Consider the following 288,358-nt stretch of genomic DNA (forward strand, 5'->3'; position numbering starts at 1 on the left):
ACGATCATTTGAACAGATTCATAGCGGGGGCAACCGTCAGCAACTGGACGGAACCCACGTGGTGTTATATGTTCCAGATGACGTTGGTTGGAGCAGCCAGAGCGTGGTTCGACCGTCTACCGGTCCACCACATCTACGATTGGGCAGACTTCCAACAGAAGTTCAGCCAACACTTCAGTCAACAAAGAAAGTACACTGAAGAGCAATGGACAATCCTCAACTGCATCCGAGAGGAAGATGAGTCTTTACTAGACTTCATCACGCGTTTCAATTCAAAGAAGCTAAGTCTGGGCAGTATTAGTGAAGATCTTGTTCGCGCTGCTTTCATCCGGGGCGCGAAAGACCAAGAGCTCATCCGCACCTTAACGGGTAAAGATGGCATGCCATCCACATGGGATGCCATCATGACAGCAGCTAAACGCTCGCGGAAACGGAAAAGCAACTGGGTAGAGATCTTCCCCAAAGCACAAACCTCTACACCCAGAAAACAAGAGAAAATAAAGTCCTTACCGCCCGACAAAACAAAAAGAGGAAGCTAGGTATTTGGCAGTCAAGGGTAAACTTCGACACCTCATCCGGCTCGCACCCTCGGTTAGGCGGAAAGGACAACAGGCAGTCGTCGAACCAGAACCCCCGGTGGACGCTGCTCACCAAAAGCGTCACCGAGATTTTCGACACCGAGAGGCTCCCATGGCCAAAGGCTCCAATAATCCGAGAGCGTCACAACGCTGATCAGAGCAAATTCTGTGACTTCCACAGGACAAAAGGCCACAACACCGACGAATGCATAGACTTGAAAGACATCATCGAGACATTCGTCAGAGATGGAGAACTCGCACACCTCGTGGCGTAAAGGATGCTGAGCAGGCCAACGTGTGTATAACCCCAGTTGGGAAAAACACGAAACTACAGCTACAATGTTGGTGACTACATACTGCGTAAACAACGAGATTACGAACCAAGCGCATATCGGCTCGATGGCACTCCCATCCAAACAACATGGAAGAGAGCTCAATTACACAGCGCAAATAGATCAATTCCAAACTTGTAAAAGAAAAGGCCCAGAGTCACTTCTAATGGAAATGATTCTCCTTATCACATTGACGCTGATAATCTTACATTTATACTTATGAACTTTCCACACTGATATGCCGGTCTTCACCGCATACATAAGTGGGGAAGTAAGTCGTTGCGTGTGGAAGGCTGCAAAACCCGCATAAACACAAAAATGGCCAACCTTCACGCAGGTCAGTTATAGGTAAAGTTGGGTCATCCCACTAAATGAAAGTGCCGGTCCTACCCGCACAAATCATGATAGAGGAAACCGGACTAACCTATTGACAACCGCGCGTCGAACGGTTAATTTATTCAAAACACTGATATGCCGGTCTACACCGCATAAATAAGTGTGAAGAAGTCGTTGCGTGTGAAAGGCGGCAAAACCCGCATAAACACAAAAAACGGCAAACCTTCACGCAGGTCAGTCATAGGTGAAGTTCGGTCATCCCACTAAATGAAAGTGCCGGTCCTACCCGCACAATCATCATAGAGAAAACTGAACGTTAACCTATTGACAACCGCGCGTCGAACGGTTAACTTACCCAAAACACTGATATGCCGGTATTCACCGCATAAATAAGTGTGAAAAGAAGTCGTTGCGTGTGGAATGCGGCAAAACCCGCATAAACACAAAAAACGGCAAGAATTTCTAAAGAAAAGATGAGGAAAACCTTCACGCAGGTCAGTCATAGGTAAAGTTTGGTCATCTTACTAAATGCAAGTGACGGTCTTACCCGCACAATCATGATAGAGGAAACTGAACATTAACCTATTGACAACCGCGCGTCGAAAGGTTAACTTATTCAGAACACTTAGAAAATCTCTTAAGGAAAAAATGAGGAAAACCTCCACGCAGGTCAGATATAGGTAAAGTTTAGCCATCCTACTAAGTGAAAGTGACGGTCTTACCCGCACAATCACGAAAGAGGAAGCAAAACTTTAACCTATTATCTGCCACGTTGAAAGGTTAACTTATCCAAAGTACTTAAGAAATTGCTAAGTTAAACTAAAGTATGCACAAGCGAATCATATATTGTTTATGCGGCAAAACAAGTGCCAAATTAAACTATAATATGCATGAGCAAGTCGTATAACGTTTATAAAGCAAGAGTGACGGTCCTACCCGCACAAAAGATTTATATTCCATAAAAATTCAACTGTTACAAGAATGGCCGGGTATCTACCCGCCTACAAGAATATAAATCTATACAAAGACGTAAATCTATCCTAACAGTGGGAAAGGATTTAAAAGATCAAGCTTCAGGGCCACTCCCTCCAAACCCACTTGTACCCGCACCATCAGTTGGCTGTGGCGGTTCAAGGAAGGTCTTGAGAATGGTTAGCCCATCATCAGCAGCAGCAACTTCGTTCACCTTCTCCACCACCGGGTGCGGGAAGGCGGCATACTGGTTCACTGCTTGGTCATATACAGCTTCAGTATCCACATCATATAAAGGGAAGTTGGAAGGCGGGATGCCCTTCTCAACGAACCCTAGTCCAAGCAGGAAGCCAGCCTTTTCCCCATCCTCATGAGAAGCGTTGAGGGCTGCGCTCATGGCATCGTCATATGATGTGTCCGTGAAGACCCGATGCACAACCTACAAAACAAAAATACAGGTATCAAAACCTTTTCTAAGTACAAAGAAAAGCGTAAAGATATTATGAAGCTATGCGTACCTGCGACAACGCTTCTCGTAGAAGCCATTCCTTGGTAACCAGAGCCTCCTCGAGGGCAGCTTGAGCTTCATTACGGGCGCGTTCGGCTTCGTTCTTTGTAAGGTTGGCAAGCAACACATCTTTGGCTGCAGCCTCTTCGACGCCCTTTAGCTTACGCTTAGTGTGGTCAAGCACCCCCCTCTGGTCCAAGATCTCTTGGAGCTTCTTGGCATCTTCCATGGCCAAGGCATCAGGAGCCTGCTGGAGCCTCTCTAATTTGGCTTTGAGCTCGTCATTCTCAGTGCGTAGAGGCTCAGCAACAGCTTCAGACTTGGTGGCCCTCTCAGTTGCGTTCCGTGCAGTTTCCTTAGCCAACCGAAGCTGTTCATTAACAGCTTGGGTAGCCTTGGAACGGGCCTCGAAACGGGCCTGAACTTCAACCTCGAGGGCCTTGAAGGCCTTATCCTTCTCCGCAGCAACAGCGGAGAGTCTCCTGTTCTCCTCCCGGATAGCCCGCGCCTGAGCTACTTCTTGGATACGAACCGCCTTTAACTTGTCGTTTTCACGACAAAGCAGCTCGACGTGCGGCTACATCCGGGCAAGGAGAATTCGAAGCTAGTTTGTCAGCCTACCCTCTTGGTAGCTCGACATAGCTTCTCCCAGTGCACCACTGGGGGCGGCGTGGCGCGCCCACTCGACGCAATCCACAGCCGTCCGAAGGGTGGTTCCCCGGCGGATGTTCCACCGCGGAACAAACACCTCATTCGAATCCGACACTGCAAAAACAAAAAGCAGTTAGGAAAAGATGATAAAAAACAAAAATATATATAAAAAGGCCAAAATAACCCTACGCACCTGTAGGGTCGACAGTAGGCCGGTAGCCGCCAAACCCATCACCCGAACCTAACGGATATCCATCCAAGAGGTCAGGCAGATGGGAAGGAGGCAGAGATTGGCTTGAAGCCCCGAACATACCTGCTGAACCGGCCGGGGACGAGGTAGTCGCCGGCGCCGGAGGCACGGTCGAAGCCGCTGCGGTAGAGACCATCGGAGGTGAACTCACTGGAGGTGAACTCACAACCGTGGCCGCCGCTGCGGAAGAACCCGCAGAAAATATCACCGCCGGCTCAGTGAAGGATTCCGTGAATATGGCACTGACAGCCGGCGGAGATGACGTTACAGTTGGAACAGTTGCCTCAACAGGATGAGCAACTGAACCAATACTGCAAACAGGCGCAGCCGCCTGGGTCGTCGCCTCGGGTAGGTTGACCAAACCTACCGTCATGGGTCCAGAGGTGCTCCTCCCCGCTCCACCCTGGAATGCAGTTGCATCCACGCCTGCATGAAAACATATTTAAATATAATGGCGGAAAGATATGAAGTTAAGGTTAAAGTTTACACTTACGAGTTCTCTTCAGCTTGAAGGTTCTGAGAGGCGGGGACGAACCCGATGGAGCCGGCCTCTTCAAGCCGCTCACCGTCGTCATCCTAGGCGGCCCGGAGGTGACAGCCGTCGCAACCTTCGGAACAGTGGTCTCATCACCACCAGGGTTCCCCGCCACCTCTTCACTCTCGGTCTCTGACTCTGACCGATTCCCCTGATCGGCAGTAGAGGCAACCTTCGCCTTACTCTTCCCGCCAGCAGCCTTCTTCTTCCGCGTGAAGAAAGGACCATCTGCTGATTCCTCATCAGAAGATGACAAAATTAGAGGAATTCCAGCAGAGGTTTGAGCATTGCCAGGGCGAGAGTTAAATAACTCCTTACCTGGCCGCGTGGCGCTCAGAATCGGGTGGCCCGACGGGTAGACCTCCACAAACCGATCCGCCGTTTGCTCCAAGATGGGCAACTCGTTCTCATCAAGAGCACGGGTACCCATACAAGCGGGACCACCAGCCTCCCGCGGATGCAGGAGCGATTGTAGGTCGTTTCCCTCTGAAAACAAAAGAAACAGTTAGAAGAAAACTTTAAATCAGCAAAGAAGATGAAGCATACCGTAAGGGATAGAGTTCAAACCGTATTCAAGGACAATGGGAACCTGTGGCGCCTCCGCCCCAGCATCTTTCCACACCCGGCTCATCCCGAGCATCACCATCCCGGACTCCGCAAAGGGGTAAACCGGAGACTGGACCCGGGAAATCTTGGAGAACCATTCCGCCTCCTCATAGTTGAAGGCGTGAAGGTTCGGGAGAGCTCTCCCGTTCTTGAACGTCATCGCTATGGGGACGACGCGAGCGGAGATATAGAAGAACTCCCGCTTCCAAGACCGAAGACTGCGCTCGGTAGCGCATCTCTTCAAACCCTTGATCCGAGTGACCAAGGTATACCACCCCTGGATGCACCTCCAGGAATAGAAGGTCATCAGGCGGTCGACATGGGGCTCCACGCCCAGAATGAGGCACACCCATTCAAAATGGCGAATATTGGCGATTGCCAATGGGTGTACCTCCGTCAGATGTACACCGTGTCTCTCCAAAACACGGTACACAAACTTCGTCAATGGGAACCTGAGATTCCCATAAACGAAGAATGCGGCATACACCCCTATCTTGCCCTTGGGGGCATCGTACACCGTCTGATGAGGCTTAGGAAACTCAGTCTCGAAAGGCTCGAGCATGAAAATCTGAAATATAGTTGATTAGTTTATTGTCAATATATCAGCGGGAAATATTATATAAAAAATATTATTTATGTTTAATATACTGACATAATAAATACATCCGGATGACCGGAAATGATTAGGAACCTTCAACGTGATTAACGTATGGATTGTTATATTAAAAAAGGTTATTATTAATTGTTTAAAAATTTTTTAAGGCCAGTATATAATAAAAACTAGAAGGGGACCTCATAACAAGCAAGAACCGCATCAAGTACAAACATAACCATAAAAAATAAAGAAAAACACATTACGAAGGAAAATTAACGAAATTTGAATTTGCACAATTTCTCCTAATCTAGCAACGATCTTTTGACCATATTCTTCACCCATAAGAATGAAATAATCTTATCTCGTTTATCATACTGGCCACCAAAAAAGCTTTATCGTTGAAAATCTTATCATTCCTCGCCTTCCAAATTATCCAACATGTAATCAACGAAACCATTGGAATTGCTTAACGTTCTTCATTGTCTTGCTTACGTAAACTTGGACGGTCAAGAATTTCCCGAACCAAGTCAAGACTAAACTGTCTTGGAATCTTTACCCAATCATGTATAATAGACTAAATTACCTTGGCATCCGGGCATTTCACCATTAATGCGAAGATGATTCTGGATGTAATTCACAAAATCTATAGCTTATATCACCGACTTCGATACCCTTATATGATAACGCCAATTTTGTGTCAGTTCTATCCAAAAGTAATCTCCAAACTAAGCAATTGACTTTAATAGGAAATCATTTTATCCAATGAGGAAATTCCACAAATTGCTGGTCAAAATTATCCAACTCCCAACGAAGTGTTCTAACTTGAAATGGAGATCGAACCATCAGGCGCGATACATGTCCAAATGTTTGGTGTACCATCGAATCAAATGGAAGCTATCAAATTTTCATAACTTTGTAACTCTTTTTTCTTCTGGGCCGACCGTGGATTCCTCAACCATCTCCAACTCCATCCACATTCGTCATTTTCCAAACAGTAAGAGTACCCTCACCTCAATCTTACTTTCCAAATAAACTAAAGAGGGGAATTTATGTTGGTAATCACATGCCCACTTATCGATTCATAACAAAGTTTTGTCCTCCAAACCAACTTGTACTTATAGCCTATGCGCCAAAGTTTCCGTGACATTAAAATCTAACTTACCAATTTGTTTCCACGTCCAGACAATAGACCACCAACAAAGTGCATACCCATCATAATTTTAATTAAACCACCATTTTGCGAGTAGAGCTATGCTAGTAGCCCTTAAACCTCTAACTCCTACGACCTACCCCCTCCCACCGCCAGCGTTATTTGTTAACACAATCTTTTGCCACGCAACCCAACTTATCATTTTTTTTCATACCTGCCCCCAAAGAAATCTTATTCTTTTAACCTCAACCTCCTTTAACACGTTGTTTGGTGCTTTGAACAATGAAAAATAATACGTCCCTAAACTCCCCAATACCGAATTTATTAGTGTAAGTCGACCTCCAAGTGATAACGCCTTAGCTTCCATTTAGACAACTTCGTATCGCATTTGTCCAAAATCAGTTTCCAATTTGCACTTAACACATATTCACGCCAACCGGTAAGCCCAAAATGCATAAAACGTGGCTTAGCTGATTTACAATTCAACATCATTGACATCTCCTTAACTGTATTGAAATCCACCATAAACCCATACAAAATACATTTCTTCAAATTTATTTTTAAACCGGATTTAAAGGGTCAAGTTATTCTATAAAGGGGGACAAAATAAGAAAGATGAGAAGGATTTGTAGCCACATAAAAAAAACCCCTCAAAAAAATATAAATAAATAAATAAAACTATAACTCAAAATTTAATAAAAAAATCTAAAAAACAAAAACACAAAAATGTTTCCACCGTCTTTCTCGTTCTTGAAAAAAAGATCATTGTTGAGTGAAAGCATCATTGTGTCTTTTTGTTTATAAATATGTTCTGTGTTTATTTTCGTCATTGATTGTGTCTTTTTTTCTTTACATTGTGTTATATCTACCTATTCTAATAAAGTAAAATAAATGTGGACACTTGTCATGTTTTGGTTAATTCTCATAATTTTTTCCTCCAAAACTAATATACCATAATATATGCAATAAATCAATAATTATTCACCTTCTTTTTACACTATATTTATATAATATCTATATATTTTTATAAATATAATTATTAACATATTGTTTTACTATATACTTGGTGAATTCCAAAAATCAACAACAAATCATGTTTTTCAAATGAAAATTGTTTCGGGTTTTTTTGTGGAACTTAAATTTGATTTTACGGGTCAAAAGTTGGTAAATAGATTGTTTGGTACAAGTTAATTACATTTTGGTCAAAATTTGTTAGGGTCAAAAATGAAAATTTTGAGTATTTTTAAAAGTTTAAGAATGTAAAATATATTTATCATCAAATTTGTTATGGGTTCAAAGTGTTGACTTTAAAATGTCAAAAGTATGAAACTTAAAATTTTAAACATGATTCAGGTTTTAAATTTATTTTTAAGGGTATTTTTTGAAATAATCAAAAGGTTCAGGATTTGACAAACTGACTATTTTCCCCTCAACTATAAAAATTTAAGAAAACATTGCGAACACTTTAGACATGCCACCCATATGCCTATCAATGCTTAATTTTTATCAAATTTGAAATATTTATGTCAACAATAATTTTTCTTTCAATGGTGATCAGAACATCGTATGGGAAGCATGACATGCTAAACTATGCTCATATGAAACGAAATATTCACAAAATTTAATGGGTTAATATGTTGTTTTTTATGTTGTCATTATGACAAAGTCGAGAAGCCCTCTGTAACTTATCAAAATATTTTTCATGGTGTAGCTCAGAAAAACATAGTTCTTGAAAAACATCCATTGTTACAATTTAATGTTCTACTTTCCTTTGATGGGTGGTAAATTGATAAATATATCAATAAAGGTAACACTCCTTTTGTATTTAGGCTGAATGGTTAGAACTACTATTGTATGAGAAGTGTAATTTTCGAAATTAGTTAATAACCAAAATTGTTTCATACATATATGACATCGAGAATGAATTTTTCAATAGAAAGAAGTATTCTCGGGTATGTTTTTGCATGGGCATTTTTTATTAAGTTCATTAAAAAAAATCATTTTGTGATATAAATAAAATCAATTTATGTACACATTGTATAGATACAAGCATAGATGTAATACATTTTTTTTTCATATACGCTATGTAATTATTTATTTTACTTATTATTTTATAATTTGAATTATCCCGCATGTGACACGGGTTCTAAAACTAGTTACTCAATATTGTATTATATTTTGTTCGGCATTGTGTTATATTTTGCAATTTATTGTGTCTTTTTTTAGTTATAATCGTGTCTTTTGTTCATTTTCGTCGTTGTGTCTTTGATTTCGGTATTGTGTCTTTTCGTCAGTTTTTTTAATGGGAATGATGGGGGAAACATTTTAACGTTTTAAATTTTTTCGTTTTTTTATTTATATTTTAAGTTATGATTTATTATTATTATTGAATTTATTTTGAAGGAGTTTTTGTGTTGTCACAAATCTTTCTCACACTTCTTATTTTTGTCTCACTTTATATTATAACATTACCTAGATTTAAAATACTTTCATATATTTTTCAGAGACATATAATAGCAAAAATAAAAACTAGTGCATATTATATTATATTATATTAACGATTTTGTCTACAATAAAATTAATACAAAAGTATAACATAGGCAAAAATAAATTTTAGAAACCTACGTACAATAAAAATAAGACCCAAAGAAATATGCTTCCCTAAAAAGAAGCACTTTAATACTATATATTTTGGTATATCGTAAAATAAAAGATTGTATATATCCTAGCGCATGTCGAAAAAACGGTCGAACTGGATTATATAATTAAAGCACACTCGCATAAAGCCATAACGACAACGTCAGCATTAGGGTAATGATGAGCATGACATGGGATGATAAACGTAGGGGTGTCAGCGTGATGATAAAACTTTTCAAAGCCTAAATTACATTTTCAAATTAGATTTCTTTTTTAAGTTTTCTAAAATACATATTTTTCGGATAGAAAATAGCGAATCTCAATATTGATTTTTCCTCTTTTTTAGAATGCGAAAACTAAACGAAGTTAAACTTAATAATCGGACACTTCCTATATAAGTAGGCACTAGATTCACCTATACTTTTTATACCTATCACAAATAGTAAAAAGAAAATAAAACATATGAATCCAAATACAATCGTTTAATATGAAATCATAACATCTAAATCAAAATCATAGCTTCACTGTCCGTTTGTTCTTAATGAATTGGCACAAAATTATAGAAGAAAAGGCCAAAATTCTTGGGGATAAAACAGACCCCAGTCCAGATCTAATCACTCCTAAAAACAGACCACCACACACCCATCCACCCCCTTTAATTAATCATTTTCTTGCTGATCTTATTTTCTTCTTTATTTACATATAATAATAATAATCTGCAGTACGTTAGCTGTGTTCTCTCGTATCATATGCCATTTGCCCTTTTCCCCATACCCCACCTCCCCTGTTTTTCTTCCTTCTTTTGGCAATCAATATATTTTTTTATATTTATTAACTTCACATTCGCACAGTTTGGTTGTGTTTCTTGCTTCATTTCATCAAGATCTTTGAAACGGGATCTGGGTTTGATAAAATACCTTGCTTTGCATCTGGGTTTCCAATCTTTTTGGCTAAAACTCACAAAACCTGAAGATCCAGCCAAAACCCTAACTGGGTTAACATTCTTGATTCATAAAGATCGGATCTTTTTCACAAAATCTGGTTATTCATGGTTAAGTCTATGATGGGTAACAATAGTTTTCTTTTCCCAATGCTTGGATTTGCTTCTATTTTGGTATTTCTTTACCTGTCTTTTGGGGATTTTTTGGGTGTAAATTACAAAAATGACCCCAAGATGAGTTTTGTGGAGAGGAATGGGACTAATTTTGTTGTGGATGGGAAGCTGTTTTATGTCAATGGGTGGAATTCATATTGGTTTATGGACCATGCTGTTGTTGATTATAGCAGGCCAAGGATCAGGGAAATGCTTCAAGCTGGAGCTAAAATGGGTCTGACTGTGTGTAGAACTTGGGCTTTTAATGATGGTGAGTATAATGCACTTCAGATTGCCCCTGGACAGTTTGATGAGAGAGTCTTCAAGGTAAATTTTTATTTATTTATTTGTTTGTTTGTTTATTATTATTATTATTATTATTATTATTATTTTATTTTTATTTTTTGCTTATATTAACGTTATTGGTAAAATTGTTGAGCTAATTTTGATGGGATTTGATTATTATTTTTTAATTCTTGTTGTTGGTGAAGTTTAGTTTTCAGTCTAATTCTTGATGCAATATGATTATAAAGATAGTAGTTGACTAGTTGTTAGTATGTAGTGATGTAGACAATCTGTCTATAATTTCTCTTTGATACAATTTAATTACAAAATTTGACATTTTTAATGCAATTTGATTATGAAATTAAGGAGTTGTTGATTGGATAAAATGTTTGCAGGCATTAGATTATGTGATTGCAGAAGCAAGACAAGTAGGAATTCGGCTTTTGTTTAGTTTGGTTAATAACCTCCAAGCGTACGGTGGCAAAACTCAGTATGTGAAATGGGCATGGGATGAAGGTGTCGGTTTGAGTGCCTCGAATGACTCATTCTTCTTTGATCCATCAATTCGCCTTTATTTTAAAAATTATGTCAAGGTACTTTTCCCCTAATCGGGCGCTCATTATTATCATTAATATTATTATTGTTATTTATTATTATTATTATTTTTACATTTTAATAATTTGGTTTTAATTTGCTTGCTGCAGACAATCTTAACAAGGAAAAACACTATCACTGGAGTCGAGTACCGTGATGATCCCACCATTTTTGGGTGGGAGTTAATCAACGAGCCTCGATGCATTACCGATGCATCCGGTGATACCCTACAAGTAATTCATAAACTTCTATTACTTATGAGTTTTCTGTTTTTCCAGTAATTAAAATTTGCAGACTTGTAATTGCAGGACTGGATAGAAGAAATGTCATCATTTGTAAAGTCAATTGATAGGAAACACATGTTAACCATTGGTCTTGAAGGGTTTTATGGTCCTAATAGTCCTAAGAAAGATACAGTCAACCCAGAATTTTGGGCTGCTGATCTTGGATCTGATTTTATACGTAACTCTGCACCCGCAACGGTTGACTTTGCATCTGTTCATATTTATCCTGACCATTGGTAAGCTCTACCTAGTATTTCATGGATCAATTTCATATATACTAAAAATATCATATATACCCAAATTTAATGAATTTTTACTTAATGACCATTCTACCCTTTTCCGTATTTGTTTAAACCCTATTTTTATTTGGATTTTGAATGACATCAATGATACTCAAGCAAACTGAGCCGTCATCCTTCTCCTTTGTTCTCCCAACGGCATATAATCGAACACTCAAATTTGTATGTTCAAATCAAATAATTGAACTCGAATTATGTATTTGTTCTTCTATATGTATCATGATGTATGCATGCTATAAGTGAAAGCAAGATACTTAAATATAATATTTGAATTAAATTAATTTTTGGTGAGTAAAAACAAATCAAGTTAATATAGGTAAAGAAAAGTTAAGCTAAAAAGGACAAATAAAAATAATTGAATTTAAAGTTGGGATGTATGAAATTTTAAAGTTTTAGAAAATATGGGTAAAATGGTCATTTAATAAATTTTTTAATGAATTGGGTGTGTTTGATATTACAACTACTTTGTAAGAGCATATATGATATTTTTAGTTTTGCATGATATTTTCCTATAACATTATCAAAATCTGTGATATTTTGATTTTTATAGGTTTAAAAGGAAGAGTCTTGAAGGAAAACTAATGTTTGTGGCGAAATGGATGCGTTCCCATATAGATGATGGTGATCAAGTGTTGAAGAAACCAGTGATGTTTACAGAATTTGGTTTATCAGATCTAAACAAAGGTTTTGAACCTCAACAACGGGACCGATTCTACAAGACGGTTTTTGATGTCATCTATGAATCTGCAAAGAAAAAGGGGGCGGGTGGAGGCTCATTTGCATGGCAGTTCTTTGTGGAGGGAATGGAAGAATATAACGATGATTTTGGGATAGTGCCGTGGAAGAGAGCTTCGACTTACGAGATTATAACCCAACATACGTGCAGGTTAGCTAGAGCTCATGGGGCGATTGCGTCGCAAAGGGACAACTTGAAGCATCTTTGTAATCAACGATGAAAAAAGATTGATAGTTATGGTTTTTATTTAAATAATTCATTTTGTTATATGGGGGCTTTGTGGTTTTGGTTGATTGTAGGGATGATGATATTGGTTGGTTTTATGTAAGCCATGTTTTCCCTTAATTATATATATAATATATGATATATATGTACACGTAAAGATGTTATGTAGCCATGCCATACCATTCATTCTTTATATTTATGGTTGCATATGTTTTGATTATTTCTTTGTGAACAATCAGCTAGTGTCGTAGATATATCTTCAATAGACGGTAGTCAGAAAAAGACTCATCGACCTACCACAGGGCATCAAACGACGACCCCAACTGCCATCATTGCGTGTTATACACAATCCCCAACAGATAGTTTTGGCTTTCACTACTGCATTTACATAAACTGTCGATACTTATTATCACATGTGTTATCTTCTCTGACCAGGCTAGCAGTCCTATTTTGTGCATGCCCATGTTCTAGTCGGGTATTGTTTCAACAAGTAGCGCCATTCGTGGGGCTATCATGTACCCATGCACAATGGCGGATTCAAGGTATTTCATCAACGTGGGCGCACTAAAATGGGTTATTTTTCATCATAGCGTGTTATACAGAGTCTCGAGTTCATTGCCCTTCCTGGGCAACATAAATTTGTTTTTTACCATAATATAATGCACCCGTGTCCTTGTGATCTTGTGAATGGTATAAAACTTTAGATATATCCAAAAAAGAAAAGCATAAGACCAATTTAAGAATAACAAGTGTGTATATTAATCCTAATCGTTAAATTTATTGTCAGGGTAAACTATTATTTAGCGAGTCATTCCTCGTATCTACGTTATCCTTAGGTCACCGAACATGTTTTAAATTATTTTATTATTAATGCACGCTCTTTACATGTGACGAAACATTATCATAATTATACATTAATATTTGTCTTAACGATAATCATGTCATAATCAGATGGCCGGGCATCCTATTTCTATCCTATCAAAATCATAATAATGTGATAGTTACAACCCTATTGATCATGTCATGATCACAATCATGTCATATTCATTACCATGTTATAATCTTAATGAGCTCAACCCCCCCTAAAACCCACCCCACATATTCATCACATTACCCTACTTAAGAAATTAACAAGCAAGTTTGTTAGCTAGTCAAAATCGTCTACAAGCGAACTCTTAACGATGGACACATTTTGGCATGCATTCGGTTCTCGTAAATGGTGAACTTAACTTAGTGGAGGTGCGAAGCTAGATAGAAGCCACCGGGATCAAGTAACCCCATAATTTTATTTTTTTTATATGTAATATGGGCTACCAAAATACAATTGGCCCCATTATATGGGTTAACTACATGGTGTTAGCTAGCCTTCCATTAATCAATATGTGTCCATTAATACCTAAAACCTCAATTAGGTTCAGCCTGTATTTCCATTTCTAAGTTTCTAACCTAACATGGTTCTAAATGTTATGTTTTATATTTGGGTTAGTTTCAACTGTGTATCTTATACATTCTTACCATTAGAATAATTAAAATAAAAAGGAACACATTTATTCAGAGTAACACATTTTTAACTTGTTGTCAAACCTAGAAAGAAATTCAGATTTCTTACACCATAATTCACTAAAGATTATCAAGAACCCTACCAAAGTGAAAGAAATTAAGATTACTTACCATGATTTATTCTTTCTGCATGCGCTAATCCCACACCTCTTTCAAATGACCGGTTGAACACTTATAACAACCGTTAAATATATAGGGCCGACCTCACCTACCAACAGACGGCCGTTTCCAACAAGGGTCAGACAATGGGTTGATATCAGCTTTCTTAAAATTATAGTGGTTGCTTACTGGTGTTTTTAATTAATTTTTATATGTAGTAGAAATTTGTCTGGCCTGCTTACACCACCTCCTTTCGATTGATTTATACCCTAATATCATTTCCCTTAGTCACCAAGGGAAAACACGAGGATTTGTTTCAAATCACCAATGGGATTGAAGGGAAACCAGAAACACAAGATATTGAGTACAAATCTCTTTGATCCATGATATCCACTAACCGGAACGATAACTAAATCCAAAATTTAACGGACTGGTCCGTGACAATGTCACCCATTGCTTAACAATCAACTAAAACTCTGATCAGTTGGTATTTTCTGAAAATATGCAAACTTGAAGAATCTCGTGTTTATAGTTTTACCCTCTCTCTCATTTTACTTTGAAGCAAGTCTCGATGTTTCCTTCAAGAAATGTATGAAACTTCCAAGTTGCTTATGCGAATGTGAAGACCTTTTGTTATAAAATTAACATGTTTGTATCAACATAAGTGCTGACAAATAGTTATCGAAATCAACCATGCCGGATTTTAATAATCAAGTGGCTGTTCAAACGTCCTTGGACGACTGTTTGATCATAGGCCTTACGCCATAGCTGATTAGCTGTTAAAACGACCAAACGCCTGTTTCAATCTACATTCAAATGATTGTTTGAATGTGATTTAAGGCTAGGGTAACGTAGATTAGATTTGTTGGTGTGGGATGGTAGCCACTTTTATAGTAATCAAACTTCACATTGTACCACCGGACGAAAGGTTTGTAAGGTAAATCATTAGTCATTACTCATTACCCATACGGGATGCCGTTTAGCCTCTTAATTAGTTAGTGTAATATTACCACTTCAAATCACATATGACGTTATTATATTGCCACTTCAAATCTCTAATATCCGTGGTGGATGGGTGGGTGGGTTGGACATTTACCCGCCCCTATAACGTCCTTATAATGCGGATGGTCTTACTTGAAATGTTTTAGGTTATGCCATCCGTGGAGCCGTGTGATAACAATAGCTCTGACACCTGAGCCATGAACATAAGTACTGCCATCTTAACCAATCGGGAGTTGCCTCATACAACCGGTGGCATTAATGTTGGTGGAGACACCCGTACTTATAGCACCACCGACACATGAACCAATATATGTTCTTGGTGGAGACTCTCCCGTCATTAAATCACCGACACTAACAAATAAATATATATAATTCTTGATTACAGCACCGACCGACACTAGCTTGAACAAATATAATATTCTGGATCCTTTGTTGTATCATCTTGTGACCAACAACGTCAAATTACTAGAGGTAAACTTTAAATACATGTTAAATATCATCATCGAATATCCAAATGAATATACCACACATATATATGGGATGGTTCGAGAGTTACGAGTAAATTACTACCAACCAACCGATTTTCTTTTTCTATTTTTTTTCATTTCTTTTAAGGCAATTACAGAATTTGTCTTTTACGCGGGCACTACTTCCAATTTACATCCTTGATGGTTAAAAACACACAATATATCCTTTACGTTTTCTTTTTTATTTTGGGAAAATTGGATTTTAATAATTCAAACTATCAACTATTGACCAATAATAATCCCAACTAATAATCTAACCAGTGACAATCCCAACTTTCAGTTTTGTTACCGTTAGCAATCCTAGTTTAACAAATCATTAACTCCGTTAGTTATATTCTTTAAGTTATTATGAAATTACCCAAATACCCTCGGTTAACAAAGTAAAAAAATACAAAACAATTTAGTTGAGACCCACATAAAATATTTAAATAATTAATAAGATTACATGTAAATTATTAATATAATTAATAAGATTACATATATTTTATTTATAAAAATAGTCCCTGTGTCCTATCATCGTCTCCCTTAACAGGACACCACCAAAGAATATATCGATACTCAGCCAAGCCCTAAAACCTGACTCAGTTTCATGTTTAAAATTCGTTCTTCATCGTTGTAGTTTGTAAATAAAAACATAGGGCTTCTAATCGGAAAGAAGAGGCGATTCGATTGATATAATAGTTACCATGAATAGTGCCCACTTTGATACAGGCGAAGCGTCGCCGGAAAGCTTGCGGCGGCGGCGGACTCGGATGACATAAGTGGCCGATTTTGAGAGGGCAAAGGTGACGATTTGAATTCCAATCAGAAAGCCTGACAGGTCGTAACCGCGTCATTTAGAACGCAAGATTCTGCGTTTATTACTTCGAGTAAACATGACAGGTTTTCGTGATGATTTGCGGTCGATTGCATGGTCGCCGGAAAACTAAGATGGCCGGAAATTTGGTACCAGAAAAACGTGATGTGCAGGGGAGAGGGTGGTTCGACCACCGTCATTTAATATAAATTATATAAATATAAACAAAAGTATATTAAATATAATTGATTTAATAAAATTATATATTTCAATGCCACATCACACGTCATATTATCAAAAAATCCAAATCATGGCCACCTAATCGTCACATCATACGACACATCATCAAAAGTTAATGGAGTTAACTATTTGTTAAAGTAGGATTGTTATGGGTAACAAAACTAAAAGTTGAGATTGTCACTAGTTATTTTGTTAGTTGAGATTATTATTGACCAATAGCCGATAGTTTGAATTATTAAAATCCAATTTTCCTTTATCTTGTTTCAATTTCCATCCTTTACCACCAACTTTGTTAGTATTCTAGGTTAATACATGAAATATTGAGCGTATTGCAATCTTTTATCCATTCCTTAAAATTTTGTAAAGAAAGAAAAATAGAAAAGTAGAACAAATAACATGTCTTTTAAGTTTCTTTCAATTTCATGTGTAGAAGGATTCTTCGGGAAACCCTTACGCTATGTTCCCGAGATTAATAAAATAAAGAAAAGAAGAGAGTAAATTAAGGAGAGAAAGAAGAAAAATATATCATTTAACTTCGTATTCCAGAGTTGACAAAAAAAAAAAAGAAAAGAAATTAAAGAATTCTAAAGGAAATTAGTAGTGATTTTACAATCTGTCCATTCAAAACCGTTCATTTTAGAAGGAAAATTAGGAGGGAAATTAAAAGTTTTCCTTTCCATTTCTTTCCATTAAAAAAACGCAGGAACAAAACTGCTTGCACTCCTAAACTTAAGTCCCGTTAAAATAACGTAGCAGGAAAGGGAAAATTTATTAGGTAGAATATCCGCAAATGTGTGCACAGTTGCTATCTACAGAAAGTTTCAAAATGCGAGGCGGTCTGCTTAGCATAAACAGAAAAGTAAACACACTATCAGCAACAAAACCAGAATGAACTGTCTGTTCGGTCACACATCTGCAATTCACTTAATCACTAGTGGAATGTGTATATTAACATGAAATTTGTCTCAAATACAAAAAAAATAGGGAATATTATCTGCATTGCTACTCTTTACACCTGTTTGTGATCTCGACCTGCATGCAATGTTACAAAGATAATTAGCGGGCATATCATCATCATCACTGTCAAATGTAATAAACAAAGTCGTGTTTTCTCCATCTGTTGGCTCGTACAGGAGCATTTTTGGTGTGGGCCAAAATGGGTCGGTTTTGATTGAAATGTGAACACATTTTGTTTAGATAACCAATGCATTATATATGATCAGAGAAACTCTATTGTTTCAAATAAAACTCTCTTGTGTATTAAAACGATACATGTGTACTTTGGCCTTTATCTCACTTATCAATTTGACCCGTTTGACACCCAATTTAGCCCGCCTGACTGGTTTTAAAATAATTCAGTATTACACACTACCTGGGAGATTTATGTATGTCTTCATGATGGAGAGTCAGAATCGGAATGATGCAGCTCTGAGCTCAGCATGTGGTGAAGTAGCATATCAACCCTCTGACTGCGCGTCTTTGTTCTGACATGTCACAAAATTTATCACAAGATGTAAGCAAATGAGCAATTCAAATGATCATGTAGTTACTTTGTGATACTTACCCCATGTTACGGCGTCCCCTTGCTCCAATTTTCTGGAAATTCATGCACAAAGGAAACATTAAATACGCATTAAATGATGCTCAAATGATAAATCGGATGGCTTTATACTAGCTGCTCGGTGATTTGAAAATCTCAAATTATCATCGCTTCTTAGCAATTAACATGTTTGTGGTCATCTTTACTGAATATGAAATATCATCATCTCAATACCACAATTATGTTCAGAGCCACAATTATGTTCAGAGCCACAATTATGCACATATTACATAGTGTCAATGAAAATGGCGAAACTGAAGAAGAAAAATATGGTTTATTTCTCCCTCCTCACTCTTTCTTTGATTTTACCTATTTTGTTAAATAAAAGTATAACAGTGTACTCATGTGCATCACGGCCGTCTCCGAGGATTTGAATACCTCGGCCGAGTCAAAATAAAAAGGCCCGTAGCCTTAACGAGTAAAGAAATATATAAGCTAATTTTTTTAAACAAGGCTTAATGTTATAACAATAAACATTGAAAAATATATTATTAAAAAAAATACAGTAATAACTAATGATTAACCAATTATTTGTGAAACTCTCATAACATTGGAAAAAAAAATAGCTTGGTCCTTGGTGGCAACCGTGGAGGAGCCTGGTGGTTAACAACGAACCAACAGTGGTGGTCGGCTAGGTTGGTCGTTGTTCAGCATTCATAAAGGAAGGAACTGAAGAGAAATTTCGATCGACCGCCTTTTCTTTTATTTTGCATCGAACTATTATTTAATTTTTGTAGTTTTTTTGTTTTAGTTTGGGCCCAATAATTTAAACTTGATTAAATGGACTACGGATAAAAAAGAATTTTGGGCCCAATAATTATATGATGGTAAAGAGCAATTCATATTATCTAAGTTTTATATTTTTAAATGTATATATAAAAAATATAGATACAAAAAGTTTTGGCCCCTAAAAATTGCGTGCCCCGGCCGACGGTCGGACCGGCGCCACCCTCCAGCCGGCCATGATGTGCATTTAGCTTATTTGCACATGTAGACAAAATGTATAAATATATTATTTTTCAAAAACAAATCTAGACATGTTGAAACCACATGAATTCTAATCAATTTATGTAATAGATTGTACAGAGATTAAGGCGATTCTTGTAGTTCTCAACATATTATTGATTGTGACATAAGCATCTCTCTCTATGTACAGCGCGCGTGCGTATATAGACACATAAAACAAAACAATTCTTCAATCATGTGCAAATTCAATGATCGTTTAGACCATGAGCTATAATAACAGAGGAGCTATTAACTTATTATTGTTTAGAAACCATCTAAGGTCAACACAGGATTTGATTGAAGTTTACTAACCTTCCCTTCTTCTTCTTCCTCAGGAGATTCAAGTTCTAACTCAGCAAAGAATGCCTCCAATACAAATGCCACAATCTGCACAAAACATTTTAATTACAATTTCATGTAAAAACAAACAAATTCAAGTTAACTCAGTTTTTGCATGTGCTATGTATTTGACAGTTAAATTGAATCAGGGGACTCACCAAGTTGAGGAGGAACAAAACTGTTATTAGATAGAAGCTGACAAAGTAGGCATAAGTCCAAGAAGTTCCTGTCAATACCACATAATCCTGAAACAGTCCACTAAAACTAAGTGTGATCTTAACTAAATTATTTATCGTTTCTTTAGAACTGATGATACCTGCATCCAGACTTGCCAGTTTCCCATCACAAGCAAATTGAAGAGTGTCACCATACCATTGGGGAAGTCATTAAAATTAAATAACAAGTAACTGTTTAATATTGAGTCAAGGGAAATTCAGTGAAAAACTCAACAGCAAGCAAATATATCATATTCGCTTGATGTGGTTAGTGAACAACTGAACAATGTAAATTGTAGGATACTCGCTATCAGCAAGATCTGTAGTTGGTAAATTTGGATTCCCAGCATTCACTATCCCACCAAAGATCTACCACGCAAAAGGATCATGATTAAGATACATGTAAGTGTAATATATGATATATAAAACCAAACATATAGAAGAACCAAAAGTACCTGTATACCCAATGTACAGTAAACGCACATGATACAAAAGACAGTACCCAAGTATGGCATCAAACTTGGTATCAGTGTCAAAAATGTTGCAATAAAGGCCCGATACCTTTTAACATGCATCAACAGCCTGATCAATCTTAACATTCTTGCAATAAGAAGATAACGAATCCTGGCAACATGATTCTCCATCAGTACCAGAACCTTATCACCATGTTTTAGATAAAATGAAAATCATTACATCCTTACCACTCCCCATTTGAAATAAATGTTAGCCCTGTCGGAGATACAAATGTTGCTGTTTCTCCTATAACTGACAACATCCAATAATAGTAACAAAATGTAAGTAACCGCCCATTTAACAAAGTATTTGTTGATTAAAAGAGGAATAATCACTTATGTTGCTATAGGAAATGTGAAATTTACCTATGACCCATGTGACGATAAAATCAAACTGGTTTTGGCTATCTTTCCATTAGTTTTCAAATCCATATGTATAAACTTTCAAAGCCATTTCGAGAACATAGATCCACCCTGCATGCAAAGAAGTTTTCAAATTGCTATTATATGAACAAGTATATTACCTCAATGCTAAAAAAATGAACATTTTTGGAGATAAATGTTCCTTACCGAAGATAAACTCTACCTTCTGCCAGAATTTCTGACCAGAGTTGTTTTGTATATCAAGCTGTCAAAGAAAGAGATCAAATCAGTAAAAAAAATTTTTAGTAATAGAATAATATTGTCATGTTGGCAAACAGCCAAACACTAGTATTGTTAACTAACTATGGTAGACTTAACATTGAAGACACATTTTCAAAAGTATATGTTTCTTAATGATCTATGTCATACCGTTGTTTCAGTAATAACTGCAGCTAGATTCAAGAGGAGAACAAAAGCAACTACATATCCAAACGTTGCGCTTTTTACAAAGTTTTTCAGTGCTTCAGATACTGAAGAATTGTAAAAGACAAACTTTTTTAGCCAAGGTTCCTGCAAAATGAAGGCACATGTGAGATATTTTGCCTTCTTTTGTTTGAAAATCTCGTAATTACTAACTTACAGTATCCTCCTTTTGAAATTTTAAGGCAATTGCATTGCAAAGATCATTAAATTCTGCTGCATTAATCTACATGTAAAAGATCAGAATAGACTAAGATAGTAGTTAAAAAAATGAAACAAAATACATGTTTTGCAAGCCCTAGCAACTCTAATGTGCATCCAACAAGCAATTGACCAAATGATACCTTAAAATCTCCACTATCATCCAGTGCACTAAATATCAACTCAAAATCTTCTTTTGATATTTTTGGTAGTGACCTGAATAGAAGGTGATTATTAGTACCCATAACAGGGACCATAAAAGAAAAGTGGCACGACTCAAAAAAGAGATTGCATCAGGAATATAAATATGATATTCCTGAAGATATTAGAAAGGTGATGTATTGAACTTGCAAGATCACAATTCACAAGTCATATTCAAGAAACTGCCAATCTATAAAGAGATTGCAAACAACATTTCTACACCTACAGTTAAATAAAGCCACACAGAAATAGCTAATTCTATAGGAATGCTAAAAGATCAGTCAATTCATATAATTTCAACAAGTGAATTACCTGTAGCTATTAAGTTCTTCAAACAACTCAATACACTGCTCTTTATCTAGACAGTTAGCACCCTGTTGATTTTTAAAGAAATTCCATAAATAAGGGTAAAATTCAGTTTGGAGAGGATTTGACAACATTAATGACTCATACTCACAGGTTTAAGAATGAGTTTGAAGGCTCTCCCCAATATTCTCGTCCTCATTTCGTCCTTTGAACAAACTTGTTTAACAAGCTGCAGTTAAGAGGGCATGCAAGATTGTAACGTAAACATAGAACTTAGGGTATGTGTGTCAGCGTGTGTCTTTGCCTTAATAAATAGATTGAATTTCAAACTACAAGTTAGAGAGATATAAAGGGTTCAAGCAGGGTGTACCTCAGCTTTGAAGCTATCATATACGACAGCAAGAACCAGGTTTGTGACAAAGTAAACACCCAGAAGCACATATAGGACGAAGAAAAGGGAAGACCATCTTGATGATCTAGAAACAACAAAAAAACACATTACTAAAATACCATAAACACAATGAGTTAAACCACAGAGGTTTTGTCTATTACTTGTGCACATAAAACAGTTACAATTTTGATAAAGTTGTGAGATGTAATTTATAATAAGTAACTCACTTGTAGGCAGGAATCCAAACGTCTGGATTGTTGGACGTGGTAAATAAAACAAACATTTGATACAATGTAGCAGGGTAAGAAAAAAAGAGTGTAGTTCCCTGTTGGGTATCTTCAAATATGACATAGGCTAACCAACTAGAGAAAAGTAGAAACAGAAGCCACAAAGCCTACATAGCAATTCAACTAAATGTCAGCATCTCAAATTCTCAATGGAAATAAAGAAGTGGAACTCTAAGTGTAATATAATATTCACATACCAACACATTGAGATATGTGCCAACCATTCCACCCAATACAACAAGGCTGTCTCGTAAGTCCCTAAGTCGAGTACAAAATAAAAAGTTACATTTATTAATTAACTGCATCTATCATTCTAGTCAATGATTTAAATTAGTATTGTATCATACCTGATATTCAAGATGAAGAAAACTACCCTGATATAAGGTGCAATCCTCAGTGGAAGAGAATAGATGGCAACGGGAGAGAGATAGAGAATATCTACTACTAAATCAGCAACAAGAATTAATAGTGATATGACCTGAATATATATGTAACACAAGACATCAACGTTAGTTTGATATAAAACAGACTAAGAATTACAAATTTTTGACAGTAACATCTTTTTTTGTTATTATTTATGTCATGTCTTAAATGGAAAACTCACTGACCGACTATTCTACACATGTGAATGTAATATATTCATATGTGTGTGTTTACGCGCGTTTGTTAACAAAGATTGATCCAAAAAGGAATGCATTTGGCAATCGTGTACCTTTAGCTTATTAACGTTGTTTTTCCAATAGAGAGATCCCCCTTCATACAAAATAGGAAATAAAGTATGCACCACAAGAATGATGAGGGTTACACCCTGCATAAGAAAGTAGTTTCATAATCAGAATATTCAAGTATGTTATTCATGAAATTCCCCAGCACTTTCCACTAGAAATAGTTGGTACGTTTAATTTGTGTGTTTCTTGGATATGTATCAAATCATAAATAAACAATACCACACGCGCTAGGAAGTAGTAGTGTCATACAGACATAGACACACACATAAAAATACATATATAAAATATGTATATATAGAGGGCCAGAGGATCAAATACAAAGTCATTTTTTCCTAAAGAACTAAGAAGCAATCTGGATCACTGATCAAATCAACTCAATGATTAAGATTTATGCAATGATAATATCATGACCTACGCTTTTTACAAAAAAAATGACTTTGTACTGAAACCACCTCAATAAAGATATCCCTTTCCATAGGTCATGACTCATGAATGAAATGCAAAAAAATAAATAAATACATGTTTAACTGTTCTGATCAACAATGCAAAGCATTGCAATATAGACTCAATTAAGTATACATAATTTACATCAACAAAAAGGGTCATGAAATAAATGATAAACATGTAAAGAATACAAAGGAAGCAAACCTCAAAAGCAAGAGATTCTGCATTAGTCAAGTATGGAAGCTCCCCAAGATAATAGTAGTCCCTGTTACTGCAAGAAACCTCAGAAACACTGGTACACCATAATGGTCTCTGTAGCAGAATTTGAAGTAATTATAAATAATCATGATAGAAGAAATGACAACAGAACTTAAAAGATAAAGACAAATAAAACAGCATTTTAAAAGCAGCCAGCAAGCTTGTGGCACTGACCTCAAAAAAATTCAAAGCTATCAGCGCAAAAATATTAAGGGTCCATATTATGTCAAAGCGAATGAATGCAAAGTAGAACTTTGCAGCTGTTTCAATGTTTGGTGACTCAAGGATTTCCTCTGGGAGACCAACTCCATCTTCAGCCTGCATATAGGAAACTGTATTTATTAGCTGACAAATTTTAGATTTCATCAACATGTGGCAAGTTCTAGTAAAATGATGCCTCTTCATGTTTGTATATATTTGGGCACGAATGTCACTTCTTTCAAATAAGATTAACCAATATGTTACTATGCACACGAGTATGCTAACTTAATTTTTAATAAAGATGCGACTAAATTGAATACAAAATCGGTCATCAAGCCAAAGAAGAAAAAACCTAATAACAATATATATACACACACACACACATATATATATACATATATATATATACACACACACACATATATATATATATGTCATACGAAAAAGTCATACTCATCAACATATGAGCACAAGTATGTCAACTGAAAATTATTTTTCCTGTTATCGTGCCAAATCCATTGAATAGCAGGAGAATAAAAGCATAACTACTAAATACAAGACACGATATCAACCACTACAATGTCAATGGAATAAAAAAGTTGCAAATCAGCAAAATCTGGCATCAATCCATATCAATAAATAGCATAGTCATCTAGTGGACATATTAATCTAAATAATCCCTCCCGAACCGAAAATAATAGCATTCTTTTGACCAATGAAGGAGAGAATGAAACTTCTCAATATATAAGATCACAGAACATATAGTCAAGCACCTGATAGATAAATTGATATGGAGTCATACACAATTCACAATTCCATCTCTATTTCATATAAAACACTTCAAATAACAGTGATCTCCATAAATTCAACTCAATTAAGTGCAATAATAACATATAAATTCTCCTAGCAATAATAATAATAATAATAATCCATACCCCTAACCTATGTGATTTAAAAAACAGAATTGGTAAATAAACAATAACTACCGGAATGAAAGTAACTTACGAGATCAACGAGAGCTGCGGCCTTCTGATAGGGCGATCCGTAAGCGATGGCATCGGACCTCCGACTGAAAGGTTTGCGGCCGCCTCTACTGGTTTCTCCTCCGAGCAACGGCGAAAGCACAGAATTAGCCATCACCTGATCTGTTCTTGTACCTTCTGGCATACCGTGAGGATGACTATGATCATTTTTATCAGTGTATGTGGAGAGAGAGAGAGAGAGAGAACGTGACCGTGACAGGTATTATGACTTAGTTGGATACCAAATATTCAACATTATTAAAAATAATTATTAACTTTGTCTTTTTTGTTACTATTTTTGGATATATTTTATTATTTTGTATATTTTTTTAACTAAAGAAAGTAAAGTGGGAATATTTTACGGTTTTTGTTTGAAATTATTGAATATTGAATATTATTTTGTATTCAACAATCTAATGAAGATATCAAAGCCTATTTACTGTGTCCATTTCCATTTTAATGGGGTGTTAAAATAGTTTTAAGTATAAAATAGAAGGTAAAGAGTTTAATCCTTTTAGTGTGCATCATTTAATAATTAAAAAAAAATCGAAGCTTATTGTGATGATTTGTAGTTGAGTATAATTACTTGAGTAATCAAGAAAATTGGATAAGACTTTCAAAATAGAGATGTATTAAATGCCACTCCACGTATGAGATTGTACATGATTGACATATCTAATGTTCATCACATATATATTGCTTCTTCCACAGGCTTTGGGCAATCAATGTCTCATTATTTAATACTCCGTAAGATTTTTGACAACTTCTAGCAAAATAAACATCAAAATCCTTATTATAAAGATATATTTAAGATTTGTAATTGTTGAAACTAGGGGTGAGCAACTTAGCCGCCATAACCGTTAAACCGAACCATAACCAGCATAGCCGAACCGATTTTAACCAATAACCGACATAACCGGTGGGTTGGTTTATCGAATTTTTAAAGACCGCCAAATACGGGTCGGTTTTGTTTAAAGATAATTCTAAAGCCGTTATAACCGAACTGATCCATTTATTTAACCAACAATATGTTTAATATGTTTGGGATTAACTTCCACCAAACATGTTATTGGATTATATCATTTTGATGTTTTGGTTCAACGAACGTTTGTTATTAAATTAAGTTGAATTTCATTGTTGGATTATATGATGTCATTCTTTTTTGAATATTTGGTATTTATATTATTGAATTATATACCTTGTTAGATTATGCCATGTCGTTTATTTGTAATAATTGGTACCAAACTTTTAAGCTCAGTTACATTGTTTTGGTTACGGTTAACCCATAACCGACTCACTATAACCTACAAAACCGATTAATCAAAACCGCCATAACGGGTCGGTTATGGTTATCCATTAACCGACATATCGGTTATGGTTATGTGTTTGACTCAAAACCCCTCCAAACCGACCCATGCACACTCCTAGTTGAAACCATTACCTAAACTAGAGATTATCGGATTAGGGGACAGAACGTACTATATTTGGTATCTGGGGTCCATTTTTTATGGAATGCTATGCAGCATCATACATCACCATGAAGTGCTCAACTGCACAATCTTTCTCGTCCACATTGGGAACTTATTCATAAATCTTTGTGGTTTGTTGAGACACTATCATAAGTTTTCATATTCAGGAATTGAATTGCAACAATAAAGGTTAGTTAACATAGAGAATTTAGAATCCCAATATGAAACAAATGTAAATCATCGTGTGGTTTTATTGTTATGTTAAATGTATAATTGATGCACTAATGTTAAAAACGAGCAAAACATCTATAAGTAATTGATAAAAAAGATGTATTTATAACCTTTAAACAATGCTACATTAGAGTAATAGTTAAAAGTTAATTATAAATGTCATGTCATCACTAAATCTTATTTGGCACTAATCAGGGTTAGCATGTTCACTAGTAGTAGTAACTTCCTCGCATTATGAAGTTAATAGCTTAAAGTTGTTCTTCATAACATTAACCAATTTTATGCACCATGATATCTATTGGTAGGGGCTAGGGAGATTGGTATGTACGCTACCTTACCTGTATCCCTATGGGAAGAAAGATTACTCGCAGTAAGACCCTCAACTCCAAAAAAAAAATTTAACTCGTACATCATATAAATCAGATAACATAAAAAGGTGGCTAACAGCCTCAAAACAAGAACCATACAAAAGTGATAAAATTGATAATAGTAAACTACAATTAGCTTAAGGTGTTGACAAAACTATAATAGCAAAGGCGGTGAGCAAACTATAGTAGCAAGAGATAAAAGAGCATATAAACGAGAAAAAGTATCACCAACGTCTAACCCCCTCGAAAGTACCTATGCCTTCCTTACTAGTCGACAAGCCAAACAACGCTAAGTCTGAACTAGAGCTAAAACAAGCAAAAGTATAAGAAAAACTATGGGCCCATCACAAAATCAAGACTTTTGTAATAAATCTATCGTAAGAACTTCCCATTCATAGGAACTTCACTTATTTAATAATGCGTATAGTTTGTAACATCATTTGCAACACCAGTTTGTAGGAAAATATTCAGAACCAATATGCACTAGTCATAAGTAAGGTGGTTCAATTTTGACACAAATAATGCGAGAATTGTGCAACCCAATTTAAACTATTTTTTTTATCATAAAACAAATTAAAAAATATAATCATTAAATAAAAGTTAAAAATACATTTTCATACCTTATAATCTTCTATTCTTTCTTCCTTATAAAAAGTAACATACACTTACGTAGCTCAAGCACTGGGGGTTGGTGACCCATTGTCAGACCCAAAATCTCCTGAAGCATCAATTGCTGAGAGGTCGCTCCCTGAGTCTAAATATTTTTTACATAAATCAAAATAGTTATAATGAGTTTTTGTGTGTGTAAAACTTTGCATGCATATACATAATTTTAAACGCATTTACATAACCAAAATGTATATTAATAGTAATATTATAATTTTACACAATTATGTTCCAAATTGGTTACTGTAGTTTTCAATCTTCACCTTGTAGGTAAAATATATGTCTTTATCAAAAGGGTTGTAACCCATATTACATATTCCAAAGGTGTTACATAAGGTGAAGTCCCTATCAAGTAGGTAGAGGTTGAAGTTCATTGATAAAGCCGTGTAATTATAGGAGCAGACTCCTAATCTGAGTCGAAGTATTTGAATCTATGTAACTTTTTAATGGTGTTTGAAGTAATTAATAGAAGTAGAATATGCCGTTTTAAAAAAAGTCAAACTAACACGCTTAAAAAGTCTATATATATTTACGACGAAACATAGTAGAAATTAATCTTTTAGATTATTTTCATAATATGTCAACTAAAAAGAAAAGAAATGTGGATCAATTCGTTTCAACTTTTTTATAAAATGCAAGTCAATGGATGTCGGCAGTCGGCACGAGCGTGGCTAAACTTAAAATGATTTGAATGTCGGCCACCTTGATTGAGGTGGAGTGGGCCCCTCATGCATGTGGAAGCCCATTACTTGTTGCAGTCAATGAATGAGACCAAATACATGAAACAAAATTAATGCAGTCATGGGAAAAAAGAAAACGGTCCTACAACCAGACCCAGCTAAATTTAGACACACTAGGACCTTTCAAATCGTTCGTCGATTGAATTTGTTCGACGCTTGTTTAGAAATTGCTCGGAAAATATATGCTCACTCGTTTTGTGCATGATTGTAAACGAGCCACTGTACTCAGTTCGGTTTGTAAACAAGCCAAGCAACGAGCAAAGGTCTGTTCGGTTCGGTTCAGCTAGAATATTTTTAATTTATTTTATATATAATTATATATGAACAAATATATAAATATATAGACAACACATGTAAATATAAGCATACAATTTTTTTAAGCCCTTTTAAATTTTTCCTATTCCGTCAATTTTATAGTTCCATCTGTTCGATTCAAGTTTCATGAAAATAGTAGTTTTTAGACAAACATGTAATAAGTTGTAACTTTTCATGAAAATGAAGTTTGAAGTGAGATATAATGAACATTTAAACAACCAGAACCGCCTTACGGATAACCCTCGTATCAGTTACCTATAGAAAAATCGTATTACAGTAGTCAGCCTTCGTACCAGTTACTAGTATAAGAGCCGTTGACACATGAAACCCCTTCCTTGTCACACTCCGGTCATAGTCACAATTTAAGATGCCCAGCATGCGTCCCAAACCATCAAAAAGTTCTCCTAAAAAACAAGAGACGAGAGCTGACCTTGGTCTTCCTTTAATGTTAGATCAAAATGATGTCCCAATAATAAAAAAGGTTCAAGTCTTATATTACCACTTGGTTTTACCCATATATTTTAAGAATCACAAATGTACGGCCAGATGGTAACTGCGGTTTTCAGGTCAACGTTGTGGGTTTAGGCATGAATAAATACAAACGGGGAGAGGTTAAGAAAGCATGCTAAATGAGATGGACAAAAACAAAGGTTGCTCGCAGTCAAGGTTGAATACAGAGTTGCTTATATATTTAGATAAGGTTCCTGACTGTTTAGACTAGTTTGATACGGTTCAACCGACACCCATGAATTGTGGGTTTTCATTAACCGCCCATATACTCGTGGTTGCTCAAAATATCCATTTACCAAACCCGATTATATATCCAACATATTTTCATTCCTGTTTATCTATTTTAAATATGTATGTGCACACATATGTATCATATTTATGTAAGTAATATATATAGTGTTTATTTTAAGTATATATACCATATTTAATTACCATGTTGTGTATATATATGCACCTGATAGATATCCAATGGGGTTTGGTTTGGGTATTCCCAATATAAACTCAATGCTCAACGAATAGTTTCCTGAGAAACACCGAGCGAGTTCTGGACCGGGTACGAGACAAGCTTTTATAATCAAGTATGGGGTTGAGATTACTTAAACCTGTTACAAGTGGGGATGGCAAAATAATCCAAGCCTGAGGGGTATACAAGAAATCCAAAGCATCCGGGATGCATATACCCAAAGTCCGACGGGTATTTGGCTGGGTATGAGATTAGTTTTGAAAAGTTTTCGCAAGTACAGGCCGAGTATGGGATTTAGTGATACCCAACCCGATTACCTGAAAACACATACCTGTTTACCCAAATAAACTTGAAAATTTTTAATTTATTTTCCTTAACCTTTGTCTAATGACACTTCATTTTTGTAGGTTCATTTACGAAAAAAAAAATATTTTGTTTTAAGATATGTGCTTAAAAAATATTATTTAATTTTATATGCTATCAAGTTTATACATAAAGTTATATAAAAATTAAAGTAATATTATTTATTTATGATAACATTCATATGTACGTAATGCGTTATATTTTAATTTGTAATAGTTCATATATAAACTTAAATATATAGGATAAGTATAATGATAAAAAATATACTTGAAAATCCAAAAGAGACTTTTTTTTAACAAACGGGTATACCCGATATCTAACGGGTAACTACTCGACACACACCGACGTGTAATGGGCCAGGTATGAGATTGATTTTTACAACCGGATATGGGTATGGGATTAGCAATACCCAGCACGTTAACATCCTTAGTTACAAGCCCAACAACAGCTATTTTGCCACTTTAACATCAGTATCAGACAGACAGTACGTAATCTAACTTGAATTGATTTCTACATACTTAATCCTTTATACAAGGTCCAGTAGCCACCCTAAATACTAATTTGGGCCTAAAGCCTATTATATGCTTGTCCAGTCCAGTGCGACTCTGTGTTTTGTAGTGACATTGATTCTAGCATGATTGTAGAGCGCTGCCAAGTTGGTTGTAGTTAGGCCTGTACACAAATAGAATGTTCGGTGAACTGTTTGTGAGTCGTTAGGCAGGAAGTTCGTTTATGTTTGTTTATTTAATAAACGAACGAACATGAACAAATGTTCCATTCGCTCATTTATGTTTGTTTATGTATTAACAGAAATAATTAGATATTATCTGGATGAGTAATCTACTTAAATGTTTTATATTTATTAATTTGTGTTCATTTAATAGTTTTCATTATTTTCGTTTATATTTGTTCAGCTATGTCCGTTTAGCATTTAAATAAATGAACACAAATTTTAATTTTTTAAATAACCGAACATGAACATAAATATTTGTTCGATTAAGTGTCCGTGCTCGTTTAAAGTTAGATGAATGAACACGAACATGCCCTTGTTCGTGTTCGTTCGATTAATTTACAGTCTTTCATTATTCGTATTGATGAATACATCGGTCTCAATCTCCAGGCTATGCCAATTTTATTTTTGTTCGTGAACTGTTTGTGAACACGTTCATTTCCTTAATGAACGGACACGAACATAAAATCTCATTCGATAAGTGTTCGTGAACCATTTGTAAACACGTTATTTTGTGTTTTGAAACACACAAAAATTCGTAAGTTCTTAAAAATAAAAACCAAATCCCCTTTGGAAAAACAATAGAGATACAAACAGAGAGTCTTTCTTGTCTTGTAAATCACTCAGATGTCGTTAAGCAGTTTCAAGGAGATTCTGAAGCCCTGTTCTCAGCGATCACGATCACAATCACAACCTTCGACTTCATACTACTCCTCAAAAGCTACTTCAGTAACTGTAAACCCTAGAAAGCCTCCGAAATCTTCGCTGTCTCAGCAACTGTTACGCCTGGAAGATGTTGATGATTACAATTCCTTGCTTCCTTCAAAGCAAATTATCAGCCAACGGAACCATCAGTCAGATGCTACCGTTGAAGGAGAGTTTGATGATGATGTTCAATTTAAAGAAGAAGAAGAAGAAGATGCCGGACGTAGGCTCGAGGCTTTTGATCCAACCGGACCTTATGAACCAATGCTGCTTTCCACTTCCCCTCCAGTGCAGGTCAATTATCAAACACCCTTAATTGTTATATTGGATTGATACCTATTATTATTTATTTGTGAAACCGAATATTTGAAGAATCAGATTATTCTGCCCCTCAATAATTGCTTTTGATCATCACTTCTTTAAAACTGCTTATTATTATTGTCTGTCACTTTAAGCTCACTTTGTATGCATATCCATTATCCAATCACTCTTTTATTCTTCTCTATGCAATTTCTTCAACGCTATTTGCATCATTTGGTGGATGATTATATTTTTTACCACTATGTCTTTTTATATTATATTAGTTCCAAATGGCCCTTAAGCTTTACCTTATTTCTAGCAAGTGATTTCCATTTTTGAATTTTAAACAATTGCGGTAATTCTTTCTCAAACTTAATCTTCAGAGGAAATCTAATCTGCTACTTCATTTGGCCTTAACTTTCCATTCCATCTTGATATTTCTCCAATCAGATGTCATTTAATATGATTTCTCATCTTGCAGGTAGCCGCATCCATAAATTGCAGGCTGTTAGAACATCAAAGAGAAGGAGTGAAGTTTCTGTACAGTTTGTACAAGAAAAACTGTGGGGGCATTCTTGGAGATGACATGTCAGTGCTTCTTTATTTACCTAAATTTTTCATTAATCTTCCATGCTCTTTTTAAAATGCCTTCCCTTGAAACTACACATGTGTCTTTTATCAATATAATTATTTTCAACTTGCATCACCAATCAAGTGATCAAACGAACATGCCTGATTAATACATTTTTTTAAACGAAGGTGTAAATATGATTTTTCTTTGATCAGGGGATTAGGGAAAACTATTCAAGCAATTGCATTTCTTTCTGCTGTTTATGAAAAAGATGGAGACATGAAAAGTCCTCCAAACGGGAGAGAAGAAAACAAAGGCCCCGTGCTAATAATATGCCCGTCCTCTGTAATACAAAACTGGGAGTCTGAGTTCTCTAAATGGTCAACATTCAACGTTGCTATTTACCATGGTACGAACCGCGACACAATTGTTGACAAAATTGAATCTCATGGAATTGAAATAGTTATAACCAGTTTTGACACATATAGAGTTAATGAAAAGAATCTGTCGCAAATGATTAATTGGGAGATTGTGATCGTTGACGAGGCTCACCGTTTAAAAAATGATAAATCAAAACTTTATGAAGCTTGCTTAGGCATCAAAACTCGAAAACGGTATGGTCTAACCGGAACCATAATGCAAAACAAAATTATGGAATTATTCAACTTGTTTGACTGGGTTTTACCTGGAGGGTTAGGTAGCCGTGAACATTTTAGAGATTATTACGAAGAGACGTTAAAACACGGGCAGAGATCGAGTGCACCCGAAAGATATGTTGAGATTGCTCAAAAGAGGAAGCAGCAGTTGGTGTCGGTTTTGCATAAGTATTTGTTAAGGAGAACGAAAGAGGAGACAATTGGGCATCTTATGATGGGTAAGGAAGACAATGTTGTGTTTTGTGCAATGAGTGAGGTACAAAAGAGGGTTTATAGGCGGATGCTAGAAATACCAGACATTCAATGTCTTATTAATAAGGATGTTCCGTGTAGTTGTGGAAGTCCTTTAAAGCAAGTGGAATGTTGTAAAAGAACAGTTCCAAATGGTGTTATTTGGCCTTATCTTCATAAAGATAATCCAGATGGTTGTGATTCTTGTCCCTTTTGTCTTGTTCTTCCTTGCCTCACAAAGCTCCAGCAGGTTTCTTTCTTATTTATACTTAATTTTATTAAGGATTAGCTTCATATATACCCTTACAAACTTGAAAATTTTCATATATACCCAACCAAAACTAAAAATATCAGATATGCCCAATTTTAATGAGTTCATACTTAGTGATCATTCTACCCCCTTTTTTGTATTTGTTTGAAGTTTAAACCCTATTTTTTTGTTGGATTTTGATCAATGTTGACGATAAGCAAGCAAACCAAACAATCGAGTCTGTATGTGTGAATCAGATAATTAAACTATCAGATAATCGAAAAGGTATAATCGCATGATAAAAAAAATTTTAAGTTAAAAATGTTTAAAAAAACCCAAATCAAAATGGGTAGACAACAAAATTTGAAGTTAAAGATGGGTATATAATATTTGAAAGTTTTTGAAAAATAAGGGTAAGATGATCATTTATTAAATTGTTTTTATTGAATTGGGTATATTTGATATATGATATGTTTAGTTTTGCGTGGGTAGGTATGGTATTTTCCAAGTTTGTAGGGGCATTATGAAATTGCTCCTATTATTAATTTAAGCATATATTTACACACGCGTTGCTTCTAATTGTTGAAATATTTTGTTAGATAAGCAATCATTTGGAGTTGATAAAACCAAATTCAAAAGACGAGGCAGATAAACAGAAGAAAGACATGGCTTTTGCATCACAAGTGTTTGGTAGTGATATTGATGTGGTGGGAGGGTATGCACAGAGCGAGAGCTTTATGGGTCTGAGTGATGTTGAGCATTGTGGGAAGATGAAAGCTTTGGAAAAGCTGATGTCATCTTGGATTTTACATGGCGACAAGATTCTTCTCTTTAGTTACTCTGTAAGGTAATTTTTGTAAGGGGATAGAGAAGGGCACAATGGGTAAATATCGTATGTACCCATTTTCAAATTTATGACATTTATAGCATAACCTTTCAAACTTGCATTAAGATATGACAGTTTTGAGTGTAAGGAGAAAGAGAAGGGCATAATGGTCAAATTATTAATTGTATTTAATAAAATTGGCAAATATGACTTTAGTAATTGAATTTTTATATATGATATCAATTATTTTATTAGGTAAATATGATAGTTTGCAAAATTCCAAGTGTATATATGAAATCTCCCCGAGATAAAATGATTATGATCTGAAGTTTTAAATGAAGCATTACAGGTCATGTGACTTTGAAAGCATTTGACATTGTTGTAGGATGCTGGATATACTGGAGAAGTTTTTAATACGAAAAGGATACAGTTTTTCAAGACTTGACGGATCTACACCAACTGCCATGCGTCAATCTCTTGTTGACGACTTCAATTCAAGCCCAAGCAAACAGGTTAACGAAAAATACGAGTACCAAAAACTACTTTATTACAAAAGGCAATTAAATTCAACTAAAAAAGGAGGTTTTTTGTACATTAAAATACACTTTGGCATCTATAGCAACAAATGGAGATCCAACAATATATGTGGTCTGATTGTAGGTTTTCCTTATATCGACGCGTGCTGGGGGGCTGGGACTGAATCTTGTGAGCGCCAATCGTGTAGTAATATTTGACCCAAATTGGAATCCGGCTCATGATTTGCAAGCACAGGACAGGTCATTTCGATTTGGACAAAAGCGACATGTTGTGGTTTTCCGGCTCTTAGCAGCTGGTTCTCTTGAAGAACTTGTTTACACTCGCCAGGTTTACAAACAACAGCTCTCAAATATTGCTGTTTCTGGAAAACTCGAAAAACGTTATTTTGAAGGTGTCCAGGTATATCACCAAAATTCAATTATTATGTATGATATTAGGAAACTTCTATATTAACACTGTTTATCCAGGATTGCAAGGAGTTCCAAGGGGAGCTTTTTGGGATCAGCAACTTGTTTCGTGATCTGTCTGATAAGCTTTTCACCAGTGAGATCATTCAGTCACATGACAAGCAAGGAACAACGCATGATGAACATGAGAATGAGAATGAGCAAGAAGGTGAAAAACACATTTTGTCTGATTTTGGGATGTGTTTTCTACCGCCACAAGCAAGGGACAACAGCGAGCTTTTTAATAATAAAAGAATTGCCCCGGTCAGCAAAGAGTTGGGTGAGATTTTTTTTTGCTTTTACAAAATTCACCAATCGTTCTACTTGGCACATAGTTCAATATATTTTCATTCTTAGAATACATTTATAAGGGCAAAATACAAGAATCTATCCACCACATCACTTCTATCAACAAAGGCTAAATGGGCTGGGTGGCCCTGAATTTAATCACGACTCTTTGTTTCCAAAACTTTATATATCTTTGTTATAAACTTATAAAATGCAGTATGGAATATGTTCACGCAAATTATGTACAGCATTGTATGCATTAATAGAAACTTTGGATGCCAATGATTTATTCACTATTTCTCATATTGGGTTATACGTGAACTTTTAAGCATAAGAACTCATACCCAATAATCTATAAAATGAACTATACATATACTGCTATTTATATGGTTTTTTTTTTTTTTTTTTTTTTGTGAGGAAGACAATCTCAAAAGGGTCAATGTATTTGTATTTGATCAAATACTTATTAGTTTGTACAAATATTCCCTTTCTTGGTCCCGGCTTCAAAATGTTGCAAGAACACCCTAATGATTAGATATAATCTTACTTTTCTGTTATAATTTTCAGGTATTGTTTATGCTCACCGTAACGAAGATATAATAAGCCACAAACGTGGGTGTGGCGTTGACATGATGCAAGAGGTACCAACGCAAACACATTTTTATTTGTCCAGACACATGGCAAAGAAGAAATATGGTGAGAAGGCAAACGCTTCTTTGAGGAGAGCACATAAAATAAAGCAGTTCAGGCGCCTTGCCACTTTTATGGGCATGCAAGTTGTTGAGTTTAGTAAGTGGTTTTTATCTGCAAGTTTGGTTGAGAGAGAACAAGCATTGAGAAAGTACAAAAGGCGAAGGGACCGGACATAAGTATATGACATCATGGTTAACGGTCTTGTTGATTTGCTGTTATAATAGAAAGTACCTTTGGTCTAGTTTTACCTTTATTTTTTTGTAGGTTTGTAGGTTTATTGAGTTAGGCTGTGAACCTTAGCATATTCAGGTAAATGCTAGGTCTGTTGCACAGGCGTCGGCTCATTTAATTATATCGGCACTAATGTATGACCTTGTTCTATATGAGGGGCGGGGTAGCCCGGGTTACCCCTCAGTGTAAAATTATAGTTTTTTCCTCCGTTTTAAGTATAGGATACCCCTGAGCAAATAATAGGTTACCCCTAAAAAACCTTGACGTTAAAAGAGAAAAGAAAATGTTTAAATATTTTCTGGCCAAAAAGCGGCGGTCCGGCGGACTGTGTAAATAAGAAATTGAAGAAGACAATTTTCAGTGGACTTGTTAGTTTTTCAAGGTACTTAAAAGGTTTAGTTTAGAAAATAAAGTTGGGTCTACCCACCACCTCCCTGTAAAAGGAAAACCTGACTTTATTTTATATGAATCTAGCAGTCCACTTTGCACAAACCAAAAGTCCTTTTACAATCCTTTTCTAAAAGAATATCTCATATAATAGTAACCAAGTTTTAAAAGTATTCTAATTAGGTTACTTATGCAATTTTTCTCCAAATCGGGTCACTAAATCTTCAAATTTAGTCTCATCGATTTTTTTATGCGTCAAGAAAGAAATGGAAGAAAAGATGTGGGGGTCGAAATTTGCAATATGTCTTTAAATTTAAAAAACGTTAATTATATTAAAATTTAAAAATAAAAAATAAAATCCACATCACCACTCGGCGTCAACATAAAAAAAAGATAAAAAGATTTCCTATGTGAAACCAAAAAGAAAATGGCTAAAAAAATGTGTTAAAACCTTTAATTTAATAAAATATGAAAGTTGAGTGACTTAATTGGAATATTTTTAAGACAGAATTACAAATTTTGTCCTTTAAAAAAAGCCAAAAACCGGTTCGTGTCCTTTTCTAAGTTTCCTTGCAGGCGGTGTACTTTAAACTTTTTTTTCTACACGTTATGTCCTTTACGCTAACTGGGTTAGAAAAACTCAGTTAAATGCCCTCACGTGAGGCGCATGTGAGGGCATTTTTGTCTTTTCACCTGTACCTGCAGCTCCTTCTTCTTCATTTTGCAGATCTTAAGCTTCTGTTTCACCTGTACCATATCCATCTTTTCACCTGTACCATACTAAACCCACCACTAAACCTTATCATATCCATCTTCTTCATCAATCAATAGCAATCGTCAGTCGGAAAGCTTAATAACTGAAATCAACTCTCCGGCTATCGATTAACCGACTGTTTTCTCACTCAAATCTTCCACACCGTATCTTATCATGTCACCCGCACTGGAAGATTCATCATTGTCCACGCAGCCTTCATATTTCCAAAACCCTAACCCTAGCCTCCACACTGATTCAGGCATTTCAATACTTTTGACTTTGATTCCTCAAAGGCCGCCGCTCGTCCGTCGAGGAAGAAGCCTGTGAAGGTGAAGAAACATGCAGTGAGTTCAAAGCATGTTAATGGTACAGGTAAAACTATTGATTTCGTGTTTAATTTGGGTAATGGTGATTCGGTGTGCAATCCGAGTTTAGGGCAAAATGTAAATGGTGAGAAACAGAGTGTTGGTGAGTCTTTGGATCCTAATATGTTGCAGTTTACCATAGGATCTAGTGATTATGTTAAATCGGCTAAGAAGATGTTAAATCACCTGTACCATATGAAACCTGTTGTTTTTGAGTGAAACCCTAGATACAGAAACAGAAGCTTAAGATCTGCAAAATGAAGAAGAAGAAGGAGTTGCAGGTACAGGTGAAAAGACAAAAATGCCCTCACATGCGCCTCACGTGAGGGCATTTAACTGAGTTTTTCTAACCCAGTTAGCGTAAATGACATAACGTGTAGAAAAAAAAAAGTTTAAAGTACACCGTCTGCAAGGAAACTTAGAAAAGGACACGAACCGGTTTTTGGCTTTTTTTAAAGGACAAAATTTGTAATTCTGTCTATTTTTAATGTTGAGTGACCTAATTGAAACACTTTTGAAACTTGGTTATTATTATATGAAATTATCCCTTCTAAGGGAATAAAACAAGCATTAAATGATTTTGGACAAAACGGGTTTGATTTGATGATGGATTATGTTTTTCTAAATTGTAGCTTGTCTCATAGATTTATGTAATCGAACGAGTGATGATTATATGAACAATGCTCTAGTTTGTGTTGTTAATACAGTAACATTTGATTAAGCAATAAATGTAGGTGTAATAGCCCGACTTTAAGCTTTAAAAATTCGAAGAGGAAATATGAACAATGCCCTAGTTTGTACTGTCGAAGTAGTAACATTTGATAAAGTAATAGATGTCGATATAATGGCTTGACATCAAGCAATCCGAATAGGAAAAAACTATTAGATATCTTTTTAACTTTATTTGTTATCGTGTTTTTTTTTTTCATTTGCATTGTTTGAACTTTAAATGTACAATAAAAGGCTTTTTAGGCTACCTCTGAATATTTCTTCTAGATCCGTCACTGTGAAAATACCTATACTATGTTCATGTTTCATTCACGTTACTAATGCATGAATATTACGTTGTGTATGATACCACTCGAGACAGGATTGTACTAGGTTTTTATAATAGCAATTAGCAAGTGATTCCTTTTCATCAAATTAAATTTGAATGTGGACTTTGTCTTGCTAGTTTGGGGACATGCATTTACAACAACACATGGTGTAGCTACTTTGTTAGGTATTTGTATTAGGTATGATTACTTGCTTGACATAATTACATAAATTTATTGATGATCAATAAAAACTATTATTATTATTATTATTATTATTATTATAATTATTATAATTGTAAATTAATTTCAAAATAGGTTGAAAAAAAAAGTTTTCCAAAATAACACTAAACTAAACTACATTTTGATACAAAATTAACCCTAATTCATAATAAAAATATTTTATTATAGTATATCTATTAAAAGCATGGTTTTGAAAACCATGCAAACTATTTACATATACAACCCCACAAGTTTCAATTAGTTACACACCTGAAACTATTTTCATCATAACAGTTTTGGTCGAGTATGCACTACACGCCTCCTAACTCGAATCAATGTTGATTCTTATTCTTATTTGGTCTGTAAATAAATCCCAATTACCTAACATAGCCTGTTAACATGAAGATCACCAACATACAGTTCAATTTTAACAATTTGAGATTTATGCTAGTCAGACCAAGACAAACCATGTATACTAAATCAACTTATTTTTCACTTTAAAGCATGTAACTATATATATATGTATCTTAGGCATCTTGCTTCTGTATCATTCAAAAGATTTTGATAAAATTTGAAAAAACTAATTTAAAATTGATGATATTTTTAACCTGTCTATAAACCACACCATCAACCGACTGGTTTGACCAACCCACCCAACTAGGTTGGTTTGCCTTGTCAAAAACAACAGTTAACCATTGACCTATAACTTTTTTTAAAGCTGAATAAACTAGACCACAAACACTCTAGTATAGAGATATTCGAGAGGGTTCTAAGAGAAATTACAAATTTTGTCCTTTGAATATTCAAAATTATGAAATGAGTCATTTTTGAAAATGAGTCTCACTATATGTCCTTTAAATTGATTTTTGCCTTGCTTTTGGACCTTTATGCTAGCGGACGTTAAGTTTAAGTTTTTTCAGTTAAGTTGTGCACATGAGGGTATTTTAATAATTTTACTCTTAAATGGCTATATGTGTTTAATATAGTTAAAGATTATAATTTAGTTAAATTTTACAAGGACTAAATAATTACATAGAATATTACATGGGTTCAGAGCAAGCTTGGGATTGAGTATGAAAACACCTTATTGGCTTATTGGTTTTTTCAAAAAGCCCATAAATTAAAAGGTGTTTAACCATTACAAAATTTTTTTTTTATTTTAGCTTTGGAAAATGTTAAAAAACAATTTTCTAAAAACTCATAATCCTGGCTTTTCAAAATAATTTTTTGAAAAAGCCAATAAACTATTTTCAAACTCAATCCCAAACATGCCCTAAATACATAAAATTATACAATGACTAAATTATAATATTCTCTTTATTTATACCAAAACCTACCACCATTAGGGGTGTGTAGCTCACGGTTCCAACCCGTGAAACCCGTGTACCCGTATAATGGAACCGTTATTTGAAACCATGTACGGGTCCGGTTCTGAAATTCAGCTTGAAACGGGTAACGGGTCGGTTTCGGGTTGTACCCGGTGGACCAAGTCGGAACCGTGAAATCCGTCTCCGGCTTCTCTATGCTTTTCTCAAACACATGTTTTTCAAAAATTTAAACATGCATTGGTGAGACATATGCATCTTTTTATATATTATGGTTCTTATAAATCGCTAATATTTTATATTTTCATTGTTCAAACTTCATTTCTTTATTGTTTATAGTTTTTATCTTTCTTTAATTTCAATTTACTGGTTAAAATACTTTTATCATCTGCTCCATGAAAGTTCCTCTTTGTTTACTGGTTAAGTTAGTCTATCTGTATCTAGAAACCCTAAAAGTATAGCGGAAGAATACAGCTAAACGGCTAAGCGACGGCGGATGTGGTCTAACCCGTGAAAACCGCCAACCCGTCCCGTAGAACCCGTTTCAAAACCTGGACCGACCCATTTGTAGATGGTCCGGTTCCGGGTTTCAAAATTCCGTGTAAACGGTTCTGGTTCCGGTTCGGGTTCCATGTAAACGGTCCGGGTCGTACCCATTAGAGGTGCACAAATCGGTTTTTTTGAAAAAACCGGTTCGGTTATTAACCGGACCGGTTTTTTTTATCCAGAAAAAAACCGGTTCGGTTAATAACCGGACCGGTTATTAACCGGTTTTTATTGCTGAAAACTCAAACCGGCCAAACCGGTTTGGACCGGTTTAAAAACCGGTTAGAACCGGTTATTAAACCGGTTTTTTATAACCGGTTTTTAATAACCGGTCTAACCGGTTAACCGGTTTTTTTTTTTTTTTTTTTTTTTTTTTTTTTTTTTTTTTTTTTTTTTAGGGTTTAGGGTTTAGGGTTTCGTTGTTAGCATTCTTTGCTTGGAAGATTAAAAACACATAACTTTCATTTATAGCTTTTACATTAAAAATACAAACATTAAATCGTTATCGCATATTCGTAACTCAAAAATACAAACATTAAAGAATGCTTAGACACAATTACATTAACAAGTTGATGTTTGTTACTCATTTTCTTCGCTACCCGATCCCGAGCTATTCCTTAGGTAATCGTCGTACGCGGCTTCTTCATCGGTCATTGGTTGAATGTGTCCTTGATTGACCTCGTCTTCATACAAGGCCGCCTCATAGTCCATTTCCCCCTCGAGTGAGCGTTGATGTTGTGCCCTGTCTAAAGAGTCCAAGTAATCCTTGTAGCAAATCGACATCTCTACAGCTGCTGGAGTGAGTCGAGTCCTCCTAATCGATATAACCCTGCCAGAAACAGAAAAAGCAGACTCCGAAGCTACCGTGGAAGCTTGGACCGTTAGTAAATCTTTGGCCATGGCGGCGAGGATCGGAAACTCATCCTCCTTACCTCTCCACCAAGCCAGCAAATCAAGACTTCTAAATTCATCCGGAGTCATGTGTTTCACAAAGTTGGTACCACCATACCTTCCAAGTTCACTGCTTGGGGTGTTTACCCTTTGACGTTTACCGGCGTCTTCCCAAATCATGTAGTACATCCCCATTTCAAGGTCGGTTTGGGATTGGGATTGGGCAACAGCTCTTAACGAGTCATGAATTTGGGAAGACGACCCGTGTTTTGTAAGGTAAACATCATACATGTTTGCCAATGTGGTGTTGAAATCATTCTTTAAAGTTTGGCTATAATAGGGGTTTTGATCGTCGTTTAACCCTAGCTCATCACAAATTTTTTCTATTAAAGCTTCAACACCACCAACATTGATGCAAGGGTTTAACGCAGCCGCACAGGTCAAAACAGCGGGTAGTTGTTGAAAATATTTTATAAATTTTTCTTTCATTTTTGCACCCATATCAAAATAAGGTGCACCCCTACAATGAATTTCAGTCAACTTTGTGCACATGACAGCAATTTTTGGTAAAGCAATGGGGCTTGTTGGATAGTAAACCCCGGATAAACTAGTTGTGCAAGATTTAAAAATTTGAAGAACCTCCGTAACGATCTCAATCAATAACCAGTTTCTAGGATCGTACGGTGCACATTTACCCCTACTTGACATTATTTGATGAAACGCAACTAGTGATTCTTTTTGTTGGATGGCTTTCTCAAACATATCACAAGTCGAGTTCCATCTTGTTGGACAATCCCAATTGGGCCCCAACCATTGACAATTAGCTTCATCACAAAATTTTTTGTATCTTGAAAATGTTTTATTGTTGCTAAAAACATCTCGTAACATTCTTTTAAAATTGTTTCTTTGCGTTTCGATCACGTTTAACCCATCTTGCACGGCCAAGTTGATAATATGTGCAATGCATCGGCTATGAAAAAACGCTCCATCACAAATAGGTTTATACTTTAATTTTAAATGGCCAACCGCGGCCGTATTGTTGGACGCGTTATCAAACGATATTGAAAAGATTTTATCTTCAATCTTGTATTGTCGAATGACTTTATCCAAGAGTTTAAAAATATTTCTACCCGTGTGCGGGTAATCAAACAATTGAAACGCAACGGTTCGTTTCATCATTTGCCACGACCGGGGGTCAACCCAATGAGCCGTCACACAAATGTATGAGTCGGGCGAACCATTAGGTACCGACCACACATCCGTTGTTAAGTTCACACCAGTTTGTAAGTTTGAAAAGTATGAAATTAGTTCGGATTTAGCGTTTTTCCATGCTTTAAGCATATCTCTTCTAAGGGTCGAACGACTTACGTGTTGGTAGCGTGGTTGAACATACTTTTGCATCATCTCCGTGAATTGAGGGTTGTCGAAGTGGTTGAAAGGAAGTGATTGTTGAATCACAAAGTTGCCAAACTGTTGACGTACCGCTTCAAGGTCGTACGTAAACACCGTTCCTTGATTCGTCATCTCCGGCTGCGAACTACTTCCGGATTCGTCCTTCAAGACCTTGCAAGAGGGCCTTTCTACATGAGCTCTTAAACTGGAGTTTGCTTCTTTGTTATAAAACTTCAAACAATGTTTGCATCTAGCTTTTTGGGTTCCGTTAGACATTTCGCATAGGTCGAAATGTTGCCAAATATCTTGGTTTCGTTTCGTGGGGATGACCCGAACGACGGTTTCTCCCGTGTTCGAGGCACCCATGTTGACCGATGAAGCAGCACTTTGGGAGGCCATGATAATCGACTACGAATTAAGAGTGGTATACTCGAGTATGAAATAAACGACTACGAAAGAAGAGCGTTTGGAGTTATAATCGCGTATGAAATAAACGTTTAGAGCTTTTGGAGTTGTATAATCAAGTGTGATCTAACCAATACCCAACCTAAACTATATATAGATGTTTGTGGGGGTAAAAAAACCAAAAAAACGGCTAAAAAAACGGGCAAAAAAAAAAAAAACGGCTATAAAGCCGTTTGGTAACGTTCGAAAACCGGTTTAACCGGTTAACCGGTTATTAAAAAACCGGTTAACCGGTTTTTTTATAACGGCTATAAACCGGTTATTTTAAAAACCGGTTAACCGGTTTTTTAATAACCGGTTATTAAAAAAAACCGGTTTTTTTTATAACCGGTTATAAAACCGGTTTTGGCTCCAAAAAGTATAACCGATACGTAAACCGGTTACGTAAACCGGTCAAACCGGTTTTTAAAAAAACCGGTTTTTAAAAAACCGGTTTTCCGGTTAACCGCCCAAACCGGTTCCGTAACCGGTTTTTTTGAACACCTCTAGTACCCATTGCACACCCCTAACCACCACCACTTTTTTATGATCTTTGAACCCAAACTAGAAGGCGAAGCCGACCTATTATTCTACCCTATTCATAATTATCCACTAAAAAGAGAATATAACTCCTCAAATCCTCATCTTAACCTTCGCAAATCCAGTTTTGGAACCAAATCTAAGAGTTTTTTCATCACTAAGAGCATGTGAATGTGTGTTTGAAACAGTGGGTGTGAATGATTTTGCGTAATTTGGTAAAGGTTGAAATTGGTAAATCCGTGGTGATGGTGTTGGATTTTGGTACAAATAAAAATAATATTATATTCGTGTATTTACATAAATAATCCCTAGAAAATTGCTAAGTTATAATCTTTAAGTGCATTTACACATATAACCCTTCAAAAGTAAAATTACTATTAAAATCCTAACGTCCGTTAGTATAAAAGGCCAAAAATCCATTTAAATGATATATAATGAAATTCAATTTAGAAAAAGGACCTATTTCATAACTTTAAATATTTCAAGGAACAAAATTTGTAATTTTCTCATAGGCACAAAGTTAGATAGATCCCTGTTGGAACTTGGCACCTTAGCAGGAATAACAGAGAAATGACAATGCATGCAGCAGCTACTTCCTCTACACCAAAATGCCTAAACCCTCACCCCTCAAAAACCCACTAATCAGACTCCTTTCCATCACAATCCTCTGCTCACTTTCCTACTTTCTTGGTTCATACAAATCCACCATCACCACATTCAACACCCACCCACCACTAAACCCCATCATCAATTTCACAACTTTAACCCACCACTAATACCCAAAACCCACTTTAAAATGTTCCAATTTTGCCCTCAAAGTTTCACCCATTATTGCCCCTGTCAAGACCCACTTAAAGAAAGACTCTTTAGTGTCAAAAAATTGTATCACCAAGAACGCCACTGCCCCACCGGAGCCGGCGAGATTCTCCGGTGTCTGGTGGCGGTGCCGGCGGGGTACAAGAAGCCGTTCCGGTGGCCGGAGAGTAGGTCGGAAGCTTGGTTTAGTAATGTGCCGTTTAAGACGTTGACAGAGTTAAAGAAAAAGCAAAACTGGGTCAAATTGGTCGGAGATCGGTTGGTCTTTCCCGGCGGTGGGACTAGTTTCCAGAAAGGGGTTAAGGGTTATGTTGAGTTGTTGAAGAAGGTGGTGCCTTTAGAATCTGGGGTCATTAGGACAGTTCTTGATATTGGGTGTGGGGTAAGTAACCTTTGATTCTTGAAAGTAGCCTATTTTTATTTTTACCAACAACTAACCTATTCAAATCAAAAATACCAAAAAATTGGCCATTTTCTAAACCGTCGGATCTAACATGTTGTTACCGACATCCGACAAATCTATTTGACACCCATCCATTTTTTAATCAACCACATCTAGACACGTGACGGTTGGCCATAAATCTATTCCGCTGGGCTTCATATCTATTCTGTCGAGCTTCATATCTATTCTCTCGGGCTTCATATCTATTCCGTCGGGATGACGGAATAATATTACATATGAAAATGAAGCCCGACGGAATAGATACGGATGCCCGACTTAATAGATATGAACCCCGGCATAATAGATATGAAGCCCGACGGAATAGATACATGTCTAGAATCTAGATGTGGTTGGTTAAAAAATGGAAGGGTGTCAAATAGATTTGTCGGATGTCAGTTCTAATATGTTGGTTCCGACAGTTTGGAAAGCGGCCATTTTGGGTATTTTTGGTTTGAGTGGGTTAGTCAAGGAATGTTGTTGGTAAAAAGGGTCATTTTGGTCATTATCCCTTTATTAATTGGTTAATAACTATTAATAACTAGTAATTCGACTGCTGAAAAATGCAACTAGTATTGTTACCCGCGCTTCGCGGCGCGTGCTAAAGTGAACTACTACATTAGAATGCAAACTAGCAACAAGCTGCGCTGCTAGCAAAACTAAGTTGCTTAAAACAAATTGGCCCGGTTTGACCTAAACACTTTAACCAATAGTATTACTTTTTAAATAATTAGTGAGTTTAATATTATTACTAAATTTAGTTTTTTTTATAATTTAATTTAGAAGGTTGTACATAAGAAGGCAATATTGTTAAGGATACCTTTATAAACTGTTTTCTATTATTCTAAGTTTTTAGTTTTAATCCACTAGTCTAGGGCTCTTTTATAAACCGTTTCGAGCCGGCTCAACTCGTTTATCTTTACGAGTTGAATTGTTAAGCTCACATCAACCCGTTTATTTTAAAAAATATGTATTCTTTACACGTATAAACAAAAATAGTATTTTTAGCATACATAACATAGAATTTATAACGTACATATATTAAAATTTGTATTTCTGCTTCAACTTAAAGTCTTAAATGAGCCTGTGTACCTTGGCTCAGACTCAGCTCGTTTACAAACTAGCCTTCGAGCAAGCCGTGAGATTTCTGAACAACCCTGTTTGGATTAACATATTCATAACTGATAACTCATAAGTAAATGCGTCGAAATTATCATATGTCCATTAATATTATTGTCTAAACGTGTTTGTTAACATTATGGTTTAAAGTTTAAACTTTAAACAATGGTAGGTTGCAAGCTTTGGAGATTCTTTGTTGGATTACAACATCATAACAATGTCTATAGCTCCAAGAGATGCACATGAAGCTCAAGTGCAATTTGCCCTAGAAAGAGGTCTTCCTGCCATGCTTGGTGTTCTTAGCACCTATAGACTACCCTACCCGTCTAGGTCATTCGACATGGCTCATTGCTCACGTTGCCTTGTACCGTGGACCGAATACGGTATACATTAAATTAACCAATATCTTAGAAAAAATTATCTTTTTTTTCATACTTTATCTTCTAGAGTATGCATGTTATATAAACTAAGGTGATAAAATAATTTGTTGGGTAACAGGTCAAACAGGTTCTGGTCAAAACGGGCATTGTCAAACAAGTTGTGTCGAGTTGACCCGAGAGGCTTTTGTTCCAAAGTAATTACCTTTTGTTTTCACTTTTATCTTCTAGTGTATGCATGCTATATAAACTAAGGTAGTAATATGATCAGTTGGGTTACTTGGGTAATGGGTCAAACGGGTTCTGGTCAAAAAGGCTAGTTTTGGTACAGGTCAAAGAAGTCTTGTTGAGTTGACCCGACAGTTTTTCTTCTATAAGTAATGACATTTTTTTTTCATTTTTATCTTCTACAGTATGCATGCTATATAAACTAAGGTGGCAAAATGATCAGTCGGGTAAATGGGTCAAATGGGTTCAGCTTAAAACGCGTAGCTTTGGTACGGGTCAAACAAATTGTGTTGAGTTGACCCGAAAGGTTTTTCTTTCAAAAGTAGTGAGATTCTGTGTGCTAGATGGGTTTATAGCTAATGGAAATTCTTGATTTTGTGGGGTCAGGTGGGCTGTATCTAATAGAAATCGACCGTATATTGCGTCCTGGTGGTTATTGGTTGTTGGCGGGCCCACCTATTAACTAGAGAGCCAAATACTCAGCCCTGGATGGAACCACCAAGGATCCTAAAAAAGAGCTGGCCCGTTGAGGATCTCGCTAAACGGTTATGTTGGAGAAAACTTAAAGGACAAGGCCCGATTGCAGTGTGGCAGAAACCTATCAACCATATCGAATGCAAGAAAAAACATTCAAAATTTCCCAAATTTTGTGACAAAAATGATTACCAAGATGATGGCTGGTACAAAAAAATGGATGCATGCATAACTCCTTTAGTTCAAGTAGAACACATGCAAGATGTTTCAGGGGGTGTTCTTGAAAAGTGGCCCAAAAGGTTGAATAATATTCCACCTAGAATCGGGTCAACTCCGGGTTTAACAAGTCAAGATTTTGTTGATGATAATCTGATGTGGCAAAAGAGAGTTGCTACGTACGCGAACATGTTAAAATCTTTATCTAGTGGTGGGTATAGAAATGTTATGGGTATGAATGCAGGGTTAGGTGGATTTGCAGCTTCGCTTTCAAAGTATCTGGTTTGGGTCATGAATGTTGTTCCTCATGATGCAAATTATAAAGCACTTGGTGTTATCTATGAGCGCGGTTTGATTGGAACTTACATGAACTGGTTCGTTTTCTTTTTTTTTTCAATTTTTTTTTATTTCTATGGCGTGGTTGACTTTTGGTGTTTGTTGACTCTGTATTGTTGGTTACAGGTGTGAACCATTTTCGACATATCCTAGATCATATGACTTGATACACGCGGACAATGTGTTGAGTTTGTACATGAACAAGTAAGCCATTTCGTTATCTGTTTTAAATTAAGTCAACTAAAGCTCGAGCTCGGTTCAGGCTCAACTTGTTTATTATTTACTAACTAATTTATATAAATTTATAGTCATATTATATATATAACATGATATTATTCAGTTATTTTATTTATACACTTATATGATATGATACTTATTACTAAAATATATGTTAAATAACTTTTTTATTATTAATAGGTCCGTCTAGCTAGGCTCGCAAGCCGTCTCGAGCTCGGGCTTGCTTTTAAACAAGATTGTTTTTAGGCTCAAGCTCGTTTAAGCTTGGCTCTATTCCAGCTATAAACGAGCTGATCTTGAGTAGCTCGCTAGAGGCTTGGCTTGGTAAGGGGTACTCACGTTTTCAGAAGAAGCATACAAAGGTAAAAATAGCTTTTAAAATTAAGATCATTCTAAAAGAAATTTTGTAGACAAGCGTTTTTGGGTCAACCAATCTGACCCGTTTACTCAACTTACCCAAACTGCCGGTTTTGCCCCGTATAATTTAGATGTTTAGTTCGTGCTATGGTAAAATAATATGGATGAGACATAAACCCCACAACTAATTCAGGTCATTTGTTTTGTGTTGATAACAGGTGTGACATTGTTGACATATTCATTGAGATGTACAGGATTATTCGGCCTATAAGGGGACGATAATAATAGCAGATCATGAAGACATTATTGTAAAGATAAAAAGCCATACGGATCAAATGAGGTGGCAAACTCGATTATTAGACACCGAAGCGGGCCCCTCTGGCTTGCGAAAGCTGCTTTTTCTTGACATCTGAAGATAAGTATTTAGCAGCATATTATGTAACCTCACATATGCATGGAGAAGTAGCTTGTGAATTGTAGAGGTGGGAATTTTACCTTATTTATTTTAGCGGGTTGATATGGGTTGTGTTATATTTGTAATGTGCTACGTTTGTGTCTATAACGTGTCAACTGAGCAAGATAAAATAACGTAATGACATTACTTTTTTCTTAAAAAAGTTATAGTTAAACAGAACAAGTCTATGATTATAATGTTTTAGTTTATGCGTAATTATGTACGAAAATTGAGCAAATTTGAATGATGACTTAGTCTTGCTAGTTTGGGATATGAATTCACAACGTATGGGTACTTATTTTGTTAGGTTGTATTGGGGTTTTCTTCACACACCGCCTTTTTTGGGAAACACCACCCAATAACGAGGCATATAGTGCTATCCGTCTCGTATGTGGAGGTGTTTTCTCAAAAGGCATTTTTTTGTCTTTTTTTTAAATTTTATTTTGTTTGTTTTTTATATATTATGAATTAGTTTTATAAAAAACACTTTCGTTTTTGTTTTCGTTTTCAATAATCGGCTATACATTTTTTTATCAACAATCGGCCCGATTTCAAATTCTAACGAAACAATATGAATAAAACGATAGTTATATATGTATACACAATCATTACAAATTTCAATGAGTTCGTATAAATATTAATAAAATGTAAAAATCTATCTAAAGAGCAACCCCACTAGCGCCTTCATCGTCGTCAAGTCTGCGCCAGACGCTCGATCTATCACCACCGTCTGACGCCCGTCCCGTCGTGCTCGCCACGCTGTCAGGTGGCCTCCCGCTCAATCATCCAATCCATATGACGCAGGAATTGTAGCCTCCCTTTAAACTCTGTAATCGGGAGTCAGTGGTCGCATCCAAAAGCACAACGCGATATGTACGCGGAACGTGCTACGGTTCCAGCGGATGATATCAACACAATAATTTAACGTTAATAATTAGAATAAACAAACAAATTTAAACGATAATAAAACGTACCTTATCTGCCTGGTGTGGATGCTCGGCGTCCTCCGCATCCACCATGTCCTGGATCTGCACCTCCGGTGCCCCAATGGCAGATGGTCGACAGGTGAGATCGGGGCGTAAGCGCGAGCCCCCTGAGCTGACCGTAAGGTTGTTCTGGCTGTAACCGATACCATGGTTGACCCTTGTACGCATTTTATGTGCTGCTTCCCTCCACACATGAAGGGTGACTATCATATACAAAATACTCCTAACAAACAACATGGTTAACATATTTTATTTAAAAATTAGCTGACGACTGTTAAATTAAATAAAAATACGGCGATACATGGTTCAAATTTGGTAAGGGCGACTGCTCGTTATGATCTATAAACCCAGACTCATTCAAATTAGGAATATTTGACCCCGGAAATAAAGAGTACCACCACGACATAAGTTGCCTTTTACGGTGAAAGTGGTACGTGAAAATGAGGGTTTTTTTTCCCATCAAGGTGTGTGTAAAGTAAGTCTGTTTGTCGAAATTATATGAGAGGGGGGGGGGGGGAGGGAGCCTCCCGGCTCAATAATTCAACTTCGCTCAATACGCCACAGGTAGCCGTATATGTGGCGTATAGGGTACGAGTGACAACTGATTTGATATTTGTAGGTTGTCGTGTACCCTATCCGCCACGGATAGGTCTATACGTGACCCTATATGTGGCCCTTAGGGGCAACGACAACCTATGGGAATCAATTCAGGTGTCAACTCGTACCTTATACGCCACGGATAGCTCAGGCCCCTTAATGCGCGGCGTATTGAGTGGTGCATGCTAATTTTCTCCCGATGTCCCTAGCAAGACCCCAAAACGACTCTAAAACGAAAATAAATAACGAGGATGAAACTTGATACTATCCATTTATATCATTTCATAAACTTGAGACAGGTTATATTTGCAAACTATAAAGCCAATCAAGTCTGTCCCTTAACTCAGAGAATTGTATAAGCTTTACTCATAGCGAATTATTGAGTCTAGTTGGTATTAAGGATCACTTTCATACATACACAGTAAACACACCAACGTTTCCAAGGTTTCAGAGTACAATTAATGTTTTCTCCTTATTATGAATCTCGGGAATCGTTGATTACCATGTAAATCCCAAACCAAATCAACAGAGAGAACCATACAAGTTGTGAGGACTAGATACAGAAAGACTGGGAAAGAGTTCACTTTTTCAAATACAATAAACTAAAGGCTGGTAATTACCTCTAGATCAGCCCACTCAGCAACTATCAACAGTTCCTAGATATCATAATCATACATTTGAACATCAAACAAGTAGTTTTCAGCCGATCTTAGTAGACCCAAATGAGATTGATTATGAAGAACACATTGAAATTCTTTGCTTTGTGAGCAACTGCTTTAGCTGTCTTATCAAGTGAGGGTTTGCGCACATGTAGTCTTGAAATGATTTCCTTAAGTTTCCCAATATCTTCAAACGTTCCTCGTCGTTATCGTTGTTAAGCAAATCCGTGAAAAGCTTTTTCCAAAGATCCACTTTTTGGTATCTGTAAAACATGAACCCGAGTTGGTGAAATTTGAGGCGGTTAGTAACCAACATTTAAAATGTAATGTATGTCATAATTACCGTTTGAAAGGCAATTTGGGTTGATACAAATAGCCATCAGGAGATGGCTTCTTGTCAATCTCCATATAAGTATTATGAAGCATCAAATGAACAATAACACATAGCCCATAATTATCAACCTAACAAAAAGTCAACTCAAATTAGTCATCATGTAAGTCAAACTTAGACAATGTGGTGAAACATTGAACAACATGCCTGGTATGTCCATGGCTTATTCTCTTGCATTTGTACACAACGAAAACCAGACGTTCGACAATCTCCATTAAACTTTACATTGTTGGGAAATAGTTGCATGTCTATTCCTCTACCCCAATCAACAAGACAAAGTCCCTGCCAAATGTAACTGTCAAAACAGCTGTCCAACTAACCTCATCAAATTCATCTTAAGTTCTTAACCCACCTACTTACCTGTTCGTGCCAAGGACCACTACGGGTATCAAATCCATCTTCACTCAGATCACCCCTGCAAAAGTAACAGACTTTAAGCAAAAAAAAAATGATGAAATATGGTGGGTAGTGTAACTATTGTAGAGGTTGATTTACCTAGCATAACGCATCAAGAGATTATCAGGCTTAAAATCACCATGAATAATGCCATTACCATGTAAAGTTTCAAGCATTGAAAGCATCTCAATTGTGTAATGTACACACAAAACTTCATCCATTGACACACCAGTACACACGTTGGTGTTTATGGCATCCTAGATTACATGTGCAAATGTTAAGGAAATAAAGAGAGAAATGACCATGAGCATAATTCTTAAACTCACCAATAGTGTTCCATGTGCCAAAAAATCAGAAACAAGAATGCTGTGGTCTGAATAAAGGTGCAATTTATGAGCATATCCAAAGCATATTCTCTGAAGAGAAACAGTTAGCAAACTATAAATAAGGTCACAATTTCAAATTTCAACCCATTTACAAATGAACAAATTGATTTGGGCATGTCAAACAGGTAAAACAAAATTAGCTTACAGGGAAACGGGCCAAATGGGTAGCTTATTTTAGGGCAATTTCATACATACCCCAAAATACTTGCAATGATCCTATTTATCCAATAAATAAATAACTAATATGCACGTAAGGTTTCATATTTTCCCATTTCAGTAAAACGGGTATATTTGTTATAATCATATTTTTGTTGGGTAAATATGTGCTATTCAAGTTTTAAGGTGTATATCTGAAATTGTGGGTCTATTCCTAAGTCATTTTATAAGAAAGATAAAATCAGGTCTTTTAATATAGTATAGCTTGTGACAAAATAACTATTTATACAAAATTTTGAAGAAAAAAAGGTTTTGACCAGTACCTACAAGTTACCTGTTATGGCCCTTTACGCAATTTGTCATCTTAATACTAAAAAATACTTTGGCAAGAAAAGTGCTTACTTCATTTTCTTGTATTCTGTTATCAAGTTGGCGATACATGTAGAACTCCCACGGGAATGGAGGCTTTTGTATCTGCCAGAGTCTTAAATGTTAGAAATCATAAATTCGGGTTATGGAAAGATAAAAAATATTAAATCATGCATTAATCACCTTCAAAGCGACAACATCATCTGCATTACTGTTGACACACGCCTTGTATACTTGTGCAAATCCACCCTTACCAGCACAACCCTTGATCTGATACTTTTCTCCACCTGTCATATTTTGTATCAGAAACATCTCATAACAACAAGATGTTTGTGAAAGTAGCATTACCTATCTCAATAATCTTATTCCTAACTGACTTGTTCAAAGATGATAATGCTACCTCTTCAAGACTCACCTGAAGAGGTAGGTCCCAGCAGAGCCCAGTTGGACCCGCAAGACTCACCTTAAACAGGGACGTCTGCGCAGAAACCAACTGGATCCGCAGGACCAGCCATGCTCAGAGACGTGACGTCCTTACGCGCAGTACGCAAGCTGGTCCCGCAGGAAATGCCTCCCAATGGTGAAGGACTCCGCCTGTCCCCGCAGCCTCGGATACAAGCCATTAGGGAAGGCCACCCGCGCAGCAAGGCTACACTTACAAGGCACTTAGCTCTCATTCAGTGTCACCTGAAGGAATGAGCGAAGCCGGGAACAATCCCGCACAAGGGCGGGAGGGGGAATACTCCCGCCCAAATAAGCCAGTCCGTACGATACGGGAAGATCTTCTGTACTGTACCTGACGAGGTATGGGAAAAAGATCTGACTAAAGATACGACAGCTTATGGACAACAGTATGGCGAGCAGCATGCTCCTACACTGTATGTCACTATTAGCCGCTGCCTACTCACCAACTCTTGTCATACCACGTGCGTAGCCGGCAGTTGGTGGAAAAGGAATAGTATACAGCAGGCCTGGTCGCTATCAGCCGCTACCTACCCACCAACTACCAGCAGGGCACGTGCGTAGGCTACTGTTGGTGGAACAGGAACACTGTTGCAGCCGGCCATACCTCCTTGGAAACCTACCTTCGGCTATAAATACCACAAATGGTATGACCATCTCATGATCATCATATCTTATCTTATATTATCATATTATACCTGATATCTGCTCTAGCAATCTCTTAATATACATTTATATTTAAAGAGCAATCTAGTCTGATTCTCACGCCGGAGGGTGGTCACAAGGAGGAACCCCCCCCCCCCCCTTCTCAGTGACAAGCTCACGGTGTCTGTTTTGCAGGTTATCAGAAGAACCATCTTCCAAGGGTCTAACCCCTCGTGGGAAACATCTATCTAACCCCCAGGTTACTAGTAATCTGTCCGGGGTCCGGTTAGTGTTTCTTCATTGGCGCCATCCGTGCATAAAGCTAGAACTACATTTTTCTCCAGTTTTTTCAAACTTCTACAAAGATGGTTAGAGAAATTCCGGTAACCACAACCCCAGCTACTGGGGGGAATACCGGTAACACAGTTTTTACAAACACTACCCCGGTTACCCAAGCCGGGGCAAGTGAAGTAAATTTTACGAACACTACCCCAGTTACTCATGCTGGGGCAAGTGCAGTAAATGATCGCCTACTGGGATCCACTGATACCCAGGTTGAGAAACGAAGACTCCCCCGCCAAACTCTCGATGAAGTTAAGGCATGGGCGGAGGCACGACAAAAGGAATTCCAGGCTGAGTTGGACGAACGCTTGCGTTCCGTACAACAGGCCGACGAATTCGAATACTGGGAGGATGACTCGGAGAAATCCGACTCCGACGCGAACCCTCGCCATAGGGCAAAAGGGAAGCGTAAGGAAATGGAATCCCAACCGAAAAGGCATTTTGGACAAGCCTTCAAACCAAAAAGCACAGGTGGAAGTCCACGAGACTTCTCCAAAACGTTCAGACCAAACGTTGCAAATGCGGGAACGTCCAAATTTGCAAGGGACATTGCAGAAGCAATCGCCCCTAAGAGTGCCAAACAAATGCCTAACATAGGCACATATGACGGTATATCTGATCCAGACGATCATTTGAATAGGTTCATAGCGGGGGCAACCGTCAGCAATTGGACGGAACCCACGTGGTGTTACATATTCCAAATGACGCTTGTTGGGGCTGCTAGAGCTTGGTTTGATCGTCTACCGGTCAACCACATCTACGACTGGGCAGACTTCCAGCAGAAGTTTAGCCAACACTTCAGCCAGCAACGGAAGTATACCGAGGAGCGATGGACAATCCTCAAATGCATACGAGAAGAAGATGAATCTCTGCCAAACTTCATCACTCGATTCAACTCAAAGAAGCTAAGTTTGGGCAATATCAGCGAAGATCTTGTTCGCGCTGCCTTCATCCAGGGCGCGCATGACCCAGAGCTCATCCGCACCCTAACGGGTAAAGATGGCATGCCATCCACATGGGATGCCATCATGACAGCAGCAAAACGCTATGCGGAAACGGAGAAGCAACTGGGTAGAGATCTCCCACAGAGCACAAACCTCTACACTCAGAAGACGAGAGAAGACAACGTCCTCACCGCCCGACTAAATAAAAAGTGGAAGCTAGGCATTTGGCAGTCAAGGGTAAACTTTGACACCTCATCCGGCTTGCAACATCGATTGGGCGGAAGGGATAATGTACAGCCGCACCGGAACTCCAGATGGACGCCGCTCACCAAAAGCGTCACTGAGATATTCGCCACTGAAGAGCTCCCGTGGCCAAAGCCCCCAATAATCCGACATCGTCACGATGCTGATCGGAGCAAATACTGTGACTTTCACAAGACAAAAGGCCACAACACTGAAGAATGCATAGACGTAAAAGACATGGTCGAAGCATTTGTCAGAGATGGGACGCTCGCGCACCTCGTGGCGCAATAAAGGCTGAGCAGGCGGGTGCGTGTAGAACCCCAGCTGGGGAAAACACGAATAAAAATTCCAGCTTCAATATCGAGACTACATGCTGCGTAAAGAACGAGATCCCGAACCAGGTGCGTATCGGCTCGATGGCACTCCCATCCCAACAACATAGAAGGGAGCTCATTTACACAGTTTGCATGTAAATCAATTCCAATTTGTAAAGAAAAGGCCAAGAGCCACTTCTAATGGAAATGATTCTCTTTAGAACATCGAAGCTGATGATTTTACATTTATACTTTTCTGAACACTAATATGCTGGCTTTCACTGCATAATTACGTGAAGAATCGTGGCATGGGGAAGACGGCAAAAGACCGCATAAACCCAAAAAGGACAAAACCTTCACGCAGGTCAGTTGAAGGGGAAAAGTTCAGCACCCAAAAATGAAAGTGCCGGTCTATCCGCACGAATCATAATGAGGAAATTGAACAATAACCTATCAACAACCGCGCGTCGAACGGTTAAACTATGCAACACTGGTGACGGCATTCACATTACGTGAAGTCGTTGCGTGGGAAGGCGGTCCTACCCGCACAAACCCAATAACGTGACAAACCTTCACGCAGGTCAGTTGAAGGGGAAGAGTTCAATTATCCCATTAAATGAAAGTGCCGGTCTATCCGCATGAATCATGAAAGGAAACTGAACACTAACCTATTGACAACCGCGCGTCGAACGGTTCAAAACAAAATTCTTAAAAGGATGAGGAAAACCTACACGTAAGTCAGATATGGGTAAAGTTTTGCCATCCTACTAAGTGCAAGTGACGGTTCTACCCGCACAATCACGAAAGAGGAAGCAAAACTTCACACCTATTATCAACCACGTTCAAAGGTTAACTTATCCTCAAAGGATGAGGAAAACCTACACGCAGGTCAGATATGGGTAAAGTTTTGCCATCCTACTAAGTGCAAGTGACGGTTCTACCCGCACAATCACGAAAGAGGAAGCAAAACTTCACACCTTTTATCAACCACGTTCAAAGGTTTACTTATCCTAAAAGGATGAGGAAAACCTACACGCAGGTCAGATATGGGTAAAGTTTTGCCATCCTACTAAGTGCAAGTGACGGTTCAACCCGCACAATCACGAAAGAGGAAGCAAAACTTCACACCTATTATCAACCACGTTCAAAGGTTAACTTATCCTCAAAAGATGAGGAAAACCTACACGCAGGTCAGATGAAGGTTAAAGTTTAGCCATCCTACTAAGTGCAAGTGACGGTTCTACCCGCACAATCACGAAAGAGGAAGCAAAACTTTAACCCATTATCAACCACGTTCAACAGGTTAACTTATTCTAAACACTTGGAAAATTGCTAATTTAAACTAAGTATGCAAGTCATAAGTTTATAAAGCATGAAACCCAAAGAAGGAAATAACAATCTTATACGCAAAAAGATTTATATTTCACAAACGAATTATTACAAGAATGGCCGGGTAACTACCCGCCTACAAAACAAAAGCTAGTCTATCCTAGCAGCGGGAAGGGATCTTCAGAATCAAGCTTCAGGACCACTTCCACTTGGACCCGCCCCATCAGTAGAGCGTGGCGGTTCAAGGAAAGCCTTGAGGATAGCAAGTCCATCATCAGCAGCAGCGACTTCCTTCACCTTCTCCACCACCGGATGCGGGAAGGCGGCATATTGGTTCACCGCTTGGTCATATGCAGCTTTGGTGTCCACATCGAACAAAGGGAAGTTGGAAGGCGGGACGCCTTTCTCAACGAACCCTAGACCAAGCAGGAAGCCGGCCCTTTCCCCATCCTCATGAGAAGCGTTGAGGGCTGCGCTCATGGCATCATCGTAAGTAGTCTCTGAGAAGACCCGATGCACAACCTACAAAGAAAATACAAGTGTCAAAACACCTTTTCTATGTACAAAGGAAAGCGTGAAGACGTAAAGCTAAACATACCTGAGTCAACGCTTCTCGAAGAAGCCATTCCTTGGCAACCAGAGCTTCTTGGAGGGCGGCTTGAGCTTGGGTGCGGGCGCGTTCGGCTTCGCTTTTGTTAAGGTTGGCAAGTAGCACTTCCTTTGCAGCAGCCTCTTCAACGCCCTTAAGCTTCCGCTCGGTGTGGTCAAGCACGCCCCTCTGGTCCAGGATCTCTTGGAGCTTCTTGGCATCTTCCATCGCCAAGGCATCATGAGCACGTTGGAGAGCCTCTAATTTGGCCTTGAGCTCCTCGTTCTCCACGCGTAAAGGCTCAGCAACGGCTTCAGCCTTGGTGGCCCTCTCGGTTGCGTTCCTCGCAGTCTCCTTAACCAGCCGAAGCTGTTCGTTAACAGCTTGGGCAGCCTTGGAGCGGGCCTCGAGTCGCGCTTGAACTTCAACCTCGAGGGCCTTGAAGGCCTTTTCCTTCTCCGCAGCAGCTGCAGCCAACTGTTGGTTCTCCTCCCGAAGAGCCCGCGCTTGAGATACTTCCTTGGCGCGAGCTGCTTTTAACTTGTCGTTTTCACGACAAAGCAGCTCGACGCGCGGCTGCATCCGGGCCTAGAGAACCCGAAGCTCATTGGTTAGCCTACCCTCCTGGTAGCTAGCCATGGCTTCCCCCAACGCACCATGGGGAGCAGCGTGGCGAGCCCATTCCACGCACTCCACAGGGGTACGAAGGGTTGTTCCTCGGCGTATGTTCCATCGCGGAACATACACTTCATTGGAATCCGACACTGCAAAAAACAAAAAAGCAGTTAGGAAAAAGATGATAAAAAATAAAAGTGAAAAAGGGCCAAAGGAACCCTACGCACCTGTAGGGTCTATAACAGGCCGATAGCCGCCGAACCCATCACCTGAACCCAAAGGAAACCCATCCAAAAGGTCAGGCAGATGGGAAGGTGGCAAAGATTGGCGAGTACTCCCATGCGTACCTGATGGGCCGGCCGTCGGTGCCAATGGCGGGGGCATGGTGGCAGCCGCCGCAGTCGCTGCCGCAGAATCTGCAGCAATCGTAACCGCCGGCTCGGTGAAAGATGCTGTAAAAATCGCACTTACCACCGGCGGTGACGTCATCCCGGCTGGAACAGTCGGCTCAAGGGAGTGAGCAACTGATCCAGCGGAAGCAGGCGCAGGCGCCTGGGTCGTCGCCTCAGGTAGGCTGACCGAGCCTACCGTCATCGGCGGAGGGGTACTCCTCTGCGCTCCACCTTGGAATGCGTCAACATCCACGCCTGCACAAGAAGATAAGTGTTTTAATAAATTTATAAAGTGAAATCTACAAAAATAAGGATGTTTGTACTTACGGGTTTTCTTGAGCCTGAACGTACGGACGGGCGGGGACGAGCCCGATGGAGCCGGTCTCTTGATGCCGGTCACCGTCGTCGTCGTTGGTTCTCCGGAGGTAACAGTCGTAGCCTCCGGAGCAGTGGTCTTCTCACCACCGGGGTTCCCCGCCACCTCTTCACTATCTGACTCGGTGTCAGATAGAAGCACCGGATCAGCTGTGGAGGCCACCTTCTCCTTCCCTTTCCCGCCGGCAGCCTTCTTCTTCCGCACCAGCGGAGGACCATCTGCGGATTCCTCAGAAGAAGACAGGATGTCAGGAATTCCAGCAGCGGGTACAGCATTGAGGGGTTGAGGATAGAGTATCGCCTTACCTGGCCGCCGTTGGCTCAGGATCTCGTGGCCCAGCGGATAGAACTCCACAAACCGATCCGCCGTTTGTTCCAGAATGGGCAACTCGTTCTCGTCTAGAGCACGAGTACCCACCCGCACGGGACCGTCAGCTTCCCGCGGGTACAGGAGCGACTCCAAATCGTTCCCCTCTGAAAGAAAAGAAACAGTTAGAAGACAAACTCATATCAGCAAGAAAGACAAGACATACCATAAGGAATAGAGTTCAAACCGTATTCGAGAAGGATGGGAAACCGAGACGCCTCCTTCCATACCCGGCTCATCCCCAGCATCACCATCCCGGACTCCGCAAACCGGTAAACCGGAGATTGGACCCGGGATATCTTCGCGAACCATTCCGCCTCCTGGTAGTTGGAAGCGTGAAGGCTCGGAAGCGCTTGCCCCTTCTTAAACTTCATGGCAATGGGGATGGCGCGGGCAGAAATGTAGAAGAACTCCCGCTTCCACGATCGGAGACTGCGCTCGGTCACGCAAATCTTCAAACCCTTAATACGGGTTGTCAGGGTGTACCACCCCTGGATGCACCTCCAAGTATAGAAGGTCATCAGGCGGTCCACATAGGGCTCAATACCCAGAATCCGGCACACCCACTCGAAGTGCCGGATCTTGGCAATCGCCATCGGATGCACCTCGGTCAAGTGCACACCGTGCCTCTCCAAGACACGGTACACAAACTTTGTCAATGGGAACCTAAGGTTCCCATAAACAAAGAATGCAGCATATACCCCGATCTTGCCGCTGGGGGCATCGTACACAGTCTGGTGGGGTTCAGGAAACTCAGGCTCAAGAGACTCAAGCATGAATTTCCTGACGACGTACTGGTACTGATCGACAGGTAGAGCACACTGGCACTCGCCAGCAGTACTCCTATCGTCGGCTACAGCTTCAGCATCATGGGAAGACATATTGCAGAGGAAGAAGAAACGATTTCGGAGGAATGCTCAACTGAATAAGGGAGTATTCACCAGAAATCGCTTTAGAGATGAAGAGAAGAAGTAAAGGTGTGAATTACAAAGGACCCTCTTCCCCTTTATATAGTGATCGCAATTAATGCGGTGAATTTAATGCGAAGGAGAGAGAAATTGACGGTGCAATGAAACCGTGACATGTGGCACCGGGCAAGCTGGCAACAGCTGTTGACAGGACGAGTGCCATTAATTTCGCGGCCACGCGCCCGAAAAATCGCGCCCACGCGCCGTAAAAAGCGTCTGGAATGACCATATAATGTCACGTCACCATAACTTCCTGCACGTCCTGACACAGTCAGAAGAAACCGTCGCACGACGTTTCAGAGGTTTGGACTGTTCCTATCTTTCCACCAACCTTTCGAATTTCAAAATTCAAAATTTAAAAATATTAAAAAATAAGCGGGAAAATACCCCTTACCTTGGCAAACAAGTAACCGTAAGACGGATGCGGGTACAGTGTAAAGGCAAAACCCTTCACATACCTAGCACCCGCAGGGAATTGAAGCCAAATATTCCTCGGCAACCAAGTAACTATAAGACGGGTGCGGGTACAGTGTAAAGGCAAAACCCTTCACATACCTAGCACCCGCAGGGAATTGACTCCAGGAATACCTTGGAAGTAAAGTAACCGTAAGACGAGCGCTGGTACAGTGTTAAGGCAAAACCCTTCACATACCTAGCGCTCCGTTGGGAATTGAAACCAAGAAGGATCTTCTGGGCAATGCTTGCGGAAACGGAAATAACATCCCCGCATAGCGGGAACGTCAAGAACTACGTTGTTTGAAGCTCCACGATGGAATTGGTGGTTTTAACATAATTGATCACTATGTTCAAAACTACCAAAACCTCATGGAGAGTCCACACAAGTGGGACTCAACGCTCCTGACTTGCGAGGAGTTTACAGACCTACCCGCATCATACCCAAAGACCAAGCAGGAAACTCAGGAATTTCTGCAAGTGACAAGGACTTCCGCGGGAAGAATCCCCATGGAAAACCTTCAAAAACCCTTTTCAAAACCCTTTGCTTAAGTCCAAAAGTTCACCTCACTTTATTAAACACGCATGAGAAGAACATTGGACTGGGGGGACTTGAAGAGGTAGGTCCTAGCAGAGCCCAGTTGGACCCGCAAGACTCACCTTAAACAGGGACGTCTGCGCAGAAACCAACTGGATCCGCAGGACCAGCCATGCTCAGAGACGTGACGTCCTTACGCGCAGTACGCAAGCTGGTCCTGCAGGAAATGCCTCCCAATGGTGAAGGACTCCGCCTGTCCCCGCAGCCTCGGATACAAGCCATTAGGGAAGGCCACCCGCGCAGCAAGGCTACACGCACAAGGCACTTAGCTCTCATTCAGTGTCACCTGAAGGAATGAGCGAAGCCGGGAACAATCCCGCACAAGGGCGGGAGGGGGAATACTCCCGCCCAAATAAGCCAGTCCGTACGATACGGGAAGATCTTCTGTACTGTACCTGACGAGGTATGGGAAAAAGATCTGACTAAAGATACGACAGCTTATGGACAACAGTATGGCGAGCAGCATGCTCCTACACTGTATGTCACTATTAGCCGCTGCCTACTCACCAACTCTTGTCATACCACGTGCGTAGCCGGCAGTTGGTGGAAAAGGAATAGTATACAGCAGGCCTGGTCGCTATCAGCCGCTACCTACCCACCAACTACCAGCAGGGCACGTGCGTAGGCTACTGTTGGTGGAACAGGAACACTGTTGCAGCCGGCCATACCTCCTTGGAAACCTACCTTCGGCTATAAATACCACAAATGGTATGACCATCTCATGATCATCATATCTTATCTTATATTATCATATTATACCTGATATCTGCTCTAGCAATCTCTTAATATACATTTATATTTAAAGAGCAATCTAGTCTGATTCTCACGCCGGAGGGTGGTCGCAAGGAGGAACCCCCCCCCCCCTTCTCAGTGACAAGCTCACGGTGTCTGTTTTGCAGGTTATCAGAAGAACCATCTTCCAAGGGTCTAACCCCTCGTGGGAAACATCTATCTAACCCCCAGGTTACTAGTAATCTGTCCGGGGTCCGATTAGTGTTTCTTCACATGGTATTCCTGAACATAATAATGTTAAAAATATGACATTAAAATAACAACAACAACAACAATAATAATAATAATAATAAAGCATGTGCTTATAACATCAGAGAAAGAAGGTTTTACTTTGTATTTTGACATTTGAGCATTCATCTTGTGCAATAGACTTTTTATAATAGAGGGTGACCATGGATTCACATTTGCATTCTCTCCGTCCATCTAGAAAAATAAACTGTATACATCAGTAACAGTCTCGTCGGATCTAGCAATATTACTGTCTTTAAAGCTAGGACTTTGATTATGCATCATCATCATCAGGTACATAAGAATCTGATTTGTGTAATTATACTTGTAAACTCAAAATTACAAATATAAAATCAATCATATGGGGGATACCTTTGGAAGTGAGTGCGCAGCTAAAATTGAGTGCATTCTCTCAAGAAAATATTCAAGTGCCTTCTTCAACCTCCCTATCGGTTCAGCATTCCTAAACCAGAACTCATCAGCAATCACACCGAAACATATAATCAAAATTAATGCCAAAAGTTGAAGATTGTAAGCACCTTGAAATGCCTAATTGATACATTGAATGCGCCTCACTCAGCATCCCCATTCCTTCCAAGACCAGCGCGTACGACTTGTACAGCAAAGCTTTATCCAAGCAAATTTTCAGCTGCTCAATTTCTCTGAACACAGCCTTGTGGTCTGGACTAAAATCCATCTGCAAACACAAAAGCACTTTCATTTTATGACCAAATAAATATTGAAGAGCAAAACTAGGGCTTTAAATGAACCGAACCGGACGAAGCCTTGCTCATGTTCGTTCGTTTAGCATTAAGCTTGTTCATGAACACTAAGCAAACAGAAAATCTTGTTCTTGTTCGTTCGTTAAGGAATTGAACATGTTCTCGAACGGTTCATGAACGCAAACGAACATGTACCATTTAAGGAAAAAAAAGCAACATTCTTAATCCAAAGCAGTAGACATAATGTCACCTTAATTAAATATAAAGTTAAGCACTTGAGATAATAGTAATCATGAACATAATCATCACCCAATTGGCGGTTTTATCATGATAATGTCAACGAAGCACAAATTAGATTTGTTGTTAGTTAAAGCAAAGACATCATAAAGCAAACCATTAACGAAACGAACTACACATAAACAACAAAATTATCAAACTTAAACATTAGGTTGGTAAGGTTTATTACAAATAAAATATTATAAAAATATAAAACAAATCTTTAACTAACGAACATAAACAAACATAAATGAGCACATTAGCGAATGTTCACCTCTGGTAGCGTTCGTTCATATTACTAAATGAACAAATTTGTTGTTAGTGTTGGTACATTTATTAAACAAACCCTAGGCTTAGCGTAATTAAAAATTCAAGCAAGCAGACTTAGTTTTCAGCTACGAATCTAAAACAAACACTATTGAATAGTAATTTGTATAAGCAATACATACATATATAAGCCAGATCTTGAGGAATCGGATGTCGTTTCGATAATTGGAATGATGCTTGAAAGTTTGGATACAGTGAGAGACAAGGTAGTAAACATCTTGGCCGTCCGTTTTGGATAGATCTAACTTGTCTAGGGCTTGTTTAATGGACCTAAATAAATAAATAAACAACAAGGCAGTGGAATTGGAAGATGTTTAATAGAAATTGGAAGTTAAAAGAGAAGAGAAGAGAAGAGAATGAGTTACCAGAGGTGTGGTAAGAGAGGGTCGTCGTTGGCCATCTGTGGTCGCCGGAGATGACCAAAGGGGCGGGGAATTTAATATTCGAATCAAAATATTCAAAACTATATTTGTTAATTATAACTAAAAAAAAGCAGCAACCTTTATTTAAAAAAAACTGCATGAGTTGAATTTCAAATGTAACTTTTCTAAAAATTTGTATTTGAAAGAAACAGTTACATTATCTAACAAATAAGTTTTATTAGGTCTACTGCAACTTTATCTAAGCATTCCTAATGGATTCTTCAAATTATGTGAGAGGTTCTCCATTTTTTTAGAGATGGTTAAAAGTGGTTGTGAGAGTACTGTTCATGGTTAAATTTGGAGAAACACATTGTTCATCTCTATAATTTTTTAATGTTTTTGAAAGTGGTTGTGAGTGAATGAGAGAGAAAATGTAATGATAAAAGTATAAAAAAATATTATTTAATTAAAAATGAAAGAGAAAAGATGGTGTTTTTAATGTAATTATAGAGATGAAGATGAAGAATGGATTGAGAATGCTCTAATCCAATTTTTTTTGTGAAATAAAGGTTGCCTAGGTAATTTTTTTTGTAGTGTATATCATATTGTAATTGATATTATTACTATCTTATTTCCAAAATAAAAGACTGTATACCTCCATGTTCCATGTAAAAAGAGAGGAGGCGAGGACTTTTTGCTAACATAGAGGGGAAACAAAAGAGTAGACTCTCTTTGCGGATGACTGTCAATAGACTACTAAGACTAAACTAGAGTTAAATGTCATTTTAGTACATGTGGTTTGTCCAATTACGTGACTTTAATACCATTTTTGAATTTATTGCAAATGGTTACCTCACTTTTCTAAAACTTGCAGTTTTAGTACTTTTTTCTAACCCCGTCTATTTTGTCCATTAATTTAGGGGCAAATTAGTAATTTCAATTATTTTATTTATCTTCTCTTTTGAGCAAATTGCCATTTTCATACTTGTGGTTTGTTTAATTACGCAACTTTAGTACATTTTTTTGAATGTATTGTAACTGAATACTTTGATTAGTTTTGGATAGATAGACAAACCAAGAGAGGCATTACATATTACATTTAAAATATCATCTCTAACCCTAAATGAACAGATCACCCCCCCCCCCTGCGCTCATTGATCCTTCAAACCATAACCATTGTTCATCTTCAAGTTCAATGAATTATGATATGGTGTTTTGCCCATTTGATTCGTCAGCCGTCATTCATCTACAAGTTCAATTGATGTTATACTAAGAGGTGCGAAGTTGTGTGATTGCTCTTTGGCTTGATCCTTCAATGTGTTAAAAAGCTATTGTTATCATACCCGATATGAAAAAAAAAGTTCAATGCACATAAAGAAATTGCAAGAAAAATGGCTAAGATAAACTCGGATCTTGAGCTACTAGATATAAGTTGGCAATTAAAAACAAAAGGCTTAAAAATATCATGGATGCTTTTCATCTTCTATAATATATTTTAGTTACCTTTTAATTGTAATATGTAATGTTTTTTTTTGTTTGTCTATCTATCCAAAACTAATCAAAGTACCAGTTGCAATAAATTCAAAAAAATATACTAAAGTTGCATAATTGAGTAAATCATATGTACTATGACACTTAGCTCAAAAGAGAAAATAAATAAAATAATTAAAATTACTAATCTGCCCCTGACTTAACGAAAAAAAAATAGATGGGGCTAGAAAAAAGTACTAAAATTGCAAGTTTTAGAAATGTGATGTTGCCATCTGCAGTAAATTTAAAAACGGTACTAAAATTGTGTAATTAGACAAACCACATGTACTAAAATAACACTTAACACGACTAAACTATTATTGGAAAAACGACTAATCACATTTGTCACCCTTCTTCAACTCTACATTATATCTACGCCTATTTTTCGTCAGTGAGTGTGATAGTTTTTATCTTTCATTATGCATAAACTATTTATCATCTAACCTACACCCTTGAACCACCATGTATATATCTTTCACCACTTCTTAACGTGCATGGTTCAAAAGAAAACTACATACACATCATTTGCATATTCTCCCGTACGGGGTAAGGTGTTTTAATTATCTTGCCTCAAAAGGTAAACTTAACGTATATCAAAGGTGTGTAGCTCGTGCAATCCAAGATTCAATCACTTGGGAGTTTTGAGGTTTCTTATTGATGCACACAATCAACAATGTCATAGATCGATTGATTAAAGTAAGACTTTGATAACTTGGTGTCAAATGCGTATGTAGAGTTATCATTGTATGAATTACTTATATTAATGATGGATTGAGACGGTACTGTAATTCTATAAAGAAATAATGACTACTTGCACGATTAGTTTTAAATCTATAAAAATGGCAATTAACCGACAACATACACGCGCATATGCAAGTGTCGAAGTGCAACTATCACTCATGTAATATAGTCAGGGAAAGAACCGGATCCACGAACACAGCACTTTCCACAAATGCTAGACCTTTATTAGTATTTAATCTAAACTTTTCTTTAAATTAATTTGTGTATATGTTGTTCACTTATATGTGTTATAATCTACTAATTTATTGAGAGATTGTGTGTACAGTGTTTAAATTGTAGAGTACTACTTTCTAATGAATGAAACCTTAGAGCATCTCCACCGGTGTGTTTGTGGAGGTTTTTGTTGACATGGAATGGTGCAAACAAAGTTTACGGATGAAGACAAACGTTTGTGGAGGTTTTTGTTTGTATTCTCAAACGTTTGAAAGATGGGTTTGTAGTGGCCCCACCACAACCACTACACACAAATCATATATATATATGCACATATATATTATATAGTAGTAAAAGTAGGTAATGATGTGGAATATGAGGTAGAGGTTTTTATTAGTTTATGAGTGGAGTAAAAAGTGAGGCTTTTTAAAGAAATGGTTAGAGTACGATGTGACGATGAGGTGGAGGTTTGAATTGGTTTATGGGCGTGGATGCACTTATTAGCTTGTTTAACTTACAACATCCTTTTTAGCGTTACTTATAAATTTTACCCACAGTTTGAACCATTAGAAGTAACACGTACATGACTTGTGCTAGTAGTCTTTTGCATAAACAAGTTTAAATTGTCTCACATGAGAACGTGAGATGCACAAAAGTAAAGTAAAGTATATGTTTAGTATAACTGTTTAACGTACTTCAACAGTTCTTGTAAAGAAAACGAAGAATACTTATCAGGTTAAAACTTAAGATAAGACACGTACAAGATTAACATAAGGTAAGCAAAAACATGAATTCGCACATCCAAGTGCATGAAACGTCGTCAAATTGGAAGGGGTTCAACTTCTTTTCTGGATCAATATAAGTTGCCCAGAAAGCAACCACCATATGTATTAATCTGCTCAAGTAGGAGGTATTTTTTGAATCCCTTGTCTTTGTAATTCCAGCATCACATTATCAAGAGCAGGTGGTTTTAGTCCAAGTGGAAGAGGCTGCCATGGTTGCGACAATATGTCTCCAATTGCTGCATCAACGCTCTCTTTCGACTGTTTCACAATATTCGTGACAATGTTGTCATTGCATATATTTTTAATTAATAAATGTGGATATGTATAATATGTATGGATTTTTCATATGGAAAATTAAGAAAGTTGTTTTGGTCCTTTAGTTTAATCTTGTAACTTGAGAGAATTTAGATTGTTTCATCCATGCGTGATGCAACATGTGTTATTTGTGTGGACTTCTTGTGATCACTACATAAATATAGAAGGTTGTTTGTATGGGTACTTACAGGATGTAGATCCAATGGTGGTTGGGGGCAAGGTTGTTCGGTCGAAGGAACTGTATCTATCTTATACATGGCTTGGGGTGGTGGGATACCAGGAACTTGTAGATGTGGAGTTGGAAATCTCTGGAATTATATAACACAATCATGTTACCAAACAAAGTAAATTAAGAATAATAATATATAATATACGCTTACCATTTGTGGTGGTGGTAAAATTTGTGGGAAGTATGGTGCCTAATGCACAAACGAAAACGTCTGTTAAACAAGCAAACAAACGGATCAAATTGAAAGGAAGGAGAAAAACTTACCCTTTGATGCCAGGTTGGTGGAGGAGATGCTGATGGTAGCCAAACATGCGAATGTGCATGTGCAAATGGTGGTGTGTGGCCGATATGAGCATCAAAGGTCGATCAATGGAGGGGTGACCCCATACGTGTAAGAGCCGATAATGAGGGAAGCCCATGGTTGGTGGTGGTGCAACCGTGTCCCTCTTGCCACCACGTCTATGGCTCCAACTCGCCACTTCAGCTTCTCTAGCAAGCACATGTTTCCGGTGCGACCTATATTTCTGTAACAATTCTTTCAAATTAGTTAGCAACACATATAATACATCTCTTGATAAATAATAACAAAGTCACATATTTGAATATTCAATTAAACTTACGCACACATTTGGTACCACATAATTAAATATGTTACTTAGAAACATAATTACATGTGAGTAAATGAAGTTATGATTTGAAGGAAGTTTGAAGTTTAATTGATTTGATAAAGGCAAAGGAAAGAAAACAAAATACTGATTGCCACATCTCTGTCATGTTATGTTGTCCTTTTAGGGTACAAACTACTTTATTTCAAAAGAATTTGCAAATTGATTTTGTCCATGATAAGTATGCATGTGAAGAGTTTTTAACCATATTCGTTTTTGATATAGCCTGATGTTTGACATCTTAGACCCAAATAATTGAAGGGTATAGGTCGAAACTTTTGTTTTGATAAATTATTATATCTATACATTTTTTAAAAGCATCATTACTTTCGGATTAAAATCTTTAATTTTGGAAAACTATAATATTTTACGTGTTTGGAACACATGAAAAGATAGGATAAAAAATCTCAAACTATAATTTTGAGATTGTTTTACATGTTTTTCAAATTCTCTGTATTGTTTAAAAAGATAGGATAAAAAATCGAAATGAAACTATACTCATTCACAAAACAAAAGGTTTACACTTTGGCAGGAAAGCATATATGAATGGGTTTCAAAAAAAAAAAAAAAAAATTCGAGATATGGTGATACAAGGTATAACGGTAAAATAACTCAATGTAGATATAAAAAATTTTGGCCATTTAAATAAAGTTAAAAGACGCACTACTTACCATATAAAGGTAAAAAAACAAAGTTGTTAGACCAAGTGTAGTGGCAACGTTATGGAGAACGTTTTGGCCCAAAATGCCAGGAACACCCCCCCCCCCCCAAATTCCCAAGCTGCCGACGTGTTTAGGCGTTTTGAGCTTTAAAAAGTCTTCCAATATTGTTGAGAAAACGTTGATGAAGATGATGGTAACATTTAATTGACAATAGCTTATTTTTCCTAATTTCACTAAATAAATATATTTGAAATATTCTAGCAACTAAATCAAAGAAAAATTAATAAATTAATTATTTTTACATCAGCTTTGCAAACAAATTTGATTTTTTGGTTTGATCGATTAGTATATACCTGAAGATGACTAGCAATGTTATGGCGAGTAAGAGAAGGAATACCCATAATCTCGAGAATTCTTGACGGGACTGCCTTATCCACCCCTAACTGTTCCACCGCTTCCACGAATCGCCGATGTAGCTCCGGGGTCCAGTCCACCTATGAATCCCAGTGCAAGTTTCAAGTCTGTTCGACTAATATAGTTATATATATGGGTGAGATCCAATACAAATGAAATTAATTATCATACTAAATGTACAAATAACTAGACTAATTATTATTATTGAGTAGTTATGCTATTATATAACTACTGTGATTTAAATCATAAGTTCACAAACACCTTCATGAATAGGAAAAAAATTTGTTTACCTTCACTTTCTTCTTGCCTTGAGATTTCTTTCCTGCTTCACTTGTTTTGCTGCTCACAACTTCTTTTCTTGATGATGTCAAATCTTGTACTTTCTGATCACCATTATAATACGAAACTCACATGAATCTTCTCCTCCTATTTCCAAATCAGGTAGCATGTCCATCCCCGCAAATAAATCATCAAAATCGATACTTTCCAGCAAATTATCGTCCGAAAACCTAGACATCTCCCATTCATCTCTACTGTTGTTGTTTTCTAGTGGTGACACAGTAGCTAACATTACAACAACCTGAGAATATTATATCACAATATGACTACAAGATGATATTCTAATTTGCATATAAAGGTTTTTTTTTTTCTTCCAGGTGAGAGTGATTTTGAGATTCAAAAAAAGATGGTTATGTTACTTATGTACGTCTGTGCAATAATGGGACTGCTGTTATTGTGTGTGAGGTTGGATCTCAACCACAACAGATTTGAGTCGATTCATTATGAAGGGTCTTCTTTGTTTGTACTTGTACATATGCTTTTTGAATTTTTTGGTCATATTATATTATATTATATTATATCATATCTCGAGAGAGACATAATGTATATATAATGGAGAGTGTATGATTTGTGGGTGAGGTTTTTTGGGGAGCTTTTATAAATGGTGAACTCGTGAGTGGGTTTAATATTTTACGAGATTTCTTTTGGCGACAGTGATGGGAGCAATGCGAGTTGGTCAGTGAGAGAGAGGGACCGCCCTACCTATATTAAGTGTAACATATTTTTCATCGGGAGAAATTTGTATTTATTTTTTTCATTTTGTTGATGTCGTGTCTAAGATGTTTTTGAAGTTAGAAGTGACTACTTCAAGATATTTAGTTTTAGAGATATTAAATGGGTTTATTGTTAAAGATAAAACAAAAAGGATGGTAATAATTTGCCAAAAAATTTAATGTTAAATAGCCGAAATTATGATATGATCCATGTCTAATTTGCAATGTTATGAACATGAGCTCTAGGCTCTAGCAAGTTATGCCACACTCGAATTAAAAATCAATAACATACTCAATAGTCATTTGTCCGTACCGTTTATTCATTCTTTTGTATAAATCTATACTCGTTTTTTAAAACATTTTTCTGTAAGTTTATGTATGTATACCCACCATGGCGCCAATGAAGAAACACTAAGTCGAGCTGGATAGTCCGACTTGATGAATCCCCAACTGAGTATTCTGAAGCGCTATGAGAACAGATCCAAACTAGTACCTGCAAAGCAGAACACCGTTGAGTCTCGTTACGGAAAGGACAGAGTGAGGGGTCTTCCCGAACCACCCTCCGGCGTGAGAATCAGTACTGTATCTTAATCGGAAATAATACGAGCACCGGTGTGACATTCGTCAAATTCAGGTCTTGTTTGTATTCGTTTTTGTATTTGTTTATAATGTAAACCGACCCAATTTGTAAACCGAAGCTTATGTTATAATCAAAATGATGGATTTATGTTACAATATTGTTTCACACTTGTTGGGTCTTGAAAACATCCTATTTTTATTTTTATTTTTAGTTATTTATTTATTATTTATTTATTTATTTTTTTGTTGTTTTGTTGTTTTGTGTTTTTGTCTTGATTCATTTTGCATGAAAACTCTTGTGTCTCACACCCATATTTGACCACCAACATTACCCTATATATACACCACATTTCCTCTTAATTTTCCCTTGCTACAACTCCAAAAAAAAAACTCTCTCAAACATCAAAGATTCAAGGTTATCTTCTTAAGTGTTCTTGAAGGATTTTGGTCTTTCATCTTAATTAGTTTATGTAGCCTTATTAATACTTGTTTATGGTTGTGCAACATATATATAATATACATCCCTTGTTTATCTTTGGTAGTTACTTCTCCGATTCCGGTCGGTGAGGTTTCGGACCCCATAAGGCAAGGCTTCATAGAGGACTTCGTGTCCTTGATATATATGCATCTATATAACTTGTTCATACATATTAATATTGCTTATTTTAGTTTGTTGGTCATGTTTACAAGTTCCATGGTTATGGGTTTTTAAAAGTCTATGCTTCGGTTTAACCGTAAATAGCTCTAAACCGTAAACCGAACTTTGTTACTAGTTTTGTTTGTTTAAACATACTTAGTGTTAGATCTAAGTTTCTAAAATCATTTTTACAAATTCTATGGTTATGGGTTTGTAGAATCTTACCTCGGTCTTAACCCGAAACACGATCCGAACCGAAAACCGAACTTTTGTTTAAATACTTTATTGTTAACTTTTGGTATTTTTTTATTTGTACATTATTATACAAGTTCTTTAGTGTTTGGACATGTGGAAACCATCTATGAACTTGTTGTGAGATGAAAACTGAACCAAACCGATTCTTGCTCGCTTAAGACACACAAGTGTGTTTTTTTTTTAGCCATCAAGACTTGTATATTTCTTTAAAAATAGTTACAAATTGATTTTTAAATATTTTCTTAAGTACTTGGAAAATGTTGGATCCAACTTGATCTCATAACAAAGTTTGGACCGACAAAACCGAACACTCGCTTAACGTGCGTTGTTAGTTCTAAAACAATGGAACTACATACTTGGTTAAGTCTTATTAAATTTTATTGAGTTATCTCATAACATTCAATATTTTGGAAAGTTGACTTTGGGTTTGACCAATTATCAAGACCCGAACTGACAACCCGAACACTCGATAAAAAAAAACCGTTTTAGTATCTTTATTCCAAAGGGATTTGCATTCTTGCATTTTACCCACCTTATTACTTAACATAGGTTGGCCCAGACAACATACCCATCGAGGTGTGGAAGTGTCTGGGGGAGGAAGGAGTCATGTGGTTAACTACTCTGTTCAATAGTATTCTCAAATCAGGTAAGATGCCAGACCAGTGGAGGAGCAGCGTTGTAGTTCCTATCTATAAGAACAAAGGAGACGCCCAATGTTGTGGTAACTACCGAGGAATCAAACTACTAAGTCATACTATGAAGCTATGGGAAAGAGTGATTGAGGGTAGACTTAGACGAGAAACTCAGGTTACGGTCAACCAATTTGGCTTCATGCCGGGGCGTTCCACCACAGAGGCAATACACCTTATAAGAAGATTAATGGAAAAGTATAGGGAGAAGAAGCGTGATCTACATATGGTGTTTATTGACCTAGAAAAGGCCTACGACAGTGTGCCACGACAGGTGCTCTGGGAGTGCTTGGAGGGTAGAAGAGTGCCCAGGAAATACATAGAGATAATTATGGATATGTATACCAGGAGTGAAACAAGTGTCCGTGCGCCAGTGGGGGATACTGATTTCTTTCCTGTAGAGGTAGGTCTTCACCAGGGGTCAGCGTTGAGCCCGTTTCTTTTTGCAGTAGTCTTGGATGAGTTGTCAAAGTCGATTCAGGAGACTCTCCCGTGGTGCATGATGTTCGCAGACGATATTGTGTTACTTGCTGAGAAAAAACAAGATCTAAACATGAGGCTTGAGGAGTGGCGAACAACCTTAGAGACAAAAGGTTTAAAGATTAGCCGATCTAAGACGGAGTACCTCTACTGTGATTTTGGTGGGATAAACGACAATGAAGACACACAGATCACAATTGAAGGGCAGGTGGTCCCGCAGGTAACGAAGTTCAAGTATTTAGGATCTTTTGTACAGAGCGATGGGGAATTAGACAGTGATGTGACCCACCGAGTTCAGGTAGGATGGTGTAGATGGAAAGCAGCCACAGGTATATTGTGCGACAAGAGTTTCCCGACTAAACTAAAGGGAAAATTCTATAGGGTGGCAGTTAGACCTGCAATGCTATATGGAACAGATTGTTGGGCCATCAAAAAGGCACAAGTGCGGAAGATGGAGGTAGCAGAAATGAGAATGTTACGTTTGATGTGTGGGCACACAAGGCTAGACCGAATAAGAAACGTTGTGTTTCGCGAGAGATTAGGGGTGGCGAACATAGCAGACAAGATAAGAGAGTGGAGATTGAGATGGTTTGGACATGTAAAGAGAAGACAGACGACGAATCCTGTTAGATCTGTAGAAAACATTACTATAGAGGGGAGGAGGGGTAGATGACGACCGAAATTGACTTGGGATGAGAGGATTAGGCATGATTTGATAGACCTAAACCTCTCCGAGGACATGGTTGAGGATAGGAATTCGTGGAGAAGTAGAATTAAAGTTAAGGATTTTTAGAGAGAATTGAATACCTTAGGGCTTAGACTTAACTTATTTTGTCCACATACCATAATGGTATTTCCCTTGCATATATTATTATTATTATTATTATTATTATTATTATTAGCTTTTATATAGCTGTTAAACTGTGATCTTATTATTAATATTATATAATAATATTAATATTAATATTAATATTATTATAATTACTAGTAGTTTTTATATAACTGTTAAAATTTGATTTCCTTTATTTTGCTTTATTTTCCTTTATTTTGCTTCATACGCATGTTCTTAGAGCCGAGGGTCTCTCTGGAAGCCACCTCTTTATTCCTTTGGATAGAGGTACGGTGTGCCTACATCCCACCCTCCCCAGACCCTACTTATAGCTTTGCTGTCGGTGGGATTTTACTGGGCATGATTGATTGATTGATTGATTGATTACTTAACATAGGTTGAGTAAATATTAAGGTTAGATACTTTAACCCGGTTTCGAGCAAACTTACATTTTTAAAGGGTTATTATTATAAATTATTAAATAGTCATATTTTAAACCTTGAACTTTAATTATTTACATTTCTCAACATTTATTTTGTTTAAAGACCTTCAAGACAACCTTTCTAAATTCAAGACTTCTTTTCTTTTTAGGCATTGTGCATTAAACTCGTCGTTCCGACAAATCTCCAAATTATCATCTTTCAAGTTTATCACTTGAAGGTGAGTACTTCATACCCCATTTTCCATCTTTTATTTTGGGGGTGACATGTCATACTTATTCAACAAAATACTTTATATTTGAATCTTAAACCACAAACGTAGTTGTATACTTTACCTAAATAATTGCTCGATTTGGTGTTCTATGCTTATATGTCTATGTGTTTATCGCTTTTGGTTGGTGGAACTATAAAATCCTAGACTATTTGGCATCCCCTTATAGCAAGGTGTCGTTAACGTAATGCAATTAACGATAACTATAAAATCCTAGACTATTTGGCATCCCCTTATAGCTAGGTGTCGCTAATGTGTTTAGCGATATCTATTTATCCAAATTACCACTTTTATTTATCGTTTCGTATGCAAGTTTTGTGGCTATCTTTATTATATACTAATATGATTAAACTTATGAATTGCTCACCGACATTTGTGTTGACAAACTTTATTTTATGAAATGTTGCAGGTTTGCATCTTGGTTGATTTATGATTGTGAAGAAAACGATATCAAAGACCTTAGGATATTAGTAAAAATGAACAATATCAATTTGCCATATTTTGTGATATCTTGTTTATGGTTATTTTATGGATAATTGTTATGTGACATTTTCGATGTTGTGAAATGAAATGAGTTTATTAAATACTGTCACTTTAATTAGTGTCATGTGCTTATGGACAATCGTTACACCTCGGCATGTTTCGCCGCCTTTGGTCGGGGTGTGACAACCGGTATATTGCGTAAGGCTTGAGAGTGTCAATGAATACCTTGAAGAGATGATCTTCGTATTTATAGTCGAGGGTGTGGGAAGGTGATTGGTGGAGTTGTCACTATCGAGTTATTCCCTCTCTACCTGAATGGACACGTGTCGAATCTTTACTGGATGTGGCAGCCTGTACCCGTTTATGGTGTAGCTATTATTTGTGCACGTCGTGGGATGACCATTACGTGTCCAGGTGTCCTCTTTCCATTGGTCGATTTCGCTATCAGGGGGTATTGGGGGAATCTTCTAGAAATAGTTTGTTACAACTACTCTTCCACGTCACGTGGGAATCATGCGTGTGATGAGTCCCTTGAATTGTTTGTGGATTTCTTCCGCGGATATTCGCGTGGCCGTCCGCGGGTTATGGTGGAGATCCACTAAGCGTGTCTTGGATTGTGAATGGCTTTGCCAGTCCATGTGTTCCTTGCGCGGATATCTTTTCACTATCATCGGATTGGATAAGGGATCCATGGGTGGTGGATGTCTTCTGACGATCCGCGGATCGGATAGGAGATCCGTGGGTAGCTTTGCTACCCTCCCTCTATAAATGACAAACACATGAAAGAAATATCCTTGATCATCCTTGGGGATGCTATGCTCTTGCATTTTCAGATTTAGATGTCCAAGTAATAATATGTGGCGATGCAATGATAAGGTTTGATCTTAAAGGGCCGCACAACGAGAAACGTCTATGTACTACGTCTAAAAGGGTTCAGACGCATTAACACATATCAAGGATATGGTTATTATTATTCAGATAAATAATGATATTAATAATTCTACTGTAGTAATTATTATATTAAAATTTTTTTAACAAATTGTTGATCAATAAAAGACTGATAATACCGTTAACTCACAACTGACAAAACAGTTCATTGTAACAACTGATAAATAATTGAAGCTCTATCTGAAGTGATAGAGATATCGAAGATAATAAGAACTAGAGAGTCGAAGTTTCAATGATCATAAGTAACAAGTGATCATCTCAAAAATGTTGATAATAAGATCAACCGATGAGATACTCAATCACATATGAGAAGAACTAGCGACGGAAAGCAAATGACCGAGAAAACTCCTAGTAAACATGATCATTTGATCAACTAAACTACCTTAGCAATATATAAAGATATTTTTTTATGATCAGTTGTCTTAAAAAATTCACAATCCATTCACAATCCTCATCCTAAAAATTTAGATAAACCACCTAGAAACACCACTCCATCGATCATACTCCCAATCCCCATACCCCATCCCAATAATTTTAGGGAAAGCTAAAGTGAATTCCAATATTTGGGGATTATTCATCACCGTAAAATCAAGCAACCAATTAAATGATGACAAATAAGCTTATGAGTTAGATTATATAAAAGAATAATGAAAAAATGATACGAATGAAGAATGGAACGCAGTAGGTTTTAAAAATTTGAGAGATAAATTTAAAAAAATAATGATTTTTAGTTAAATTATATGAATGTCGAATGGGTTTTTAATGCTATTAGCTACGCAACTAAAAATTTACCTTATCAATTGTCTGCTACGAGCATTCACAATCAATCCCTAAACTTTGTGAGTGAGTTTTTCATATTATAGGAAGTGGGCGTGAATGGATAAAAGAGAAATTATTAATGTTTATCAGTATATTTGGGAAGACAGTGTTCACCTTCATTATTTTTTTAATATTTTTAGTTGAAAATGTAATAATAAAGTTATACAGATATTATTTAGTTGAAAAGAAAAAAAAACATAATGATTTTAAGTTTAATTATAAGAATGGACTTCGAATGCTCTAGCAACTATAGTTTTAGTTTTCAGCCTAGAAATGTTTTACGTCACCATCAAAGTGTGCCAGTCACGCAAACACTCTCACTCTACTTTGCAAAGTTATATATAACTTGCGCATTTTAACAAATGATTGTTCAGAGAGTTTACAGAAAGATTGAGAGAAAGCTTGTTCATTCTCATCCCATTCTCAATCCTTAAATAAAAAATTACACTAAAATTCATTACATTTTTTCTCTTTTTATTTCATTTAAATATTACAGTACTTTTTATATTTTTTATCATTACCTTTTTTTTTTCTTCACTCCTAACCACTTTCAAAATATATTAAAAAATTATAGCTTACAACTAAAACTACAAACGTTGTTTACAAGGAGATTTTCGGAAACTTAATGTGATAAAGTTTAAACCTGGTATGTATTTGTAAGCTTAGTTTTCAATTAATATTACAAAATTTGTTACTAATATGTGTTTTTTATTTTTTTTTCAGGTTTAATGGTTCATGTATGTTATATTATTTCTTATTCACTGCATTGTTTATTTATAAAATATTTTCTTTTTATGTTATAGACATGGTTTAACATCTTTTGTAATATTTGAAGCTAAAATACTTATGCCAAATATTTGTGTTGATTGAATATGTTGCTAATATTTTATCTTGTTTGTTGATATGTTTCCCACCAGTGTGTAACACGGGTTATTATCCTAGTAAAATAATACGTTTTGGGAGTCCTCCTACTGCAAAGCATGTTTTTTCCGACAAACAACTAGGGTTCCGCCATTCCAGTGACTCATATGGTAACGCACGGTGGTGGATGCGAGTGTAAGATGGTGGTGGATGAGTGCTCAAGGTGATGGTTTCAAAATAGAAGAAGAAAATGCATAAAGATTAATGGGGTTAGATTGTGTTCATATATTTGGTTAAGAATATTATTACTGATTTAAAAAGCAATAAAACAAAGAAATAGATAAAATAACATAAATGCAATCAAGTTAATGATAAAAGTAGACGAAGTTATTGATTTGGACCAGATTGGCAGCAATTGGAAAACCTAAAGGGTTCAATTGTTAAAAAAAAAAACTTTTTAAACGAAAGTCGTAAAAGTGATCAAACCTAGTGTATAATTTTAGTAGTTTACTCTTTAATATAATTTAAAAAATAAGCCGATTCCATCATCTTTCGTTGTTGTCGTTCATGTATTCAAGGGTTGGGGGGCGGGGGGTGTTCATCCTACCCCTAAACAACTTTCACTTTCTCTCTCCCATCCACACTAGTGCCATATTATTCTGCTTTAACCTCGAAGATGCCCATCTTTTAATCATTTTATTTATTTATTTTTTAAATTAAATTAACTAAATTCTTATAAAAGAAAAAGAACATAATATAGAATTAAAATAACATCCTGTTAATTATAAAAGGTAAAAAACAAACAAGGTAAATACTAAAATTTAAAAAAAAAAACATTTTTGAATCTACTATCATAACAAAGTTCCTTCGGATCAACAACAACTTATAAAATTCGCTCCCGCGATATTTGAAACCTACGCTTGAAAATTTGTGCATTGAATTTGGGATATTGAACAAAACAATCTCTCATTAGTCGTTTATGTGCAACTTCACGTGTCTCTTTACCGCAACTTTTGTTACTTTTGGACGATGACTTGCCGCTTGAGTGACTAGACCAAGGAATTTCACGGTTTGTTGACTATCATCAATGTCGCTACTAGTTGACGAGCTAGACAATGGAAATGTTAAAAAGATCCATTAAATTTTTAAATATTTTGAGATGAGAGGTAGATATTTTTGGGTGTAAAAATAGATTAAATGGTTGGTTTATTTACATGTCTAAACTAAACTTTAAAAAAAAAATAACAACGCTGGAGGGAGCACTCGTTGGCACGGCAACCCCGTACAAGGTGTTTTTTTCAAGGAGCCACACGGGACGGTGTTCCTGACGGGGCCGAGACATGGGCACTCACAGTCCACATCCCCCTAAACGGCTTCGCCCAGCGGCCCGAGTCAACCCAACCCCATTGGTGCTCTAAAATATAATGCTTGCGTGTGGACTTAAAAAAGCAGAAATAAATATACAAATAATCAAAAACCCCTAATTCTTCATCTTCTTCTTCAAGAATCAAAAACCCCAAATTCAAGCTGCTGCCGAATGGCTGAATCATCATCAACACATGTACACTCCCTGCAAAGTTTCCATATTTATGTTATTACGTGTGTTTATATATATGTATCTATCTATGTATGTGTTCATTTGATTTCATTTTCAATTCAGGTGGATTCAGATCTTGCACCACCCACCATTCCAATAAACAATGGTACCCGTTTACTTTTATTATTTTATTTATGTGGGTGTAATGTAACCAAATGATTCTTCTTCTTATGATTGTTATTATGTTTGGATATGAATGCAGGCAAGAGAGGTGCAGAGGAGGATGTTGAGCTTCAAGTTTACAAGAAGAAGCATAAGAAAATGGACGAACAAAACAAGGTAGCTTGCTTTTTTTCAGGCTTATAATAATAATGTTGCTTGAGCAATAGGATTAAGTGCTTTAAGTTAGTCATTTAGCATATGGCCTCTTTGTAGATAGATTATCAACACTATGTCTTTTGGGAACTTTAAGCTTTTTAGGTACGTAACTGACTTGCAAGCTACGATACAAATGAACTGTTCTAGATTGTTGGGGACGTGGAACAGAAAACTGATAGGATTGATCGTGTGTTTGCGTTTATGTATGCTTATTTGAGATCAAGATAAAAACGAAGAGAGATCAGTTATGTTGCTGGCATTGGATCGCATAGCAGCTGTCCCTTGTAAGTTGTTGGCTATTAGAAAATGAAGTCACCATAACGGGTGTTTTGTTAAGTTGTCGTCTACGAATTGTTTTCTTAAGAGCTGACATATTTGGGAGAATTCTAAGATAGATAAGTCTTGGCAACTTGAATTGATCATCTAGTTATAAAGATCGACAATTGTTTCATACAAAAATGCCTGTTCTGTTGAATCTCGAACCTGCCAATTTTCTAAACTAACACAATGTTCCCTGCACTCTCAAATGATGCCGAGTCAAAGGTCTTGACCTTGCTGAATAATATGGTGTACTGTAGTTGTTTATTTCAAGCCATTGGAATGACTGATCCAGCCAGCCAAAGAGCCCTTGTTAAGAAGAAAGATCCTTCATGGTGTTCCGCATTTGTGAGTGGATTATTAATTAACAAACTGCCCATTTTTTCATGGAGCCCACTTTTTTCTAAAATCTGGATTATTCCGGTTTCTGGTTTGATCAATGATATCTCCTGCACTAGGATGCACTCATTTTTTACGATATATTTTATTTTCAGCAGCAGTTGGGATAGTTTAATTGAGGCCCAAATTCTCTTGCAAGTCAATCAGCTGGTTATTAACCAGACGAGCAAAGATCGAGTGGATTCTTCAAGGGCCTGCTCCTGGGCCTAACAGGTTATTAACTAGGCGGGCAAAGATCGAGTGAGTTTATCCAGTCACTTGCCAAAAAACAAGGATTTTTTTTTGTCCGATTTTACTCAATTTCTCCCTAGGTTTTGAAATTGAGTGCTCGCAGCAGTCTATCCTTGCTTCAGCAAAGCTTCATTTGATCAGCAGCACCTTACTAAGTTGACTTTTGAAACAGAAGTCATCACCATTAACCATACAAAGTTGGACTATTCTTACAAACCAAAAGCTCAGCTTGCCACACTTTTATATTCTTTTTATTCTTAGCTACAAAAGTATATCAAACTCTCTCCCTTTGGCTGATGGCAAATTATTCTACAAGGGGTGTTTGCTAATTTCTTCCAACTTCCAACTCTTCTACATTTGTTCACCTTGCATTCTACATTTTTATAATGGGATTACTAAAGTTTAACTATCTAAATGTATGAGGGCTTGGGAACACACACACATATTTGATTTATTCCTAGCAATGTTATTACTATAATAAGCTTACAGTGATATAGCATGTGAGGGCTAAAATGTATTAAAGGATTGATCAATTTTTTTCCCCTTACACCAACTGAATGATCATGGCAATAATATAATATATTGTATAATTTTGATGGGTTAAAATATATGATATGATTGAGTAATATTTTTCTTCTTCCGAATGTTTATTTATAGGCTACACCTGTAAATGTAGCAGCAGCTACTCAAGATGCAAATGAGTCTATGCAAGAAGATGAAGATGATAATACTTCCCCAAATAAGAGTGTAATGATACTAATTTAGCCTTTTTCTATTCTTTTGAGTGTTTGAACTTTGAATGACTATTTGGTATGGTAGGTTGAAGCAGCTACAGTTGTGGAAACTGCACAGGATGATGCAGAAAGATCTAGCATCTCTAATGAGTATGAGGAAGATCATCAAAATTTAGAATCCCCAAAGACAAGTGTAAGTACTATTTACATTTTCATCATGCACTTTTCAGACAATTTTTAATTTTACTTTCAGGAAGATAATGGTTGGTAAATTTAGCCTTGTAATGGCCTCTAGTTATGAAAATGCAGTTTTCAGTAATGAAATGGTCTTTAGTTAATAAGGATGCACCGTTTAGATGCCTATCAAATATCACGTCAACATTTCATAATCTTTTAGCAGGATGGGACGTGTAACATAACACACAAATTGTGAGAGAATACTTTATCTTTGGTTTTTATGGTCCTGAGTTACACATTTTCTGTCCTTTAGAAAGGATGATTCTGATTTTGGCAAAAATATTTTTCATTGAGAGACCCTACCTAAAAATATTTTCTAAGATAAAAGTGTATTTGCATCGACTTAAAGCATCTAATCTAGAACAAAACAACTTGAATCGATGTTGGATCATTCCCCTAACTTAAAAAGAACTTCACTTGAAGTGCTACCCTTAAAACTTTTATTAGTCTCTCATTACCATTTACTTAACTAGTCCATTTTGATATGAAAGATGGATGTTTTGCGAGTCACGAGCAGCTCGAAATAATGCGATCCTTGAAATAGTCTAATAAATAGTGTGTAGGTCGTTAGGCACTTAGGGGTAGTAGGTAACAGGCCAAAATGGGTAATTTTGTAGGGCATGGTTGGGTTGGACCTTCAGCACTACTTTCCATCTCTTATAACATTAAATATAGCTTAAGTTTAGTACAAGGATTTTTATTTTGTTTACTTGTATTCATTTAAAAACACTTTGTTTGGCTTTTGACTTCTCCTAGCTTTTTCATTGATTTATTTTACTCTATCCACTTGATTTTTTAGGCATAAAATATAGCCTAGTTTAATCAACGTTTGGGTAATGTGTTGAAATTAGAGCTTCTATCTGTAAATATGTTGAGCCACAGCATGGTTTAAACAAGCGTAGGTGCACTTTTGCTTGAAGCCTGTAGCACAACTTATTCTCTCTCTCTCTCTCTATATATATATATATAATTTAGTTTTACTGATTTTTTCTTTGGTTGCACATGGAGCTTTTTTTGGTTGTATGTGGAGATAAGAAATCTCATAAATAGGATATTTCATGCTTTTTATGGTTAAATCATTGCTGGATATTCACCTATATCCTCTCAAACGTTTGGTGCAGCCTCTCAAAGCTAACAGTGAGTTACTTGATCATCCAACGATGGAACATGATCACATGGGATCAAGAACTTTGTTTATTGGCAACTTAAGTTTTCAAATTGAAGAAGAAGATGTGTAAGCACTTTTATCTTTTGCCTCATTTGTAACTACTTTTGTATTTTGTTGTTTGACAATTTATTTAACAATCCAGAAGGGATTTCTTCAAAAATGCTGGCGAAATTGCTGACATCCGTTTTGGCATTAAAGATGACCGATTCTTGGGCTATGGTCACATTGAGTTCACCACCGTAGAAGCAGCTCAAGAGGTAGGTACAATTAAGTTAGTGCCACATATGAACACAAAAGTTATAATTATTTATCTGATAATAACAAGGCTTTATGTATTTTGTTTTGCCCAGGCTCTGAAACTAAACGGGGAGGTGCTACTAGATCGGCGAGTTACAGTTGCTATGAAAAGGCGGCAACGAGGTGCGTACACACCGGTTAACAGGTATCATGGCCTGACAATATATATTATGAGTCTAAAATTAAATATCTGAACTATCTACTTATCTATTTACTGAATGTAGCATGGACAAGTCTAAGCAAAGGAGTGGTCATGCTCAAGTTAAAACCATATACGTTCGAGGATTTGAATGTAGTGACAGTTTCGACAATGTACGTTTATGTCATATGTAATCTTGCAAACAAATACTTTTATTCGGCATCAATCATTCAGAAGTGTCTAAATTTGTACATTTGTTATAAATAGTCAGTGGGTCCAAATACTATTTCTTCGATAATAATCTAGTTTCCTGAATAAACTGGTTTAGGAGGAGGTTAATACATCCTTTTAAGATAATTTTTTTATATATCAGGAGGTTAGAGAGATAAATGCTTTGTATTTTGTGCAGATTAAGAGTGCACTTGAAAAGCATTTTGGGAATTGTGGAGAAATTGCACGACTGGACATACCCAAAGACTACCAGACTGGGGCTCCTAGAGGGTTTGTCTTCTTCTCATGCCTTGGAATTGGTTTTTAAATTTTGATGCTTACTGAAAACAATTATCGATGTTTTTATAAAAATGCAAGTTAGGATGCTGCAGTTTGTTTGTTTTTGTTTTTGTTTTTTTTTTCCTGTTTTTCTAAATTTGAGTGGTTAAAAGTAACACCATTTTGACACTGATCTTTGTGTTTGTTTATGCAGAGTTGCATTTATTGAATTTAGTGACAGTAATGGGTGCTGTGAAGCTTTGGGACTTGATGGATCTGAAGTTGGAGGCAGCAGGTTAACTGTTGAGGAAGCCAGAAAGCAAAAAGGTGATGTCCGTGAAGGATATGGCGGCTGGAGTGGCTCTTTTGTTAGAGAAAGTGGGTCTGGTCGTGGCTGGAGTGGCTCTAATGTTAGAGAAAGCGGGCCTAGTGGTGGCTGGAGTGGCTCTAATGCTGCAAAAAATGGGTTCGGTGGTGGCTGGAGTGGCTCTAATGTTACTAAAAGCGGGCCAGGTGGTGGCTGGAGTGGCTCTAATGTTAGAGAAAGCGGGTCTGGTGGTGGCTGGAGTGGCAAGTATGTTAGAGAAAGTGGGTCTGGTGGTGGCTCTTATGTTAGAGAAAATGGGTTTGGTCGTGGCACTTATGTTAGAGAAAGTGGGTTTGGTCGTGGCTCTAGTGTAAGAGAAAACGGGTCTGGTGGTGGCTCTTATGCTAGAGAAAGTGGGTCTAGTGCTGGCTCTTATGTTAGAGAAACTGGGTCTAGTGTTGGGTGGAGTGGCTCTCATGCTAGAGAAAGTGGCGGCTCTTATGTTAGGGAAAGAGGGTCTAGTGGTAGCTGGAGTAGCTCTCATGCTAGAGAAAGCGGGTCTAGTGGTGGCTGGAGTGGCTCTCATGCTAGAGAAAGTGCGTCTGGTGGTGGCTGGAGTGGCTCTCATGCAAGAGAAAGTGCATCTGGTGGTGGCTGGAGTGGCTCTCATGTTAGGGAAAGCAGATCTAGTCGTGGCTCTTATGTTAGAGAAAGCGTATCTGGTGGTGGCTCTTATGTTAGAGAAAGTGGATCTGGTGGTGGCCGGGGCGGGTCTTATGTTAGAGAAAGCGGGGGGTCTGGTGGTTGGCGTAGAGAAAGTGAGTATGGTAGCAAATCGCATGGGGAAAGTAGTTATGGTAGAGTCTCACATGCTGAAAATGGCTCTGGTAGTGGTTGGCGTAAAGAGAGTAGCTATGGTCGTGGTGGTGGCGGCGGCTGTGATGGTGGTTGGGGTAGAGGAAGTGGATCTAGTGGTGGTAGGTTTAGCAGTAGTGGTATGGGTAGAGGTAGCAGCCACCGTGTGGGCAGTTTTTATAGTGTCAGCAGAAGAGGTGGACGGTCATGAACAAGCAGTTAGTTATCCCTCAATTTTCCACTTTTCCTGATGATATCAAAGGCTCCAGAATGTCTTTTCTAATTGCTACATTCATCTACTTGTACGACTGCAAATGAAGTCGGCCTTTTCTTTCTTATGATGCATATCGTATTTTCTTGTGCTATCTATTATTTATTCTTTTGTTCCTTGTGGTTTTATCAATGCCAAGTCTCTAATAAGCAAATTGTTGTTGATTATTAAAACCAATAGAAACATATAAATCACATTTGCATATTATTGTTATGCTCGGGTTTGAGAGATAGAGCTTGTGTGTATAAACTGCTTTGTGTGGGTATGACACATCTGACCATATTAGCTGATTACAGAGACAGCACCAACAAGAGCTCAGTTTGGTTTAAGTAACAAGGGACTTGTGTGATGACTGAACCAAGTATAGACCATCATTCATCTTCATAGGAACCGTAGGTTCACGAAACTCATGTATATCAGAGATGAAGATGAACTTTACTTCATTGTGATCACCCTACATTGTTGAAAGTAGCCCATGTAATTTGATTGGTAAAGGGAAATATCTTCATTTAGATGTATGGCACATATCATTAGCCTAATAGTTTAGGATGTATTGAAAGAACAAGATAACGCTATTTATTTGTAATGTCCTAAAACATATAAGATCATCGATGTTTAAAATGTGTGTTAATGGTAAAAATAAATAGAGTTGGAAGGTCTAGGTAGTTACTTTGGATGTTGAATAACACTCATGACGTGTTAGATAGGGATCGTCAACTTAAAAAGGCTATTGACATGTTTATGTATAACAAGTGAGTGATAATCCTATAATCGCACAACTGTGCCATGCGTTCTCCAAAATTCAATTCGGGGAAGCACACAACCAATTTGACCATTCTTGTTATCGTAATCCTTAGTTTACAGTCCCTTTATGTATACACATATTCTTTTTACAACTTCAAAATACGATACTTTGGAATATTGTTGGAATTTAGCACATTCACTATCCAACTTTTCTCTAGCATGGGTAAGGGTAATGACCATCCAACGCAACTCTTTCTTCTAGAATATAAACGCAGCACCACGCAGCTGGCGTTGCAATTTTCTTTTCTTTTTAAAACTTCAAGTTTATTTAGGTAATTTTCTATACTTTTAAGTTTTTTTTAATTATTTCGTTTTAATTGCTGTAAATGTTTTTTTTAATTAATAAAAATGTGTTTAATTTACAACACACGAGTTAGTCACAGTTGGTATGAAGATAGGGGGCAAATTAAGATGGACTATATGTACGCACCTGGAAGGAATCACCTGTTTGTTCCGGGACCTGTTAACATCCCGGAATGAACCGAGGACTACCGCTCCCCTGCTGTCCCCGCCTTGACTAAAACTTTACTTGAGGATGTAAAGAAGATTTTTAAGACCATTTCTGGGACTCCTTTTCTCATCCCAACTACAGGCATGGCTTAATTTTAGGAGTCATGATTTGATTAGGTTTTCTTTGTAATTATTCTTATTGTATATTACATATATGATTAGCAATTAACACTTATAGGCTTGTAAACAAACACGAAGGAAACATGTTCATATTTGTTTGTGTAAAGTTATCCGAACAAACGATCAAACACAAACAGTTAAGCGAACGAAGTTTTCTTGTTCATGTTCGTTAAAAAATTAGCATTTTCTTGCTTGTTCATTAACTGATAGACGAACTATTCACGAACGTAAATGAGCATAACTAAGTTAATTCCAATTAAAAGTAAATGGGAACAACTATGTGTTAGGCTTATAAAAACTAGATTATATTAATGAGCCTAAAAAATTCAAATCAGTATATTATCGTAAAAGAACTTGAACAAATTAACATAAACTATGAACCTAAAGAACATAAATGAATGAACGATACATTTGTTTGTGTTCGTTCGTTTAACTAAATGAGTTCACTTAACGTTTAGTACTTTAGTTCATTTACAAGCCTAGAGTTCATTCAAAGGGAAGTTCAAATGTTGTAGTTAACTCTGTACAGGAACTGGTGCTTGGGAAAGTGCACTAACCTGGAGACCGAATTGTGTCATTTATCATCGGTCAATTCAGTTTACTTTGGGTAGATCAACAGAAACGCCTTGGATTCAATGTCGACGTGGTGGAAAGCGAGTGGGGACGGGGTGCTGACTTGGATGTTCTAGCATCAAAAGTGGCTGCAGATACTGCTCATACTATTAAAGCCATATGCATCGTTCACAACGAGACTGCCACTGGAGTTACCAACAACTTGGCTTCCGTAAGGAAAATACTCCGTAAAATAAAATTTTGATTACTTTCATTATAATGAATCTCTAAACTAACTGATAATAATGATAATAACAACGTTCATTGCACAATGTGGCAGTAATTCAGTATTATTTATTTATTTTTAATCAAAAGTTAAAAAATAAAAACTTTGTGGCTAAACTTCAGAATACAAAATTTTTTTGGTCAGTTTATAAAAATAATGAAAACTATACTAAATTAAATAGAAAACCTTAATGTTCGAACTTTAAAACACAAAGATGTGTTCAATTTCAAAAGAAGAAAACTTTTACTATTCATGCACAAATATAGATAGTAATAATAATGGTTGGTTTATGAATGTCAGATGAGTACCAGCACCCTGCACTGTTTTTAGTGGACGGTGTGTCATCAATATGCGCTCTGGATTTTCGCATGGATGAATGGGGTGTAGATGTGGCGTTAACGGGGTCTCAGAAAGCGCTTTCGCTTCCAACTGGTGTGGGGATTGTGTGTGCAAGCCCCAAAGCTATCGAGGCGTCTGAAAGTGCAAAATCACTTTGGGTTTTCTTTGACTGGAAGGACTACTTGAAGTTCTACAAGATGGGGACTTATTGGCCTTACACTCCATCTATACAACTTTTGTATGGTCTTAAAGCAGCTCTTGATCTGATTTGTGAAGAAGGATTGGATAATGTCATTGCGAGGCACGCTCGTCTTGGAAAAGCAACAAGGTAAGTAAACTGTGACTGTAAGTCTAACTAACTAAGCAACTGTAAGTCTATAACTAACTAACTAACTAACCATACAACTGTAAATCTCTAACCAACTATGATTGCAAGTCTATAACTAACCAGCTACAACTAACGATAACTATAAGTCCATACCTAACTAACTAATTATAACCATATAACTCTTAAGTATAACTAACAATTATTGTAAGTATATAACTAACTATAACTATATAGTTGTAAGTCTATATCTAAGTATAACTATAAGTCTATAACTAACAGTAATTGTAAGTAAACTATAAGCACAAGTGATCTGTAACTAATAATAAATGTAAGTTTAGCTAATCACAACTATATAACTGTAAGTCTATAACTAACTATAACTATGTCTATAATTGTAAGCCTATAACTATAAGTCTAACTAACCATAAGTAACTCTTGATCGATTGTACTTTTAACAGGCTAGCTGTTGAAGCATGGGGTTTGAAAAACTGCACCCAAAGTGAGGAATGGTTTAGTGACACTGTGACAGCAGTGGTTGTTCCTCCACATATTGATAGTTCTGAAATCGTCAGAAGAGGATGGAAGAGATATAACTTAAGCTTGGGTCTCGGCCTTAACAAGGTCGCCGGAAAGGTCTTTAGAATAGGACATCTTGGCCACGTAAATGATGTAAGCATACCTCCCTCTAGGGGTGTAAACGAGCCGAGCCAAAGCTCAACCAGGCTTGAGCCCGGCTCTTTATTATTTATTAATTAACTTATATGCATTTTTAATTATTATTATGCATCTTTTAATAATAATTTATATATATAACGTGATATATATTATTAAGTTATTTCTATAATAAATATTATTATATAATTATATTTCATACATTAAATAAAATTTATATAGATAATAGGTTCGCAAGTCAGCTCGAGCTCTATAAGTGATGTTTGGGCCCATTTAATAACAAACTTATTTTAAGATTCGAGCCTGTTTAAGCTCGGCTCAATTCGATCTTTTAACGAGCCGATCTCGAGTAGCTGCTTGGGTCGTCTACACCCCTATCCATCTTTTCTCCAACTTTTTGTATTATTTTATTTATTTATTATGTTTTAAACTAATTTGTGTGTTGTTTGTGCATGTAGCTGCAACTGCTGGGGTGTCTTGCAGGGGTGGAGATGGTGCTCAAGGATGTCGGTTACCCGGTGAAGCTCGGGAGTGGAGTGGCTGCGGCTTGTGAATACCTACAAAACAACATACCAATGATTCCATCAAGGATTTGAAATTTGAATACCTTAGGGCTTAGACTTAACTTATTTAGGTCACATACCATAATGGTATTTCCCTTACATATATTATTATTATTATTATAATTATTATTAGCTTTTATATAGCTGTTAAACTGCGATCTTATTATTAATATTATTATAATTAGCAGTAGTTTTTATATAGCTGTTAAACTTTGATTTCCTTTATTTTGCTTCATACACATGTACTTAGAGCCGAGGGTCTCTCTGGAAGCCACCTCTTTATTCCTTTGAATAGAGGTACGGTGTGCCTACATCCCACCCTTCCCAGACCCTACTTATAGCTTTGCTGTCGGTGGGATTTTACTGGGTATGATTGATTGATATGTGTATGTCAGTATGTATTTGTTTATGTATGTATGTTCTCTTGTTGTAAAGAACACTTACTAAAGCTCTCTTCCGTTTATAAATTCTACTTGTTTTTTTTCTTCACATCTCATTTGCTTTCCTTTTGAATGATGGCTGATGAGAATCATTAAATAGTTACACATTAATGGGTCATTTTAGCAGAGGGTGGTGGTTTGATATATAAGGTCAAATGCATACAAAAGTTTATAATAAAAAACTAAATACGAAAAAGAAAATTATTGTGCGTGCATTTGTGGATGAATAAATATTTATGTTCAAATCCCAATCGATAATCAAACACAAACTAAAACGACTAACTCTCGTTTATTATAATAAAAAATCTCACTCAAAAAACTGATTACAAACCCTCAAACCCTAACTCGGTTTGACTCTTGATGAAACCTAACTCGGTTGCATCAACTTCTTATTCTAATGTCTAACCATAACTCGGCTTATATAAACTAACCTAATTTGCTAGTCAGGACATTACCAAATATAATAAACCCTAATAATTCTTGGACTAGGCTTTACACTTGGGCCAAACAACAATTAAGCCAACATATGTTACTATTTAACACCATGTGTAATCGAGTAACGCCTCCGCAACATCACCATATAGGGGCGTTAAACACCATTATGGGCCAAGCACCAAAGGGCGGTATAGGGGTGAGCTTCAATGAAGCTTGGGTGTGGGGCATAATTTTTTTGTAACCAATCAAATCTTCCAACTCATAACTTATATATAAAAAGTAAAAAAAAAAAAAAACACTGTTGTGTTTTAGTTAAATTATGTTAGGGCTGTTCAAAAAGCTCGAGGCTCGAAGCTCGAGCTCGTTCGAAAAAAGCTCGATTAAACTAGCTATAAAAAGTTTATTTGAAACGTCCTGAGCTGATTTGGATCATTTTTGTAACCGAGCCAAAATCGACTCTGGCTCGGCTCGAGTCATGGCTCGGCTCGTTGGCTCGATCTTAAGCTCGTTTAACTTCAAAATCAAGCTAGAGCCTAACTAAGTTACCCCATTTAATTTCGAGCCCGAGCTTGAAAACACCCTGGCTCGACTCGTGAACAACCCTACATTATGTGCTTTTTTAGGGAAAACTTAGTAAGATCCCACATACATGTGTGGTAGTAACGTGGTCTTTTAGTTAAACATAACACATAAGTCTAATAGATAAAACAAAATAAACTAAAAGAATTTTTTAAACCAAACAAATTTATATAAATTAGATGTATATATATATAATAAGCAAATAAAAAAAGGAAAATAAATTACATTAGCATTGAATATTTGAATAGCTTGTTTGATAACAACTTTAAGCAACCTAATGAGTTTACTTACAGGAAAGAAAGTGAAAAACCCATAGTAGAAGTTGAAGGCATGAAAAGTAGATTAAAAAATAGTGAAGGGGCCATATAAGTAACAAGCAATATGTTTGTAAGTAACGGAGGCATAAAACGCCGGCGTAATCGGCAGCTAATAATAATAATAATAATAATAATAATTTGCGAATGCGAAAGAAATAGAGATGGAACGAAGGATTGCATTCTTCTTCATAATAATAATAACAATTTCACAAGGTTTGATCTGTCCAGTGTTTTCCGAAGGCGTTAGTTTTAAAGAAGCAAAGCAGCTGCGTGATGAGGTACGATTCATATACGATTTGGTTTGATTGGATTGGATTGGATTGTTACCATTTCGAACGAATTTTGATTCGTAATTTGTCATTATAATATCTGACATTGATGCTAAAGGGAAGTCTAATTGTGTCTTCAAAATGACTACACTAGGGCTTCAAATGAGCCCAGCTGGCTCATTAGCCACAGCTTGAATTGAGCCGACCGAGCTGAAACAAGCTTCAATCTTAAAATAAGCTTACTATATATAAAAGCTATAGCTAAAAACACATATAAAAATATTATTATAACTGGCCCCTGGAGGGGTGTTTGGATATGGCGTATGAAATTGGGATTGTTTGGAACTTTGAATTATTGGACATGAATGGTCATTGGCTTGAATGTGTGACAAGTTATTATGAGTGTTTAAGGAAGTAATAGATTAAATTACTTGGCAATATGATACCAGTTTGTTGCATACGGTATGATATTGATTCTTTAATCCATGAAATTGTAAGCATAATCTTAATTGATGATGCAGGTTAGTGGAATGTTTTATCATGCGTTTAATGGATATATGGATCATGCTTTCCCACGTGACGAGTTGAAACCGCTATCCTGTCAAGGAGAAGACACGCTTGGTGGTTATGCACTAACATTGGTAACATTTTTCTCCTTATTGACTACTTCTTATGGGCTGAGCTATTGTCGTACAACTGCTACGAAGGCACCAGAATGTGCGTGGGAGATGGGTTATGCAACCTATATTCATAATTACGCATGTAATACCCACAACATATCTGTGTTTTTAAAAAAAAAGTTGATTTTGTTTCAAAAAAAAAAAGGTATAGCAAAAGGGTACCCAAATTAAAGTGAATAAAATGGTTGATTTTATGGTGTAATTTTTTCAAAAAATAATATCGTGTAAAAAAGTTACCAACGCTTTAAAAAAATGGTGGAAGTTGAAATAAGTCAGCAAATGGTAGGCTATATCAATTTACCCTTGCAGGCTTTTTTTGACGTTTGAAAATTAATGATGTGGCAGCTTTCCATTGTTCCAACTATTGATTTGTTGATCAAAATCCTTCTTACACTTTTGTATGATCGGATAAGAGTCCTTTGTATTTAAACATTTTCCTACTTTTTATTCACCATTTTTCAAAAGTTGATAAATAAACGATTCCATCAGTGCAGATTGACTCATTAGACACATTGGCTTTGCTTGGTGACAAAGATCGCTTCACTTCTTCTGTTGAATGGATTAGTAAAAATCTCAGATTTGATATTGTGAGTATTCAGTTAAAATATTAATGGATTTGAAGTTAAAAACTGAAGCTTTATCTACTCCACAAAATTTCAGAACAAAACGGTGTCGTTGTTTGAAACCACAATTCGGATACTTGGAGGATTGCTTTCTGCTCATCTAATTGCAAGCGATTATTCTACGGTATTTCTATTTTGCTCTCTCTTATGCTTAATAATTAATTACTCATTTTTAATTTTTTGTTAAGTTAAATAAAATAACAGTTTTTTGAATTAAATAATTAAAGGGTATGCGAATTCCTTCATATGATGATGAACTTCTTCATCTTGCTGAAGATCTTGCCCGTAGATTATTACCTGCATTTGACACCCCAACAGGTATGTCACTTTATTTACTCATAATCACCAATTTCTTAGTGAAAAAAAAGACAATTTAGATTTTGTTATACTTTAATGATTTTGCTGCAGGAATTCCATATGGGTCTGTTAATCTATTGCACGGAGTTGATGAACATGAAAGTAAGGTAGGGCTCACTAATTTCTGGCAAATTTTATTTTTGTTTTACTTCGGACAACACTACATGTGACATGAATAATTATGTAAAAATATATTTATCTTATACCTTTTGTTTGTTTAGATAACATCTACGGCTGGTGGTGGTACCCTGACATTAGAATTTGGGGTGCTTAGTCGCTTAACTAATGATCCCAGTAAGTGCATATTTGTAAAATTGCAGCATTTCTATTAATATATAATTATATATTTAAAATTCCATGTTATAAAGTTGGTTTTGTTGTGTAGTTTTTGAGCAAGTTACCAAGAATGCAGTTAGGGGTATATGGGCCCGGCGTTCCAAGTTAAATTTAGTTGGTGCTCATGTTGATGTTTTTACCGGTGAATGGACACAAAAGGTTTATTATTCTTTTTCTTCTATTTTTCTTAAAATAAGCTCCAATATCTTTTCATTATTGGTTCTTTCAAATTTGCTTCTCTTTGTATGCTGTCTAAATTTGCGTCTGAAATTCTTTCAGGATGCAGGCATTGGAACGAGTATTGACTCTTTCTATGAATACCTTTTGAAGGTATGTGTTACAATCTATATATGCCCATTAGCTAAGCCTGTTAGGGTTCTTGGATATTTGTTTATATATTCCTGTAACATTGTATTAGAATAATTATCTCAACAAAACATCTCCTATTGTTCTCATAATATACAAATTCCTATAAAAATAATAATGTTTAGCAAAAGGCAAATTGCCCAAAATAGCATCTTATTAACATTTTTGCCCCATTTTGGTTACCTTTTATCAATTAATCATTCAAAGTTTTTATTACACTAACACTTTTGTCTATTCAGTTAATTGCTCGATGAAGGTGAACAAATGAAACAAAAATAACCTAAAAACATGCTTTAAAAGACTAAACAAACGTAAGTAATATGACCAAATTACAAAAATGTAATTGTATTGCTATTTTATGTAAATTTCAAAGCAATCGTCCTTTTGTTTTTAATTTCATAAATAAGTTTCATTGTTTCTTCTATAGGCGTATATTTTATTTGGAGACGAAGAATACTTATACATATTCCAAGAGGCTTACGGTGCAGCTATGCATTATCTCTTTCACGACCCCTGGTAAGAAGTTATTCTGAATATTCACACACCTTTTTTAACTCCTATTTTATGTATTTATTTGTTATTTTTAAAGTTAATGACACAATTTTGAAGGTGTGTAGGTATGTTGAAGTGAACATGAATTCTGCTGCACTTGTTTGGCCACTATTTAACAGTCTGCAAGCATTCTGGCCAGGTCTTCAGGTAATAATAATATTATTATACTTTTTTTTCTAGATTTTACAAGAAAATTACAGAAAATAATAAAAGCGGGTATTAAGGGAAGGTTTTAGCTGGAGATATTGATCCTGCTATTAGAACGCATACCGCCTTCTTTAGTGTTTGGAAAAGATACGGTTTCACTCCCGAAGGCTTCAATCTTGCTTCCTTTTCTGTTCAGGTAACACGTCTTTATCCCGGTTTTACCTATCCATGTAAACGAACCAAACGTTCTTGAATTGTTTGGCAGGAAGTGCGTTTTTAATAAGCGTGCACGAACATGAACATATGTGTCAAGTTTGCTCATTCACATTCGTTTATGTCTGTTGCTTATGTTCGTTTAACACATTTAGCTGTTCAATTTTATAATTTTCAAAAATTATTGAACATGTATTAAACTTCAATTGGTGTACGTTTATAATTGTTTGTATAAGTTAGTTTATGTTCGTTTATATTTGCTCCTTTATGTTCATGAACTATTCCTTTAAAATGTTAACAAATGAACATAAACGAACACGAACATGTTCATTTTTTAAAACAAACGAACATGAGCAAGAAATTTGTTCGTTTATGTGTTCATGTTCGGTTAAAGTTAAATGAAAGAGCACGAACATTAACAATGCCTCTGTTCGTGTTCGCTCGGTTCGTCTACAAGCCAACTTTCACCATAATTAAAATTTTATCTTTTTAACTTTTATTTATATGCTTGTGTAGCATGGTCAGAAGAGTTATCCATTGCGTCCAGAACTGATAGAAAGCACTTACTGGCTTTACAAAGCCACCAGGGATCCTAGGTTGGAACCTTAATCTGACATGCGCTTCTGATAAAGATTCTATTTTTTGTTTTAATTATGGTTTTGTGGTGTATAGGTATCTTGATGTTGGGAGAGACATTGTTAGCAGCTTGCAGTATGGGGCCCGGTGTACATGTGGATATTGCCACATACTAGATGTAGAGTTCCATAAACAGGAAGATCACATGGAGAGCTTCTTTCTAGCCGAAACGGTACCCCTGTTAAAATGGCATCTTTATGACTTTTATATGTCATTGAACACACACAGATATATACATAATATATATCTATATATATTATCTATATATATGTGTGTGTGTGTGCACGCGTGCATGCGTGTGTGTATTATATATATATCTATATCTATACTATATATAATGTATGAGAGATGAGCAAATTAAGACACCTTGATTTTAAGAGTTTTACACAATTTAATGCATAAGGTGCATAAACAAAAGAGGGTAAAATTGTCTTTTGAACACTTCTTCAAAAAATATTTACAACTCTTCACCCTTAACTTTAACCAACTTTTGTTAAAATAAATATTATTTACATGTTTACCCCTTCATCTTTAACCATATATTATTTTTATTTTAATTATAAACCAACTTCCCCACATGATTTTTAAACGGGCATAACTTATTCATACATTAATATTTTTGCAAAAAAGTTGCACCATAAAAACAAGCATTTTATTTTCTTTAATGTGAGTATGGTATTGCTACATTTTCTTTAATGTGAGTATGTTACGTATGGGTATTCACGGTCGGTTTTAACGGTTTTTATGTTAAGCTTGTGAGCCCAACCATTAGTAACAATTTTTTGTCATCAAAACCAAAAATGAAGCGTGAACATCCATAATTGTTATGTGATTACCAGAGAGTCTGTGTTTAAAAACCCGCTGCATCGCGCGGGCTCCTTTCTAGTATATTATTATATAGGAAAGCGTTCACCCTAAACCCTGACTATTTATTATATAAATTGACTAGAAGGCATGGCAGCTTCATATATCCCATCTAAACTTGCAAAAATCACGCTTTAAGAGCATTGTACACTATGCATTAAAAAATTGTGGTTTGGGGAAATATGTAATTTTGCAAGTTTAGAGGAGGATATATGTAATGCCTCCTATATTTAAATATCTTTAAGATTTAATTTAAAAAAAATATATAATACTGACTGTCTTTTATCTAAATGCCTACATACACATTTATATGCATATATGCACTTTTTTATATATTTCAAAAAATATTTAGAAGAGAGGAGATAAATCAAGGAAAGTTGGGAGAAATAAAGAAACATCTGATTTTCAGTTTTATCTTTTTTGCTGAAGCAAAATGTACGGTGTGCACGTCTTATATGGTTCTCGTGGTTCTTAAACATACTATTGCTCCCCTATAATATTCAATATTTACTTTAAAAAAAAAGTTTATTAGAATTTCAGTTTTTTCTACAAAAGATTTATGTTATAGTGTTATGCACATTAATATATTGGGTTTACATTGTGATTCGTCACTCAGTTTCAGTTGAAGAATCACAGAATTGTCCATTCCATTGGGCAAAACAAATATGTGTACACTTTAAAACAAATATGTATTTCTTCATTTAATGTAATCGATGAATTCATTCGTTAAACTGACTTGTTTGATGTTTTTTAGGTTAAATACTTGTGGCTTATTTTCGATTTGGCAGCTGGCCCTGATAACCTTGTTGAAAATGGGCCCTACAAGTAAGTTTTATTAATTTCACCATTATATCATTATTATCCACCTCACATTGTTTCCTTTTCAAAGTTTAAAAATATTTTTTTAATGAAACCGCAGGTATATTTTTAGCACTGAAGGCCACCTATTGCCCATGACTCCAAGAATCTCTCTAGCACGTGAACATTGTTCCTATTTTGGATCATACTGTAAAGACAGTAATTTTAAACCTACTTCTTATATCTCAAACGATGGCCACCAAACTAACAGCAGCAGTCGGTTTCATAGAGGTGTGGGGTCCACAAGCTATGTTACACAATATGGTTTTCGCAAGTCAACTTCTATTTCTGGAATCATCAAGGTTTTTATATTTGAATCCAATGCCAAACACATCAAATTCGAATACGAGTTTCGAGTTATTCGAGTGGAATCCTTAATTGATTCGAATTTCTAATTTGAATCCAGATATCTCAATTCGATTCGAATAACCCGAATAAGATTTATATGTATGCATTTTTATATAAAGCACATTGTGCTTTAAACGGGCTTCGAATTGCATGATTAGTTAAGTTATTTTGGGATAAAGGAGAAGAGTTAGTTGTTTACACTTTATTGCTTATTTTCGGTTTATTTAAATTTTAGGCGAGTTCTAATTGAATCGAGTTCAGTTTTAAAATTTTTGAATTCGATTCGATTAACACCCTTAGTAAAAATAATAAAATAATAGTAGTAAACTACTTTTGATATTTAAAATGTTTATATGAATTGACATTATGATAACATGCATATGATGTCTACAGGGGCTTTGTCCGGGACTATCTCACGAGCAAATGTATGGATTATCGTATGTGGCTTCACCGGACGTTGTCCCACAAGACGAGTCTATTGAGAATAGTGGTGATCAAAGCCGGTCAATGGTGGTTCTTTCTGACTCAGCCTAACTATAGACCAATGAACAATGGATCAGCCATTTTGTGTTTTAGATTGTACAGGGACTTTGTGACATTGGGTAACCTAGAAGGCAAATGCTACCCTTGTGGCCTTGTGTGTTGTACATTGATATTGAGTTATGATGATAAGTTATTTTCTTGATTATTTGATGATTTGCTATTGTTTTAAGAATGTTGACTGTTCAAACTAGGTTTTTTAATCAATGTCATGGGCATTTTTAAATAGTAAAAAGTATGATATATTCGATAAAATGACATATTACCATGATAACTTGATACTCACTTTTACTAGTACATTTCTTCATTGTGTCTATAATTATTATAATCATTATTGTGAGAGAAATCGTGAGAAAATCAATTATAAACCTATGGCGTCTATGTTACCATGATTGCTTTTGGCAACAAAAGTGAAAGTTATGATTATTACTGGCTGAAGTGTAAGTATAGATAATACATGACAATGGGATTATTATAATCCAATTTTCCTAACAAAACAAACCAACTGCCATACCCTAGCCGCCCCTCCTTTTGTATTCGATCGTCAGCCAAGGAACAAAGAGCGGAGACCTAAGTCCTTGTTGGTGAGGTGATCCTATCAGCGCTAACCAACATACCGAAGGAGTTTGGTTGTGGTGTTTAGGTGAGTTTGCGTGTGGACTCGCATCCTTCAATGGTTGGTTGTCGTGGTGTACCACTGTTAATGAGGTTTATAACTTTTAACACCTTAGTGTTTTTCCCATTAAAACCTTAACTAAACATCTTATCTTATTTAATGATTAAGCATAAAAAAATATACTTTAAAAGAAGAGTGAAACTGTTGTTTTTGTCCCAGTGGTTTGTTCAAATTTGCGATTTTAGTCCAATATTTTTAAATTTGTGATTTTCGTCCGTGTGGTTTCATTTCACTTGCAATTAAACCCGAATTCACTAATCCCGTTAAGTCCGGTCGTTAAACCCATCAGCGTGTCCTTCACTTGAGGGGCAGTTTTGTCCTTTTTATTCCCCAAAACACACCAGCCCCTCACGTGAAGGGGCTTGCGAATTAGGACCGGGGTTTATTTGAGAAGAAAAAGGACAAAACTGTCCCTTACATGAAGGACACGCTGATGGGTTTAACGACCATACTTAACGGGATCAGTGAATTCGGGTTTAATTGCAGATGAAATGAAACCACATGAACGAAAATCGCAAATTTGAAACTATTGGACTAAAATCGCATATTTGGACAAATCACAGAGACGAAAACCACAGTTTACTCTTAAAAGAAGTTTGCAAATTTTGTAGAATTAACACTGTAACCTTTGTTCCAATATCTTTTGTATTAGAAAAGAAAATCACACGGTCAAAACTTGTTAAAGTGGTAAGGATTTTTGTGAAACACAAGAATAAGTAATATCATAATTGATTTTGCATATCCTAAATTAGATTCTGTGAGTTACTTTGTGTCTAAAAATGTTTCCCAAAGTGGAAACCAATGCAGTATTTAGTATTTACTATGGGTTAAATTAGCCCTTGAAATTGTTCCTTGGTTAAATATATAAATTCAACATAGAAAACTTAAAACATCCTTTTGAAGACCAAGTTGATGATTAAATATTATAAATTCCATCTTTTAATTAAAAAAAAAATCCCATCAAAGATCTTTTGTTAATAGCTCAAGGCTCTAAAAGGATTATACTTTACAACTGGTATTATGACTTTACAATAAAAAATGTCTACAAAAGGTGTAAACTGCTCATTGTTTATGATCAACCTTTGTTCAAGGGTATTTCATGCCTACCATAATTATTAGGAATATCTTTTTAATTTATTTATTTACATAATATTCCATCCACATGATCAACCACCAGTATACAGTTGGAATCTCTCTCATATTTTTTGACAAGGGAACAAGTTGATTAGTGTTTCCAATCAATCAAATAATGATTCGTTTCGGTTCGCTTTGGTACAAACAGTGTTAATGCATACTACCATTGACCATCGAAGGCCCCGCGCCCATTTTGCGTGTGAATTTACGTTAGTTTTTCTATGTTTTTAGGAAAATATTACTGCAAATCGTTCATTCCTGCAGGCCAGCTTTTAAACTATCTTTTGCTGCTCATATTTCCATCTATATACTTATATAAATAACTGAAATGTGAGATTTAATATTGCCATCAGAAGGTTACCATTAAGTTTAAACCGGATGATAAAAGTCACCCCATTAATAGGATTTTTAAGTTCTAAAAAGAAAGAATGATTCACTTTGTTAACTATTAAGTTATACTTTCTTTAAAGACATTGTAAACCCGTCATAACAACCGATATTGTCTTTATCTTTTTGTTACACGAGTGAAAACTTCCTAGCTTCTAGAATTTCTCTCACGCAAACACGCTTTAATCTAGAATTGGCTAAGGTGTCACAGATTTACCGCGTGCTACTAATTATTTGAATTATAATGTGGGCTCACAGATCTGTATGGAGATATGCATTGATATGAGACATAACATGCCTGGAAGATGATATCTTATTTGCTGGACATTTGACCTTTTCTGTTCACCTTTAATAATTTCATTCATATCCTTCCAGTAAATGCCCCATTATTCGTTGTCGATTTGAGTTCACCTTCAACTAGTAATCCTCTATGATTCAATTCAATACATGGCTATGCTATGCTATGCAGGCTTTCCTTTAAGTTGTTTATGTGACTCAAGTTTTTGGTCCATTATTTTGTTACAAAACTTTAAAAGGTTTTGGACTATAGGCAATTCGATTATGTTAATGACCTTAAATCCGATAACTGACTGAATCAAACAATTGCATTTGCTTTAGAATTGAATCATGTATTTGTATATATGAAACTTCTAATGATAACATAATTAAAAAAAATGTATTGCAATCAAGATAATTAAAGAACATCAAAAAACAACACTGATATTGATCCTGCCATAAATTTACACAAACAAACCTACATATGATGATGCATACTATGGATTCACTTAGTTTGAGTGAATCCTTTGATTTTGAACTGCTATATTAATCTTGTCAAATTAAGTTCATTGATACAGATGACATATTCAAAATATGAAAATAGTTCTTGGAGAACTCAAGCTGAAAGATTCATCTTGTACTCTTCCACTCCATCATATATCATCATCTTTGGTGACCTTCATACATTATATCCCAACCCTTTTGCTTCTGATCCTTTCATGATCCTCATTCTCTTGCAAGATACTATAAACATCCTGCTCATAATAATATTACACCATCACATGAGTCATCATCATACATATAATACATAGATATAGATACATACAAAGAAAGAGAGGACTTACTCCCATGGAACATCACCAACAAGCATCAAATCACCATCTTTGTCTTCATAAGCAGGTGCAAAGTCAGATCCTTTATAGCCATCTCTCTCAGAATAGACACCAATTGTGAGTTTGAACATGTTCTCCAAAGCCTTTAGAAGATCAGGGTACCCTTTGTAAACCTTCAGGTCAATCTTCCTAAGATAAGGTGCACCATCCATGCTTACTTTCACATACATCCCACTTTCCTTTTGAACAATATTCCTCCGGTAGTTCCTCACCGGTGGCCATCCCACCACTTGTGATCTGCATGCCATTTCATTAATATTAATTAATCTATATATATACATACATATATATGCATGCATATGAATATGCTTACTTTGTAGCAGGTGCAGTTTCCATGTCAGCCTCTTTGTTTTCGGTCGTGCCACTGGATTCATCGTTGGTTTCGGGCTGCGATCGCTTATTGTTCTTGAAGCAGTCGGATTCGTCTCGTCCGGGCAATCCGAGAGTAAGATTCAAACCATCTTCCATGTTCATTTTGCTCATGATAATGAAATGCTAGACAGGCTAGATGGAGGGAGTATTTATATGTATAATTACATCTTTAGTTGGTGTTTATAAAGTATACAAACATATGGTTATATTATTTAATGTGAAAAAAAATAAAGTAAAATTAAAGTGAACGAATTAAGGACAAAGGCAAGGTAAGGTGTCGGTGGCAAGAGCAGCAACTTTGAGGAAAGTGCTGCTGCATTTAGGGGACATGAGTTAGACAAGGGAAGCCAGCCATGTGATTTATGTGAAAGCAGGAACAAGTTCCAATCATCTGACGGTCATCATTCACTCTGGGATGGATGTGGGAGTCAAATCAGGACCCTTCATTCCTAAATAGAGAGCATCCCATGTGATATTTGGTGGACCACATGCCCATGCCCATGCCCATGCCCATGCCCATGCCCATATTCTGTATGGATAACAGACACTGCTAGTTAAAACTACTGTATAGATAACACCAACTGTACAATATATCACCTACGTAACATCACCTTTGGTATTCTATCCATATATAATAACATCTTAGTTCGGACACTGAGGAAGTTGTCAAGTTGTCAGTAATACCCCACATATAGGTGATCCCTCCTATTATTTACGTGGGTAATTTTGTTACCCATGTTAGGTTTTTCGGTCTCTACATTCACCAACGAATTGCAATCCATTTAATGATATACAAACAAATGTACCCGGTAATACGTATGGATAGATAGCAAACAAACGTACCCGGTAATATCTCATATGAATAAGTAGGGTTTGAGATGGTGAAATGGGAGCAAACCTTACAACTATTCTATGGATAAAAAGGCTGCTTCCAGTAAGACTTCAGGTCAACAAGCATTTTTTTTTACTGTAGAGAAATACACATAAGATACAATGTATACTAGTAGTTGAAGAGAAAAAAAAAGGAGGCATAAAATAAAAACCCAAAGCACCTAGACAAGCACCTAAGGCCAACATCTTGAAAGAAAAGCAAACAAATTAACAGGTAGGACAAGTTAGGACACCAAGGTAAAACCTAACACAGATCAATGATGAAGCGTTGTAACAAGGCTATTAATAGACCTAATTATTAAATTATAGGCATACGTAAAACACGAGTTAGCTTGGAGACCTAGTGCGTGTCGTACTCTTGGGTTGTTACCATGTTTTAATGTAAATTATATTTCAAAGTTTTATATAATGTTAAACTTTTATTATCCCGATGTGTAAAAGTCATCCAAACCATCGAGTCACCCGTCTAGACCCTTGAAAACTAGGATGGGACATGTGTGGAGTAGACAAACGATGGCACATGTGAGAAGCATGGAGGCCCTCATAGTGAAGGGACATGTGATGAGTAAAATAAGTGAGATGTGGTCGACTTGATCCTCACTAGAGACATGATCAGGTATATGATTTCTTGAAGACGTAAGATAAAAGTTAGGAATTATCAAGATTTTCAAGCCCACCCTTTCTCATACATACACTTATGGCCTAAATATTGTCGCTTTAAACTTCCAAATCAACCAAGAGTTTCAATTATACAAAATATATGAATTGACACAAGTCTTGGTTTTGGTAAAGGTAACATATTCACCTGGTAACAATGGTAACAGACTCTTGTAAGAGTATTCTTCGGTTTTTATAGATCTTGACCATCTTTTTGAATATTCCAATTCAGCCCCGTGACTTATACTTTGGCTAATTACAATCTGGCCCGTCAACTCATAAACGAATAATTGAACACAGTAAAATACGGTACTTTATAACACATGCCCAAATCATCTCAATATCCCTTTACTTTTCGTATCTTATCTTAAATGTGTGCCACCCCTTGTGTGCCCACTCTGCTACCTCAAAAAAAAAAAAAACAAAAGAAAAAAAAAACACTTTAATTCTTTTCCTATCCAACCTTGTGTGCCCACTCTGCTATCCATCCTTCAATCTTCTTGATGATCTACAATTGCTTATGTTATCATAGCTAACCAAACTGTAACCTTATATAATTTCCCTTTTGTCTAGCTGGGAGCTTCTTGTCGCACAAAACTATTGCCACTCCTCTCCACATGCACTAGGGGTGTTCATGGTTCGGTTTGAAACCGTGAAACCGCCCAAACCGGCCATTGGTTCGGTTTCACGGTTGGTTTTTTTCTTTAAGTTTCGGTCGGTCGGTTTCAAAAATTTCAAACCGTAACGAACGGTTTGGTTTACGGTTTATACCAAAACCAACCGTATAGAACCGGACCGGATCGGATAATTTAATTATATATATATTACATTATATATATCAAAATTTGTGGTAAATACAAAGTGGTAATTGGTAATATACATATTAGCTGAATAGTAACTGAAAATGGGCTGAGCCCAAATCCCACAGGCAGTGAAATGGTGAAAACTTTGTTTTGATGTATTTGGATGCTAAGTCCATTAATTATTTTTTATAGACAGTTATCTTATGTATTATGCTAGTTATCTTAATGTATTTTCATGTTTTTTGACAATTCGTGCTTAAATGTGACTGAACAAATTGTATTTAAATACGTTAAACTTTGCAACTTATTCACAACCTAATAGGGCCAAACCGTGAAACCAAACCGTAATTAGCGGTTTGGTTCGGTTCGGTTTAAGAGTTCAACGGTTTGGTTTTGGTTTACAAGAATCAAAAACCGTTACTAACGGTTTGGTTTACGGTTTAACCCAAAAACCGCGAAAACGGACCGTGAACACCCCTAACATGCACCATTCTACCTAGACACGGTGGGCTACGTCACTGTCAATTTCCTCGTAGCTCTAAATAAGTGATCCTAAATACTTTAACTTGGTTGTCAGCATGACCACTTTCCATTTAATAGCTATCACTTATTTGGGTGCCCGCTTATTGCTAGCACCACTAAAGTTAGTGTTAGATCAAGATGCTCAAGTAATAACATATGGCAATATTACCAATGAGGTTTTGATCCTAAAGGACCACATAACGAGCAGCAGTTATCCGATCAATGTGTTTCAAGAGTTTAAACGCATTAACGTGAATCACTGACGTGGATATGATTATTTGCATAAATAATTGTATTTATTATCCTGTAATATTAACTGTTATTATTTACAGTAATAATTAGATAAGATTATTTATATAATTTAGAGTTATGTAAATAACTACACACACGAGTTTTTGGTTGCCTTGCTTATTACAAAAGCATGGAGATACCGGAAATGTACTTGGATTAGAGCATCTCCAGCCCATTTCCTACCATATATTCATACATATCATATAATTACACTAAAAGTTACTGTATTTTTCTCTATTGTCAAATAAATAATATTTTTATACCTTTATCATTATATTTTTTCTCTCATTTACTCACAACCAGTTTCAGAAAACATTAAAAAATTATACGGTGTGAACAGTGAAACCCCGAATTTAACTTTATAATATAATATTTTCTCTCTATTCTACTCACAACCATACCATATAATTTGCAAATTTCCTTTACATATTTTTAAGGTACGGGACAAAGGGGCATGAGTTTTACGATGCCCAACACCGTAAAATTGTGATATTAAGAGACGTCAAATTCATGGAAAATATGTTTGATATCTTTGATACCCCACAAAATCCAACAGTGAGCATGTTGGGCCTAATACCCATTAGGCGGAGAGCCCAATAGGTCAGGAAACTGTGTTTGATACCCCACAAAATCCGATAGACAATGAGGACTCACAACTCACAAGTAGTGGGGCACAAACCGGTTAGCCAAAAACCGGTTAATTTGAACAGTTAAATGGTCAAATAACCAGTTAATCGGGTCAGGTACTACCCGGTTTTGAGTCAAGAAAAGCCAAAATAGAATTGGTTAACCGGTAAATAACCCGAAAAAACCAGCTTTAAAGAAAAATAATAATTAAAAAAAAAGCAACCTAAAAACCGGTTTCGGAGTTCAATACTACAAACCGGTTTCTAACAGCCAGGTTGAATCGGGTATAAACCGGTTTTCTTTGGATCAAGTACTAAGTCACTACACCAGTCAGCTTTTCGGGTAGAAACTTGTTAGCCTGTGCACCTCTACTTACAAGTCGAGAATAATGTTAAGCCCAATAACGAAAACAAAGGCCCACACGCCAAAAATAACATATCATGAAACCATTAGCAGTTTGATCTTGATGATTATGAAGTTACAGACCATTAGCAGTCCGCCACAAATCGAGAGTTCTCTAGTACATCCCTTAGCACATTTCATTTCTTATGATAAGTTTACCAACACAAAGTGTTTCAACATGTTACAATTATTTCGCCATCACCAACCACCATCCTCCCCATTCCCGTCTCCATTACCATATCCAAATCAAATGTAACCAACCACACATATAGTATTGAATAATAAAAATATAATGCTTTATTTCAACAGGTTGCAATAATGTTTTAACTTCAAGTTTGTATGCTTTTCCTTCATGTTCTATTTCAAGGAGAACCAAAATAAAAACAAGAGTCAGTATTAGTACTAGTGTACCTAAAAAAACCATGTGCAAAGTTAGAAATCAATCATCAAGATTCAAGATCCAACGAGCCCTTTAAATTGAGCATAGAAAACGATGAAAAGAAATATCACAGCCGAAAATGCGCCTGACAAAATTACCACCTGTCAAAATTTCAATCCATCAATACATTAATTTACTTATATTTACGCTGTGTTTTATCTCTAACAGGTCAAACGAGCCAAATAAAAAGTTTTACTAACTTTCAGGCCCAATTACATTGTTTTGGGTTATTTTAGTCAGGCCCAAACATTTCATCACCAATTCTAGTTCCCGATTAACTGACCCATAGGCCATAACCAAAGATTTAGTAAAAGTTTTAAAATGTCAAATGGTAAAGCTCAAATAGCTAATACCAATTTATTAATTGATTAAAAAATTTCAAGCCCAAACTTTCACGCCCAGTTACATAGTTTTGAGCAATTTTAGTCGAGCCGAAACATTTCATGACTAATTCTAGTTCACTTTAACAAACCATAATTTACAAATGTCAAACAGTAAGCTTAAATTATCAAAGCCCAAATATCTAATAACAATTTATTAAATGGTGAAAAAAATTTTCAAGCCCACCCTTTCGGGCACAGTTGCATAGTTTTGGGCTATTTAGCCAGGCCCAATTACATAGTTTGGGGCTATTTTAGTCATGCACAAACATTTCATGAGAAATTCTAGTTCACGGTTCAACGACCCATAACCGAACCAAATAAACTTGTAAACTGATTGGCCTAACCGATTGGATTGGTTAAGCAATAGTTCGGTTATGGTTACGGTCTTGTGCTAAAACCGATCCAAATCAAAATATGCAATTTATATTTTCTGTACTAACCCATTTAAACATGTATCCGTGATCGTCATTCCATGTATAAGGTATATTCATGCCAAATATACCCGTCACTAATGCATAGATTGACATGCATACGGTTCCTGAACTTAAAAACAGCTCCAACTGAATTAACTGATTTCTATGATTGTCAAGCTGTAACAACAATAATTGTGGTTTTAAAATCACAATTTGTAAATAAATTTTAAACAAAACTCATTAGAAGCTTCTGCATACCTGAATGTTAATATAATCTTCTGTATCATCAATATACTCGCGCAACTGCACAATTAACAATTTCATGGTTAAAGTTTATCATAAATATCTCAACTTTATAAAAATGTTTCTTTAATGTAATTAGATATGGAATTTAAATCACTCACACTCGTTAACTTGTTTAATGTTCCATCAATTTGCATGAAATACGCCTGAAACACAACAAAAAAAGCATGTTTTAAGTTCTTTTGTTTATAAGAAATGAAAAAATAAACTGGGATTAACGTTGGGAGTGGACTAAACTTGCAACCATCTCAAATATGTTTAGACTTAATTTGCAACTTTTAAAATGTAGACACCAAACTTGCAATATGCTCATCTCCATGTAAAGTCCTCACACTTGTGCAACTTTCTCAAATTAAATTAAAAGAAGGTTGTAGGTTGTAACTAACCTCTAGAAGCATCTCAAGCTCCTCAACATCATTCTCATCTCCATGTACAGTCATCACACTTGCCCTGCTGGCTCTAGATATCTTTGAGCCAATAGTGGGGGACCCACAAAACCAACTGGCTGCACCGGACCCACTTACTGGTGAAGCTGAAGATAACTTGCGTGACAAGTAAAGATCCGCCATGTCATCATCATCATCCAGAAGTCGTTCAAGTTCATCTCTAACCTGCAAAATGCAAATATATTTCAAAGGGTGATTAGGAAACAGTCATTATATACGTGGCATATAATAACATCGTGTATACCTTTTGAACACGAGCGGTTAACCGTGTCATTGCACTTTTAAGTTTACGAACGCGATCCAAGTTACGGCTACTGATCTGTCAATCCAAATTCGAAAGTTATACGAACAGAACATTCAGTGAACAGTTTGGCGGGAAGCTCGTTTTGTTTGGCTATTTAATAAACAAACAGATATGAACAGACCTTTTTGTTCATTTAGTTAAACGAGCGGGCATGAACATATGTCAGGTTCATTCATTTATGTTCATTTAAGTTTATTCATTTGCATTCGTTTATGTTCGTTAACTTATATTTGTTTATAGTTTACAAAATTAAAATATCACTCATTACAACTTAGTCTGGTTTTATTGATTTTTAGGCCCATCAGACTGATTTCCACATTTACTTTTAATTGGAGTTTGGCCAGTTATGTTCATTCGTTTACGTTTGTGAACCGTTTGTCTATAATGTTAAGGAATGAAGTATGAACATGAACTCATTCAATTTCTTAACAAACGAACACGAACACGAATAAGAAAACCTCGTTCGTGTTCAATTGAGTAAATTTAAAAGAACGAACACGAGCATCTGCATGTACCTTAGAAGTAAGCTCATCCAAAGCAGGGTAAGCATCGGTTTCCAGTTCCGTTGTACGAGCAGCATGAAAGCTGCATATAGCCTCTAAGAAAACCTCAAGTGCTCTGAACTCAAAAGGAGATTCTGCACGCGTTATTCAACCAACAAATTAAGAAATATTTCTTTCCAACAAATAAGAGTTAATTGCACAAATGGTCCTTGTGGTTCGATCATACTGCGCATTTAACCCCCAGTGTTAAAACCTGACAGTTTTTTGGGTTTAAGTAACCTCACATGCAATTGCATGTGAGGACATATTTGTCATGTTCATTCGCTTAACCTTAACTGAACAAATGATCCAACACAAACAACAAATGTATGAGGTTTTCTTGTTCATATTCGACTGTTAAGTAAACGGTTCATGTTCGTTTGTTAACATTATAAACACGAATGTAAATGAACATAAATGGACGAATAAACAAACAAACTGAGACACCAATTAAAAGTAAATGTGAAAATCAATCTGATGGGCCGAAAACTAACCCACAGGTGTCATTTGTGCAATTAACTCAGAAGTTTACTAACATACCGCCTTCTTCACCAGTTTCAACATCATTAGCATTATCATTTACAACAGGCAATCTCCTCCTTAGTTCCTCAACAACTGGTATTACATTATCATCTGATGGATCTCGAAGCAACACCTAACAAATAGCATGAAAACAATCTTTTAGTTGAAGCACGGTATGAATCATATTTGTTAGACTTTAACATATAATACATGTCTCCCACAAACACAGAGAAAATGAAAAAATAAAATCAATAAAAAAAAAATCTAACCTCTTCAGCAGTAATTATAGCCTTGATATGCTGCATGCATCAGAACAAAGCCACAAACGATAATTAGTAGAGAAACTAACGATAACAAAATGATCATTAAAATGAGACATACAGATCACAGAACAAAACATCTGTTATATATATTATGACAATATGCATTGACTTTGGTGAAAATTTCAATGCATGTATTTTGTTGTGTACATAAAGAGCTTATATATAAAAAACAAAAGGAAGAAAAAAGGACACTTTAAGCTAGCATAATAGAATTGAACATAAAGTTTAAAGCTAGCACATACTTTAAATTCTACTCTTTTATAAACTATTCATTTTAATTTGCAGAACAATCAAATCCACATTAACCACTGATTTGATAACCACAGAATAGCCCCAAAATGAAACATAACAACAATAATAATGATAATGATGATGATAATGATAATGATAATTAATAAGAAGCATGCTCACTTCAAGGTTAAGAACAATAGCTCGTTCACGGCCTAAAATGGTGGAAGGATAAGACAAAAGAGGATCGAGAATCCTGAGATCACGAGCATGAATCTGAACTCGGTGCATGATTGCGTACTTGTCGATATCCATAACCGTCTCACTCACCTCACTGTCGATCAATATCCAGCTTCTCGCGCTCGCCTTCTTCACCACCATCCCTACGCCGCCGCCGTCCGCCGGTGTCGTCTCCGGCGCCACTGTCGTTAACATTTCTCGAGCCATCGCTAACATTCATCCCCAAGATCAAACCCTAATTTATTGAATTGGAAAATGGAATTAGGGTTTCTGGAGAAACAAAACCCTAATCAACAGATCACATTTTTATTAGAATGAATAAAATTGAGTGATGAGAGGACGACACAAGTCTCAGATTTCATGCTTTTTTTTCCTTCCCCTAAATGCTGACTGGCATGCTTATGACTTTTGACCCTTTTAGCATTATTATTTTATTATATTTTTTCTACTGCATTAAATAATCATTTATTCATCTTTAACATTTATTTGATTTTTTGTTTTTATCAAATAAATTGGAGTTAGTTGAAAAAATTAGTAGATTTCAAAATCAACCTTATATTATCCATTACTTTTTTATCTTAAATAACGTTTAAAACTACCTCTAATACTCAAGTAAGTCTTTCTGAGATGAGATATTAACTGTTTCTACTGATTTTGATGCTTCAGACCTGACTCGATTAAAGACGTCTTCAATGAGTAAACCGCACACTATTGGAAAATCCTCTTTAGTCATGTTTCAAGCCTGAGACTTAAAGGATTACAAGGCTTAAACCATCATTAGACCAGAAGACCAATTGCTATATTATTCACTATTAACTTTAGGTTTTATATTTTGGTTCATGTAGTTGTAAAAGGTAACAAAAAATGTAATTTTCCATTTTATAGGTGTTATTAACTTATAACAATCCATCCAATAAGGTGAATTGGATTATATTTGGTTCGTGAATCTATTTTCTTCGTAAAATTTTTCATTATTATCTAAATATATAAAGTTTGGTAAAAGGATTTCGGATGGAAAAGTATTTTATTGGAAAATTAATATAATTTACAATACTCGAAATAATTACAGCACGGATGCTTTTCTAGGAAAATAATTTATAACTAGTTAATTACAATGAAAGTTACAGCAAAGAATTAATTTAGCAATGATTTGTAATTTTATTTTAGCCATTCGATTTTTCTAATTTCTCTAAAGAAGATTGCAATGAAAGGTTTCATGTATATGGTGAGATCAAACACTAGGATTTGTATATTATGCATAGTTCAGAAAAATTATGAAAAGTGGTTTGTGGTTTATATTTGCACTATTCGTTTTATATGATAAGTTATAGTTAAGGGGTTAAATTAAAAACCTATGTTTATCATTTAGAGCATTAGTGATGAATCAAAGCTCATGTAGCGTATTAATGAATTTTCTTGATAAAAAAATAACAAGTTCATGAACTTCATACGGTTATGCCTCTCTCACAAAGCGTTATCCCCCCCCCCCTCCCTCTCCACGGATTGTTCGTAGTGACAAACTTCCCTCTTTCCCTTCTTCATCATGCTTGTCATTTCTTTTATTGACCTAGCTCTTTCCTATTTCACATCAGAGCTTGTAAAGATGAACGAGGCTCATTACAGGTTTTCTTCGCATGTTAGCTAGTGTTTGTGATGTGTGCTCTTAGGGCATGCATAGTGGGGCATTGTCCATCCCATGTGACACCCTCAAAACGCAACTACACCGCTATGCATGTTGCCCACACGGAGTGTTTTTAACTCTTTTAGAGTCTAATCATTTTTTCCAACGATAGCTTCTTGGAGAAAAAGAAGGTGGTCCCACCGTTAATTCAACTAACCTCCATCGCCCACGTCACCTCACTTCTTTTAATTAATTATTTTATTAATATAATTTTAAAAGTTATTTAATTATTCAATGGACTTCAACCACTATGCATAAAACCGGAAAAGCCTCTCGTATCTAGGTGGGGTCATGGCAGGAAAAAGAGGTGTTTGCAGCCGTTGCCCTTAGGCCTTCTGTGAAGCGAATGACTAAGTTGAAGGCAAATATTAAGATAATTAATAATTGAAATTTGTCAGAACGATAAGCACGCTATATTTAGAAAGTTTATAACCAAAAAAATCAAAATTAGTTCCAAGCTCTTAAATCATGCAAATCAATATACTAGCGACATTACTATTACTAATATATATAATAATATATATAAAAGAGAACTTTGGTGCCGCAAGTACCTGGTTGGGCCACTTGGCGGCTCCTTAGTGGTCACTTTAGTTTTTTTATTGTTTATATTTTTGTTTTTTTAGTTCTGGTAACATAATGTAAATCGATCGAATGCCAGTTTGACTTTTTCTTTTTTTGTTTTAGTTCCAATATCGTAACAAACGTGACGGTTGCCGACCAAATTCGCATAGACACCATATTTTGTTTTAGTTCTAGGGTTGTAACGAACGTAACGGAAACCAACAAATGCCAAATTTGTTTTTTATTTAGTTCAAATTACCGTAACAAACACGAAGGAGACCAACCGAATTTGCTTAGACTCGGCACCTCAATGTCTAAGATTGACAACGCTCAGGTTTTACCGCCCGAGTTTTAACAACCATCGCCACCCCATTGGTCAACCTCAATTTTTTATACTTTTTTTGTTTTAGTTCCGATATATAAAGCACGTAATCGAAACCGAAGTAATTCGCATCGATTTACCGTTCAGCGTCTGAGACCGACAACGCTTGGTTTTACCAATGACTGGATTTTACCGATGTGTCCGACGCAACGCACCGAGTGACAAACTAGTTTAATATATTTATCTTTGAATCTTTTATCATGTATTCTATGAAGAAAAACAAGGTTGTGGGGTTTTCCGTATGGAATTTTGTTTACTTTTTGATATTGTTCCCCATTCATTTCCTCTCATTTTTCTTTTCTTGAGAAAAAGCCGTAATGAATGGACAAAATTTGATATTTCCAAGAATCAATTCCGTTGCCTGCCTTTCTTTTTGTTTTTATAATTTACTTTTAAAAATATATATACTGTACTCTTCAAACCTATATTACAAGTTGCATATGTTTTTCTCAAATAAAAGCAAAACTCATGGATCTGTAATTGTTTTTCTTAAATATAAAAACAATTTTAATCATTTTAAAATTTCTTGCTAATGATCCAAATACACGAATTTTAGGAAACTCAAATACACTATAAAAACTGGTGTTAGTTCTAGTTCTTTTTTGGTGATTATTTAAAGTGAGAAGGCTCTTCGTATGTAAAATAGAAAAAAAATTAATAGGGATGAACAATTCCTTTCTAAATATACTGATGAGCAATAACATTTTCTTTCTTTGCCACTCGCAATCCCTTCTTGTATTATACAGATATCACTCACAAAGTTTACCAAATTGAATGCTCTTGGAAGATTTTAGCAACGAAAAGTGAACCCGTAAAGCTTTTGTTATTATTGTTTTCGTTGATGTCAAAACTCATTAGCCTGTATTAAACTTGTTATAAAAGCCAAAACATGTACTAAACTCGCTCAACCAAAAAATTAACACCCAAATCGAACCATAACCTAACCGATTGTTTCACATTTCCAATAACCACAACTTTCAACTACAGGTTCAAGCCGAACTAGAACTGAAATACATCTATACCACAACAACAAAACCGATAATCAACCCTGAACCGCCAACTCTTGCAAATGCTCGATAAACACTTGCAAGCTCACATCATCGGTCATAATAACCTCGGACCCATCCACATAACTCGACTTGTGTGTAACCGAAGGATTCAACTTGGCCAACAAAAACCTAGCCTGACTACTATGCTGGTCACACCTAACAACCTTCGGAACCGGGACCCGTTGACTCACGAGCTCCTCCACCTCAACCTCGGGTGCCTCCAACAACTTCCTAAAACCCTCATGGTTCGGGTCCCGGTCATACCCCATCTTCTTCCATTGCGCTATTTTAGACCCATAATGAATCACAACATAAAAATAAGAATCAAATAGCAAAATCACATCCGGTGACAACGAGCACACGTCTAACAAAACGGGAACCGGAGGCCCGCTAAACGAGTATTGTAAAAGTGTCGGTTGAATCATGATTAACGACCCGACAACTCCTTCGCGGTTCAACATTATTTGAAAAAATGCGGTTTCATCGGGACTCGTATTGAACACGTCTATAAACTGAGAACGTCTTAAATGATACATGAACTGCGGGTAGAGAGAGAAAGCTGTAGAGAGACGAAACGATGATGGGTCTTCGGGTATGTAGTCACCGAACTTTGATGCAAAACTAATCAACTCCTTATCGAGCCACCGAACCACCTCACGAGGGAAATTCTTACTCGTTTCATGAACCGCAAGTCGAGCCATGACCGCACCCGCGGTCTCCTGGTCAAACCCGGCTGCGATCTCGGGTGCACCACCACTAACCCATCGTCTTGCAGCCGACGTGACTCGTTTTCTAAACCCCATGTTTCCGTGTCGGTATTTTGTAACAAACTGGATAAAAAACGCGGTCCCGGGTTGCGGTTTTTGTTCCTCGCTTACTTCAAAAAAGAACGCGATGGACGTTTTATCAGTTATTGTTCCGAGCTTCCACGTGTGGGTCCCGCCTTCGCCGACCTCATTCTCGCTAACCGACGCATTTTTTTTACGAAGCGAAACGCATGGACCGATTGCCCCATGTATTTTCACGTCTTTTGTGGTAACGATCTCAATGCTAGCGTCGAAACACATGTTTAAAAACCCGTGTTCATCACGCTTGAAAATGTGACGTAAGCTTTTTCTAAATTGGTCTGATTCGAAAGACTCGGCTAGCATTACGAACCCACCAGATTTCTCGACCGGGGCCCGCATCTCAGCTACTCCAACTTGATCGAGAGAGCACGCAAAAAGATCAAGAACCGACGACAAATCGGTCAGTTTCTCTGATATTTGTTTGTAAAACTCGCACGATTTATAATAAAACGGAGCGTGACCAGCGTTAATGTCGCGGTGCGTTCGGATTGAGTTGTTGAGGTCTTGGCTTGCAATTGAACCGGGTCCGATGGTTGCGGGCCCGGATGTGAAAAGCATGACACGGGATCCAGTGTGGACCGAGCATGCTTCTAGAAGGGCTAAGGAAACGAGTACTGCATTTCCAGTGCATCGTGAGGCCCGGTGGCCCGGTTTGAGTGGTGGTGAATGGTGGATATCTTCAATGGCGGTTGCAATGTTGAACTCACATTCGGAAATCGGTAACATGAGACTGTGTTTTTGTGAACCTTGTGGTTTCCCGAGTTGTTGTTTTGTACCCAGAAGATCTATTATCTGAGAATGTAGAAAACAAACAGTTAATATTGAAAGAACAATGTTTTCCTAAAACAAACATCAATGTGAACATAATAGATCAAACCGGGTAACGAGTAGAGTGCATCAATACAGCAAATCAAAATGACTAAGTTTTATAGTAGAGTGATTTAGATGGTTCATAGTTGGACTTGGAAACACTTTTGAGATACCTTTAAACCACTCCACATGTTTGGCTCGTTTCTTTTATCTAAACCATTTTACATTTAGCTATTTAAACCAAACACTTGTAACGGCCTAAATAGGCCGATTCTTTATAATAATAATACATAAAAAAAGTTTGCATGGCGTATAATCCGCTTTCTCTAGAAGGGCACGGTTTACCTTGAGGGTCTTGACGATAAAAGCGTCACTGTAAGAGCCAAAAACTCAAAAGCTACATCAAACAGCTTTACCCTAAACTCAATAATTTCAAAGCATGCACAATATCTACTTGATTGATCATTTTGATTTCCTAACAAAAGTTTATTCCTCAATGATATGCTCTCAATGATTTCTTTAACACCATTCCCATACTATCTTGTATCTTCTAGGGGTGCTTACTGTTTAGTTTAAAACCATGCAAACTGGTCGTCGGTTTGACTTCATGGTAGGCTTTTTCATAGCTTTCCCTCGGTTGATTTCAAAACTTCCAAACCGTAGTGAATGGTTTACACCGAAAACTGGCTGTATAGAACCATAAGCTTTTACTATATATATATATATATATTGTTTGTAATATTTTATTTTTTTTGTAATATTTTATTTTAGACTTATTTAATAAAAATGGGTTCGCTCTAACTTATTTGAACTTTGAAGTAAACTGGGGCTAAGTGGCTAGTCTAATTTGTATGATCCCACTAAAGTATTCAACTCTGATCTCACCTAACCCTAAAGGAGACATGAGTAAGTACTAAGTGCCTAAGTGGCCAAGGGTCAACTGTGACTCAAAACTCAAAGACAATATTTCTATAATGATGATGATAATAACAATAATAATAATAATAATAATAATAATAATGACAGTGAGAATTAGTAATACTGAACATGAGAGAGCTGATATAGTGGACTGGGATCAAAGCGAGAGTGATAACATTAAAGCCCAAACCATGAAACTACACCATTAGTCACGGCTCGGTTTTGGTTCTCGATTACCAAAAAACCGTTACCAGTGCTTTGGCTTACAATTAAACATAAAAACCATCAAAACTGGAGCGTGAACACCCCTATTATCTTTTCACATTCATCTAAGCCTACTAGGGATGCTTAAATGCTGCATAGTAAGTAGTGACAATGATATAGCCTGCCAATGAGACAGCACCGCTTCATTTAATATGACTTCACAACTTGTCCTTGATCCCAATTACATTAGTTCTCCAAATTTTAATCTAATTATGTGCATAGGCATAGTTGTTAATAAGAGAGAGAGACACAGAACTTAAAGAAAACTTGCTATAGCTCTTTGATTATTTAATCACAAAAGGTTGGAGCTTGGAAAACAATCGCTTTATACCATGCTGTTAAGCAAGAATTAAAGTTACTAATTTGGCATCTTAGGTACTTGTATTAGGTCAATTCCCATGTCTTCAAAGTGATCTTCCACTTGACAACCAACTTTTAATCTAACAAAAACGTCCCCGATGGATTTACCTATGTCTGCCCTACTTATAAAATATCCAAGTATTGCCTACATGGCTACGTATATCATATATGACATCCAATACGAGGCCTCTTGGTTACTATAATTACAATAATTATGCTATAAACCACTTGGGTTCACAGTTACATTGGCACACAACAGGTTAAAATACTGCAAGCATGTAAATGCATACAACAATATTATGTAACCAATCATGCATTTTTTTAAAACTCGAATCGAAGCATACCTGGCTAGACGAAAGCTCGCGCTCTCCATGAAAAACAACGACCCGTAAACAATCCGTAAACGCAAGATCATACACTCTCACCATCAAATCAAACACAACCAACCCCACCATCACATTCTCCGGCAACTGCCCAACCACCAACAACAACTCATTCTTAACCGCTTGCAGCTCCTCCTCACTCGAGCACGCATCCACCACAAACACAATCCCAATCCCCACACCCACCCCCCTCCCACCCCCACCCCGCTGATCCAAACTCGACAACGAGCCCGACGAAAACGACAAAGAATTCAACTTCACCCCATTCCCAGTCCCACTCTCCCAATTATACCCCGAAACCGAATTCATCCGGGTCGGAGCCAAGCTATTCAATTTCATCAAACCCTGATGACCCAATTGGTATTCAACAGTACTGTAAGTCGGAAACAGCTCAGCCGGGATATTATTCTCCCCAATTTCGGCATACGATCGTGGAAACGAATTCTTCTGGTAACAAAACGGGCAGACCCAGATACGAGATGGGTAATCGACACGGGCGTAGGGGTTTAGAACCGACCCGCAACGAGAACAGATGAGTGGATCGTATGATAATAACGGGAGGTCTGTGAATTTCATCAATGGGGTTTGCATAATTGACAGAGGGATTACGAGATTGTTTGATTCGGGCTTGGAGACTGGCCATGAGTTCCATGACCAGCGTAGGCCTTCGATTGCTTCCAATTCCACGAAATCCATTTGATGGGATTATTATTATTAAGTGGGAGTTGTCATCTTCATCGACTCTTTTAAGTTTTTGGATCCGAGGGTTTCCTGTTTGTGACAAGAAAAGTGATCAAGATTCTGGGCACGTGATGTCACGTGAGACTAAATTTGGCTACAAGTATTATTTAGAGAGAATTTAAATTTGTTAGGATCATTTTGTGAATATAATGATGATGTTGAAGTAATGAGTTAAACATGGTTAATATGATTGTATTGTTATTAGCTAAACAGTTAATACGAAAAACTATCGGATATCGGTCAATGGCCGATGTCTGAGATATCATTTATCACAGTGAGATATCGGTGGAATATCGGTAATTTAATATCACGTAAAATTCAAATATGTAGCTTTTCACACTAATAATTCAGTATAGTCTCATACCATTAACAAATTAACCTTTTGCAAATTACAAAACACCAACAATCTTAGCAAGTAAGAATTGATTAAGACTTAAAACAATAACATTGAACACTAAAAGTTGATAACTAGGACTTAAAACACTGATATCGGGAATATCAGTGACATATCGGTCAAATATTAGTCCAATATCGGTCAAATATCATTGATATTAGCGGTACCGATATTCTGACTTATATATCGCCAAGGGACCGATAACCGATATATCACTGATATATCGGCGATATCGACTGCAGAGGTTATTAGTGTATGTATGTTATGTTACATTTCATACCTACCTATATTATTAAAGCAACACAATCCTTTCACATGTCATTCAACTAGACCCTTCACATAGACTGTCAAGTGTACAAGTTTTCATTTTTATAATTTTCATTTATGAATGATAAAATGAAAAATATCATCATCATCATCATCATCGTACTCAGTATATCCCACCAATAGCAAAGCTATGGTAGGGTCTGAGGAGGGTAAGATGTAGACAGCCTTACCTCTACCCCATGGGGATAGAGAGGCTGCTTCCGGTGAGACCCCCGGCTCGATAGTAGTTTTGCATCAAGCCTTGGACATATTACATAAGGCACATAGCACTCAATCATCGGGACGCTGGCTGATTGGTGCATGTACCCTTGTCTTTCGGCTATCAACGCCACCACATGATGCCTGATTAACCTTCCATCACTTTTAACGTTATTTTCACAAAATTAGTAAAATAACGTCAAAATTAGTGCAATTTTACTTTTGCCCACCCGAGGGTTCACACATATATACATTATATGCGCGCACCGCAAGCAGGGCACATAAAATGAAAAATATGTTGGTGAGAATTCAACTCATTACCTTGCTTTTAAAATGTTTGTGGCTTACCAACTTAACTAAAATGAATTGATGGTAACCTTTTCTTTTTTCTTAATTGGTAAAGATTCACAACCTTCCCTTCTTATTTTCTAATCATCATCATCATCATCATCGTACTCAGTATATCCCACCAATAGCAATGCTATGGTAGGGTCTGAGGAGGGTAAGATGTAGACAGCCTTACCTCTATCCCATAGGGATAGAGAGGCTGCTTCCGGTGAGACCCTCGGCTCGATAGTAGTTTTGAATCAAGCCTTGGACATAAGACACATAACACTCAATCATCGGGACACCGGCTGATTGGTGCATGTGCCCTTGTCTTTCGGCTATCAACGCCACCACATGATGCCTGATTAACCTTCCGCCACTTTTAACTTTATTTTCACGTGATTAGTAAAATAACGTCAAAATTAGTGCAATTTTACTTTTGCCCACCCAAGGGTTCACACATATATACATTATATGTGTGCACCGCAAGCAGGGCGTTCTTATTTTCTAATAAAAATACAAATTAATCTTACCAATATATCTATTTTAGAAGATTGTTTATATCTTATGAATTTATAAGGTATCTTATTATACATATTATTCAGGTTAACTTTTTTGTGATATATTTTTAATCACCTGTGTATCACACTAGCTATATTCTAATATAATAACATTTCTACTGAATTAACTGTCATATTAATCGTGCAATAGATGCATGCATAAAATTTAGTATGTTTATTCATTATAATAATGATTACAACATTTAAACTTTAACATCTCTCAGTAATGCCATATTATGATCATACTTTGTGATTATTCTATTAACAAATAGGTTGCATAAGAGGGGTGTCAAAATTTGTTGGATAAACCTTTTATCTTTCATTATATTCCGAAAGTAATGTAATTACTGTGTGTTCTTTTCTTTTGCTCAAAATTGAATACATATACAGAGGAATAACAAAGTAGCCTTAGTCTACGAAAGCCTTTATGGAAACTAAATAAATACAATAAATATAAATATTATTTACAATAATAGGCTTGGACTAATACACCCCCTCGGTATTTGTGGTACCATCACGAATGCAAAGGCTGGACTTAAATTTGGAGAAAAGAGGATGAGGCAATCCTTTTGTGAATATGTCGGCATATTGGTAATCAGCTGGTATATGTAACACCCATATGTCTCCTACCAGGACCTTGTCAAGTAGTAATTACTGTGTGTCCTTTTCCTTTGCTCAAAATTGAATACATATACAGAGGAATAACAAACTAGCCTTAGTCTACGGAAGCCTATATGAAAACTAAATAAATACAATAAATATAAAATATTATTTACAATAATAAGCTTTGTCAAGAACTTAAAAAACAGATCTTATTATTTGAACCAGATCCAAAATTCCAACTTAATAAACAAAGACCAGAACAATATGTGATTGATAGACAAAAGAGTATATGAAAGATTCAGCAGAAAGCTTCGAATATATGTTCTGCAGGAGCTGCAGCTGACCAAGAATAGAAATTAGGGTTTTTTGTGTTGTTAGTTATATTCCAGACATCAGCGATTATAAGCTAAAAGGAAGGACTCATCCACCGACACCACAAAACTTCTTTTCCAAGCTAAGCCCACTAAAACACTCCAGCCCACTAGAGACAAGCAAATAGGTCCGAAGTCAAGCCCAAAAACAAAGAACTCACCAGCCATAAATAAAAGGCAAAGTATTAGAAACAACGATACAAAACTGAAATATAATTTTTATTTTTAACCCCCCCCCCCCTCAGTTTTACATCCAAATATATTAAACAAACCCAAGTTTCGTAACATAACGGCATGTTGACTTACTAAAAGTCCTTTAGTAAACATGTCCGCCAATTGCTTGTCAGATCACCCCTGATGATATTCTTTCACGTAGGAAAAACAAGTCAACCACAAAATGTTTTGTTCGATTGTGAAAAACCGGATTTGCAGCTATTGATATAGCTGCATTATTATCACAGTGTAAGGATACAGGAAGATCAACATTGACTTTTAACTCCTTTAACAGATTCTTGATCCAAACTATTTCTTCAGTGCAGGGACACATAGCTCTATACTCAGCTTCAACAGGACCGAGAGACTGTCAACTGCTTCTTGCTTTTCCATGCCACAAGTGATCCACCAAGGAAAATACAAAAACCTGTTACAAATCGTCGAGTATCTAGGCATTTAGCCCAATCTGAATCAGAGTACCCAGTAATATTAAAAGATCCCTCTTTTTTGAATAAAACTCTCAAACTAGGAGCTTTCTTTAAGTATCTCAACAATCTTAAAGCTATTTGTAAATGAGCATTAGATGGTTTATGCATATATTAACTTAAAAACTGAACATCATAACAAATATCAGGTCTTGTATGGGAAAGATATATTAATTTCCCAATCAATTTTTGATACCCAGTGATATTTGTTAAAAAAGATTTATATTTTTCACACATATGAGTGACAACATAATTTTGTTCTATAGGAGTATTAACTGGTTTGCCTGCACTCATGCCATACGCAGCTAACAACTCCATACAATATTTTCGTTGAGATAAACAAATCCCTTGTTCTGACTTAACAACTTCAATACCTAAAAAATATTTAAGGGGACCCAAATCTTTAATCATAAAAGTTGATTTCAACATTCGTTTAACTTCATCGATAGCATTGACATCATTTCCTGTCACCACTATATCATCAACATAAACAAGTAAGATAACAATCGCAGATTTTTCAGATTTAATAAACAAGGAATAGTCACACATAGACTGGGTAAATCCCATTTTTAGCAAAGAAGACACAAGTTTAGCATTCCACATTCGTGGTGCTTGTTTTAAGCCATATAGAGATTTGACAAGCTTACACACACGTGTATCATTTTTTGAAAAGTAACCATCAGGTAATTTCATATAGACATCTTCATGTAACTCACCATACAGAAAAGCATTATTAACATCTAATTGAAACAAAGCCCAATTATTTTCAACAGCCAAACTTATAACACACCTAACGGTAACCATTTTAACAACCGGTGAGAAGGTCTCATCAAAATCAACCCCTTTTTTTATTGTAACCTTTAGCAACTAAACGAGCCTTACATCGATCAATTTCACCATTAGACTTGTATTTTATTTTATAAACCCATCTACAACCTATAGCTTTTTTGTCACTAGGCAACTTAACAAGTTCCCAAGTATTATTAGTATAAAGAGCATTCATTTCATCATTCATAGCATTAACCTAATTAGAATCAGTTGAAGCTTCATAGTAATTTCTAGGTTCAACAGTTTTGTTGAGGCTAGACACAAAAGAAAAATTCTCAACAGATAAGTTGGAGTAATTGACCACTTTTTCAAAAACGTACTTTACTTTCCCTTCAACAACAAAATCACTAAGTTTTTTAGGTAACGCAGAACTCCTAGAAGATTTTCTAAGAGGAGGTTGAGTAGGAATACCCTCAGAAGAGCTAACATTCTCACTTTTAACTCCAGGTGAATCTACCTCACTAGTGCCATCTCTAGAACTACTAGATTGTGAAACATCAATTTAATCTAAAGTTCTTGAGTTGCTACTAGGTTGCTGATCCTCACTAGAGTGATCAATGTGCACCCCCACATCATCATCGGGATTTAGGTCATTTAAGGAACATTTGGAAACATCTTCATCTTATAGATCAAAGAAATTTAAATTGTTAACAGATACGGGTTCATAATTTTCAAAAGTTTTTTTTGAGTCACTATTTTTGAAAGGAAAAATATTTTCATAAAACTTTACATCTCTTGAGAAAATAACTTTTTTATTATTTAAACCCCACAATTTATAGCCCTTTTTTTGATTAGAATAACCTATGAAAACACATTTTCCAGACCTACTATCAAACTTATTAGGAACATTTAAAATAGTACTAAAACATAAGCAACCAAAGTTCCTTAAATGCGACAGCGAGGGTTTGAAACCAAAAAGATACTCATAGGGGGTTTTGCCTTCTAACACAAAGGATAGCGTCCTGTTAATAAGATACGCAGCAGTTAAAACACATTCAGACCAAAAAGAAAGGGGAAAATTCCCTTGAAACAAAAGTGATCTAGCAACATTCAGCAAATGTCTATGTTTTCTCTCCACAACACCATTTTGTTGTGGAGTATAGGTACAAGAGGTATGATGAATGATGCCCTTGTCTCTAAAAAAATTCTGAATATGACTATTGACAAATTCAGATCCATTATCACTTAAAATAATCTTAACTGTTTTATCAAACTGAGTTTTTAACAGGTTGAAAAAAGTCTCAATATTAAAGAAAACTTCGTCTTTGTTTTTCATTAAAAAAATCCATACGGCTCTTGTATAGTCATCAACAATAGTTAGGAAAAATCTATAGCCTTCCCTACTTTTAACTTTATAAGGACCCCATACATCCGCATGTATAAGATCACCTATATGTTTAGATTGGTGATCGCTCAAAGGAAAAGGTTCTCTATGCTGTTTAGCCATATGACAGACTTCACAAGGATAATCATATTTTTAAAAGTTAAACTTCAAATCAGTTTGTAAGACATTTAAAACATTATCAGAAGGATGTCCTAGCCTAGTATGCCACATATTTAAAGTATCTAAATTACTTAAGCATACCTTAAAAGAACTAGAACCATCACCACAAAGATAAAGTCCATCAACTTGATTACCAGTCACCAGGATTCTCCTTGTGAGTAAATCCTGAAGATAACAATTATTTTCATCAAAGATAACTTTAATTTTACTATCCTTAGCAAGCTTATGAACAGATAATAAATTCACATGATACTCAGGGACCACAAGCACATCAGTTAAAATAACAGTTTCACTCAATTTTATACTGCCAATTTTAGACACTATTGCATTGAACCATTTGGATGTTTAACAGTTACATTAAATTCAGACACATCTACTTGATCAAACACATTTTTATCAGATTTTACCATGTGTTGGTTGGCACCCGAATCAACAATCCATCCAGAGTTACTCAAAGATGGAAAGTTACTAGCAAAACAGAAAACTCTATCACTGAAACTACTAGCAGAAAAGGAACCAAAAATTTTACCTCCTACATGAGAACCAGAAGATTCTTCTCCAGTTTTTTGATTTAACAAGTTCAATAGTTTGGACACCTGATCGGGAGTAAGAGAAGTACTTGAGCTACCACCTGATTGATCATTCTTATGTTGAACAACATTATTAGACACAACAGGTTTATTAGATGGACTATATGATTGACCCACTCTAGTTCTTGGTCCCTGGGGGTATCCAACAATTTCAAAACATCTTTCAACAGTGTGTCCAACCTTACTACAATGAGTGCACTTAAGGTTAGGGTTGGGTCCTCTGCTGAATTTCTTTTTGGAATCAAAAGACTGATTAGTTTTAGAAAAAAAAACCCATATTCTGAGTTTGGGTTTGAGTTTTTGAAGTCCCACTAGAATTTTTATGGGATTCCTCCCTAGACACAATAGAGAAAGCAGTTTTAATAGTAGGTAAGGGGTCTTTAGTTAACAAGGAAGTTCTAACAGAATGATAAGTATCATCAAGGCCCATCAAAAATTGCATAAGTTTTATAAGGTGATTAAAATCATTGAATTTTCCAGAAGCATTGCAACTACAAGAAGGCAATTGAACCATAGCATCAAATTGTTTCCACATAGTATTAAGCCTATGATAATAATCTGACACGGTACTACCATTTTGATTAACAGAGTTGATTTTTTGATATAAACTAAACACGGCTGAACCATCAACTTTATCATATGTTTCCTTTAATTCTTTCCACACATCAAGAGCAAATTTAGAAAAAACTTGTCCTAAATATAACTCATCGGAAACAGAATTAAGAATCCATGAAAGAACCACAGAATTACACCGATCCCATTGTTTAGCAAGAATCTGATTATCAGTTGATCTTTTACAAGATCCGTCAATAAAACCAATTTTATTTTTAACTTGTAGGGCAAGAAGCATAGTATTTGCCCAAACAGTGTAATTCTCTGTTCCTTTCAACTTGATATGTACCACAGTTAAGGTGCTAGAATCACTTGCATGAAGATGCAAGGGATCACTAGCATCTAATTTACTAATCTCGGTAACACTAGAACTACCAGAATCACCCATATAACAAATAAGAGATCAAATAATCATGCACACACTCACATAAACGCACAGAGAAAAACCAAATAGCAAATAAACTGGTCCGACTAGCCCAGCAACATCAAGGCCTATTGCCAACAGAAAACAAAAAGATATGAAAAGATCTCACCGGGATTTTGGAACGCCACCAATCCTCTAGCAGATTTGATAGTGCCAACAGAAGATTGCTGGTAAATCAAAATCTGTTTTAGGGCAGATTTATGATGAACAATCAAGAACGAGCAAAGATTCCTTAACACCCTTGATGAAGATTAGATCCCTTAACCGAATAGCATAAACACAGCAGCGGAATTAAGAGAGGTGCTGGAGCTCTGATGCCATGTCAAGAACTTAAAAAACAGATCTTATTATTTGAACCAGATCCAAAATTACAAACTTAATAAACAAAGACCAGAACAATATGTGATTGATAGACAAAGAGTATATGAAAGATTCAGCAGAAAGCTTCGAATATATGTTCTGCAGGAGCTGCAGCCGACCAAGAATAGAAATTAGGGTTTTTTGTGTTGTTAGTTATATTCCAGACATCAGCGATTATAAGCTAAAAGGAAGGACTCATCCACCGATACCACAAAACTTCTTTTCCAAGCTAAGCCCACTAAAACACTCCAGCCCACTAGAGATAAGCAAACAGGTCCGAAGTCAAGCCCAAAAACAAAGAACTCACCAGCCACAAATAAAAGGCAAAGTATTAGAAACAACGATATAAAACTGAAATATAATTTTTATTTTTAACCCCCCCCCCTCTCTCAGTTTTAAATATAATTTTTATTTTTAACAGGCTTGGACTAATATATTCCTGGCTAACTCAAGTAATGTTCTGTTCTATTTTTTAGCTACCCTGTTTTGTTGACAGCTGTAAGTATAGGTAGGTTGATGATGCATCTCATGTTCATTAAGATAATCTTGGAATCATGTCTCATGTTATACTCCTCGTACCTTCAACATTTGATATTGCAATTGCTCATTCCGTGTTGGTTATTGTATGTTGAACATCATAAGCCTAGTGTCTTCATAGTTGTGTTATTCTCTAGCCATACAATTTGAACTTCCAATTCTTCTGCAGTTCTGCGATCCTTTTTCTACATAACTTAGGCCAAGTATAGTGAGTTGCAAATGGTAAGGATTTTGGGCAACAAAGGGCTAGAACACCGCCCCTCTGGCGATTGGGAGGAGGGGGGCAATACCTTTGTCGCCAGTTTGTGTGATGGAGATGCTGAAGTGGCGATCAAGTATTGGGGGTAGGGTGATTTGTGGGTTACAACACCGCCGCCCCGGGCTACGTGTCGCCCCTTGGCCACGTCTCAAAAATCCCCCATTTTATAGCCCCTTCACTACACATAGCCTTAATATGCTTCAAGGTTTTGACAATGATTACATATTAATTGTGAGTATGGTTTGCAACGATTTCTGCCTTTGTTTCCTTCATCTTGGTATTCTTTAGTGAGTTCCTTCGGTTTATCTTGTGAATTGTTTTGTAACTTAAATGCATGTTTAATGGGTGGTGATTAATATTGTTTTGATCCTTGATTGTGTGATTGAAGTATTCCTAAAAGAACTTTAATGTAAGGATGTCAATGGGCTGGGTTTTGGTCAGGCATTGGTAATCTCAATCCCCTATTCGATTATAAAATTGTGTCTCATTGCTGGCCCAATACCCGTCAGGTATTTGTTGAGTAATGACATGTCAGGTATTATCATACATGTGGGTATCAAGTATACGAGTTAATTTGTTATAAAATACCTGTTGGGATTTCCATGTACAATTTTTATACCATTATAATTATGTAGGGGATTTGATATTTGTAACATTTAAATAATCTAAGAGCCATGAAACACTTTCATATCGAAATAATTTGGTGGTTCTCCCGAACTTTTAATCATATAAGACCCAGACTTCTAACAATAGCAAGTATGCGTGTTTGTGTGAATTTAATGGACTAGAATGTGCCCAAGAGATGACCAAATGCAATCTTATACAGGAGTTGAGTAGATGGTGGTCATAAAGCCGTCACAAATACCATTGGTAGTTATATAGCCACCATAACCACTGGATGTCGTTATAACCTCCATAATTACTGGTCGGGCTACCCCCACACCCGTTGTTATTAAAATTTAAAACAGTCTTGATCAAGTGTGCAACCTGCAACTTTTAATTTGTATCAATGTATATTTTATTTCTCATTTGATCCTAACAAAATGACCTGATAACACTAAAATCACCCACACATTAACGACTTTATACAAAAGATATAGTTCTTTCTCGTCTTGTGTCTTGTTTTCCTTAATATTGTTTGTGAGGGTGGGGCTTTAGTGGGTTCCATATATCCATCTTTGATAATTTTCCATATATCTTAAGATTCAAATAATACCTTTATTTGATGCTCCAATGATACTAGTTTTGCCCGGTTAGTTTAGGCATTTGAGTTTGTACACCATTTGCGTTATTCGTTGTCATACCCGATCACTTGTTTGAAATTGCGATACTTGCCTCTTATTTTCTATGTGGAGACTGATATGTGATTATCAAAGGGATGCAGAAACAAGTTTGGTTAACTTGTTTCTTGTTCTTACAAAGTTCTATATATACTTTTTTTACTTTCATATGTCATTTACACAATATATACTATGTGAACAATCGTGTTGTTTACATAGGACGGTTGTGACGGTTATGTTGTAAATTGTGTTGTTTACATAAGATTATCCACCATTTAAGCATCACTAATATACATAATACCGTGCATACATATTAAACTTAAATGTACGTATGTCTGATCATTCGCTTCAGCCATTACATGGATGTACGTACTACAGTACATACATACAAACGTTCTTGAAATGACGCTCATCATAGCTCAATATGATGACAACCCAAAAAAGCAAAAGAGAAGAGGCCAGCCCTTATGATATTATTTCGGATGGGATAACTTTTGTCAAGATTTGTACGTTTGTTAAGACATCATCATTTTTCTCAAGAATATAACCATTATATTCTCATTTCATTTGTCCCACTAAACACCTTTCTAATTTTGTTTATTCTTTGTAAAATGTTATTTCATTAAACTTTCAACTTCGTGAGGCGCATAACAGGAGTATAGGACTGATATATGTATGATTCAATAATTGTTGTTGAACCACCATGAAATCATCATTATGTGTTTTTAGTGCTTATTTCAATTATGCTGATTTGAACTATGCATTGTTTGAATACAGAGTATAGGACTGATATATGTATGATGCATTGTTTAGCATGCCACAGAAATTACGTTGACTTCAATTGACTATTGAATGTTCCTAACTAGGTCGGTTCCGCAAATATGTCGATATCGATGGTGTGACACTATTTGTGATGGTTTATTCAAAAGTATATGTCTCAAAAATTTGATAACTAGGTTGGTTCCGCAATTATGTGTTTTGTTGATAATATTATCAACTTAGTCCTGTTTTTTTATGTTGGGTATAATTATAGCTTTATTAAAGACGTACCTAAGAATAGGTCTCAAAAATTTGAAAACAGCTTTATTTTTAACTTGATACCTAAAATTGGTCCACAATTTTTGTCTTTTGAGATGCAAGTGCCAACTTAAAAATGTGAAAAAGTCTCAAAAGTTAACAAGTCAACCTAGTCTACGCCGGGTCCAGTAGCCTATGCTAGCTTAGCGTAATGTCAAATATAGCTTAGAACAATTTTTAACATTGATTATTCTGTTTCGACGGAGTTTACTCTGGACAGCGTTTAGGAAAAGTTGCCATTTTGCTTACAAAGACATTTCCAACCATATTAATCCCATTAACACATTATTATTATTATTATTATTATTCAAGTGTATAGCCTTCAATCAAATAGTTGTGAGTTCTAGTCTCACTTGAGACATAAGGTGAAATATATGAGAAAAAAAATATTAGCTGTTAAAAAAAACAAAAACAAAAACAAAAACAAAAAACAAAAGCAACATACGAGTTCTCTGCGTATATAAAAAATAAGTTCTAACAAGAGACAAATACCCCATTAGACTTGCACTGCAACTCCAATCTCTGTCACTCTTGATGTTGAGCTCAAGCTTTCATGAAACTAAAACCATTCCAAACACCAGAAATGGGTACCTCAAGAACACCATTTATCTGCTTCTCTCTGATCTTGTTGATGCTACAGTCTGAAGCTTTATCTTCTCATGTTCAAGGGTCTATTCCATCACCAAAAGAGTCTTTAAATTCTGGTCTGACAGAGCAGAAAGACCAAGGAGAAGATGTATTCAGTGATTGCAAGAGGAAGGTCAACTCAGGTTCCAATCCTTTACATAATAGATGATATATTCACTTATCACTTAATTATATCTTGTGTTTTTGTTATGAATCTAGCTATACAAGATACTCTAAGAAAGAGTTTTCTTGATCTGGTATGAGTGTTCATATATATGTTTGTAATAATGAGTTACAGCGGGTTCCACACAATCAAGAGACGGATGGGAAATTTTGTTATTTTGATGAGAAATTTTTGTGTTACAATATAAGTAAGAAATAAATTTCAAGAAATATATATAATTATATACGCGTTACATTAACACAAAGATTCAAACAAACGTCTTTACTGATTAGTATTTAGGATGTAAAACGAACAAAGTAATATGTTTGTGTTAGCTTAGACGTCTTGTTCAAAAGGGGTACCTTAAAACATATTTCGAGTCATCCCTCAGAGAACGATCATTTGTCTCCCAAAGTACAACCATGGAAACAATATGTTTTAGATGGAGATGGGTCACACGCATGAGACGGTACCGAGCTTTTTGGTGTTCTTTATTCATGGAAACTGAAAAGGGTTATGATATGGAGAAAAGAGTTATTAAGACTTCTCTCTACTTGGTTAGAAAATGGGTTGCTCTTCTCGGTCGATTTCTTTGTGAGTATTCCGGTTTTTTTCATTGGCTCGAAAATGACTACCAAGTCCATTTTATAGTCACACAAAATAGAAACCAAAATGTATATTAATCCTGCAATTTTATTGTATTGAAATGTATCTAGGCGAGCCAAACCTCCTATAATATATTGTTTTTAACATTAACCGAACTGTAACAACTCTTGAGCAACAATATCAGTCAAGTTGCTACCCGAGCAGTGGGAACTATGTGACCGACCAATGTCAACCAAGTTGTTGCTAGCTGAGTAGGCAGCATGCGAGCACGAGGTTGTTGACTAACATTCGCAAGTGCAGCTGATCCACCCATTAATAATGGCAGCAGAGCTCAGTAGCAAGTTTTTGTTGTCGGAGTTGACCCAAGCCTCAAAAACATAAAGGCGTCTCTCAAGCATAAAGTGCACCAAGTCACATTGCACCACCGCCCACATCACGCGTGCATGTGTGTGTGTGGAGCGATTTTGGGTGCTTCACATCTTTAGGTTCCTTACTTGTTCCTTTGGCTAAGATGCAAAACAATACCAACCAAGTTGCTACTTGAGCAGCGCGCGGTAACTACATGACCGACCAATGTCAACCAAGCGTTGCCTGAGTAGTTGTAGCATGCAAGCACGGGGTGTTGACTAGCATTCACAAGTGCAGCCGATGCACCCATTAATGGCAACCGAGCTCAGCAGCAAGTTGTTGTTGACGGATCCGACCCAAGCCTCAAAAACATAGAGGCGTCTCTCAAAGTGCACCAACATAGCGTCACATTGCGCCATCACCTTCGCCACGCGTGCACATGTGTGTGGAGCAATTTAGGGTGCCTCGTATCTTGTTCATTTGACTAAGAAAACTATATCCTTAAAAGTGTCTCACTTTTTAATCATTAGTCACTCCAACCAAACAATGTCCTTAGAAATGTCTCACTTTTTTGTAACTTTAAATTTCAATTCACCTCCTATCTGAGACAAGTTCGACTCATTTTCTTCCCGACTTTCGCATCATTAGTCACTCCAACCATATAATTTTGAGTATCGATATAAATCATATTAGATGTATTTTAAACCTAGTATGGTGTGTTGAACACATATATAAATATAACTCATTGTGTCGAAACACTACAAATAAAAAGCATTTAATGGCACACAAAAAGTGTCATAAGAAACCAAAGAAGTGTCGCTAAAGAACCTTGTTGGAATGAATGACACACACAAAAAGTGTCACTAGGAGAGCTACCACTAAAGCCTTTTTAGTGGCACTTTTTTCGTTTGCCACTACAAACTTTTGGGCTTTTAGCGACACTTTTTTCCGTATGCCATTAAAAACATTTTGGACTTTCAGTGGCATTTTTTTCGTATGCCATTAAAATCATTTTGGACTTTCAATGACATTTTTTTCCGTATGCCAACAAAAACATTTTGGACTTCAGTGGCATTTTTATTCGTATGCCATTGATTTTGAACTTTCAGTGGCATTTTTTTCCCGTATGCCATTAAAAACATTTTGGATTTTCAGTGGCATTTTTTTCCGTATGCCATTACAAACTTTTGGGTATTAGTGACACTTTTTTGTCCGCCACTAAACCTTGAACTCTTAGTGACACTATTTTTGTCTACAGCCACAAATTTTTGGTATCTTAATGGCACCTTTTAACAACATAAAATAAAAATAAAACCGTCAAATATAGAAATCATAATATCTTTACTATAATTAAAAGTTCCATCACATTCTAAACACACACCAATCACATTCCAAATGCATATTAAATGTCTAATAACTCTCAAGTTAAGTCAAAATATCAATCACATAAAAAGTAAAGTAACAAATATTTGAATAAAAACCAAAAACTTCACCACACTTGTTAGCCTTTTTCATCATCTTCAATCCTCATGCAAAGTACCTGATAAGAAAAATAAAAACTTTTCAATATGTAAATATATGGACACTAACTTGTGTGCCGGCTTAATTATTAATCTAAAATCGATAATAACCTATTAAAATCAACCAAGATTGTCTTGTTAAAAAACTAAACGGGCCATCTTTAAGACTAGTTTTGAACTTTCAGTGGCATCTTTTAAGTCCAAAATTTAAGCTCGCCCCTAAAATTTCCTTTCTGTTCTCATAGTTTCTCTCATTCTTTGGTTGTACGCTATCACCATGTGACTATAATCTAGTATTGATGATTTGCAGCTCAAGTTCTATTGATCCAATCATTATCGTTGGATTAGATGTTTAAATTACCGAAGTAATTTCTGATTTGTCGGTTATTACGTCATGCTAACCTAGCTATTGAATTGATTTGTCGGTTATTTATTTATTTTTTATTTGTGTTTTATATATTTTTATATCTTCCTAGAGAATACACCACTCTGATAATTAACAACTCACTTTGACTTCAACCAAGACGCGTTCTACTTGTTTGTTAATTCATATCTTCACGTGGTTGGTGGTGATTTATTCAACCTATTATTATTTTACTTTAGATTTTGTTTTTAACATTTTTGGGTGGTAGAATTTGATGTTTAAAATTTGTATAATTATTTTTTAACTTGTTGTATATACGAACACAAAATTGTATGGATCGTGTCTACTAACATTTAAATTAAATAATTTTTTATATTTTATTAGTATTTTTAATATTATTATATCAAAAAATCAAGAATTTTTTATCTTTAACTTATGTATCATATTGTTATATATAGATTTTTAAATGAGTATTAGAAAAACATTAATGTATTTTTTTTAATGATTTGCTATTTTTTATATATAGTTTAACGTGGAAAAAAAATATTTTGTACAGTGTAATAAACACTTTTAAAATGAACTTAACCATATCTATAATATATATAATATGTAAGTGATGGGTAAATTAAGACACTAGAATTAAGAGTTTTACAAGTTATGATGCATAAGGTACATGTTAAAGTAGAGATAAGTTTGTCTTTTTCACACATATCACCCACGTTCATTTAATTTCTATAAAAACAATTACAAGTATAGCACCTCAACTTTACTTAGATTTTGTAAATTTAAGAATTAATTACAAATTTAATCTCTCATGATTACCCATTTTTTACTCTGGCTTTATTTTTTTTGGTTTTCTTCATGTATGTTTTACAAAAATACGGTTAACAAAAATCCGAACATACCTATTTAAACGAGCTTATTTTTGTCGACGTTTCAATATTAATTTTTTTCAAAAGAGATCGACAGTTTAAAATGTACAAGTCATTACTGCATGAATGTACAAGTTTCTTAAAGGACAAATGTTTACAATCTCATGTTTTCATATAATTATGTATCCAACCCTTTATTTTTTTAACTTGTTTCAATTCAAAATTTAAGTAATATTTATAACTTTGACCCCTCAAATTTATCCAAATATTACTTAACTTTAATTGTTTTTTCCTTCTTATGTGTTTTATAGAAATGTGATTAAAAGTATTCAAGTTATATAAATATTTAAAATAATTAAACAAACGTGAGTCAGGCTCGGTATGAAATTCGAGTTGAGCTAGAGTATTATTCCCTGCTACATCGTGCAGACACCTAACTAGTGTGTATATATATATATATATATGAAAACGGTTAAATAAAAATACATAGTTTTTTAGAAAGAGTAAGAAGAATATAAAATTTTGAGTCAAAAAACTATGTGAGATTATCTTGGAAACTATGTAGCATAAATCCTATATCTAGGAAACTATTTGTTATTTTGAAAACTACTAATCTCAATTACTAGATCTTAAATCCAAGGGCCAACATCTGTTTTTACTCTTTTTAGAAAACTATATTTTTTTACTTTAACTCGTCCTATATATATAGAAAAGGGTTTATATATATACATGAGTATATAAATATTGACGATAATATATAATTATATAGAGAGTGTTACTTAACTATATCATGACAATGCTTAGTTACATACATAAAAATGAATAATCATATACGTGTGCGGTACATAATTACATATCTTATTGCATAATTATATTCATTTGGTGCATAGTTATAAACTTGTAATTATACGAGCACATATACAATTAGCAAAAGTATGCAGGTCACATTTTGAATCTCTCATGCAAATTGCACACGAAAACCACTATGGATAAGTAGATGGTTAAAACAAACAAGTGTAAGAGCATCGATGGTGCTCTACGCCCAATGAGTGGAGGAAACATATTCAACAACAAGCGTTGCAACACTTTTGGGGTGTGGAGGGCGTTTGGCAGGAGCTACACAACATCGAAGTAGACGTGGAGAGCAGATGCGTTGGGGGGGGGGGGAGGTGGTGTTGGTCAAGCTCCGACATTCCAAGCAACGATAAATCTGATGCGGCTTTGCTGGGTGTGGACCAGTACACATGCCCTAGTGGATGGAGCTACCATATATATGCCCATTGTTTGTTCCATTTTTTAGATTAAGTAGGCCTAGAATGAATTGTTCTTTACCTTGAGATATATACAAGGACATTCTTTTTATCAAATCAACCTATTTTTGAGAGATGGGTAGTGACCACCACTTCAGGAGAGGGAAAAAAATCAACTATGTATTTTGGATTAGAGTTTTTAAGAGTATTCTCATCTAGTTCTTTATCATCTATAAAATTTAACTAAAAACACATTATTCTCTAAACTTGTAAACTTTTTTAAAAATATCTCACATCCAATTCCCTATCTCTATATCTAACTTATTCACAAACAATTACTTCATTGTTATGTCTCGATTTTATATAATCACAAAATTATATAGGTTGATGAATAATAACTCTTTAAATATAGAGCGTCAATATTCTTTTTATTAAATTTTTCTTTATTAAAGAGATCCCAAAATAGGAGTGTTTTTACTAATTTTCCTATATTTCCTCTAAATTTATATAAAAAAAGTGGGTTTCAGACATTTAAATGTGAATGCTCGAATTTAATCATTCTCACTTTAATGTAATGATAAAGTAGTTAAGGTATAAAATAGAAAGTTATGGATTCAAATCCACAAAGAAAAACAAATTTACTTAATTCAAAAAAAAAATTCATTCCTAATAAAGTTCAATATTAATTAAAAAGGTGCCCTTTTTTAAATTGACATTATAGAGTCTTCATCTGAAAGGAACAAGAGTAGTCAAACCTATACTTTGACCTTTCACACATTAATTACACCTCTCTGATTCACAACAAAACTGAATAACTAACACAGATCACTTCTCTCTCGTTCGTTCACACACAAATGAAGATGAGTACACAATGATATGATTGGAGTCAAACCTAAACTTTAACCTTTCCCACATTAATTACCCTTTCTGTAAATCACATAAAACCTAACACATTTGTGCACCCCATAACCTTTCTCTCTCATACACACTATTAATATTAATATACATAACATGTTTGTATGTGTGTGCATATTTTAATACTCACAAATCTGTCTTTCAAGATGCTCAAATCAAATCCATCAAGATCCAATCACACACATCTCCATGAATCCCACACATGAACCAGATTCATGGATCACCATCATCATCAGAATCCCATGCAAGCTTCCCATTCATAGCAGTTGCCATCATAGGAATCTTTGCCACCATCTTACTTCTTGTCTTTTACTATATCTTTGTCATCAAATGCTGCCTCAATTGGCACGGAATCGATATCCTCCGCCGGTTTTCACTCTCTCGAAACACCAACCACCATTACCCTCTTGTCCCTTCTTCACCGGAGTTCACTGGTCTTCATGAATCCGTTATCCGCTCAATACCCGTATTCCGGTTTCAGAAACAAACGAATTCTGACAATGAATGTGCTGTGTGTCTTGGAGAGTTTGAAGATAACGAGAAGCTGAGAATCATACCAAACTGTGCACATGTGTTTCATATAGACTGCATTGATGTCTGGTTACAAAACAATCCGAATTGCCCGCTTTGTCGGAATAGCATTTCCATTTCGATACCGCCACATGTTCCGGTACCCGAGCACCCACCACCTCAGTCTTCTGATGATCAAGATTATGTTGTGATTGAGTTAAGCTGTGACGATGGTGGTGGTGGTGTAGGAAGTGAGTGTGTCGGTGAGGGGAGGCGACACTTGGCAAGAGAAGACCAGAGTCTGGATTCTCGTGAACCTCGGGAACCCGTTGCTAGAAAACTCATGGAGAAGTTAAGGAAAAGATATGGATATAATTCAAGCATGGGAGATGAATGCATTGGCGTTAATACGAGACGAAAGGGTGATGAGCAATTCTTGATTCAATCGATTCGTAGATCGATTTCCATGGATTCGGCTGCAGACCGACAACTTTATTTGGCCGTTCAAGAAATTAGAAACTCGTTGAATCATGTAGATTTAATTGAAGTAAACGATGGTTGCAGTAGTAGCGGTAACAGTAGCAATAGCCGAATTAGAAGAGGTTTCTTTTCATTTGGGCATGGAAGAAGTGCAATTTTACCATTTCATTTAAAGCCATAACATAAGTACATGAATTCTCATTTTTTTTAGGATTACATTAGATAGTTGTTAAATACATTTTGTAGTTTAGTTATGAGTTATATTTTAATCTGGTTTTTTAATTATTGGGAAGCGAGCTTTGATTTATCTTCTTTGGTTGGTCTAAAGTTTGAATTTTTTTAAAGTATTATCTGATTTGTGGTTGAAATATTGACTTTTGTGGTGTTATGCATGCGTTGAGAAGAGAAAAAGAATAGAAAAATTTTTAAAATAGCTTTTTTCAGAGGGAGAAAATTCTCCTTTTTTTCAGAATTTTTTAAAATTTGGACTCTCTAAATGCATTGGAAAAAGATAATAATGAAGGGAAAGTTCAAATAATTTTGAAATCTTGTAATAAAAGTTCAAATTTCTATTAAATTTTTTTTCTCAAAAGACCGTCTTGAGAGACTGTTTTTTATGTTTCCTACCATTTCCGTCCATATTTTCAAATTTTAGGAAAAAGAGATTTTCAAATCTCGTCTTGAGAGACGAAATTCTACCACCACCACCACCCACTGTTCGCCTTCTACCGCCACCATCCACCACCACCACCACCCACTGTCCGCCACTACCATCGATCACCACCCATCACCATCGTCTGCCACCACCATCCATCACCACCACCCACCGTTCTCCACGACCACCGTCTTCTCCATCATCATCATCATCATCATCTTCTTCTTCTTCTTCTTCTTCTTCTTCTTCTTTTTCTTCTTCATTTTCATCTTTATCTTCATCTTTACTGTCGGGTGGAGGACAGTGGGTGGTGGTGGTGATGGATGGTGGCGAGGGTGGATGGTGGTGGTGGCGAACGGTGGGTGGTGGCGGTGGTAGTGGATGGTGGCGGTAGTGGTGGTGGTAGAAGGCGAACAGTGGGTGGTGGTGGTGGTGGTAAAATCTCGTCTCTCAAGACGAGGTTTGAAAATCTCTTTTTCCTAAAATTTGAAAATATGGACAGAAAATGTAGGAAACATAAAAAAAACAGTCTCTCAAGACGATTTTTTGAGAAAAAAAAATTTAGTAGAAATTTGAATTTTTACTCCAAGATTTCAAAATTATTTGGACTTTCCTTTCATTATTTTCTCAAATCTGGTATCCTCCCTAACTTTTCTTAGTTATTTAGTCTACTCCCTCTATATTATTATCTTTTCCAAATGCGTCTAAAAAGTTTAAATTCTAAAAAATTTTGAGAAAAAAAAACTATTTTGGACTTTTTCTCTCTAAAAGAGGCTATTTTAAGAATTTTTTCAAAAAACATTTGTAGAAAGTAATCATAATTTGGTTGTCATTTAACTTAGCTATTTTCAAGAGAGGCCTAGCTAGTAACTAGCCTCAAAAAGTACCTAGATAAACTATCTACCAATCAAATAAAAGATTGACATTAAACTATACCACATGCAGTATATATTTTTGGTTTATTAGATATTAAATAAAAGACTGTCTGCTTGTCACACTTTAACATGACAAGCAGACAAAAGGCCATTTTTGAGTGTCTACAAAAACCACATGCTCAAGATTTTTTTCTTGCTATCCCTATAGATTGACACTAAATAAAAGATTGTCTGCTTGTCACACTTTAACATGACAAGCAGACAAAAAGCCATTTTTGAGTGTCTACAAGCACCATATGCTCAAGATTTTCTTCTTGTTATCCCTATAGATGGGTTAAGCCAGCATATGTCTCAAGTGGAGTATCGTAGTATCCTTAAGTATCGCCTTATGATTCCTCTATTTCCGGTTGATGAGATATGTCCTGTTTGTCGTAAAGCGTGTTTAGACTCATATGGGGAGCACGCGGTGCACTGTAAAGAGCTCCCGGGGTTCAAGTACCGACACGATCTGGTTAGGGATGTGCTCTTTGATATATTCAGGCGAGCTGGAATTTCTGTTAAGAAAGAAGCACCTGTGAATTTCCTGACTGACCCGTCGGAGGGAAGATCATCTCTTCGACCGGCTGACATTTTGGTGTTTGGATGGATAGGAGGGAAACACGTGTGTGTGGATTTAACAGGGGTTTCTCCTTTGGTGGGCTTAGGGAGTAGTGGTTTCGCGGTCGGTCAAGCCGCAGTAAAAGCTGCTTCAGGTAAGGTGGCAAAATATGAAAAGGCGTGTCTTGACAACCAACATGTATTTATTCCTTTTGCTTTTGACACTTTTGGTTTCCTCGCGCCTGAAGCTGTGGAGCTACTTACCCGTGTTCAGCGGGTCATGCATAGTAATGTTATGACTCCAAGATCAGCAAATATAGTTTTTAAAAGATTGGGTTTTGCGATTCAAAAAGGAGTAGCGGCGCAGCTTGTTGCCCGCTTGCCTTCTGTTTCGATGTAATCCAATTAGTTTTCGAACACAAATTATATTTTGAAAAAAAAAAAAATTTATTAGATTTTAATAATTCCTATTAACTGATATTTGCTGATAATAATTTCTATTTATTTTATTATCACTGGCGGTTCCAAATTTAAAAAAGTTAGCCCCCAATGGTCTGACGTTAAAAATAACTTAACGTCGTTATACTTTTTTCCAAATTTCAAAATATTGTTTTAGGGCCTTTGATCGGAAGGAGGATACGAGTTGATTGATGTAAAACTTAGCTCGAAATGGTGATCCAGACGACTTAATTTTTGTTAATTGTAAGTTCAAACACCCGAATTAAAGCATTGTTTCGTCTTTCTGGAGCACCGTTTCGAACGAAGTTTTACACTGTATTTCAATGTTATTCCATACGATATCACCAACCTACAATAAATAATAAATGGTTTATTGACTTCGAGGCATTACCGGATAAAGGGCAAAGAATTGAAATTGTGTTCATCTCTTGCCTAAAGCCACTATTGTTTTAATTCTATCAAGAGTTGCTTGCATTCCGAATATATCAAAATATAATGATTTTTAATTGTACGAACAGTATGAGGGAGAGTTGTTTTGTAAACTTTTGCAAAAACAATGTTTGACATCCAACACAAACACAAATGAACTCAAGAAATGCGATTAAGCTGCCAAAACTTTACCCAAAGATTACAACTATATATGCAATACTAGAATCAAATCTAAAAACAACTGCTTGGTGTAGTAGAGAATTGCAAATCAAATCAAGGAAAGATGATCTTCAATAGCTAGGGTTTTAAACAAAACAATTAGCAATTTAGTTATCTCAAAGAGGGAGAACTTCAATAGACAAAAACAAATTTTCATATCAACTCCTCAACAATGCAATAATATGATATCCAACTGAAACCTCTTGTTTTCTTAAGGGTATAGGAGAAATACCCTGGTAAATGTTATAAATTTAAAAGACTTTGTACAGGGTCAACAAAGAAACTTAATACTTCTTAGGTAAACCCCCAAGTATTAAGCCTCTAACTACACCTATCATTAGAGCATTCTTATCCGAATATCTATCTTTATCTATATAATTTAACTAAAGAACTTATTTTTTAAACTTCTTGCATCATATAACTATCTCTATATTACTCACAAACAATTATCTTATTGGTTTGTCTCTATTTTATACACTTACTATTTTATACACTTACAAGTAACAACATCATATGGATTGACAAATACTTAAATAGTAGTAACCCTATAAATATGTAGGGTCACTAAATTTTTTATCAAACTTTTCTTTGTTATTGAGATTTCAAGTGGGATATGTTTCAATTGTTACTCTATTTTTTTTTCCTTCTAAATTTATAGAGAAAGTGAATTTCATAGACCCGAAACACTGGTTTACTAAACGTAGCTCATATAATATTCATATACTCAAAGTTACCAACTCACCATGATTTATACTATCAAATATCAATATTTCTTAAGGTACTTATCCTACAAAACTTGCTCAAAGCCTTCGAACTATTTGATTAGGATCCTATAATATGTATGTTCATATAGCTAGGTTTCAATGTTTCATAGATGGACTCAAAAAGCCAGTACTGAAGAAAGATAGCGGATACTACTTTAATAGGCAGAATCAAAGGATTACTGAGGAGAGCTACCAATAGAGAAGGGCACTTAAGAGTCCTTAGAATCGAGCTAGGCTTTGACTTCTAAACAAGAACAAACAAAGATCACTGAAATTGGCAATTCTGATCTCGATCGTCAATATGGATGACATTACACATTCTACTTTTAAGGCAGGGGTCATACATCTCATGAAAATTTTTTACTTATTCGCCAAACAAGAAGGGTTATTGAATTTTGGCCTAAGAAGTTTCAATGTCTCTTTGTATTATCATTGGATTTGCTTCTTTAAATTATAAATATTTACTAGGAACAGGGAAAAAAACATCTTGCACACATAAAATTCTGTTGCAACACGTGGGCAACTTACTAGTATTATACTATTTTTGTAGGCAAATCACAAAGTACGTCTGGCTTTATCCTCTCAACAAAAACTGGACTCTCTACTTTTATTCGATTTCAAAAACTAGTTCAAAACTATTTCCAAATCAATATAAAACAATATTTGTAAATAATGGTGGCGAATATCTTAAACGTATTCCTCATCTTAACTCTGTGATTCCTCTCACTTTGCATCTCCACCACACGCACTCCGAAACACAAGGGCTATGTTGAACACCAACATCGACAAAACCGGATTATCTCTTCTTTCCCATGCAAACCTTCCCACTGTTTTTTGGTCATTTTGCTTTTACCACAGCCACTTACCTCATTAATAGCCTCCCTATACCAACTCATACATCTTCCACACAATCTGCCCTTCCCCTCATACTCCTAAGTCCTAACTCACCACCTTCCTCAATTGGCTCTCAATGACCTATTCACACTAATTCATCTCCATCACCAGACTGTTAACACCTCTCATACTGTCATAATTTGGATTTAGCATGCAAATTAATATTCTATAATTTTCATCACATATACAAGATATATATGTATATTTAAGCACAAATAAAACGTCAATGACCACACGTTTCCTAGTAAGCAGCAAATGTAGGTATCCGTCTTTTGCCATTGTTTTAAATGGAAATTAAATACGAGTCTAACTAATAGTTAAGCTGAAGAAGTCAAAGCCGACTTGAGCTCGAGCAAGCCTTGCAACTTTGACCACCTAGATTTATATCAAACTGAACTAAACGATCACATTGGGAGATTGTAAAACGCCAAAAGTACCAAGTTAGGACTCTATACAATGATATTATTGTGTTCTCAAAAATGTAAAAGATATTTTGAACTAATTGTCATATAAAGCAGTTCAATACATACATGAGTTGCTTTAGTAAACAAAACTTAAAACATTAACAAACTAGAAACTGAAAAAACTTTAGCCCTCGAGTTTGATGTTTTTCGTATACACCAAAAAAAAAAAAAGATTCACAGTAACAGGTTCCAGAGTCTATTTACAGGAAACAACCGTCTGATACAAACAACATAACCCAACACGACACGAGAAGCTTATGCTTTAGCTTAGGATTCGTGGTCTGTGTGGAGATCGGTTGGGGGTGTATGTTGTTGGGACTTCATACCACAGGTCGAGTACATTAGATCTCACCGGGGCTGCCAAGACTTGATTCAAAGTGCTGCCAAGACTGTGTCAGGACGTGCAGGAAGTTATGGTGACGTGACAGTACCCGGTCATTCCAGACGCTTTTTCAGGCGCGTGGGCCCGTTTTTTCGGGCGCGTGGCCGCGAAATTAATGGTATGCGTCCTTTCAACAGCTGTTGCCAGCTTGCTTTTTGCCACGTGTCATAGTTTCATTGCACCTTCGATTTCCCTCTCCTCCGCATTAAATTCATCGCATTAATTGCGATTAGTATATAAAGGGGGAGAGGGTTCTTTGTAATTCACACTTTCACTTTTCTCTTCATCTTCAGAACGATTTCCGGTGAATACTCAACTTTTCAGTCGAGCCTTTTCTCGAAATCGTTTTCTTTCATCTGCAAGATGTCGTCTCGTGATCTCGAATCTACAGCCGACGACAAGAGTACTGCTGGCGAGTGCCAGTGTGCTTTGCCTGTCGATCTGTATCAGTACGTCATCAGGAAGTTCATGCTCGAGTCTCTCGAGCCTGAGTTTCCTGAACCCCATCAGACAGTGTACGATGCCCCCAGAGGCAAGATCGGGGTATATGCTGCATTCTTTGTTTATGGGAATCTTAGGTTCCCATTGACAAAGTTTGTGTACCGTGTCCTGGAGAGGCACGGTGTGCACCTGACCGAGGTGCACCCGATGGCGATTGCCAAGATTCGGCACTTCGAGTGGGTGTGCCGGATTCTGGGCATTGAGCCCTATGTTGACCGCCTGATGACCTTCTACTCTTGGAGGTGCATCCAGGGGTGGTATACGTTGATAACCCGGATTAAGGGTTTGAAGATTTCCGCAACCGAGCGCAGTCTTCGCTCGTGGAAGCGGGAGTTCTTCTACATTTCCGCTCGCGCCATCCCCCTTGCCATGAAGTTCAAAAATGGGCAAGCACTTCCCGGCCTTCACGCCTCCAACTACGAGGAGGCGGAATGGTTTTCGAAGATATCCCGAATCCAATCTCCGGTTTACCGGTTTGCGGAGTCCGGGATGGTAATGCTCGGGATGAGCCGGGTGTGGAAGGATGCGGATGCGCGAAAGATCCCGATCGTCCTCGAATACGGTTCGAACTCTGTTCCTTACGGTATGCTTTGTTTCTTTTTGTTGATTTAGAATCTCTTCTAACTTTTTTCCTGTTTATTTCAGAGGGGAACGACTTGCAGTCGCTCATGTACCCGCGGGAGGCTGACGGTCCCGCTCGGATGGGTACTCGCGCTCTAGACGAGAACGAGTTGCCCATCATATAACAAACGGCGGATCGGTTCGTGGAGGTCTACCCGCTAGGCCACGAGATCCTGAGCGCCAGGCGGCCAGGTAAGGCGCTATTCAACCCTCGACCCCTCAATGTTGAAACCTCTGCTGGAATTCCTCTAATCGTATGTTCTGATGAGGAATCCGCAGATGGTCCTCCGTTGGTGCGGAAGAAGAAGGCTGCCGGCGGAAAGGGGAAGGAGAAGGTGGCCTCCACTGCCGATCCGGCGCCTCGGTCTGATTCGGAGACCGAGAGCGAAGAGGTGGCGGGGAATCCCGGTGGTGATAAGACCACCGCTCCGGAGGCTGCGACGATTGTTACCTCCGGAGGGCCCAGGATGACAATGGTGACCGGCGTGAAGAGGCCGGCTCCATCGGGTTCATCCCGCCCGTCCGCACTTTCAGGCTCAAGAAAACCCGTAAGTACAAACTTCCTTTATCTTTAACTTCATAGTCTTCCATCATTAATACTTATCTTCTTTGTGCAGGCGTGGATGTTGACGCATTCCAGGGTGGAGCGCAGAGTACCCCTCCGCCCATGACGGTAGGCTTGGTCAGCCTACCTGAGGCGACGACCCAGGCGCCTGCGCCTGCTTCCGCTGGTTCAGTTGCTCACTCCTTTGAGCCGACTGTTCCTGCTGTGATGACGTCACCGCCGGCTGTGAGTGCCATTTTTACCTCATCTTTCACCGAGCCGGCGGTTACTTTTGCTGCGGACCCCGCAGCTGGCGACCGCGGCGGACTTCACCATGCCTCCTCCGTCATCGGCCTCGACGGCCGATCCTTCAGGTATGCATGGGGCTTCTCGCCAACCTCTGTCTCCTTCCCGTCTACCTGACCTCTTGGACGGATTTCCCTTGGGTTCAGATGACGGGTTTGGCGGCTATCGGCCTGTTATTGACCCTACAGGTGCGTAGGGTTCTCTTGGCCTTTTATTATATTTGTTTTTTTTTTTATCATCTTTTCCTAACTGCTTTTTGTTTTTTGCAGTGTCGGATTCCAATGAAGTGTATGTTCCACGATGGAACATCCGCCGAGGAACAACCCTTCGCACCCCTGTGGAGTGCGTGGATTGGGCTCGTCACGCAGCTCCCAGTGGTGCGTTGGGGGAAGCCATGGCTAGCTACCAGGAGGGTAGGCTAACCAATGAGCTTCGGGTTCTCCTGGCCCGGATGCAGCCGCACGTCGAGCTGCTTTGTCGTGAAAACGACAAGTTAAAAGCAGCTCGCATTCAAGAAGTGGCTCAGGCGCGGGCTGTCCGGGAGGAGAACAGGAGGCTTTCCGCCGCGGCTGCAGAGAAGGAGAAGGCGTTCAAGGCCCTTGAAGTTGAGGTTCAGGCCCGTCTCGAGACCCGTTCCAAGGCTGCCCAAGCTGTTAATGAACAGCTTCGGCTGGCTAAGGAAGCTGCCAGGAACGCAACTGAAAGGACCACCAAGGCTGAAGCTGTTGCTGAGCCTCTACGCCTCGAGAATGAGGAACTTAAAGCTAAATTAGAGGCGCTTCAACAGGCTCATGATGCCTTGGCGATGGAGGACGCGAAGAAGCTCCAAGAGATCCTGGACCAGAGGGGCGTGCTTGACCACACTGAGCGGAAGCTAAAGGGCGTCGAAGAGGCTGCTGCAAAGGAAGTGTTGCTTGCCAACCTCAATAAAAGTGAAGCCGAACGCGCTTGTACCCAAGCTCAAGCCGCCCTCCAAGAAGCTCTGGTTGCCAAGGAATGGCTTCTTCGAGAAGCGTTGTCTCAGGTAAGCTTTTCATTTCTTTACGCTTTTCTTTGTAAATAGAAAAGGTTTTGATACTTGTATTTTTTCTTTGTAGGTTGTGCATCGGGTCTTCTCAGATACGTCTTATGACGATGCTATGAGCGCAGCCCTCAACGCTTCTCATGAGGATGGGGAAAAGGCCGGCTTCCTGCTTGGTATAGGGTTCGTTGAGAAAGGCATCCCGCCTTCCAACTTCCCTTTGTATGATGTGGATACTGAAGCTGTTTATGACCAAGCAGTGAACCAGTATGCCGCCTTCCCGCATCCGGTGGTGGAGAAGGTGAACGAAGTCGCTGCTGCTGATGATGGGCTAGCTATCCTTAAAGCTTTTCTTGAACCACCACGCTCTACTGATGGAGCGGGTCCAAGTGGAAGTGGTCCTGAAGCTTGATTCTGAAGATCCCTTTCCACCATTAGCGTAGATTTTTGCTTTTGTATAGCTATCTTTGTAATATTTGAATTTGATGGAATAAAGATTGTGTTAGTTCTTTGCCTTGTTTATTTTACGCATGTTTTAATCTAACTTAGCAATTTCTTTAGTACTTTGATAAGTTAACTTTTTAACGTGGTAAATTATAAGTTTGTTTCACTTCCTCTTTCATGATTGTGCGGGTATGACCGTCACTTACACTTAGTAGGATGGCTTTACTTATATCTGACCTGCGTGGAAGTTTTCCTCATCTTTTCCATTGAAATTTTCTAAGTGTTCAGAATAAGTTAACCTTTGAACGTGGTAGATGATAGGTTGAAGTTTTGCTTCCTTGTTCGTGATTGTGCGGGTAAGACCGTCACTTGCACTTACAAGGATGGCTAAACTTTACTTACATCTGACCTGCGTGTAGGTTTTCCTTAAAACTTGAGATTTCTAGCGTTGTGTTTATGCGGGTTTTGCCGCCTTCCACACGTAACGACTTACTTCTTCCCCCATTTATGCGGTGAATACCGGCACATCAGTGTGGGAAGTTCATAAGTATAAAGGTAAGGCTATCAACACATTGTGAAAGGAGAATCATTTCCATTAGAAGTGGCTCTAAGCCTTTTTTTTACAAGTTTGGAATTGATCTACATATAACATTTGCGTAATTGAGCTCCATTCCATGTTATTGGGATGGGAGTGCCATCGAGCCTTTCGAGCCGGTATGCGCCCTTTCCCAGGACTTCTTTGATAATGTATGGCCCTTCCCAGACCGGGGCCAGCTTTCCCGGGCGTTCTTGGTTCGAAGCCTCGTTGTTACGCAGTATGTAGTCTCTTACATTGAAGTTGTAGAGTTTTACCCGCGTGTTGTAGTACTTTTGCATTTGTCGCTTGTAGTTCTCTTCACGCACTGCGGCTAAGTCTCTGCGTTCCTAGGTTAGCATAAGGTCCAACCGTCTTTCCGCATCATTGTCTTCTGGCTGAATCAAGACCCTTGGTGAGGGTAAACCAATTTCGACCGGGACCATGGCTTCAGTGCCATAAGTGAGACTGAATGGGGTTTCTCCCGTACTGGCCTTCTTCAGCGTTCTGTTTGCCCAAAGGACTTGCGGAAGCTCGTCCACCCAGCCGGATCTGTGTTCCAAGAGTCTTTTCTTGATGCCTTCGACGATGCTCTTATTTGCTCTTTCCACCTCACCATTACCTTGCGGGTGTGCCACTGAGGTAAAGGTGTGGGTGATTTGAAGTTCTTTCAGCCACTGTTGTAGTTTCTTGTCAGCAAACTTGGTGCCGTTATCGCTCACCAAATTCTGTGGAAGTCCAAAACGACAAATAATAAATTCCCAAATAAATTTTTTGATATGTTTCGCGGTTGTTTGGGCTAAGGGTTTTGCTTCTATCCACTTTGTGAAGTAGTCGATGGCTACCACTAGGAACTGAACATTTCCTGCTGCTGTAGGAAATGGGCCTGTCACATCGATGGCCCACTTCTGAAATGGCCATGAAGAGGTGACTGGAACAAGTTCGTTCTTCGGGCGGTGTGTGTTGGGTGCGTAGAGCTGGCAAGACCTACATTTTCTGATGTATGCCAGCGCATCCGTATGCATCCCCGGCCAAAAGTATCCCGCGTTGTTTAGCTTAGCTACAACAGCGCGGGGACCTGCGTGTACTCCACAGATGCCTTCGTGTACTTCCCTTAGGAGGTAGTCAGCATCTTGGTTGTCCACGCATCTTAAGAGTGGGCCAAGAAAGTTACGTCTGTAAAGGATGTCATCGATGAGTTGATAATTCAGTGCTTTACAGCGTAGTTTTCTTGCCTGTGCTTTTGACTCTGGTAGTGTACCTGCCACAAGGTAATTTATTATTGGTGTCATCCATGTTTCTGTGCCGGTTTGGATGACACAAATTTCCTTGTGCGGGACCGAAGGTGTCTCGAGGAGTTCAATGCGGATGTCCTTTCCTAAGTGGGTGAAGGCTAACGATGCAAGCTTGCTTAACGCATCCGCAGATTTGTTTTCACTTCGCTTGACGTGTATGACTTTGCAGTCGTTGAAACCGCGCATAAGGGATTTTTCTTGTGCGAGGTACAGGGCCATTGTGTCATTCACGGCCGTGTACGTCCCGTTGATTTGATTGGCTACTAACATGGAATCCACGTGGGCTTCCAAGTGTTTCACTCCCATCTTGCGCGCAATTCTCAGCCCAGCCAAGAATGCCTCATACTCGGCTTCGTTATTCGTACTTCACTCCCATCTTGCTTTGCCCCTAACCGCTTTGACTCACAAAGACAAGCCTTTCGTGTGGGGGCCAAAGCAAGATGAAGCATTCCAAACTCTCAAACGTATGCTTTGCGATGCGCCAATCCTTGCTCTCCCCGAGGGCAACGAGGACTTTGTTGTCTATTGCGATGCTTCTAATCAAGGCCTCGGTTGTGTCCTTATGCAACGAGGTAAAGTCATCGCCTACGCTTCACGGCAACGCAAAGTTCATGAAAGGAATTACACGACGCATGATCTCGAGCTCGGTGCTGTGGTTTTTGCGTTAAAAATTTGGAGACATTACCTTTATGGCACAAAATGTGTGGTATTCACCGACCACAAGAGTCTTCAACACATTTTTGACCAAAAGGATTTAAATATGCGGCAACGTCGATGGGCCGAATTACTTAGTGATTACGAATGCGAAATTCGCTACCACCCCGGTAAAGCGAATGTTGTAGCCGATGCCCTTAGCCGAAAAACTCATGTGAAATCTATCTTGCTTCATAGTGTGACCGTCCAAACCGATCTCCAACTCCGAATCTTTGAAGCTCAACATGTCTCTGTCACTGAGGGTAATATGCACGACGAGATGTCTTGTGGCGCTGAGCTTCAACTCGAAACTAAGCGCAATGGTTTTTTGTATTACCTTAATCGTTTGTGGGTTCCCAATCGTGACGATCTTCGTACTTTCATCATGGACGAAGCTCATAAGTCGCGATATTCCATTCATCCTGGTGCAGATAAGATGTATTTCGACTTACGGTCCATATTTTGGTGGCCTGGTATGAAGAAAGACATTGCATTGTACGTCGCAAGGTGCCTTACTTGCGCTAAAGTTAAGGCCAAGCATCAGCGACCATCTGGTTTACTCGTGCAACCGCCCATCCCGATTTGGAAATGGGAAGATGTGACCATGGATTTTGTGTTTAAACTTCCAACCACTCGAAACCGCCACGATGGAATTTGGGTTATTGTTGACCGTTTGACTAAGTCCGCGCACTTCATTCCGATCAATGAAAAATTCTCGGTTGATCAACTTGCTCAAATCTATGTTCAACGTATCGTGTGCTGTCATGGTGTACCCTTGCGTATTATTTCCGATCATGATAGTCGTTTTACTTCTCACTTTTGGTCATCTCTGCAAACTGCGTTGGGAACTCGTTTGAACCTTAGTACCGCCTATCATCCTCAAACCGATGGGCAATTCGAGCGGACGATTCAAACGCTTGAGGATATGCTTAGGTCTTGTGTTTTGGATTTTGGTGGAAACTGGGATTCTCATCTTCATCTAATTGAGTTCTCCTACAATAACAGTTTTCATACAAGCATCGGTATGGCTCCATTCGAATCACTCTATGGTCGTAAGTGTCGTTCTCCGATTAGTTGGAATGAGATTGGTGAAACCCAAATCACCGGCCCTGAACTTGTCCAAGAGACCACTGATCGAATCACACAAATTCGACAAAATCTCTTAACCGCTCGTAGTCGCCAAAAGAGCTACGCGGATAATCGTCGACGACCTCTCGAGTTCAGCGTTGATGATCGTGTTCTTCTCAAGGTATCTCCTTGGAAGGGTGTTGTTCGTTTCGGTAAGAAAGGCAAACTATCTCCTCGATATGTTGGACCTTTCAAAATTCTCAACCGTGTTGGTAGCGTGGCCTATACTCTTGAACTTCCGCAAGAACTCGCGAATATTCATCCGACGTTCCATGTGTCGAACCTTAAGAAATGCTTAGCCGAGGAGAATCTCCACATACCACTTGACGAAGTGCGCATCGATTAATCTATGCACTTTGTTGAGAAGCCGGTGGAAATTATGGACCGCATGGACAAAGAGACCAAACGTAGCCGCATACCCTTGGTAAAGGTTCGTTGGGAATCTAAACGAGGCGCTGAATTTACTTGGGAGCGGGAAGACCAAATGCGAACTAAGTACCCCCATTTGTTTGATACAGATTCTTAAACCTAATTTCGGGACGAAATTTTCAAAAGTAGGGAATGCTGTGAAATTCGTCAATTTTCGATTCGTGTTCGTATTGTAAACCCGACCCGTTGGGTCGTTTCGATGTATTAAATATATTTTAATAAAGTGATTCCCGACATTTAATGTTCTTTATTCGTTGTTCGTTGTTATGTTTATAAATTCCCGAACATTGACGTTAATCGAGCCGCGTGAGTAAAACGCGTAAATAATCCAAAACCGAAGACCTTATAATATAAAGTTTGGGCAAAAAGTGTAAAATCTAAAAACTTATTATAGCTTAAAAGATATTAAACATCATTTAAAATGTTTATGAAACTGCAGGGTCCAAAGTGTAAATAATATTTAAATTATATTATTAAATAAACCCAACCCTATCCCGTCCCCCCCCCCCACCTCACGTTTTTCCGGCCGCCGGAATCGGCGCCGGAGGCAACCCAAACACTACCAAACTTCGTTGTTTTAACCAAATAAATATGTAAACGCGTTTCTCCGTCAATATAAAACATTAACCAAAAAGTTAATTGCGTTTATTCGCCGTAAATAGACCCATAATGGTCGCCGGAAAATCCAGAAAATCAAATCAACGAATTAATGTGAAGACGCTCCTCCACCTAGTATAAATAGACGACTAAACTTATAAACAACTCGCTCATTCCTCTCAATCCCCCTCTAATACACCGATTTGTCTGTAATTGGGAGCTTTCTTGTTACTTTTCCGGCAACTGGGTTTCGGTCAAAACAAAACCTTATAAGGTAATTAATATATGCTTGTTAATGTCGTTACACCAATAAACAAAACCCCTAGTCTAATTATAACGAACATGGAACAGAAACCCAATTGATAAATTAGCGTTTATGTTCTTGAAGATGAAGAAGATGAAGTTGAACATCTGTTTAAAGTAAACTGTTTCCATAACTTCATTGAATTGCTTCCTAGTCCAACTGGTTAAATCGTTAACATTGTAAACATGAGACCCGGGTTCGAAACCCGGGTCAAGCGTTTTTTTTCTTTTTGTGTTGGGCCCTGTATTGTTATTATTATTATTATTAAAATCCATTTCAAAGCTAATGGTATATTTAAGTATTAAAAACCATACTATAAATGAATATTGTCACTAGAGCAGTTGGATAATACCCAGAACTTATACCACCAAGACCCGGGTTCGAAACCCGGGTCAATCGCATATTTTTTTATTTAAACATTTTTCCAGTTTATTATTAATTAATAAATCATTTTAATCAATTAATAATCATAATAAATTTATAAAAACCTTTTTAAATTAAATAAAAATTATGTAAATTAACTATAAAATATATCTCACTATTTTACATATAAAAATCAAGTTTCTTGTTTTCATAAGTCGTTATTAAAAATCGTGTAATAATCGCAAAGTAAACTTTAATTCTCTAAAAATCGTTTTGTTAAAGCAACAATTATATTTTCGATTTGTGAACAATAGTTCAAGCTTTTCGAACATATAAACTTTGTTTTCTCGCCATTAAAGTGCTTAAATTGTACTAATAACCAAGTCGTCGTTAAAACATAAATAATAATATAATAATGTAAGAGCCATAAGATTCGTAATAAAATTATAAAATAATAACTAAATTCTAAAAATTACTCGTGCAATTAATCAACTTTAGAATCCCGTTAGAATAGCCGTTAAAAGTCGTGTTTATTCTTATTTATAGTTCGTACGGATTGACCGCTTCGGTTTCCTTTGACGTCTTCAAGTTATTCTTATTCCTTTTTCACCACAACTACTAAGGTGAGTTTTTCACCACCCCTTTTTAATGTTTTGGGGTAGCATATGTATCCTTATAAAAATTCAAGCATTGTTTCTTCTATTACAAAACTACAATTCGTATATGGACTTGTGTGTTACTTGTATTACTTGCACGATTGGGAAGCCTCATTAAGTATGATCATACGCCCCCCTTTGCACTCTGGTCCGTTTGTATCGAGTGGAAAAGGGCCTCATTATCCAAGTACGTTGGTTGTTACCAATTGGAAAGGACCTTACTTGCGCGATTATCCAAGTACGTTGGTTGTACCAACTGGAAAGGACTTACTTGCTCGTTTATCACATGTCTATGAATTGTATGGTTTTTATGTACGTATTTAAACTGTGGAAACTCACCAGCTATATTTATAGTTGACCATATTTTATACATATGTTACAGGTACCGTGATTAGAGGTTGAAGTATTGAAGACACTTAGATTACTTAGGGTATTTCAATAAAAGAACTATTGTTATGATTATGTTTTGGTTTAAACTTGTATTGTTACTTTCGAACTTGTGTTACTTGGCTTATTAAATGAATTAATGTTATTATGGTCACTTAATAGTGTCACGTGTGTTTGAGCAATCTGTACGTCACACTCGGGCATTTCCGCTTAAGCCGGGGTGTTACAGTGTCAAATGGCAATATTCATGGCCGGCCGAGGCATAGGGCAAAGCGGACGATCGGCCGGGGCACTTAATTTTCAGGGGCACAAAATTAATTGAAACGTATAATGTTTAAAAATCATTATTGCGATTTTATAAAAATTCCGACGGGTTCGGGATCGAAACGCACATTGTTATACCGCGTAATGATCGATGATTAATGTTTCTCCGTTATAGTCTAAATGCTTTACGAGATTTAATTGATTTATAACGTACGTTTTAAGGCGTTTTTATGGTCCCCGGATTTTTCTGGCCGGATTCTGGCTGTTGCCGGAAAAGCGAGGTAGGGGATGACGAGGTGGGTTTGGGCTGGGTAAAAAAAAACAAATATTATATATTATTTTAAATATTTTACAGTTAAGGCCATTGTAAAATCTAGTTGTTTTAAGAAAGAAAATTAAAGTAAAATTACAATTTGAACCTTTCACTTTGAAATATTATAAAAATGTAATAATAAGTTATAAATTTGGATATTTTGTTATATTATACTCGTATTGTTTGAAGATCGTTTAATTAAGAAATTAAATCCTGAGTTTCGTGAATTGGACAAACGAATAGAAAATGAACTATCGATAAAAGGAAATTATCAAGTTTGGTATAGTGGCAAAAGGGTATGACTCCTAACCAAAAGGTTGTAGGTTCTAGTCTCACTTGAGACATTTTTAATCTTATTTTTATACAAAAAGTTTTTTACACAATCTAAATTATAACTAAGTAAGCCCATTTAAAAATTTAATTGTTTAAACCAACCATTTACATAAGACCTTTTTTTTTTGCTTATATTTTGTTACTCGTTAGAGTCTACGGGTCTTTTTATTTCGGCTCGACCGAGGCATATAAATTCTTGGAGACGGCCCTGGCAATATTGGCCCCACTTCGAGGGTGAAACCACCATAAATCGACGCTTAAGTTGGCGAAAGTTGGGGGAGGCCGGGAGGGGCATAAACCTCTCGATCTTCTTCTTCTTTTTCTTTTTTAATTATTAAATTATAATTGAGCAAATAATGCATCTTCAAATCACTTCATTGAATGATTATTTTTTCCTCATGGCTGTCGCCGCATAAGCATTTCATGTTATTATATTTAATGGTGCTTGAGAGTACTCTAGAGAAAATTAGGTCAAAATGAGATTATGAGACTCACATGGCTATATGGGTGAAGAGGTAGGTCCCAGCAGAGCCCAGTTGGATCCGCAAGACTCACCTTGAACAGGGACGTCTGCGCGGTTGGACCCGCAAGACTCACCTTAAACAGGGACGTCTGCGCAATTGAACCCGCAAGACTCACCTTAGAGGGACGTCTGCACAAAGACCAACTGGATCCGCAGGACCAACCATGCTCAGAGAGATGACGTCCTTACGCGCAGTACGCAAGCTGTTCCCGCAGGAGAAGCCTCCCAATGGTGACGTACTCCGCCTGTTCCCGCAGCTGCGGATACTAGCCATCAGGGAAGGCTACCCGCACTAACAGCAAGGCTACACGCACAAGGCACTAACTCTCAAATAATTCAGTAATGTCACCTGAAGAGGGAATGAGCAAGCCGGGAATTCTCCCGCCCAAATGAGCCAGTCCGTACGCTACTGGAGGACCTTTTGTACTATACCTGCCAAGGTATGGACAAAAGATCTGACCAAAGCTGCGACAGCTCACTGACAACAGTACGACGAGCAGCACGCTCTAGTACTTAATGTCACTATCAGCCGCTGCCTACTCACCAACCCTTGTGGTGGCACGTACATAGCCTGCAGTTGGTGGAAAATGAATAGTACACAGCCGGCCATGTCACTATCAGCCGCTGCCTACCCACCAACCACCAGCACGGCACGTGCGTAGCCCACAGTTTGGTAGAAAAGGAATATTATACAGCCGGCTGTACCTTCTTGGACACCTACATTCGGCTATAAATACTCCAACACCTTGGAACGGTATCATCATCTTATTATCATCTTATATCTTCATATATTATCTGATATCTGCTCTAGTCATTTCTCTTAATATACACTTATATTCAAGAGCAATCTAGTCTGATTCTCAAGCCGGAGGGTGGTCACAAGGAGGTACCCCCCCCCCTTCTCAGTGACGAGCTCACGGTGTCTGTTTTGCAGGTCATCAGAAGAACAACCATCTTTGCCGGACTTAACCCTCGTGGGAAACATCTATTTAACCCCCAGATTATTCGTAATCTGCCGGGGTCACTTAGTGTTTCTTCATTGGCGCCATCCGTGCATAAAAGCTAGAACTTATTCCTTTTCAGTTTTTTCAAAACTTCTGGAAAGATGGTTAACGTTACTCCGGTCCCGAGGCCAGCGAGTGACCAAGAAACCCCGGTAATCACAACCCCAGCTACTGGGAGGAACACCGGCGAGTACACAAATTTTACGAACACTACCCCGGTTACTCAAGCCGGGGCAAGTGCAGTAAATTTTACGAACACTACCCCGGTTACCCAAGCAGGGGCAAGTGCAGTAAACAATCATCCCCTGGGATTCATTGATACCCAGGTGGAAAGACAACAGACGAGGCTCCCCCGCCAAACACTTGAACAAGTTAAAGCGTAGGCGGAAGCACGTCAGAAGGAATTCCAAGCTGAGTTGGACGAACGCTTACGTTCCATCCAACAGGCTGACGAATTTTAAGCACTCGACAACAGCTCAACATGAGCAGTGAGTGCGAGTACTCGAACAATGATCGGGAGGAATCCGACACCGACGCAAACCCTAGCCATAGGGCGAAAGGGAAGCGTAAGGAAACGGACTTCCAACCGAGAAGGAATTTCGAAGAAACCTTCAAACCAAGGAACGCGGGGGGAAACCCACGTGACTTCTCCAAAACCTTTAGACCAACTGCTGCAAATGCGGGAACGTCCAAGTTTGCAAGGGACATTGCGGAAGCAATCGCCCTGAGAAGTGCCAAACAGATGTCCAACATCGGCACTTATGATGGTATATCCGACCCAGACGATCATTTGAACAGATTCATAGCGGGGGCAACCGTCAGCAACTGGACGGAACCCACGTGGTGTTATATGTTCCAGATGACGCTGGTTGGAGCAGCCAGAGCGTGGTTTGACCGTCTACCGGTTCACCACATCTACGATTGGGCGGACTTCCAGCAGAAGTTCAGCCAACACTTCAGTCAACAAAGAAAGTATACCGAAGAGCAATGGACGATCCTCAACTGCATCCGAGAGGAAGATGAGTCTTTACTAGACTTCATCACGCGCTTCAATTCAAAGAAGCTAAGTTTAGGCACTATTAGCGAAGATCTTGTTCGCGCTGCTTTCATCCAGGGCGCAAAGGACCCAGAGCTCATCCGCACCTTAACGGGTAAAGACGACATGCCATCCACGTGGGATGCCATCATGACAGCAGCTAAACGCTTCGCGGAAACGGAAAAGCAACTGGGTAGAGATCTTCCCCAGAGCACAAACCTCTACACCCAGAAAACAAGAGAAAACAACGTCCTCACCGCCCGAATATACAAAAAGAGGAAGCTAGGCATTTGGCAGTCAAGGGTAAACTTTGACACCTCATCCGGCTCGCACCCTCGGTTAGGCGGAAAGGATAACATGCAGTCGGCGAACCGGAACTCCAGATGGACGCCACTCACCAAAAGCGTCACCGAGATATTCGCCACCGAGAGGCTCCCATGGCCAAAGGCTCCAATTATCCGACAGCGTCCAAACGCTGATCAAAGCAAATTCTGTGACTTCCACAGGACAAGAGGCCACACCACCGAGGAATGCTTAGACTTGAAGAACATCGTCGAAGCATTTGTCAGATGGGAAACTCACGCACCTCGTGGCGTAATGAACGCTGAGCAGGCTAATGCGTGTAGAACCCCAGTTGGGAAAAACACGAATGAAACTGCAGCTTCAATGTTGGAGACTACAGACTGCGTAAACAACGAGATTCCGAACCAGGTGAATATCGGCTCGAAAGGCTCGATGACACCCCCATCCCAAGAACATGGAAGGGAGTTCAATTACGCAGGTTGCATGTAGATCAATTCCAAACTTGTAAAGAAAAGGCCCAGAGCCACTTCTAATGGAAATGATTCTCCTTACCACATTGACGCTGATGGTCTTACATTTATACTTATGAACTTTCCAGACTGATATGCCGGTATTCACCGCATAAATAAGTGGGGAAGTAAGTCGTTGCGTGTGGACGGCGGCAAAACCCGCATAAACACAAAAAACGGCAAAAATTTGTAAGAGATGAGGACAACCTTCATGCAGGTCAGTTATAGGTAAAGTTTGGTCATCCCACTAAATGAAAGTGACGGTCCTACCCGCAAAATCATGATAGAGGAAACTGAACATTAACCTATTGACAACCGCGCGTCGAAAGGTTTAACTTATTCAAAACACTGATATGCCGATATTCACCGCATAAATAAGTGGGGAAGTCGTTGCGTGTGGACGGCGGCAAAACCCGCATAAAAAAAAAGACAAACCTTCACGCAGGTCAGTTATAGGTGAAGATTGGTCATCCCACTAAATGAAAGTGACGGTCCTATCCGCACAATCATGATAGAGGAAACTGAACACTAACCTATTGACAACCGCGCGTCGAACGGTTAACTTATTCAAAACACTTGGAAAATTGCTAAGTTAAACTAAAGTATGCACGAGCGAATCATATATTGTTTATGCGGCAAAACAAGTGCCAAATTAAGCTATAATATGCATGAGCAAGTCATATAACGTTTATAAAGCAAGTCATCCAGTGAAATTGGCGGTCCTACCCGCACAAACATTTATATTTCATAAAAAATTCAAACATTACAAGAAAGGCCGGGTATCTACCCGCCTACAGAAATATAAATCTATCCTAACGGTGGGAAGGGATCTCAAGGTTCAAACTTCAGGACCACTCCCTCCAAACCCACTTGTACCCCCACCATCAGTTGGCTGTGGCGGTTCAAGGAAAGTCTTGAGAATGGTTAGCCCATCATCAACAGCAGCAATTTCGTTCACCTTCTCCACCACCGGATGCGGGAAGGCAGCATACTGGTTCACTGCTTGGTCATAGGCAGCTTCAGTGTCCACGTCATAAAGAGGGAAGTTGGAAGGCGGGATGCCCTTCTCAACAAATCCCAGACCAAGCAAGAAACCAGCCTTTTCCCCATCCTCATGGGAAGCGTTGAGGGCTACGCTCATGGCATCGTCGTAAGATGTGTCCGTGAAGATCCGATGCACAACCTACAAAAAGAAAAAATATATCAAACTTTTCTAAGTATAAAGAAAAGCGTAAAGACGTTATGAAGCTAAGCTTACCTGCGACAACGCTTCTCGTAGAAGCCATTCCTTGGTAATCTGAGCCTCCTGGAGGGCAGCTTGAGCTTGGTTACGGGCGCGTTCGGCTTCACTTTTGTTAAGGTTGGCAAGCAACACTTCCTTAGCAGCAGCTTCTTCAACGCCCTTTAGCTTACGCTCAGTATGGTCAAGCATACCCCTCTGGTCCAAGATCTCTTGAAGCTTCTTAGCGTCTTCCATGGCCAAGGCATCATGAGCCTGCTGGAGCCTCTCTAGTTTGGCTTTAAGCTCCTCATTCTTGGCGCGCAGAGGCTCAGCAACAACTTCAGCCTTGGTGGCCCTCTCGGTCACGTTCCGCGCAGTTTCCTTAGCCAACCGAAGCTGTTCGTTAACAGCTTGGGCAGCCTTGGAACGGGCCTCGAGACGGGCCTGAACTTCAACCTCGAGGGCCTTGAAGGCCTTTTCCTTCTCCGCAGCAACGGCGGAAAGTCTCCTATTCTCTTCCCGGATAGCCCGCGCCTGAGCCACTTCTTGGATATGCGCCGCCTTTAACTTGTCGTTTTCACATGGACATCACATTAGCATGTTTTCGAAATAAGGCCTGAACAATGGGCAAGGCTTGCGCTGAATCAAGCATTTCATTTGAGTTATACCGTATACAAGTGATGCTTCCATAGGATATGTGGTCGATTTTGATCATGGATTATGTAGATTTTGAAACTTTTTGGGGCATGCATCACTTCAAACCAATCTAGTTCTAGATTATGCTTCTTTGTAGTATTGCTTTCTATGTGAAAGCCCGTTATGGTGTGTTTTTCGTAATGGTGTCTATTAAGAAAATAATAACTTAATTTACACATATTTATTCCATTTCAAAGATTGCCTCATTGTATACTTGGAGAACTTAGTCCCCATCCCATTTTGTTGTTAATATTTTTAAGTTACGCAAACCCCTTAAAATGCATCATGTCTTCAATCACCACGATACAAACTTTTTCATCACCTTTTTTAAGAATATATGCTTTAAACCATTTCCACTAATAAATTTGGCATAAAACTGACTTACCAACTCAATCCATACAAAGCTAAAAACAGACCGCTTTGCTAACATCAAACACATAAATACATATATATATATATATATATATATATATATATATATATTTGATATCTACTATGAAATCATTTACAATAACTTAGCCTAAATGCAGAAACTTTAAAATTTGTAGTGCATGAAAAAAGGTTGCTAGGGCTTTCAATTTTGTAAACACACAAGAAAATTAGTGACTTGAAATAGAAAACTTAGATTTAAGTGTTAACAAGTAGAATATGATAATATAGTTACCTTCGAAGAGTTATGAGTATCGAGGCCAGGCATCCGATCAATGAACAACCTAAAATATGGTCTAAGATTCAATGATGTTAACTTATCCTCTTGTGTTCTTTCGAACGAATCTCAAAGTCGCTACTAACTATAGCTGCCAAGACAAACAGGTGGGGCTAGCAGAGAAACATATCATGTTGAATTCAAGTCATGGCAGGTCGTTTTAGAAAAAAAATAGTTGATATGGTTTTGGCCAAAACAAGTTTGATAAAATTAAATAAAGGTCAAAACATGCCATTTATAAAGATCAAGTTTGATACAAGATAAGCATTAATAACATCATTTAGAATCTATATCAGGTTCAAAATGAAATGTAAAATAAGAAAATTCCAAGTGATTAAAAAATCTCAAGATGCAAACATGATATCTAGTCTAAAAACATCTACCATGTGTTAATAAAATGTGATGACAAAAACTATATATAACAAAAATAAAAAATCATTAATGCGTTAAATGTGAACAAAAACTATATTATTACAAGAACTACTGGACCCATTTTTATATCTCAGTTCCCATTGGTAAAAATTACAAAACAAAAACCGAAATAGAGAGGACGGAGCCATCTATATAGGTAGAGTGCATGGCTTTTAAACCGCATGGTAATATCGTCACCAGTCATCACCTATGGTGCATGGCTCCGTTTCATGGCAAAAGTTTGCCACATAAAACTGATTCAATTTTTTTACATTTATTGTACTTGGAGAACTAAAAAACAAACAAAAAGTTCTATGCTACTTGTGGGTACGTGTTGCTAGTGATTTTATGGTTAGCGGTTACTCGAGGGTAAAAATGAGGTAACACTACAGGACTAAACTTTACATACTAATACCCATGAGTGTTCCTTCCCAATCATACTTTGATAATCCATCTGTAGTTTATTATTTTGAGAAAATAATAATGGTCATCTTAATTTTTATACCCTTGGATAAGTCAAAAATCTTATCTTTATGTCAAAATTTGAATATATGAATTACATTTGCGTACGAGTTGTTAAAGCTCAAGGCTCGAAGCTCGGGCTCGTGGCTCGCTCGATAAAAGCTCGAATAAAACTAGCTATAAAAAGTTGATTTAAAGCATCCAGAGCTGATTTGGATCATTTTTGTAACCGAGCCAAAATCGAATCAGGCTCGACTCGAGTCATGGCTCGGCTCGTTGGCTCGATCTTAAACTCGTATAACTTTAAAATCAAGCTAGAGCCTAGTTAAGTTGTCTCGTTTAATTTCGAACCCAAGCTCGAAACCACCTTGGCTTGACTCAGGCTCGACTCGTGAACAGCCCTAGTACATGTGTCCCATATTTCATTGAATTATAAAATGTTGGATTCTAACCAAGTGAAAGCTAAGATAAAAGAATAATAATAAACAAAATAACCCAAGGTTGTTTTAATATCTAAATGATATTAGTATAAGCTTGAATATATGAACTACATCGTTTCCTACATTTAATTGATCATAAACGTTTGATTCTAACCAATTGTATAACTAAGATAAAAGAATAATAATAAACAAATTGTTTAAACTACATTTAATGGTGTATAATAACTACAATTCTATTTTTAAGTAATGATAGTATTCATCAACCTATATGTTTGCCAAACGTTATATATCTCATATTACTATGTTCTATAGGTAACGATTGACCAATCTCGTCATGGGATGTGAGTGCCTGATTACAATGCATCCAATGATCCAATAGGAGATCCACATGTGTGTTTACTATGTCCAATTGTATTAAAATTTGATTTTTGGTAGTTTTTTTTTACAAGGTCTGTTTTATTTGCGGTCTCTTAGGTTAGAGATGCAAATCCTAACTGAAAATGCTTATTAACAGAAATCGGTTCGGCCCATATATTTTCCATGTTTAAAATATTCGTAATAAAAAACAGGTTGGATAAAGAGAAATGGCTAGGTTCCCCAACATGATGAAAGAAAAACTGATTATGAATTACAATTTATCACAACAATTATAAATTGAACAAGTTAAAAAAGAAAAAAACCTTCCAAGGCAGCTTTATTTTACTTACTGAATGAGAATATAACTTAAATAGCTCACCAGTATGTAGTATGAAAATTTATTTCCTTGACTTATAAACTTCTGTTGGTACTTTAATTTTTTTAGTTAAGAATATAAAAACCAAATCAAAATCCAAAACATAACAATAATCCAAATCCAAAACATAACATAATCCAATCCTAAACATAACATAAGCAAACGGTAAGACAAGTTTCAACCAAGATAGAACTAGCAGTTTACCCGTCTGGTGAACGGGAATATCAGCACAGTAATGTGATACTAACATTACGTCAATAACATATGCGACGGGTTGATTGTGGGTACAATACATTTTGAAAGATACGGATTCACATGAATTGCAAATAGAAGTGTATTACTTCATGCCATATTTATATATTATGTGTTAGAACAAAAGAACGCCCACATTTTTTGATACACCGAATTTAGACATTTGTCAATCTATGTTTTAGATTAAGAGATTCATGTAAATACTCATAAATATATTTTACATTAATATATGACACGAAATTAACACAATTATTTAACTACTCGTAACATGTTTAAACCTTAATATATATATATATATAGGGAAGATTTCAAATGAGAACCCCTTTGAGTTTTAAGAACTCGGTGTAACGGTTTTTTTTTCGACGTTTTTTTTACACATGCGTAATATATGTAAGTTACATACACGTAAAAAAAATTACATAATTTTTTACGCACCGAGTCGACTTTTTACACATGTGTAACGGACGTAAAAGTTAGTGTAACCACTTATATCTTTATTCTCTCTTCTACTTTGACTTTTTTGCCAGATTTAATCTCAACCACATATTTCATTTCATTTAATTAAATGTGTGGCCTAAGATTGAGTTTTTAAGTTCTTAAAACTCAACATGGTTCTCAAAAAATCCCTCCTATATATATATATAGGGGAGATTTCAAATGAGAACCCCATTGAGTTTTAAGAACTCGAAAGAACTCAATGTAACGATTTTTTTTTCGAATTTTTTTTACACATGCGTAATATATGTAAGTTATATACACGTAAAAAAATTACAGAATTTTTTACGCGCCGAGTCGACTTATTACACATGTGTAACGGACGTAAAAATTAGTGTAATCACTTACAACTTTATTCTCTCTCTTACTTTAACTTTTTAGTCAGATTTAATCTTAACCACACAATCCAATCCATTTAATAAAATGTGTGGCTAAGAATTGAGTTCTTAAGTTCTTAAAACCCAACATGGTTCTCAAAATATCCCTCCCATATATATATATATATATATATATATATATATATATAGGGTTAGGTTATAATAAAAACCCAGTTGAGTTGTGAAAACTCTATAAACCTATTCTCAATTACATGTTTTTAATTAAAGATAAAATCTTGTGGTCCACAATTAAAGTTAATAAAAAATATTAATGTTTTCTTACACTTTCTCTCTCCTGAAAACATATATATAAATTAATAAAAAAATGTTAAAAAAATAGCAAAACATTTTTTTTTATGTTTTCGATGTTTTGTATTAAATGTAACAACATATATTACATATAACAAAAAAAAATCGATGTTACATAGGGTTTTCACGGGTTTTCTCAACTCAAGTGGGTTTTCAAACTATACTTCTCATATATATATGTGTGTGTGTGTATGTGTGTGTATATCAAAACAATTGAAACACACATTTAGATAGAATTTGAAATAACAAACTTAAAATGCGTAGCATAGACTTAATCAAAACATGCATGCGTTCTACGAATTATCACACCCCAACCTAAGGCGTAAATGCCGGGGCGTGATCGGATTGCTCATAGTTCTAAGATACTATCATATATAAAATGTGACAATATCTAATTAATTATTTACAAATATTACACACATTATCCAAATATACAAAACAATTCAAATACACAAATAGAGTTCATATTACGATTATCTTAATTTATCCTAAGGTCTTGTCTACGTGTCCAACTTCAATCTTCAATACAAGCAACCTGCATATGCGTAGAAAATGGAGTTTTGTCAACAAACATGTTGAGTGAGTTTACCACCAAGTTTTGACACCAAAATAATGTTAATATGATAAATAAGCAAAACGTAATAAATGCGGTAATGAAATCAAACCATACGCAAGTAAGTTGTCGACTAAACCATTGCCAAGCGAATCGGGCGCCGATAAATCAACCATGAGCAAATAAATAGAATAAGACCGTTGCCAAGCGAATCGGGCGGTGGTCAATAGAATGAGAACCCTCTCCAAGGGGATATGTCAAACGAATGAATACAATAACACATAAGCACATAACAAGTAGATTTGATTAATCACACACAATTACACGTTTGCTATTTTTGACATGTATGTATATATAGATATGTATGTATAGTATTATATACGCATATGCGCCCAAAAACTCACCTTAAACGGAAGGCAAGTGATTAATAAATTCGATAACGAACTAATGATTTAAGCGAGTTGTCCAATACGCGTCCAACGAGATTAATGATCAGAATATGAAACTTTGGGATATGAAACTATAAATAAAAACGAACTTGATGCCACTAGAATCAATCCAAACGGATGGGTAGAACTCTAGTTAGTTGAATTAAACGTTTAAGCGAGCTGGTACTGACCAGAATCCGAACAGCGAGTCGGAAGTCATGTTTTGGTCAGTAGCCTTAAAATCACGTTAAGAGAATAAAAGTCTTCTGGACCGAACGTTGAATCCGACAAGAAGTATGAGAAAATGGATAGTCAAACTTGTTGACTATTTTGCCCTTTAACGAGTTTTAAACGAATTGACCAGTCAATACCCTTCAACCACCGAAATTTATTGAAGGTTATTGACTAGGGAATATATATGAATGTTTCCTATGTTTACAACTTACCCGGAAAGTGAAAGGATCGATGAGAAACGAAAGTCAAAGGTCGGTGCATAAGTAAAGTCAACCGTTTATAAGTGTATCTTCAACAATAATGCAAAAACCGAAGAAGATCATGAAGGTTGGAGGTAGGTGACAGCTAGGAATTGTGAATTAGGTTTAGGGATGATTTGTGGTAGAGAAATAATGATATGTTTATATAGGATACATTAAATCGAACTAAATATGGTAACTTACTCGTTTTAGAATTAGATGGGCCTTTAATGATCAAATCAACATTATAACCAGTAAATTTCTTTCTTGATCAAGGGTTAATGAGTATGGACATGTATCTAAGCTATATTAGTCTTATTGGGTCTTAAAACACTCGATTATGTCCTAAAATAAGCGATCTCGGGCCAAAAACGAACTAGGAAACAATAATAAACGAAACGAGCTGTGCAGGTAGCCCATAGCGCCGCGTGGTGGGCCTAGGCCACCCCACCATGTGGTGTTCCGGCCAAAAGGAGGAAAATATCATCATTTGTTAACTTTAGTCCCTATAGTTTGGATTTAGGTCATTTAACGAACTTTTTATGTATAGTTTAAGATTTGAACAACATATAAAGTATAAGGGGCCTAAAGTGAACATTATAAACTTAATTATTTATAAACACTTGATATTCAATAATAATAAAGATCTAAAAATGTTTCGTTCGTAAACGAATACGGGTTTGGAAAATCCGAAATGTTACACGAATCTTATTATAAAAAACAGGCAAACTCGAATAACCTGGTTACGGCTGAGGACCCTAATTCTTGGAATCTTGGAACTTGGAGGGGAACTTGAATCTGAGTCTCCGGCATAATCTTCTTCATTCTCCTTGTCATCGCTAGGAACTTCAATTACATCGTGCTGGTTTTCGTCCTCGAAACTCGAAACATCAATTACCTCATCCCATTTCCATTGAATAAGTACTCTTCTCCTTTTGCTTTGTTTTTCAAATTCACGATCCTATTAAAAAAATTAAGTTAGTCAACTGAAGAACATTAAATTTAAGACAAAAATACGAACGTACCTCTTCGCTGAATTCACGTAGAAGTTGAGATTTGTATGGACTAAAGTGTGGACTGAAGTCAATAATCTAAACATTGTCACTATTTTCATGATATTAACAAATGTAATAGGATTAGTGTATTTTAAACTAATAAACAATTAACTTTATTATTGAAATTGACTTAAGTTATAAATAGCTTGGTGTCATCAGGAGAAGGTGGTGTTTTCTCATACTCAGCTTCATCAAGTTTAGTATTTAAGTTCACCATCTAAGTTGTAAGTACAAAAATTTATAATCTCAACCACCGTGTCATTAAACTTGTCCTTTGCCATACGAAAAGCTTTCACTAATGCATTATGACGACCTTTTTAATTGTTGTAGCCTACGGCCATTACAACAATTAAACATGTCGAACGAGTGATTTAGAGTCGTCGGATTTACATTAAGGTCGTTGGAACTTGGCCGGAGGTGAAGGCCGGAAAAACGGGTTGGGGGGGGGGGTTGGCAGGATTATTAATATTATAATTTAAAACCATTTACACAATTAGTCCCTCCAGATTCAAAAGTCTAAGCTAGAAATAAAAGTTTTATTACAAATCAACCCGTTGACTTCCAAGTTGTTTTAAGATGGATATTTAAAATATGTTTACAATGTAAACCTTGAATTTTGAAATGTAATTAGAATGAGAATTAAATTATAGATTTGGATGTTTTATTATATTATTCCCGCATAGTTCGCAATCGTTTAAAAATAACTTTAAATCCCGTGGTTTTGTAAATTGATCAAAACGAAAAGAAAAATGAGCGATCGATAAATGTTAAACACGAATAAAATGAAACGGCAAAACAAGTTGATTTAATGAATACAAATATAAAAATGACTAATGTTACATGTAATGAAACTTGAGAATATTAATAGCTTATATATATATATATAAACAAAAACCGAAAGTTCGAAATGGGTCGGGTTTTCGGGTTTGAAAAGTAACGAATGTTACAAAATATTAACGTTCGAAAAAGTTGTGGCCTCTTAAAAGTCATGGGGGTAGTTGGTTTTGAATAAGGGTTAAATGTGTAATTAGTTTATAAATTAACAAAAATTGTTGAAAGTTTAAGTACCAAACTTGTAAAATTTCACATATAAAAGCTACAAGCTTTTTCTCAAACGCTAGTAGTAGTAGCGTTTCAAATTTGTAGCATTTTCGCATAACCTAAAAGCTTCAAGCTCATTCAAACAAATAAAGATTTTTATTAAGTACGGGTTTTTTTTTAAAGTTTGCAACTAGAAGCTCCTAAAAGTTGCTAAAATCTCCTATGTAACATACCCTATGGGATAAAGTTGTTAAATACATCCGATTCTGGTAAAATAAAGTTGTTTTTTTAAGTTTTTAAATCATACCCATTGTATTTTTGTAGTTACTTAAAAAGACAATAGCAAACAAAAAACATATGTTATTACAAGTGACATAGTTTCCCTCTAATTTACGTGTCGCTTATAAAGGATCCTATAGATAACTGTACATCGAGGATTGTAAACATAGATACATGAAACTAACTATGTTAATTGACGAAACTAAAACAGAATGCAAAGGATTTGTGTCATCTATTATTTGAATAAGTTATAGCACCGATAGCATAGGTACCTGAGCTGTGACTTCCTCCGGATGTTTTTCAAATACAAGCGTTCAAAGTTTATAAATGTCTTTTGCAGAGTGAGAGAGATGCAAATTAATTGCCACTTGCAAATTTGAGTAACCTTTGAAAATTAAACCAAACTCGACCACCTAAAAAAGGGCATGTAACTAACTTAGTGTTAACTTACCACTAACCATGTCCACATTATGTATCTCACTAACCGTTTATTAAAAGGGTTTAAATTTCACACCTATATTTTCCTAATGCAAATAATGAAAGTCTAGTTTATGTAGGTTTTAATTTATTTACCAAACTGTGAATAGAAGAACTTCATGCAAACTACTTCATCGCTAAATTCACGAGAAAGCTGTGATTTGTACGGACTGTAAGGTCCGCATGATACAACTTCAACACTCTCGCAACATGTCTGAAAATAAAGACCACAAAGCATTATATAGGCAAAGTATAGAATGAAAACCCAATTGAGTTGTGAAAACCCTATGTAACATTGTTTTTTTTTGTTACATGTAATATATGTTGTTACATTTAATACAAAACATCAAAAACAATAAAAAAAAAAGTTTTGCTATTTTTTTTACATTTTTTTACTAATTTTTATATATGTTTTCAGGAGAGAGAAAATATAAACTAACTTTTATATTTTTTTATTAATTTTAATTGTGGACCACAAGATTTAATCTTTAATTAAAAACATGTGGTTAAGAATGAGTTTCTAGAGTTTTCACAACTCAAGTGGGTTTTTATTCTAACCTAATCTGCATTATATATATAGGGGAGGGATCTTTTGAGAACCATGTTGAGTTTAAGAACTTAAGAACTCCATTCTATGCCACATATTTAATTAAATGGATTGGAATATGTGGTTGAGATTAAATCTGGCAAAAAAGTCAAAGTAAGAGAGAGAATAAAAATGTAACTGATTACACTAACTTTTACGTCCGTTACACATGTGTAAAAAGTCGACTCGGTGCGTAAAAAATTCTGTAATTTTTTTACGTGTATGTAGCCTACATATATTACACATGCGTAAAAAAATTCTAAAAAAAATATTGTTACACTGAGTTCTTTCGAGTTCTTAAAACTTAAAGTGGTTCTCATTTCGAGTTGTTACATATATATATAGAGAGAGAGAGAGAGAAAGGTTATAATAAGAAGTAGAATTATCCTAAGAAGTGTTTTAAACCATTAGATCAAAATATCTAGTCAAGAGCAAGATTGTAATCAACCAACTAATTTTAATTATGTTATTTTCCTTTATATTAATCACAATCAGTTACAATTCCTTAATTATAGTAATCATAATATTTTACAAAATCATTAACAAAAAAGACCGATCATCTACAACAACCTACGTTTGTGATCCTTTTTTTTCTCATCAATCCATCGTCGATCATACCAGAATTCTTTATCGCCAATCGTACCAGCATTCTTTATCTTCAACATGAGTAATTTCAAGGATGTTGATGAATTAGGTAAACTTGAATACGTTATGGAGTGTTTAATTTTTATTTCATGTTATATAATCATCATATTTGTTCTTCCTTTATACCCTCTTACGATATCCATTAATGGTGTAAAGAAGGATCTTTTTCAAGTGAATTTCGATGTGTATCGTTTTTTTAGGTGTTATGGTTATTTTGTTATCCTTTCCCGCGATGATGTGTTTTTCACTCCCCTTAGATTTTGTACATCTACTTTTGACAAATACCAATCCATGTCATTTTATCTCCTGGTAACTGTGTTTTTCTTGCTATGTGTAAATTTTCAGATTAAATACTTTTTGAACATCTGTGTGTTTTTTGTTTTGTGTCATTGTAACCAATGCAAGTTTTTTGTTTCAGTTAGTGTGTTTTGTATAATTTAGGTAATTCTGAACATCTGTTTGTTTTTTTTTTGTGTCATTGTAACCAATGCAAATTTTTTGTTGCAGTTAGTGTGTTTTACAAATTAAGGTACTGTTAAGATGTTATAACACTTCAGATTTTATTTTTCTTGTTTTAAATGTGTGTTTTTAAACGTCAATGTCTTATGTGGGCTCTCTGTGTTGTGGAACTTAATTTTTATTGTTTGTTATATCCGATTATAGATCCAACCGCGTACAAGGAAGTTGGAATTCAGCATGTATCTCCAAATTCTGGTAGGAAGACATACACTCCACTAGTGTCTGCCTCAATCAAACCTAATGAAGGAATGATCTTTGAAAATCTTCAAGCCGTTGAGTCTTTTTATAGAATATACGCTTTAGTGGGCGGTTTTTCTATCAGGAAAGGAACACAGTGGGTGGACATAAATGTTGTCCGTTTGAAATCAAGAACTGTTAAGGAAGTGGACACATTAAGTGAAGAGTTCAAAGGGAAAAAACAACGTAGGAATCCATCTCAAAGAACAAATTGTGAAGCCCAAATAAGGTTAATTTTAACCGACAATGGCATGTATAGGGTCAAATATTTTGGTGAAGCACACAATCATCCATTTGTTGATGAAGACGATATCCATTTTTTGAAGTCTGCTCACGAGCTTACGTTTACCCACAAAAAGATGTTAGACGATCTTGCTAATATTAACATTGGTCCGGTAAAAGCTTTCAACATTATGAGGACCATGTATGGTGGGTTTGATAAAGTTGGCGCAACCAAGTCTGATTGCAAAAACTACAAAAGAAGTATTAACTTATTCATTGGAGACTACGATGCTGAGATGGTTGTTCAACGTCTTATGGCGAAGAAAGAATTCTGTCCTAATTTCTCATGTGATTATTCTACTGCAGCAGACGGGGCGTTAAAGGGTTTATTTTGGGTCGACGAGCGAGCCAAGATGAATTTCTACGTCTTTGGTGATGTTGTTTCATTTGATGCAACATATCGGCATAACAAGTAATATCATTGACAACCAAAAATTTTATTTCTTTTTTTGTGTTTTATTTATTGATTCATTTGTTTTACAGGTATAACTTTGGTTTTTGTTCCATTTACTGGAATTGACAACCATAATAGGAATGTTACCCTTGGTGCAGCGTTGCTTGGATCGGAAACCGCAGAATCTTACACTTGGTTGCTGAATTGTTTTAAGAAGGCTTTTGGCTATGCACCGGCAGTTGTTGTAACTGACCAAGATCCCGCCATGAAACGTGCAATTGAAGACGTTTTTCCTAATTCTAGGCATCGACTCTGTATGTGGCATATTATGGATAAGCTGTCTGGGAAGGTACAAGAGAACTCTTTTTTGTTTATGTTGTTTATTGTTACTGTACATAGTTTGTTTGATTGTGTTATAATATGCCATTATATTATTTCAGGTTGGATCCGGCCTTTACAACACCACAGATTTTAAGACTCGGTTGTGTGATATTGTTTGGACCGACTCAATAACACCCAAATTGTTTGAAACGGAGTGGGCTTCAATAATGGATGACTCTCAGTTAAACGATCACACTTGACTAAAAGACATATTCAACATTAGAGAGTCATGGATTCCTGCTTACTATCATGAAGAAACCATGTCTGGTCTTATGCGTACTTCATCCAGATCAGAGAGTGAGAATCATTTTTTTGGCCAGTTTTGCAACCCACGTTGCACTTTGGTTGAGTTTCTGGCCCATTTTGAGACTGCATTGGATCATCAGAGACATGAGCATCGTAAGAACGATCATGATTGTAGGTATACAGCAGCCGAGATATGGAGTAACTACACACTTGAGAAACAAGCAGCTGAAATCTATACGAGAACCATTTTTTTTATGTCCAATTGGAAATACAAGCTGCTCTTCACAATTGCACTTCCAGGTGTTACGTCCCCGTCGATGACTTTCTGAAATTCAATATTCGTGACTTTCTACACTTACCTGCTTCTTTTCACGAGGTATATCGGATTCTCAATATGCTAGGTTTACTGTGTTCATATTTTATTTTTACACTTTAAATAACTGTACATTGTTCTTCATGGTAGGTTATGATTCGCAACGAAGACATCATTGTTTATTGTAGCTGTAAAAGGTTCGAGCAATTCAGTTTACTGTGTCGTCACATTTTTAAGGTGCTCCACATTTTGGATATCAGGGTATTTCCCAAACAGTACATCAATCGTAGGTGGACAAAAGACGATGTGTCTAACAGCCCTATGCGGTCTATTGGTTTTGACGAGCCCAACATAGACAAAAGTACTGACGTGTATCGTGTTGTTCAAGACATCAACATTACGCACGACCATATCATAAACAAGCTGGTTGATGACATGCAAAAGTTATATCATTACCGCGACTACATTAACACGTACAAAAGTACAGTAGACGAGGTTACTTTCGACGCCCCTAGACCTAGTCGGCGAGACAGGTTCGCTGAACTAACCGGTGTGACACAACCAGATCAAATCCATATTTGTGCCCCGATTGGTGTTAGGACTAAAGGTTGTGGGCTTCCAATTCGCTTCAGGTCATTACGCGAGCAAGCTATAAGTCAAAAGCAACTGGACAAGCCCCTAAGGACATGTAGAATATGTCGTGAACCTGGTCATGACACCCGCAACCATCACTTGTTCAGTATCAACAAGAAACCTTCACAGGATCCTTCACAAGACGGAGCAAGCAGTTCACATGAAGAAAATATGGAAGAGTAGCCTGGTTGCGTCTTTTACAAATACACTTTAATCTTATATCACCTTAGACTTTATTATGGTTTGTTGATGGGTTTTTATTTCACCATAGACTTTAGTATGTTTTGTTTATTGGTTTTTATTTCACCTTAGACATTATTATGGATTGTTGATGGTTTTTTCCATTACACTTTAATCTTATTTAACCTTAGACTTTATGATGGTTTGTTGATGAGTTTTTATTTCACTATAGACTTTAGTATGTTTTTATTTTGTTGATGGGTTTTTATTTCACTTTAGACTTTAGTATGTTTTGTTGACTGATTTTTATTTCACCTTAGACATTATTATGGACAGTTGATGGTTTTTATTTAAGGTTTCATGTTTACTAACCTTTTGTTTTAAACAACTGATGGATGTTTTTTTAGCAACACCTGATGGATGATCATATGGTGTGGTCCAATATTTTCCAAAGTTGTTCAAATTTAATCTTAATTTAATCTTTGTTCATATGGTGCCTACTCAAACATTTCACATAACACCTGACCATGTTTTTTTATTAAAGCGTTTTGTTTTGTAAAACATTTTACTTATAATAAATTGATTCATTAGCTAAACTTGAATTACAAAGCACATGTAAAAAAAACTAGATGTGTTTTAAACAAAACAAATAACCAAACTATTTTTAACCCCAAGTTTAACACCTATATAATCATCACACACGTTTCCATAACATAAACAGTTCAAACATTTTCATATTCCAAAATATGTAAACAGTTCAAACCTTTTCCAAATACGTAAACAAGACCAACACATAAACAGTCTACCATTCATAAAAACTGTCAAAAACCGTTAACTATTAAAAGAAACAGTCATATCTGTCAACAGTCATTTGAGATTTAACCTGTCCATGATTCTTTTAGGAGCTGTCTTGTCCAGATTCGCTTTCTCGGTCGCAGACAACTGGTGATATTCCAACATATCTTGTAATAACATTTCTCTCATCACGTTTACATCGCTAAGTAAAATCTTAGCCACGTATTTCCTTCTAAGATCTTCAAGCTCTTCCTTTTGTTTCCCTAACACCCGTCCACGTTTGTCAAGTTCTTCAGCAAGATCACAATCAACAACCCACTCTTTAGTTGACCCACCTTTAAACGTCTCCATGTGTCTCATAACAAACACCCCGCAATCCACATATTTGTATGTCGTCCTCCACGGTACATCGACCCGCGTTATCTTTGCTGTTTTAAATTTCGACCCCCCTGGTGGTCTACTAAAGCCAAATACCCAGCCATTGTCTCTCACTGAAAATCAATTATTCCAACATAAATTTATGTCTACAAATAATATTACTCGATACGAACATAAGAATAATATACCATTTTTTCGGGCCACCCTCTGTATTTGCTTTTGAAAGACTCCCTTGTCCCCATGTTATCAATAATATGAATCTGGCACGTCTTCAAGTTGAAAGTCATCAGATAAAAGTGTTTACCGCTTATTATCGGTAGTAACACCAACTCTACCCTTTGAATGCTTTTCAACTTTTGAGCTTGAAGCATTTTATCCATCGCCTCAGCAAAATTTTTGATTCTCGTGGACACGTCTTTCTCGTAATGATCCGGTAGTTGTTCATATATGCTTATTATATACTAAAACCAATTATAATTATATTACATGAAGTGTCACTTACCAACATTATTGCCTTGAACAGTATAGCCTAGGCACCGAGTTGTGTTTCGCTCTTATCGATTCCTCATAATTCGGCACGCTTGCCCATGCAGACATTACTGATACATGCACCCACAAGTCCGGGCGCAAAGTCTCCAGAAAAACACGCCTGACGCAAACACCTTCATCTGTGCTAAATACAACATCCCTATTTACACAACAAAACGAATAACAAAATTCATCACCGAAACTATAATTTTATAACATACAACCATATAATAATTTACAGCAGTTAACACTTACCTTTGATCCCCGTACGCGGCGAAAATATAATCTGCCATGCTACTTTCCTCCTTAGATATTGCAGCTCCCAAACTCACCGAACGTTTAGCAAAAGGCGAGCAAAATGCTTCTGATAGGAACCTATGTCGACGGGGCCTTTGATTGATACCTGCTGTGTCATTACTTTCAAATACTACTTCCTTTCCCTTACTTACAGATCTTGGTGTTTCGTCAAACGTTTTCCGATCTGCCGACTGCACGTTCACTTCCGATAAATTAAAAACCACATTCAGTTTTTTTGGTGTTGTCACAACTTGAGTAAATTCAGGCTTTCGAATGTTCGATTTCACTTCGTGGTACATTTCAACGTTAGACAAACCTTCATTCTTTATTCACATCCTCTTCCTTCTTGATGGTGTATTTACCCAGAATCGACTTCCACTGTTCCTCAAGCTCTTTTATCAACAAGCTACTTGAACACATGTCGTGTGCTTCTTCAAACTCACGGCATATATCTCCATACACGTTATCAAAATGTTGCATCAAGTCATTTATCCTTTCGGCCCGGTCCTATTATTTTAAGACAATCAACAAAGCGAAAACAAACAATTAGTTGACATCACATACATCTAATTGACCTAAAATACAAAACCTGCAACAGTACGTACCTCCTCCTCGGTTTGCGTCGGGATGTACAACGGATCTTTAAAATTTGCAACAGGCTCTTCAATTTCTAAAGACCCCACGACACCATCCACATATGCCACGTCATCATCCTTTTCCTGTTCAACCTCACACTCTTTCCTTTTCACTCCTGATTTTTTTTCCTTGATCACCATTTTCTTTAGCTCCTTTTTCGTAAACTTTTTCGCCACATTACCACCAACATCCTCCACCTTCTGTCTCTTTCCACTGTTTTCAAGGTTTCCTAATGAGGCGCGATCACCCACTCGTTTGCTTTCCAATATATCTTGTAGTTTAAAAAGGTCATCGTCTGTAAAGATGTTCACTGGCAACAAATTTTTTCCCTTCTCCACCACATTTCCAAAGTGTTCATTTGCGTACGCAAGCTGCGTTACAACAGTTACATTACTAAAATTAACTAATGAAAACTAATTTCAATATAAAAGACATAACGTACCGCAAGCACTGTCATTGATCCGTTGTACTCCTTGTTTTCCTTCCATTTTTTAGGGGTTTTTATCAATGACGTCACCACGTATTCACACCAATTCATCTCCCTAACTGCGTCAATATCTTTAATTGATGGTCTAAATCGTTGGTTCACCATGTTATTACTAGTAATATCTCCCATATATGTCCCAAACACAACGAGAAAGTTCATTTTGAAATGCCATCCACTATCAATCTGGTTTTTGGCATGCTCCGTAAACTTTGGCGGGCACACCTTTGCTTTTGGGTCAGGGAACTGATTCCTCCACCTATTTACAACCTCATCTTCTAACCTTGGCTTATTTGTTTCCACTATCTCGACCTTTCCCCTAGGTATTCCTAACAAACGTTCCACGAGTTGCGGAGTTATCTTAACTTCTTTATCCCCCAAATTTAGCACACTACTGTCGGGGTTGTAGTTATTAACTAACCAGTAACCCAACCCCGTTGGTATGTTTGCTACATTGATATCTAGGATGCTACTAAAACCCATTTGCATTACCTTTTTCCTTTGTTCATTTGACAACTTGTTAATGTATTCATGGAAAAACTTGCCCTAACCCTTGGCCTCATCTTTTCCCCATTATACTTGTGAAACACACTACTTCTGTCCACCTTTCCTTTACTTCTTTGAAACAATTTAATAGGTGGATTTGCATAATCATCATCCGAATCACTTATTGAACCTACTTATTTTATATTAGAAACACACTCAATCAACATTGCATTTCTAACATCGTAATACAATTAACTGCACAACAACACTTACTTTTATAAAAAGGAATGTTCACAGGTACGTGCGGTTTTGAACCAACTTCTTTATCTAAAATAACAAATCAACACAGTCAATAAACATAAATCATGTTAACTTCAAAAAGTGTTACCTTTTATTTTGTTACCTTTGTTACCTTCTTTATTTGTCCCGAAGTTTTTCTTACCTTTGTTACCTTCTTTATTAGTCCCCAAAATTCCAGCACTTGTGTTTTTTTCTAATCTCGGGCTTCTCCGAACTGATAGTATAATCACAAACACATCACTAAACTGTTCATTAACAACTAACTACCAAACAGAGCACTCACACACACATATCATATCTAATAAACAGAGCGTTAACCATAATAAACTAAACAGAACAGTAAAACATCACATTAAATATGAATCAGAACAGCTTCATATCTTCACTCCATCCCATATAACAATCAAAACGAGTATCAAACTACAAAAAAAACACTTTCGGAATTTACGAGACTAAACAATAGCTTTGACAACAAACTTAACGTCTTATTAACTATAACACAACTTAATCACCCAACATAACAAACATTCATCATCTTTCTTTACAATCTATACCCATAATAACACACCGAATAACAAAAAACCCACCTGCTGATTAAGTGTGTGACACACTACAACAAAAATCGTAAACACACTAACCAACAGAACAGAGTAATCAAAATCATAACAGAGTACCCAATACACACCAATAAAACACGTTAACAAAAATCTATGCATTCTCGTCGCTCCTCTTTACATTCTCGACCCATATAACAGAGTTATCACACACCAATCCAACTCGTAAACACACTAAACACAACTCAAAATCATAACATAGTACCCAACACACACCAATACAACTACAGACAACACATCGAAACATACATCAAATGTTAAAACCCAGCTTCTCAGGCCTTCAATTAAAAGAGTCCAACCCTAGAAATCGGGGATAATCTACCGACGAAAAACACATCGAACACTAGCAACTACAGACGTACCTTGAAGATTATTAAAACCACCGGCGACCTTCATTGATGATTTGAGATCCATATTCATCGACTGAGATGGAAAATCAAGAAACAATTGACTATGTGACTCCCGTCAGAATATAATTAAACTTTTAGAAGATTTTAGAGAGAACAACTATAATCAAATCATAGGCATAAAAGTAGGAGTTTCTAAACAAAATTACTTGCCGGTTTGCATGTCCAGTCATTTTAAAAAGACTATAATACCCCTGACACACTTAACTTATCAACTAACAAAAAAACACACTGACGAAAAAACACACCTCCACTCCCAGCCACTAGATTACTCCATCCGATGCACCAGATCCCTTCCTACACTTCTTAGACACATCTCACTTCTTATTGTAACTCCACCCTATATATATATATATATATATATATATATATATATAGTTATCATTGCAACTAAATATACAACATAATCATCTTTCAAATAATATGATTAAATGATAAAGGTAAGACAAAAGCAACTTGCGTATGTATTGCACCTTACCAGGACACGTTTATTACATTGGTGCCTCTGATTTTCTTTCATCTTTTGTGCAATGGTTGATGTCTGCATGAACAATGCTTCAAATGTTATATAACAGGTCTAGTAGTGGGTGGTTACCCGCATTGTTAGTTATTTATTTTGTGTAGTGGGCCAAATGTTTCCTATATCGTCGCACGTGAATATGTGTAGTAGTGGGTAGTTACATGCATTTTTGGGATTATTGTAACTGCTTTTTAATTTTATCGGATGGCTGAGAATTAATCTTGGTTTGAATTCTGACGGCTCAAATCAAATTCCACTTTCCTGTAACCTATATATATATAATTCAACAGGTTGGGGTTGTTGCTATCTAGCATATTCCATAACGATCTTCACATCACTATAATCGTCGATATTAATAGTATGGATAAAAAGCATCAGTACATTGAAATTTGTAGGTAAGGTTTATGTCTTGATCCATGGATAAACATGTTTTCTAGTCACGTGATCATCAACACCGAGAATGACGTTAAATCCAAATGCAACTTTATAATGTTTCACTATACCGGTTCCCATGTACACTTCATTTCGATCTTCGTAGTACTCCCATGAACCTCCATTACAAAGCAACATTTCTACCTCCTCCTATATTCTGAAATATGATCAAATACAAATATTAAAATATATGATCAAACAAAAAACATCAAGATCGAAAATGAAGTTAGATGGTAATTACCTTGCTGTTTGATCCAAGTAAATTATGAAAGAGGGAGATGTTTATAATTTTGAAGGAAAATGTGTTGCAATTTATATGCAGAGATGTTATTGTTCTGTCAAATATATGGTCAAGGGTCAAGCTTGTTGATTCTTGTGACAAGCCGTACCATCTGAAATTTATTTAAGAAATCAATTTAGGATTTGATAATGTTTTGTATTTTCTTCTCTTTAAGAGAAAAAGAATTCCATTAAAAGAATAAATCGATTTAATTTAACGTTTAACCTAAACGTTAAATCGCTAAACTTACTTTAATGTTTGTTAACTCCAAATTTTTTATTTTACTTTTTCATTATTATTTTTTTTTTAATACGGTTTATTCGAATGGATTCAAGTTCGATCCGAATTCAAATAAAATTACTTGTTTAGGGTGCACAACCTTTTGTTGGATTCAAGTTTAGATAAAAAAAAGACATTTCTAGTTTGAATAAACCAAATTTGGTTTGATGAGGTTTGTCCACTTTTAATAACAGACTTTTTTTTAGCTAATTTGCATAAACGGGATTTTTAATGGTTGATTCACATAATTATGTACCTATTGTTTACGTTACGTTTAATTGTATTTTTATTATTTGTTACACACGAGTTCTAAAGCTAGAAACAATAAAATACATGAAAAGGGTATGAATAGGTAGTTTAAACTTCATGTATAAATCAGTTTCATGCTAGAAGCATTGAGTTGTCATGGTAATAAGTTCATACCTTCTATACACAGATTAAACAGCCAATTCATTTTACTGATAGGTAGTTTAAACTTCATGGGTGGCCACTTTGTGACTAAAAGCAGTAGTTTAAGATGCACTAAAAAGAAACTCATTTTATACACACAAAATGATTCCTCCATTTCACAAGGGTTAAGCCATAAACCACTTACTTTAGAAAACCGGTTTTGACTCACCATGACCAAAACCAAACCAGTTGTAAAAGCGACAAACTACCAAGCGGGGTTAAGATCTTTTTCGAAACACTTGAATAAGAATTAGCAAACAGCCCAACATACATAATTCAGTTTATAAGTAACACATGACATAAAATAATAAATAACAAGACGTTTATTTTGTCCTCAACTTTCAAATCTATTTTGAGCGATTTATACTTAACTACGCAACTCCACATATAAATTATCCATCCATAATCTCTGGTATACTTTTACCCACCTTCCGCATTGTCCAAAATGCTGAAAAATAGTGATTCTACAAATCAAATGAACAAACAAAAGTCAATACCATCTTAAACTACTGCTTCTAATTTAATCCATTTTGACTTAAATGGTCAAACTAATCCAGATCAAATTTAAGGTTGAGCTAAAAAAACTTAAAAAGTTAGAAGCATACTTGCATCATGGCCCGCGGATTCGTAGTATAAGTTGTTTCGATGGTTTTTTCAACCTGTTCAGCAAAAACATTGTACAACATTAGTTACTCAATAGGAAAGAAGAATTGTAACTGAAAAAAATATATAAACGGACTAACCACTAGCTGAAACCCATAATGAATCGCAACCCTTTTCACGTCTTCCAAACTTAGCTCAACTGACATTTCCTGTAATGTATATAATAATATGTAAAAGCTGTAAAATCACAAATTTATGTAAACTAAGTACTTACATCTTCTTGACCGTACATATCTGCAAAGTGATAAAGAAGTGGACCTAAGTTTATCCACACCTGCCACCCAAACAGATCGATTATGATTACTTTTGTAACAAAATATATTCAACACTTGAAGATAACTGACTACTTACTCCACCATCTTTAAGAATTTTTGAAATGATTTCAATGTACTCAACAATATTGTGGGCTGTATCAAGAAAGAAGCAGGTCACAACCGCATCCCACGCACCTGCACGTATTCATTAGTTACCAGAGCATTATAAACATGACAAGCTTACTGATAGCAATGAGAAATGATAGCAATATGGTAATTTGGGTTATGATAACATTTCATGCATGGTGGCTATATTATTCCATGTTTTAAATTTAAGTGTCCTTTTAATTTATTTATTTTAACCCGCGTTTAGAAAACATGGGGTGCTTATTCAGCTATTATTTTCCACTAATTCTTGGTACTCGTTCTATTTAAAGAACATTAAAATAAATGAAAGGCGGAGACGATTTAAAAGTTATTTTGTTTTATCTCATATTCATGAGTTAGAGCAGATCCTATGCTGGTTCAACTTTGGCAAGTTGAATGGTGATCTTAGAACTGAATCCAATCTGGGTGTTGCTACTGTATCGTGTTGAATTTGGAAGCCCTATGAACTAGCTTGAGTGGTATGTCTATACCTCAAGTTGCTCACAGTTTATCCGACCGTACGTGTTCATTTGGTGGTGAATCTGTATCCAAATGAGTCGTAGTTCTATCCTTAACTTTTACTGGCTTTGAACCGGTGTACTTCGGGTCTCCCGGTTCAAAACAAACGGTAAAAGTTAAGGATAGAACCATGACTAATTTGGATACATATTCACCACCAAATGAACACAGAGGGTCGGATAGATTACGAGCAACTTGAGATACATACACACCGCTCAAGCTAGTTCGTAGGGCTTCCAAATTCAGCCCGAGATACAATCGCACCACTCATATTGGATTCGGTCCTAAGATCACCATTCAACTTGCCAAAGTTGAATGAGCATAGGATCTGTTCTAACTCATGCATATGAAATTAAATAAAATTTCTTCTCTGCCTTTCATTCATTTCATTGTTCTTTAAATAGAACGAGTACCAATATTTAGTGGAAAATAAATAACTGAACAAATACCCAATGTTTTCTAAACATGGGTCAAACAAAACAAATAAAATAAAATAAAAGGACACTTAAATTTAAAACAAGTGAAAACATGGAATAATATAGCCATTGTGAATGAAATGTGATCATAACCCAAATTACCATATTGCCATCAATTCTTATTGCTATCACTTACCTACTTGACTTGGGTCGTTATATACTTCAACGAAGTCACCACCACACATAGAAAAGCCTTCCGTAATCCCTGCACTGTGAATTCATTGTTATTAGTTTTCATGACTAATGGTCCAAAAGCAGAAAACATAATTAAATACAGAGTTGTTTTTCATCCCTGAAGTTTAGCTACTTGAGTACCATAATAATAAAACTTAAGTATATTGAACCCAGACAATCATTTAAATAAAAAAAATGAAAGAAATGCCCTTCTACTTAACTGACAAATCTAACGGAGTTATTCAAGTGGTTACAAAAATCAGGTTTGGTACTAAAATAGTTAAATCTCAGGGGAAAAAAAGCAAATTTAACTCTTAAAAAAAATAAGAAAATGTTGTGGTTAGGTTACCCAGCAGGATGAATATCGGGAATGGATACTCCACGAAGCTGATCAGCATCAGATAATGAATTGCAATTGCTGTGAATCCATGGATGGATAGTCCACTCACCAACATCCTGAGTCCTGATCATAATTATAATTAAATAAGTTTATTACTAACAGACATGATGTCATGATGACAAAAAGTATCAGAACGAACAGCTTTACTTTACTTACTGATTGAGAATAAAACTTGAACAGATCATCATGTAGTATGAGAATTCATTTCCTTGACTTATAAAACCTGTACATAATAAAATAAAAAATTATTATGATTAATTTAATTACACCCTTACATATTTGAAACTTTCATATATACCCAATTAAAACTAAAAATATCATATATACCCAACTTAAATGAATTTTTACTTATAGACCTTTTGACCCCTTTCCAATATATTTGTTTAAACCCTATTATTTATTTGGATTTTGATCGAAACCAAATTGAACTGTCGTCCCTCCTCTTTTGTTCTCTACGCCGACTGATAATCAGATCTGTATGTTCGAATCAAATAATCAAACCAGGTATAAATTATAATCGCATGATAATTTGAACAATAAGCAATCTAACTCGAACCAGATATCGAACCATCAACCATGTATAAGCTAAAAATGGGTAGATAAAAATGAAGTGAAAAGATGGGCATATATGAATTTTAAAATTTTAAGAAAATGAGGGTAAAATGGTCATCTATTAAACTGTTATTAAAAGATTTGGTACACTTCTATTTTAACTACTTTGTAAGGGCGTATATGATATTTTCCAAGTTTGTAGGGGTATATATGAAGCTGCCTCTATATATTTTACAGATTGAAGTATAATACATACCAAGACATGAGATTTCCAAGGCCAGCCTTCCTAATCCAGCACCAGGAACTAGACAAGTAGGAGGGCTACAAACACCATAACAATAATTATAATAATTATAATTACAGTTATAATAAAAGAGCATGTTCCCATGTGTCACCTTTCTTTGCTACGGTTAGGAAAATGGCGTGCAAGTTCTTCAAGAATTGGTTTATAGCATTGGTCTCGTTCCTTCTGCCCCTGTGTTTAGAGACCAAATAAGGTCAAATTTGATTTTGATGGTCAACATTGAAGCAAAGAGTTAAATAATGAATACCTCGGTAGCCCAGTCTCTAACTATATTCCTGATGACACATCGAACCTGAATAATATTATTTATCAAGTGCAATTCAGTCATCTTTAACAAGTTGTTATAAGTAACAATTGGCCAACTGATTGTATGTACATATACCTTATCAACATCCACTAGAGGAACACGAAAATCGGGCATTGACTCTAAATAATCAGTAGGAGCTTCAGCTGAAGGCTGAAAATGAAATACATAGCAAAAACATCAATATCAAATACATTTCTGTAGCATGAAAGACTAGAAACTAAAAACACATAACATGATCATACAACTGCAATCAACCAGCATTACAAGACGAGGAATCAAAGAGTAGAATACTTTTGATACTCCAGTGATCTGCTAGTTAGCTTGCTAAATTTAGCTACAATGTTCAGTAAATGATATTCCACTAAATTAACTTTAGCATTTGAGAGTATCAGCAGATATATGAGGGAGGACCTATTGTTAGATTAGCATATATGTATAAGCAGCAATATGTCCATATCGGTCACTTGGAAACTATCACACATTTATGCTTCCTTTCATCAAACCATCTAAGTTGGGTTGCAATAATCTTAGGAACACTCATCCATGACAACAAGGATTTTTAATAAACTCAAAAGTAATTATTCCCACTATAAGTAAAGGAAAAAGTATTTACAAGTCCTGACCTATAAGTTGTTAGGATTAAACGCACACACGAAACCGAACACAACACAAAAGCAATAAACGAACACGAGGATTTAACGTGGTTCGGTCTAAACTGACCTACGTCCACGGGTGGCAACTAGGTATATCTTTATTGAGTGACAAATATTACAAGTACATAATGTTGTTTATATAGAGACTGAACTAGGGTTAGTAAATTATTATGCAAGAAATCTAAACCGGGCCGGGCTTGGGCCCGACCGCCCACACCCGTCTCCTCTTTTGACTTCATATAATAAACCGGGCCAACAAGGCCTACGAACCCAACAATCTCCCACTCGGAGGCCTTGAGTACTCTCGTTTGCACTCCTGATTGTACTTCTGTAATCTGAACATTAAACTTCTTCTAGTTGCCACCGCCTTCTCATCAATTAACCTGAAGGCCCGTTGAAGCTCCCCGGAGCTCCAACACGTCAGTCACGGCTGAAACTGCCCCTGACCCGTTCTCTGTCCCTACCGGCTCCCACTGTAACGAACTACCGGATCCTGAGATAACCTGAGAACAAACACTCTCCATATTCAGCAAGTAATTCATTGGAGAGACTTTTACAGCTGGAATACTGGTTTTCTTAATCCACTGTCGACCTGGAACTGTAACTGAAACACGACATGTGCTCCCACTGTCACGATGTCCCCCAACTGATTTAACCTTCCTAGCTCGTTCATCCTGAATCTTCACTTTGGCTCTGGGTTTGTTACTTGCAAAACGAACCTTCTTCTACCCACGAGATTCTGTGAACCGGATTTTGTCTTTCACCAAAACTGGATCCACTCCTTTCGGTGACATATCGACCATATATAACGAACCCATTTTCTTGCCACGAGCAACCACGAGATTCCCTTTGACTACTTTCCACTGCCCATTCCCGAACTTAACATCGTGCCCTTGGTCATCCAACTGCCCAACTGATATCAAACGTTTCTTCAAACTTGGAATAACCCTCACGTCTTTCAAAGTCCAAGAAGTACCGGCTGAAGTTATCAAATCAACGTCTCCCATACCCGTAACCTCTAAAATATCACCATTCGCTAGTCGAACCTTTCCAAAATCCCCAAATTTAAGATTCTTCATCGTTTCACTACAGTGAGTGGCATGAAACGATGCACCAGAATCCATCACCCAAGCATCAACGCCACTCTCAACACTACAAACCAAAGCCTCATCACTACTGACCCCGTCATCTGTGTCGTCTTCTGTAACGTTCACCTCTTTATTACCATTCGGACACTGATTCCTGAAGTGTCCTTTCTCTTTACAACCCCAACATTCAATATCCTTACGAGTCTTAGACTGACTCCTCTTCCTGCTCCCACTGCCTCACTGTTTTCCCCTACCTCTACCTTCTGTGACTAGCATATTGCCTGATGATTCACCTGAACTTCTGCGTCTTGAATCTTCTCCCAGAATCAGATCTCGAATCCCATCGAAAGTAATATTTGTAGACGAACTACAAACTGCAGTCACTGTTTGCGACCAACTGTCGGGCAAAGAGGATAATAACAAGAGGCCTTGAACTTCATCATCAAACTTAATGTCAACTGACACTAAGCGGGACAAGATCGAATTAAGATTATTGATATGAGTTGTAACTGACCCACCCTCTTTCATTCTTGTTGTCACTAGCTCTCGGATAAGATAGACTTTATTCGCTGCCGAAGGCTTCTCATACATGTTGGATAGTGCGTCCATCATACCACGGGCTGTGGTTTCTTTCATGACGTTAAACGCCACATCTTCCGACAACGACAATGTAATACAAGCCCTAGCTTTCTTGTCTAACTTCTTCCAATCTGCTTCTGACAACTTTTCTGGTTTTTCATCCTCGAACACTACATCCAAGTCTTTCTGACAAAGTAGTGCCTCAATCTGCATCTTCCACCAACCGAACTTCTGTCCGTCAAACTTCTGTATCGAAACCTTTCCGTCTTCTGCCATAACAATGACTAAAACGAAAAACTGGATAAAAACAGAGACAGACACAACAATGGCACGAGCCTGAACTTAACGACTGTTCAACTGAACTCTGTTAAACAATCAACCTATTTAACGTGCAGCGGAATAACGAACTGTAAATCAGAAACCGAAACTTTAAACTGAAACGATAAACCTGACAAACGCGGTTGGCACTGGTTCTAAGTTTCTTTAAATTTCTTCTGACTTGAAACTGTTCTTCAAAGAAAATAGGATCTTGATTCGCTCGTACTTAATAAAATATGATCTCGACCCAAATTATTTCCAGGCTAAATTGCCCAAGACTGGCCCACACAAAATATTAAACAAACTGGTTTAGGCCTACTGCCTTTGATTCCAGCCCACTTAATTAGAAGAAACCCAAAACGATTTGGGCCTCCTACCCTTTGTTTTCCACGGCCCAAAGTAGAATAATAGGTCAAAATTTTTTTTTTCTTCACGTGCTTTGTTTTGGAATAGTGTGAACACTAAGAAGATAATAATGCTTACTTTTTTTTTCTTTCTGGACAAACACTAACAGCAACAAAAAAAATAACGCACGATTGAACAATACGGTGGTGATGCGCAGATGACTTTCGAACAGAACCTCCACAAAAAGAACATCGGTGGCTGGGAAAAAACCCTAACCGACTGTGACGACGGCGAACAGAAACTGACGGAACCCTAGCTCCGACTTCTGCGGCCGCGATGAGCAGAACTGGTTCACGCGTTCTCGTGTGATCCGAACCTAAGCTCTGTTACCACTTGTTAGGATTAAACGCACACACGAAACCGAACACAACACGAAAGCAATAAACGAACACGAGGATTTAACGTGGTTCGGTCTAAACTGACCTACGTCCACGGGTGGCAACTAGGTATATCTTTATTGAGTGACAAATATTACAAGTACATAATGTTGTTTATATAGAGACTGAACTAGGGTTAGTAAATTATTATGCAAGAAATCTAAACCGGGCCGGGCTTGGGCCCGACCGCCCACACCCGTCTCCTCTTTTGACTTCATATAATAAACCGGGCCAACAAGGCCTACGAACCCAACATAAGTGTATACATCAAGTGAGAAATGTTAAAAGTGATGAATGAATATAGTTATATAGGCCACATCAGATGAGGAAAAAAAACTAAACACTCACATCCTTGTTGGAAACAGTAAGAGGGTCAAAAGAGTTCTCATCCTTCACACATGTAGCATCGTCACAGCCACACTTATGAGTGTCATTATTATCCTGCAATTTTGCTATCAGTATGAATACAAACAAAAGTAAATAATGAATAAGATATATATACATATATAAATGTACCTCATGCCCTGTGCAAACTTCACCAGATTTCTTAGAATGTGGTCTTCCGCTTATTAAGGCTGGTTCACAACAGGGATCCCTATCTTCTGAGTGAGCATGACCACATGAACCATCATCCATATGCTCACAAGCATCATCATCGTCTTGGCTCATATCAACAGGAGGCTCAAACGCCTGAAAACAAAATGCATAAGTATTTAAGACCTATTAATGCACAGATGAAGGCTGAAATGACTACCTTTAGCATTTCAAAAATGAAATAGGTATTTTTTGAGATACACCTGCAAGAATAAAGAGGACGTTGATTAATACCTACCAAGAAACTATGGTACTAATCTAACGTAACTTCTTTGGTGACAAAAAAAACATACAACTAGATAATGAATAATAACCTGAGAGTAAATATTCAGATAACAATACAACTAGCACAATAAAGGTAATCTTCTTCTGGAAAGAAACCTCATACAACTAAGTGTGGTTTGGATGCATATTTTAATTAGTTTGCCTGGCCCCACCATCCAACCATATTCTTCTAGAAAGAAGCACTCATGCCACATATTGAGAAAGTAGCTGATGTTCTGGCACAGATAACAAGTTTAACATTGATCCTTTAATCTAATGGGCTAATGGCTCTCAAATTTCTTTTATGGTTTCACTTTCAAAATAAAGTCAAAACCTCAGTGGAAAAATGTGTAAGGAATATAATAAATGATAAACATGAAACACACGCTAACATATGCCTTGACAGAAACATAAACAGATAGAAAGCAAATTCGAGAAAACGGTTAAATGAAGTACGAGAGTTAGACCTGGCAAACTGGGCGGATTGGGTGGGTAAGGGTCAATATGGGTTCAAAGCAAAATGAGCTCAGTTCAAAATGAACCGTTTAAAAAAAACATCATATTGTTTTGGGTCAAAATGGGTTTTGGCCCAAACAGAGTCGGAACAGACGTTTTAGAACTTTTTGTACCAAAATAGGCTCTCCTGTTATATTTTCATATGGTGGGCTGGTGGCTAGTGGTGGAGGCGGTGGTGGAGGCGGTGGTGGGGCATCATATTGTTTTGTGTCAAAACAGGTTTTGGCCAAAACAGAGTCGAGTTGCAACGAGTCGTTTTAGAATTTTTTGTACCAAAATAGGTTCTCCTGTTATACTTTCGTATGGTGGGCTGGTGGCTAGTGGTGGAGGCGGTGGTGGGGACAACTACAAGGTAGTGTTAGAGGTGGAGGTGGCAGTGGTGGATGACGTGGTGGCGGAAATAGAGCAACGATGGTGTTGGTGGAGACAGTGGTGCCGATGCTGGAGGCAGGGGTTGGATTGGTGGCTGTGCCGGTGATGGTGATGATGGTGGAGATGGCATGTGCGACAACGAGTAGGTGGTGGTGACAAACAATGGTCATGGGTAGTGCCAACTGCCAACCCATGTGGACCCTTTTAAGTTGATAAGTTTAATAATAGTAATCTAAGCATTTTGACCAATCAACTGATTTGAGAAGGGCACAAGTGAGCCCGTATACAATTTATTCTTTGAATAATGGGCCATGATTGCTACCTATAACCAGAGCATATCTTCATTGAATAGGCTAGAAGCTCACATAACTGTAACCTATAACTGATAACAAATTCCTTAACTTTTTAAAATTTCTCAGAATACACCTTAAACAACCTTGATTTTCAGAATGGTGCCTAGTCATTCTGATTATTCAGAAACAATGCATGCACACTCAATGCCTGATGGAGAACAAGCGCACGCACACACACACATATACATACATAAAAGTTGAAAAAGATATACCGTCTCAATTTCTGATATTTTAAAGGAAGATGTGACAGCAGGGCCTGCAAAAGGTTAAAAAAGACGTAGTCAACAACAACAAAATGAGTCATCTTCCTCAACACTAAATGATACACATGATGATGCATTGCAGAGTCTTCTAAAATATACAGAAGTCAATTATCATGATGATGATGTAAGTCATTATGATTTATGAGTTTGGAGGAAAACATTTATACCTTGTGAGCCACCGGAAGCCTTCTAAAAGATCTCTCATATCTTTTCACATCCTCCTCTGCGGCTTCTGGATAGCTGCATCAACCAATTTGAGAAAAATATGAGCCATCAGTACTTATTATTTATCTTTTTTTATAGGAAAAAGATATATCATGGTGGAGTATGAATAAAATAGACAAATTCTGTGAGAGAAACAACTGAAGGTTCTTTTGAACTTTGAAGATTTTAAAAAACAGCAAGATGTTTGGAAACATCAATAACATGTAACAACCTCAATTCACAAAGGGAAAGTTTTTTTTTTAAATGATAATAAAACACTGATTTGATGGCAACATGTATCTTTAAGATTAATGGTGTACAACACAGCATCCGATCGCATCACATGCACATCATGGAATCGTGTGCATCCCGTATTATGCACGCATTTTAAAAACAAGCTTGTTACATGATTAAGGCTAACAAATTTCATCCTCACCTAATGAGTATGCAACTAGTTTTCTAAGCCAGTAAATAGAAACTGCACTAATTCTATATATTTGATTATTTTCAATATTTGATGTATTTATTAGTTTTCAATGAAGTAAGATATATATATATATATATATATATATATATATATATATATAGTTTAATAGCTTCCTGATATGCAAGTTATCCCGGGCTCCCATCATTAAAAGAATGTTTTCCTAACCTAAAAGAAGGCAAGTAAATAAAACACAATTACGATTTATCACTGGTTTTGTAAACCGGCATATGTCCTATTATCCTGTGCAAATATTTTCATACAATCATACTCTATAGTGACTTTTCAGTTCACACGTATAGGTTCAGGATTGAAAGCTAATTTATATGAGTATAGCACACATCAGTATCTGTTTTTGCAATTCAATATATACTATACATATGCTTACATACACACAAACACATAGCAGATTTAAAACTTCTGGCTGTAAAAATGAATAAAACTTGACGTTGAATTTGATCATACAAATTTGTCGCTGTAAATAAACATAATTAGCGCCAATGGACATTGAATACAATAAAAATGCATCAATTGAAAGCAAATAACCTAACGCAGATCATAAGATTTTAATTAATCATACTACAATAAGTCAATATACACGCTTAACGAAACCAGAGTCTATGATCAATTTGAAAGTCAAAAGGCTAATTAGACAGTTACAAGAAACAAAAATGAAACAGTTATGGAATAGAATTAGAAATACGTAAAGCGTAGTGTAGTGAATTGAAGGAGGAGTGTTACTTGATATAGGCGGAGACGATGCGGCGGAGAGATTTGACTTCTAGGTCTTCTTCGTGCTTTCTCCGGCGAAGTTCGTCGTCACTCATGGTGTTGGTGGTGGACATATTGGTTGGTTGTTTGACCAGAGAGTGAGTGAGACGGTGTTTAGCGGCGAAGTAATAAAGCTGCTTTAAATAAATGGGTCACGGTGTGGTATGGGTTGGGTTGGGTTGGTCTATTGGGCCGAGCGGATGGATCCAGAAACATATATTGGATATTTTATTTTTTATATTTATCAAAATTTATATTTATGGTGTATATTTTTTTTCTTATGGTTCTAGAAATGTTTTTCAGCACGTTTATTTATCGGATTCATAGATGGCGTTCTTGAATAACATTGAGAGTACAAAATAGGGATGACAGGATGTAGAATTTGTGTTCATTTGTTTGATTAAACTTTTAATTGGTTTTTATTTATTTATCACTTTACTATTGTTATTCTCAATCATTGATGCTTTACGATAATATCATGACATCAACATCATTAAAACGTCAGTACATCTCTCTCATCTCCTTCTTCACTCTCCTCTACTTCCGCCATCTTAGATACCATCGCATTCACGTCGACGCCATAAGTCTAATGTTTGCTTCAGGTGTTGTGTGTGCTTTTGAATTTTGATGTTTGATTCATGTAAGTTTATGTAGTTTTGGGGTTATGAATAGAACATGAAGTGTGTGTTCGGATTTTAGGTTGTAATTGCCTATGTTTTATTTCAATATTTTCAAGGAGAAGGGGGTATTTACTGAAATTAAAAGATGAAATTTATAATTTATTCCAAGCATAAACGACAAAAATTGTAAGTTATCATACTATACTTTTTTTAAAGCCAAGAAAAAATGAAATTTTCATACCGGTAAAATTGTTTTGATTTGATTACTTTTCAATCAAGTAAATTGCCAAAATCGTCCATGAGGTTTGGTTATTTTTACGAATTTCTTTCAAAAAGTTCTTTCGACAACTGGACCTTTTAGGTTTCCCAATTGTTGCTAGTATCGTCCTTCAGGTTTCCCAACTATTGTCATTATAAAAAGACCAAAGCACACCTGAGTTAATGTTAAAAGTTAACGAAGTTATTGATTTTGACGATACCGGCAATAATTGAGAAACCTAAAAGTTATAGTTGCAAAAAGGAGTTCCTTTTTAAACAAAAGTTGCAGAAGTAATCACATCTCACTATCTCAAGATGATTCTGATATTTTTACTCTTTTTAAATTCAAAGTATATATATATATTAATTTGAAAGGCTGAAGACTCTCACATTTAGCTACTGTTCTAATGCTTCAATATTTTGTGCATCAATTACAAGTCTTTAATGCATATTGAATTTGTCACCTTTCAATACACGTGGCCTTGGTCTGTGTTGTTGCAGGCCATAAGCTTCTTTCCATTCTCTTTCTCATCTATCACACTCTAAACTCCTCCTCTAATATTCACTAAGATGTCTTTTCTTCAGTTCTCTTTCTCATCTTCTTGGTTTCTCCCTCTAAACATAAAGAGCTCGATCTATGTGTCCATTCATTTTCAATCAAGTCCATGGCTGCCGTGGAAGGTTACAGCGGCAGTGGGTCTACAACTCTTTATTTAGCGAGAGAAACAGGGACTAAGAGTGGGTTCTAGAAAGAGAAATAAAGACATGGGCGTAGATCCGGCGGCTGTCTATGATGGCGCCGGGGAGCAACGGTAGGTTCTAGAGAGAGAGAAACAAAGAAAACGTTGCCTTGTCGTTGCTGGAAGCTCCGGCTATCTATGGCGGCGGCGGAAAGTGCGGCGCTTTCAGTTGTTACCCTATTCTTGCTTTGAACCTTTTGCTCTCACTCGATGAGGGTGAGAATCTGACTAGGTGTTGCTCTGCCGTTTCCGGCGGCTCCGACCATCTATGGCGGTGACTGTGTTTTGTATGTTAAAGGCTATGATGATACTTTTGGAGTTATCTGAGCCTCCCACATTATCTATTTTTTGGCAAGAGTGCATTTGTTTTTCGATTTTTCATGTGTTTTTATTTGTTTCTTTAACATTAGTTTGTTTGATGACTTTATTTGATATTTTTTATTTTAAGGTTTGAGGGAGTTTATGTTATTGTTTCTTTGACTTTAGGCTTGTATGAAAGCTGTAAAACCGAAACTTCAGGGATTTATATTTTGTGCGTGACTCTGTTCGCTATATAATTTGACGAATAATTTGCAGGAAATAATAATAATAATAATAACAACAACAATAAGGTACAATTTGGTCAACATTGTACAAAGTTTGATATATAAATATGACAAAAGTGATGAATTAGGATGAACCCATCCATGGTAAGGATTCCGATCTATAACCGAGTTTGATACTTTCTGGTTGTATGTGGTTCTCAGATCCGTTACGTACCAATGCTACTAACATATGTTCCTTAAAGGTTTAAATTGCTAGCTATAAGCTCAAAACTTGTAGAATTCTAACTCCACCACAGTAAGATAAAGACTTGCGAATTCACTTACGAATGATTGATTTACCTACCACAAACTTGATTTATGCGTCCTTAACAAATGTGTTGTCGCGCGTTATTTACCCGCCACAAACTTGATGTATGCATCCTTAACAAAGGTCTTGTCGCCGCAACGCGCGACGAGCAAAAATTGTAGTTGTTAATATATAAACTTTGATAAAAAGAACTAAACACCCAAGGACCAAAATACAATATAAGTAGTTCCAGTCCCATAATTTCTCCGAAACTAGTCGGTATCATTTGATTATTATCTCAACTGTAGCAAATCATGTTGACTAGTGTAACACACGTCCAACGCTCTCCCATAATATAAGTCAAGCCACCTCTTTCTTTCTCTCATCTTCTCTCTCACCATCACCAGAAGATGAAGAACAACAACAACCGAAGCGGTGGTGTGATAATCAGATCATCATCACCCAAATGGATCATCATCTTCAGCATCTTCAGTTTCCTATGTGGCATGCTCTTTACAAACAGGTTCTTCTTTTTATTATTAATTGTATTTGCATCTTCAAAATTCATTAGATCGGTGGGTTTCTAATTTGACTGGTTATAGGATTTGGTTTCCGATTGAATCCGAAGGAAGGATGATGAGACCGAAAGAACAGGGGATCAAAATTGTTGCTGCTCATGATGATTGCATAACAAATAAGGTTTTATTGCTAATAATAATTAACATGTAAATGGTTTTAATACTTTTTGATGTGTTATTAATTGGTTTGGTGGTTACTTTCAGGATAATGATGTATTGGGAGAAGTTCATAAAACCCAAGAAGCTATCAAGTAAGCATAGAGCATTTTACACCTTAATATTGTATACTGTTCTATCTATGTGTTGTTGTGCTGAGAATTATATATCTAAATACTAGATGCTAAATAACAAGAGTAACAAAATGAATCTTTTTTTCTTTTTGGATCTTAAAAATATTTGAATAAAAGAAAATGATAAAAATGCGTTTTTTATTCGTCATTCCTGAATTAAAAGAAAAGGTGTTTTGTGTATGTATATGATCTACACATGCGTAGGTAAACGGTTAAACGTTTAAAAGCATACGGAGAAATGTGTTTGATGGTTTTTTATGTACAAAAGCATACACATTTGTATGTTAGAAGTACAAAATAAAGTTCAACGATTTATGTTTGTTCATTTGTTTTCGTAATAATTTAGTATTCTGTAATGATCTTCACCCTATATATCCTATAGCCCGTATGAGAGAATCTAAAAAATAGGAGTTTTTTGATACATCAATCATGTTTTTCTTTGAAGTGGTATAATTTTGATGTTTGTCTTTGAAGTATAATATTAATGATTCTTCGAGGTGTATCAGGATACTTGAAAATTCAATTTCAGAGCTGAGATTGGAGCTCTCTAAAAATCAAAGTTCATCTGAGGAAGCAATCCGTGATGATTTGCATTCTCACACGACAGATGGAAACACGGGTGGGAGTAGAAAAAAGGTGTTTATGGTAATTGGGATTAACACTGCGTTTAGTAGCAGAAGAAGACGGGATTCGATTAGAGAAACATGGATGCCTAGGGGTACTTAGTTGTTGTTTACACGTTACTTATTTTACGCCTCTGTCGCCCTTTTTTAGAATAGTTGAATCATTGTGTAGGTGAAAAGCTACTTCAGCTCGAGAAGGAAAAGGGTATTATCGTCCGTTTCATGATTGGTCACAGGTACTTGTTTCTATCTGTATATGTTTATGCTTCTTTTTGGTTTGTTTTAATTGTTAAAGTGTACGATCATGAACACAATAATTTTCAATTTTGTTTTTAGTTCAGTTTATTTTTTTAATAATTTATACCTAGTTACCTATGGAAGTTTTATTTCTGAAATGACTAATTTGGCAAACGAAATCCAAAAATGAACATTGGCCATCACTAGCAAGAAAACGTGCTTAATTTTCCTGTTATTATCTCATTTTTTGTTTTTCTATTACAGTGCAACATCTAAGAGCATTCTAGATCGAGCCATTGACTCTGAGGAAGCTCAACATAAAGATTTCTTTAGGCTGGTAAGACAAAAGAAAACAAGAAGAGTATTTCTTGATTCATTTTTACTTAATTTATCCTTATTTATTATCATCACGGTCATCACAGGAACATGTTGAAGGGTATCATGAGCTGACTTCTAAAACACGGATCTTCTTTTCCACAGCTTTCGCCAAATGGGATGCAAAGTTCTATGTGAAAGTGGACGATGATGTTCATGTCAATCTCGGTATGATTATCTATTTTTCTTGATTTTTCTATACTTTATTATTTCCTTCACTACCTATGAAATGGCAAGCCTTACTGCTTTTCTAAGAGAATTGCAATATTTACATTCTTGTAAAGCATTAAACATAAAGTTAACTATTTACCTTTAATTATCACCGAACAATTTGTCCCAATTCAAAAGTTTTTTATGCTGACATTTAGATCAACTATTATCTTTTGTAGTCTTCTTACTTTGAGGTAGGCCTATAAATGAGCCGAACTTTCAGTGAACCATTCGGCGGGAAGTTCATTTACTAATAAACGAACAAACGTGAACAAAAGTATTTCTAAATCTAGTTAAACGAACGAACATGAACACGTGTCTTGTTTGTTCATTTATGTTTGTGAACGTTCGTTCACTGAAATTCGTGTACGTTCATTTATGTTCGTTAGTTTACGTTTGTTCGTTCACGCTCGTATATTCATTTAAATTTGTTTGGCCAAGTACAACTTAGTTTAGTTTTAGCAACTTTTTTGGCCCAGTACATTGTTCTTCACATTACTTTTAACCGGTTTTAGCTCAGTTATGTTTTTACGTTCGTGAACCATTCCTTTATACTGTTAATGAACGAACATGAAAACACGAACATGTTCAACGAATGAACACAAACAAGAAAATCTCGTTCGTTTAATTGTTCATGTTTGATTTGACAAGCCTACATTTGAGGCAAACGTAGAACGAGCCTATGTAGTTTGCATTTATTATTATTGTTGATGTTCTTAGTTTATTATTATTATTATTATTATTATTATTATTATTATTATTATTATTTTGCTGTTATGAAAATGAGCAATTGATGCAGGCATGTTGACTACAACTCTTGCACGACATCAGTCAAAACCAAGGGTTTACACAGGATGTATGAAATCCGGGCCCGTTCTTTCACAAAAGTAAACGCTTAAATAATTACATTCATTATGTCATTTATCTAGGAAAATGAATTTATTCTTAACTCTTAAGTTTTCCTTTTTAATATTGTGTCTCGTAGGACAGTGAAATACCATGAACCTGAATACTGGAAATTTGGAGAGGAAGGAAATAAGTATTTTCGTCATGCAAGCGGACAGATTTATGCAATCTCAAATGATCTTGCTGCATACATCTCTACCAATCAGTAAGTTTCTTTGACTTTCAAGAGTCAAACATGGCGTAACAGTCAATGTTGTTTTTTATTATCTAAAATTATTAATGTTTAGGCCGATTTTGCACAAATATGCAAATGAAGATGTGTCACTTGGAGCTTGGTTTATCGGTCTTGATGTTGAGCATATTGATGATCACAACATGTGTTGTGGGACCCCTCCTGGTGCGCTATTCATCCTTTTCTTTGTTTTTTTTTCTATATATATATATATTTTGTAAAATTAAATGTTGGAGTTGTGTAGATTGTGAATGGAAGGCAGAAGCGGGTAATGTGTGCATAGCATCGTTTGATTGGAGTTGCAGTGGCATTTGTAAATCCGTTGAAAGACTCAAGGATGTTCACAAGAGATGCGGGGAAGATCCCGCTGTTCTTTGGAGTGCACAATATTAGTTGTGTCTACTGTCAAAGAATTTTGGTAGAATGGTATCAGCTGTATACTACACATATTGTTGTTATATACAAGGCAGATAAATTTTATGAAATCACAGGAAATTTGAGAACTATGATCCTATTTGAGACTGATTTAGGCCATACATGAAAAGAAAAACTATATAAATACTACATGTCTGTTCTTTTTATTAGCAAGTTTTTGTTGTCATTAGTTCATTGTTTTGGGTGAGAAGGGGGGGGGGGGTTGCTTTTGATACTTCAGAGGATCGTGTCTCGTCTTTTTAATCCTCGAGTGTTCATTGGAGTTTATGCGATTATTGTGGGGGTTGCTTTTGTTCTGGTTATTGGAAGAACCATTGTCTACATGTATCTTGGGTCGGAGACTACTCAAAAGTTTTTTAATCCTAAAGTATTTGATTACATTATAATTAGATTCGTCATAGCATCCTTCATGTTTCAATGCTGTTTTTCAACACCACCCCTTCGAGACGAATTCTTAGTCGAGCAAAGCTTTCTTCATGTGTTATTTGATGTTACTTGTTAGTATCATCCGCACAAAAGTAGTAGACTTTTGATCCAATGTTTGGTGGATAATCACCAAAATAGTGTTGACCTAATCAGATAACCTTTACTTTCTTTCTACTGAACCAGCCATGGATCAAGCTAGCTAGTGTCTACGTGGCACAAATATTTTGTGCCCTTCTTGCACGCCTATGTTAAGTTATTAAATATTTAAAAAAAAAAAGAAGGTTATCCTTCTACGTTGCTGCAAGCTGTGTTGTAAGTCCATCTCCAATTGTTGCTGCAGGCTGTGTTGTAAGTCCATCTCCAATTGTCACTGATGCAGATTTGCAAGCACAATAAACAAAAGATGTGTCCACAAGTCAAAACATACAAGGTCATACACAATGTCCTGGCACAGCAAATAAAAAATGACTAAATAATCCATCCTTTCATAATAATGCATAGAGCCAACTTTTGAATTTGAATAAATAGGTGGTTTTTCAACATTTTTACCTAAAAATGTATAAAAGTTATAAAACAAGTCAAACATATCAAACGGACTAAATAAATAGGTGGTAATTTCAACATTTTTACTTAAAAAATGTGAGTCAAACATATCAAAATGACTTAACATTGTCCATAGCGTATTTAAACATATCAAACGGACTGAACATTTGGCCACAGTGTTTAGTATCAAACGATTTAAAAATGCTTAGTATCAAACGGACTAAACATTGTCAATTGCATATTTACGTTCACAAATATTTATTTTTATTTATTTAACTAGACAAATATTTAATTTAGTAGCTCGTAAACTGATTGATACTAAACGTTCTTAAAATGTATCAAGTCATGAAACGAGGGCTAAACATTGCCATAGCATGTTTACATTTACAAATGTGTAGTACCTCATAAACCGCTTTATGAATCAATTCAAATTATTATTTTCATAGTATAGTTTTATATAGGAATATTGATTTTAAATAATCCCAACTATGACATATTGGTAAATATCAGTCCCAACTTTACACTTGCCTTCTGACCGTCCCAACTATTGATGTGTTTGTTTTTAACGGGTCGCGACTAACGGATGCTAACTCCGTTAGTGATTTGCTGACGTGGACCTTCTTCTCCGGCCGCATCACGCCGGAAACTTGCAACTCGCCTCCATTCTCCCTAATATCGTTACACCATCTCTCTCTATCTTTCTCCTCATTCAAAACATAACCGACGTGCCGCCGTTGCTGTCTCCGGCAAAGTCCACCCTCGTCAATCGTGCACCATTTGAGGTAATTGACACATCATTCGACTCGTTTTTATCCTCTTAACAAAAGCCGTATGCTTATTTTGTAAATCGTGTAACATTGATTTCAAATTTTTGAAAATAAAATCGGGATTGGTATATAAAAATTGGCCATAAAAGAAGATAAAATCTACTTCATTTTCTAATTTCCGATGTGTTTTGAAAAGGGAGGGAGACGGTGTGACGATACTAGGAAGAATGGAGGCGAGTTGCAGGTTTCTGGCATGATGCGGCCGGAGAAGAAGGTCCACGTCAGCAAATCACTAACAGAGTTAACATCCGTTAGTTGCGGCCCGTTAAAACAAATACATCAATAGTTAGTACGGTCAACATGCAAGTATAAAGTTGGGACTGATATTTACCAATAGGCCATAGTTGGGATTATTTAAAACAAAATATTCCTTTTATATACATTATGCATCAATATCTTAAGTTAATGACGAGCCTTGTACATTAATGCACGGATGACTTGTACAGTTCAATTTACACCTCGATCTTGAATAACGTTTACATCAAAGCATCACAAAAAACAAAACATTTACCTATTTCTTCTTCCTAAATTTTGAAATTACATATTTTCCTAAATAATGCTTAAAAAGTATTATACATTTTACATTAAAAATTTGTATTTTAAAAAAATATGTAATTTCCTTTGTTTAGAAAAAAAAATATGTAATAATCCCACAAAAATAAAACATCACAAAAATAAGAGCGTGGTAAAGGTAGGTTTGGATTACATGAAACAATTTCTCTATAATCAAACCATTTCAAAAAAAAAATTTAGTTGAATAGTAATTAATAAGCATCGAATTTTTCGCGGTGAATACCAAAACGACATAAGACGAACTTAATTGAAGTTTATAGCATTTATTTGATTAGATCTGATAGTATTGTAAAGGCTATATATACAAAATTTCTAATCCCACTAGTTATATATATACAACACACAAATGATCACCAAATTGTATTGAAACTAAACCAACGTTAACATTACATATGGAATTGAATTTCTGGTGGCGTTGGATGTTGTGGCCCAACATCCGGAGGCATCCATTCTGGTGGCGCTGTTGGTGGAACTACATCAGGACCACCAGGGGTATTTGGTGGCACTGGCATATCCGGCCCCGGTGGTTGGATTTCAGGATCCGGTATTGGTGGCCCGGGAAACTCTGGGGCTGGATTCGGTGGTGGCGGCGGCGGTTGGATTCCAGGGTCCGGTATCGGTGGTCCGGGAAACTCCGGGGCCGGGTTCGGTGGCAAAGGCGGAGGATCAGAAGGCTTGTCTGGAGTACTGAGGGAGATATAACTCTCTGGTGGATTTTGTTTGGCTTTTATGGATGTGAAAGGTGGTAGAACGGTGTGTGTTTTGGTGAGTGAATAAATTGTAGGGTATGGAATGTTTTTCATGATCGTACGATAATTTGATGAAATTGGAAATGACATCGTTGATGTATTGTAAGAATATTGACGGTGTAGATGCATCTATATATATGCATCAAGTTTGAGATAACGGACACGTGGAGAGCATATGCAATAGATTGGTGTAAAGGTGTTTTTTTTATGTACACGTAGCTTTAACTCCCACGTACTTGTGAATGCATCTCTGAAACCTTTCTTAAGGCTATTTGTTAGGCTGCGTGCTATGGTGGAGGGCTTCGAAGCCACTTCACAGTGTCACGTTAACGTCATGTGGGCAGTGGGGGCATCGAAGCCCCAGAGCATAATGCCCTTCTATGGTGAGGGGGCTTCGAAGCCCAACCTTTTTATTTTATTTTATATAAAACAAAAAACCAATATAAATATAAATAAAAATAAAAAACATACAAATAAAAAAACCAATACAGATAAAAATAAAAACCCTACAAATAAAAATACAACTACTGCTAGTCGTCGTCGTTCTCGTTTGCATATTTGGCCAATATCTTTGCTCTTCTTTTTTCCATCACCGCCCGCGACACAGGATCTAGATGCGATAGATCTTTTGTGATGAGCTTGAGTTCCTTTTATTTCGTTCGCTCCAAGTGGGTCGCTTTGTATTCCGCAAGCATCGCCTTTCTTTCTTCGTGCACCTTCATGAGGCCCTCCTGTTTTTGTTTTTTAAGGTTGGCAATCTCGACTAGCCTCCGCTCCAAGTTTTCAAGATTCGAGCTCGCATCGGAACTCTTAGAGGATGTGGTTCTGGACGAAGATCCTCCACTCTAGCCGTCGCCTTAGCTTTATCTCTTCCTACCGGCCGTGGCAACTCATCCGGTTCGTCAAAAATTAATTCTGGATCCAACTCGTTTAGATTAATTTGACAACGACCATCGGACATGGGCTGTGACGGCGATTGATCGGCCGAAGTAGACGTTGTCTTTGACCGTTTGGACGGTCGTGGTGGTGATGATGTCAGGACTGTATGCCACTTTGGCGAGCTTATGCATGTCTCTAAACATCCAACATGTTAAAATCTTTATTATAAAGGGCTTTGTATGTTTTAAGCATGCCTCCAACACATCGGCATCGCCCATGCCGCTTTTTCTGTTGTTCACAACGCGGGTGTGAATGGATGTGAAGTCGGTTATTTGTGTGCATAATGACTTCCATTTGTTGTAGACGGAGTCATTCTCGCGATACTCTCCTCGACCCATTAAAGCAAAGAACTTGGTGCCTATTTGTACCCAAAACTCCGGCGAATGTTTGCCGTCACCTTCGATACATATAAAAGCTTAATATTTGTAAACAAAAAAATATAACATGGAAAACATATAAATATTTTTATAATATACCTTGAATCGAGTCTTCGGAAGAGTCGATCCACGCTAAGGCTAACGCCATTACCTCGTCCGCTTCCCACATTTGTCGTTCGCTCTTTTCGGTTGTTCGAACATCACCCGCGTTCTTTTTTTATGACTTCTTTTTGGACGTCGGACTTGCGTTTCGGGTATTTGGGTTTGTGGTACTTGCGAGGACGTATACGGCATTGGCTACCGAAAGACATATCGGGGGTAAACGGTGGCATGGGTGGAGGAATCGTTGGTCGTTGTTGGTTTGCATAGAACGGGTTGCTATGGTCGACGTTATTTGCGAGCAAACTAGCCCACCACATACAACTCGGATCCCACGGGTTTTGGTTCGGGTTCGGGTTCGGTGTTGAGCTTAAGCTCGTGTTCGGGTTCGAGTTAGGATTCATGATTTGGTGTGAAGATGAATGTTGTAAAGATTGTTAAATTTGGTGTGAATATGAAAGTTGTTTGAGTAAAATTGAGAAAAATGTTTGAATTTATATAGAAATGTTAATTTTAATTTTTTCTTAAACGGCTAGTAGACCGTTGGTGGTGTGGGTCCCCCACTCACCCCCCACCGCGCCCATCGTCCCCTCCACCCTTCCCCCCTCCGCGCCCCACCTCACCGCACCCCTCTATGGTGTTTGGAGCCCACCGCGCCCCTCTCCCCCTCCTTCCGCGCCCATAGTGAATAGTCTTATGGTGGGGGCTTCAAAGCCCCTCAACAATACCACGTCAACGCCACGTCATCGCCTCGTAAAAAACAAAGCATTGAAGCCCGTCCCGTTATGGTTTAATTAATGCCCCTTGGGCGTCCCAATATATATATATATATATGTATGTATGTATGTATGTATGTATAAATGTGAGAGAGGAGAGAGAGAGAGCTTCTTTCCGGCCGGCCGTCCTCTTCACGCCAAACCCTTTCGCGCCCGTGCGCCCCTCAGCGGTGTTTCCTCCTCCATGGCGCCCTTCTCCCTCCTCTACGACGCCCATAGCGTCCAGTCTTAGTGTCTTTTGTACAACGCCTAGTTATACTCAATTACAACGTTTTTCTTAAGTATGCTCAACAAACTTCTCTCTGTGCCTTATGTACAACTCCAAGTTATATCTATGAAATCCTAGTTTTTGTGACTCTCCTCTAGCATGATAAGTATTCTTTTCGTTGAATAGCTTAAGATAGAGTTTGTATATACGTAGATTTAATAAAAAAGGTAATTATTATACCCGATCTATATTTATGTTTGTCAGTTTATATACTTAGTAAACTGTTTTGGTTTGTAAAACGTGATCGTGTGTAATTTTATAACTTGGCACATTTGACTATAGATTTTGATCATTCACAATTACCACAAGGTAAGTACTCTCATAACTACTTTGACTTGGTGTGAAATAAACTTACTATATATTTTCTGAAAGGCACTAACCATATATTTTACGCTGAACTTGTGAAAAGTTTATTGAGTTTTTCATAGCGTAAGCCAAACAATACGAAACTGTAGCGTATATATATACTACATTTAATGTGGGTTGATGTATCCAAGGTAATACTTTAGATATGGCGGATATCTCGCAATCCCTTAGATTTTGAAGTTAATATTATAATACGCCTATATACAATCATATACACCTATACGGTGTCATAAGTATGCCATATGAATTATCCAAAACCATATCAGGATTGTTTCTTTAAAAGGATCTATATACTGTACACAACGGTATATAATTAACAAGTCGGAACAAATTACATAGTGAGCCTCTTTTTTAAGAAATGCTCGAGGGCACTATCCCATACCATCATTCATCAATGATTATAAGACTAAAGAACTATCCTTCATAATAAGTGAGATCATAAGGTGCAAGCTGTAACCATACTTACAAAGTGAGCGTCTTCTAAAAGAAGTACCCTAGGATATTATCACGCATCCTCAATGATTAATCTAATTAAGACCAAAGAACTATACTTCATATTAGGTGAGATCCTAAAGGTGTTTGTGAAGTTTAAAATGTAACTTTCATACTTAACATCCAAGTGGATTTGTGTGAGGTAAAATCCTGTCTAGATCTGGGACACAATGTGCCCCTTTAGTGACATGTGGATGGAGTAGCGAGGATCCACTTGGCGAAATCAATGAGTGATCACTACCCGATTATAATGAGAAGTCGAAGAGGTGTAAGAAGTGGTAATAGTGATCTTTTAATGGCTAAGAGGGTATGCTTTTAGTGGGATCCAAACTTCTTGTAGAAGATCAAGGAGTAGACACACAATGGATTCGTTAAGATCCATTTAAACCAATATACATCCGATGCCATCTTTTCCCTTATATCTTTACAAACTTGCTAACTATATATCATTTCCAAGAACTAAATTAAAATTGCTAAAAACCAAAATTAATTTATAAAATAACCTATTTGCCACTCTATAGGTTCTAATAGAACTAACCATGGGGAAGTTCTGGTCGTATCAATCTAATACCGTTATAAATATGAAGTGGGATGGAAGTTGAATGATCCGGGGTGATGAAAGGCCGCCTGATGCTGGGACTAAGAGTGTCTATTTTGCCAATCGCTAAATAAAGCCTTTATTTACAGGATGCCACCATAGATGGTGTAACAAATGCACGGGGACATGTGTATTTTATGGGTGGGAGATGTGAGAGACCAAATGTTTGAAGATCGTATTCACCCAGTCTCGTTACATGGTTTTACTAGCTACTCTTGCAATCCATTAGAACTCCCTCAACAAAAAGAAAATGTAGATGTCAAAGAAGTGTTTGCACTTGTGGTGTAACATTGACTAGGAGTTGAGGCCTTGAGTTAACGCAAGGACATAACTAGTGACCAACACCAACATCAAAAAGCCCAAAACCCACCCAACTAACATTTTACATAAACATCCAATGATTAGTTTAGTTGATCACTTGTGTACTGAAACCCAACTCAACTCTCCGACAACAATATCCAACCTCCTCGTTGTCTCCGTCAGCCAGCTCTCCATCAATGGCTCACTCTCTCAACTTCACCGTGTCATCAACCTCCCACTCACCTGACCTCACACAGTACCCCTACACCAAACCCACTTCCCAACGCTTCCTCCCCATCACCAAACCCCCATCAAAACCACTCCTTCTAGTCTCCGCAGCATCCGACAACGGCCCGGGCTTAACCACGGATCACATAATCAACAACGGAACCAAACCCATCACAATTACCACCGATTCGGCTTCAATTGAGGTGGATGCGGTGACAGAGGCCGAGCTGAAGGAGAATGGGTTCAGGAGCACCCGACGGACGAAGCTCGTGTGCACGATCGGGCCCGCGACGAGCGGGTTTGAGGAGCTGGAGGCGTTGGCGGTTGGAGGGATGAATGTGGCAAGGATTAATATGTGTCATGGGACGCGCGAGTGGCACAAGAGTGTGATTGAGAAAGTGAGGAGGTTGAATGAGGAGAAAGGGTATGCCGTTGCCATTATGATGGATACCGAAGGGAGTGAGATTCATATGGGTGATCTTGGTGGTGCTTCGTCTGCGAAAGCCGAGGTATTGTTGGAATTTTAAAACTTTGAAGGTGGATTCGAATTCAATTACTTAACACCCCTAGTCAACAAGGTGTTTTAGAAAGCAAAATAGAATAACAAACTATTAAAAAGAGTAGCAAACTAAATGAACTAGAAATTAAAGACAAAACATAAAGTCGATTACTCGGTTATGGATATAGATTATTATATGCATTTTGTGATTTAGAGTAATTGTTTCTTGGGTTGATCATTAGATTGACTATTAAATGTGTGAACTTAAGGTCTTATTAGAGGCTCTTTTGTAGTTGTGTCTCTATATATGTATGTATTTATATAATTATGTGTGTGTGCATATATAAATTTGAAAGAAAAATGTACAATTTTAATTTGAATCGAATTGAAATCACAAATTCGTATTCTTGGGTTGATCATTAGATTGAACATTAAGCATTTGAACTTAAAAGTCTTAATAAAAGCTCTTTTGTAGTTGTGTGTGCATGTTTGTATCTATATAATTAATGTGTGTGTGTCTAAGCAGTTAAGGCGGAAAAATATCGGATATCTGAGATATCGGTGGGATATCGATAATTTTAATGTCATGTAAAAGCCATATATTTAGCAATTTAACACTAATAATTTAGTATACCCTTCTACCATTAACAAATTAATCTTTTGCAACTTGCAAAACACTAACAATCGTAGCAAGTAGGAACTGATTAAGACTTAAAACACTAACACTGAACACTTTGATAATTAAGACTTAAAACACTGATATCGGGAATATCGATGATATATCAGTCAAATATCGGTCAGTAATGCCGATATATCGGTACCGATATTAACGCCGATATATCGGTACCGATATTCTGACCAATATTTTACCAATGGACCGATAACCGATAAATCACTGATATATCGGCGATATCGACTGCATAGGTGTGCATATATAAATTTTATAAAAAATGTATAATTTGAATTCGAATCAAATTGAGATCACAAATTCGTGTTGATTACTAAATTTGAATCGAATCGAACTCGGATTTGAATATTCAAAAACCGAATACGAATCTGGAATTTGAATCCTATTCGAGTTAAATTTCGAGTCATCAATCTGTTCATGTGATCTGGCCATTGATGCAGGATGGGGAAGTGTGGACTTTCAGCGTTCGTGCTTATGAGTCACTTCGTCCTGAACGCGCCATTACAGTAAACTATGATGGATTTGCAGAAGGTTAATAATATTTGGTAAAGCTAATATCTTTTAAACTCAAAATTGTATATTCTGAATGTATATTTGTTAACAGATGTGAAAGTGGGAGATGAACTCCTTGTTGATGGTGGAATGGTGAGGTTTAATGTGATTGAAAAGATTGGTCCCGATGTGAAGTGTTTGTGTACGGATCCTGGACTTTTGTTACCTCGGGCTAACTTGACTTTTTGGCGTGACGGAAGCTTAGTTCGTGAACGTAATGCCATGCTTCCAACAATTTCTTCAAAGGTTATTAAATGTTTTGTTTATGATTATGAAAGCAATAATTTTACGACAATAATCAAATCTTAAATGGAAATTGATTTTGTGGTTTAGGATTGGTTGGATATTGATTTTGGGATTGCAGAAGGTGTTGATTTTATCGCAGTATCATTCGTCAAGTCAGCCGAAGTCATTAATCATCTTAAAAGTTACATCAAAGCCCGCTCTCGTGATGGGTAAGAAATTGGTCACTTACATTTTCTAAGCTCGAACCCGTCTTGTTTAACTTACAAGAGCTCGAGCTTTGTTTCTAAAGATCGTTCAGTTTGTTTCTTTTTTCTTAAGTTGTTTATATATATTTTATGCAGGGATATAGCGGTAGTTGCAAAGATTGAGAGCGTTGACTCGTTAAGAAATCTGGAAGAAATCATTCTAGTTTCAGATGGAGCCATGGTGGCCCGAGGCGATCTTGGGGCACAAATCCCACTAGAACAGGTTCCACTGGCTCAACAAAGGATTGTTGAAACGTGCAGACGGTTGAACAAACCGGTAATTGTGGCGTCTCAACTACTTGAGTCAATGATTGAGTACCCGACACCCACACGAGCTGAGGTGGCGGATGTTTCTGAAGCAGTTAGACAACGGGCCGATGCTCTTATGTTGTCTGGTGAGTCAGCAATGGGTCAGTTTCCTGATAAGGCGTTGGCCGTTTTGAGAAGTGTGAGTTTGAGGTTTGAGAAGTGGTGGCGGGATGAGAAACGGCGTGAGGTTATGGAGCTTCCGGATATTGCGTCTTCGCTATCAGATTGTATTTCGGAAGAGATTTATAATTCCGCTGCCAAAATGGGTGAGAAGTTATTATTATTTTTTTTGTTGGTTTATAAATTGTGGCGGTTTCTATTGAATTGATCTGACTCGGCTCATTTAGCGTGTTTTAGTTCTAAGTTAGGTTTAGAAATCTATCTGTTTTTTTTCAACTTTTTAGTGTTAAGACTTAAGAGAACATATAACCGAATCTGAGTAACCTGGGTGGCACCGTGGTAAGCGATGATTCCTGGTCTAAGGCAAGCTCTGATATACCTGATCTTGTTGGTCTGCTTGGGTCAGTTTTGGGTTCAAACGGAATAACAACTGAAAATTCGGTTTTGGTTTTGAAAATAATTTGTTTTCAGTTTTTTTTGGTTTTCGGTTTTCACAATGGGTTCGGTTTGGTTTTGGTTTTATTGGTTTTGCCTTTTGAATATGAAATTTTTGGGCCAAAAAATGGTTCAAAATAGTGGATATGGGCATCAAATTTCCAGTCTAAATTCCTTTGTAAATTAATGATTAATTGATTTTTACATTCTCGCAATTAAAATTTTTGTGGTACACCATGCATTAGTTTCTAATATATTACTTAACATTAAAAATATAATTATCATTCATAAAGTTAAAAACAAACATTCAAATAACACGATTTAATCTATGCAAAACCGGTTTTTAGAGGTCTGGTTTAGTTTTTCGGATTCGGTTTCGTTAATAAAAGTATGCTCGTTTTTTACAGGTTTGGTATTTTGGGCTCGGTTTAGTTTGTTAGGATATGGTTCGGTTAATAAAAGTCTGTTTAGTTTTTACGAGTGTTTGAGTACATGCAAAACCGAACTGAAAATTTGGTTATTTGAGAATGCATAAAGCCAAACGTTGGTTTGGTTACGTCAGTTATTTCGGTTACGAGTCGGTTATTTGTTTTCATGCACACTTTAGCAGGGTATTGTTGGGGTCCCTCCAGTTTTAGTCTTATTAATTCAATAGTTTTGCAGCCAATAATTTAGAGGTGGATGCTATTTTCGTGTACACGAAAAACGGTGACATGGCATCTCTGCTCTCCCGTTGCCGGCCCGATTGCCCTATTTTTGCTTTCACAACAGATGCTTCGCTTAGAAGACGCTTAAATCTTCAATGGGGCCTGATACCATTTCGGCTCGGGTTCTCAGATGACATGGAAAGCAACCTCAACAAGACGTTCTCTCTACTCAAGGCCCGAGGGATGGTCAAATCGGGTGATCTCGTTATTGCTGTATCCGATATGATGCAATCGATTCAGGTTATGAATGTGCCATAAAAATATATACTTCATTTGCCAACATTTTAAGAAATATTCTGTTCATGTTTTGTTATGCATCTAGATGCCGTTTGAAACCGTCAACTCTGTGTGTAGCTTGTTTTCACATAATTCATTCTCTTCTTCGCAAACAGACTAGCAGACGTTATGTATGGTGGAGGCGCCATCCATGCCACATGGGCATGATGTGCCGTGAGCATCACGCCCCTCTTAACATTCTAGGCACCATGGGGGCCAACCACCGTGTGAATAATAGCGCCAACACATTCTAGTGGATCAACCCACTAACAACCAAACATAAATGATTATTTTTATTTTTATTTTAAATAGTTTAATTATTATTTTAATGAGGTAGGTAGTGATTAGTGACTAGTTAACTCAGAAAGCTTAAATTAACAAGATGACTAGTTATGTGACAGTGATGTGATGTGATGTGATGTGATAACTAGCTTTTGCTAGTTATTTCACAACATAGCCTCAGTTTGTTTACAGACTTGGTTGTGGCGCGATAACTAGCTTCTGTTTACAGACTCGGTTTTTTATTACTAAAATTGAAAAACAGAGCATAAGAAAATAACCATCTAACCAGGTTCATAAACACCCACACACACACGACTACTAACCAAGTTCAAATGCTACTAATAGTTTTAAAAACAAGCTTAAAAGATAAACATAGATAATGGACAAACCATAACACAATTAAAATCCTTTTAATTATCTTGACCTTCTCCAAGTCATCATGAGATCAAACCTATCCATCCAAGAACATTGATGATGCTTATATATATATATATATATAGAGGTGGGTTCTAGTGAAAACTTCTCTTAAAAAGAACTTAAAAACTCCTAAAAACTTCTAAAAAACTATTTTTAACTTTTTTTTAAATTTTTTTTTGAAGTTTCTTTTTTTCCATTATTCTTATATGTTGTTATTGGTTCAAACAAAAAAAAAAACTTGTCGGTATAGTGCGCATGTGTAATAGTGTGCATTGCATATATGCAAAAGTGTTTGTATTGCATAGAATACAACACTATTGCACATATTTGATACACACTATTGTATATGCAATATAAGATTAATACACACATCGAATACACATTAGTACGTATGTGTAATACAACATTAACGCACATGTTACCACATTGACTTTTATTTTATTATTATTTTTTTTCCATATAATACAACACTACTACACATATACAATACACAAATATTGAACATATGCAATAAAACACTATTAAACTCAAAAATACATAGTAATACACATGTGTAATACAACGGTATCGCACAGTAATACGTATGTGCATTACAGCGGTTTTTATTTATTTTTATTTTTTTTATTTTTCGAGTGAAAAAAAAAGAAAATATAAGAATAATGGCTAAAACAGAATTTTAAAAATATTTTTTTATTTTTAATTAAAAATAATTCTTTAAAAGTTTTTTAGTTTTCTCTTTAAATGAGAGTTTTCTCTTAATTCTCTTTCTCTATATATATGTGTGTGTGTGTCATCAAATTTCAACTCCAATTATATGACGTTATCTCCTAAGTAGTACATTTGTTTTAGTATATATAGTAAGTAGTACATTTGTTGTAGTATATATAGTACGTAAGTGTAAGAGTAAAATCTATTCAATAATTCACATTTTGATATATTTGCTATTACCATTTCTTTTAACCATCTCCAACTTTCTTTAATTACATATTTAATCTTGTTATTAATTGTGGCCGGTATGGTAATATTAGTTGATGATGGTAATATTACAGCAGATGTCGTGATAATAATTAAGATTATCACTAAAATTTGAAACCTCACCATGGACAGGACCATATGGTAGAGAACCTGGTGGCTCAACATGTAGCTCACATAGATCTACCTCAAAACATCTTGACCATCGTTTTATAATCCAAACGCGTCACAATTTGCTTGTGTAGTTGTGTGCCCTCGTAGCTTGTTGCTCTAGGAGGCCAAAACACCCTATTAACAAGTAACACAACTTTTAATCAAGGTATAAATTTATCATGATAAGGAATAGGAGTTTTTTCATCAAGTACAAGAATGTATTTTTCACATTTTGTACATAGTTAAATTATATGTAATTCGGTTAATACAATTGCTAACTATTTCGTTTGCACTATATATTGTGAGAGTTTTGCAACTAACCAAACCGTGTTCAAAACGGGCATAAAATGAATGAGATATCAATGTATGAATTGAGTGTTTGGAATGTTAAAGCTGTCAACTTTAACAAGTGAAAGAAGTGGGAACTTGTCCCATATTGGTAGAGAGACAAAACCTTAAATGGTTTATAAGGGATAAGCACTCCTCACCTAAGGCTTTCTTTATAAGATGACATTAATGTGAAAATTTCCAAGTGTACACACGCGTGTGTGAGCTCTCATAGTGGGATGCATCAAGGGCTATTTTAGTGTTTTTAACCTGGTGCGTGGGGTTCGGTCCGGAGCTGACTGCTTGCGCGCAGGGTCAAGTACAGACCACAGAACTATGTGCTGTGTCTGACTGAGAGTGGCGCACCAGCACGCGCAATTTGTCGGTAGCTGTTGAGTGTCTCTACTAAATGCAACATATGAAAGGTTGGGAGTTATGATTGAATTAATTAAAGTAATAAAAGGCATTAAAGACGTTTAATGTCACTTACTATTACAATAATAAAATTTTTATTAAATGTAACACATGAAAGGTTGGGAGTTGTGATTGAATTAATTAAACTAATAAAAGACATTAAAGACGTTTAATGCCACTTATTATTACAATAATAATATTTTGTCAAATCAAGAGCCATCATCTTTCACTATATATATATAACAAGATTGAGTCTTGTACGGAGAGCTTCTTATATGCTTGAACACTCTCACTTTTGCAGCACAACACATCAGCATCTCACAAACGAAAAATACGTAACACTAAGAAGATTGTCACGCTTCTATTTCTACTCATTTCTTTGAAGTTTCGAGTTCCAATTCGGGTGCTCGGTCACTTTGGCAAACTAACGGGTTCTCTTGGGAGACTAATAATCTGTTTTAAGGGATTGAACACGAATCATCATCTCTGCTTTACTTGTTTTAATTATTTCATTTACTTGTTTTCGTTAATTTAATTAGTTGTAACTTTCGTTTTCAAGTATTGTAATTTACCACTTTATTTGTTTTTGTATTGTAGTTCATATTAATAAAAATTTTAATTATTATTCTACGAACGATTCTCCTACAATAACATGATAAAATAACTTTTAATCAAGATAGATAAAAATTATTACAATGTATATCATGGGAACTCCGAACTCCAAATAAAACCCACTCAAATATACTACCATAGATTCAATAAGCATGACTACAAATATATATTGAGCATCACCAGGTAATCTTTTATATTGTATAATACTAAACATTGGTCTTTTATATGTTACATATGTACAAGACACTTAAATTATGTCTGAATAAGTTAGAGACTAACACGAATAGAGTATAATACTAAACATTGGTCTTTTATATGTTACATATGTACAAGACACTTAAATTATGTCTGAATAAGTTAGAGACTAACATGAATAAAGAAAAATCTCTAATCCTCCACTTTAAATGAACAATCCACCAAACTCATTCACCATGAAGGGTGCATTTTTATATTTAATCCAGACTTGATGCATCATTGTCTGATCTTCGTTTACTACGGCACCTGTGGTTTTGATCATTTAAGTGTACATAAATTCATAACTCTTCCACGGCTGTATGATGATAAACATCATGCCATTCATCACAACTAAAGCCAAAAAAAAATGAACAATTAAAGCAGTTGCTACTTAAAGATATAACTAATCAGCTTAATTCTTCTTGGAGAAAAGAAGTTACCAATGCCGCCGTAGAATGTAATCCATCGGCGCCCATATGACAACTTCACTTGCCATTCACCATTGGGTGTTTCCTAGTAGTCTCATTATTCATATACAAGTTGTACATATTTAAAATTACACACGTATACACTGGAATTCATAAACATACAAAACGTTCATGTAGAAGCATATTTTTTCTTCGGTACCATATTGGTTGCTAATTTTGTGATTGAGGCATGTGAGGTCTTTAATTTTGCGACTGAACAAGTGCAACAATTAATTATGCACCTATTGTGATTTCATGGGACCCATTAATATATCTACAACCGCAAATAGAGGTGTGAAATTCTGACATGACCTGAAAACTTGACATGAATCGAACACAAAATTCATGGGTTTTGGTTTGGTACTTTGGTATAAATGGGTTCAGCCGTTCCAAGTCAGACTCGAGATCCTGTTTTACTAAACGGATCGGGTTCGGGTCACCCCGCAGGTTCGCGGGTTGACCCGTTTAACCTATTTTAAAAAAAAATGTTTTATGTAATAGGTTAATTGGTTGAGTATCCTATGCCAAAGTGTAAAACTAAAAAGGAAATTGACATAAGATTATGTAATTAAAATGTAACTTTTTATATAAATTAGTGTTTCTTGATGTAAAACGTAATACTAGAAAAATATAAATAAAAACTTTCGGGTCAAACAGGTTCATACATCTTACATGATTTTTAAGTTTAAGTTAAACCCACCAACCCGTCAACGCAGCCCATTTATCACCCCTAAATGCAAAACTCATACTCAAATGCATAGTATGTTGGGTAATAGTAATACTGTAATACCTACACTAAGATATAAAAAAACATTTTGTTTTTATTTCTCTTTTGATACCTACAAAGGGTAAAAATTTGCAATGGGCCTTAAAGCCCTTAGTTATTTTTCAAAGTTACTTGCTCGCTACTTAACATAAGATTTTTTTTCTCTCTCTTTTGATTTTTCTTTTAGTTTTTATTCATTGAAAAATCACATCTTAATGACTTAATTTAGATTTAAATCACCATAAAGTACATAAAACAATGACGTTTAATTTGGCTATGGAACTTGCCAATCACAATTTTTTGGAAGATAGCAAAAATTATCGTTAAGTGTATTTAAGCCACTCCAGTTAGAGAGTGTTAAAAAAATCTGAATTCGTATCTGAAGTACTTGAAAATATGAAATTGAATAATTTGAAAATTCAGATATCTGAGTTAACAACAATTCTCTTTTGTGTATTAAAGCCATTCTAGTTAGGTATGCCCCAAAAAAATCTGAATCCGTATCCGAAAATCCGAATCCAAATTATTTGAAAATTCAGATATCCGAGATTCAAATATCCGAATTCTCGGATACATATATCAACCTTGAAAATTTTTGAATATTCAGATTTCCAAATTATCTGAAACATTTTTTTTACTTATTAAATAATAAATATTATTTTATATATTTTGGATATTTTTCAAATATTTTGGGTATTTCGGATATTCAAAAAATTTTAAAAAAATTCTTTAGCTTTTTTTATAATTAATTTTTTCAAAATTTGGATATGTTGTTTTGAACAACACCCCCCCCCCCAAATTCCAGTCCGTATTCTCGGATACATATATCAACCTTGAAATTTTTTGGATATTCAGATTTCCAAATTATCCGAAATATTTTTTTACTTATTTATAATAAATATTATTTTATATCTTTTTCAAATATTTTGGATATTTCGAATATTTTTTTCGGATATTCAAAAAATTTAAAAAAAAATTAACTATTTTTATAATTAATTTTTTCAAAATTCTGATATCCGTTCGAATATCCGAAACTAAAAATTCGGATATGTGGTTTTGAACAACCCCCCCTCCCCCCACCAAATTCCAATTACCACTTTCTAAGTGCTTCGGATGGCTTAGATCTTACCTTTTTGAAAACTCTATAAGCAATCAACATGTTATTTTGTCCAAATTGATTGGCCAAATCTGCATGTAATGTGAGATTACAAGATTAATCTAGCATTTAAAATGTGCAAAACAAGTAAAAAACACAAGAACCTAAAAAATTTAAACATTTCAAATAAGAAACCAAATGATATCTGCTATAAATTCTTTTTCGATCGTTTGGCGTTATTTTATTTGATTCTCAGACCGATCCGAGTTAGTATGGATCTATGTTACATTATAATCAACCAAATCTATGACTTTTAGTCCATAAAACTTACTAAAACAAAAAATTTTCAAAACGGTGCTTTTGAAAACAAGCATATGAAGCAAATCAGATCGAATAAAATAAAATAAAAGCGCTTACATCGCCGATGATGAGGGGATGCCATCTTTAGGGTTGGGTTGTGGATGGGTGGGTGCGGCGACAATTAGGTGATTATAAGATATGTTTATATTGAGACTAGAGGGTGCGTGGTAACCCTAATCATATTTGCAATAAAACACCCTATACATTTAAAAACTTTTGATTAGAACCCAACTATTATAAAGAATAACATTTTGATTTGTCATGATGCAAATTATGTTCTAAATTATTTTAGTGATCTCATATCTCACAATACAATTAGATTATCCTTTGTTAATTTCATATTCATCAAACTAAATTTCATAGCATTCGGTATACTCATTTTTATGACTATTAATATGTGATCCTTTCCTCAACCAAATTGAGTGTGAAACAATTCCACTATAGTTTTTCTAAAACAATCACTATTCATATGGAAGTGTGTATGCGTAGGGATGTAAACGAACCGGACATCCGGCCGTCTGTTCAGCGGCGTCCGGTCGTCCGTTCGGCAATAATTTTGTCATACTCACCCGTTTAATAAATGAATCGAACATAAACAAAAACTTTCGTTCGGTTAGCTTAACGGACAAACATGGACAGAGGCGTGTTTGTTCAAAATAGTGTTCGTGAACGTATAGTAACGTCAATCCGGTAACGTCCATTCGTTAGGTCCGGTAATGCATAATATTTTGTAATTAATATGTTTTAATTATTTGGTTTTCTACGAGATTACCCAGCCCTCATGGCCTCATATATAAACCAAGTGGAAACAAAATCTAATCATTTATGTTCGTTTGTTCATTAGAGTCGCTTATGTATGTTTGTCCATTAATGTTCATTAGTGTCTGTTAGTGTTCATTTGTCCATTAGTGTCCATGCGCTCGTTTGTCAATTAGCGCCCCTTAGTGTTTACTGTCCATTAGCGTTTGTTTACAATATTAACAAACGAACACAAATGGGTATGGATTAACTCAATTTTTTAACTGCCCCTTAGTGTTTACTGCCCCTTAGTGTTTACTGTCCATTAACTCAATTTTTAAATGGACGGACACGGACACGAATTTTCATTCGGTAGAGTGTTAGTGAACCGTCTATTGTCTGACAAAAGCTTCATAGATAAATATGTACAGGGTATCGTCCAGTTCAGTTTGGTCGTTTACAGCCCTATGTATGTGCCTATGATTTTTTTTTATTCACTATTTAATTACATTAAGAAAAAAATAAAATTTATATTAAAAGATCTTTAAGACCAATCGTGTGAGTGATGCCTAGCCGATTACATCACATATTCATCACTTAACTTTGGGATTTGTTTATTTGACCATTTTTTATCATCACATCATTCACATATCAAATTGGGATTGATATGTGAAAGTTTCAATGTGAATGCTAAAATTTTCCATTTAGAAATCAACAAACTAAATCTCAAAATGAAACTCCGTCTTTAGTGTTATGTGCAAGATTGCAGCTAGTGTATCTCCCTCAAGTTCCAAACCCAATTTAGAAGATTGTATACATTAAAAGTATACTAATTTCAACAAAGTTTTGGTGTTTTGATAATCTTTCTTGATTTAGTCGGGTTGAGATAAAGGATATCATGGATCCACGGGTATATATTAATGTTATAAGCTAAAAATATGCTTTTGTTGCGTATGTAGTTTGTTAGAATTGTTAAAACACAGTTTTGTAGATTAATTGGACAACATTTGGGCCTGGAAGTTTGGGTTGGAAATTTTTTACCATGGAAGATTGGAAGCCAGCCTATTCTTTTCAAGGATTATATGTATTTTTTGTATTTTTGAATGACGAAAAATGTTGAATTTTTCAGCCAAAATGTTTTTCTGGTGACTGACAACTAACCATGTTAGGATTCTGTTAGTAGCGAATCGTTGAGAGCAAATATGTTAAAAGATGAGATTGTCAGCAGTTAACTCGTTAGCAGAGACTGTTATTTGCCAATAATCAATAGTTGAGATGATCAAAATCCAATTTTCATATATAAGTTGGCCCACAGTTTTCCTCAACAATAGTGGGGATTATACAAAGGGAAAAGTTAAAATAGTGAGGGATATAAAAATGAGTAGTGCGAGAGGATTTGTGACCACACATAATAAAAAAATCATACTCAAAATATAAATAGAAACTGAAAAATTTTAAAAACTAAAATGCATCCCTCCATTCCCGTTCAAAAAAAAAATGAAAAGCCACAATCACAAAAAAAAAGACACAATGATTAAAATGAACAAAAAACACAATTATTACTAAAAAAATACACAATAAATCACAAAATATAACACAATACAGAACAAAATATAACACAATGTTGAGTAATATAACAATATTAAGCCACAATGACAAAAAAAGACACAATGATTAAAATGAACAAAAAGCACAATTATTAGTAAAAAATACACAATAAATCGCAAAATATAACACAATACAGAACAAAATATAAAACAATGTTGAGTAATATAACAATATTAAGAAAAAAGACACGACGTCAAGGGAAAAAAAAGATACAATCAATGACGAAAATAAACAAAAAACACAATGAACAAAAAGACATAATGATGTTTTTCATTCAACATTACATTGTTTTTTTTTAGAACGTGAAAGACGGTTACTTTTTTTGTTTTTTATTAAAAAGTTATGATTTTATTTTATTAATTTTTTTTATATTTTTTTGAATTATTTTTTTGTGTAACTACAAATCCTTCTCATTTTTTCTATTTTTGTCTTCATTTATATAATAACCTGACCCTGATAATATTACAACAGATGAAAGTTTTTCTTCATTTTCAACTCTATAAATTAATAACCAAAACCCATTTCTTTAACCAGGTTCGATACATCCCGACACGGTTCACGCTTTGTTGTACACGAGCCGAGCCGACTCGAGCGAAGGCTTGCTTGTTGCTTGGTTCGTTTACAACCGAACCGAACGACTGAAATTCGAACCGAGCGAAAAACAAAACGAGCCAAAATCGAACTGAGTATTTATCGATCGAACACCGAGCGATTTCGAGCATTTTGTATTTCTTTTTCACTTTAAAATTTTCAATAAGAAACAAATTTGAAGAATGCAAATAATATATTTTGTAAAAAATTAGTAGATTTTAGACAAACGTATAGGTAGTAAAGTTTTAGGAGAAAGAAGTTTGAAGTGAGATATGACAAACATGTGAACAAACTTTTAGTATTCTATAAACTTGAATCAAACTAATAAAACCATAAAATTGACGGAATAGGAAAAATTTAAAAAGGTTTAAAAAGTTGTATGCTTATATTTTATGTGTTTTGCTTATATATTTGTATATTTGTTCATATATAATATAAATTAAAAATATTCGAGTCGAACCGAACCGAGCATACCTTTGCTTGTTGTTTGAATCCTTTACAAACGAACCGAGCAGAGCGGCTCGTTTACAATCAAACAAAAAAACGAGCGAGCACTTTCTAAGCAAATTACGAGCGAGACGCGAGCAACGTCTAGAGTCGAACGCTTTGAACGGCCCAAGAATTAAGGATCCGGCTCCACGTCCAAGGCGAGAATATTAAAAAAGCAAATTCCATAGAGAATCTTCCACGTGGCAGATCGTCAACCACAATGGGAAAAGCGTACAACTGGGACTTGGAAAAGACCGTACTCTTATTCTTATTAATTATTAATTAATATTAATATTATATTTCTTCTTTCTCTCTCTCTTCTCTTTCTGTTTGTGTGTGTAGAACTTCGAAACATTTGCATTCCATTTTTGGTAAACCCATTGGATTTTCAATTATCATTTACTTTATATCACTTCCATTTTTGGTAAGCAATTTCACTTTTTGTTATTTTATATTTTCTTATTATTATTATACTTTACTTAATAATTTTGATTTGTTTATGCTCTCAGCTCAATTAGGCAGCTATTCATTTTAATGAATCTGGAATAATAAGATTTTGTGTTTACCTTTTCAATTAAGTATAAGTATCTTCTTCCTTGAATGAATCTGTTTCAGTTGGGTCCAGATTCTGTTCACGTTTTCATTAGTTTTAAGGTTTGACTACATGCAGTCCTAATTATTTGAAGATTTAATTCAACTTGAATTGATTGGTAATATGTTGAATTTCATCTTCAGTTTTATTAGATTCCAGTTTCAGAATTTGATCTTTAATTTATAAAAGAAAAAAAGAAGATGCTGGTTGACTTTAAAAGTCAAACTAGAATTTACCAGATTTTAAATCTGTCCCACTTCAGTTCAGTTGATGATATTCAGTTATGTTGATGTTTAGTTCCACAATTATTTCTTTCTATATAAAAGGGGGTTAATAAAATAAACTAAAAACTGTACCTTACTAGTTTGATTGATTTTTAGGGCTATATGCGCATATACAATAATCTTCAAGGCTAAATGCTCGTATACAAATTAAGAATACGATGTGAGTTAATCGGCTGTATAAAAGGAATCGCATTAAACACTAGCATACAATGAATATACAGGTGAAATGGCTCTGTGATAGGTGAAGGGGAGTACAGCCGGTAATAACCTTTTCGGCGGTGTTTGTTTAGCAAAACCGGATAATTATATTTGCACATTTTTTTTATTGTGTTTTTGATTAGTTATATTGTTGATGATGATTTATGAATGGTGACTAATGAGTGAGTGATTGCTACAAGACAACCTGACTTTATATTTGTTTATGATTTGTATCAAACATAGGGTAATGGAGAAGATGAAAGATAATGAAATTGATTTAAGTCTTGCTCTCGGTGTTAGAAACCAACCCGTTGAGACGCTTAGTGGCACAGATGCAGGTGCAAATGCAAACTCGAGGTCAAGAACCGACACCATTGTGGGACACCGTCCCTTACCCGAGTTAGTTTGGTCCACACAGAACGGTTTAATCATCAAGTGCGGTGGCTGCACCAACTGCGTTGCTGGCACCAAACCTTGTCTTTTCAGTGATGAAAACTGTATGTTTGACGAGTCGGCCAAATCTGCTCTTGGTCCCACAGGTACATATGGCGTATTCTTCCTTGACCAAGATTTTGAAGTCAAATTTACGGTTTTTTGACTTAACATTTGATATAAATATTGAAAAGTTTATTTTAAAATACAGTTGAAAATGGTGGCTTCATTGATAATAAGGGCAAAGGAAAGGAGTTTATAAACAGTGAAGGTGCGGTTATAATATACTTCATTACTTCTCAAATATTATTTGTTACGTGTCAAGACAATCAGTTTCAAGTGTTTGGATATAGGCTTGTAAACGAACCAAATGCTCAATGAACAGTTCATGAACCCATACGAAGGGGAATATCAATTATGTTTGTTTATCTAATAAACGGACGAATATGAGCGTTCTTGTTCTTCACATTACTTTTTTAAGTTCGTTCGTCTATGTTCACGAGCCATTCGCTTATACTGTTACTGAATGAACATATAGAAATACGAACATGCTCATTTTTAACGAACGAACGTGAATAAAAATAACCTTGATTGTTTAATTAATCCTGTTCAGTCGGTTGTTTAGTTCGTTCACGAACCTATTCGGATAACTACTTCTGACACTAGTGATCCTGAAATATCAGGAAATATTGGATTAACGCAAGACATTAGAGAACAAGGTGGGCCCGCTTATCTTGAAAAGGTTGAAGAAACAGCTGAAAATGATGTGAATGTTAAAGAAGTGGGTGAAGAGTCATCAGGAGAAAGCATGGAAAGCTGCAACAGTGCATCGAAAATTAATAAAAGAAGCGGTTTTGAAAACCGGTTGATTAATACAAGTAAAAGACTCAAGATTCAAAGTCAAGAATGTAGTGTGGTCAAAAAACAAGACAGTTCTTTCAGGAATTGGATTTCAAACATGGTCAAACCTAATCAACAAGAAGACGATCATCCTCCAATCGAAGACGAAAAAGCGTTAAATAACGTTGTCAGCAAAATATTCGGGTTTCGGTCTGTTTTTCAGTCTTTGTATTCGCCACGTGTTGATGAAACAAAAACACAAATGGAGAACTCTAAACAAATAATCTTGTTCAATAACAACTCAGAGCTCAAACACACTGCTTCTGGTTCCGGTTCTGCATCTACATCGACTTCTGCTTCTGCTGGCTGCAAGAAACCGGTTGCAGCAACTTCCTCAAATGAAGATGATGCCCTTAAGCCCGCTGCACAAATTGCAGTTAGAACTTGTTACTTTTGTGGCAAAACGGGCCATGAATCACGCGATTGTTTACACATAAATGAAAGTAAAAATGTGTTCTTCAAGAAGAAGGTGAAGGTATCAAATGTTAACCAAACGGGTTCAACCTCTGATAACATGTTGAATCAAGACAAGATCCTCAGTGTACCGAAAGAAATATTTAACACCATAAGGAGGCTTAGGTTGTCTCGGACAGACATCCTCAAGTAAGACCTCTCTCTCCACTTTTGCTTTTAATTATTACAAACAAATGCACCAAGTAAAATCTCACTCATAGAAAGATAAGAGGTGTTGCTCCCGCTAAAACCCTTGTCTCCGAAAACCTTCTTCTTGACATGTAAAGTATCATATCCATATAACATAAAGCGTGGCACACTGGCACGGGGAATTTAAACAGTAGCAAAAAGAAAAGGTACTAAAGATAATAGCAGTAAACTATTAACTAAACCAAAATTTTAAGAAAATTATAGTGGTGAAGAATCTGTTTTAATCGGCATACTGTAAAAATAATATATTAAATAATTTTAGTCATTATATTATATAAATATTCTATAAATTATACATTATAATTGATTTCTATTATGTATTCAGATGGATGAATTCTCGTTCCGAAGTCTCAAATTTGGAAGGATATTTTTTACGGTTGCGGCTTTCAAAATGGGAAGAGGGAGTAGGGGGAGCAGGGTACTATGTTGCTTGCATAACTGGTATGGGTTCATGGTCTAATTCTTCATATTTGCATTCCTTAAAAGAGTAGTACAAAGTTTTGACTTTCCAAAGTCAAAACCACTTTTCAATTTTCAACTTCCAAAATGATACGAATCTGTTCTGTATCTAAAAATATTTATCACACCCTTAAGTTGCTGAGAAAATAGTTGGATCAAAAGTTGTTGGTTGTAGACATTTTCATATCGGTTGACCTTAAAAGTCAAAGTATCTTTCTGTTATATAAACTATTGTGGCTTAGAATCCTAACAATAAGTATTTTACAATGATGTTGAAGATGAAAACCCGTCGAAAGGGTCCAAGCAGCCTATCCGTGTCAACATTGGAGGTGTGCAATGCTTGGTTGAATGCCGATATATCTCTAACTGTGATTTTCTTGAGGTAAACTTATCATTTTGGTAATTTTTTGCAAATTCTAAAAGCCCGAAAAATAACTTTAATTAAGAACAAAGATTAATTAAATATTTTGTGATTTTTTTTTCTTTTTGCATCATAAATCTTTGTTTTTTACAGGATGAACTCGTAGCTTGGTGGCGGACAATGTTGAAAAGTGGTCGAGCTCTAATGGAAGAGGACCTGACCTCTAAGTTGAAGGAGAAGAAGAAACTGGAGCTTAGTTTAACATAAAACTAGTTTTTAAAATTTTGAAGTAATTACCATCCTTTGAATCGACATGAATGTAAGCAAGCTTTGTTTTTCTCAACGAGTAGAATGAGAAACCAGGGCTTAGTTTAACAAGGTTACTAAGGACCTAGGAAATCATTCTACTAGTGTTGTGTATGCTACATGTATAAGTGACTTTTTGTCTACAAGTGAAGATATAGATGTGAATTCTCATGTGATTTTAGCATAATGTACCAACCGTTTTCTATAATTACTTTATGAATGATTATAGAAGCTTAACTACTAATGCAAATGTAAGAGATTTCTTCCATGTGAGAAACTTTGTATAGGGTTCCTTGGGGTATATTGATCCCAGATTTCCGCTGTTTTGAGCGAGGTCGAAGAATTTTTAACAGAGTTTAGTAATTTTGGGGGTTTCGTGGTTGAGATTAATGGTTTTTTTTTATTCAGTTTGGCATTGAACACTAAAAAATCATTGATCTTGAAACAACATCAGGATTTTGGTGAACATACTCTTGAAGACACTCCAAATGTCCGTGTTTACCAATGTTGTGAATCCTCGCAATACTTGGGGCACAAGTCGGCACACCAGTCAAAGGAGATAAAGATGGCTATTACTTATACAAGTAAATTGTTTTAAGTTATTAGGACAAGTTTACTTTTTCACTCAACCCTCTTGTTTAGCAATCCTAATTAGATTGTCTAGGTTCGGTCTACATAAACCGTGTAGGGATTATCAATTGTAATCAAGTTTCTAGCGGATTCTTGGTTACTAATAAACGTTTAGGTGTTAGCCAAATAATCGTGTTAGCCAAACAATTGTGCACAGCAAGTCTTTGCAAAGGATGCTCATAAACCTTGACATTTTTGGAAGTTTTGAGCACCTATAATTTAAATGTGGACCGGATCGATAAGATCTTTAATACTTTGAATTTGAATCTTCTAATGCGTTTGTGAAAAATCTCTCATATCTACCAAATGCACATAACGTTCGATTTTTAAACCACTTAAAAGTTTGGTTTTATCTTTCAACATGATCTCCATATTTGACTAAAGTGTTTGAACTTTGTAGCAACAAGTGTAAAATGTATCACTTTGGACTAGCACACACATGGTCAATGTAAAAAACAAAGGAGGTTGACTTACACTTCAAAATCCTCCATTGAGCTGTTGGTTATTTCATATTGTACTTCAGTACTTAGAAATTACATATTGTGGTTAGTGTGAATGTTCTAACTCTTTTGTCAGTGATATCCCAAGCTGACCAACAGTTTCTGAAACATGTCAAGCCGCTTAGTTGATATTTATGAGTTTGCTTACTAAAATCTCTGCCATCAAAACCGTAGACACCTAAATTGGGTGAATTGGGTGTTTTTTTTCTCAATTATTTGTAATCGAAAACTCTTTTTGATAATCAAGAGTAGTAAATAAAAAATAAAAGGTAACTGGCATAAAAATATCCCAAACATCATAGGCGTTGTAACGATGAGCTATACAAACAAGCATTACAATGTGTAGTGGTTCCGATGAAGGTTAACTACTTCACTTGTGTTCACTCCTTGATCCTTTCACTTAAAGTAGATCACCGTTAGAATGTCTCATTAAGCAAGTGTAGGTCCCCAGAATGGATCGATTATAAGATGGTCACGAACTCTATGGGTGCGGAATCCACTTAGTATCCGTTTACGTTTGTTAGATAGTGTAGAACAAGTAGAAACACATAACGAATGTAAGGGTAAAAGCTTCTTGTATTGATTAATATCCCAGTAACCATCAGCACATAAGCAGAGAAACGAGAATAAAGGCTGGAGGCAAAAAAAGCAACAACACAAAACCCTAGGCCGAACTTGACTTATATTCACATCAAGTTCACCTTTTACACAGACCAAGCGAAGTCGTCTAAGTTAAGTTCGCCGCTACTTAACTTCGGCCAGCAGTTAACAACCAAAAACATAAACGTAAATCAACACAGACATTGTATTCATTACTGACTCGATAATCAAACAATAAACAAATGAACTACTGGCACAAACATGCACCAACAGCAATCTCATCACGAGCATTTGTTGTTTTAGTTTGAACACCTGTGATGCGAATGCTTAAATCTCTTAAATCAATTTGTCTCTAATGCTGCTATTAAGTTACCTAAACCATTGTAAGACTCCACTATTATCTATGCATATCTAATTGTATTCTTGAAGTAGAAGGTGAAGCTTATTCTATTGATCTTATTCTTATGGTCATGAGAAAGATGGATGTGGTAATTGAAATGTATTGGTTATCTCATCACCATGCTAATGACATCTGCAGCCAAAAAGTTGTTCTAAACCTCGACCCTAATGTAAAACAAATTCAAATTCATGATAAAAAAAAGGTCAAATCCTTGTGATGCAGATTGGAAGTGACAAAACTAGCAGAGAAATAAATCTCAAAAAAGAAGTAAAAAAGAAACAAAACTCAATGATGTTCTTATTGTAAATGAAGGGCCCGCCTAGGTCTTCAATACGCCTTCTCCCACTATAGCTCAAAACCAACACCACACAGATGAAGGGCGGTAACACCGTCCCACCTCATACAGTACCTATTGCTTAGCCTATACATGAAGAGCCCACCACAATCCCACTTCCTGCAATGACCCTGTCTCACCAATCACCATGACAGAAACCATAGAACCTGTCTCACCAATCACCATGACAGAAACCATAGAACGCCTCAATCCGCAAAAGCAAGCAAAAACACGCCTTTTAAAACCAAGCAACACATATGCATTAGGGGTGTAAACAAGACAACCCAAAGCTCATTTAGGCTTGAGCTCGGCTCGTTTAACTTTTGCAAGCTCGAGCCTGAATTTGGCTCGTTTCGAACACTATTTTTCTAAAGATCGAGCTCGACTCGTGAGTAATTTTCAACCTCGGGCTCAGTTCGACTCGCTTATTGTTATTAACTAATTTTTATTATAATGTTGTATATAAGTATATAACAATAATTATTATAAAACTACATATAATATATTAAATAAAAACTATAAAAATGATACTCACTTAGGCTCGTGAGCTAGCTCGAGCTCGATAAGATAAGTGAAGTTTAGGCTTAGGCTCATTTATTAAACAAGCTTATTTTTAAACCCAAGCTCATTTAAGCTAGACTCGCAACTTTTAATTTTAACTCGGGTGACCTCGTAAAGCAATTCAAAAGTTTAGATTAATCTTTAATTTCGCCCATTTACCCATGAATGTGTCAATATTAGTTATGTCCATCTCAAACAGGTTAAAATTATATATATATATATATAAAACAATTATCAACAATCTTCAAATAGGTGAAAGAGGTCAAACAAAAAGTCAACCTAAAGTGTATTTTCAATTCACAGAACTTCATTGATCAGCCCATATACTTATGTGCATCAATTTTGGTTAAGTTCATCTCAAATAGATTTAACAAGTCAAATAAACAAAAAATAAAAGCTCATAAAAATGGGTTTTCGGTTGGAAAAGTCAGACGAGACATCAGGTACCCAAATAGTTATAAATGGATCAATTTTTCAGTGCATTTATTGAAATAAATGAGGTGTGCAAACACTTTTACCAGCACTTCAGCATGATGATTAACTATTTCTACTAAATATATGAAGAAATGATAAAGCATGAGATAGGTATGCTAATTAAGCACAAATGCACATTAACAAATAATTTATTATCAATTCTATATAAAAATCTCTAATTGCTTTAAACTTTCAAAGGTTATAAACTCCAATCAGCATAAGATGTCTATATGACTATAAGTATACTTTTGTTACTGTATAAGTTATTGTTAACTATAGTTTTACACTATAATTATAAAATGGCAGTTTGGTTTAAACATCCATCTCCAAATTAAATATGTTAAATGTCGATTTCCAAATCAGTATGTTAATAAGCTGATTTCCAATATCTCGTGTTCGTGTTCATAAATTCATGTTCATGTAATTTCTCAAGTCATTTTGAATTTATTTACAACTTTTATTTAAAACAGCTGTGAATTTGCACTTCTGTAGTTCATTTGCTATACAGTTTTTACATTTTTAGGCGCCACGAAAACATTCAAAACCGTAAGAAAACTTATGCATTCATTAAGATAAGCTACACACATTTCACTAATTCATGTTCACAAGTTAGCACACAAACAATGAAATCATTATAGAGCAATCAAAGATTTTAATTTCACAAATCAATTGCAAATATCAATCAATCAATCAATCTACAATCATTTAAACACAATTTCATAAAACACACACCACCTCTACCATCACTAACCTGACTTGCATTATCCTCACCACTCCTCACACCAACGTATACGGTCCACGCTCATTTTCATCCTCGTCAATAACCGAAAGCAACGCGCCGTAGGGCGACTCCTCCACATCATCCGGAGTCCTCAAACTCGCGTGCAACAAAACAACAGCCGCAGATATCAACACCGACAGAAACACATTCCACCAGATATGAGTAACCGTTAGGGCAAATATAACAACGACAGCGAGCACAATCGCAATGAATCGTTGACCGAATTCGAAACCGAAGACGATTAGAGGCTCGTGCCGGTTAAAAAGGAAGTGGAATGAAGGGAGGATGATGGCGAGGAAGAGGAAGAAGGTGAGGGGGTGGGTGATTAGGGTTAGGAGGAAGATGAGGAGTGAGATGAAGAGGTAGTTGGTGTGGAAGGTGTGGAGGTTGTTTTGGATGCGGTGGGAGAGTTCTGGGAAGGAGAGTGGGAGAGATAGGGAGGATAGGGAGAGGAAGTCGTCGAACCATGGACGGATGGTGGTGGATGGTGGTGGCGTAGTGGTGGTTGATGGTGTCGACATCTGTGTTGGTTCAACCACGGTGATTGGATTGATGGGGAAACGGAGCAACCAACATTTATTTATTATTATTATTATTAGAAAATTTGGATTTTAATCATCTCTTGATTTATTGGTCGGATTTCGCACTTGTGGCCGGCCTAGTGGTAGAAGGTTTGGGTTATTCAGTGAAGATTCAAGTTTTAATCCCACGTATGACACTTCTGGGTGAATATTGACAATGGAGAATTTGAGCTAGGTCTTGTACTCAGGGTTCGAACCCTAGGTACACTCGGGTTTTCGTCATGAATATTAATGAAGAATTTGAGCTAGGCCTTGTGTATAGGTTGTCAGTTCGAACCCTGAGTCCACCCGGGTTTTCGTCCCACCATGTGTTACGTCAGATAGTTATGCTCTTGTGGCGGTTTAACAACTGTCAAGTGGCAGCCGGTGATATGTTTTCGCGGGGGAATGCCCAAGCAAAACTCTAAAGCTAGCGTGGTCCCGGTTAAGACAACATTATATGGTCAGAGTTGGGTATTTGTGCTCTCCAAATTTGGAGACATAATCTAAATATAACAAAGTAGCCGTTTTAAAAATAAATTAGATCATGTATTATTGAAGTTCACATTTAGTGTGTGATATACGACTCATAATACCGCAAATATTGTCTAATTTGCCTTTGATGGATTACACATCCGACATACCCAAACTCATATATTTACTTTTGTTTATGTTGGTGGAGAATGGAAACTTAAGCAATATATGATATATCTTACACTTTTCTTTTATCGTATGAGCACATTTAAAAAGAACTTTTTATTTGCTTCATATAAGTTCAAAGTATGTTGGTGATTTAAAAAACATAAAATGTTTTATGAATCAAGAATATTTTTTATTACAACCGATGTAAAATTTCTTAGAATGTTATCATTCAATACGGTTTCAACTTACAATAAAACCAATTTTCAAAACCGAGCGGAGTTCGCTTTGACACGGCCATTGTAAGATTTGTCTCCGCTTACGTGGGCGTTGGACACTAATTAGACGACCAAATCCCATGGTTATCTTTGGCGCGACAATACTCAAAACCCCGCCAAATTGACTTCACTTGTCACTAAAACCCTAGGTGACCATTTCCCCCAAATTAGTCGCACGCAATGGCTTGGTATGAAGATCTCGAAGATCCTCGTGTTCTTATTGCTTCATCAGGTAATCAAACCAAATGCAAATTGATTGTTGGAACAATAATCTGTGACTATACATACAATAAGCCATCCAATTTAGGGTTAATGTTGTTTTAACATTGCTAATTCAGATCCTTCTGCCACCGGACACTTTCTCCAACTTCGCCATCCTAAAACCGGTAATAATAATATTAATATATAGATTCATTTTTGTATATTATTAACTAACTTATTATATTGAAATTATAACAAAATGTAAGTGCTTTCTGTTGTTCCAATCCAACAGGAGAGAGTACATCCTATCTTCTGATTAATGGTGGCCTTCAAGAGCTTAATTGGTTTAAACAACGCTACGGGTCATGGTTCATTGGAGATTATATCTCTGAAGGTAACTAAGTTTACTGATTGTATTGATTTAACAAAAAATTTGTTTCGTGTCAAAATGCCGTGTTTGATGATTGATGAACCATACTGAATTTAGGTGTATGATTTTTTTCATTTATATGGTTATCTTTGTATGTGTGTGCTAGGGTTGCTAAAAGCTTGAATTGAGCTGAGCTTAAACAAGATCGAGCTTAAAAATAAGTTTGTTTAATAAACTAGCCTGAGCTGGATCGCGAGCCTAAACAAGCTTATTATTTTTTTTTTTGAAAAAAATATTTATACTCAATGTTTAAACCCAATTTACCAGTTCCTTTGAGCCTATTTTAATAAAAAAAAATTTGCACAATCCAATCATAACCAATATGCCAATTTAATAATTTAATTGTTTTAAGCCCAATACAAAAACTCTTCTTACTAAGGGCCCAAATTATCTCGCCTTTGGCCCCAAATTTTTTGACCATTTTCGGGGACAGCCTTGATATATTCAATTTGTAGCAACGTTTGAGTCATCTGTAAAAATAAAATGTTTTGCTATTAATAACCAAACATGTGTGTGATAGGGGAGTGTGTTTATTCTTTATCTTTTTTTTTCTTCCAATAAATGTAGGTAAAATGTGTATCTTTTAATAATATGTTTACGTGTGAGCAGATGGTGGGCTGTACGCGGCTACATCAGTTGACCCCGTGTTCATTCTGTTGCCCATGTTTCACCAAGCACGAATGAAGGTACGTACTCGTGTAATAAATAATTAATAATAATTTGAATGTAATACTAGAAACTCTGATATCTGGTTTGTGTGCGGTTGATGCAGAATGGAAATGATCCCGGGAAGTTTAGGCAACTTGATGAGATCATTTACCTTCAAGATTATCCTGGATACTGTTATTTATCAACAATTGCAGAAATTCTATGGAAATAGTTTGTGATTGTAAAGGTACAAGCCTCCTGAATTTGGTTATACAAATTCTTTATGTGTCGTGTGTCCTTTTTGTATACTATATTTTTATTTTACCTACCAACAAGGTTTGAAAGTTTTGTTCGTGTTTATGTGGCAGAGATTGGATCCACAAAGTTTTTTAGACTGAACGATTCAAAGGTTTTAGCGTGGTTGTTGTGTAAGGTATCGTAACTAGCAACATTATGCGTGTATATTTGTTGAGGGCTTTTATTAAAAGGTGTTAGATTGATTATTTTGTTGTTACTTGTTAACCTTAATGATTGATAGGTACAACAATTAAAACAGAGTCTTGTCGAACTCGATAAGAACTATGCTGCCCGAACCCAGAAGGAAATCTGTATGTTTTGTGAAATATATAAATTTGTGTGTGTGTGTGTGTGTACACTGCTTACCGTGGGCTATGATTATTAATTTTGTTTCCCGGTGCAGTGGCTGATGTGGTGATGATTTTGGGTGAATACTTGGTTGATGACCCGTGGTGTAAGCTACTATGTGACAATCTTAGGTACTGTGTATGTAACAAATTCTTTTACTTCTATTTAATTAATTACTTTTTTGAAACTGACAAATTTCAAAAATTACAGGTTAAATATGGTTGAGGTAGTTGCTGCACCAGATATGAAAATTGAATCAGCGGACACAAGTATTTCTTCATCATTTAATCCCACTGTGCAGGTATTTGGAATGATTAGCTATAATAAAATCTGAGATTGCAAACTTGAAAAAAAAAAGTTTAGAAAATGATAAATTGAAAACATGTTCCGTTATCAGGAACAGGCGGGGAATGAGAAGAGAGTTACACGAAATGGGAAGCAAAATAAGAAGGTAAAAGTGGAGACGAATTCACATAGTATCAAAGATATGTTTAGTAGGGCTTCAAGGAGGGGAAAATGATTCAAACCGACTCTTTCTTGCTAGGTTTTTGTAAGTTATATCTTAATCCCGAGTTGTGGTAACATAAAGTTCAAAAGATAGAACGGGTGAGTGTGCGTGTATTGTCTATTGGGGTTTTGTTGTAGTTAACGGAAACGGTTTGATGATACTCCTGTAATTCTTGATTGAATCAAGATTTAGTTAATGCATTTTCCTTAATCCTTATTCAAAATGATTGGTTTAGTTGGTAGCTTTGCTACATCATGTTTAATAACCGAAAGATTGTATAAATTGTAACTGGTTTTCACATCATTTTCAACTTGAGCTCATCTGATCAACTGTTCATGGCCTCATGGACAACTTACCCGAAAGAATTCATTGTATGGATTACTTGCTTTGCTAAACAAGTACACTCTTCAAAAAAATGTTTTAAGTTATATAATTTATCACTAAACATTTATCAGAGGTGTATGTCTATATTGTGGCTTCCTTAAGCCTTTTTAGGCATATTGTAATATGGATTATGGATACACATGTTGTTTTCATTTCGTTTGTCAAAACTAAAGCCTCTTGATGATTATATTAAGATGCTACGTCTAACGGCGCGCTCGTTTCACATAATTCGTGGGAATTCAAAGGAATTGGAATTAAAATCCCATGACATGGCGTGTTCGTTTCGTTGGAATTAGAATCTTAATTTCCTTTTGATGCGTTCGGTTGTCAAGTAATTGGAATCCAAATCCTTCAAATTCCTTTAAATAAAGGGATTCTAAATCCTTCCAATATGTGGAGGATTTCAAGTGAATTCGTTGGAATATTTTATCGATTTTTTTTAACGGGAACAACGAATAAAATATTTTTGTTTTTTTTACCTTTTTTGTTTTCGATTTATATTTTGAGTTGTGAATTTTTTATTATTATTTTTGAATGTTTTTTTTGAGAGGTTTTTGATCTTAATAGAAAACCCCAAAAAATTCAAAATAAATAAATAAATAAAATCATAACGCAAAATATAAATAAAAAACTAAAAAAACCAAAATGTTTTCGCCATTATCTTCGTTAAAAAAAACACTCGATTCCAATTCATGTCAAACGAACACATCAAGAATGGAATTGGATTTCAATTCCTTCAAATTGCAATTCCTATTGGAATGTTCATATTCCAAATCCAATTTCTTACAATTCCAAATCCTATGCAAATTCCAATTCCAATTCCATTCCATTCTATTATATGAAACGAACGCGCCCTAAGTTGTTTAGAAGCACAATGTGTTTGATTATCTAAAAAGACGCATTTTAATGGTTTATAAAACATTTTAATAAGTAGATTATAGAAAAATGCTAAATGATTTAGAGGCACAAGATTATCAAATATCCCACAAGACTTGCAAGATTCCTTTATGATGCAAATTTATTTGTGTAGAGAAAATTGGGCTCAAAGCATTTAATTTAGGCCTTCTAAAGACACTTAAAAATAGCGGTGCAGATGCACAAGCTAACCGGTTACTACACAATCCAATAAAAACCGTTTTATACCTGACTGTATCCGATGGTTTATAACCGGTTATACATTTTGGTCCAGAAAACCAGTTAATAGTTAGTTAATTTGAGGTTCTCTTTGTGAATCAAGCACCTATGGCCCATTTTATAATTATTTACTTGATACCGACTTAATTGAAAAAAAGTATAAACCGACGTTATATCATATCAATTAGGCAAATTAGAAATAAATAATCCTAACTTTTGTGTATTGGCCGATAATAATCCCAACTTAAAAAATCACTACTAGCGGTCCCAACTTTCAACAATTTTTGTCTCAATGGACATCCGTTAAAAAAACATTTAACGCCGTTGTGTTTTTTCCCGGGTTTCAAACCGATATTTTAGGGCTTTTGATTGGAAGAACGATAGGATTCGACTGATGTAAAACTTATCTCAAAGCGGTGATTCAAATGATTTGATTTTTGTTAATTGGAAATTCAAACAGCTGGATTGAAACATTGTTTCGTCGCTTGGATAACCGTTTCAAGATAAGTTTACATCCGTCAATTCACATCGTTCTTTTGATTAAAAGCCCTAAAACATCAGTTTGAAACTCGGGAAAAAACTTAACAACGCTAAGTGTTTTTAACAGAGGTCCATTGAGACAAAAATAATTAAAAATTGGGACCGTTGGTAGTGATTATTATTGACCAATACATAAAAGTTGGGACTATTAATTTCCAATTTGCCTATCAAATATATGTTCATGATAATATGATATGTCTACAAATGTAAGTTTATGTAAAAGTTTATAAAATTCATGTGTCAAGAATTCGATGGTTTATTTTAAGCTGGTCCTAAAAGAGAAGTTATCTTTCAAGTAAAAAATATTAAAATATTTTATAAGGACAACTTGAAATAAAACAAAGGGAATTAATTATAAGGTATCTTCTGGCCGTCTAAGAAAAAATGTGTAGTGAACTATTGATTACTGACTAGGACTAATTTAACTAATTGTCTTCAAAGATGAAAGCGTCGTAGACGAAAGGGCGTTATAAACAATTGACAATTTGGAAGGCAGTCAAATCCGCAAACATAATTTTTAAAGTATAATTTGTAAGTTAAATTTTTTGTTAAGTTAATGACTTGAACCAAAATAATCCTTGACACTTTTTTAAGTATATATAATAACATAATTTGTAAACTATTGCCTATTGGTCAATAATATTAACGTATACATTGATCAATAATATTAACGCATACATTTATCAGTGACACTTTTAATTTTTCATGTTTGTTGACTATATATGACAATCCCACTCGTATAATAATCATCAAGTTAAATTGGATTAACACATAATTTACATTCAGTTTTGCTCATAAGGAAGATATGTTTTCTCATTTTGCTCAAAATCATTCATTCGAGCGAAATCAAGAGGAAACCGTATGCAGTTCTAAAATAATTATGTGAGTGAGGTTTCTATTTACAATAAAAATAAATTTTCAATAGTGTTATTGGTTAAATTGTAAATATACAAGTTATTGTCAACAAATAAGTTTTTTTAAAGGGTATATAGTAATAGTTTGAACCAATAAATCCAATTCGCCTGTTACATATGCTTTATATGATTTGAAATTGACATCCAATATCTTTTGCTAATAAGAAAACAAGAACAAGAACAAGAACAAGGATTGGAAGTAATGACAAAAAATAGGATTAATTATCATATGGGCGATGCAAGTTTTGGAGTTTAGAAGATTCATAATCAATATATAAGAAAAAGTTAATTAGTATCCATCCTTCATTACAAACAAAACTTATCAAACAAACACCAAGTAAACAATGGCAGCTGCCGGAGTAACCAACCGCCATGCGACCACCACCGTCTCCCATGCTCCGTTCAACAGCCACAAGCCACCGCCCAACGAATCCACATCCTCTTCCACTTGACTGCGATATTAGTCATCTTGTACTATAGGTTCACCAACCTGATCAGCGGTGATGTGCCCACCTTAGCATGGGCGTTGGTCACCACCGCTGAAGTTATCTTTTCCTTCATCTGGTTCCTAACGCAGGCCTTTCGTTGGCGTCCAGTGGCTCGAAGTGTGGTCCTTCGAAACCTCCCGGACGACAACAAACTGCCTGGTGTGGATGTGTTCATCTGCACCGCCGACCCCAGTAAGGAGCCGACGGTGGAGGTGATGAACACAGTGTTGTCCGCCATGGGACTGGATTACCCGCCAGATAAACTGGCGGTGTATCTGTCTGACGATGGTGGGGCACCATCGACACTTTATGCTATGAAGGAAGCTTGTTCATTTGCAAAGAGTTGGCTACCGTTTTGTCAGAAGTACGGGATCAAAAGCCGGTGCCCGGAATGGTTTTTCTCGACGTATGGTCATGATGAGTTGCTTTTCAGAACGGATGAATTTGAGGCAGATGAAGAGAAGATGAAGGTTCGTAATCTTTTGATAAATTAAGAACAAGTTGTTCGTACTTGCCTTAATCATGAAAAAAATCTTTGATTGTGCTAAACTACTTATTCTATTGTTACCAATGTATCTTTTTCCCTACCGAAATTTTCACATTATCTCTATACTTTAATTTAAGACAAATTGGATGTTAATAATCCCAACTAAATGTTATTGGCCGATAATAATCCCAATTTCGTTTTTTGTTACTGGTGGTCCCAAATTTAAAAAAAAATGGCTCTAAATGGTCCCCGTTAAAAAAAACTTCCGAATTCCAGACTAACTTTTTAAGGCTTTTGATCGGAAGGAGGATACGAATCGATTGATGTAAAACGTAGCTCGAAACGATGCTCCAAACGGCTTAATTAGTGCTTCAAATCGGGTGTTTGAACTTCAAATTAACAAAATTAAGTTGTTTGGAACATCGTTTCAAGCTACGTTTTACAGCAATCAACTTGTACCCTCTTTCCGATCAAAAACCCTAAAAAAATCAGTTTGAAATTTGGGAAAAACTTAACGCCGTTAAGTTTTTTTAACGGGGACCATTGAGAGCCAATTTTTAAAATTTGGAACCACCAGTGACAATAAACGAAGTTGAGATTATTATCGGCCAATAACAGTTAGTTGGGATTATTAAATTGAATTTGCCTTAATTTAAAGGGGCGTGTTTAGCCTCGCCCAAAGTCATTCCTTTGTAGTGTGATTATAAGCAATCGTTAAAAACTTGCCTTCTTGTAGGTGGCATATGAACAATTTGAAGAGGTATGTACCCGCCTCAACACCGAGCAAGGCGGGTCAACCCACAAGATAAAGACATTATGAAGGCACAAAGCCAAAACCTATGCGCATGGCGCATACAAAACATGCTCAGGCATCATATGCCCAGGCACACATATGCTCGCGCATCACATATGCGCGCGGCGCATCAGCGCGCGGCGCATATCACATGCCCGTGCATATCACATCTGCCCAGGCACACATATGCTCGCGCATCACATATGCGCGTAGCGCATCAGCGCGCGGCGCATATCACATGCTCGTGCATATCACATCTGCGCATGAAATATCTGCGCGTGAGAATAAAGAGAAGACCTCGCGCATCCTCAGGATGGGCGCATATCACACGTGCGCATAATCAACCTCGTCCTTATCCAAATCAGGATTAGGGCAACCTTGATTGTGCACGTCAGACAACCTTCCAGAAGGCATCTTTTTAAGGAGAAAGAATATGCTGATGTTGACAGCTGCCAAATTAAAGGTCGACAACTCAGCATGACACATGTGTTACCACGTGATTACAACCAACAAGAAAGCGCCAGGTGTCCCAGAGGACACGTGGCGCAGTGCGATTGGAGGAGGCCAACGGGGTTGAGCCAAATCAATGGAAACCCTAGCACTATAAATACAGCATCAACTCCACTTTGATGACACATTCATACTCAATCATTGACAGTTTCAGGCAGTGATAACACATTCAATCATATTGAATTACATTCACTCACAGTCAGTTACATACAAACACACAGTCTCACAATCAGAGGGTATTCAGCTATTAAGCAATACTCTTGAGATTCTCTTACACACATTATCATCTTCTCCACAATATACTGATTCTCACGCCGGAGGGTTACCCCAAAGAGGACCCCTCTGTCCCTTTCTGAGGGGTAAGTAACGGCGCTGTTCATTTTGTAGGTGGAAGAGGACGAATCCAGAAGAACCATCGGTGAAATAGTATAATCACACCCGAGGAAAGTAGATCTGCTACCAGTGAGTAGATCCACGTTTCTTCACAATTCAAAGAAAACGTAGAGCGAAGAACCAATGGAGCTTCGGCAGTCAACGATCGGCCACCATGTGTTGAGGTATGTTAACTTTATTCATGAATTATAATGCTCCTTTCTTAACGAATTAACTTTTCCGCGATATTTGGATAAATCAAATTCATAAGCTCATGTTTTGGTTTACGTTAAACTTAGATAATACATGACAACCAAAAGCGACGCAACGAGGATGACCAAGTTGAAATGCCACTTCTAGTCTATGTATCAAGTGAAAAAAGACCATCTCTTCCTCATCGTTTCAAAGCCGGTGCACTAAACACTCTTGTAAGCTCTATGAAACAACAAATTTCGTATCTAATATGTTAGAGTCATGAAATCTATCTAAACCTGACTTGATATATTATATATGCCAATCGTACGCTTTTGCAGCTTCGTGTTTCAGGAGTTTTGAGCAATGCTCCATACATGCTCGTGCTGGATTGTGACATGTATTGCAACGAACCATCATCCGCTAAACAAGCAATGTGTTTTCATCTTGATCCTAAGCTATCTAGTTCCCTAGCATTGTTCAATACCCGCAAATTTTCTATAACGTCAGCCAGAGAGATATATATGATGGCCAAGCAAGATCTGCATACAAGGTGAAAGAACTTTGTGCGCGTTTTTTGTTTGAAGCATTAACAAACTTGTAAAAACTTGTAGTGTCTAATTAACATATTTGTTAATTTTCAGACTAAGTATCAAGGGATGGATGGAATCGGAGGCACGGTTTGTTCAGGAACTGGTTATTACTTGAAGAAAAAAGCTTTGTACGGATCTCCTAATCAACAAGGTATCATTAACTTATAAGTGAAATTAAAGACAAAAATAAACATGGTTTTACACTAATTTGAATTATTAGAAATTGTTGTTAAAATTTATGGAAAATATTCAGAGCTTAATCAGAGACCTAAATGATGGAATTCAGGTTCGATTCCTAAGATAGCATGCCAATTGATTGGCTTGTCGATTCCTTTCGATCCATTACCTATGTTAGGGCAGTATTGTGTCCATTTTCACTGTCTAGTTGGTCCAAATATGAGTTGGCTAACTCTTGTATTAGTTTCGTACTTCTGTATCATATTATTTTATTGTTTTCTATTTGTCTTGATTATTAGATGAACATCTTCTACATCCAGAAGAGAGCTTCGGCGAATCTACTAAGTTCATAGATTCATTAAGACATAGGGAGAATGAAGTGAAAACAGATCGATCCACGGCTGCCATTTTAGAAGAGTTGAAGAAGCTCGCTTCGTGCTCTTATGAAGACAACACCAAATGGGGTAAGCAAATCGGTTACTCGTATGAATCCTTGCTGGAGAGCAGTTTCACAGGTTATTTGTTGCACACAAGAGGATGGAAGTCTGTGTATTTGTACCCTAAGAGACCATGTTTCTTGGGTTCGACCACCATCGACATGAAAGACGCCATGGTTCAGCTCATGAAATGGTCATCTGGTTTGCTACAAGTTGGACTATCCCGGTTCAATCCTCTAGTGTATGGGATGGCCAGAATGTCAATCCTTCAAAGCATGTGTTATGCATACTTCATGTTCACACCATTTTTGTCTTTTGCGTTTCTGCTTTACGGCATCATACCACCGTTGTGCCTTCTTAACGGTGTCCCATCGTATCCCACGGTAAGTTTAGTAATGATGAGAGATCGATTACTGAAATGATCGACTCATGTATAGACCAGCCAATAGTCATAATGTGAAAAGAGAGTAAGTAGGCTAATAACTCCAAAAACAAAATCAAGAAAACAACCTTAATAAAATCTTACAAACTGGTCCAAAATGCCGGTTATGTTGACGTACCCTTGTGGAACAAGAGTCGGCCGTCCCATTAAAAAAATCCTTTTAGTACTATTATAGTGTAATTATCTTGACCAACTGTCCTGTGAGTATATAGCTATAGTCAATTAAGAAAATTTCTGACCCTGTTCGAATTTTTTCTCTGGATCTGTCACTGCCTAACGAGTCTTTGGTTACACTACTTTATATAATTTGTAAGAGGAGACTTAGTGTTTAGGTTTGAGTCGTTTGACCGAATTTAATACTTGCATTATAAGCATAGCTTATGATTTATAGAGATGCATTTGTAATGTTAAAAAAACAACTTTCAATATCATAACAAATTTCATCCCATTGGACTGTTCCTTCCGCGTCGGTCCTTCGTCGAATAATTTGATAACTATTATCATTTATTACTTTCAGGCTTCGAATCCATGGTTTAAAGTGTTTGCAGCGGTTTATGTGTCTTCACTTCTGCAACATTTGTACGAAGTGGTGTCGAGCGGTGGATCATTAGCAACATGGTGGAACGAACAAAGGATATATTTCATAAAATGCATGAGCGCGTTGTTGTTTGGTTGTCTTGATGTGATGATGAAGTCATTCGGTGTGGTGAAAGCTAATTTTAGATTGACAAACAAAGTGGTTGATCGAGAGAAGCTTAAAAGATACGAGAGTGGTAAGTTTGATTTGGAAGGTGCGAAGATATTCATGATACCATTGACGGTCATGGTGTTGTTGAATGTGGTATGTTTTGTTGTTGGCGTCAAGCGGGTAATAAGCAACAACAATCTTGACGAGATGTTTGCTCAGGTTTTCATGTCGTGGACAACTCTATTATTCAGTTATCCGATCCTCAAGGGGCTCGTTCCAAACAAGACCAAAAGTAAGAAGATTAAAAATAATTGAACAAAAAACTATCATATTGTAAATGTTGTACGATGATGGCCATGGATTCATTTATGTTCCCCTGGATATATAAGAATAAAACCATGATTGGTTGACATAATAGAGAATGAAGGGAGATGTTAATATTAATACGTGTACACATTCAATACATAACCAATTTTAAATACAATAAACAACTAAGAGTATAAGATAAACACGTACAAAGTACATGACATATATCATAGGAGATAGAAAGAAATACACTTGTTCATTTACATAATCGTCTTCTATATCATAGTTAAAACAATAAATACAAGTTTTTATGTGCTTATATATATAAAGAGAGAGAGAAAGAGAAAGATAGTAATAGATATACATGTGTGCTTGCATGATGGACGTCCAAATGAGAATGAGCTCAAATGTTTATAAGAACCACTTTAGGTTCTTATGATCAGATTTTTATTGAGAGCTCTTCTTGTTTAATACTAGAAGGGAAGACATGTCCGCACCTACACAAATTATCGCACGCATGTTTCTTTTATCGTCGGTTAAAATTCTTTAAATAACTAAATTCTCGATGAATTCATAGATAGAAAGTTGAAAACTACAATTGGAATCATACTTAAACGAGAAGAACTTGAAGAGGTAGGTCCCAGCAGAGCCCAGTTGGTCCCGCAAGACTCACCTTGAACAGGGACGTCTGCGCAAAGGCCATCTGCTTCCGCAGGACCCACCATGCTCATAGAACCTTACGCGCAGTACGCAAGCTGTACACGCAGGGAAAGCCTCCCAATGGTGAAGTACCCCGCCTGTTCCCGCAGTTGCGGATACAAGCCATCAGGGAAGGCTACCCGCAGACAGCAGGGCTACACGCACAAGATAATAGATACTTCAGTAGTCACATGAAGGAATGAGCAAGGCGGGAACAATCCCGCCTAAATGAGCCAGTCTATGATTCTGAAATATCTTTTGTACTATACCTACCAAGGTATGGATAGGACAGACGATCTGACCAGAACAACCCATGAGCCAATCACAGGGTGACAGCTCACCGACAACAGTGCGAGGAGGAGCACCCTCTAGTACTGTTTGTCACTATTAGCCGCTGCCTACTCACCAACCCTTACTGTAGGACGTGCGCAGCCTACAGTTGGTGAAATAGTGTTACTGTTGGCCGTAACCTATTCACCAACCAGCATGGCCTGCGTATAATCCACAGTAGGTAGGACGTGCATAATCTACAGTTGGAGGAATAGTGCAGCCGACATAGTTACTGTTGGCCGTAATCTATCCACCAACCAGTATGGCCTGTGCATAGTCCACTGTTGGTAGAACAGGAATACTATTCAGCCGGCTGTACCTTCTAGGAAACCTACCTTCGGCTATAAATACTCCAACATCTTGGAATGGTAAGATCATCTGCTATCCAGTTATCTAGCAATCTCTTAATATACACTTATATTCAGAGCAACCTAGTCTGATTCTCACGCCGGAGGGTGGTCACAAGGAGGAACCCCCCCCCTTCTCAGTGACGAGCTTACGGTGTTTGTTTTGCAGGTCTCCTGAAGAACAGCCTTCTCAGCTAGATCTCATCCGTGGGAAACATTACTTAACCCCCAGATTATCTATAATCTGTACCGGGTCACTTAGTGTTTCTTCATTGGCGCCATCCGTGGGACAAATAATTATTTACACATATGGACTCTTTAGAGAATTCAAAGAACATGGTACATGGTATGTCTACGTAATTACAAAGCATACATGTTAACGTGATATACAATTATATATGGATTTTTTTGTCATTCTCATCATATTTTTAAGATTTTCTAGGTATTAATACACGAATAACCCTTTTACACACACATAAAATCTATATAGATAAAAGTTACTAAATCAAAATGGTTTTTTTCTTGGTTGAAAATCCACAAAAAGGGAGTGGTGCGATATATGTGGAATCATCATGTATTTGTTGTTGTGTAGTTGTTAGAATCATCAATAAAACAAAGTATTTGAGATGATGCTATCCAACGTTTGACCACTTTGTCTTCACACGAAACTTACAAAGTAAAACTTTAAATTATATATATAGTAACGGGATAGAACTTGCGCAGAAGGATAAGAAACGAATTAACAGACCCGTTTCTGTCATTCCCTTTCTTTTTGTTTTAAAAAAAGGAGTCCAAGTTTATATATTATACATATAGGAGAGGAATAATTTGAGAACTTTGTTGAGTTTTTAGAATTTAAAAACTTCATTTTTAACTACACAGTTAATTAAATAGACTAGATTATGTGGTTGAATTAAGATGTACAGTGATTACATAATTTAAGTGTCTGTTACATCTATGTAAAAAGTAGAATCGTTACGTAAAAAATTCTATAATTTTTCTACGTACATATAACCCACATATATTACGTATATGCAGTGGTGGCCCAATCATTTTGGAGGTCTAAAGCGAGTATAATGTCAAGGGGCTTTTTTTTAAAAAAAAGGGCATTTACATATTTCCTCTTCCTAAACTTTGAAAACATATTTCCCCAAACAATGCTTAAAAAGCATTGTACATTTTGCATTAAAAACTTGTATTTTTGGGAAATATGTAATTTCCCTTGTTTAGGAAGGGGAAATACGTAAAAATCCTTAAAAAAAATTGGGTTTGTGTACTTCCTAAAATTTTATTCATTCCGCGTTCACATTTTATTTTATTAAATGAACAGGTTAAATTCAAAACCAAAATAGTTTCACTTCTTTATAGATACTCAATATTTTTTAACATAGGCTAGACAACTAATACATGATTTCAAAAACCCCAATTAACCAATATGCAAATACTCTTTAGATACCTTCTGTTTTTTTGTAATAATTGTTTGAATTTTAAAAATTCAATCAACCAATATGCAAATACTCTTCTACTTTATTGTATTGTTTGAATAGTTATAAATAAATGATAACTAAAGCACAAAAAATAAGTGCAGATATGTTGAAACACAGCATAAACGTAACTCAGATGATATTGAAAAACATTTTGGGGACAACACACACATTGGTCATTTTGAATATGGACGTTTACAATTTTAATGAACATATATTATATTAATTTTCAGGAAAAATGAGTAATTAAATTAGATAATGATTAAATTTAATCATATAAACTTAAAACAAGTTTTGTCTACAAATTATGAATTATGCTGAATATGCTCAGGTTATTTAATAATTGTAATTTTTTGTAACACATAAGCTTAGGTTTAGAAGTAGCCTTTAATTAGGAAAAATGAAAGGTTATTAAAATACTAAAAAAACAAAAAATAAATAATATTTATTTTGATAAAATAAATATGTACTTCTAGTACTAGAGGAAAAAGGAAAATGAATATTTGTTTGCAATTGGACTTTTAAGTTGTTACTCACTTCAGGTTGGAATGCTGGATAAAATAAAAATTTAAACTCCGAGGAAGGAAAGAAGAATCAAACACGGGTCCTATAGGAAAAACCAAGTTATAATAATACCACTGCACCAAAGCAACATCTTTTTTTTAGATGACTAACGTAATGCTTATTATATATATATATATATATATATATATATATATATATATATATATATGAGGGCCTTAAAATTTGTGGGCCTATAGCCCTAGCTTTACTTTCTAACTCGTTTGAGCCGACCCTGCGTATATGTAAAAAAAAAAAAAAAAATTGTTTCGTTGAGTTCTTTCGAGTTCTTAAAACTCAAAGTGGTTCTCAAAAGAAATAAATCTTATATATACATATATAAAATTTCTTTTTATATAATTTCCTTTAATTAAATTAATAAATGGGGGTATTTTGATCATTTTAATTAAAACCTACCGAAAATTCTAACAAAGTTAGCTAAAAGATGCAAATAGATAAAATATGAAAACCTTGGCTTTACACCGATGAAAAACAAGTTTGGTACTCTTAACTTGTTATTCTAGTTAAACTTTAACTCAATAATTAAGACAATACATATACTTGAATTACTTTTAATAGGGAAAGACATTACACCTCGACTACTTCTGTTCTTCCGCCAAGCAATCAATCCTATCTACAAACTCGTTGAATCTTAGTCACCACACTCTGTCCAATTTATCAAACTAAAACGAACCATAAATATTCAATTACCCGATTCCATGTAGAAATCATAACAATCTAGTAATGAATCTAATAATCATCCAGCTAATTAATTAAATTAATGGCCTTTATATCCAACTACTTCACAATCACGCCCGAATTCCACTCAAAATCCATCTAATTCTCGCTTAGGGCACACAAGCAATTTTCGCAACAAGTTTTTGTGTTTCAGAACTAAGAGATTTAATTAAAGTTTAAAACATTATTTTCCCAAAAGTTAGTATTACGGCCATTGAGTGACTACTTCACTGTTGGACTTTACCTCCCAAACTAGATTGTAAAGTGTTACATGCGTATGTGTTCTATTCACCTTGTTTTATTTTAATCATACGTGGGGTGTATGTTTCCAAGTCAATCATGATTATGTAGCAAGAGTAAGTCAAGAAGGCGAAACCCCAATTAATTAAATTGATTTAAAAAGTAATTCCCTGATGACAAGTAGTTTTATTCATATGATAAAAAGCAACTCGTGCAAACATTTCTCTTTTGTAATGAAAACATTTTAAGAATTTTTCTTTTGTTGAAAAATTGTGAAAAAATAAGGTTTTTCACCAATTGAAAGGTGTATTTTTCACTAACTTTGTATACAAATAATTATATGTAATTATTGTTTATATGTATTGTTTACATGTTCGTGTTCTACTGTGTAAGAGTTTCTCAACGAACTTAGTTGTGTTCAATGGATATAAAATGACATATTGATATTCGAAGTTGTGTATATGAAACAGACAATGTTGCACAAATTAGGACAAATAATGAAATGAGTGGGAACTTGTTCTATATAGGAAGAAGGTGAAACCTTGAGTGTTTTATATGTGGAAGCTTTCTTCAAATATTGTTTCCTTAGACAAAGTAAGAAGTGGGGAACTTCGCCCCCTAACTTGCGCTCGCATTCACCCACGCATGTTCATGTCATGAGCCGCTTTGATGGAGCACTTGACACACTTGAGCCGTCTGTATGATTTTTGCTCAGCTAAGAACAAAGGAGCTGCAAATGCAACTTACTACTGAGTTACAGCTTGGTTGCGCATTATTACTTGGATAGGGTTGGGTTACGTACTACCGCTCAGTTATCACCGAGCTGCAAGTTAGTGCTTAACTTTACTACTAAGTACTAAGGTTTAAGTTAGAACTAAAATTAGTTACACTCGAGGAATCATTTAGTATTATTCAGTAACTAAATTTTAAATCGGAAATACTTCAATTCCAATCATAATCAGTTAAATTGAATAAATTACATTGAAGACGCATTATACATTTTCGTTTAATTTCGATTGATTGACCAGGTTGTTTTGATCTTTTGTTTTAGTAATTAGTATAAAACCAAGGTGCTATAGTTTAGTTTGAGACACATTTCTATAGTTATAAAATTCACAAACAAACAAAGGCATTGCATCAATCTTTTGATCTCTGTACTACTGTTAATTCAAGGTACAATTTCGGGTTCGCGAGTTTTCCACGACAGCATAAACTGCTTTGAATTACTCAGGGAAGTAGACATGTTCTCTTGTAAGATTTCTACATATTTTAAGAGAATTGTGTTAGACTGAGTTCTCATCCGCCACCATTTGTTTTTTTTTTCTCTTCTTGCATATTTAATTTGCCTTATGTTACGAAACAAGCCTATAGCCAAAACAATAAGAGATGAACATGTAGGGAGAAAGATGGAGATTTCATTAATTTGGTATGTCATTCAATGAGGTACAATTAGATGTATATATATAGGATAGGAAAACTTGAGAAGGAAGCTAATCTATATTAGGTGTTGATGACCATAATATTAATATATTTATAACACCTTAGTTGTAGAAGTATAATAATTTACCATTTTCATCCTCATTTCAGTACCGTAATTGATTTGAAAGTATTATATTTGTATATTTTATTAACGGTTTTCTGCATATTTATAACTTGTTGTAACTTGTTAATAATTTTGTTATTATCATTTATAAGGATATAGTATTGATATACATGATCTCTAAATTCTATACAATACTAGAAAATACTGATTCGGAAAATGTAGTCGTATTTTCATAAGCATAACTGATAACATGATATATGTTGGGAAATTAGTTTCTTACAAAATAAATTTAAAAAAAAAAATTGGTTTACTTCATCTTTTTTATAAACTACATAAGAATTATGATGGTTCAACACTCCAAACACACTAGTTCATTAATTATCAAACAAATTTCCCCCCTCAAATACGTATGTGACAGTACGTATACGTTTGTTTCACATCCATGGTAGCTATAGATGTAATATTTGAGCAGAAAATTGCTAATCAAATATCATATTGAAGATTAATTAACCTGAGATTATGAAACAATTCAAAACTCCATTCTTCTTAATGTTGAACGCTTACACGTTATTAAAACAACTAAGAGCAACCCAATCGAAGTTCCAAGTCCAAATCATCTGACTTTGATTCCCCAAGCAAACCGATCTCTGAATTCCATCTAACAATCTCCGAATTCGTTGCAACCTTACCCTCGTTTTCACTTGGAATACCATGAAACCCAAAACTTGGTATATGTGATTTCATCATGCTTACATTTTCTTCTTGTAAAGATGAGTAAGATGAGAAGGTTAAGCTTGATGACAAGTTTGAAGAAAAATGAGGTGAGAAACAAGGGTTATAAGAATTAGGGTTTTGATGGAGGCTGAGCTTGAACAAAGCACTATAACTTGACATTTGTTTAAGCCTGGCTCTATCTCTCCTATGAACATTCATGTGACCACCAAGAGCTTGAGCAGATCTAAACTCTCTTTTACAGAAAGCACAAGTGTAAGATCTTGGAGGCCATGCAAAACCATTAACCAAATGGTCTCCTGCCACCTCTCCAATAATATTATCTTGAACATCATCTCTTGAATCCTTGATAAACCTATGACATGTTGCTGATCTTGAACCAATAAAGTTGTGATCTTGATTCCACACACATTTACTTTTCTCCATTATTATCTTTTTTCTTTCTTTTTTAAGAAAGGCAATGAATCAAACCACAAAACCCTTGAAGATTATAACACAGCAAGAACTGCTGCATACAAAAACCAAGATTCAGATTTGGAGTTTATGGAGAGAGAAGAAGGTGGAAATTAATGCCATTAAGATTGTGGGGTAGTTATCTGAAAATGTTTGGAATGTTTGGTCACTAATTACCAAAAGTAGAATCCTATTAGTGACAGGGCTACACCTTTTTGCCAAATCTAGCACCGATATAATGGCTGTTTCTTTCTAATATTTGAATTATTTTGTACAAAACTATTTGTTTTACTATAGATACATATTATTCCAGTGGAATGGATGCCTATAATATGTGTCGGTTTATAGAAGCAATATGATGGTGGTATTCTACATGAATGCTGCAAATTAATATCTCTGTGCAATCTGATACATATGAAAACAAAAGAGTTACAATTTACATAATTTGGATGGAACGGTCAAAGGAAAAAGCTACGTACTTGCACTATAACATTTAAGTGAAAACACATCCGTAGACATCATCGTTGTCACATCTGGAGCGACTTTATGTTTGTCTCAAATCTTATCAACAAAGATTTAATGTTGTTTCAACTTATATGATCTGCAAAAACGTGGACATGATGCTACTTTTTGGAGTGAGTTGACGGGTTTAATGGTCATATACTCATATTAAAACCGTAAAACTTTGGGATCTTTATCTCAACTTGTGTTGAGTGCAAACCTCAAGATATATATGTATACTAGATTGTATCCCCGTATTACGGGGGTTGTCTTACGTTATTCGTTTTTTAATATTTATATATGTATATTTTGATTTTAATTTTATTTATTGTAAGAAAATTAATAATTAATATACTTGAGGTTTAATGATGAAATTGTTTCACAAATAAATGATATGTTATAATCAAGTTTAAAAGCTATCTGGGTTTGGCGATACCCATTACCCGTTTATTTTCTTTATTAAATAATTGTTTCTTAATTATAAATTATATGTTTTTTTAAAATAAAATAGGATATATAAATTTTAGTATATTCCTATTTTATAGGATTTTCATATCAAATATTTGATGAGATTATTTTTTAATATAATGATATGCTATAACCCGTTTAAGAGCTATCTGGGTTTGGTGAGACATTTACCCGTGAATTCGGATCAAATGCGTGAGAAGCCTTCATTTACAAATAAAGCAATCTGATGGCTTGAGAGAATGATTGTTTTACACTTTTCATTTTTTAATATATATTTTTTGGATTTTAATTTTCCTTATTGTAAGAATGTTAATAATATACTTAGGGTTTGATGATAAAAGGGTTTCATAAATAAATGATATGTTATAACCCGTTTAAAAGCTATCTGGATTTGGTGACCCATGACCCGCTTATGTTTTTTACTATAAAATTGTTTATTAGTTATAAATAATTTCTTTTTCTTTTTAAATTGGATATTATATTTTAGTATATCCCTATTTTATAGGATGTTCATATTAAATAATTGGTAAGATTAATTTTTAATTTAATGAGATGTTATAACCCGTTTAAGAGCTATCTGTTTTTGGTAAGACCCATACACATGAATTTGAGTTAAATCAATAAGAGGCCTCCATTTAAAAATTAAGAAATCTGGCTGCTTCCATAAAAGGGGGGAGCGACCACATGACGACACATAGGATTTTAGGGTTTTCTTTTATATATATCATAGATATTTGTTATAATAATATAATATATTTGATGGTCCCAAAAAAAGAGTTATATAGCACCCTGTTTTGAACAATTAATTAAGCTATTGTTATGGGTAGTTTGAGTGACTGTGAAATGGGCATTTCACATAAGCGCGTAGTTAATCGATGAAAAGGTTTTCACATTTCACACTTATTAGAGTAATGTGTTATGGTTGGGTAAAATGTTAAACCGTCAGTTCCTCGTGTTGCCCTAAGCACCTTTGGCGCCGCTATGTGGGGTGTTTAATTAGAGTCCAAACATGTCACTCTAGAGCCTAGACAAGTAATTTGGCATCCGCTATGTGGGGTGTTTAATTAGAGTCCAAACATGTCACTCTAGAGCCTAGACAAGTAATTTGGCATCGCTAGCTCTCCTTCGTCTTTAACGCATGCCCTTACATTTTACAAAATGTTGTGTTTAATGAAAATGTTTACATGCATAAATTTATTTTACACCTTTTATATAAAATCTTTTTTGTTGGTCTTAACTTGAATATGCCTTTAAATCTCCATGCATGTTTAGGTGACTCTTGTCATGACGTTCAACTTTAAAGTAATATTAATATTAATATCGTACATAACTGTTTGTTGCTAAACTCATATATTACTGCTCGAGTTTGAGTTAAGATAAGTCTTTCTTTTTTTCATCTCTATTTTAGCCGTCTCTGATAATTGTTAAAATATCTGGGTCGAAGAAGACAAATATTTTGGGAATTTGTAAAAGTAGAATTTTGTTGGGTTAATTTAAACAATTTAATTTTTAAATGTATTTACTTGGTATAATTTGGCTTGTGTAAAAAACTTTTTGTGTATAAATAAGCTTAAATATGTTTCAACTGAGACTAGAACCTACAACTCTTTAGTTGGAAGTCATATACCTTTGCCACTAGATCAAACCAATTGTTACATAATTGAGTTTAAACATTAAATATATACACGTAATGTTTTTTTATAAAAATGCATATACATAAATTAAAAAAAAATAAAAATTCGGGCCTAGCGGGGTGTCGGGTCGGGGGCCATCGACCACCCCCCCCCCCAGCCGGCCCTGGTCACTCATCAACTTTTAAGCGACACAGTTAAACACTGACTATTACACCTCTTTCTTTAGTATATAACTTAAAAAACTTTCAAATATCTTTATTGTGTATTCCGTTGAGGTTATATATTAAGATCAATAGAATTTACCAAACACATTATTTTGTGTTAGAGTTAAGTGTCATTTTAGTATTTGTGGTTTGTCTAATTATGTTATGCTAGTACCGTTTGCAAATTTATTGTAAATGGCTACCTCACATTTCTAAAATTTGCAATTTTAGTACTTTTTTTTAACTCCGTCTATTTTGTCCGTTAAGTCGGTGGCAAATTAGTAATTTCGATTATTTTATTTATTTTCTCTTTTGAGTTAAGTGTTATTTTCATACCTGTGGTTTATTCAATTATGCAACTTTAGTATATTTTTCTTAATTTATTACAACTAGATACTTTGATTAGTTTTGAGTACATAGACAAACCAAAAGAGACATTACATATTATAATTAAAATGTAACTAAAATACATAATAGAGGATGAAAAACAACCATGAAATGCATAACATATTTTTTAGCCTTTTGTTCTTGATTGCAATTTACTTCTAGTAGCTCAAGATTGGAGTTCATCTTAGCCATTTTTCTTGCATTTTTTTATGTGCATTGATTTTTTTTTTCAAAAGTTCGGGTATGATAACAGTAGCTCTTCAACATATCGGAGGATCAAGCCAAATGATAATCACACAACTTCGCACCTTTTAGTATAACATCAATTGAACTTGTAGATGAGCGGCAGTTGACGAATCACATGGGCAAAACACCATATCGTAATTCATTGAACTTGAGATGAACAATGGTTAGGGTTTGAAGGATCAATGAGCGTGTGGGGGGGGGGGGTTGATCTTTTCATATAGGGTTAGAGATGATCTTTTAATTGTAATATGTAATGTCTTCCTTGTTTGCCTATTTATCCGAACCTAATCAAAGTATTCAGTTGCAAAAAATTCAAAAAAAAGTACTAAAGTTGCGTAATTGAACAAACCACATGTATGAAAATGACAGTTAGCGAAAAAGAAAAATAAAAAATAATCAAAATTACTAATTTGCCCCTGACTTAACGGACAAACTAGACGGGGTTAGAAAAAAGTATTAAAATTGCAAGTTTTAGAAAAGTGAGGTAGTCATTTGCAATAAATTCAAAATTGTTACTAAAATTGCGTAATTGAACAAACCACAGATACTAAAATGACACTTAACTCTTTGTGTAATTGTGTTATGTATGCTTTATTATAAAAGTTTAGTCAGACGTAAATATTTTACTTTCAACCACTCAAAGACTATACAAACAAATAAATATGTTCATTTCAAGCCTTTCTAGTCGAATTAATTGCGAGCCAATTAAGAAAAACTGAATCGATCCAAGGGACGGAAATATATCGAAGGTTTCATGTGACCTACTCAAATTCCTACTTGCGTTGGCAAACCAATTGTTAGTGTGATGTACGTGCATGACGACATATTATGAAATGTATTGTATCTATATGCTCAAAAGCCAAAACATAACATTTGACAACTTCATTGACGTACTCTAAATAGTCAAACACTAAGCACATATTTCAAGGGTGCGTATATATAGACTCGATTTAAGAATATATATGTAGTGTCGCTTGTGTGAAGCAAAGCATCAACTGACGCTTTGGCCGAGTGGTTAAGGCGTGTGCCTGCTAAGTATGTTAAGAATGTTTTTTTTAAGGATTGGGTTTTGCCATTCAAAAAGGGTAGCGACGCAGCTTGTTCTCCGCTTGTCTTCTATTTCGATGCAATCACTATCTTGCTTGTCACTATCTTTCGATGCAATAACTTTTTATTTATATTCATGATCCAATACCTGTAATGCATAGCTAATGCAAAATTTTTAAGTATTTTTCTTTTTTTTGCAACGTATGTTATGTTTGCAGGTTAGATGATGCCATGTAGTTGTTTAATTACCCTTTAGCGAAACAACAATGCTTCTGAGGGCGAGATAAGTAAGAAAAAATCAAAAAACCTTTTAAATTAAGGGTGAGGTAAAACCATAAGTACGTGTTCAAAGTGGATAGTCGGTGACTGGTGAATACATTGGTTTTTGAGGTTGAATAACACAAAGAGCATGCACAAACACTTCTAAAGATGGTTTTAGGTTATAAACCGACCTCAATTTTAGAAATATGTAATCAAGGTCTGACTTCATCGACTTTAAGCGGCGCGTATTTGAAGAAAGATCACTGGACACATCAGCAAAACATTGCTCTGAATAGTCATTAAAACGAGAAAGAACTGCATTACTGTCTTGCAGACGCCCTAATCTGCAATAATTATGTCAAATAAATATTAACTCGTGTATAATTTTTAAACGAAAAGTACATAATATAAATCATACATAGTGTGCTGTAATTGCTTCAAGGAATTCAAAGCGTGTGAATCAATTAGGGTTTCAAACTCGCGTGAAACCTCTTCGGATGCTGCTGTAATTGCTTCTTTCTCCTAATGGCATCAAAATTCACACAAAACAGCAATCAGTTTGAATCATTCACACTTGAGCAAGTTTTTTAATTTAGTAAATGTAAGTGTATGCTATCCATTTGAATGATACTTTTCATTCTACATGACATTGTGTTAAAAATAATCATCAAGAAACATAATGCTTATAAAATGGGTTATGAATACTGTTTTTTAATGACAATAGGAGACAAAATTCATCAAGAGACATGGTTTAATTGATAAGAACTTGACCAGTATGTATCAGCAAACATACACATTTTGACAATAGCATAACATGAAGTAGAATCAAACAATGAGACTATAGGGTAAAATCAAACACCAATTCCAAACAACGTAAAAACAACCAAACAAAATTAAGACTACCTGTTGAAGCATCTGCACAGCAGAAATCCTGGTTTTGGGAGGCTCAATTTTAGAAAGAAAATATAAATTAGGGCTATGAGCGATTTTTTTTTATCATAAATTTATCTTAACTTTTAAAAATGTTTTTCACGGTGGGCATAAATTTATATCAATCAACTTATTACTGGCGAAGTGAATATTTTGGCCGAAGGACGAAGGTTCTAGTTTGAATTTGATTTGGAGAATGTTTTGAATTGGGTTTGAAAAATGTTTAGTGGTTTATGGGTGTTTTTAGAAAGCCACTACATTAAAATGGGTTTGGTAATCACAAAAAACTTTCTTATTTTAACTTTTTAAAAGGGTTAAAAAACAGTTTTTCAAAAGTCCTAAATCCAGGCTTTTCAAAATGACGTTTTGAAAAAGCCAATAAGCATATTTCTAATTCAATTAATATTTTGCCTGATATTAGTTGTCGTTTTATTTATTTTTTTTTTGAAATGGTTTTGAAACACAAGATGATGTGGTTGGACTACTTATAGAGGTGCACAAATTGAGTTTTTCTAGTATCCGGTTTTGGGTATGGAATCGGATTCGGGTATGAGTGGGTATGGGAAAATCGGGTGTGGGCTACACCGGTTCATTTCAGGGTATTGTTTCTAAAATCATACCCTATGTACCGTGTTTAGGTCGGGCATTGACCGGGTATTTGAATACCATATTTTCGAGTATTGAAAAACCCTATTTTCAGGTTTTTTATGGGCATAGATTGAGTTTTTAAAAGCGCTGCATTTGTTTGGGGTATTATTCAGGTATTTGGGGTTATTTCAGGAATAGATCGGGTTTGTGAAAAACCCGGTTTCGCGTATTGGAAAAACTCAATTCCAGGTATGGAACTGGTTACGCTTTTCGGGTATTACTGGGTACAAATCGGGTCTGTATTAACCTAGAGTTTGCCTAGTAAAAACCCAGGCATAATAGTTTTTTTTTTTTCTTTTAAGGTTTGGTTTGTTAAAGAAAAGAAAGTAATATGAAGCCCAGAATCCTTAAAAGCCCTCCCAATCCAACATCGGCCCAAAACACAGAACATTTCATCCTCCCCCTCACTTGACTCATCATCTGACATCGACGCCGACCACTATCCATCCCACCTCGCAACTCCACCAAGCTAAACCCAAATCCCTAAATTCAATCACTCAAATTACCCTCTTTTGAACTGCAGCACAGAACAGAACAGAACAGAACAATGTCATTTTCAGTGTTTAATCTATGCAAACCTGTTCATCTATCACTCGATCACCACCACCACCCAAAGCCTCAAAACCCTAGACCCTCAATTCACATACCCACTTCACACGCAACCATACCACATGCACAACTTACAGTTACCACTCAACCAACAGCTACTTCCCACGAGGATGTGATTAACAATGAGAAACAAGTAATAGTTGGAACGTATGGAAGAACACCACTTGTGCTGGCAAGTGGCAAAGGGTGTAAGCTGTATGATGTTGAAGGTAAAGAGTATATTGATCTCACTTCTGGTATTGCTGTTAATGCTTTGGGCCATGCTGATCCTGATTGGATTCAAGCTATTACTCATCAGGCTAATGTCCTTGCACATGTTAGCAACATATATTACACTGTTCCTCAGGTTCCATTCCTTATATTCGCTTTTTAGATTGTTATGTTTTCTGCTTTTAAGTTTTCTTGTGTTACATGTATGAAATTTTATATGTTATTGAATCATCAAGTGATTTTATATATACTATATGTATGTTCATGTAGAACAATTTCACACATATAGCCATGGCCCATGAGTTGGGGTGTAAACGAGCCAAGCTGATCATTAGATACTCGATATCGGCTTGCATCACGTCAGGTTTCTAAAAATAAGCTTTTTCAAGAAACAAGCATGAGCTTCACTTATCGGGCCTGCTTATAGTTTTTATTTAATATATCAAATATATATCTATATAATAACTATTACTTTACATAAATTTTTGAAATGCTTAAATAATATATATATACTATGCTATATATAAAAATTATAATTGTATATAAATTAGTAAATAATTAAGGACTTGAGCTCGAGCTTGAAAACTGCTCACGATCCACAAGCTTTAGAAATAGAGCTCGAAATGAGCCAAGCTTGAGCTCTCACTAGTTAAACGAGGAGCTTGGGCTCTGCTCGGCTTGTTTACACCCTTGCCACGAGTGACGAGACACACGAATCTTTATTAGCATGTCTACTTTTACTAACCTAAGTCCTAAACCTTTTTATTCTATACACGAATAATAAACTTATACGAATCTATACGAGAATAACAATGCATACGCAAATCTATATGCAACATGTTATTGCGTGTTACACTAGTTTAAGTCATGATTAATCAGAAAAAACGTCTCGTATGCAAGTAAACGTAGATATGAGTTGCATATTTCATGGTTAAATGAGTAATTTGTTTCTGAAATTATAAATACAAGTTTTTTTCTAGCAACTTTTTACCTTTTCATTTAAGTGCTATAATTGTGACCCAAAAATGAAATTCTTTAACCTTTTTATGCGAACAAAGTATATGTTAAATTGTTGCAGGTAGATCTTGCGCGACGTCTAGTTGCTAGTTCATTTGCAGATCGTGTTTTTTTCTCCAACTCAGGAACCGAAGCTAACGAAGCCGCGATAAAGTTTTCTAGAAAGTTCCAAAGATTTTCACACCCCGATAACACAGACCCACCTACTGAGTTTATCTCATTCACCAACAGTTTCCATGGAAGGACAATTGGGTCACTTGCTTTAACCAGCAAGGAACATTACAGAACACCTTTTGAGCCTGTGATGCCAGGTGTCACTTTTTTAGAATATGGGAATGTTGATGCAGTTCAAGAGTTGTTATCTAGTGGCAAAATTGCTGCAGTGTTTGTGGAACCGATTCAGGGTGAAGGTGGAATATATGGTGCTACAAAAGATTTCTTGAAATCTTTGCGTGTTGAGTGTGATAAAGCTGGAGCTTTGCTGGTTTTTGATGAGGTAAGATACTAAGATGTTAATGAACGCGTAAGTGCTTGAAATATGCAAATGGGCCTGTGCCTAGGCTGAAACGGGCCTGGTTGTAGTTTGGTTAAGCCCAAAAACTCGATCCAAGTAGGTCATTCAAGAAGTAAAGTCTGATTAGGCTTGAGCCTTAATCATCAATTTAAATAGTATGTCATAATTTAAACTGTATGAAATAATACATAATAAAAGAGTCTGATTAGGCTTGAGCCTTAATCATCAATTTAAACCGTATGTCATAATTTAAACTGTATGAAATAATACATAATAAAAGAGTCGAGCAGAGCCAAGCTTGAACTTTGTAAATATAGCTTGAGAATCTCAAAACTCAGCGAGTTGAGCTCCGCTCGGCTACACCCCTAGTTTTTAGTGATTCTGTTATTCATATTAGTGAAACATACTTACAAAAGTTCTTATTGTTTTCAACCGCAGGTTCAATGTGGTTTGGGTCGAACTGGTTATCTTTGGGCCCACGAAGCATATGATGATGTAACCCCCGATATAATGACTCTCGCCAAGCCTCTAGCTGGCGGGCTACCAATAGGTGCTACACTGGTAACCGAAAGAGTAAATGCAGCCATCAACAATGGGGACCATGGAAGCACGTTTGCAGGCGGGCCTCTCGTATGCGCGGCTGCAATTGCAGTCTTTGATAAAGTATCAGACCCTAGCTTTTTATCTCACGTCGCCAAAAAAGGTGATTACTTGAAACAAATTTTGAAGACAAAACTAGGAGGAAACAAACAAGTGAAAGAAATACGAGGTTTTGGTCTTATTGTGGGGATTGAGTTGGATGTTTCTGCAAGCCCGCTTGTGGATGCGTGTCGGGAATCTGGGCTTTTGGTCTTGACAGCTGGCAAAGGGAACGTTGTTAGAATTGTCCCGCCGTTGATAATATCAGAACAGGAACTTGATGCTGCTGTTGAGATTATGTATGGATGTTTACATGTTCTTGATGAGAATAGCTCTAATTAGGAGCGTAATGCGTTATGCTATGAAGAGGTAGTTTTATCATTTCAAGTGGTGGTGTGCAGATTACCTCTTTATTTTGGCTATGGTTTTATGGGCTTTCAACTTTGTCAATTATGAACTGTGATCTTTTGGTGTAGTGTAATATTTTATTTTAATCTTAATAAAAAATTGTATTGTAATTTGGTTTTTTGCTGATATTGTTGTTTCTGAGACGAGAGTGTTGAGCAGTTAGCAAGGTGTTGGTGTAATACTTTTAGGCAGCCGATCCTCCCACACCACCTTGGATCTTCATACACCATATTTTTACCTATACGGCTCGTATTGGACTATACGGTCGTATAGCACCTGAATAATGTCAGATTGTGTCGGAGATTGTCGTTCATTGTTTGTAGTGCCTCGTATAGCCCTATACGGTCGTGTAGACCTATACGGGGCGTATAGAGCTATATGTCGTATAGACAATTTTTTTGAAAATTTTAAATATTAATACGTTAATATGCCAGTATAGACCTATCCGGGCGTATAGGGTTATACGGTCGTATAGGACTCGATGGACAGAAGCTGGGGTCACGTGGATGATGGATTGGATGATTCGCAAGGCGACGGAGGAGTGCATTCCAGTTCCCATGGTGCCGGATATACCTGGTTCACGACCGGCACCAGAGCCACAGGCGCAGGGGCCACCACCACAGTAGTTCTTATTTTATTTTCAGTATATGCACTATTATGAACTTTATGTACGTGAACCAGGTGTTAAAAAACTTGATGTATTTTGGGGTGAACTGTTTACTTTTATGCATGTAGACCGTGTGTTTGGAGCATGCTGTATTTTGGGGTGCATTTTTATTTTTATGTATATGGACTAGATGTTTATCAGTATGTTTTGGCCAAAATCCTATACGACAGTGGCTAACAGTGGTCAAAGGCAGGCTGACTTTTTCTGCAAAAGTTTTCTATACGGTCGTATAGCCCTATACGACCGTATAGGTGTTATGGTGTGTCAGATAGCCCTATACAATCAATCAATCAATCATGCCCAGTAAAATCCCACCGACAGCAAAGCTATAAGTAGGGTCTGGGGAGGGTGGGATGTAGGCACACCGTACCTCTATCCAAAGGAATAAAGAGGTGGCTTCCAGAGAGACCCTCGGCTCTAAGTACATGTGTATGAAGCAAAATAAAGGAAATCAAAGTTTAACAGTTATATAAAAACTACTACTAATTATAATAATATTAATAATATTAATAATAAGATCAGATAGCCCTATACGAGCCATTTAATACCTATACGGTCGTATAGGTTGAAAAAAGCTGTTTTTCTATACGGTTGTGTAGCCCTATACGACCGTATAGGTGTTCTGATGTGTCAGACAGCCCTATACGAGCCATTTAATACCTATACGGCTCGTATAGGTCTATACGGTCGTATAGGTTGAAAAAAGCTGCTTTTTTTGTCCCCCTGTCGGTAATGCGTAGCCTATACGACCGTATAGGCCTATACGAGCCGTATAAACATATGAGGATGGTGTAGGAGGATCTCATCCCTACTTTTATGCTTCTTAGATCTATATGATGATAGCGCTTTCATTTTTAAAGCTATGGAATTAAACCATGTTTCAATTCCAAAGCAAAATGAAAATAATATAATACGAAACGGCAAATTGCCAAAAAAGATCTACTGCAAGACATTATTTCATTATCCTCTAATTAATGAAATTAGAATCAAATTTTTATTCATTATCCTCTTGTTTTAAACTTTATAGAACTTGTTTTATTGGAAGACATTGCTTCACTAGAAAACGAAAGAATATAGAATTTTAAATTACCTCTCTCGAACTTTCTCAAGTAATTATACCCCCCCCCCCCTTTCTCATATTCGTCACCTCTGCCACCAACATCACCATTTTAATTTTTTTCAAAAATATTAAATATACTAGATTTTATCCCCCCGTATTACGGGGGTTGTTTTATATTATTCGTTTTCAATATTTATATATGTATATTGGGATTTTAATTTTATTTATTATAAGAAAGTTAATAGTTAATATAATTGAGATTTGATGATGAAATTGTTACACAAATATAAATGATATGCTATAATCCGGTTTAAAAGCTATCTAGGTTTGGTGATACCAATTACCCATTTATTTCTTTATTATAAAATTGTTTCTTAATTATAAATAATATATTTTTTTTAAATAAAATAGGATATTAATTTTTAATATATCCTTATTTTATAGGATTTTTATATCAAATATTTGATGAGATAAGTTTTAATATAATGAGATGTTATAACCCGTTTAAGAGCTATATGAGTTTGATGAGACCTTTACCCGTGAATTCGAGCCAAATGCGTGAGAAGCCTTCATTTACAAATAAAGCAATCTGATGGCTTGAGAGAATGGTTGTTTACATTTTTCGTTTTTTAATATTTACTTTTTGTATTTTAATTTTTTTTATTATAAGAAAGTTAATAATATACTTAGGGTTTGATGATGAAAGGGTTTAATAAAAAAATGATATGTTATAACCCGTTTAAAAGCTATCTGGATTTGGTGACCCATGACCTGCTTATGTCTTTTACTATAAAATTGTTTATTAATTATAAATAATATCTTTTTTTTAAAAAATTGGATATTAAATTTTAGTATATCTCTATTTTATAGGATTTTCATATCAAATAATTGGTAAGATTAATTTTTAATTTAATGAGATGTTATAACCCGTTTAAGAACTATCTGGTTTTGGTAATACCCATACCCATGAATTTGGGTTAAATCAATGAGAGGCATCCATTTAAAAATCAAGCAATCTGGTGGCTTTCATAAAAGGGGGAGCAATCACATCGCGACACGTAGGATTTTTGGGTTTCCGTTTATATATATTATAGATATAACAAAACATTTAAAAGTTGTTTGACATCCTCTCAAGCCATCATATTGCTTTATTTGTAAATAGAAGTTTCTTATACATTTAGTCTGAATTAACAGGTGTGGGTCTCATCAAATTCAAATAGCCTTTAAATGGGTTAAAACATTTCATTATATTAAAACTAATCTCACCAAATTGTTGATATAAAAATTTAATAAAATATGGATACATTAAAAATTAATATACAACTTTTTGAAAAAAAGATATTATTTATAATTAAAAAACAATTTTGTAGTAAAAAAAATAAGTAGATCAGGGTTTCACCAAACTCAGAGAGTTTTTAAACAAGCTATAAGATCTCATTTATTCATGAAAATTTTTAGTTATCAAACCCGTTAAATAAAATTCTATAAAAACATTTTAAAATTTAATAAGAAAATAAACCGTTTCAATAAGTTAAGCATATATCATCATCATCATCACATCAACACTTTCTGTTACCGAACATTCAAGGTCTCTTTACTCACCGACACCGGATCAATATTGCGTCAAACCACCGGCATCTTTACTCACACGCACTACTTTCAAACAAGATCCATCGATCAACCAATTCACCCCTTTGTATTGTAAGGTAAACCATTAAACCCTAGATGATCAATTAACCCCCAAAATGGGTAAACCCTTACTCTACGAAATCATCGAAAAGCCCGCAACTACTTCCATTATAGGATTATGCACCTTAATCTGGTTCTACATCCAGAAGAAAAACATCGGATACTCCCATGTCGGATTAAGCTACGAAACCGCCGTCGATGGCCACCATTGGCGTCTCATTACCTCCGCCTTCTCCCACATTAGTGTCCTCCATCTTGTCTTCAACATGAGCGCCTTATGGAGCCTCGGATCCCTCGAACAATTACCCGCTTTGGGAACCGCTTATTACCTTCATTACTCACTAGTTTTGATTATATTATCCGGGTTGTTGGTTTTAGGAAGTTATCATGTTTTGATCAATCGGTTTAAGCTCGAGTATTTTCGACGGGTTACCGCGGTTGGGTACTCGTGTGTTGTGTTCGGATGGATGACGGTTTTGTCCATCAAGCAGCCGTCGTCGAAGCTGAACCTTTTCGGGTTCCTGTCGCTTCCGATTAGTTTTGCACCGTTTGAGTCGCTTATTTTTACTTCAATTATTGTCCCGCAAGCGAGTTTCTTGGGGCACTTGTCGGGGATTATTGTGGGGTACGCGATTTCGTGGGGGTTGATACATGGGATGAATAATTATTGGGCGGTTTGTATGGTGGGATGGACTGCGGTTCTGTTTGTGATCAGTTTGAAGCAGTCGGGTGCGTGTGATTTCGGGTTTATTAAGATTGAATCGGTGACGGATCCTACGTTGCCGGGGACTGGTCGGATGGTGCAATCAAGCAGCCGTCGTCGAAGCTGAACCTTTTCGGGTTCCTGTCGCTTCCGATTAGTTTTGCACCGTTTGAGTCGCTTATTTTTACTTCAATTATTGTCCCGCAAGCGAGTTTCTTGGGGCACTTGTCGGGGATTATTGTGGGGTACGCGATTTCGTGGGGGTTGATACATGGGATGAATAATTATTGGGCGGTTTGTATGGTGGGATGGACTGCGGTTCTGTTTGTGATCAGTTTGAAGCAGTCGGGTGCGTGTGATTTCGGGTTTATTAAGATTGAATCGGTGACGGATCCTACGTTGCCGGGGACTGGTCGGATGGTGCAAATGGGCTCGCTTTTGGATGCTCATGATGAACTTGTATAGCAGGCATGTGATTCTTTAAAATTGGCTTTTGTATTTGGATTTATGATTATATCATGTGGTTAAACAGATAGTGTTGTTTGTGGTGAATGGTGATACGGAATTATGCAGTGTTTATATGTTATGGTTTGTGTGTTGAATATTTATGTTGGGGTTTGTTTCATTTCATCTATAGCCCGGGCTTGTAGGAATGCCTGATCTTATTATGCGTATACCTGGCAAAACGGGTGGGTCAGGTTAGGCTAGCTAACGGGTCAAAACGGTAGACATGCTAATTGGAAAAGAGAAATTTAAGAGTTGCATCATAGAAGTTTAAGTTTGATGTGGATGCTTTAACAAATTAAGGTTTTTACAACCAAAACTATTGGTGATCATGAGTTGGTTTGTTACAAACAATGTAGTTATTTCAGTTACCAGGAAAGGTAGTTTAGGAAAGGAGATGGTTTAAAACATATGTAAGCAATTAGATTTCTGTTCTTTACCAGTAACCCTCTTGGCGGATAGATCTGATTCCTGAAAGACACAAGACTCGCAGAGAAAGTGAAGCACTAAAATTTATATCATTAGTTCTTCCTTTTGTTGTGGTTTTTTATGGGTCGCTTTGTTATTGTTTTGATTTGTTATTGTTTTGATGTATCGTCCTATCTAGTTTCTTGCCAGTAATATTTTTATAATATAGCTGCCATTCTAAAAACATTTTTATTCATGCATACTTACTAAATAATTCATATGCACACATGTTCATACATGTATGTAAATAACCTACTGCAAATGACATTTTATGTTTTTTATTCCTGCATACATTTTTTTAGCTATTTATGGTACTATTTAGTGCCCAATTACCGAACCCGACCTGAAGTCAAAAGAAACCTATTAAACAAGGCCCGACTAACTTGAACCCGATTAAACATAAAACCTGAACCCGAAGCATGTAATAGTTACCGTGTTTGGTTGGAATTTCCTCTCGACCAAAACCGAGCCGCTCTAACTCGATTATCAAAACCCGCAATCTGATTAACCCGTCATTTATTGGGTCGGTGTTCGGATAGATTTTCACCACACAAAACTCGAACAACCCCGGAAACCAAGAAAAAAAAGAACGATTGACACCCCCTAGCTAGTTACCTTGTGCTTTCGATAGAAACTCAACTGCACTGAATTGTCAACAAAATTCTTGGGCATGCCAATAATGGGAATCAAAGGCATCAGCCCACCCTAAGAGGAGAGGGAGTCCTCACTTTCTTCACTTTTTTCCGCATGTCGTATCAGATTTTTTCTTGTTTCCCCCTTTTTTTTCTTCCCATTTTTTTCCAAACATTATATATCATCTTACTTTCTCTCATGAAGGGTCCATCTCACACAAAGTTCATCAGAGTGAAACCTTTGGAGCAGTCTTCGATTTCGGTGTAAAATCAGTCGTGTTTCAAAATCCATCAGAGAGAAACCTTGAAGTAGTCCCCATTTTGGTACAAATCAGCCGGGAGAAAACCGCATCACTACTTTTTCCATTTCTCAGTGGCACCCTTGATAAGTTTGTAAATGGAGATAGTCTCACTGTGGCACATCAGTTTATACCACTGAGTTACTTAGTTATCATTATCATATAACTTTATTATTGTGGGAGGATTGGTATAGGTTCGACGTGTAACTAGGTTGGGCGTGAATAAACGTTTTCGGGTGTATGGTTTGTTTCGGGGGTGGTTGTGTCTAGCTTCTTGCTAGGCCTAGGCCTAGTTGTTTTTTGTATCGTTTGTTTTTATTAATGGTTATCTTCGTTTGTCTTTTCAAAAAAAAAAATGGTCATATAAGCTTGTCTTTTCCTATTCTTAAATTAGCCCTACATGTATAAACATTCGGCTTATGAATGTAATGTTGCAATCTACTTAGACCATCACTATTGTGAAGGTGTTTCAAAGTCAAAACGTCGCCCCCCCCCCCCCCCCCCCCCGGTGCTGTTTTTGGTCACATTTTGGGGATGAACTTTGTGGATACAATGTGTTAAACCGGCGTTTTGTGAGAGAGGGGGAATAGTTAATGATTGCAGGAGAGTTGTGAGCATTTTACCACTACATTTGTTTTTTGCAAAATTTTAAAATATTAATCGGGCGCCACATAAAGTAAAACGCCTGAGGTGGTGAATTTTGACTACAAATACGACTACATCATTATTTATGTTAAGGAATGAGCCTTAACTCGCTACACTTAGTTACCAATTAAATATCTTTTCTCAATGACAACTTAATTGCATAATGTGCTTGACTAATTATATTTAAAAATCGCTAATCTTGAATTTTTTTTTGTTCCAATTTACAAAATCTTAAAGGTACTCGGGGGACAACCTGAAAAACCCAATTTACCTAAATCATCTAGCCAATTAAATAGAGAGACAACTCAAAACTACCCAAATGAACTCAAATTGGTAGGGATGCTGTTCCGTATATACCCATGCTACCGGAATGCATACTCTCATACACATACAACCATTCATTTTTAAAATCGCATCCACGTAGTAGATCGAAACTGAAATTAGAAAGCAAATCAAGGGATCGGTGCAGTGTTGCCAAAAACTCGATCAAAGTACCCAAGGGGTCGGTGCAGTGTTGCCGAGAACCCGATAAACTAATTTGTTTTATGTAATTTGACAGCTTTTTATTATATAGATGATGTTATATATATCGTTAACAGGAGAAGTATAGTTTGAAAACCCACTTGAGTTGAGAAAACCTGTGAAAACTCTATGTAACATCGTTTTTTTTTTCTGTTATATGTAATATATGTTGTTACATTTAATACAAAACATTGAAAACATAAAAAAATGTTTTGCTATTTTTTTACATTTTTTTAGTAATTTTATATATGTTTTTAGGAAAGAGAAAATGTAAATAAACTTTTATATTTTTTATTAACTTTAATTGTGTACCACAAGATTTAATCTTTAATTAAAAACATGTTGTTGAAAATAAGTTTCTAAAATTTTCACAACTCAAGTAAGCTTTTATTATAAGCTAACCCATCGATAACATATATAAAGATGTGGATCTCAAAGTGATGTGCGCATGCATGCTGACTGACAACTCGTGGCATAATATATATGTATCAACAAAAGCTGATAAAGCGGTGAACACCGAGTGACCTCCATCATCCACACCACCTTCTTCCCTGCGATTACACATTATACCCCTCTTTCTCTGCCTTTGATACACACACACACACATATATATATATATATGCATACACAATCTCCTTCTGCAATATCACAACATACACATATCACTTGAGTCGACAATATGGCAACCAAGAGCTTCTTCACTCTTCTTTTCACGCTGCTTATCCTCTTGGCATCTCGTTAGTATCTTATAACCCTTAATTAATTAATATATCTCATGAGTACTGTTTGGAGTTAATTAGCATACGCTTTTAAGTTACATTAAGTTGTGATGCATGCAGAGTCTAGAGTTCCGGTTGCAGAAGCACGCATGTGTCAGTCGCAGAGTCATAAGTTTCATGGAACATGTTTCAGTAGCCATAACTGTGCTTACGTCTGCCGTAACGAGGGGTTCTCAGGAGGACGATGCAGGGGCTTCCGCCGCCGCTGTTTCTGCACCAGGCTTTGTTAATTAGCTAGCTGTGGTTAATTAGTTGGTGATCGATCAATATCATGATTAATGTGTTTTAGTTCTCTTTTGGTTTCTGTTACTTTCATGCATTGGATCTGCATGTCTATCTATCTATGTTATGTTATGTTGTTCAACTTTATTAATACTAAATAAAAGAGTTGTGTTTTTGAGTTCACGAATCAAGGCATATATGGCATTTCCGTGGATTTTGGAACACTCATCTTCATTTTCATTTTCCAAAGGTAACTTACCTCTAGGCTACATGTTTAATTGAGATATCATGTCATTATCACTATCAGGTAGTCATTCGTTAATTTAAGCGTTATAGGATTCCTATAACTAGTTACTATTCTATTAAAATATATATAGTAAAAATAAAGTGACAAATGGATGAGGTGGATTTTGTTTATTAGTGTAGACAGTTAATTCCTTTGACATTAAAGGAGTTGTAGACATATGGCGCCATCGGAATAACATGAAGAGGAGAAAAGCTTCATGGCGCCCAGGTTTATTTTGAGCAGGGTGGTTTGCAGCGCCATCCTTCCTATGTGTCATAAATGACACCTACACAACACGTAACCTTAGAATTAAGGTACACCACATGAAAATAACCTTAGAATTAAGGTAAACCACATGAAAACGAGGGTCCCAAGATCACCGTGTAGATCGAGCTTTGTTTTTTGGACCCACACACAAACACCCCACTTTGTTAATAAACTATATTGTTAATTCACCACAACGTACTAATTTATATAATAAAATTATCATGTATTAACGGTCTAACCTCAGACAAGTAGTAGACTCCAAGCCCAAGTTTTTCCGGATTTAATTTCGAGAGCACAAATACAAATGTCTTCAAAAATCACTTGGATATAGAATAAGAAGGTTTGACTAGGGATAAAAAAGATAAGATCTAAACAAACATTACTAGTTATGGTTTGAAAATTAAAAATTGGGTTGTTATTGATATTGATGGACGAATTAGAAAACCATTCACCAACAATAATGTCGGTGGATTTTTTACGACGACTTCTCAATCAAAAAATTAATCTAATAACATCAAAATAACCGACATAAATGTATGCAAAGTCTATGTAAGGATCTCGTCGGAATTCCAAATATCAATTACCAAAGAAATAGTGAGGATTATTGACGAAAGCATGGGCCCACACCAACATTCATCTGAAAAGAGTATGTGAGAATCTTATCTAAAATCTAATCTCACATTCATTGTTGTAAAAGTCGTTAGGCGGATCCTAGGCGGTCGACTGGGGAGTTGGGTGTACTCGGGAAGTACTTGGACATGGTAAATAATGAAAATTAATTTTTGGGTATTATATATATGCCAAATATTAATAGTTTACCAATATTTATAACAAAATATGTGAATATCAATATAAATAAGAGAAATACATTTTTAAATGATAAGTTATTCTAAAAATTGCTAATCATTAATTAAAAAAATGATATTTGTTCATTAATATTATAGAAATACAAATTATGTTTTGTTTTTTAAGTCAAAATCGGCACAAGTTCACCGACAATATGTGATTATGGCTGAGGTTAACCACCTTTGATCGATTCTTAGTAGCTAGGCGAAGTTAAAGAACCCCCCTCGGCGACATACCTTGTAGTGAGTACTCGAAAAGTACTCGGCCTTGTAAACCTACTTTTACAACATTGCCCACATTATTGAAAGAATACCGATGGAAAGTCTATATGTAACTCTCTCCCACCAATTTAACGAAATTTTGAAATAAGAGTTGTTTTAAAATATTTTTTAATCATTTAGGGCATTCCATTACAAATTCGTCGGTAATTACCAACATTATGTGTCCATCATTAGTTATCGGTCGTTAGTGATACTCATTTGTTTAGTAGTGATATCAATCCAAGTAATTAGTTTATCATAGAAAAGTACATACCAAATGTTTCGTAAGTTACATACCAAATGTTTTCGTTTGTGATGTGTCTTCGATTATTCGGTTTTGTTTGGTCAGTTTTGTGTTGACTAAAAGCTCGGTGTATGTGCTGATAACAAAAATGCATTAAAAAGAAAGAAAATTGTCTAGTAAAACAATTCCCAACAAGATGCGGTGCGTAGTGGCACGTAGGCGGGACAACGTTGATTTTGCTATTTAAAGTGACAAGGTCTAAGAGAGTAAGTTGCTTTCACTAATGGCTATTATAAGTGACCAAGTTTTAGGAGAATAAGTTGTTTTGCTAGAGTTTGGTGAAACTAGTCCCCTATGATGGAGGCTAGGGTTTCTAAAAGTAGGTTGATTATGCTACTTAACAAGGATCGTTTCCTCTAGGGTTTCAAGCATTATGTGATGGCGACTAGGGGTTCAACAAGTAGATTGCTACTTGTTTCTCTTACGGTTTTTGGCACTATAATGATAACTTATGTCCCAAAGAGCATGTTGTTTCTTCTACTACAAATCTTGATGAGACTTGTCGGGGTTTATAACAGCACTCCTGAGTAGCTATTGTAACAGCTATGAAATATTTTTTGACAACTATTATTAGCGACAGCCTCTCAGAATCACGAACCCGGTTTGTGAAGACTTTGAAAAGGAAACATGGATATAGAGATACATCTGTACAATCCGTTTGATCACCTCGAAAGTGTTTTAACTCGTGTTAAAATCATATGAAAAACAAAGAAAATAATGTTAAACAATACATTAGTCGGTGTATAACGTAGAATTATTAAATATTTTCAATAGAATTTCAACTTAATTTTTTAAATTACAAAATTATAGCCGTCCCTTCATAGTAGACAAGCCACCTAAACAAAATAAAGAAAATATTAAATCCCCTTAAAACTAATAATAATAATAATAATAATAATAATAATAATAACCAGGCCCAGCCATGACTATTGCAATTGCAATTTGCAAGTAACCAAAACAACAACAAACAGGAAGACTTTGAACCTCACTTTTTTCCTGCTTTTAAAAAGCAAACCAAACAGAGTTTCCAAATCTCCATCCATTCATAGATTAACATTAAAGCTAAAGCCGCTGAATTGGTTCAATTTGCATATGTTAACATGATCTGTAAGTACACTTGCTGTTTCCAATTAGGGTTTATCACTGTTCTGTTCTGCTAATTGAATCTGGGTTTCCTTTACTTTATATTGCATACAACCCCTATGACCATTTCTTGTCATGTCATACGGCCTATATGATGTCACTAGCTGTGGTGTGCAAGTGTTATTTGACATTAGAGATTGTTTGTTTTGTATTATTATTAAAAACTTGTAAGATCTTCAATTGAACAGAGTAATATCCAACCAGAACCATGACGAGAATGGGCCGCAATTTCAGCTACACAACTCAACGAGACGCGGTTTCCCCAGTGTCAGCAGACGTCATATTCGCCTCCACTCGATTCCCAAATTACAAAAACAGAACCAATGAGGATGCAAAGTTAGTTTCCTTGAAGGAACAATCCCGAAACGAGACCGCCCAACTGCGAGATCAGCAAAACCGCCTCTCGGTTCGTGATCTCGCCAGTAAATTTGAAAAGGGTTTGGCTGCAGCTGCGAAGTTATCAGATGAGGTGAACATTGGATGTCTCATATATTTATTAAAATCATTTTATTATACTAAACGCTATGTTTTACGTATGTGGAACAGAATAAACTCCAAGATGTTGCTTCTTTAGAGAAACACGTGCTTCTAGAAAACCTTAGAGATGCGCTTGAATCGTTAAGAGGGCGTGCGGTTGGTAAAAACAAGGATGATGTTGAAGAGGCTATTGCTATGGCAAGTTCGACTCTTTTTGATTTTTTAGTTTAGTTGATAAAAATGTCGTTTCTTAATGTGTGTGTGTTTTTTTTATTGATATTGTAGGTTGAGTCTTTAACGTTTCAATTGACTCAGAGGGAAAGTGAGTTGGTTCAAGAGAAAGCTGAGGTTAAGAAACTTGCAAGTTTTCTGAAACAGGTTAGTATACGTAGGCTTGTAAAGAACCGGATGAACATGAATTGGGCATGTTCATGTTCGCTGATTTAACCCTCACCAGACAAATGATCTAACACAAACAATTAAACAAACAAGTTTTTCTTGTTCTTGTTCGTTCGTTAAAAGAATGAACGGGTCGTGTTTGTTTATGTTCATTCACTAACAATATAAACGAACGGTTCATGAATGTAAATGAATGAAACATGACCGAACATAATTACATAAATGAACATAATTGAGCGGACACCAATTAAAATTAAATTTGAATATCAAATAACTGAGCCTAAGAGTATATAAACGCTAAATTGTATTGAGTGATATTTTCTTTTCATAAAATTAGACTATACATTAATGGACCCAAAAGATCTAACTTAAAGTTAGAATATATACACAAACGAACTAAAAACAAACATCAACTAACGAACATAAATGAACGTAAACGAGCAAACATCATGAACATAAATGAATGAACGAAACATTTGTTCATGTTTGTTTGTTTAAATAAATGAACAAAAAATGTTTTTCGTGTTCATTAGTCTATTAAACGGACGTAAACCAACTTCCCATTGAATGCTTCACAAACAGTACACTAAACGTTTGGTTTGTTTACACGCCTAAGCATATGCGTGTGGTAAATCACTTGAACTTCCATTATTAAAAGCATTCAATTGTTTCGAGTTTTGGTGATGAATTGTAGTAATAATAATATATAGGCATCAGAAGATGCAAAAAAACTCGTCGATGAAGAACGGGCGTTTGCACGGAGTGAAATCGAGAAGGCTCGGGCTGCAGTTCAGAGAGTTGAAGAGGCTCTTCAGGAGCAAGAAAGATTGTCCCGAGCTGCCGGGAAACAGGTATCTCTGCTTACATGTTTCTGAACATTGTTTAGTCCATATGACCTTTTAAAAATTGCCAAGAACATACATATGTTAATAACTAAGAAAAATTGACAAGAATGATCACATTACTAACAATAATGTTACTAATGATTTTTCATATAGAAACTTAAAAGGTTGCCAGCTACAACATCTAATTAGTAATTGTGTCTGTCTTTTCTTTACACTATATAGGGTGGGTTTAAATCAGAACCAAGAAACACTTAAAAGTGAAAGAAACGCATGAACAAATTAGTTTAATAGTGTTTTGTGTATCTAACATAGACATTTGTATGTAAGAAGTAATGTTCTTTAATTTCAAATATGAAACCACTGATAAAAATAAAATAAAATGATTTAGGTTTGTTCTTTTTGTTATCACACTAATTTAGTCTTTTGTATTGAGTGTCATCCCTAAATTCTAATAATTGTCATGAATGCCTATCTTGTTTTACAATGCACACACACACATGTATATATATATGTGTGTGTGTGTGTGTCTGTGTGTGTAGAGTAAGTTGATGATTTATTGTAATCTTTTGTTGTAGTTAAACTGTTTTATGATATTATTCTGATATTAAGGACGTGGAAGAACTGATGAAAGAGGTTCAGGAAGCTAGAAGGATCAAGATGCTGCATCAGCCTAGTAAGGTATCACGCTTCCCAACCAGTAAATGCTTAGAACTAATGCCAGTTTAACGACGACGATATTTATTTTACTGTATAATTTCTAATGTTAAATACTTACATTTTGGAATGTTTTTCGTTACATCTGTAGTTGGTTACCTGCTATTTATTTGTTATATAAACTTGTGTACATCATGAACAGCATGTACATGTCAATGTGCTTGGAAATAATTTCTAATTTCTCAATCCTGTAAAGAAGTCAAACTAAACTTTTGTAATAATATATAGATGCTCATGTTATTGGTGTTGCATGCCTTAATATTCTTTATTTTAACATAATTAAAGTTGTTAAAAGTACATTTTATACACTCAAACGTGTTGAACTAAATATTGTCTCCACAGGTTATGGACATGGATCATGAACTCCAAGCGTTACGTATTCAACTAGCAGAAAAGTCTAAATCTTCACTTAAGCTTCAAAAAGAGGTTAGTTAGTTTGTTAGGGCTATTATGTAATTTCTATAATTCGTATTATGCTTATATCCATTTTGATTATTTCTATTCCTTTCTATTTCAGTTGGCAATGAGCAAACATGGAGGGAATAATACGCCTGACTTGTTTGAATTAGATGGTACCGAAGCTTTAGGCTCTTATTTGGAAATCCATCCATGTTCTGATACAGCTCCAGAACTTCTAGAATGTTCTATTCAGTGGTATCGTGTGGCGTCTGAAGATGGAAAAAAGTGCCTTATATCAGGTATTATGTTTCAACACTTTCTAAAATCCTTTAATCCTTGATATTACTAAGCAGCAATCATACTTGTTAGGTGCCACTAAACCTATTTATGCTCCTGAACCATCTGATGTTGGCCGAGTACTTCAAGTTGATATTATGTCAGGCGGGGTTAGTGTCACGCTGGCAACATCCGGTCCCATAGATCCAGGTAGTTTTTTTTAATGTTCTTGTGTTTTTATAATATTAATTACCATTAAAGAATGGTCTGTTAGCAGCCAATTCATGCGAGTGGTTGTTGACTTTTTTATTGATAAAGTTTTGTAAACAGCTGCAGGACTTGGAAACTATGTGGAAGCATTGTTGCGCCGGCATGAAACTGAGTTTAATGTATATCAGATAGCTTCCTTAAGTTTATCTTTTATGCGATTCTTGCAGTTCTCAACATATGTCTTGGTTGTGATTTTAACACTCCCCTACATGCACGCACACATTGGGGAGGGTTTTACTTTGCCGACAGTATTTTTTGCGAGAATAGAAAGAACGAAACAAATCATTCGTTTTTTCAGTTTCAAAATACAAGAAAATGGTTAAAATGCGATGTATATTATTTCTTTTAACATTCGAAAAGAATGTACAAACAAAACTCACTTATTTATATAATCTACACGTGTAAATCATGTGTATATATATTTCCTACACGTGTAGGTAAATGTTTAAAAGTGAAAAAAAAAATTAAAAAAACATATGAACAAATTAGTTTAATGCTTTTTTTGTGTGTACACAACATAGACATTTGTATGTAAGAAGTAAAAGCTTTTAAAAATATGAATCATTGATTGAAAAACGATTTAAGTTTCTTCGTTTTATTCTCACAAGAATTTAGTCTTTTATAATGAACCTCTCATTTTGTGATATTTTACGTGCCCATGACCAAGATATATTTGTGCAATTTTGGAGTTCCATATTAGATTTTATATATGGTGTCCTTCGAAATAAACACATTATTTAAAACATGATGTAAATTCTCATATTTTTTGGAATTATATTCATTATGATGCCATTAATGTGTGCAGGTAGTTATTGTCCAAATGAATGGCGAAAACCATCCTTCAGAGTCGATTCATGTACTTAACGTGGGAAAGATGAGAATGAAACTTTGCAAGGACAAAACGACAATCGCCAAAGAATATTATTCCTCGTCTATGCAGGTATATATGTAAACACTTCTACTTTATATTATTTTATTTTGCATTTCCAATTTATAATTAATTATATGTGATTTTCTCCAAACAAGTTGTGTGGAGTTAGAGGTGGTGGTAATGCTGCAGCTCAAGCAGCATTTTGGCAACCAAAGATAGGGCTCTCGTTCGTGTTAGCATTCGAGTCGGAAAGAGAAAGAAATGCTGCAATTATGCTAGCACGTAGATTTGCATTTGATTGTAATGTAAGCTTCATCTTTTAGAAAGGCATTTATACCCGTCATCTGAAAACGTTAATAAACATGTATATGCTTATATATATGTACAGATCATGCTTGCTGGCCCCGATGATCGAGCAAAACCGGAAGCAACTTAATGGGTTTGTTTCCTCATGTTAGGATTTGTAAATATTTCAAGTTTTAACGTGTTATAATGATATGTGTGTGTGTATACTTGCCCATTTTGAGAATTGTATGGCTTGCTTGTTTGTTAAGCTGTTTGTTGTATAACTGTATTATCACTTTGTAGGCATCATTTTATTTGCCGTTTATGGTTTTATACATTTGATTGTAACAAGCTTTTTTCTAAGAAAGAAATTTATTTACTGCCACATCATCAGTATAATGCTATGGTATGGTGGTTATTATGTGAGGGAAAAATACATTTCTTTTGATTATCACTGTACCACTTTTTATATGCTTCTAATGTTTCAAAAGCATATTATGTAGTCAAAATATTTATTAATTAAATTATGTACATTTTCAATTACTTTATATATTTTGACTCTGTATGGCACCCGAAGGCTAGCTAATTGGTTCGCTTATTATTAGGGTCTGATGGTTTTGTCTTGCCTTGGACTCATCAGGCGAGTGGCAACAGCTCGCTACCAACGATGCGTTCGTCGTGCAAGCACAGCTAGGCATGTACGCCTCCTTTCCCGCTGAGGCCGTGCTTGATGAAGTCCCAACAACCCAGCAAACCCAAGCGCTTCAACAGAAATAAAGCATCTCGATCTTCAAATACTTGGTTCGTGATACTAAGCTCGGCTCAAACTCATATGCAATACCTTAAATAGCTAAAGCTCATCTCTAGCTCGGCTGTGTTATGTAAAAATTAATACTTAGAATTCAAAAATAGTTTAAACTTAAAAATATACAAGGCTTGAGCTCGGTTATTAAACGCGTTATATTTGAGGGTCAGGCTCGGCTTGCTTCGAGTTTTTTTTGTCGCTCCTATCTTGAGCAGCTTGACATTCCACAAAAGAAATGAGCCTCTTCGTCTCAACGGCTGCAACCATCACGAAACAATTCCGTACACCGCCACCTGACCACGACGACAATCATTCAAGACTTCCCGTCGAACCCAATTTCACAGTCTCTTCATGGACTTCATCAATTGCCCGTCACTGCCAAACCGGCCGTTTAAACCTCGCTGCAACCGAGTTCACCCGCATGCGACTCGCCGGAGTTGAACCCAACCACATCACCTTCGTAACCCTTCTCTCCGCGTGTGCTGAATCACCCTCACACGCCCGTTCTTTCGGAGCTTCAATACACGCCATTGCCTGTAAACTCGGTTACCATACGAACAATGTCAAGGTGGGTACAGCTATTATCGATATGTATTGTAAATCTAATCAGATAGATCTTGCTCGTTTGTGTTTTGACTACATGGGTTTCAAAAATAAGGTGACTTGGAACACTATGGTATCTGGGTTGATGAGAAATGGGGAGATTGGTGATGCACTCCAACTGTTCGATGAAATGCCTGAACGAGATGTGATTTCGTATACCGCGTTAATTGACGGGTTTGTTAAGAAAGGACAGTTTGAGCATGCGTTGGAGTGGTTTCCACGAATGCAGATATCCGGGGTGGAACCGGATCATGTCACGATTTTGTCTGCGTTATCCGCGTGTGCGAATTTAGGTGCGCTGAGATTAGGATTGTGGCTTCATCGACTTGTGTTAGATGGGAATGTTAAAGATAATATTCGGGTAAATAATTCGTTAATAGACATGTATTCTAGATGCGGGTGCATTGAACTCGCGCTTCAAGTGTTTCACACCATGTCTAAACACAATCTCGTCTCGTGGAACTCGATTATCGTAGGTTTTGCGCTTAATGGAAGCGTTGAACGAACTCTTAACTATTTTTATCAGATGCAAGAAGATGGTTTTAAACCAGATGGGGTGACTTTCACCGGGGCTTTAACCGCGTGTAGCCATGCTGGTTTGGTGGATGAGGGCAAGAACCTTTTTGACAGGATGATCAAGGTTTATAAGATAAAGCCTAGAATCGAGCATTATGGATGTTTAGTGGATCTTTATAGTCGCGCTGGCATGTTAGAAGAGGCGTTGAATGTTGTAACAAATATGCCAATGATACCGAATGAAGTTGTACTGGGGTCGGTTTTGGCAGCCTGCAAAGAGGCTAATGATGTACAGTTAGCTGAAAAGTTGATGCGGTTTATTAGTGAAGTGGACCCGAGTGGTGACTCTAATTATGTTCTTCTTTCAAATATGTATGCTGCGGGTGGAGATTGGTATAAGGCGAGTAATGTGAGGAGAAGGATGAAAAGAAAGGGTATAGAGAAGAATCCGGGTGTGAGTTGTATTGAGATTAATGGTGTGGTTGAGCAATTTGTGGCGGGAGATAGATCTCACATCGAGTCGGAGGGTATTTATGCCATGTTAGAAATGCTTTCGAGTGAGCTTATGATCTCAGGGAATGTTTTGGACGCTAATGTGAGAACATCTTGGTTTTAAAAGGCGCGCCTCATGTAAATCTGGGTCAAATTGGTCAAAGTTAGGGTCTGTAGAGGTTGATATGTAAAACAACTAACGGACGAGGAAATTATGAATGGTTTACTTGATAAAATGGTTGATATGTAAAAGAGATGTATTACTTGATAAAATGGTTGATATGTAAAAGAGATGTAGTTTCTGATTGTACATAAAGTATTCATATATAACACATTATAAAAAGATCTTTGAATCTTGTGAATCTGATAGGTGATCATATAAGGTTATACACTTATAGTAGACTACTTGTGCATTGATAGGTGATCAAATACACTTATATCTGAATATGATCTAAATGTGTTAGGTTTAACCGGATAAATATTGTATAAGTTGTAGTTGATTCTCACACGGTTGATCGTGATTGCATCAAGGTTGAGATTCGATAGAGCATTGGCATTTCACTGAGCATGACCGATGAATCATGGTTGACCTTATGTAGCCTTCATTCCATTGTTTTTTTAATCAGGATTCAAAGTGAAACAAATCCAATTAATTTCAGCATGACCATTTGCTTTCTTCACACCCAAAGAGTGTTAGCCTATAATCTAATCAAAGAGGACCAGAGAGCTTGTAGTCTAGTGGTATCAAGCAAAGAGCTTGTAATCTAGTGGTATGTATACCAAGGTGTGTAGGACATGTGTTCGTCTCTATGCAGCTGAGGGTTCAAATCTCATAATGGACAAATATGTAAATTTAAGAATACGGTTAGGGGTTTAAATCGGTTTGTTCAGTTTAAATTGAAACCACCCAAATTGAATTTGATTCGGTTCGATTATCCCCCTTTTGTATTAGGCTAGGTTGGATTTTAAATTAGGGGTGTCACACCCCGACCAAAGGCGGCGGAACATGCCGAGGTGTAACGATTGTCCATAAGCACATGACACTAATTAAAGTGACAGTATTTAATAAACTCATTTCATTTCACAACATCGAAAATGTCACATAACAATTATCCATAAAATAACCATAAACAAGATATCACAAAATATGGCAAATTGATATTGTTCATTTTTACTAATATCCTAAGGTCTTTGATGTCGTTTTCTTCACAATCATAAATCAACCAAGATGCAAACCTGCAACATTTCATAAAATAAAGTTTGTCAACACAAAGGTCGGTGAGCAATTCATAAGTTTAATCATATTAGTATATAATAAATATAGCCACAAAACTTGCATACGAAACGATAAATAAAAGTGGTAATTTGGATAAATAGATATCGCTAAACACATTAGCGACACCTAGCTATAAGGGGATTCCAAATAGTCTAGGATTTTATAGTTATCGTTAATTGCATTACGTTAACGACACCTTGCTATAAGGGGATGCCAAATAGTCTAGGATTTTATAGTTCCACCAACCAAAAGCGATAAACACATAGGCATATAAGCATAGAACACCAAATCGAGCAATTATTTAGGTAAAGTATACAACTACGTTTATGGTTTAAGATTCAAATATAAAGCATTTTGTTGAATAAGTATGAAATGTCACCCCCAAAATAAAAGATGGAAAATGGGGTATGAAGTACTCACCTTCAAGTAGTAAACTTGAAAGATGATAATTTGGAGATTTGTCGGAACGACGAGTTTAACGCACAATGCCTAAAAAGAAAAGAAGTCTTGAATTTAGAAAGGTTGTCTTGAAGGTCTTTAAACAAAATAAATGTTAAGAAATGTAAATAATTAAAGTTCAAGGTTTAAAATGTGACTATTTAAGAATTTATAATAATAACCCTTTAAAAATGTAAGTTTGCTCGAAACCGGGTTAAAGTATCTAACCTTAATATTTACTCAACCTATGTTAAGTAATAAGGTGGGTAAAATGCAAGGATGCAAATCCATTTGGAATAAAGATACTAAAACGGGTTTTTTTTTATCGAGTGTTCGGGTTGTCGGTTCGGGTCTTGATAATTGGTCAAACCCAAAGTCAACTTTCCAAAATATTGAATGTTATGAGATAACTCAATAAAATTTAATAAGACTTAACCAAGTATGTAGTTCCATTGTTTTAGAACTAACAACGTACGTTAAGCGAGTGTTCGGTTTTGTCGGTTCAAACTTTTATATGAGATTCAAGTTGGATCCAACATTTCCAAGTACCTAAGAAAATATTTAAAAATCAATTGTAACTATTTTTAAAGAAATATACAAGTCTTGATGGCTAAAAAAAACACACTTGTGTGTCTTAAGCGAGCAAGAATCGGTTTGGTTCGGTTTCCATCTTACAACAAGTTCATAGATGGTTTCCACATGTCCAAACACTAAATAACTTGTATAATAATGTACAAATAAAAAATACCAAAAGTTAACAATAAAGTCTTTAAACAAAAGTTCGGTTTTCGGTTCGGATCGTGTTTCGGGTTAAGACCGAGGTAAGATTCTACAAACCCATAACCATAGAATTTGTAAAAATGATTTTAGAAACTTAGATCTAACACTAAGTATGTTTAAACAAACAAAACTAGTAACAAAGTTCGGTTTACGGTTTAGAGCTATTTACGGTTAAACCGAAGCATAGACTCTTAAAAACCCATAACCATGGAACTTGTAAACATGACCAACAAACTAAAATAAGCAAGATTAATATGTATGAACAAGTTATATTGATGTATATATATCAAGGACACGAAGTCCTCCATGAAGCCTTGCCTTATGGGGTCCGAAACCTCACCGACCGGAATCGGAGAAGTAACTACCAAAGGTAAACAAGGGGTGTATATTATATATATGTTGCACAACCATAAACAAGTATTAATGAGGCTACATAAACTAATTAAGATGAAAGACCAAAATCCTTCAAGAACACTTAAGAAGATAACCTTTAATCTTTGATGTTTGTGAGAGTTTTTTTTTTTTTTTTTTGAGTTGTAGCAAGGGAAAATGAAGAGGAAAGGTGGTGTATATATAGGGTAATGTTGGTGGTCAAATATGGGTGTGAGACACAAGAGTTTTCATGCAAAATGGATCAAGACAAAAACACAAAACAACAAAAAAATAAATAATAAATAAATAAATAAATAAATAAATAAAAATAAAAATAGGATGTTTTCAAGACCCAACAAGTGTGAAACAATATTGTAACATAAATCCATTATTTTGATTATAACATAAGCTTCGGTTTACAAATCGGGTCGGTTTACATAATAAACAAATACAAAAACGAATACAAACAAGACCCGAAATTGACGAATGTCACAAGGGGTAAAAAACTCTCATAACCGAACAAATCGAAAAATTGTTAACCGAACCGATGACCACCCTTATTTATCACAAACAGTGCTGGTGACCCGGCCTGTCATCAATTCTAGGAGAAACCTACTGCCCAAAGGCCTTGGTTCATGCATGATGTTTTGTTATGAATGAAACTTAAATCAGCGACATTCACTAGAGAAAATAATAGGGTAATGCTAGAGCAGTGCTTTTTAATAATTAAATTACAATATAATTTCTTTTTTATAAAGGAATCGGTCGCTTATTTTGATACGACAGTTGCCGGCCTGTTGAAAAGCTTAAAAAATGGTTTATCATGTTTTTCTGAATTAGTTTATTACAGAAAGAGTAACAAAACAACAAAAACAAAAAACAAACACAAAAAAACTCGAAACAAATACGAGTACCCGACATGATGATATATATATATATATATATATATATTTTATCATATACAACCATTTAAATTAAATTAAAAAGAAAATAAGATAAAGATTTGGTGCAAGTTTTAAAATACACGTTAAGGTGACGTAAGCAATGACTTTAGGGTGGGTGAGATGCTTTAGGTGAAACAAAACCCATCTCCATATAAATAAATCCCAAATCATATTGCCTTTGATCATCAGTTCAATTTCATTCATCAATCATTTGAAGATCAAGATGATGATGGCAATGAACGGCATGAAGAAGATTCCAGACACGTTCTACATATCCCACGGATCTCCCACCTTATCCATCGATGAAACCATGCCCGCCCGTCATTTCCTCCAATCCTTTCAGCAGAAGGTCTACCCCAAGGACGCCCCTCGCAATCCTTGTCATCTCTGGTCATTGGGAGACTTCGTATCCCACCGTCAACGCCGTTGACGGAACTTCCGAAACTATTTATGATTTCAATAATTTCCCCAAATCCATGTACCAGGTACTTGTTTTCCGATCTTTTGTGTTTTGATTATTATTATTATTATTATTATTTAGTTTATAGATTTGTTGCAAAACAATCATTTCACATAAGCTCAAACTACATAAATCTGCCAGTTTCTGGTCCTGTTGGGTTGTTATTTAGTTAAATGGGCCTTGTTGGGTTTATGTTTAGACTATAGACGGATTCATGTTAGTTTTAGGTTGAACTTGCTAAAATGTGTTGGGTTTAGGTTTAGACTAGACGGGTTTGGTCAGTTTCAGGTCAAACATGGCAGTAAGCCAATGCGAATTCGGTCGGTTTTGTTACATGTGTTGTTGTGCCGGTACAAAAACCAAAACTAAAACAAAAATTATAAAAATTAAGGTGGACCAATGAGGCGGTGTAGGTCAATAAAACTCAAGCGCCGGTAAAACCGACCGTTGTTGATCACGATCGTTAAGGAGATCAGTCTATGCAAATTCGGGCGGTTTCTGCCATGTTCTTTACGATACTGAAACTAAAACAAAAAAAATCGGCATGTTCTTGTCAATCTGACGGTTCGCGGATTGACCTGTTTAACCCATTTATTTGATTTTCAAGTTTTTCAAACTAGTTGGTTTATTTTTAAATTTTAAAAGAAAATTGGCATAGTTTAAACATAACAGCTCTTAAAAAAATATATTATAAATATGTGAAATAAGTAAATAGTCTTCTTCGGGTTCATGTGTGTAACACGATTCTCGGGTTCGTGTTGGGCTAGACCCGTTAACCGACGAACATGAACATGGCCCGTTTAGCAAACAGGATCTGTTACAGTAAGATGGTTAAAGAAAGTTAATTGTTTTCTTATCTCTTGAAATTTGTTTTAAAACCAGCTCAAGTATCCAGCACCAGGAGCTCCAAAACGGGCCATGTTACTGTAACAGATCCTGTTACAGGTTTTAATCACGTCTTCTGGTTTTAATCACGTGGACGAGGACACGAAGCGAGGGCTTGACCACGGTGCGTGGGTCCCGCTAATGCTGATGTACCCAGAGGCTAATATTCCAGTTTGTCAGCTGTTTGTCCAGATAGACAAGGACGCCGCTTACCATTACAACATGGGTAAGGCGTTGGCACCCCTTAAAGACGAAGGGGTGCTCATTGTCGGTTCAGGTGCCACCACTCACAACTTGAGAATGTTGCGCAACACCAGCTCGGTGCAACCGTGGGCCAAGGAGTTTGACACGTGGCTCAAGGAAGCATTAATTGATGGAAGGTATGATGATGTAAACAGCTACAAGGAGAAGGCCCCACATGCAACTGTGGCCCACCCGTGGCCTGACCATTTATACCCGTTGCATGTTGCGATGGGTGCTGGTGGTCCGACGTCTAAAGCCGAACTTATTCACCATAGTTGGGGTTTGTCTTCTCTTTCATATGCTTCTTACAAGTTCACGGTCCCGGCTTAATAATGAAGTATTTGTATGAATTGGTATTGTTTTGTGAAATACATGGTTTGTAACTATATGTGAACATGATTTGTAATAGATTACTTCGAACTTTTAACGTACAGTAGTTATACATTTTTATCCATTGTTTTGATTTGAAGAACTTTTGCTTTCGTTGTATAATCAAATTATCTGCCAAACCTTTCAATTTTGTTGTTGCCTTCAATTCTTTAATAAATTATATAATATATTGTTCCCGGTAAACGAAACTACCTTTTAGATGAATCACAACCGTCAGATTAGTCTGAGATGAAATCTGGACCGTTTAAAGTCCAAAAAATCCTTCTAGAAGCAGAGGTTATAGTCGGTTACAGTAGCTGCGGTTGTGTATTCCGGTTTCTACGTTGTTCCTATTTCTCCGGCTCCTCTCTCCCACGTTTAGGGTTTTTGTACTCTATTTAACACATGAGAAACCCTTTCTTCTTCAACTTCGTTCAAAATAAAATTGGCCGCCAATAGATCTGAGGGAGGATTGATCTTAGCTTAGGAGAGATGTTGATAAGGCCGGAACCAGGTGGTTCTCCCGTTGCTTAGGTGGCGTCAAGGCTTGGTTGAAAACGGCTTTCTTCGGTAAGGTTTAATCTTTTTGATTTTGTTGTTTCGGCTGCTTGTTGTTGCTTCTTAATGATGTTTTCAAATTTTATGGAACCTTCCCGTTATTTGGTCTTGTTTATGTTTGTTAAGGAAATAATGTGTTCACGAACGGTTAACGAACACTTACCAGACTTGATTTTATGTTTGTGTTCATTCATTAAGGAAATGAATGTGTTCACGAACACAAATAAAATCAGTAGAGCCTAGAGATTGATATTGATGTATTTATCAATGTGAATAGTGAAAGCATGTAAACGAATCGAACGAACACGAACAAGGGCATGTTCGTGTTTGTTCTTTTAACTTTAAACGAACACGAATACTTAATCGAACAAATATTTATGTTCATGTTCGTTTATTTAAAAAATGAACATTTGTGTTCGTTTGTTTAAAATCTATATGAATAAATGTAAATAAACACGGACAACACCAATGGACATAAATGAAAACACTTAAGTGACTACAAATTAACAAATATAAAATTTTTAAACAAATGACTCGTCCAGATAATATTTAATTAGTTTCTATTAATACATGAGCGAACATAAATAAACAGATATTAATGAATATAATAAACAAATGTCCATGAACATAAATGAACGAATGGAACATGTGTTTATGAATTAAATGAATACAAATTTTTTGTTCATCCTTGTTCGTTTATTAAATAAACAAATATAAGCAAACTTACCGCCGAACGATTTACAAATAGTTTACCGCATGTTCGGTCCGTTGTGAGTGATATGGGTACCAAATAATGTTATGAAACCGGATATAATACGACAATACATAATTTTTATCATAACATATTAAAAAGAAAAAACAAAACAAAACAAAACCCGGTGAATCCAATATTGGGTGTATCAAGAAGGCACAAACAACTAAAATTATTTATTATTTATTTCCGTCCCCATCTCTACACATCATCACCCATTGATTCATTCATTCTGCAAATTGGCGTAATCAGCTTCTTCTATGGCGGTGTTTCAGAATTGATTGATCAATTAATCAATCGGATGGATCCTGAGCAGACTTTTATTAGGGTTCAGGAACGATTCTCTCATGTCCTCACACCTCGAATACGAGCTTCTCTCGAGTACATCTATCTCCTCATTGCCATCACTCTCTTCTGTATTCTCGTTGTTATGCACGCCAATTACGTCCAACAGGTATCATCTATTTCCATCTTCCAGTTTACGAGTTACGATTTCACCTTATGTATATTCACTCAATTGATCACAAATTTAGGGCTCATAGAAGATAACCTATAATTCATTTTTCTAAATGTATTATGCACCAGTTTTAGGTTATAATTAGACAGTATAAAGCCATGTGACTGAACAAAGCTCTGGATGTATATGTTTGTACACATACGTATATATCATGTGCAGACTGACTACACAGATATTATGTCCATCAGTAGAAGAGGTGTGTATGAATCATCAACACGCTTCCTTTCTATCTTATCAGTTATTTGCTACTATGTCTTATTAATACGGAAAAATATCGGTGGGATGTCGGTAATTTTAGTATCATGCAGAATTTATATATATATCACTTTAACACTAACAATTCAGTATATTCTCCTACTGCTAACAAATCAACCTTTTGCAACACTAACAATTATAGCAAGTAGGAACTGATTAAGACTCGAAGCACCAGTATTAAACACTAAAAGTTGAAAATTAAGACTTAAAACACTGATATCGGGAATATTGGTGATATACCGGTCAATATCGCCGATATTATCGGTGCCGATGTTCTGACCGATATTTTGACCGATATTTCACATGAGAACCGATAACCGAGATATCACCGAGATACCACCGAGATTGACTGCACTCGTAGCTAGTCTGTTATGATGTATATGCCTTTTTTAGGTTTATCTGTATGGATGATCAAGATGAACAATACATAGACATATTTTAATAGTCACATCTCATTAGATGCTATAAATACGTCTATAAAGTTAGTTGTTATAGGGCAGAACATATTAAAGCTCACCAGAAAGTGTATATTTGAAGCATGAGGACATAGAATCAATATAATAGCATTTACTGGCTTTTCGTTTGGTACACTTTCTGAGGTGTTTCAGGTTGTTTTTGTTTTTTTTAATGTATTTTCTTCTATCTGGATTTCATGTTTTGTAGCCTGGCTGTTCTAGTGAACTTACTGGAGTCACAACTACTGAAGCCCAACTTATCCAAATAAAGGTTTGTTATTTCTATCTCAATACTATTTGCGTGTGGTCTATGTTGTCAGTTACTTTAGCACTATAATGATATGTTAAGTTTCCAACCTTTTATTGCTCCACACATGTGTACCTATAAGTAAAATCATATGCACAATTTTGAGTGCTAGTTGTGACGTAGGGATATACTTTTAGTCTTGTTTTCATTCATATTTTGGAACTTCTGAAGTTTCTAAATTCTGATTCAGTTGAAACTGATGTTCTGTAAGTCTCCTTAACTTAAAATACAAAGATCTGATTTTCCCATATATAATAAGATAGTTTAAATGATTTATAGGGAAAGTCCTAATTGCCAATAACATTCAGAATCTTAATGCACAAAGTCTCCAAATCAGCAAACTGTATACAGGTCTACATTTCTTGATGTGCATGAAACACAAATTTAGTTAAAAAAATCCTTAAAACATTAGTACAGTATTTTCATTTATAAACTTGATGAAACACAAATTTAGTTAAAAAATCATTAAAACATTGGTTACAGTATTATCGTTTATAAACTTGTTATTAGTATAGAAGTTAGCGACTTAAATGATTGAATAGTTTTTATGGATAAATTGTCAAAATTCCTTATTACCCTTTTTTTGCCTTTGATCTTTGTTTTTTATTCATAAGTTAAAATCAAATTAGAATATTTCTACATGAGAAACAATACATAAGTCATATCCTTTTTATATATATATTTACTCCAGTTGGTCAGATTACTAGTGCTGGCTTGTGGTCACAAAGTGAAGCTCCTTCATATGATGCAAATAATGATAATATTGACAAAGATATTGAAGCTAATGATGAGAAAGTTGATGCACAGTTTTGGTCAAATTGGTTGATTAGTTCAAGTGGTAGGATTGGGAAATCTGGTCTTCTAAAGTTGTGGAGGTCTGATAATGAAGTTGTTGAATCACAACATGAGATTTGTACTTCTAGCAGTGATAATGTTGAAGATGCGTATTGCACAAAAACCAAGAAAGATGAGTCACGTGCCAGGTCAGCAAAAGAATCACTAAAAGCTGCAATATTGCGCAAGTGGCAAGGACGATTCTCATTTCTTTGGAGACATTCAACTAGGTTTTTGTCAAGTGTATGGGTGAGTAAAACTTTCCCAATTCTTTTGTGTTATTGATTTTATTTAATTTTTAATTGAAAGGGTATAATAGGTAAGGGCATATTGGTCATTTAACGAGAATTTAACTGAAAATGTTACAAACCCTTTAGTTTGAGGATGTCCAGTGTGATTAATAAGTAATTAAGAATTAAGGAGACAACCTGCAATTGTGCATATACATAAAGGATATATCTGTAATATGCTCTAAAATGATCATTTCCTTGTTTATGTTATAATTGTGTATGCAGCCATGTTCCAAGCAAATCACTCATTTAGCTAATAGATACGGGACTAAGATTCGCATGGCAAATGTTTTCCACCAGTAATGCTTAAACTAATGTGATATATACCTCAGAAAATAATAGATGCTAGACAGTATTTGCAAATCAGTATGGGGGATTTATTATTTAACTATTAGTATTAGTAGATGTTGAAAATCAATACAAGACGGTGCACGCAATGTAAATTAAGCAGCAAATGAGTTCCAATGGAGATATGTTGAGGTAAGGTGGTTCAATAAGAACTCATGAAATCAAATGTAGGTTATCATTACAACGTCTAGCATTATAAACAATATAAATTAGAGCGCATGAATATTATGAACTTCAAGATATAGAAAGTATGACCTAGAACAAGGACAAGAACACAGACTTAGATTAAGAACAAAGAATCTGCTGTTTAGATCTCACAAAGCAGAGTAATAATAATAAATGAAGCACTCCACATTTCACATCTCATGATGGTGTGTATTTCAATTACCCTTAATTTCTGTTGTTTAACTCTGTTATGCAGTCCATAACCTTCTTAGTTCTATGTTTTAAGTTGCTCATTTGAATGTAAATATTTTGCATATTAGCATGAAGAGTAAACCATTTTTCATTGGTGTTCTTTGAGGTCTTGATCTTTCTCTTACCTTAACCCATCTCTCGTGCTTCACATTCTCATGAACAAAAGGAAACTTTATCATAACTACATTGAGGGCCTTATTTTCATCAGTGATCCCATTTGGGTTGAACATAGTCAAGTTCTAAGGAAAAACATTTATAAATCCAGGCGTTATTTTAAACTTTAACAAGATGGCATTTGATTGGACTTCAATATTTTTTTGTGGTACAATAGTATCATGGTTTCTAATAATCAGTGAAAACTTGAATAAAATGCTGCAAAAAAGTCCTAGATCATACTATACTTTCCAGAAGTAGTATTTCGACAAATGGTTGCTTCGAGTTGCAACGCTCCGTTTTAAGGTTTGCGTCACCACCACTGAACCCAGTGAGGAGTGCAATTAGGCGGGTCTGGGACTTGATTAGCCTATACAAGTGTGCAGTCCACACCTCGTGATCTAAAATCACTATGTTCTTGTGTAAATCTCAATAACATAGAGTAACATACTACACCAAACAATTTTTAAACCCTAAAGTGACTATCCCATTTCTTACTTTCTTATTCTCGACTACTATCATGGCCCACAACCAAATCCCCAATTCAAAAATTGGAATGGCGTTAATCTTTTTTCTTTCAACACTTTTTGCGAGCCCTTTTTATTTTGTTATGGAATTCTCTGCCTTGAAACCTGAGTATATGTTTACTTTGTTTAAACTTCAAATGCAGGACATTGCAGGTATCCATTTACACATTGATATCAATAGATGTCTTCATGTACTTCACCTTGACAAGCTTAATTCTTTGGCGGGTAAGTTCTGGCTCTACAATGTTATTAGGCCTGTAACGAACCGAGTGAACCATTCATGAACCGTTTGGCAGGAAGTTCATTTATTTAATAAATGAATGAACATGAAGATACGTCTTGTTTGTTCATTTTTGTTCATGAGCGTTCATTGACGTTTGTTCATTCAAATTTGTTTATGTCCTAATGTCCATTTGTTTGCATTCATTCATGTTTGTTATTTTACATGTGTAGTTTGTTTGCTTGCATTCATTCATGCTTGTTATTTTACATTTGTTTAAGTTCGTATATTAATATATTCGTTTATAATTATTAGGCTAGTTTAATAACTTTTAGGCCCAACACATTTACTTTAGGTGGTTTTAGCTTAGTTATGTTTGTTCATCTATGTTCAGTTATGTTCATGAACCATTCATTTATACTGTTAACGAATGTACATAAATTAACATGACCATGTTCATCCGTGTTTGGTCGTTTGTTCTGTTAAAGCTAAATGAACGAACAAGAATATGCAGTGTTTGTGTTCGTTCAGTTTGTTTACAAGCCTAAATTTATTATAGTGATTTTATGATACGGTAGATGGGCCTTCGATATAAAAAACCCTTTTTTCTCATTAGAAATATTTTTTTTTCTTATTGAGGATTTAGTGCAGTGGCTTGAAACAAGAAGCAACACATTTGAACCAACTTATCTATATACAATGGAAAAGGTAATAAAGACCTTGTTGATATGTACTTTAGTTTCTTGTTCTCATTCATACATCCAATACTTTATACCTTTCATTCTTTCAATATAAAGTTTTATGAAAAAGAGGGATTGTTTTATCTTTCAATATAATATATTCAAGAACAATTGCACAAATGGTCCTTGTAGTTTGACTATTTTGCAATGGGTCCCAAGATTTTAAAAATTGTGAACTTAGTACAAAATTTGTGAGTGGGTTGCACGTTTAGTCCCCATCGTTAATCCCACATATTTTTTAATGGAAAAATGATGTCATGTGTCATTCATGTGATGTGAGGGTAATTGTTTAGGGTTTCAAATTTGAAGACACAATTACCCTCACATCACATCACATTACATGAATGGCACATAACATCACTGTTTCCATTGAAAAGTAACTGGGATTAAAGGTGGGGATTAAACGTGCAACCCTCTCACAAATGTTTGGACTAAGTTTGCAATTTTTTAAATCTGATGACCAAACTTGCAAAATGGTCTAACCACAAGGAACATTTGTGCAGTTTACTCCTTTCAATATAATGTTCTATTAAAGAAAAAGGATGATTTTGTCTTTCAGTATAATATATTCAAAACTTTTTTTATTTATTTCTTATTTTTTGTAGGGTTATTTTCTGCTGCCTGAAAGAGCTAAATCTCAACATAACATCCAAACTGTCAACATCAGCATTTCAGCGCGTGACTCCTGCTTTGGGAGCAGGTGGCAGCAGCTTCTGATCAATAGGCTTGTAGGATATGATACTATCTTGATGAACAGTTTGCTGAATTCTCCAGGTCAAGGTATAAGTATATAACAATGTTTTTGGTATAAGTTGATGTGCTATGTTACATCTGTTAGGTGTGATCATTGTTCTTTATTTGATGCAGGCTACCTATTTAATTACCAGACAAATGAATTCTACAACCTTACATATGCGCACGAGAAACCAGAACGGTCAGCAAACTTTGGAGGTTTGCTACTTTTTCCATTTATTTGCTTCCGTTAATATTCTCTAAACTAACAATTTGGTTCTATAATTTACAGACTATTTTGCTACGAAGTGCGGTGTTCTTATGATGTCTCTCTTTGTTTTCTTCACCACAACAATGTCAGTTTCATTTACACTCAGGGAAACACAAACTCGCATGCTCAAGTTCACAGGTTTGTTTTATACTTCTTTTATCTTCTATTATAAGCAACAAAAGAATATAAACCCTAGATCCATTGGGCTTCTCATTACTACTTAATATCTAACACCTGTTAATGTGACGCGTTTTTCTTTTTCACTATTTATAGTGCAGCTTCAACACCATGCACGGCATCGTCTCCCCACTTTTCAGTTGATTTTTGTACATGTAATTGAGTCTCTTGTGTTTGTACCAGTAAGTGAATACTATCTTCTTGCTTGTGCTTACATTTTGTGAGTTATTTCATACAACATTGATAATTTCCATTTTGTATTTGCAGATAATGATAGGTATCCTGTTTTTTCTTTTTAAGTTTTATGACGATCAACTTTTAGCTTTCATGGTGTTAATACTTGTCTGGATTTGTGAACTCTTCACTCTTATCAGGTTCTCTCTCTCTCTCTCTCTCTCACACACACACACACAATCTTGTATCATAATCCTTGATTTGTATTTGGTTGCAGCGTGCGCACACCAATATCAATGAAGTTCTTTCCTCGCTTCTTTTTGCTGTACTTTCTGGTGTTTCATATCTATTTTTTCTCATACACACATGGTTTGTTACTCTCATTTATACTCCTCAATTGTTAATATTGGCAGTTATATTATTTGTAGCATCATTGTAAATGAAATTTTCAGGTTTTTCATATTTGGCACTCTCAACCACAGCTGCATTTATGCTACACCTCATCCTCTACTTCTGGAACCGATTTGAGGTCAGAACATTTTACTGTAGCTAATTTATAAGATGTAAACTAGTATAAAACCCACGCACGTGAAAACTGCAAAAAAAATGGTGTCATATATGTGTACAACTTTAACAACGTGTACATAGCTGTTTAGATGACTTGCACGTTATCACACGGAACTCTGTTTTAAACGAAACTTACATCGAAACATGAATAAAAATAAGCGCGCACAAAGATATATTCGGAATTTTATAAAAATCATATTTTAAAAGTTATAAACAAAACAACTAGGTAGGCCACTTGCCAAACTGTAATTGGCCAAAAAATATTAAACAAAAACATTTGAAAAGGTCTAGGG

The 288,358-nt window shown here is 36.1% G+C and overlaps 21 protein-coding genes, 2 long non-coding RNA genes and 8 pseudogenes across 31 annotated transcripts in view; 20 read left to right on the top strand and 11 right to left on the bottom strand.

Annotated features, from left to right (window-relative positions):
- Positions 1-10,148: 10,148 nt before the first annotated feature.
- LOC143535981 (mannan endo-1,4-beta-mannosidase 2-like) lies at positions 10,149-12,735 on the top strand. Its single transcript, XM_077030080.1, has 5 exons — positions 10,149-10,570; positions 10,924-11,121; positions 11,233-11,355; positions 11,431-11,642; positions 12,256-12,735. The coding sequence occupies exons 1-5, from the start codon at positions 10,199-10,201 to the stop codon at positions 12,659-12,661; spliced, it is 1,311 nt and encodes a 436-aa protein (XP_076886195.1). The 5' UTR covers positions 10,149-10,198; the 3' UTR covers positions 12,662-12,735.
- A 7,020-nt stretch (positions 12,736-19,755) lies between these two features.
- LOC143535982 (two pore calcium channel protein 1A-like) lies at positions 19,756-25,564 on the bottom strand (annotated as a pseudogene). The gene is made up of 21 exons (XR_013135810.1): positions 25,427-25,564; positions 24,395-24,538; positions 24,167-24,274; positions 23,503-23,598; positions 23,138-23,268; positions 22,988-23,048; positions 22,731-22,897; positions 22,483-22,588; positions 22,264-22,341; positions 22,119-22,180; positions 21,749-21,821; positions 21,565-21,630; positions 21,354-21,494; positions 21,132-21,189; positions 20,928-21,035; positions 20,751-20,814; positions 20,505-20,673; positions 20,354-20,418; positions 20,151-20,241; positions 19,993-20,079; positions 19,756-19,882 (listed from the first exon to the last, which is right to left on the bottom strand). The product of XR_013135810.1 is annotated as a two pore calcium channel protein 1A-like (transcript).
- Positions 25,565-31,925: 6,361 nt separating this feature from the next.
- Positions 31,926-37,061, top strand: LOC143535956 (switch 2-like). The gene is made up of 8 exons (XM_077030065.1): positions 31,926-32,297; positions 32,785-32,891; positions 33,090-34,011; positions 34,611-34,858; positions 35,223-35,349; positions 35,498-35,773; positions 35,842-36,100; positions 36,676-37,061. Exons 1-8 carry the CDS (start codon positions 31,926-31,928, stop codon positions 36,975-36,977), a joined length of 2,613 nt encoding a protein of 870 aa, XP_076886180.1. The 3' UTR covers positions 36,978-37,061.
- Positions 37,062-45,540: 8,479 nt separating this feature from the next.
- Positions 45,541-50,090, top strand: LOC143535923 (putative methyltransferase PMT19; annotated as a pseudogene). Its single transcript, XR_013135794.1, has 5 exons — positions 45,541-46,130; positions 47,479-47,689; positions 48,299-48,975; positions 49,064-49,141; positions 49,750-50,090. The product of XR_013135794.1 is annotated as a putative methyltransferase PMT19 (transcript).
- A 2,642-nt stretch (positions 50,091-52,732) lies between these two features.
- Positions 52,733-53,266, bottom strand: LOC143535924 (mitotic checkpoint serine/threonine-protein kinase BUB1 pseudogene; annotated as a pseudogene). The gene is made up of 3 exons (XR_013135795.1): positions 53,114-53,266; positions 52,979-53,033; positions 52,733-52,900 (listed from the first exon to the last, which is right to left on the bottom strand). The product of XR_013135795.1 is annotated as a mitotic checkpoint serine/threonine-protein kinase BUB1 pseudogene (transcript).
- A 90-nt stretch (positions 53,267-53,356) lies between these two features.
- Positions 53,357-54,327, bottom strand: LOC143535957 (uncharacterized). Its single transcript, XR_013135801.1, has 3 exons — positions 54,274-54,327; positions 53,959-54,212; positions 53,357-53,430 (listed from the first exon to the last, which is right to left on the bottom strand). It is a non-coding gene; the product is annotated as an uncharacterized LOC143535957 (long non-coding RNA).
- A 9,674-nt stretch (positions 54,328-64,001) lies between these two features.
- On the bottom strand, positions 64,002-65,124 carry LOC143535958 (uncharacterized). The gene is made up of 3 exons (XR_013135802.1): positions 65,029-65,124; positions 64,121-64,278; positions 64,002-64,044 (listed from the first exon to the last, which is right to left on the bottom strand). It is a non-coding gene; the product is annotated as an uncharacterized LOC143535958 (long non-coding RNA).
- Positions 65,125-68,615: 3,491 nt separating this feature from the next.
- Positions 68,616-71,394, bottom strand: LOC143535959 (transcription activator GLK2-like; annotated as a pseudogene). Its single transcript, XR_013135803.1, has 6 exons — positions 71,113-71,394; positions 70,762-70,902; positions 69,346-69,605; positions 69,233-69,271; positions 69,041-69,160; positions 68,616-68,795 (listed from the first exon to the last, which is right to left on the bottom strand). The product of XR_013135803.1 is annotated as a transcription activator GLK2-like (transcript).
- A 12,762-nt stretch (positions 71,395-84,156) lies between these two features.
- On the top strand, positions 84,157-86,465 carry LOC143535960 (uncharacterized). Its single transcript, XM_077030066.1, has 5 exons — positions 84,157-84,424; positions 84,518-84,609; positions 84,689-84,776; positions 85,013-85,104; positions 85,307-86,465. Exons 2-5 carry the CDS (start codon positions 84,569-84,571, stop codon positions 86,463-86,465), a joined length of 1,380 nt encoding a protein of 459 aa, XP_076886181.1. The 5' UTR covers positions 84,157-84,424; positions 84,518-84,568.
- A 1,275-nt stretch (positions 86,466-87,740) lies between these two features.
- LOC143535961 (serine--glyoxylate aminotransferase-like) lies at positions 87,741-90,736 on the top strand (annotated as a pseudogene). The gene is made up of 5 exons (XR_013135804.1): positions 87,741-87,921; positions 88,489-88,759; positions 89,098-89,464; positions 89,923-90,133; positions 90,595-90,736. The product of XR_013135804.1 is annotated as a serine--glyoxylate aminotransferase-like (transcript).
- Positions 90,737-92,631: 1,895 nt separating this feature from the next.
- Positions 92,632-99,420, top strand: LOC143535963 (alpha-mannosidase I MNS4-like). The gene is made up of 17 exons (XM_077030067.1): positions 92,632-92,748; positions 93,261-93,380; positions 93,914-94,006; positions 94,080-94,166; positions 94,270-94,360; positions 94,451-94,506; positions 94,621-94,693; positions 94,785-94,894; positions 95,015-95,065; positions 95,529-95,617; positions 95,719-95,800; positions 95,883-95,996; positions 96,530-96,609; positions 96,686-96,821; positions 98,268-98,338; positions 98,433-98,673; positions 99,113-99,420. The coding sequence occupies exons 1-17, from the start codon at positions 92,632-92,634 to the stop codon at positions 99,251-99,253; spliced, it is 1,752 nt and encodes a 583-aa protein (XP_076886182.1). The 3' UTR covers positions 99,254-99,420.
- Positions 99,421-102,167: 2,747 nt separating this feature from the next.
- On the bottom strand, positions 102,168-103,108 carry LOC143535964 (auxin-induced protein 22D-like). The gene is made up of 3 exons (XM_077030068.1): positions 102,939-103,108; positions 102,578-102,862; positions 102,168-102,487 (listed from the first exon to the last, which is right to left on the bottom strand). The coding sequence occupies exons 1-3, from the start codon at positions 103,106-103,108 to the stop codon at positions 102,412-102,414; spliced, it is 531 nt and encodes a 176-aa protein (XP_076886183.1). The 3' UTR covers positions 102,168-102,411.
- Positions 103,109-107,418: 4,310 nt separating this feature from the next.
- Positions 107,419-111,607, bottom strand: LOC143535984 (magnesium transporter MRS2-I-like). Its single transcript, XM_077030082.1, has 10 exons — positions 111,277-111,607; positions 110,812-110,841; positions 110,561-110,675; positions 109,994-110,115; positions 109,419-109,493; positions 109,115-109,339; positions 108,830-108,874; positions 108,684-108,728; positions 108,453-108,602; positions 107,419-107,730 (listed from the first exon to the last, which is right to left on the bottom strand). Exons 1-10 carry the CDS (start codon positions 111,547-111,549, stop codon positions 107,644-107,646), a joined length of 1,167 nt encoding a protein of 388 aa, XP_076886197.1. The 5' UTR covers positions 111,550-111,607; the 3' UTR covers positions 107,419-107,643.
- A 3,214-nt stretch (positions 111,608-114,821) lies between these two features.
- LOC143535983 (protein transport protein SEC23 G-like) lies at positions 114,822-119,321 on the bottom strand. Its single transcript, XM_077030081.1, has 2 exons — positions 118,551-119,321; positions 114,822-116,646 (listed from the first exon to the last, which is right to left on the bottom strand). The coding sequence occupies exons 1-2, from the start codon at positions 119,283-119,285 to the stop codon at positions 115,000-115,002; spliced, it is 2,382 nt and encodes a 793-aa protein (XP_076886196.1). The 5' UTR covers positions 119,286-119,321; the 3' UTR covers positions 114,822-114,999.
- A 17,825-nt stretch (positions 119,322-137,146) lies between these two features.
- LOC143535965 (RING-H2 finger protein ATL16) lies at positions 137,147-138,137 on the top strand. Its single transcript, XM_077030069.1, has one exon. The coding sequence runs from the start codon at positions 137,147-137,149 to the stop codon at positions 138,113-138,115; it is 969 nt and encodes a 322-aa protein (XP_076886184.1). The 3' UTR covers positions 138,116-138,137.
- A 31,928-nt stretch (positions 138,138-170,065) lies between these two features.
- Positions 170,066-171,473, top strand: LOC143535925 (protein FAR1-RELATED SEQUENCE 5-like). The gene is made up of 3 exons (XM_077030040.1): positions 170,066-170,870; positions 170,982-171,241; positions 171,333-171,473. Exons 1-3 carry the CDS (start codon positions 170,066-170,068, stop codon positions 171,471-171,473), a joined length of 1,206 nt encoding a protein of 401 aa, XP_076886155.1.
- A 60-nt stretch (positions 171,474-171,533) lies between these two features.
- On the top strand, positions 171,534-172,648 carry LOC143535926 (uncharacterized). Its single transcript, XM_077030041.1, has 3 exons — positions 171,534-171,694; positions 171,820-171,895; positions 171,983-172,648. The coding sequence occupies exons 1-3, from the start codon at positions 171,534-171,536 to the stop codon at positions 172,646-172,648; spliced, it is 903 nt and encodes a 300-aa protein (XP_076886156.1).
- Positions 172,649-179,787: 7,139 nt separating this feature from the next.
- Positions 179,788-190,670, bottom strand: LOC143535985 (uncharacterized). The gene is made up of 18 exons (XM_077030083.1): positions 190,539-190,670; positions 189,277-189,349; positions 189,059-189,102; positions 187,502-187,544; positions 187,264-187,437; positions 187,096-187,188; positions 183,403-183,477; positions 183,268-183,312; positions 183,112-183,191; positions 182,973-183,037; positions 182,321-182,387; positions 182,114-182,227; positions 181,727-181,800; positions 180,546-180,643; positions 180,409-180,468; positions 180,275-180,343; positions 180,137-180,190; positions 179,788-179,995 (listed from the first exon to the last, which is right to left on the bottom strand). Exons 1-18 carry the CDS (start codon positions 190,640-190,642, stop codon positions 179,924-179,926), a joined length of 1,404 nt encoding a protein of 467 aa, XP_076886198.1. The 5' UTR covers positions 190,643-190,670; the 3' UTR covers positions 179,788-179,923.
- Positions 190,671-193,353: 2,683 nt separating this feature from the next.
- LOC143535966 (beta-1,3-galactosyltransferase 7-like) lies at positions 193,354-196,953 on the top strand. Its single transcript, XM_077030070.1, has 11 exons — positions 193,354-193,540; positions 193,620-193,716; positions 193,800-193,846; positions 194,392-194,603; positions 194,681-194,744; positions 195,010-195,082; positions 195,168-195,288; positions 196,130-196,217; positions 196,316-196,441; positions 196,524-196,633; positions 196,713-196,953. The coding sequence occupies exons 1-11, from the start codon at positions 193,428-193,430 to the stop codon at positions 196,859-196,861; spliced, it is 1,200 nt and encodes a 399-aa protein (XP_076886185.1). The 5' UTR covers positions 193,354-193,427; the 3' UTR covers positions 196,862-196,953.
- Positions 196,954-204,430: 7,477 nt separating this feature from the next.
- LOC143535986 (pyruvate kinase isozyme A, chloroplastic-like) lies at positions 204,431-208,523 on the top strand. The gene is made up of 6 exons (XM_077030084.1): positions 204,431-204,973; positions 206,092-206,182; positions 206,256-206,449; positions 206,537-206,658; positions 206,791-207,269; positions 208,222-208,523. The coding sequence occupies exons 1-6, from the start codon at positions 204,434-204,436 to the stop codon at positions 208,521-208,523; spliced, it is 1,728 nt and encodes a 575-aa protein (XP_076886199.1). The 5' UTR covers positions 204,431-204,433.
- On the top strand, positions 208,329-222,407 carry LOC143535987 (uncharacterized). Its single transcript, XM_077030085.1, has 7 exons — positions 208,329-208,461; positions 219,385-219,680; positions 219,785-219,844; positions 220,257-221,076; positions 221,462-221,577; positions 221,874-221,977; positions 222,110-222,407. The coding sequence occupies exons 2-7, from the start codon at positions 219,389-219,391 to the stop codon at positions 222,221-222,223; spliced, it is 1,506 nt and encodes a 501-aa protein (XP_076886200.1). The 5' UTR covers positions 208,329-208,461; positions 219,385-219,388; the 3' UTR covers positions 222,224-222,407.
- A 3,966-nt stretch (positions 222,408-226,373) lies between these two features.
- On the bottom strand, positions 226,374-227,111 carry LOC143535967 (PRA1 family protein D-like). Its single transcript, XM_077030071.1, has one exon. The coding sequence runs from the start codon at positions 227,061-227,063 to the stop codon at positions 226,539-226,541; it is 525 nt and encodes a 174-aa protein (XP_076886186.1). The 5' UTR covers positions 227,064-227,111; the 3' UTR covers positions 226,374-226,538.
- Positions 227,112-228,539: 1,428 nt separating this feature from the next.
- LOC143535927 (uncharacterized) lies at positions 228,540-230,470 on the top strand (annotated as a pseudogene). Its single transcript, XR_013135796.1, has 8 exons — positions 228,540-228,633; positions 229,260-229,336; positions 229,423-229,545; positions 229,667-229,731; positions 229,837-229,906; positions 229,999-230,074; positions 230,154-230,244; positions 230,341-230,470. The product of XR_013135796.1 is annotated as an uncharacterized LOC143535927 (transcript).
- Positions 230,471-233,749: 3,279 nt separating this feature from the next.
- On the top strand, positions 233,750-238,917 carry LOC143535968 (quillaic acid 3-O-glycosyltransferase CSL1-like; annotated as a pseudogene). The gene is made up of 7 exons (XR_013135806.1): positions 233,750-234,381; positions 236,172-236,258; positions 236,373-236,501; positions 236,607-236,818; positions 236,910-237,009; positions 237,335-237,855; positions 238,432-238,917. The product of XR_013135806.1 is annotated as a quillaic acid 3-O-glycosyltransferase CSL1-like (transcript).
- Positions 238,918-245,268: 6,351 nt separating this feature from the next.
- On the bottom strand, positions 245,269-246,008 carry LOC143535969 (transcriptional regulator SUPERMAN-like). Its single transcript, XM_077030072.1, has one exon. The coding sequence runs from the start codon at positions 246,006-246,008 to the stop codon at positions 245,430-245,432; it is 579 nt and encodes a 192-aa protein (XP_076886187.1). The 3' UTR covers positions 245,269-245,429.
- Positions 246,009-252,907: 6,899 nt separating this feature from the next.
- Positions 252,908-255,702, top strand: LOC143535970 (acetylornithine aminotransferase, chloroplastic/mitochondrial-like). Its single transcript, XM_077030073.1, has 3 exons — positions 252,908-253,315; positions 254,258-254,692; positions 255,149-255,702. The coding sequence occupies exons 1-3, from the start codon at positions 252,908-252,910 to the stop codon at positions 255,689-255,691; spliced, it is 1,386 nt and encodes a 461-aa protein (XP_076886188.1). The 3' UTR covers positions 255,692-255,702.
- A 3,527-nt stretch (positions 255,703-259,229) lies between these two features.
- Positions 259,230-260,455, top strand: LOC143535971 (RHOMBOID-like protein 13). Its single transcript, XM_077030074.1, has 2 exons — positions 259,230-259,824; positions 260,148-260,455. Exons 1-2 carry the CDS (start codon positions 259,230-259,232, stop codon positions 260,339-260,341), a joined length of 789 nt encoding a protein of 262 aa, XP_076886189.1. The 3' UTR covers positions 260,342-260,455.
- A 6,769-nt stretch (positions 260,456-267,224) lies between these two features.
- On the top strand, positions 267,225-271,838 carry LOC143535972 (stomatal closure-related actin-binding protein 1-like). Its single transcript, XM_077030075.1, has 12 exons — positions 267,225-267,522; positions 267,600-267,728; positions 267,816-267,908; positions 268,640-268,780; positions 269,384-269,452; positions 269,831-269,914; positions 270,006-270,186; positions 270,257-270,373; positions 270,494-270,552; positions 271,239-271,373; positions 271,460-271,609; positions 271,693-271,838. The coding sequence occupies exons 1-12, from the start codon at positions 267,262-267,264 to the stop codon at positions 271,738-271,740; spliced, it is 1,467 nt and encodes a 488-aa protein (XP_076886190.1). The 5' UTR covers positions 267,225-267,261; the 3' UTR covers positions 271,741-271,838.
- Positions 271,839-272,710: 872 nt separating this feature from the next.
- Positions 272,711-274,225, top strand: LOC143535973 (pentatricopeptide repeat-containing protein At1g05750, chloroplastic-like). The gene has a single exon (XM_077030076.1). It carries the CDS (start codon positions 272,816-272,818, stop codon positions 274,127-274,129), a length of 1,314 nt encoding a protein of 437 aa, XP_076886191.1. The 5' UTR covers positions 272,711-272,815; the 3' UTR covers positions 274,130-274,225.
- A 3,792-nt stretch (positions 274,226-278,017) lies between these two features.
- Positions 278,018-279,797, top strand: LOC143535974 (extradiol ring-cleavage dioxygenase-like; annotated as a pseudogene). Its single transcript, XR_013135807.1, has 2 exons — positions 278,018-278,300; positions 279,158-279,797. The product of XR_013135807.1 is annotated as an extradiol ring-cleavage dioxygenase-like (transcript).
- Positions 279,798-281,374: 1,577 nt separating this feature from the next.
- Positions 281,375-288,358, top strand: part of LOC143535988 (membralin-like protein At1g60995) — a 7,663-nt gene continuing 679 nt past the window's right edge. Inside the window, exons 1-12 of the mRNA XM_077030086.1 lie at positions 281,375-281,535; positions 282,517-282,579; positions 283,315-283,698; positions 285,328-285,409; positions 286,051-286,112; positions 286,750-286,924; positions 287,012-287,095; positions 287,169-287,285; positions 287,421-287,506; positions 287,592-287,698; positions 287,776-287,867; positions 287,951-288,027. Of these exons, the coding sequence (XP_076886201.1) occupies positions 281,383-281,535; positions 282,517-282,579; positions 283,315-283,698; positions 285,328-285,409; positions 286,051-286,112; positions 286,750-286,924; positions 287,012-287,095; positions 287,169-287,285; positions 287,421-287,506; positions 287,592-287,698; positions 287,776-287,867; positions 287,951-288,027 (1,482 nt within the window). The 5' untranslated portion in view covers positions 281,375-281,382. The remainder of the gene's footprint in view (positions 281,536-282,516; positions 282,580-283,314; positions 283,699-285,327; positions 285,410-286,050; positions 286,113-286,749; positions 286,925-287,011; positions 287,096-287,168; positions 287,286-287,420; positions 287,507-287,591; positions 287,699-287,775; positions 287,868-287,950; positions 288,028-288,358) is intronic.

Source organism: Bidens hawaiensis, unplaced genomic scaffold, assembly GCF_021521415.1.
Source record: "Bidens hawaiensis isolate Kalapana, Puna unplaced genomic scaffold, B.hawaiensis_p1.1 tig00010730_1, whole genome shotgun sequence".
Taxonomy (NCBI): domain Eukaryota; kingdom Viridiplantae; phylum Streptophyta; class Magnoliopsida; order Asterales; family Asteraceae; genus Bidens; species Bidens hawaiensis.

Coding starts and splice junctions, on each gene's coding strand:
- LOC143535981 (XM_077030080.1), top strand. CDS start 10,199: ATGGTTAAGTCTATGATGGGTAACAATAGTTTTCTTTTCCCAATGCTT. Junction 10,571..10,923: donor TTGATGAGAGAGTCTTCAAG/GTAAATTTTTAT, acceptor AAATGTTTGCAG/GCATTAGATTATGTGATTGC. Junction 11,643..12,255: donor CATATTTATCCTGACCATTG/GTAAGCTCTACC, acceptor TGATTTTTATAG/GTTTAAAAGGAAGAGTCTTG.
- LOC143535956 (XM_077030065.1), top strand. CDS start 31,926: ATGTCGTTAAGCAGTTTCAAGGAGATTCTGAAGCCCTGTTCTCAGCGA. Junction 34,859..35,222: donor CTCTTTAGTTACTCTGTAAG/GTAATTTTTGTA, acceptor ACATTGTTGTAG/GATGCTGGATATACTGGAGA. Junction 36,101..36,675: donor CCCGGTCAGCAAAGAGTTGG/GTGAGATTTTTT, acceptor TATAATTTTCAG/GTATTGTTTATGCTCACCGT.
- LOC143535960 (XM_077030066.1), top strand. CDS start 84,569: ATGAAAAGGCGGCAACGAGGTGCGTACACACCGGTTAACAG. Junction 84,610..84,688: donor GCGTACACACCGGTTAACAG/GTATCATGGCCT, acceptor TACTGAATGTAG/CATGGACAAGTCTAAGCAAA. Junction 84,777..85,012: donor GTAGTGACAGTTTCGACAAT/GTACGTTTATGT, acceptor TATTTTGTGCAG/ATTAAGAGTGCACTTGAAAA.
- LOC143535963 (XM_077030067.1), top strand. CDS start 92,632: ATGGAACGAAGGATTGCATTCTTCTTCATAATAATAATAACAATTTCA. Junction 94,361..94,450: donor TGCATTTGACACCCCAACAG/GTATGTCACTTT, acceptor ATTTTGCTGCAG/GAATTCCATATGGGTCTGTT. Junction 94,507..94,620: donor TTGATGAACATGAAAGTAAG/GTAGGGCTCACT, acceptor TTGTTTGTTTAG/ATAACATCTACGGCTGGTGG.
- LOC143535964 (XM_077030068.1), bottom strand. CDS start 103,108: ATGAGCAAAATGAACATGGAAGATGGTTTGAATCTTACTCTCGGATTG. Junction 102,863..102,938: donor GAAACTGCACCTGCTACAAA/GTAAGCATATTC, acceptor AATGGCATGCAG/ATCACAAGTGGTGGGATGGC. Junction 102,488..102,577: donor GTTGGTGATGTTCCATGGGA/GTAAGTCCTCTC, acceptor TATTATGAGCAG/GATGTTTATAGTATCTTGCA.
- LOC143535984 (XM_077030082.1), bottom strand. CDS start 111,549: ATGTTAGCGATGGCTCGAGAAATGTTAACGACAGTGGCGCCGGAGACG. Junction 108,729..108,829: donor CATTAAACAAGTTAACGAGT/GTGAGTGATTTA, acceptor TTAATTGTGCAG/TTGCGCGAGTATATTGATGA. Junction 108,603..108,683: donor AAGATTATATTAACATTCAG/GTATGCAGAAGC, acceptor TTGTTGTTACAG/CTTGACAATCATAGAAATCA.
- LOC143535983 (XM_077030081.1), bottom strand. CDS start 119,285: ATGGATTTCGTGGAATTGGAAGCAATCGAAGGCCTACGCTGGTCATGG. Junction 116,647..118,550: donor GCGAGCTTTCGTCTAGCCAG/GTATGCTTCGAT, acceptor CTACATTCTCAG/ATAATAGATCTTCTGGGTAC.
- LOC143535965 (XM_077030069.1), top strand. CDS start 137,147: ATGAACCAGATTCATGGATCACCATCATCATCAGAATCCCATGCAAGC.
- LOC143535925 (XM_077030040.1), top strand. CDS start 170,066: ATGTGGGCTCTCTGTGTTGTGGAACTTAATTTTTATTGTTTGTTATAT. Junction 170,871..170,981: donor GATGAATTTCTACGTCTTTG/GTGATGTTGTTT, acceptor TTTGTTTTACAG/GTATAACTTTGGTTTTTGTT. Junction 171,242..171,332: donor TGGATAAGCTGTCTGGGAAG/GTACAAGAGAAC, acceptor ATATTATTTCAG/GTTGGATCCGGCCTTTACAA.
- LOC143535926 (XM_077030041.1), top strand. CDS start 171,534: ATGTCTGGTCTTATGCGTACTTCATCCAGATCAGAGAGTGAGAATCAT. Junction 171,695..171,819: donor AAGAACGATCATGATTGTAG/GTATACAGCAGC, acceptor TTGCACTTCCAG/GTGTTACGTCCCCGTCGATG. Junction 171,896..171,982: donor TACCTGCTTCTTTTCACGAG/GTATATCGGATT, acceptor TCTTCATGGTAG/GTTATGATTCGCAACGAAGA.
- LOC143535985 (XM_077030083.1), bottom strand. CDS start 190,642: ATGTCCACCACCAACACCATGAGTGACGACGAACTTCGCCGGAGAAAG. Junction 180,644..181,726: donor TAACGACCCAAGTCAAGTAG/GTAAGTGATAGC, acceptor GAATACGTGCAG/GTGCGTGGGATGCGGTTGTG. Junction 180,469..180,545: donor AAATTCTTAAAGATGGTGGA/GTAAGTAGTCAG, acceptor TTTGGGTGGCAG/GTGTGGATAAACTTAGGTCC.
- LOC143535966 (XM_077030070.1), top strand. CDS start 193,428: ATGAAGAACAACAACAACCGAAGCGGTGGTGTGATAATCAGATCATCA. Junction 194,604..194,680: donor AGAAACATGGATGCCTAGGG/GTACTTAGTTGT, acceptor ATCATTGTGTAG/GTGAAAAGCTACTTCAGCTC. Junction 195,289..196,129: donor TGATGTTCATGTCAATCTCG/GTATGATTATCT, acceptor CAATTGATGCAG/GCATGTTGACTACAACTCTT.
- LOC143535986 (XM_077030084.1), top strand. CDS start 204,434: ATGGCTCACTCTCTCAACTTCACCGTGTCATCAACCTCCCACTCACCT. Junction 206,450..206,536: donor TTCCAACAATTTCTTCAAAG/GTTATTAAATGT, acceptor TTTGTGGTTTAG/GATTGGTTGGATATTGATTT. Junction 207,270..208,221: donor TAATTCCGCTGCCAAAATGG/GTGAGAAGTTAT, acceptor ATAGTTTTGCAG/CCAATAATTTAGAGGTGGAT.
- LOC143535987 (XM_077030085.1), top strand. CDS start 219,389: ATGGAGAAGATGAAAGATAATGAAATTGATTTAAGTCTTGCTCTCGGT. Junction 221,077..221,461: donor TCTCGGACAGACATCCTCAA/GTAAGACCTCTC, acceptor TTATGTATTCAG/ATGGATGAATTCTCGTTCCG. Junction 221,578..221,873: donor CTATGTTGCTTGCATAACTG/GTATGGGTTCAT, acceptor ATGATGTTGAAG/ATGAAAACCCGTCGAAAGGG.
- LOC143535967 (XM_077030071.1), bottom strand. CDS start 227,063: ATGTCGACACCATCAACCACCACTACGCCACCACCATCCACCACCATC.
- LOC143535969 (XM_077030072.1), bottom strand. CDS start 246,008: ATGGAGAAAAGTAAATGTGTGTGGAATCAAGATCACAACTTTATTGGT.
- LOC143535970 (XM_077030073.1), top strand. CDS start 252,908: ATGTCATTTTCAGTGTTTAATCTATGCAAACCTGTTCATCTATCACTC. Junction 253,316..254,257: donor TATATTACACTGTTCCTCAG/GTTCCATTCCTT, acceptor AAATTGTTGCAG/GTAGATCTTGCGCGACGTCT. Junction 254,693..255,148: donor CTTTGCTGGTTTTTGATGAG/GTAAGATACTAA, acceptor TTTCAACCGCAG/GTTCAATGTGGTTTGGGTCG.
- LOC143535971 (XM_077030074.1), top strand. CDS start 259,230: ATGGGTAAACCCTTACTCTACGAAATCATCGAAAAGCCCGCAACTACT. Junction 259,825..260,147: donor GATTTCGTGGGGGTTGATAC/ATGGGATGAATA, acceptor GGGGGTTGATAC/ATGGGATGAATAATTATTGG.
- LOC143535972 (XM_077030075.1), top strand. CDS start 267,262: ATGACGAGAATGGGCCGCAATTTCAGCTACACAACTCAACGAGACGCG. Junction 270,374..270,493: donor ATCCGGTCCCATAGATCCAG/GTAGTTTTTTTT, acceptor TTTTGTAAACAG/CTGCAGGACTTGGAAACTAT. Junction 270,553..271,238: donor GGCATGAAACTGAGTTTAAT/GTATATCAGATA, acceptor TAATGTGTGCAG/GTAGTTATTGTCCAAATGAA.
- LOC143535973 (XM_077030076.1), top strand. CDS start 272,816: ATGCGACTCGCCGGAGTTGAACCCAACCACATCACCTTCGTAACCCTT.